Below are 276699 nucleotides of genomic sequence, written 5' to 3' on the forward strand. Positions count from 1 at the left end.
CTGCACACACGTGTCTTTGTGCACATGTGTACATGTGTGCATGTATGTGCAACCATGTTTGTGTGTCTATGCATACATCATGCCTGTGTACATGTGTGTCTTGTCTGTGTGCACGCCCTGCACCCAGGAGGGGACCTGTCCCACATCACCCGGCAGGAAGGGACTGTGGGCTCAGCAGCATGCTTGCTGGGCTATGTGGGGCCACTGGGTCAGAGCTGTGCGTGGGAGAGGACATGCTTGTCCTCAATGAGGGTAGTTAGTGGGACCCCGATGGCCAGGCAAAGGCCAGGGAAGCCCAAGGCCATGGGGCAGAACCCTGGGCAGCCCCTGCCCCTCTGTTCCCAGGATGGGCCCTTCTGCCCTGTATATGTGCGCACAGATCTGCTGGGGGGTTGAGGGGTGCCTGTCTGGGCTAGCTCATGCACCTACCCTCAGCCGCCCCTGGCACCCAGGTCCCCACAGTCGGGCAGGTACCTAGGACACCCCTGAGAGTTGAATCGAATGGACTCTGAGCCCCGCCCCCTCTGAACCCAAACATAGCAGCTCTCTGATATGATGCCTCGGTTTCCCTGGCAGCATTCTCCCAGCTCAACCCCCAAAAGGACACTCATGTCTTGGCAAAGATATGGAATAACCTGTCCATGCCACGCACCAGTCTGGGTCCAGCCAGAATCCCTTGAGCCGTGCTCTCCCAGCCCACCACGGGGGGCAGGAAAACTCTGAACCCTTTGGCTGTAGTGACTATGGGATGAGGCTCAGGGGCCTCTGTGGCTGGGCTCAGGGTGGGTGTGATCACCGCTCACTTGTCTCATTAATCACTCAGTTTAATCACGCACCATCTCCAGCCCCTCTCTGGGGAGTGGGTGACTGCCTCAGCCCCCAAACCACAGGCCTCTTGCCTGGTAATTGGTTTCCCATGTCACGATCCAATCATCACTGGCTCTTTAGGTTCCCAAGGACGGCTGCCAATTAGCACGAAAGCCCTGTGGGTCCCCGCCCGGTCCAGTCACCTTCTCTAGGTACAAACTGCCCTTGCTGCCCGGAAGTTCTTCCTGCAGTCTAGCCCCCATCCCTTCTGCTGCAGGGAGGCTGGCCAGCTCCTGTGGGGACAGGGCATCCGCTCCCTGCCCCTGCACGAGGGCCCTTGGGTGAGGGGTGAAAGAGGCATTGTGGGTCTCTGAGCCAGGGGTGACAAGACGGAGGCGTGGGGGTTCACTCTGGATGAGACAGGGGTCTGGAGTCCTTGGTCATTTGGTCTTCACACAGCCCTGCGGGAGGGGCTCTCCTGGTGCATCTCTCCCACCAGGGCACACAGGGTCAGATGGGGGTGCCCCCCGAGCTTCCGACCACAGTGCCAGGTCGCGCTGACACGTGCGCCACCAGCACACGCGCATACAGATGTGTATCATGTCTGCACACTGGCCCTGGCCATCATAAGTCCTGGGACCAACCAAGCTCTGTGCCTCAGTTTCCCCACCAGACGACCAGGATGGGCTGGGCACCCTCCACGGCCCTTCGTGCTGGGCCACTCGGGATCCTTTGGTCCATCCCCACCCTCCCAATCCCCGGGCGAGGCCATGCGGACAGCCCGACCCCAGGCCCAGGCCTCCGGGCGTCCCCTCCCCACCCCCGAGGCTGCCAATGGCATCCCCAGACGCTGCCACAAAGGGACTCTGTTGTCCCGCCATCCCTCTGAACAGTGCCCGCCTGTGTGTCCTGGGGGGAGGCTGTGTGGGGGAGGGGCGAGGGCTGCCCGGCAGGCCCGCGGTGGCCGGGCAGCCAGGAGAGCGAGGCAGGAGAGGCCCAGTGGTTTGACGGCCCCCTCCCATGACCAGCCTGTTCCTCCCCATCTGGGGGGGGGCCCACAGGCCCCTCCTGGCTTAGACAAGGGGTGCAGCCTGAGAAACTGGCAGGTCACCATGGAGCCATAGGCAGCCACTGCTGCCCACCTGGGGGGCTCGACCTGGCATCTCTGACGTGGGCCCAGAACCACCTGTGTGACCATTTTCAGGGCTCCAAGTTACAAGGTGGTGGCCAAGGGGGAGCACTGGGCCAGGTGAGGTGCCAGGAGGGTCCCCCCTACTTTCGCATCTGCCCCTGGTCAACTGGGCTGCCGCAGGCAAACACACGGGTGCCCTGTGCCCTGGGGTGGGTGGGGGTGGTGGTGGTGGCAGGGCTAGGCTCCAAACAGGGCTGACCCAGCCAGGGTAGGGGGGCTGCCGAGTGGGGTACGGGTCCCACATGTTCACCACGCTGGCCAGGCCCCAGCCAGCCCAAGGCAAGCTGAGCAATGTGCCAGGCCTCCCCGCCCTGGGGGAGGGACGAGCCCCACCTCAGGGTCTCAGCTGGGAAGGGGGGCATGTGCTGTCGGGGCTGGTTCTGCTCCGGCCCATCTCGGGCCCCTCCATCAGTTCTCAGTACCCTCAAGGGCCAGGCCACTGTCCTCTTTGTATCTGAAGCACAGAGACTGGGTGCCTCCCCCAGGATGACCCTCGCTGTCCCAGCCCAGACCTCCTGCAAGGCCCCAGGTGGTGGGGAGCTCTCAGCATTGGCCTCAGAGGTCCCTGTCAACAATCCCTCAAAAGCCCTAAAGATGCTGTGTGTTCTCAAAATCCCAGACCTGCGCTTAGAGGGGCCCTCCCCCAGCCCCCACTCCGGTCCCTGCCCTGCCATCCGTCAGCAGTCCCCAGCTGGCCAGAGCATCCCAAGAGGGCTTCCCTCCTCCTCCCTGCTCCCATGGCACCCTGCAACCCCAAGCACACACATGGATGCACACAGCTCACACATGTACAGGCACACACAGATATGCACACGTGTGTGCAGGACACACACAGGCATTCACGCCATTGCACACACACACATATACAAACACATGCACATACAGACACACAGGGACACACACACACACACACTTCACATGTCCTTGCTGGGCTGTGAAGCTCCGCTTCTCCGCCTGCCTCCCCACCTGGCCTCAGCAGAGACTGGCTGAGCCATGGAGTCCCAGGGCAAGGTTCAAGCTGGCAATCTGGACTCCAAAGGACAAGGGAAGAAAGTTCCAGGAGGAGCAGCTGCGGGCGCCAGCAGGCAGAAAGGGGAACAGGGAACGGGGAGGCCGTGGCCTGACCCGGGGACACCCACGTGGTGGGAAGAGCGGCTCCTGTGCCTACCCTCGACCATGCGACTCTGGGAACACAGTGGCATGAGAGGCTCCTGGGGAGGGGCCCAGCCTCCAGGCTCTGGGGTGGATGCAGGATTCTGGTTCCCGGGATGGAAGCTGCCTTCGGTGGGGGGAGAGGCCTGGCGTACCCACCTGCAGAGGGCCCCCCCCCTGGCTCCTTGCGGGACCAGATCGGGGCTGGGAGGGTGTGAGGGTACCCCTCTCCACTCAGTGCCCAGCTCATTGGTGGCTGCATGATCCCTGTGCCCTAAGCCCTCTGGAGGGCCTGTGCCCTATACCAGCTGCTGGCCTGGGAGCCCACAGGCCCCGGCAGCAGATGTCAGAACCGGCATCCTGGCATCCCCAGAGGGGGACAGCTTGTCCAAGGTCACTTGTCCAAGGTCACACAGGGTGGGCTGGGGACATGGGCAAGATCAGAAGCAGGGATCAAAAGGGGCTCAGCAGCTCATGTGGCCCCCATTCTTGGCTGTAGGGAGTGGCTGGGGCAGTTCGGAGACGAGAGCAAGGTCACACTACGGCCATCCCGGAACGACGGGGCTCCCTGGGGCCGCAGACCCTTGGCAGAGTGTGGAGAGGATGAAGTGGGGGCTGGGGGCCGCCTGGGCCTGCTTCTCAGAACCAGGGCTCCAGGTTCCCAGCTGTGTGCCTCAGTGCCTGCCCCAACCTGACCATCGGTGGGGGCGGGGGCTGTCTCCTGCATATGTGCACCCACTTATGGCCCCTGAGGGAGGCAGGGCAGCATGCCCGTCCCAGGTGAGCAGACAGGAACCAAGGCTGCAGCCTGGGAAGCAGGCCCCCTCCAGGTCTCTCCACACTCCAGGTGGGTGGGGTGGGGGGGCTCTCCTCCTCCATCTGGAAAGGACAGCAGGCAGACTCAGGGCTACCCTCACTGCACCACTCCCCTGGAGGACAGCCCAGAGACACAACAAAACCAGGGAAGAGGAGGCCAGGGCCCATGGTGGGGCAGGCAGGCACTGATGGGTTCCCAGGATGCATGTGGGGGTGTGCACGTGTGTCAGGAGGTATGTGCATGCAGTGCACGTATGTGCAAGTGTGTGCGTGCACTATGTGAGGGAGCATGTGAGTGCGAGTGGGCTACGTATGTTCAGTGTGTGGGAGGAGTATGGTATTGTGTGTGCAATTGTGTGCATGCACACGCCTGGTATGTCGGTATGTAGTATGTGTGTGAGTGTGGCGTCTGAGTGTGAGCTCCTGGTGCATGTGGGGGGAGTGTGCAGGGTGGGCCTGTGTGTCTGTGTGTGTGTCTGTGTGTGTGTCATGAGTACATGTGTACATGTGGGTGCTGTTGATGGGAGGCTTTCTGGAGGGGCAGAAGGGTGGGGCCCAGACGGAAGCCCATTCCTTTCTACTCTGGTTTTGACATCCCAGCTTAAAAGGCATTCCCCAAGGGACAGGCACCTCCCTTGGGCAGGCATCAGGTCCTGCAGAGAACAGCAGGTCTCCATGCGCTCCCAGGTCCCCCTTTCTGTCACACCCTCAGTGTGCAGGGCACCTTCAGGAGGCAGAGCAGGCAGTAAGGGCTCTGTGCTCACTTTGTGGAGATGCAAACAGCCCTTCAAAGATGCCGCCTGTCTGCACTTGCAGGTGGGGAAAGGGACTCAGACCTGACTGCGAGGCCTAGTGCCTGGGCAGGGGATCTGGGAAGAATTAGCCCTGGTTGATGGGGTGGGGCATGTGGCATTATGCCACCTCACAGCTGGGCACCCTCCATGCCCCCCCATACCCAGATTTGTTAAAGACAGACCCCTGTAGAGCAGCCAAAAGCATCCCCCACTTCCTGTCATGGCACCTCGAGGTTCACAGCCTCCCAGCCATGCCTGCACCTGTGCTCTCATGCTAAGTGCTCCTACTGGGGTCCCTCTGCCCCACATCTCAGCCTAGAGTCACTGTCTCAACAAAGCAACCCACAGGCCAGGGGTAAGCCAGACGGCTGCTGGCTCCCTGGGGAATGGGCCTTCCAGTCATCAGCTGTAGGCTCCATTCACAGTCCACCATCTGGCCCACCACACCTGGAATGCTAGCCTGGGTAGCCTAGGCCTCTTGCGCCTACTACCCCAGATGTTTCTTGGAAACTCTGGTTGTGCTGGAAGACAGGGTACCCAGCCAGAACCACCAGGCCATGTGAAGCATACATGGTAAACACTCAACTCCCCAGACACAAGGCTGCAAGTCCTACAGGGAAGCTGCAAGGAGCTTCCCTTCTCAGCAAAGCCCTAGAGGACATCCATAGATGCTCACTGATCATAAAGGTGGGGGCAGTGGCAACATGGAGGTGAGGTTAGAGGGGGTGGTGATACTGGAGATGAGGGTGATGATGATGGTACTGAAGGTTATGGCTGTGGTGGGTGTCACAGTGATGGGGTTGGGATGGGGTTAAAGAGGCTGCTGATGGCTGTGCTGGTGGTGGTGGTGATGATGGTGGAGGTGATGGTGGTAGCGGTGGTTAGGTGGCAGTGGTAGTGGTGGTGATGGTGGCTGTGGTGATGGTGGAGGTGGAGGTGGTGGTGGTGGACGTGGTGGTAGAGGTGCTGGTGGTGGTGGTGGAGGTGGTGGTGGAGGTGACAGTGGTTGTGGTGGTGGTGGTGGTGGTGGTGGAGGTGATAGTGGTTGTAGTGGTGGTGGAGGTGATGGCGGTGGTCGTGGGGGTGGTGGTGGTAATGATGGTGGAAGTGATGGTAGTAGCGGTGGTTATGGTGGTGGTGGAGGTGGCAGTGGTAGTGGTGGTGATGGTGGAGGTTGTGATAGTGGTAGTAGTGGAGGTGGTGGTGGTGGTGATGGTGATGGTGGAGGTTGTGGAGGTGGTGATGGTGGTGGAGGTAATGGTGGTTGTGGTGGTGGTGGTGGTGGTGGTGGACATAGTGGTGGAGGTGCTGGTGCTGGTGGTGGTGGTGGTGGTGGAGGTGACAGTGGTTGTGGTGGTGGTGGAGGTGATGGCGGTGGTGGTGGAGGTGATGGCAGTGGTCGTGGGGGTGATGGTGGTGGTGGTGGTGGAGGTGATGGCAGTGGTGGTGGCAGAGGTCATGGTGATGGTGGTGGTGGTGATGGTGATAGTGGTTGTGGTGGTGGTGGCGATGGTGGTGAAGATGGTAGTGGCAGTGGTGGCGATGGCGACGATGGTATGATGGTGGTGATGGGAGTGGGAATGGAAGGGCAGTGATGGTGATGGGGGCAATGGTGGTTCTGGGTTGATGATGAACACGGCGACTGAGAGAAGGGGAAAGCTAAACACATAGAAGGTTATGCCAGTGGAGGGAAAGTACATTCTGGAAGGAAAACAGGAAAGTGCTAACAAGGGCTATACAGGGTGGGAGAATTAGAGGTCTGGAATGGAAAGGAGACTCCCCTTGCATTCTATATCCTTTTGTGCTGCTCATGTTTTTGGTTACTTTTTCAATTAATAAAACCTGATTCATATGAACTAAGAGGAGAGAGGGAAAGGTGGGGCCGGGAGCCGAGTGCTAATCCTTGCCTGAGCCCCTCGAGGCAGGAAGACTATGGTTCCCACGGCCCAGATGAAGAAACTGAGGTCCAGAAGCCAGTCCAAGGGCCCACGTGATTTCCTGAAAGACCTGAGGTCCAAGTCTGGGGATATGAACACCATGGGTCTTCTCGGGAGCTCCGCCCTATGGGGCGCGTGTGGCCGTGGCCCCCTCCCTTGCCACTCTCAGCTGTAGGGAGGCCTGAGCCCCAGAGGTCTAGCTGAAGTCCTTCTCCTCTCCAGACCTCCCTTTTCCCAACTGTAAAATGGGAAGTGGGGCAGGGCAAGCAGTTCTCCCGTGGCCCTGCTAACCCTGCACTTCCTCGGTGTGCATTCTCTCTCATGTCCTTCGGAGCATGCCTGGGCGTCCTGTCTGTGCACCTGGGAACACACTCCTCTGTATGTACAGAAGAGTGCAGGGCAGTGTGTGCCCTTGGGTGTGTGCTCCCTGGCTGCTTAGGTCTGCAGGTGTTTTTGTGACCTCACACCGGGCTGACGACCTGCTCCCTTGCTGTTTCTTTCCTTGCATTGTGCGCCTGCTTGTCACTTTGGGTGATGAGAGGGTGTGGGTATGGGTCCCGCCTCCCTCTGAAGCCCCCTCTACCACTTTATCTACCTCCTCCCCAAGCTGCAGGCTATTCGTTTTGCCATGCACTCTCACCTGCCTCAGGGCCTTTGCACAAGCCTTTTCCTCTGCTGAGACCGTCTCCTGTCACAACCATATCCCCACCCCTTCTCCAGTCAGACCTCAGGGCTGCTTCCTTTTGGAACCTGCTGGGGGAGCCGGGCCTCTGGGCTCCCCCAGGCCCCTGTGTGCCCTCCCAGCAGAATCAGATCACTGAGGTTCCTCAAGGTCTGTTTCCCCCTTGACTTACCCCGCAGCCTGCCGGCTGGGTATATTAAAACCTGCAGTGTTTACCCAGAAAGATGCAAGCCTGTCCAACCGTGCAGGTGCAGTCCGGCCGCCTTAGGCAAGGAGGGTTTTCAGGGGTCATGGATGGAGTCAACCAATCCCTTCAGATTTGGGATATTTTTTTTGGGGGGGGAGCTGTTGTGCGAGTCAGAGCTTCGTTCCCAGGGGTCCCTGGCATGGTCACAGCAAACACAGGATGAGCACACAGGCCACGGGTCCAGCTCAACGGTGCCTGCAGGCGCACGCCCCCAGAGCCCCGCAGCAGCAGCACGCACGCACACAGGGCGGTCTCCAAGCCTCTGCGCACACGTCCCCACACCTACCCACCTGCCGGCAGGACACGCACGTGTACGCATGGCACCCATCTACACACAGAAAACACGGAGACGAGGCGAGTGTGGGGGAGAAACAAACACTGTGGGGACTCGGGCTAAGAAGCGAAAAATCGCCGGACCCTTTGCCCCGCGAGCCGAGTTACGGTTCCGGCGGCGGGAGCAAGAGTGGGCGGGCGGGGGCGGCTTGGCAGCCGGGGCTGCCCAAAATGGGGCCGAGACGCGGGCCGGCCTCCGAGGAGACGGAAGGGGCGGGGAGGGCCGGCCGCGGGCGCGTCGCGCGCGCCCTCTCTCGGCTGTCCGGGGCAGCGCGCCCGGGTCCCTCCGCCCTCCGTCACCGCAGCCCGGCGCCCGCCGCCTCGGCCTGGAGCCCCGGGCGTCCCCAGGGGGGCGGGCTCCGGGCCCCGCACACCCGCACCGGGAGGCGGATCGGGCCAGAAGAGACGGCGAGAGGACCCGGGCGCCGGGGGAGGCCACCGGGCCCGGTCCCTGTCCCGGCGCTTCCCGGGGCCCGCTCCGCCCGGCCCCGCGGCTGTATCCGCAAGTGCGGAGATGCGGCGGTCCCTGCCCGGCCCGGCCGCTGCAGACCGAGCGAGCCGCAGACCCAGCAAGCTGGGATCCCCAGGCGAGAGCGCAGAGACGGGTGGGAAGGGCCCTCGGAAAGCATCACCCACGTCCCCATTTTCCCGACGCGGCAGCCGAGGCCCGGAGAGGGGCAGGAGCCTGCGGGCAAGGGGAGGGACTTGGAGGACTGAGCAACTTGGCGGCGCCCCCTCCCCGGCTAGGGAACCGGAGGAGGGCGGCATGATGGCGAAGGCGACGAACTCGCCTCCTCTCCGCCCCCGCGCGGGACCGCGGCGGGAACAAGCGCCTTCTCCGCGACCAGAGGCGGCAAACTCCCCGCTCGCGCCCCGCGCCAGCTGGGGGCCCGCGGAGCTGCGTGCCGGCCTGGCGCATTCCCGCCGGCCACGGGGGCTCCGCCGCCCGCCGCCCGCCGCCCGCCGCCCTGGGGTTCCCCGGCCCACACTCCCCCCCCCCAAATCGGGGCGCAACAAGTCTGAAGGCAGCGCCAGGAAACGACGAGCGAGCGGAGAAGGAGGCGCCCGACCGGGCGCGGGGCCCCAGGCGCTCCGGGATCCCCGAACACTCGCACCGCCCGCCTCCGGGCAGCCGGTGCGGGCGGCGAGGGCGCGGGCTGACTCGGCGGCCGCCCCGCGCCCCCACGGCCTCAGCGGTCCACACCCCCTGGCGAGGCCGCGAGTCTCCGGAGCCCCCGCCCCCTCCTTCGCTGGCTTGACCTTGCTCGGGTACTCAAAGCCGGACCCGCCGTCACCCCGGCGTCCGGGCACAGAGTTTAGCGGCCGCCCGCGATCTGGAAAGGAGCAGCCAGCTCCTCATTGGTACCTCCCCCACGGCCTCCTTGCCTGCGGGGTTCGCAGAGAAATGGGAGGCATGTGGGTCCTGGGCGATGCTATGGCCGCCTTACCAGACCCCAAACCCTCGATAACGCCTCCCGGATATGAAAAGGGAACCCTGCTCCAGTGCCCTCCCGCCGCGCCCGCGTGGCCGCTGCTCTTCCCCTGCGGCGGCTGTCACTCCGAGGGGGCGTGTGTAAGGCGGAGGGCACCAAGGGTCTCCTTGGGTCCCCAGGGTGGGGTGGGAGCGCGTACTCAAGCGGCTCCTCTGGGGCCGGGGACCTTGCCCCTGTCCACCCACACACACCTTCACGCCTTTCAAGTCCTCGGGGCTTGCAGCTAAGCAATTGGCGCCCCAGACCCGGCCAAGCAAGATATGGTGGGGCCGCGGGGGGTGCGGTTCTGAAGAAGGGGCGGGTTAGGGCTCGCTGGGTCCCAGCTCCGGCTCTTGCGCTCCCAGAAACTTGGAAGCCCAAAACAAAAGTGCACAGGGTAAGGTGTCCAACGGGCCTGGGTCTGGGTGTCAGGCCCGGGGCTCCCTCCTGGGTGCCTGGTAAGTGACCCAACAGGAGGCGGCGCGGCCCGGCCTAGGGACCCAGGCTCAGAGCCACAGCCTCCGAGGAGCCCCCCTCCCCCCGGCCGCCTGGCTCCGCGAAGATTCTCAGCTCCATCACCCCATCCCGAGGCCCGAGGTGTGCTCGGTCCAGCCCAGGGGACGTCTGGGACCAGGGGGAGAGGGCACACGGCCAGGCCAGAGCCTCCCGGGGAGGGGGCGGGGGGGGGGCTCATTCCTCGAGGCAGCTCCGCGACTCGGGGCGAGCGTGGCAGCCACCGAAGCTGGACGGCCTCTGCCCGCTGGGGCCGTGGACCCGGGAGTGCCTAGCGCCGGGCCGCAGCTTCTCCGGGAGAGAGCGCAGGGCCGACCTAAAGTTCGGAGCGGCTTATCCGCTTGGCCTGTCGGACCGAGTGGAAAAGGAAGACGAGGAGGGAAGGAAGACGAGGAGGGAAGGAGCCAAGGCGGTTGTATGTTGGGGACGAAGGAGTGGGGGAACGCTAGGGTAGCCCCCGACCGAAAGGGTGGGGGGAACCTCCGGGAAGTCTCCACCGCCTCTACCGGGTCTACGGGGGAGGCTACAGGGGAGGGGTGCCTGGGGGCTCCTAGTGCCTGCCCCAGGGGGCTCTGTGCTAGTGGGGGTGGGGTGGGGGATACATAGAACGCCCGAGGATGTCTGCTGAGGGCTCTGGATGCGATTAGGGGAAGGAGGCACACTCGGGGTTTCTCTCCGGAGCCTGCCTTGTTCTGTGTGTGGCTAAAGGGGGTACATCCGTGGCTCCCCAAGATTCCTGCCAGCGGTCTCAGTAAAGCCTCCCCCCAGCCAGCTCTGGTCGGTGCGTGTGATGGGGAGGGGGCGCCTTCCCCAGCCCAGCCTGCCAGCCTGTGTATGTGGGCACGGAAGGGGGGAACACCGCCGAACAGCCTCTCCCACGCCCAGTGTCGCCCCCTCCCCAGCCTGCCGGGTGCGGGCGCGCGGGGACCAGCCGGATACCGCCGCCGTCGCCGCTGGAGGAGGCAGGGGATGGGGGTGGGGGGGCTTCTAACTCCCGAGCTCTGAGCGCAAACCTCGGAGCTGCGAAGCCCCAAACGGCGAAGTTAGGAAGTCCGGGCGCCCGCCCCTCCCCCGGCCCCCTCCCATCCTCGCGGCGCCCCCGCCCTCCGCGCCCCCAGCCCCCCAACCCGAGCCTTCCTTACCTTCCCCAGCAGCCGCGCGGCCCGGCGGGCCAAGACTTGATCCGGCGAGTTGCAAATCCCCGGGAGCGCCCCGCGTCGCCGGCGGCCAAGCCGTGCGCCCGACCCGGAGTGGGGGGGGCTCCTCTTGGCGCCGCCGCCCCCGGCTCTTTCTGGGCCTCGTCGGGACGACCCCTGGAGCGCACCCTCGGGCTCCCGCAGGCCCCCTCCCCTTCCCCCCCAGCCGGGGCCCCCCGGGCGCCGAAGAGGTTCAGATGCCTGGGCTGCGGGCGTTGCGGAGCGCGCGGGCCCGGGCCCGGCCAGGACGCGGCGCGGCCGGCTGTGTACCCGGTTAGCCGGGCTCGGCGCTCGCTCCTCCGGGGCCGCCGCCAACGCCGCGCCCGCCGCCGCCTGCGTCCGCCGCTCCCTCTCCGGCCGCCACCGCCGCTCCGCTTCTCTCGCCTGCCCCGCTCTTCTCGCCTTTTTTCCCCTTCCTGACGGGGGGGGGGCGCCCGCCGAGCCGGGGGCGGGGCGGCGCGGGGAGAAGGAGGAGGAGGCCGAGGACGAGGAGAAGGAGGAGGAGAGAGGCGAGAGCTTCCCCCACCGGCTGCCGGCGCTCCCCAATCTCTCGCTCTCTGAAACTGGATCCCGAATCGGGAGCCAGAGACTGCATTACGGATTACATCAGGCTTTATAGAGCTTCCAGATCACACATTAGGGGGGAGCGCGAGCGGGGGGCGGGGGTGTGGGGGGAGGGGAGCGAGATAAGGGGGGGCGGGGAGGGGGGAACTGATAAAATGCACACACGCGCGCACGCCGAGCAAAGCCCAGCTCCTGCCCCATCCAGCAGCAAAGCCAGGAGTTGGGTCTCTGCTTTCTGCCTCTTCCAGGAGCCTGGAGTGGCTTGCTGTATGGATGGAAGCAAGGAAGGAAGGCAGGAAGGGAGGGAGGGAGGGAGGGAGGGAGGGCCGAGGAAGCCAGGAAGGGGGTTGTGCATAGCCGATGTAGGTGGGTGTGGATGGACCAGGGAAGTGGGTGGATAGGACGGATGGAAGGATGGATGAGGACGTGAGTGGGAGGATGGGCAGGTGAGTGGATGAATGGATGGACAGATGACTGAAGAGGTGAATGGAAGGATGGAGGGCGGGAGATGGGATGGGTGCTGGAGAGGAGAGGTGGGTGTGGATGGACAAGAGAGGTGGGTGGATAAATGGGGGAGTGGGTAGGCCTTTGGTGGGATGGATAGGAACGTTGTCAGATGGCAGCCTGACTGGATGGGTGGGTGGGTGGACGGATGGACAGGCATATGAGTGGAGGGCTGGACAGATGGGTGGGGTGTGCAGATGCTAGGATGAGGCAGGGATACGTGAGTGTGTGACGGGACCAGCTTGGATGGAAGGTTGAATGAGAGATGGGCAGGAGATGGAGTCTGAGGCCCAGATTATAGACCCCCAACCAAGAGGGCCAGCAGTCGGTGGGATGGGAAGGACCCATGTGAACAGCCCAGGTTGGATTTGTCGGTTCTTTCTTCATGGGAGTTCCTGGTCTGAGAGCTGCTGGATGTAGTGGTTAGGGGCGGAGCCGAGTGGACAAGGGTTTGGAGGCGAGATCTAGCTCAGCATCCACCCTGTGAGGCTGTCCCCAGCTATTCCCTCCCATTCTCAGGCTTCACCCATCCTCCTTTGACTCAGTGTCGGTGGGGACATCTGGCCCTATACTTGTTTCCCATAAGCTGTATGGAGATGGGCCTCTTTAGTGTCCCCATCTCCAAGTTCTGGTCTCAGAGCATCCATCAAGCCTCTTCTACTTCTGAGACCTTTGGCCAGATTCCCGAAGAGGGTCCTTCTAGAACGAACTGAGGGAAATTACTTCAGGGTCCTTCTACACCAGGATGCTTCTGCTACCCTGCCCCTTGCTGCCTTTTTATAACTTGTGGTCCACTCTGAACGCATGATCCTATTTGGCTCTGACTGAATATCCAGTCCTTTATGCATTCCTCATCTTAGCGGCCCACTGACGCCTTTGCTCCCCAAGCCCAACATCTGGTCCAGCCATCTGCCTTAGTGGACTCAGCAGAGACACTGCCAGTATCATCCCTGTCACCACCAACTTTCACAGTCTCAATGGGAACTCTCAATGGGAACATCAGACCTACCCCCACACTGGTCCCCCAGTGACCATCACTGTAACCTTCAACCAATGCCGCCTCCAGCTCATCAAGGTCAACGCCAACACCAGGCCACTGCCAGCACCTCCATCCCCAGGCAACACACGCCCCTGACCGGCCAGGTCACTGACCTCTCGCCCACTGAGCAAACCAGATTCCAGCCACATCCTTTGGTGTCCCTCCTCCAAGGCCAGCCTCAGCCCCAAACCTCGAGGCACATCCTGGGGGACTAGTGAGGAGGGCTGCAGAGATCTAGACCTGGAAGCAGTCGGGAGGGGGCGAGGAGCCCCTTCCCCAATCGGCCCTCCTAAGCAGCCCTCTCTCCTGTGGGAATGGACCTCCCTCCCCCGCATTCTTTGGCAGTCCTGTTGAAGAAAAGGAGGTAGTGCCCCAGGGTGCTGCCTCTGCGGACCCCCAGCTGAGCCTGCCCACCCCTTTCCCCACGCAGCTGCCCTTGCTACCGTCCCCTCACTGCACTAGCGGGCCTCGGCCACCAGGGGGCCCCTGACATCAGGCCAAGAGGCAGCTGTAAAGATGCAGGCGATTCTGAGTCAGGATTTCAGGAGCTGATTTGCCACCCTCCGTCCCCTGTCCCTGCTGGTGGAGGCGGGCAGCAGCGAGCCTGGGCTCTACCACTTTGCCCTCTAACCCAAGCCATCAAAATCCCCTTCCAACTGTGCCCTCCAGGACAAGGTGGTCTCCCATCTCATTTAGGGCTTCTCAGCAGGGCCATGGCTCCCCAACTCCCTGGCTGAATGCTCTGCTTCCTTCTCTGCCTTGCCCCTTCTAGGTAATTGCTCCTCTCACCCCAGATCCTGGCCAGCACCTCTGCCCCAAGGAGGAAGAAGAATCAGCCTGATCTCTGAAGGACCCCAGGTAGGGAAGTCTGCCCACTGCCTACCAGACTCAGCTTCCTGCTGATTGCCCCGAACTAAAGGGAATTCCACTCACGGCACCCCACCCCCGCCACAGCCTCAGTTTCCTTATTGATACCTGGATCTTGACTTCATGGCTTCAAAGTTTCTTCCAGCCCAGACATCCCAGGATTCTGGAACTTTATACCAATGACCAGTTTTAATGGGATCTACACTCAATTTATATCCATTACTCCCCTCCCCTAACAACTGATCAGACCCCTCACTCCCTCTGTTTCTCTTCCTGCAGGGGCCTGGCTCCCTGCCGGGTCAACCCTGTCCAGCTGGGCACAGAGCCCTAGCACCACCTCACTGCGCTCCAGAGAAGGGGTGGCATCGGACAATTTCTAAGTGTGTTTCAAGGCCCAAACCAATCACTGACCACAGCCTTTGACTCAGCCATGTCCCCCGATGATACCAAACCCACTGACTGGTCACACATTTAGGTCTGATCCTGGTCACATGCTGAGTCCTGACCTTGGTCACACCCTGAGCCCTGACCCTGGCAGTTTTACTAATTCAGGCCTCTGGGTCCAAGGCCAAGTGTACACCCTAAGGCACCCCTGAGAAATAGTGAGTGGGGCCCAGATGTGGGGTCTCAGTCAATTTTCCGAGGAGCCCCCAGGTGTGTGGGCTGGAAACACACCTCCAAATCCCGTCTATTCCCAACCATTTTCACATGACACCCTCCCAGCTGCAGAGGGAGAAGTGAGGCCCAGGGAGGGGAGGGGCTTGGTTGAGGTAGTGTGGGGAGCCTGCTCCCTAACTCCAGATCCCATAGTCTCCCTACCCTGCCTTCTAGGAACCCTAAAGCAGGGTGGGGGACTTTGCATCAGCTCACTCTTCCTAGGGGTCCAGAGGTCACCTGGGCTGGGTAGGAGGAAGGTAGCACAGGATTTCCAAGCCCAGGGACATCTCCTGTTCCCCTCAAACATTCAGTGAACTCTGCCAGCCAGAGGCAGAGGGCAATGGTGGGGGCTGAGTGCAGTTAGTAATTAGCTGATTCACATGCAAGATAATTAATTGTGGGTACCACATGCCACAATTAGCCTCTCAGTCAGGACATACAGAGCACAGCATGCCACCCAGCAGACATGAAGCCAGACCTTCTGCCTTCTCCGTCCTCGTGTACCCTGACCCCCCTCCCATTCCCAGCTCAGCCCAAAGCCCCTGTTAGCTCACCTGTCAGGGTACTTGCTGTGAATTGTCTGGGAGGGAAGGGAAAAGAGGCGGTGGGTCAACTGGAGAGGAAGTGTGCGTGAGAGCCAGGTTCCTTGCTCTGTCCCGTTGGCCACAAGGCTCTGAAGGGGGAGCCTCAGACAGCCACCTCCTCCCGGAAGCCACCCTTGGTTTCCTTGTCAGCAGGTAAGGCCCCTTCCTGTGTCCCAGACACATGGCAGGCACCTCTGTCTCAGCCCACCATCAGCAAACTCAAACCCTCTTAGACCCTCTCTGCCTGGAGACCCTGCTCCTACCTGACCCAGAGGAGGACAACAGGCAGACCCTTCTCTAAGAGTTCTACGGTCCAAGGTCAGCCCAGGGCCCGGGGTGATGAGGGTGAGCCTGTGATTCCTGGGCAGATGCACAGAAAGTCCCTCCACCCTCCACCAGCCAATCCCCCGCACTGCCCTGACAGTGTTTGCTCAATGGATGTGTCTCTAGCAGCCTGGGATCAGACCTTCAGGGTGCAGGACTTAGAGGAGGTGGCCTGCCCCACTGCTACCAGCCTGGCATTCAGCAAGGCAGAGAGAGGACCCAGGAAGGCTGGGCTCTCCCTCTCCCTCCTTTTCCCCCTCGCTCCCTTCCTTCCAGGCCTCCCTCTTGTTTCCCTCAGGCTCCCCTCCCTGGGCTGGGGATGGCAGAGAAAGGGGAGGCCTGAACTTGGGTGCAAGTGTCCCAAGCCAGAGCCGGACCCCAGATAGCACTTAACAGGACAGCAGCCACCAGCCTCCACTTAGAATGTGGCTGGCGTGTCTAAGGAACAGAGTTAAAATTTTCCTTTTTTAATTAATTGCAATGCAAATAGCCACACGTGGCTGCTGGCCACGCGGACTTCCCAGCCAGGGTCTGACCTCTGCCTGAAACCCAAGGCCCCTTCACTGTTGGGGTCCCATGGCAGACTGTGTCCAAGCTGCAGTATTAAACTTGGCTCTACCAAACTGGTGTCCTGTGGCCCTCTGGCCTGGCCGCAGAGCAGGTGAGCCCCCCAGGACCCCCTCTACCTCCCTGCTTACAGGCATTCCAGGCAAGGGGGTGAGACACTTAGAGGGGTATGATGGAGCCAGATGGGTTGGGCATGTGTCCCGCTCCCCTGCTTGTTAAATGTGAGACCTCAGGCAAGTCACTTTTCTCCTCTGTGCATTTTCTGCCTGCTTCATGTGTAAAATGGGGACAACCCCGGTCTCTCCTTTGTGCGGTCTGGGAGGGTGAAATGAGGAAAAGGGTGGATTTGGCACAGAGCCTGGCCTGTCCACCAGCCCGTGCCAAGCTCCCTGGCCCCACCCTGTCACCCCAGCACCGACTCAGCCTGGCCTACAGGACAGGGCCCCTTTGGATGGGAAGGTGCAACAGCAGCAGGTGGAGTTTTGGCTGCCCACGCCTCCTACCCCTGCTGGGGCCTGAAGGCACCTGTGCCAGGCCTCCCCTCACCACTATGCCACTGGATCTGACCACTGCACATACCTACTCACAGCCCCCACTCCCCACTCGCTTCAGGACGCCCTGGACTGGGCAGGGCAGGGAAGCGGGAAGGAAACCCTCCCCTCCTGACTCCGGCCTGTTATGATCCTCCCCCATTGGAAGTCCTTCCCTACAGCTGACCTGAAGCCCTCTTGTTGCAGCCTCAGCCCAGGCTTTTCGTTCAATGTGGTCTCGCCACCTCTGTGTCCCGCCTAGAGGACACAAGATCAGCCTGCCCTAGAAATCCTGGGCTGACTGCCTCGCCCTGCTGTGGGGATTGAGGGCCAATTGGGGGAACATCGGGCAGATTAGGGGCTCCACAACCCAGGCCGTATGCTCACTGCCTGTGGTTGGCGCCGAGGACTGTGGCGTGGGCACCCTGGAGCACAGCTGCCTCCCTAAGAGTTGGCCCTGCAGGATGAGAGGCGAACAGGGGCAGCAGTGAAGGCCCGAGAAGTAGGTAACCAGGACTTCTGGTCCTACTTGCCAGGACTATCAGAGCCAACATCTGTGGTTGCCATGGCTGGGCAGGGGTGATTTCCAGCCACACGAGAAAGGCCCAGAGATGTGTGGGCACTGGCCAAAGGCCACCCGGGGCTGTGTGTGGGGGGTCCTCATCTGAGCAGAGACCCAGGCCGGGCTGCCTGGGGGCGAGCAGGAAGGGGACATCTCTGAGCACTTGTCGGAGGGGCCTCAGCAGGATGTCCCCACGCCTGCCTCCCATCCCTTTGTCACGCCGACCCTGGCCGTGGGCCCCCGCCTCAGCCTGCTCCCAGGAGCGTTTGGCACTGGGACGGCCCACCCACCCGGGAGCCCTCCTTGCCTGCCTCTGCCCTCCCGAGGGCTGGGGAGGGGCCCGGGCTGTCGTGCAGGGCTATTTTCAGCCACTCATTCGTTCTCACAGCTCTCCATGAGAAAAGCAGGCGAGATCAGCGGGTTTTCCTAACACCCCCTGGGGCCCGGGCAGAGGGAATTCGGGTCAGGAAGGGGGAGGCACCAGTGGAGCAGCAGGGTCTGAGGGGTCCTGGGCCTGGGGCCCCTGCAGGACCCTCGAGGCCCCTGCAAACAACAAAGCCGGGAGTTTCATTCACCCTGATGTTTGCACGGCAGCTGAGCTGCCCTGGTGGCAGCTGCAGAAAGGTGGCAGGTCCCACTTCACGGCTGGGAAAGCTGCAGTTCAGTGAGGCAAGGGGACGCCCACAATCACACTGCCAGGGTTGACCCCAAAACCTCCTTTTCTGACCAGGTTGGAACCCAGAGGCATGGACTTGCTCTTCAAAGGGGGTCTTCAAGATTGAGAGGGAGAGGAGGGGAAGGAGAGGGGCTGCCACATACAGACTCAGGGTTGTGGACCAGCCCCTGTACTGGATACTGCAGAAGCGCGGTGACCTGCCTGTTCCCACAGAGTCCTGAGCCCTGGCCACGCCCTGAGCCCTGGTCACACCCTGAGCCCTGGCCACGTCCTGAGCCCTGGCCGCGCCCTGAGCCCTGGTAACACCCTGAGCCCTGGCCACATCCTGAGCCCTGGTCACGCCCTGAGCCCTGGCCCTACGCACAGGCTGAGCCCTGGCCCTGCGCACACCCTGAGGATGAGCCTTGACTGTAGTCATTCTGCCATTATTTGCCAAGCCCCTCATCAGGCCAAGCCCGCCACCAGCAGACAGAGGCCCTGAGGGCTGCGGAGCCTGTGCAAATGGCTGTATTCCTGCTGCCCTCATGGCCCCACTCTGGGGCTCAGCGAGACCTTGGGAAGGCGGATACTGAGCCAGCACGGGGAGCTTTTTGTGGACGGAGATTAAGCATTTAATAAACGGTGCTGTGAAGATCAATATGAAGTCAGAGCAACTGGGGAGCCAGCAGGGGTGGAGGTTGGGATGGTCCTCGCGGGAGGGCAAGTCTGCCTCACTGGCCCCATGTGGGCACAGGCCAGCGACCCAAATCACGCGCAGTTCCTGCCGCGTTGGGCTGGACGCTCAGCCCAGCCAGGCCAGCAGCAGACCTCAGCCGTCTGCAGAGGACCCCCCCCGCCGCCGACACCACGGGACTCTGCAAGTGTCCTCTACCTGCACCCCGGGCCCTGCTGCCCGCATCTGCCACTGGGTGGAGGATTGCCCTGGCACCCAGGACACCCCCAGCCTGGGTAGGGGGTGGCCAGGTGGGCAGGTGGAAGACAGCAGGCACATGACATGCACACCAGGAGTTCTCAAGGGCCCGGGGCCTCTGGGGCTGCACTGGGGTGACATTCTGGGGGTGGATCCCAGGGTGTCCTTGCATCCCAGGGGCCCTTGGATGAGGCGGTCCGGCCTTGTGGGAGTTAACAGGCCCCCTCCTCCCCCGCATGATAGCTCTGATGAGCCCCACTAAGGGCCAGGCATCACCCACAGGTGCTGTCACCCCTCCATGTTACAGATGAGGCAACTGAGGCCCACGCTGAGGGAGGGGCTTGGACTCTGCTGATGCCCTGGGATCTTTGGGGTTGAGGCGCCAGTGGGGTGGCTTTTCTGTGGCCAGAGTGCTGGGGGAGGTGACTTTCTAACATGGCCCCACAGGAGCAAGGCCTGGCATGGCCCGCAGGATGCCAGAAGGAGCCCCTGGGTGGACAGAGACTCGCCCTGTCCAGCTGCCCACCCTTGGGTGGACCAATTCTCCCAAACGTTCCACGATCCTCGTCCTGGCCCCGCAGGGGAACGGGTTCACGTGGGGTGGGTGGGGATGTTACGGCCCCGAGCCACTTTAGCTGAAGCTGTTTGTAGGCCTAAGATCCCCCACCCCCCAAATCCCCAAGCCCCCAGCTCCATGGATTCTCAAATCCTCACACCAGCTGTTCAGAGTTCCCCACCCACCCTGGCTGTGCAGAGCTCCCTGTGAGTGCCAGCGGTAGTGGAGGAGGGGGGGAGGTTCAGCGGAAAAGCCCTCCTGCCTCCTGGCTGCTGTGTGGCCGGGCGAGTTGCCCCTCCGCTTAGGCCTTGAGGAGGGAGGATGCAGCCTTCTGCCCGCCCACTGCTGGGAGGCCTTGGGGTCAGCCAGGAGCCTGGAGTTCCCTTCGTACGAGGTGGCAGGGGTCTGGGAGGGTGGACAGCTTCCCTTCCCAGCCCAGACTCGGCCAGGGTGGGACCTCAACCTTCCAATCCCCTTCACCTGGGCAGAGGGGATGTAACATGAGCTTGCTCTTACACCTGTGAGTGAAAATCACACAAGGTGTGTTTAGTGTCAGCGATGCTGGAAAATGGAGAACACTCCAGGGAGACTTCCTGGAGGAGGGCACGTGCCGCTGGCACCTAGAAGGAAGGGTGGGATTTAGGCAGTTGAGCTGGGGGAAGGGCATCCTAAGTGAGGGGTAGCAGGAGCAAAGTGGGAGGCTGGGAAAGAAGGCTGGGTGGAAGAATTCAAGCTCACCTGCCTGGTGGGAAGACTCTATGTAGGCTTCTTCTTTCATTGATTCGTTGGCACTTCCTGCCCCTGAGGTTCCTGGGCCCTGTGGTGAACCAAGTCAGCAGGCTTCCTGCCTTGGTGGGCATGCCAGCCCCTTGGGGTACCATGTCAAGGGGTCTAAGATGCCAGCAGTCAACATCCCATGCACTGCCAAGCCTGGGAAACCCAAGGGATGGGGCCACCCCACCACAGAGACTGTGGATGTGGCAGGGCTCCCTGCAAAAATGGGAATCCTAGGAGAGACGGCTCTCTGTCTCCACCTAGGAGGCAGGTGCAGGAACCCCATGAGGGCAGATAAGACCTGCACCCGGTCTTCCTCTTGGGGCTCCTTGGCCAGAAGTGGGGCACATGTTCCAAACCCACCAATCCTGGGAAAAGATGCAGGGCCACTCTGCCATTTGGGGGGATCATGTTGCACGCCTGGGTGGGCACTGCTGGCCCAATAGTCATCCAGGAGTACAGAGAATGGCATTTGGAGAGCTCCCCACAGTGACCCGCAGCATCGGGGGACATTGAAAGCATCGGGGGACATTGAAACCGTTTTCCATGGAGGTAAGAGTGAGGAGCTGCCAGGGGTTTGGCGCAGCTGGACGTGTGGCAGATTGGGTGTCATTCTACACGCCCTTCAACATGACAGGCTCCACCGAGTGAAGGGGTCTGCATCCCGGTACCTTGAATCTGGGTGGCCCTGGGTGGCCTAGGGCCACAGGGTGTGGCCGTGTGACTGGTCCCAGACCAAGGAGTGCAGCCCCATGGAGACTGGGCCCCTAAGAGCCCACCACCTACCCAGCACCCTCCCTAGCTCCACAACGGATGAGACAGGAGGGCCTGTGGCCTTGTATGGCCCTGGGTCACGGGCCTGGACCACTGCGTGCTGGCAAAGAAATGTCCACGGGGTTTGAGCCCAGATGCATCCATGGTGTTGCCTGTTCCAGGGCCTGAGCCTGCCTCAGAGGGAAGGGGGGTGCACACTAAGTAGAGCCGGGGGCAGGCTCCAAGAGAAGAGAGTGTGTGAGTGTGTGAGCACACGAGTGTGTGTGTGCACCGTTGACTGTGAGCATGTGCATGTGAGCACACGAGTGTGTGTGTGCACCGTTGACTGTGAGCATGTGCGTGTGAGCACGCGAGTGTGTTTGTGTGCTGGCATGTGAGTGTATGCACGTGGTTAGGTGTGTACCTGTGCGTAAGCCTACATGTGTGAGTGTGTGAGCAGGCACGTGAATGTGCGTGTGTGCACACGCGTGCCTACTCAAACCTCCCTATCCAGTGCACAGGAGTGGGCCCGAGCTCTCCCCGACTCTGGGCCCTGGCCACCCCGGCCCTGGGCGGCTCTGACTCCAGCTTAGACTGGAAACAGGCCTGCAGGGCCCCACAGGCTGCCTCAGCACAGGCAGCTCCTCTGCATGCAGATTCACATTTTTTTAAGGGAGAAAAGCGTGGGCTGTGATGCAGATTCCATCACAGGTGACTTTTGAGGGGGGCCCTCCCTCCCCCTCCCCCAGCCTGGGGGTGGGGATCTCATTCCCGGCGCCCATGCGTGATGGTGATGCCAGGGCAGAGGTAGAGCCCTTGCAGTGGGCCCGGCTGTCACCATGGCGACCAGGGAAACACCGCCAGTGCCCAGGTGATGGACGTGTGGCCAGCTTTAGCCTCTTGGCTCCTGAGTGGGCCATACCGGTGAGAGCACAGTATGGGCACAGACCCAAGGTCCTGGACTCTCAAAACGTGTCCCCTCTGGAGGGGGTGACAATCCAAACCCTGCCCCCACCCAGAGCACAGGGCAGGAGAGGGGCGGCCCCACAGGGCCACCAGGGGGGGCTCTCATCCATCACTTTGTAGGATGAGCCCCCCCACATCCCTGATAAGGGCCCCCCTGCCTGAAGGCCAGCCCCTTTCCCGGCTCTGGGCTCAGTTTCCCTGTGAGCACCATGAGAAGGCTGGGTTATTCCCTAGGGTTATGATAAGCTCTAGCCCCTTCCCTTCTTCCCCCATCAGTCTTCCTGGGTTTTGGAGGCCTCAGTGGACCCCACTTCCTCCATTCCCTGGCCTTGTTCCAGCTGTGTCTTGCATCTGCCTTTTGGCTCCCCCCACTTCTCCCATCAAGAACCCCTGCACTACGTCGCCCCAGGGAGGACCCCATGTTGCCGCATCCCTCTGAATATGGAAGCACTGACCTGGGGTGGTTGGGACCGTGGGGTGTGAAGGGTCAGGGCAGCTCCTTCCAAAGGACCAGGCTGGGCTCCAAGGAGCCAAGGGAAGCGCATGCTCATTTGCATATTGTTTGCATCCCACTCAAAGGTGAGCTCAATCTTCCAGTTTCAGGGGTGGTTCCTGGAAAAGCAGCCCTCCCAAGACCTGGCAAATGTGTGGTTGCTGGGAGGGAGGTCTGGGGACACTACTGGGAATGGATTTCACACGGTGATAATAATGTGTAACATTTGCTCAGCACTTTAAAATCTACGTGACACTTCCAAATATTCCAAATTTTTCACTCTCAAAACAACATTGAAAAGTAAAGAAGTCAGAGAGCAAATTCCTCTCTTAAAGGTGGGGAAACTGAGGCTCGGAGATACCTAGTCAGTTGTACATGGTCTCATGAAAAGGAAGTCACTCAGCAAAAGACCTGGTACCTATCAATCCTCCAAGGTTCTTCTGGGTCAAACTATCCACTAGGGCCATATGGTTAGCTGCTTCCAATTTGACTTACACAATCCCCTCACAGATCCCCATGGGAGAAGATGACAGTAGCTGTGGTGGTGGTGGTGGTGGTGGAGGTGGTGGAGGTGGTGGTGGAGGTGGTGGAGGTGGTGGTGGTGGTGGTGGTGGTGGAGGTGTGGGAGGTGGAGGTGGAGGTGGTGGAGGTGGTGTTGGAGGTGGTGGAGATGGTGGAGGACATGGTGGTGGTGGTGTTGGTGGAGGTGGTGGAGGTGAAGGTGGCGGTGTTGGTGGTGGTGGTGGTGGTGGAGGTGGTGGAGGTGGCGGTGGTGGTGGAGGTGGTGGTGGTGGTAGTGGTGGTGGAGGTGGTTGAGGTGGAGGTAGAGGTGGAGGTGGTGGTGGTGGTGGTGGTGGAGGTGGTGGAGGTGGAGGTGGAGGTGGTGGTGGTGGAGGTGGTGGAGGTGGAGGTGGAGGTGGAGGTGGTGGTGGTGGTGGTGGAGGTGGTGGAGGTGGAGGTGGAGGTGGTGGTGGTGGAGGTGGTGGAGGTGGAGGTGGAGGTGGTGGTGGTGGTGGTGGTGGAGGTGGTGGAGGTGGAGGTGGAGGTGGAGGTGGTGGAGGTGAAGGTGGAGGTGGTTGAGGTAGATATGGAGGTGGCGGTGGTGGTGGAGGTGGTGGAGGTGAAGGTGGCGGTGGTGGTGGTGATGCGCTTTGGGTTGGTAATGACAGTGGTGATTTCAATGATTTTGAGGAGAATCAACTTACCTGCTATGGATTTCTCCAGGAGCCAAGAATAGCAATCTGTGTGTCCCTCTCCTCGGTGTCTCCAACACTAATGTCTGGTTTATCTGATGTTTATCTGATTCTCTATCTGACTGTGGTCTGGCCTCCTCCTCTCCCTCCTGACTTCTAGATACTCTCTCCACATCTCAGCCTTTCCCAGGTGGCCCCTTCTGGCTGTGCTGTCTTTTCAGCAAGTGGGCTGAGGGCCACTGGCTCGTGCAATGTTGGGTGAGTAGATGCGTGGATGAGTTCAGTGATTAGGGTGATAGGAATACTCAGAGAAACTCCTCTTAGACTCCCAACCTCCCTATCACGCCACCCCAGAGCCCCACCTGGAAAGCTGAGCTTGGCCCTGTTGGGTCCCTCAGGGCCCCTGCTATCCAGGTTCACGGCCCACCCTGGTGTGTGAGCTTGGGGTGTGCATGAACAAGCACACAAAGCACAATCACCAAACTTGCATTCACACCTGCTCCCACCTGTGCACATGGAGATCCCCAGGCCGGGAGGCTAGTCCCACTTGGCACAGCTGGGCACAGCAGAGGCAGCCAGGTGTCTTTCCTCCTATCCCAGGGTCCTGCTCACCCTGCTGCATCCCAGGTGGCTCAGTTGCTTCCATCGAGCTGCTGCAGGGACCCCAGTCTTTGTCCCCTAACCCAGGGACAGGGAGCATGACCTGTGGGAATCCTGCCTGACAAGCCACTGGACTCAGGGTTGCACAAAGAGAAAAGCTAGGGCTCGTCTCCCCCTGCCTAGGGTGGGGCTTGCTACAGAGCCCGGGACATCCACTGCCTGAAATAGTTGCAGAGATTCCAGGAAGAATTCCACCCCCAATGCCCCAGCATGGAAGGCACCTCAAGGCCCCCCATTAGCTCCTCTGTGCTTCAGGGAGAGCAGGGCCCACCCTGCCAAGCCCAGGTAACCTCAACCACCTGCGCCTTCATGGGGCAGAGCCCTGAGTGCATTTTTTCCCCTTTAAAAACGTATGAATTATTTCAAATAGGCTGAAAGTATGGAGGACAATACAAGCGCCCTGGCTTACCAACCAGCTTTGACGGAGCTTAGCATTTTACTTTATTTGCTTCAGATCTTTTCTGTATTTAAGGGAAAAAAATAATAATCCTGCCAGTGCAGCTGTGTTGTACGAGGCTGCTGCGGATTCTTGCCTGGCCCCTCCCTCCTCCTGTTTTGAAGCTGACCGTCCCCGGCCTCTTGCCTCCTGTCTTTGGTATGTCCGCATCATCCAAATGGTGCACAGAAATGGCTTATGGACTCCAAGCCCCATGGACACGGTGAACCGCTTCCTGCTTCCCGCAGCAGTTTGCTTTCTCTGCACCATGTTTGGGAGATCGACTCATGTTGGGTGTTGTCACTCTGTCTCCCTGCGGGACGGGCTCCACCCTGGGACCGTGCCTCAGTTATTTACCCTCCTGTCCCTGGACTCCATTCCCAGTTGTCAGGGCTGGTGGTTTTCACACATATGTGAGGAGCTCTCGTACGCACAGCGCTCGGAGCAGCGGCCGCCCTGCGCGGGTTCCTTTCCTGTAACAAGCAGCACAGGCTGCACTGAGTGCGCTGCTGTGACTGCCTGAGCTCACACGGGAAGTCTCCCAGGTGCGTATCCAGCACCCATCCTAGGGTGTCCTGGGGTTGTGTGCCGCATGGACCTTCCATGCACTGCCAACTTGCTCTCTGCACAGGTGAAATACAGTACCCCCAGAATTTGTGTCAGAGTGCAACCTTATCTGGAAATAGGATCTTTGCAGATGTAGTTAAGGACCTTAAGAGGAAATCATCCTGGATTAAGGGGGACCCTCAAGCCAAAGCCTGCTGTCCTGACAAGAGGAGAGAACCAGAGACAGAGAGCATTCGGCCAAGAGAAGGCGGAGGCAGAGGTTGGAGAGAGGCGGCCACATGCCAGGCCCCAAGCCAGGGATGGCGGGGGACCCCAGGAGCTGGGAGAGGCCAGAAGGAAGCTTCCCTGGCCCCCAGCGGGAGCGCAGCCCTGCCCCTCCCTGCTGTCAGACTTCTGGCTCTAGAACAGTGGGAGAGCATGCTTCTGTCCTTTTATGCCCCATGATCTGGGCCGTTTGCTGCAGCGGCCCCCGGGCACCAGCCTCTCCACCGTGGACACCCAGCTTCGGGGCCCTCCAGCCCTGAGGAGCCAGACCGGCGTGGATGGGCTCCGCCTCGCAGTTTTCTTTTGCATCTCCCTGTTTCTCAGATCTTCCCTCGGCCTCGGAAGCTGAGAGGGACAGGAATGAGGCAGGGGTCATGGGAAGGGCCCTGGGTGGCAGGAAGGACTCTGGGTGGAGGAGGTGGGGTCCTGTCCAGGCGCAGCTGAGCCCAGTGAGAGCGGCAGTCACTGCCAGGCTCTGCCACCACCCCAGCCCCGAGCACCTGGGACTTCCCTGACCTCAGGAACCTCATCTTCTCACTACTGTACTTTGCAATTCCTAGAGCTCCCCTCACCTGGCCTGACACATTGGAATAAATGAATGAGCAAGTGACAGATGGAATGAGTGAACAAACTATCATGAGAGACTTCAGCAGGAGTGGACAGTCACTGATTTAGCGCGTTTGCAAAGGCATCCATGGTGCACGTTAACCTCAACAGCAGGACTTTAGGGTGAGGGATCTGAGGTCCCCCAGGACCACCCACCCAGACCCTGCAGGGCCAGGCCTGGCCAGAGGACATGGGATGGACTTCTGCTTGCCCCTCCCCTCGGGCTTCCTGGTCCCCAAGCCGGGCAGGTGACAGGCGAGGGGCAGCCCCTACCTCTTGACTCCAGGCCCCCATGTGAAGTTCATGGTCAGACCCCGGTTCAGGGCCAAAGACAGCGATGCAGGTGGGGGTGAAGTGAGAGAGGCAATGCAGGGGAGTGGGTGACACAGGTGGGGACAACGCGGGTGGGGTGACACAGGTGGGGACGATGCAGGTGGGGGTGATGCAATTGGGGTGACACAGGTAAGGATGGCACAGGTGAGGATGATGAAGCAGGGGTGACACAGGTGGGGATGATCCAAGTGGGGCAATGCAGGTGGGGGCGATGCAGGTGGGGGCGATGCAGGTAGATGTGATTCGGGGGAAGTGATGCAGGTGGGGGCCAATCCACTATAGGGGATGTGGTCTCCAGAGAGGATGCAGCAGGGGGTGACAGCCTCTGGGGTGCAGGCCAGGTCTGAGAGGCACAGCAGGACAGGGTACACACTCCTGTCGAAGCCCAGCAAAGGGGAGCTAAGGACTGAGCTCCCACCCAGGCCGGGCCAGAGCAGTCACCTTCCCTCCCTGGTCCACTGGCCCTCCCTGGTCTGGAACAGCCTGGACAGCAGAACGTGAGTGAGCCTGCAAGGATGCAAGCTGGACGTCTGGGTCCCCAGGCGTGGGGGCCAGGAGCCTCCTGCCTTGGTGGCCCCTCCAGGAAAAGCGTCTGCTGTGGCTGGGGGCACTGCCAGTTGGTCCCAGGCTAGCCCTGTCCTCAAGGCCAGCAGGATGGACAATGTACCTGGCGGCCGGGAAGCATCTGGAACACAGATGTGTGCTGCTGAATGGTGGAGCGTTGCCTGCCAGATTAGATCAGACACCTCGAAATTAAAACTACGTATTTATTTTAACTGGTCGGGGTGTTGGGAGGGAGATGAAATATTACAAATTAGGTAATTAAAGAAGCAGAGAGGAGAGCCTGCCGAAATGGGAACGTGGAGGGCCAATTGTGCATTTCCCGCACCGCACCAATTTGCAGGGCAGAGAAAACGAGGTAGAAGCAAAGAGGAAAAAAATAAACACACAAGCAACAAACGGCGCCCACCCCGCCCCCCTGCCCCGGGCAGGCTGCAGGGACGGCATCAGGAATCCCTTGAGGGGTGAGTGGGGGACCTGGTGGTGGGGTGGGGGCTGCGGGCCACATGGGGGCAGGGAGGAAACACAGAGCGGGCAACTGCGCATGGCTGGGTTCCGCTGGGGTCCGACCCTGGGTGGCAGCAGGCTCTGCCCAAGGGGAAGGGGTCACTGTCCTTGCAGGACGCACCCTGGAGGGGGAACGCAGGTGCCGAGTCAGGCACGAGGGAGTAGAAGGCGGACTGCCCGGTGGCGGGTGCTGGACGGCACAGGGCGAGGCTGGGCATGGCAGGGCTGGCAGGAAGAAACATGCAGAGCCGCGAAGATGGAGGGTGGCGCGGCCGGGGTGCCGACGGGAGGGCATTGGCTGCCCGACAGATGTGGGTTAGGAGAGATGGGGAGGGGTGGCGGGGCTGACGTTGAGCACGAGGGGACTTGCATCAGGCTGCCTAGTGTCCCCTCAAACCCAGGTCCACCTGTAACCTGAACCCTGGCTTCAGGGAGTGAGCTTGTTTGGAATCCATCTTTGCAGAGTTGATCAAGGAAGGATCTGGAGCTGGGACCCTCTGAGGTGCAGGCTGAATCCAATGAGGGGTGTCCTTGCAAGGGAAGAAGAGACTGGAGGGAGGGGAGAAGCTGTGTGCAGGAGGCAGGGATGGGAGGGATGCGGCCGCAAGCCAAAGGAGGCCGGGAAGGAGACTCTGGAGCCTTGTCCCCTGGTATGGGACTTGTGGCCTCCCGAGCTGTGGGGGAGAAGGTGACAGCGGGGGGAGCCTGTGCCCTGGGCTTGTTCTGCAGCCAGAGCCGAGGGTACAGGGCCTCATTGCCAAGGGCGCCCCCAGGATGGCTCTCCAGGGCGTGGGTGCAGGTGGGGGTCTCAGCCCACCCCCACTCAGCCCCACGTGCGCCCCACAGGGCCCCGGGTGGGGCAGGAGGAAGATGTGGGACACGAACGGGGCCACGGCTTGTGCAACACGTCCCCCCTGAGCTGACCTCCTTAGTGCCCACAGCCGCTGGCGACCTGCCGGCCCCGGATTTAGACGGCGTGAAGAACACAGCTCCCAAACCCAGTGTTGGGGGGAAGCTACTTCCCAAGAAATAAGAGGTGGGAAAGATGCATCCCTGGGCACTGGGTCAGGCCATGGGGCAACCCGAGTCCCACAGACCGAGGACGTCTGGGTACCCATGAACATTGGAGCTGCTGGAGCTCGCTGGTCTGAGAGCCGCCTGAGGACGCCTGGCCCTTCCTCGCCGTCCCCGTGGGGTGCCTGCACACAGACCACCCGTGGCCCCACACATGGCCAGCGGCTCCGGGGAGGGCTTGGGATTGTTGGCTCCATGCGTGGTTTCGTTAAAGGGGAGGAGGCTTGGCTTGCTGAGATGAGCACTGGAGTCAACGCTTTGGAACCCAGGATGGAGCACCCTGCACCCTCACAGAGGCAAATCAGGCCCACCATGGCAGACCCTCTTGGTTTCAGCAAAGGGAGCCGAGGGCACTGCCAGGTTCTCGGGACCCTCTAAAGCCAGCCCCACAGGACACTCAAACTTCATGTCTTCTGAGTTTCAGGAATCCAGGTGGGGCAAGAAGGGATCAGGGGCTTATAGAAGGCAGGCGAGCCCAGGCAGGGGCTCTGAGCAGAGCAGGGAGGGTCAGCAGAGAGTCTGCTCGTGGCCACAGTGGGCTCCTTTGCCCTGCATGTCCTTGGTTGTTTAAGAGCCCTGTGAGGAGGTGCTGTACCCAATTCACAGATGAGAATGAGGGATGAGGGGCTTGGCCTGGGCACAGCCCAGAACCTGGACAGCCTTAAGTCAACAGAGCCCAGTTGCCTGGCCTCAGCTCTGGCCACAGCTGAGCTCTTACTTGATCAGAATCTTGTCACAGATGGGGGCCCTGGCAGTGCTGTAGGTCCCCGGTGCCACCCCCTTGTACTCCAACCCCCGCTGAATCAGAAGGAGAGTGGGGTCCTTTGGGATGTACCTGCTGTGTGCACCTGGTCTATAATGCATGTGCATGCATTCGTGTGGCCACAGGAGTATGTGGGTGTGCACCCCATGTGTGCATGTGCCTCTGCATGCACAGCCAGTGGGCACATGTGTGCACCCCGTATGTATGTGTGTGCGTGTGTGCACACATATACATGCACTGTTGGGGGAGGGCATTTGCATGTGTGTATGCAAGGGGCACCCCCACTCACATCTCATGTGTAGACATGCCTGTGCGCATGAATGCACTCTGTGTGCATGCTGCACTGTGCATGCACACACATCATGTGCATGGGTGGGTGCATGTGTATAATGCTTGTGCAGATATGCACACAGGCTAAACATGTGCATGTGTGCTGTCTATGTGTACACACCCACTTACACGTGAACTTATGCAAAGCCTGTGCATGCAGAGCACGTGCATGCACATGTGAGTGTGCACAGTGGTGTCATGTATGTGCATATGCATGGTATACACATGCATATGTACACAGAGGTGCACACAGACCTCACTGAATGTGTGCAGTGCACGTGCATTAGTGTTTGCATGCATGTGTGTACACATGGATGTGCAGTGTGTGCATAGGCATGTGCCTGTGGCCAGAGGGGAGAGGAATGGTAAATCTCTTTGGCCCACGAAAAACTCGGTGATGCGATAAATAAACCTCATGGATTATATAAAGGTCATGCTGTGCTTTTCACAGTTCCAGGGAAGGTGTGAGGTGATACCTGAGAATTTTAAATTGGGCCAGATGGAGACTTGGCAAAGTACCCCAGGCTTGGCACCAGGGGCTACAGGCTCTTCGCCCTATGCCCTCTCTGACTGGGGCACACCAGTCTTCAGCCCGTCTGAGGAAGGGCCCAGCACCATGCCCAGGACCTAGCACCACACCCTCCCCCTCCACCCCTCCAGTTTCCTCCTCTTACGGGAAGCCTTCCCTGTGTGCTTCAGGCTTCTCTCCTTCAGAACCCTTGCACGCAGGATGGCTGAGCTACACACCTCCCTCATACCTCGTGCTTTCCTTACAGTGTCTTTTAGCAGACACTGGTCCATAGCAGAAAATTCAACTCAAACAGGCTAAAACCATAAAGGAATAAATGGAAAGGCTGGAGCTGTTGCCAGTTCCGGGTGGAAAACAATCGAGGCTCCAGCTTTGCTGCTCTGTGATTCTTCTTGCTGCACCTCATCCTCATGGGTGAGTTTTGTCTTCATGATGGCCTAGGAGCAAGGGTGACTGCAGCCCATCTGCCCTCACCATCATTCCACATAGTCCATGATCCTCGTGTGTCTTAAACTTCATGGTCCAATATTATTGCTGGAGCTCCAGCCATCATGCCCATCTTCTGGCCAGCAGGAAGGAGAAGAGGAGAAGGACCTGCCCTGCTCTTTAAAGGAACTTCCCAGAAGTGGGTGCATGTGTTTAATGCTTATGCAGATATACTTGCAGGCTAGACATGTACATATGTGCTCCCTATGTACACATCCACTTAGACATAGATTTTGTGTATAACCTGTGTCTGCAAAGCACATGCATGCACATATGAACATGCACATGGGTATCTTGTATGTGCACACACATGGTATGTGCACACATGTACACAGGTGTGCACACAGACCTCACTGAATGTGTGCAGTGCACATACCACTTCCCACATCCCATTAGGCAGAGTTTGGTCCTCCAGCTGCAAGGGAGGCTGGGAAATGAAGGCTTCATTCTGGCAGCTACACAGCCAGTGAAAGACCCAGGGTTCTATTCCTGATGAAGGGACACTGGATCACAGGGCCAACTGGCAGGTCCTGTCGTAGACGCCACTGCTGGGGTGTTTGGGTAATGAGAAGAGATGGAACTGCAGGTGCCATCCCGCCCGGCACAGAGCCTGCCTCGACGTTTGGGCTCATCCCTTGCCTGGGCCAGGACACCCCCATCAGCCTGTAGGGTGGCCCTTGTTCCAGCTGTGGAGTTGGGGATGACAACCTTTGTCCAGACTTTGGACAATTCAATCTGGGGGCAGAGGGCGCAGGCCGGAGTGTGGAGAGCCCAGCCTTGGACCCTGGAGGAGAAGCAGGGTGTGTGTGTGTGTGTGTGTGTATGTGTGTGTGTGTGACAAGATGCTATGAAAAGTGAGGGGTCACTTCCGGTTTTATGGGCAGGGAGGAGGCAGGGCAGGCTGAGATAGAGAAGCCCCTCATGGCTGGTCCCACGGCCCCCTGCTCGGCTGACCACCCCATGGAGGCACTGTAATGGCAGCCGGGCTGGGGATGTCTTGGCCCATTTTATGGGCACTGTGAGCTGCTGGGGGTGGGAGGGGGGAATTTGGGGCCCGTGAGGTCCATGCCCACCTGGCGTCCTCTAGCTGGAGTGGAGAGGGGGCTCTGCAAGTGGCCACGTGGCCAGCAGAGAGGGCCAGGCCCCGGACCCCCAGTCCCCAGGCTGACCCGCCACCCACACTGCCACCTCCCTGTACTAATTGCCTTGTCCCAGATCCCGACGCCCGCAGAGCCGTGGGGGGCCCCTTCTTGCTCCTCAGCCCTGTGGGGAACCGAAGTGTCATTTAATTAATTAACAAGTCTCCTCCCGCGGCAAGAGGGAGTTTTTAGCACAACCCAGTTTGACTGCTACGCGTGGGGTAGTTGGTGGGCACCTGAGTCCCGGCCCCCCACCCCACAGGGTCCTCAGGTCCAAAGCCAACCCCAGCCCCAGTCACCCTGGGAGCCTGGGGAATGCCCTGCCTGAGGACCAAAGAGAGCCCCACATCCATTCCCGGGCCCCTCCCTGCTTCCCCGCTCCCGGGGCAGGGCAAGGGAGAGAAGTTGTGCCCGGGGAGGTGGGTAGCTGTTTCAAGCCCCAGGCCCTCCTCCTCCTGCCCCAGGCTCTCCGTCCGCTGCTGAACACTCACCTGGAAAGCAGGACAGGTGCCTCTGCCTCCAGGGTTGTGGTGGGAGAGATGACTGCAGGAGGTGGTGCCCCACAAACGCCCCTTCCATCTCCCTCTTCCCGTGGAGAGCTGCCAGTCTAGTGGGGGTGCCCTCACAGAGCCAGGCAGGGAGGCAGAGGACCCAGCGAGAGCGGGAAAGGTTGGAGAGCAGGGGTGGGAGAACACATGTCCAGGGTGGGCAGTGCGGCTCAGGGCTGCTGAGCCTGGAGTTGGCTCATTCTCTCCATTAACCACGCCACGGAGCCCAGAGCCTTGGGGACACAGATTCCCCCACCCCAAATAGTCTGGGAGCTTCCCTGGGTCTGAGGCTCTCGTTTCACCCAATTAAACACGTTAATTAGAATATAGTAAAGTTGATTGTGTACGTGTGTGTGCGCATGGGTTTATGCATTTTAGGATGTTTTATACCTGTATGTACCCCCAAAACTCCTTCTGGCCAACCTCTAACCCCTGGCAACACTCCTGCATTCCCTGACACTATGGCTTTGTCTTGGGGGAATGTCGCCTAAGCGGAGTCCAATGGTTTGTATCTTTCCTTTCAAGGTCGATTTCTTGCGCTCCCCCTAATGTCGCTGAGATTCATCAGCTTGCCACGGTGTATTTCTTTAGATCGCGGGCTCGCTTTCCGTAGTATGGACGCATTGCAATCTGTTGAAGGACGTCAGGCCATTTCTGATTTGAGGCTATTACGAATGAAGATGCTATGAACGCTTTCGTACAGGTTTTTGCGACTGTGAGATTCTGTTTCAATGCCTAGGATGGCATTGCTGTGTCATGTGGTATCTGTTCAGATTGTAAGGAAATGCCAGACGGTTTTCCCAAGCGGCTGTACCACGTTATATCACTCTCACCAGTGATCCAGGCTCTTTCAGGTTGCTCCACCTTCTTGTCAGCACTTGGCACGGTCAACAGTTTTCATTTTAGCTGTTCTAACAGGTGTGAAGTGGTATCCCATTGTGGTTTTAATTTGTATTTCCCTAATGGTGAATGGCGTTGACTATCTTTTTTTTTTTTTTTTTTTTTTTGGCATGTTCCACGGTGGGGGTCACATGTCATTCTTTTTCCATGTGAGTATCCCCTTATTGCAGCACCGTTTGTTGAATTTTGTTTGTTTGCTTGTTTGGTTTCTGTTGGTTTTGTTTTTGACTATCTTTCCCTGTACTTATTTGTCATCTGAATACTCTCTTTGAGGAATTGTCTGTTCAAGTTTTTTGCTTGTTTAAATTACAAGCTTTTTATTTTGAAATTATTATAAGCTCGCAGGAAGTTGCAAAAATAGTACAGGGAGGTCCTCAGTTTTCCTCCATCTGAGAAAGTCTTTATTTCACCTTATCCTGCAGGATATTTTTGTTGAATATAGAATTCTGGGTTAGATTTCTTTTCTTTCAATGCTTTAAGTAAATTGTTCCAAAGAGCAAAAAAACTAAAAAAAAAAAAAAGATAAATATATTGTTCCACTTCTCTTTTCCTCCATTGTTTCCAAAGAGAAATCTGCAATTATTTGAATGATTAAAAACGCATCATTTTTCTACGTCTGCTCTTAACATTTTTTTCTGTCTTTAGTTTTCAGCAATTTGATTATGATGTATCTGAGAATGAATTTCCTTAAATTTATCCTCCCTGCAACTCACTGACCTTCTTAAGTCTAAGTTTATGTCTTTTTACTAATTTGGGGGCCTTTTCACCATTATTTCTTCAAACATTTTTTCTGCATCATACTCTTTCACATTTCCCTTTGAGACTCCATTTTCATGAACATTAGACTTAAAAAAAAGTTTTTATTAATAGAGTCAATCAACATACAACACAAACATTCTTAACATATGAACATTTGACTTTTTAATATAATACTAGAGGTCCCTGAGGGTCTATTTTTCCTTTGAAATCTTTTTCTGTTGTTTACATTGGATACATTCTCTTTATCTTCAAGTTCACTTAATTTTTCTTTGGTCATTTACATTCTGCTTATAAGTCCTTACCATGAGGTTTTTTTTTTTTTAATTTTGGTTATTTGTATTTGTCAGTTCTAAAGTTTCCATTTGGTTCTTCTTTGTATCACCCATTTCCTTGCTGAGACTTTCTATATTTCCATTTATTTTAAGAGTGTTTACCATTACTTGCTGGAACATTTATATAATAGCTGCTTCAAAGTACTTGTTTAATAATTCCAGCATCCGTGCCATCTCAAATTGACTTCTGTTTGTCATTTTATGCCTTGTAAGTTGTGATTTTTCTTTATCTTTTTATGCTGAGTAATTCTGAATTGTATCCTGGATGTTTTGGACATATGAGACTCTAGATCTTGCTAAATCCTGTGCTGATGTAGATACTTTTGTTCTAGCAGGCACTTGACTTGGTAGGGTTCAGGCTGCAAATTCCATAAGGATATTCCACGTTAGTGAGGTGCCGTTTGGACCTGTCCCGGTGTGAGCCGTGCAGTGGCCATTCTGGAACCCAGGTGGAGTCCACCCCTCAATCTGCTTCTCAGAGATTTGGGTGCTACTTAGCGTCCACGTATGCGCAGCACTGGACTAAGCCCAACATTCACAAAGGGGTCACTTTCCCACCCCCCTCCCCTCTCTGTATTCTTCCTGATACCTTCTGGCTCCCTCTTCGGTCTCCATCATGTCACTTGCCATGTCTGTGCCTCCATCTGGGGCCAAGTGGAGGGAGGACAGGGTGAGAGAAAGAACATGCAGTTTCTCTGGAACTCAAGGGAGCACAGCTTCTCTGTCTAGAGAAGACATTCCCCCGCCTTTACAGCTTAGAACACCTGTGGACCCCTCTGGGTGCTGTCTGAGGCTGGGGGCTGCAGCCAGGCCTTCTCATTTCTCCCTCCCCGCCGAGGGCAACCATTTAGGCAGGAGCTGGAGACGGGGCTCCCGTGTCCCTCCTGCCTGCCCCTGCCTTCTAGGATGCCGCAGACCAAATGCTGTCACCAGATTAGTCTTGCTCGGCAAACCCACCTGAGACTCCACCCCCTTTGCCCAGGAAGTCAGCGTGACTCAGGGCAGGGGGGACGATGCATTGGGCGAGAAGGCCAGTGTGGAATGAGGGTTCCTGCACGGGTCCCTGTTGGGAAGGGGCAGGTATGACATGCTGGAGGTATGACATGCCGAATGATGGGGCAGAGAGGGTGGGCCTGTCCCTATTCCAAAATCGTCACCGACCACGTGGCCAGAGCCAGGCCCAGACGGGGAAGGCAGGCACAGGGCATCCTCCTTTGTCCTCCTGAGTGTTTCGGACTCTTTGCAATAAAATGAAATTTTCTTTCTCTGCGTTCCTTGAGAACACTCTTCACTCGACCCTTATCAGAAGGCTTTGCCTTCTCAGAAGACTCTGTTGGCTTGGGCTATTGGCAGAATTTTGTTCTGAAGGTTCCCATCCTTTCCCAGCATGGAAGGGGTGGGTGGCAGGGTGCCTGCTCTGAGTGAAGGACAAACATGCACGGGCAGGTAAGGGGAGGCAGGGGACAGGAAGACGGTGGGATGGAGACACTGGGGGATGGGGGCGCAGGGAGATGGGGAGAGGGTGGGATGAGGAGACGGGGAGACAGGGTGACAGGGAGCCATGGTGGGCCTCATCAGGTGGGTGGTGATGATGGGGTGTGACCGGTGGGGACAGGGCTGAACGGTGGGGACAGGGCATGGCTGTCATCCCAGTGAAGCAGTGCCCGTAGAGGAGAAAGCATGCCGGTGGTCACAGCACGATGGCAGGGACAGTGGTCTCCATGCAAAAGTGGAGGTGGCAGCAGACTGTCCAAGGGAAGGGTGCATGCCTGACCCAGGTTGGGCAGGGTGGCTCCACGAGCAGGAGGCCCCACTGTCCTGGAGTGTCCTCCTGGCGACCTTCGACAGTGACCCAACCTGGTGCGTAGGAATTTGGGAATTAGGCAGGAACTGACCTGACCCCATTCTGGGCATCTGTAAGGGATGGGTTGCCTGGGGCCTGGGGGTGTGTATTAGTTAGGGTGCTCTAGAGAAACAGAATCAACAGGGAACACTTGCAAATATAAAATTTATGGAAGTGTCTCACGTGACCGTAGGAACGCAGAGTCCAAAATCCACAGGGCAAGCTGCGAAGCCGATGACTCCAATGGATGGCCTGGATGAACTCCACAGGAGAGGCTCACCAGCCAAAGCAGGAATGGAACCTGTCTCCTCTGAGTCCTCCTTAAAGGGCTTCCCATGATTGGATTTAGCATCACTAATTGCAGAAGACACTCCCCCTTGGCTGATTACAAATGGAATCAGCTGTGGATGTAGCTGATGCGATCATGACCTAATCCTATGAAATGTCCTCATTGCAACAGACAGGCCAGCGCTTGCCCAATCAGATGAACAGGTACCACAACTTGGCCAAGTTGACACCTGTCCCTAACCATGACAGGGTGGGAGAGAGGAGCAGTGGTCAAACTGCTGTCAAGCTGGGGAGGGGTCTCCCAATCTCCTCTCTGCTCCTCTGGCCTGCAAAGCCTGTCTCCAGGCCAAGGCTGATTTGGGGGGGGCGCCATGAGAGAAGCTGATACTCCACACCCCTAAGGAGGCTCCCTTGGTGGTTGTCGGTGAGGGGAACCCGGGATGGAGTTAGATGGTTGATGCCACCCACCCCACCCCCATGCCCGAGTCTGGGGAGCCAACAAGCAAAATCAAGGCCAAGGCCCAGCCCTGGCGGTGGCAGGCTGGGGAGGGGCAGGCTTGCAGCTCCTCCCAGAGCAGGGCCCAGGGCTTTAGGGCGGTGGATTCAGCAGCACCCGTGGGGCCAGGGGCCATGGCGTGGGTGGGGGACAGCAGACAGGATCCATGTCCCCACGCGGTCCCCTGTTGGGGAGGGGGAGGTATGACGTGCTGAGACCCTCCAGGAGGAAGGGGCAGTGCAGGGCTGAGAGGCCAGCGGGGTCCCAGGCCTCAGCTCACCCTGCCTTGCGAGGGGGCAGGATGTGCACATGTGTGTTTGTGGGCAAGATAGGGGACCCTCAGCTCGCTGTGCTCTGGTGGGAGAGGGTGGCGCCTTATGCAGTGTAGGCAGGGAGGAAGTGTTTCCTGCAGGAGAGAAGGTGGCACGGGGTAGACCCTTTGCCTGCATTCCCCAGGGAAATGGTGGCAACCACGACGTGGCTGCCCAGAGCGGGTGGGGGAGCAGAGAGGTCTGCGGGAGTAGATGAACACTAGTGGCACCCCCACCCAGCTCCCCAGGCACCCTGAGTGGTCCCCCAGTGTCCACTCAGCTGCCCAATGGGCTGTGTGGGGGCAGAAGGCAGCAGGTGGGGGGTGCCCAGGCCGAGGCGTGGGGGCTGTGGGCTCTGCCGAGGCTGCTTCAGGAGGCCTGGCAGGCGCTGCTCTGGTTTCAGGAGCTGAGTACAGGTCCCTCCCCTCGGAGGGTGGGGGCAGGGTCAATCTTGGCATTTGGGGGGAAACCAAAGCTCAAACCAGTGATGCTCCCAGCAGACTCAGGGTGGGGTGTGGGGTTGAGGGGAGGGTCCTGGGAGGCGGTGGGAGGCGCGGGGCAGGTTTATGTACCTGTGCTCAGTGCCAGGTACAGGTGGGCAGTGGACATCCTAAGCGGTGCCGCGAAGGCTGGTTCCGGGGTCCGAGCAGCTGGACCACCCATGAAGAGCCCCTCAGGTGGGACGGCGGGGGTGGGGCTGGGCCGTGCCTCCACAGAGGTTCACAGCAGGTGCTCTGCCCTGGAGCCCCCCCTAGACAGAGACTCAGCGGGGCTAGGGAGCCTCCAGCTCCTGTGGCCGCCAAGGAAAGCAGGGGTGAGGGGCAGCCTCGTCGGGCAGAGAGGACAACCAAGTCCTGGGCACTGAACACGCCCAGCATCTAGCCCTGGGCTAGTGTTCAAGGCCTCCTCCAACTGGAGATGGCTTCACCAGCCTCCAGCTACCATCTCCAGGCCCACCTCCACCCCGGCACCCCAGCCCCAGCCTCCCTGCCCTCTCACCTCCTTGATGGCAGCTCCCCTCGACCCCATTCCAATATGCACCCCACCCCATACCTCACAGCCCCATTCTCACCTCCCAGGTGCAGCCAACACCACACAGAGCTGTGGCTGCACCTCTGGGAGGCCATATGGGGTGTCATCCACGTCCAGCCCCCTACCGGCCCCCTGCCCCTTTGGTCAACCTGCAGGGAGAAGCTGTGACCCAGAAACACCTGATCCTGGGGAGCTTCCAGCAGCGAGGCAGCCAGAGGCCTGCCTGAGCATCAGCCACTTAACCTCACTGAGCCTCAGTTTCCCCATTTCTAAACTGAGGAGGACACGACACCTGTGTCATACATGCAAGTCCCGAAGGGCTTTGCACAGGAGCTGGGGTCCAGCACCTATCTTGGTGCTGCAGCTGCCTCTGCTAGGTGGGTAGGGCCAGGCTGAGGAGCACAGGCGTCCAGGGCAGAGGCAGGAGTTTGCCAGGTCAGGGGGGCCTGGGCCCCGGGAGCTGGGCCTCTGCTGAGCTGGGGAGGTGCAGCCACAGGGTCAGAGGGAAGGAGGACCCTTGGGGTCAGCCAACTGAGCACCCTAGTGCTGGCCAGGAACTTTGGGGGGCTGGGTGGAGTGCCTGCAGGCACCGCTTGTCTTCAGGAGCCTTGGGTGGGGTGGAGGAGCCCCACTGTCCAGACAGCTCTGGCAACAGGCTACTCTCTGCTTCTCTCCTGGGCTTGAAAGAGCATTTTAGTTTCTCAACAAAATGTTCTCAAGTGCCTACTGTGTACCCGTGCTGGGTGAAGGGGTAACAATGATGAGCATCGCCATGACAGAGGGGATGTGCTGGTGGGATCAGGCATCCCCCCCGCAGTGGTCTCCCAGCCCAGCCCTGCACTCTGTGGCTCTTACACCAGCCAGGGCACCACTGGGGCCAGCTCTGACAATTGCAGTCAACTCACACACAAGGCCATATCGGTCTCCTGGCCAGCTGTAGACAGGCTTCCTCTGCCCCACTCTGCAGGAGGGACCACCCAGCATTGCTTCCCAGAGCTGGGGGTGGTGGGCTGCGATAGCCGAAACGACCTCCCAGGGTGCAGCAGCTAATTGACCAAACTCCTTGGGGCTGACATAGGCCAGAGCAAGCTTCCATAGACACGAGTTGAGGCAGCTCTTTAGTTTGCCAAGCTGCCCCCACTTAGACGTGTCCCCCTAATCCACAGAGCCCATCACAGCCCAGTGAAGTGCAACACAGTGACAGAAACTCAATTCAGCCAGCTCAAGTCAGAAGCACTGAGGGTCCCCTTAAATCCCCAGGAACCTCCAGTTTCAGGTCTGGATGGATCCAGGAGCTCATGTGGTATTTGTTCACACTCATCCCTCATGCCTGGCCCCTGCACACCCCCAGCCAGTGCCTGCTGGCTTCCAAAACCTGCATCGACCCATGTGGCAGCTCACAGAAGAGAGGCAGAAAAGAACCAGGAAAGGTCCACTCAGCTACGCATCTGGGGTCCTCTTGGGAAACAGGGGCTCTGCTTAGAAGCAGAATGAGATGGAGTTTCCCCTACAGGAAGTTCATGGGGAGAGGGTATTGGGACGACCACCTGTGTGGGGGCGTGTGAGGGAGGCAGGGCTGGGCAGAGGGCGAGGCTGGCCTAGGCGCTGCTCTTACAGAGGCGTCCGACCTGAGGGTTGTGCCTCTGCAGCCCACCTTAAGAAGTCCATGTGTGCTACTCTGGTCCCTGGACATGACCTGGGGCCAGGAAGCTCTTTCCCACCAGGGGTCTTCCCTAGAGAGGGTCCCAGCTGTGAGCTGGCAGCACACCCGGCCGCTGGGCACTGGAGACCTTGGAGCTGATGGAGAATCTGGGGTCCCCGTGAATCTGCCCCAAGCTCTATGGCCAAGCCTGCCTCCAATTACTGCTTCCAGCCATCTAGGAGGGCTGCTGAGCTAAGGAGGCTTGGCTACACTTTTTCTTGTTAATTTTGTTCCACCGAAAGCCTTGTGACTTACGTGGGATTGACTTATAGCAACAGAGCTTAGAGCAAAAATAGACGATGGGGACATAGCTGGGAAGGAGTCTGGGATTCTCTGGAGGACACGGGGTGGGGAGGCCTGGATGGGGAGGGAGCGACTGTCCCCACTCCTGCGCAGAGTTGCAGCTTGGGAAGCATGTGTGGTGGCCCTGGGGTGGGGACATGATGCAGACCCTGGGATGCCTGGTAGGGACACTTCAAATGAAGGCAGTTTCCAAGAGTGGGGGCCTGAGGACTAGTCTTCCCCTGGGGTCAGGATTGCAGCAGCACCTGGTACCCCAGACTCAGGTGGAGCCCTAATGCTGGGTACAGATCAATCACCGAACCTGGTCACAAACTCTGCCTTGATCCTGATCATACACTGAACCCTGTTCCTAGTTGCATAGTGAGTCCTGACTCTGGTTGCAGACTGAGCCCTGATCCTGCTCACATGCTGAGCCCTGATCCTGATCGCACCCTAAACCCTGGTCCTGATCATACACTGAGCCCTGACCCTGGTCACACTTTAAGCCCTGATCCTAGTTCACACGCTGTGCCCTGACCCTACTCACATACTAAGCCCTGATCCTAGTTGCATGCTGAGTCCTGACTCTGGTCGCAGACTGAGCGCTGATCTTGCTCATACACTGAGCCCTGACCCTGCTCACACACTGAGCCCTGATCCTGATCGCATTCTAAACCTTGATCCTGATCATACACTGAGCCCTGACCCTGGTCACACTTTAAGCCCTGATCCTAGTTCACACGCTGTGCCCTGACCCTACTCACATACTAAGCCCTGATCCTAGTTGCATGCTGAATCCTGACTCTGGTCGTAGGCTGAGCCCTGATCCTGCTCACATGCTAAGCCCTGACCCTGATCAGATGCTGAGCCCTGATCATACATTGTCCCCTGATCGTGGTGACATGCTGAGCCCGCACCTCACCAGACATCCCATTGACACAGGTCTGGCCCCTGGGAGGACTGGGCAGGGGAAGCCACTGTGTCTCCATGACCAGCTCCGTGTGGCCTCCTACCAGGTTATAGCTCTGCCGATACTGCAGCAGGTCCCCCACTGTGTGGGGTCCCTGTGCAAGGACCACAGGGATGCCAAGGGAGCCCTCTAGCCTGGCCTGGAGTTGGTGGCTCCAGTGTGTCTCTGCCTCCTGGCTGGTCCCCACCGATGCTCTGAGCCCAAGCAAGAGAGGGAGAGAGACCACACTGTGAAACGCACTGCAGTGACTCAGGCGGGCTCCTCCTCACTTTATTTTTATCCGCATGAGCCCTGTAAATACAGCAGTGCTCACCAAATACAGGCGATATCCCCAACACCTCCACCCCCAGAGCTGGCCCGCTGTCACCAGGGGGAGGCCGTGAGCAGCACGCCCACCAGGCCTGGGAACCTGGGGGAAGGGTGGACACACGATGCATTTGGGGAGGGGGTGGTGGATCCTAAGCGGACCCTGGGACAGAACTTCTCTCCCCTCCCAGCTCGGATGGCCTGGCAACCCCCTTTCCTCTTCTCAGTGCTTTCTTAGGCCTGCACCTCTGGATCTCGGTGTTTCTGCTGAGTGATGGAGATGAGAACCAGGGTAAAGCCTGTGTCATCCATCTGTCCATCCCCGTGTCTGTCCCACAAGGATGGGGGCGTCACTGGTTCCTTTTGCTACTGCCTCCCAGGGCCTGGGCCAGTGTCTGGCCAATAGAATTGTTTGTGGAGTGAATGAATGAATGAATGAATGGATGGATGAGATAATGGGCTTAAAGTGTTAACCATGGAGGGGCTCATTGGGTGAGGGGTGAGACCACCATGCTATTTCAAAAGCCTCCTGCCCCTTCCTCTCCTAGCGTCCCTACCCAGCCCAGGGTGCATGCAGGACGGGACACCATGTGCACCTCCCGGATGGGAAGGCTCGTCCCTCTCCCAGCCTGGGACTCAGCCTCCCAGGGCTGGAAGGCAGTGCCAAGGCGGGGGCTGCAGGAAGAAATCCCCGGGAGCCGTGTGGCGCCGCTCCCGCACCACGCTCTCCGCACAGTATCTCCCCATGATAGGTTTCAGGCACCCATTGCACCACCGAAGAATTGAGGCCCAGAGAGCTCAAAGTCTCACAGCAAGGAACAGGAAGACCTGGGATTTCAACTCAGGTCTGTCCGGATTTTTGCCCACCACACGGCAAAGCTCCCCAAGCCTCTGGAAGCCCACCTCTCACCCAGGGGCACGGTCTGGCACCAAGAACCCTCGAGGGCAGACAGCCATGCTGGGGTGGAGGCGCAGGCAAAGCTGCAGGTTGGAAGGTTTCCTGGAGGATGAGGGGTTTTGCCGTAGCTGATGAAGGGCAGGCTGGTGGGAGAGGCGTAGGGCCAGGGGCCTGTAAACTGGGGGCTCAGAGAAAGGACCTCTTTGTTCTATCCACCCTTTTTTCCTGACCCTTTGGGAAGCACCACACTGTACCAGCCTCTAGGGCTACAGGCAGCAGGGAACCCGCTGGCCAGGCACTGCCTGCTGTGCAAGGACCACAGGGATGCCAAGGGAGCCCTCTAGCCTGAATGACCTCTGACCTGTCCATCTTTCACCCCCTTGGTGGACCCACTTATCTGTCTGTTGTCCTCTTGGTGCTGTACAGCCACTGTCTCCAGAGATTTGCCGAAACCCAGAATTCCACTCAGGGGTTCTGAGCCTGTGCTCTAGAATCAGATGAGCTCTGGGTTCGAATCCTGCACCAATGGCACCCTGCTGAACCTCAGCTTCCTCATCTGTACAACAGGGTAATGAAACACGCCTGCGTGGGGTGGCAGCTGTGTGGGCAAGCTCAGATGGATGGGCTGCTGGACGGGGCTGCCAGGGCCTCCGTGAGCCTTTGCCATAAGGCTCCTCAGCCTGCAGTCCCCCCATTTCCTCTCCCATTAAAACCCACTGTGATAAAGTCTGCAGCACCTTGTGAAAGCAATACATGAACATAGGATCTCCAAGTCAGAGAACTGTGAGGTCACAAGGGGTTTCGAGGTCTTTCCTCTCCCCTCAAGTCCATTCTCCCACCTGTGGGCCTCACGTGGGCCCGGGAGCTCCCTTCCCCTAGCCTGCTGTGGGCAGATCCAGCTGGGAACAAGTTCTCCCTTGCCTGGAAGTTATCTTTTCCTTGGGCACATATGTGTATGCGTGCATGTGCACACAAGTGTGTGCAAATGTGTTCGTGCATGTTTGTGTGCTTAGGGGAGTGACTTGGCAGGGATTTCATCTCCTGTAACAGATTTCCAGATACCCTGGGGGAGGGGCTGACACCCTGAAGCCTTGCTCTGGGCCTTGGTTCCCTCTGGAATATTTCAGATGATCTGCAAGATCCCTTTCAGCTCTGCCACTCTGAGTCTTTCATTCATTCACTCATTCACTAATTCATTCATTCAACAAACTTACATTGGAAAACAACCAACGAGAAGCTCTCCAGTTTGGGTAGTGATTGGTCATAGACAGCGGTAAATGCTGCGATAAAGGGAAGCTTAGGGTCTGCAGAGCTTGAAAGAGACCCCAGACCCAAGCTGAGAGTCTAGGGAAGCTTCTTAGAACAGGGGGCATTTTCACAGAGCCCTCAAGGATGAGACAAAGTCACCAATGGGTGATGTCATAGGTAGAGGGAACAGGATGTGTGCCGGGCAGGAGGTGGCATGCACGCATGTGTGTGCATGTGTATGGGGGGGTGGCATCTGGAAGGGCCCAGAATGCTGGACATGAACTTGGATGGGACCCAGCCCGGATGGGGGCCCCAGGAAGAGCCATGAGCTAGTGATTTTCATATCTCCAGCCCCCGTGTAGGAGCCAAGCTGGATTGGGGTCTCGCCTGCCCAGGTAGGGTCTGGGGGCCGGGTTGCTCCCCTCCTACTACCTTGCTGACCCTCCAATTTCCATCAACAGCCCCAGGAGGTGGGTGCCCTCACTGATGTCCCCTTTCCCACTGCCCTGCAATTCCTTCCGCCTACACACAGCACCTTCGGCAACACGCTGTCAGGGTGGGGGTGGGGGAGCCCCTGGAAGTACAAAGTGTTGTGATTTTGCAAAATGTTGTTCTCTCTGAGTTTTACTTTTGCTCATTAGCATCTCATTACCATGTTTCCCTGCAGGGAGCAGACCGGGGAATGCGCTGAAGTCAACTCCTGACTGTGAGTGTGAGGACGTGTGCAAGTGGATGTGAGTGTATGTGAGGGTGTGTTTGCATGTGTGTAAAGGTGTGCACATGTGTGTGGGTGTGTGGGAGTGTGTGGGCGTGTGTGCATGCTCGTGTGAGTGCACAAGCGCATATGTATGCCTGCAGGGAAGAGGGGAGGTGAACGCCTGGGAAAATTCCCTCTGTTGTGTTGATGCTAAGGATTGCATCCCAACCCCAGTGAATATGTGTTGAAGTCCTCGGTCCCAGTCCTGTGGGTGGGACACCACTTGTGAACAGGACTTCTGAAGACATTCTTGGTTAAGGTGAGACCACCCTGAGTCAGGAAAGGCCTTAGCCCAGCGTGGCTGGAGTCTTTATAAGCTGAGGACGTTTGGACGGGAAGGAGACAAAGGGGACAAGAGAAGGCCACATAATGGAAGCAGATAATGAATTATGGGTTGCCAACCACCCCCAGAACCCTACAGCCTTCACAGAAGTTACACTCTGCAGACACCTTGATTTTAGCCTTCTAGTTTTCTAAACTGGGAGGCAATAAATTCCTGTAATGTAAACTGACCAGCCTGTGGAACTTTGTCAGGCAGCCCTGACAGACTAAGACATTTGGGAAAAGGAGTTCAGGTGAAGCTGATGCAGGAGGCAGAGGTGGCAACCCTCTCCAGAGCAGCCATGTTTGATAAGTACTATTCCTGCTGGAAAACTCCTATTCATTCTTCAGCACCCAGCCTAAATGCCCCTTCTCTGGAAAACTGCTCCAGCATTCCAAGTAGAATGTACTATTACCTCATAAAACTTTTTAATAGTAGACTTGCTGCCCAGTAGGTAATTCCTTCGTCTTGTCTGTATCCCTCTGCTCCTCTGTTCCACTCTGACAACAGGCATCATCCACATGCTCTCAGCTTCAGGGCCTGGTGTTGGTGCCTGGCACTCACTCAAGGCAATAGGACAACACTCATGCCCCCAGGCCCTTTGCCAAGGGCTACTAAAGTCTCCCCAGAGTTGAGTTGTATGACCTGCACACCACCTCCATCAGGCAGAGAATGTTCTCGACTGCACTCCATGCACGAGAAAGCTGAGGCTCAGGAAAGGCACCCAGCATGCAGGCAGGTGGAGGAACTGGGGCCCATGCCACATTCCCTGCCTCCAAACATGAGCAGAGGCACCATAGCAGAGGGGCCAGGAGGCAGGGGCTGCTGGCCAGGGCACTGGCCCTTCAGCTCAGAGGGTGGAAACCAAGGTGCAGAGAAGAAGAAAGGAAGCCCAGTTCGTTGCTCAACAAACACTCGTTAACAAAAGAATCACACTCCCGTGTTTGCAGGGTTTCTCAGAGGAAGGCAGAGTGGGTGGTGGGCAATAGCTAAATTTATCCCTGCATGAGAGGCCCCCAGCCCTCTGCCCCCAAGGGAGGGCCCAGGCTTGGCTCCCCACCAAGGGAAGTCCTGCTGCCAGGGCCAGAAGGAAGAACCCTTGCTCCTACTTCAGCCCTGATCTCCAAAAGGAACCGAGAGCTCAGGGCATCACTTTGCTTTAAGCTCTGACCTTGGGGATGAGGGCCTGCCCTTCACCCCAGGAGGCCCAGAACTGCTGTATGAGGCAAAGGGGGATGGGCCACCGTCTTCCCCCACCAGCTCCCTGCCACTCTCACATCCCCCCACTCCCCCTCTGCCCTTTCCTTCTCGTCCTCACCCATTTCCCAACTTTTCAAACTCTTTAACTCTGCCTCTCTGTGACACACTGGGGGCCCGGGAGCCAATGCTAGGCTGATGGGCACCGTGCCCACGTCCTCCTAAGTAGATGCCTGGAGCTCAGGACGGAGGCCAGTGGGATGGTGTCTGCGCCTCTATCACAGCATCACTCACTTCCATCCACTCAGACTCAGTCCTGCCTGGAGGAGAAAGAGCAACCCAGGAGCCAAGCTCCTTCCTACTCGGGCTCCACCGCTCAGCACATGCCTCCCACAGCTGCTGAGTGCCTCTGCTTCTGGTGACAGAGGGAAGATGCGGGTGGAGAAACAGCCGGGCAGGTTGATGGGCAAGCCTGGGAGAGGCATGCATTCCTTGTCCCATTCCAGCCTCAGGGACTGGCTCCATGGTCACAGGCTGTGGTGTCACAAGGGAGGCTGGGAAACAGTCAGGGAGAAGTGAGGCCAGGGCCCAGTGGTCAGTCTCTGCCTCAGTCATGTCCGCATTTCCTCATGCATTTCTCATCTATCCATCCCTCCCCCTTTCCTTCCTCCCTCTCCCTCTCTCCCTTCCTTCATTTAATTCATCCATCTGCACATCCAGCCGGCCACCGCTATCATCCATCCATCTATCCAACCAACCAACCAGACAGACAGCCACCCACCACCGTCATCATCCATCCATCCACCATCCGTCCACCCATCCTATCCACTCCCACATCCCCTCCTGTGCGCAATCTCACTCCCCACATGATTCCTGAAGGCTTATTTGGTGTCCAGCAAGGAGCCAAGTGCCAGGAGGCATGTCCAGCACACTTCTTGTCCCTGTGGGGTTGCAGCCTCATTCAGGTTCCAGGTCTACCATGCAAAATAGTGAACACACAAGACTATACACAATCAGAGCTAAATTGAGGGGATGGGCAAGTCCTCTCCAAAGTCCCCTGTGGCTCATGGAAGGCTCTATGGATCCCTGATTTTATGACCTTTACATGTTGAGTGGGGAGGTGGTGTGACCTGGAAGGCAGAGTCCTGCAGGAGCTTAGGAGACACAGGTTGGAGTCCCAGGGCAGCCAGAGGCATTGTGAGAGCCCACGTGGGCCCCACCCTCCCTAGGGCAGGTTTCCCAGTTGTGGAATGAGGGGAGCAGAAGACGTGGCTTGTTCCACCCCTCTGCCTCTGAACGGCAGGAGTGCAGAGGACAGCGCTGGCTGCAAGGATGGTTCCAGGCAGGAGGTGTGGCTGCACCTTGCAGACATCTGGAGCTCCTTGCCCACCAGGTGGCCAGCCAGGATACTCTCTACTGTCATCCCAAGATGTCACTGTTCCAGGCTAAGAGGGTGTCCAAGCACTGTTCCACACCCCCTGCCCCAGGCAGGTCCTCCACACCCCCTCTTCCGCTTTGCGTGCCCTCAGCCCATGCTCCGAGTATATATCTGTGAGATTCATGGTGGTGGATGGTGGCCTCCCCACAGGATGATGAGCATCCTACTGGCAGGGGCTGTGTGTTCTAGCGCAGAGCTGCTTCTCACCAACACAAAAGACTGGATGTTAGCCATGAACTTGGTCCCTAGGATGAAGACATTTCCCAACGGACCCAATTCTGGCCAAAGGTGGTGGTGGCATAAACAGATACGTTGTATGCAGTATCCAGAAAGTGTGCTTAACAGGGTGAGGGCAGGTATGCTTTCCCACCATCCAGTTTTTTTTCCTGCTGGTTGGTAAGCTGACAAGATGGCTGGAGCTTAAACAGCCACCTTGTGCCATGAGGCAGAATAGTCATGTTTAAATTCAAGATTAAAGATGTCAGGAGGCCTGATGATTGTGGGGCTGCTTTTTTCAAAGGCAAACATCTGTTTTGGTTAAGACACTGTTATTTTGGGTTTTCTGCCATTAGCAATAAATTGTGTTGTGTCTCCAGGGTCACAACACAACACAACTGTTGCCTGACATTGAGAGTAAAGATTCATTGAATGAATAAATGAATGAATGGCGGAGGATAGTCTTTGAAAATGAGATAATACTGGGCAAGAAAGGGAAGGGGAAACTGTTCCAGGTAGTGAGACTGGGTACTGGGCTGGAAGACAAGCAGACTCTGCCACGTTCCTGGAAGCTCATCCTTCACTGGAGGATACAATTAGCAAGACAAACTTCTTTCAACGGATTTTTTTTTCCACTCTTGCTTGGTGTTAAATACTTTGGGAGAATGTTACACGTTTCCTGCTGGGGTTGACTTTCTCTAAGCCTGGGGCTATGAAGCTGATTTGGGTCTTGCTGGTTATGGGGGCTGGGTTTCCCTTGGGCAGACAGCTTCCTTGTGTTGGGCCTGCCCTGGGTACTTTCCAGGGATTTGCATAAGTTGTTTTTGTAGCTCACCAGGCCCACTGCACCAGGCCCACTGCACAGACCAGGGAGTGGTGTGCAGCCCTCCCAGGTATGCTGTGCTCCTGGCAATGCCCGGCCCTCTACTGACTCTGTATACCTGGACGGAGGAGGTATGTCACCTGCTTAAGACCCCGCAGCAAAACATGGGCAAGGTTTGGTATTAGAACATGAGGTTCTTCTCTCTCTCCCTCTTTTTAATATTTTTTTAACATGAGGAACAGTGTGGAAAATAAGCTTATACAAGTTCAGGCCATGTGTTCACCGATTCATTTCTCACATGATCCTTGAAGCCATATTAAAGGCCAGGTGCTCCATTGAGTGCTCTGGATGTCATGGGGCCTGCTCTCAAGGAACCTGTCAAGGCTCACCCCCAAGAGGCTGATGGGCCAGTCATGGGCACACAGGTGCACCCAGCTGCTGGGAATGGTGCTTGGCTTCAGCACGTCACAAAAGAAGCAAACTGGGACTTGATAACGGAGAGATTTTATTTGTAAGGATGTCTGGAAGGGGGCAAGGTATGGCAATAGGGAGAACACTGACCTCGGGGTGCACAAGCACCCCAACGGTTAGCCTATGAGAAGGAAAGGGTTAGGTTATGGAGATGGAAGAACTGGACATGGGAAGGGGGTGAAAGGGTGGTGTGACCAGACAGCAGATCTGAGAATGTTTTAGGTGGAAGCGCTTATTTCTAAGAGGTGTCTTTAAAGCTCAGGGATCCGGAGGAAGGGGAGAAGCTTCACAAACATTTTGAACAAGACTTTCGTTTTGATCAGTCCGTTAAATTCTTCACTTCTGGGGTAAAGAACGGACATCTGAAGGTCTGTGTGAGCCTGGCTGCAAGTAAACCAGGGGCATCTGTGAGTCTCACCCAAGTCCTATGGGGAAGGCTGGCTCTTTGAAGTTTTTTTCCAAAAACGGAGGATTTGATGAAGGTTAAACATTGTGGAGTAACTGAAAACCCAATGCAGCATAACCAAACAGGGGTTTGTTTTCTCCTGGATGACAAGTCAGGAGGGATGCCAGTGGGCAGAGGTTCTACCATCCATCTGTTCCCCCATGCTCAGCCTGAGGACCATCCTTTTGCTCACAAAACAGCTGCCATATGCACACTCGTGTCCAAACACATATACCTGCACACACAAATGCCAGGTGCATGCAGTGTCTACGCATATACTGTCATGAACACCCCTGTGTTCATGCACGCATGCAGTATCCATGAGCACACCTTTGCACCCACTCACACATGCCACAGGTGCAGTGTTTGGTCAGACACGCCCACGTACACACACCATGCCTGCGTGCACACTTGTGCCATGTGCACACACTCTGATGCACATGCTCAAGATCTCCTAAGTGTCAGGAACCAGAACCTGATGGGAGATGCCTGGCTGAGAGGAGGCTGACACCCTACCTGCAAACTGCTACAATTCTTGGCTGTGGAGAACCCCTAGTCCAGCCCTTCCTTGAGAAGTGCTTTGGTGCCTTTTACATCCCTCCAGGAACTAGGGCCAGATACCTGTTGCTGTGTGGATGATGCCCCCTTCCCAGGAGCTCAGCAGGTCTCTGCAGGGTGTCAGGGTTGCCAAGGCAGGCATTATAAGGTCTCATGCATTTACCTAGGGTCTGGGAAACAGAGGATTAACAACAGCGGTAGCCAGCACTAGCCTTGTCAGTGTGGGGCAGGAGGCGAATCAGACTGGCTCCCCTACCCTCATCTGGCTCTTGATTCATTTGTGGGGAAACAGGCTCAAAGAGGTTACCTTGACTGGCCCAAGGCCACCCACCCCGCCCCCACCACGCGAATCTTCAGTCTGGCCACTCTAGGAAGGGGTTGCTCAGAGGCAACAACTTCGAGTAAAGTCCCTTCAGGGCTCTTCTGCCGGTTTTCTCGCCTGTGGAATAGATGCCATGGAGTCAGACTTCTGAGCTTGCGGGGCCCTTGAGGTGAGCGCCAGCGCCGGCTTGCATTGAGGGTGACAAATGGTTTCCTCACTTTTGGTGCGTCTGAGATGGCTGCCTAGGCAGCGGCCAGCCACCAGGCCGAGCTCACCGGGTGCTGCTCCCCGCAGCCTGGGACTCAGCGCTGGGGTCGCTACAGGGCATCGTGGGCTCTGTGAAAAGCCTGCCTGACCCTAAATTCTGGGTCATCACTGGAAAGGCGGGGGGTGGGGGTGGGGGTGGGGGTGGGTGGGGAGGGCTCGAGGTCCGGCGCCTCCAGGAGGGGACAAGACGGTGTCTGTCGTTGAAGCACCGTCCTTGCTCCTCATTCCCACCTTCATTTTACAGACAGGGAGACTGAGGGGAGAGGCACGTGGCCACCGCAAGGTCCAGGGAAGGCGGCCAGCAGTAGCGACCTGGCGTCGGCCCCGGGGGACGTCGCGCCCCTCCACGAGGCTGGCCCGCAGCCGCTGCCCAGTAACCCCGCGAGGCCCAGCCGAGCACCTGCGCATCCGCGCGATTCCGACCCGAACCGCTTCCGGTCCCCAGCGCGGAGCAGGCTGGGACTCGCAGTCTCGCCGCCCGCGTGCCGGCGTCCTCTCCCCTTCGGGCGGCCATTGGCCAGCGGGCGCGCAGGGGCCGACGGGATGGCGAGGGGCGGGGCTGGCCGCGCGGCCGGGTGGTCACGTGATGTTTGGGTGCCATCTCCTCCCTGCGCAGCCCCTCCCTGCCGTGGACGCACCGAGCGCGCCCGCGAGCTGCCCTGACCCAGGTGAGTGGGCTGCGCGCGCCCAGGGTCCCCGTCCCGCTTTGGGGCTCCCGGGGTCGGCCTGGCGGGGGCTGGGGGCGGTGGCAGCGAGGGCAAGGCCGGCGGTGGCGCGGCAGGGGACAGCGGGCAGGCGGGCGCGGCGCTGGGATGGGAGCGGGAGGCCCGGTGGGGGGCGGGGCCGGCCGCGGGGAGGGGCGGGGCCAGCGGGGGGCGGGGTCAGACTGGGAGTCCCCTGTGGTCCTCTCCGTGCGGTCGCTTCCTCCCGGCCCCGGAGCTCCCGAGGGAGCGAGCTCCGACCCTGATCCGAGATGCTAGGTGCCCGGCCGTCCCGCGGCAGCTCCTGGGTTGGAAGCCTCCAACCTTCGGGGCCTGGGTGGTAGGGCCCGCCCTGTGGGCGCCGGGCTTCCCACCTGTGGGGAAGAAGAGGAGCCGGCGGGCGGGGGTTTCCCGCAGGCACCGACGACTGCGGAGCCAGCCCAGACCCCACATGTGCAGGCTCGGATCCTATGTGCTATTCTGCGCACCATGTTTCTCCCCTTTTTTCTGAATTTGGCCAGAAAAGGTGCCTCTGGGTACTGACCGCTGGGAACGTCCAGACCTAGGACTTAATGCGTGACCCCGATCTGCGCTCTCCCCGGGGAACTCTTCAGGGGCTACCAGTTAAACTCACTCCTCCTGGACCTGGAGGCGCTGCCATGCTGTCTGTTTTGGTAGCTGCTAGCCACTGGCCACTCCATGTTCCATGGCCCACGTGGCCACAGGCTGTTGTACTGGGCAGCATACTTAGGCAAGGTTGCAGAAAGTTCCGTGGGACAGGCTGCTGGGTGGTGGGCCGGGCTCTTTTCTCTGGGTCCCCTCCTCCTCCCTTGGCCTCTCCAGCCATCCCTCACTCCTCCTTCCTCACCTGTATGCTCCTGCGCTCTTCTTTTAGTTCTGTGCCTGGTCAGCATCTGGTCATCCTCTGGGCAGGGCTTGCCTTTTGAGGACCCTCTCCCACCAGCGTCTCCTGTCTCAGAATCTGTCTCCCTCCCAGCACTTCCTGATCTGTCATTGCCCACGTATTTGCTTGCTTACTGTTTTATCTCTCGTTTTTATGAGGCAGGGATTGGGATTGTACCTTGTGGGGACATAGTGAAAGGTTGAGCAGTATGTATGAAGTTTGTCAGACTGGAATGTTTTGTCCTCTTAAAGTGGTAATTTTCCTCGGCCCAGAGATTGTAGTTCCTCAGGTAGCACTTGGTGCAGCAAAAGCCTGGCACAGCCGGCTCTGGTTCAGGAGCCACACCGTGTAAATGGCCGTGGACACGCAAATGAAAGAGCATCTGCAGGAGAAGTTTGAGCTTTAGCTTGGCCCCCATCCATGCTCCTTGGTCAGCGGCTTTTGCCTAGGCGCCCTCGCCCAGACCTCCTCTCTGGCCCTCTGTAGGCTCTGAGGCATGCACCTTGGCACAGGCGCTGCCTGGGGAGCTGATAGACTTGTGGGCAGGCAGGCCTCCTTCCGTGCCTTCCGTGCCTCTCTGTTGGTGGCAGGATGAAGACCAGGTTCTGCCCCTGGCCTGCTGCCAGGGCCATATCTTCCACAACTTCCTTGGTATGCCCCTATAGTGATGCAGAACTTGTGTTTCCTGCTAATTCCAGGTCTTCTTCCCAGCCTGTTTGGCTGCCTAGCCTTCTGCCTGGGGTCTCCTTAGGCTGCTGAGAGTGGGCAGGAGCCCCTTCTCTCGAGTTCTTCCTGCCCTCTCCGAGTGCCCACACAAATGCCCACGGCCCACTGTCCCCAGGGCTTCCCGGGACACAGATCTGCCCCTGTTCTGCTGGAGTGACTGTTGTTGTGTTTATCACCCACACTACGTGAGCCCTGGAGTGAAGGGCTGTTGTCTGGGCTGCCCTGTGTCTTGACCGCCCAGCCCAGCCTGTGGAACTGGGTGGCCCCTACTTGGTCAATCAGTAGACAGAGCCTGGGAGCCAGTGACTAGAACTGGGGGGCACTGCAAGCTGGGGTACTGTTCGCGATGCAGAAATCTCAAAGCAGGGCATGTGGGACTTGTCTTCCGCCTATAGAGGGAAGATGCATACATGGACCATGGGCTTTTAGTGTCAGACATGGCATGCATCCTTCAGGCTCTTGAAGACAGCCAAGCTGGGCTGACCGGAAAGGATGAGGAGGTGTTCAGTGAGGAGAACACTGTTCAGCATAGGCATGCTCACATATCCACTGCTGGGTGGGGCTCAGCAGTTTCTGTCCAGTGTCTCTGTCCTTCCAGTGACCCCGGAACGGGGCTGGTTATCATCTGTCATCTTCCGTCTATGAAGCAGTAGATGTGCCGGAAGCCCTTTGCCTCGGGTTCTTAGGCACGGTCTGCTTGGCTGGCATATGCATTCCCAAGGTTGTGGGGCATTGAGTGCTCTGGATATTGTTTGGAGTCTTTGTGCAATTGCCTCAGGCCTGGGGTATTTTTTTTTTTTCCTTTAAATACTAATGGGTGTATCTGTTTTGATTGTGTGAATTGCTGCAAGTGTAATTTGGCCTGTGGCTCAGTCTAGCTGTAATTTGTTAAGTTGTTTTAAAATCGATTTTGTGCATGACAACAGCCCTGGATATCATGTCTCCGGAGTTGTCCTTCCTCTCAGATCCGGGTCCTGCCCTGACCCCCAGCACTGCAGGCTCCCTGGCTGCAGTGTGTGCTGGATCTGTGAATGGAGACGTGGAAGGAATGATGAAACGCTGAAGGGAAGAAGAAATGAACATCATGAATGGGGTGGGTGTGTTCTGTCTTGCTGAGGGAAAGTAGAACATTCCCTCTTATATTTGTTTTGTACCTGTTTGGAGCCTCCTTGCCCTTATCTCAGTAGAGTGTGCCACGTGAGCCAGATGGGCTTCTTATTCCTGTCCTGTGGGCAGAGGTGGGTGCTGGCTCCTGGTGGGACCCCTGGGTTCAGGGTGTCCCTGTGTGTGTCCAGGGCCATCCTCAGAGTCTTTCTCAGCCTCAACCCATCTTTGGGGTTCTCTCTGTCAGCCAGAGGCTCACTCAGGGCCAGGGCAAGTGCAGAGATGATGCCACATTGGGCTAGGGGGCTCAGGCTCATAGCCTGAGCCCCCTAGCCCTTCTCCCCTGGTTGCTTTTTAGTTGTCATGGGCTTGGGTGGTCCCTTTCAGGACTTAATCGAGCTCCGTGGGCTGGAGGAGCCTCTACAAGGGAGCAGGGTGGGTCTGCTGCGGTGGGGGTGGCTCTGGGCAGGGTCATTGACAGGGCACAGTAAGCCCCCTTGCCGTCTGAGAGGTGGCGAGTTCGGGGACAGCTTTCTAATGCCTTGCCTTGTATGGAGGCTTAGGAAGTGGCAGGGTTGAGTGGGGGACTCCCTGCAGGCCGCGCTGGCCTCCCTGGGGAGACTGTGTGTCCACATCCTCCTGGCGGGTCAGGGACCAGAGTCTGCCCCCAGCCTCGCAGTGGGTCAGGGAATCATGTGGCCAGTTGAGGAATGGCAGAGAGGTGCCCCCACCCCACTTGAAGGATCCAGGACATCCTGGATGCTGGTGAGGCCTGAGCCCTGTCTTGTGGCTGAGGGCCTTAGCCGGGAGGCCGTGTGGACGGATGTGACAGGCGCTGGAGGCGCTGGCCTTTGCCCACCAGTCTACCTCGGGCTGGGCTGTGAGCGTTTGGGGAATAAGATCAGACTTGGACTTTTCCTCTGGCCCCGGTGGGCCTGCGGAGGGCGGAGGCAGGGCCGCGTGGTGCAGGGCCCTGGACTGGGCTGCCCCCTCCCCGCGCACTGTTCCCATTCAGGCTGCATTGTGCCCGGTGGCCACTCCACGTCGGTGCAGCGTCCCTGTCAAGCCTCTTGCAGGGCTGATGCCTAGCAGGGGCCGGCCGGCTCCTTCCTGGGAGGGGGGTGCAGTGAGCTTCTCCTAACCCTCATCCCACTGGGGCCTGGGGCTCTGGTGAGAGCGGCGTGGGGCCTGGTGGGCACGCTGACCCTCCGTGCTCCAGCCACTGCACTTCGGTCCAATAAACCTTTATAGTTTCTTCAGCTGGATCGATGTCAGATTGTCCTGTTTTCTGCCTCTGATTTCCCCACAGAGAAGGTCCGGGACCCAGCCCTGACTTCTGTTAACTCTCTGGTACAAAAATAGTGAAGTCCCTGGGATACAGAATTGTAGTGTTTTAGTCTTGGAATCCCGCATAGTGTCATTTGTTAGCCCCTACTGTGTCTGGGCCTTTGTCCTTAGTCTGGCCCTGCAGCCACCCAGCAGGGAGGGCCACGACTCTACCCCCAAGACTCCGGCACTGATGCTCAGGACCTCTGGGGCCTCCCCCAGGGGTGCAGGGAAGACTCCCTGAGGTGCTCACCCAGGCTGTGCAAGTTGGGGTCTGTGCCCCCAGGGCAGCAGGAGCCTGCCTGCTTCGGAGCACGCGTTTGGCTGGCCTCGGCACTGCTGCCTTCTCCAGAGCGTCTGCTTGTCCGGATGACCGAGACACTGCCTGCTCTTGAGGGGACTCATCACCCCTGTCCTTATCGACAATTGCCACCCTTTCCCCTCCCCTCCCAACCCTACCCCCTCAGGCTCTGCCAGTCCCTTGCTTGGCTCTTTATGCTCCTCAGATGAGGAAACTGGAATTGTGGAGCTGGTGAGTGCCCGGGCAGGGTCTGCACCCACTTGGCCCTTCCTGCAGTCCTGCTCTGCATGTTCCAGCCAGACCTAGCCGATTAGTCCCTGGGGTCGACAGTGTCATTAGTTCTGGGGCTTGTTACCTGGTTAGTAAAGGCTTGGTCCTGGGCATCTGCCTCGGGAGACGACGTTGTAAAGGAGTTTGGCAAAGGCTCAAGGGCTTTGAGGAGTCCTGGCCTTGGCAGGCAGCTTTTCTCGTGGAGATGGGAAGCCTCTGAGATCTTGTTCCCAGTAAGTCTCGGGGAAAGGCCAGGTAGAACCAGCTTGCCGTCAGTGCCGCTGGCTCTCCTGGAGCCTGGAAAGGCAACAAGCCATCAGGTCCTTTCAGGGGGCTTTGGGCCACGGGCCATGGTTGGGACAGGCATCTGTCCCTGCCTTCCTGTCCTTACATTGCCCAAGCCAGACTCTGGTTTCGGTCTGGGGTGTGTGGAGTGTGCCTGTACTGGAGGTGGAACTTGCCCTGGTGATGCAGGCCACTGTGGGGGAAGGCGAGGGGCAGCATTCCAGGGGGGGCATCAAGGCATTGAGACGGAGCTGTCAGGAAAAGAAGGGGGTGCACACCTACCTCCCCTTTAGCCACCCTCCAGCCAGGATCCAGAATCCATATTTTTAAGCCGGGAGCCCAGAATCAATCTCTCCAAATATGAGAAAAACAAAAAGCTCAACAATACCCTTCTCTCTGGGCTTGGCCCACCCCAGCATGAGCTGAAGCCTCTGTGCTGATAAGTGGGCAGTGCATGGACTCTGACTCCTTTCCCCCTCCTGCATGGCCCACTCTGAAGAGGCTGTTGAGCAGGGAGGGGGAGTGCAGGGTGAGGTGGCAGGGCCCTGGGTGGGGAGGCAGCTCGCTCCTGTTCTTCCTGGCCAAGGGTCTGGAGCAGCTTCTTTCCCAGGGGTGTCCTGGCCCATCCCTTGGCCCAGGCCCCTTCAGTTCCCTCTGTCCTGCAGCTCATCTGTGAGAGTGCAGATCCGGGTCCCTGCCCTGGGCTGCCCAGACCAGGCAGCCTGAAACCTGACACCCTCCCTTGGCATTTGCTGCCCTTGGTGGGCCGACCAGATCTGTCCCTCCAGCCTGGACCCTGGCTGCTCCCTCTGGTCAATCCACTGGACTGGCTTTCCAAGCTGCCCTGAGCCTCCCCTCAGCTGTCTGCTCGGGCCATCCCCTCCTGGAATGGCCCAGTGCCGGGCCCAGCTGGGGACCTCCACTGCTGCGTTGTTGAGGCTACCTGTCCTTGAAGCACTCCGGCTGGCTTCCGGGCTTTTCTCAAGGCCTTTGGGAGGGTTAAAAGGCCAATGCAAGCCTCCCGGGGTTCATTCCTATCCCATTGCAGTGCTCTGTTTCCTTGTACTGTTCCTGGGCCAGGAGTGAGTCTGTTCTGTCTCTTTGGTCCCTAAACAGGAAAATGCACACAGTCCGTACCCAGGAAATGCCTGTTCAGCCCAGGCACCCTTCTGCAGGCCCTTCTATTTTTCTGCTGCACCCTTGGGCCACCCCACTCCTCTGAGGGGTAGGAAGCGAAGGAGGGCGGCAGTGTGTATGAGACCCTGATGGTGGGCAGACGCTGTGCATGTGCTCACCTCCCCATAGCAGTCCCATGGGGCATGGTCCTGGGCCCACACTACACAAGGGCCACTGAGGCAGAGGGACGTGACCAGCCCCCAGGCTTGGAACTGGGTCGAAAACGCAATTCTTCTGGGGTCCCCAGGTGTGGGTTTCGCCCAGGTGCTGTGAGTGGACAAGGGTCTGGTGGGCAGGAGGTGATGACCTGGAGGAATAGCCCCCCCAGCTTGGAGCCCGCAGCCATGGTGGCCTCAGTACCACTGAACCAAGCAGGGACATGAGCCATTTTCTCCAAGACCCCGAGGGGCTGTGTGGCTCCCACAAGGCCATGAAACGAGCATAGCTGAACTGGGGCCCAGTGCATCTGACTGTAAGACCCTGTGGTTTGTCTTTCCCCTGCTGCCCTCTCCAGGATTGCCGACCCTGGGCTAGAGGAGCTCCTTGGAGTCTTAGGGGTTCCAGTCCCTCTCCCTAGTTCCGTTACCCAGAGCAACTGATTTGATCACTTTGGCCTTTTAACTTCTGAGCTGGGTTGTGTTTAGAAAGAGGATTCTGTAGTCAAGGACAGTTCCAAAAACGAGCTCCATCCCCCCATTTTACAGATGGGCAAACGGAAACCCCAGCTGCCCAGGCTCAACTGGGCTGTAGGTGCAGTGGTGTCCTGTATCCTTCAGTATTACTGTGTGGCAGGACATGACACATCACCTCCTGCCTTGTGCCCAATCTGCAGCTCTTTATCTTGACAGGTTGAACCTGTGCAGGAGGGTTCAGTGTGTGTGTGTGTGTGTGTGTGTGTGTGTGTTTATGAAGAAGCATGTGAGGCTCCGAGGGTTCAGTGTGTGTGTGTGTGTGTTTATGAAGAAGCATGTGAGGCTCCGAAGGCAGCATGCAGGGCTCTGTCTCAGGGGCACTGAACTGGGGTGGCAGGGCATGTGTGTGTGTGTGTGTGTGTGTGTGTTTATGAAGAAGCATGTGAGGCTCCGAAGGCAGCATGCAGGGCTCTGTCTCAAGGGCACTGAGTTGGGGTGGCAGGGCATGTGTGTGTGTGTGTGTGTGTGTGTGTGTGTGTGTGTGTGTTTATGAAGAAGCATGTGAGGCTCCGAAGGCAGCATGCAGGGCTCTGTCTCAGGGGCACTGAACTGGGGTGGCAGGGCATGTGTGTGTGTGTGTGTGTGTGTTTATGAAGAAGCATGTGAGGCTCCGAAGGCAGCATGCAGGGCTCTGTCTCAAGGGCACTGAGTTGGGGTGGCAGGGCGTGTGTGTGTGTGTGTGTGTGTGTGTGTGTGTGTTTATGAAGAAGCATGTGAGGCTCCGAAGACAGCATGCAGGGCTCTGTCTCAGGGGCACTGAGCTGGGGTGGCAGGGCATGTGTGTGTGTGTGTGTGTGTGTGTGTGTGTGTGTGTGTGTGTGTGTGTTTATGAAGAATCATGTGAGGCTCCGAAGGCAGCATGCAGGGCTCTGTCTCAGGGGCACTGAGCTGGGGTGGCAGGGCATCCTGTCTGAGTGGGGAGCAAGGCCAGGTGGCCAGATGGAGGTAGAGATATGATTGGAGGCTGGGGACGCAACTGTGTAAGCTCGGCTTTGCTGTATAACAGACATCCCTGTGGACCCGTCGCCTGACACAGCAAAGGCATGTGCCTATCAGGGACCAGTAGGGGCTGCGCTCAGTGTACTCAGAGACCTGGGCTGGCCATGGGCTACCCTCTGGAGTGTACCAGTGGGAAAAGAAAATTGGAGGATTAAGTACTGGAAACTACGTACCTGGCTTAGAAGGGACTTGAGCCCACAACACTCTTGGTGCTGTGTGCACAGATTGCGGTGACACCCTGATGCTTGTCTCCCTTCTGGTTCTGGCATCCCAGGGAGCCTGGGCTCCGGAAGGAGGGCAGGCCCTGTGACCCTGCAGTCTAGGGTCCACGTGGCTCCTGCTCTCTCGTGGCCACAGAGATGGCGTCCCAGTGTCCTTTTTTCTTTAATTACATGTTTTATTTTGAGACTACTAAAGACCGACATGCAGTTGTAGGAGATAAGGCAGAAGGCTGCTGTGCCTCCTCCAGCCAGCCTCCCCAAAGGTAACAACTGTGGTCAGTGTCACTGCCAGGACATGGACACTGACACAGCTGGGAAGATTATTGCTCCTGTTCCAGCCAGCCACCCCACCCCCACTTAAACCCTCCCAACCGTGAGTCTGGTCTCCGTCTCTACGGCGGATGCTCTGGGCCACCTCTGGCCTGGGGGTTCCGTTGGGAGGGCTGGCTGCCTGCGCCCCCTCCTGGGGAGGACTGGGTGCCTTGGGCTTGGGCACCAGTGCATGCCTGATGTGGGACCCCTGTGTTCCAGCTCGGGCCATGGCGCCTGTGGGGAGCATGCACACGTGTTCCAGGTGCCCACGCTGGCCGTGGCTGGGTGGCCAGGCCTGTCCCTGCTTGTGTGTGCATGAGGTGGCCAAGTTGTGGGGCCACCAGGGAAAGGGGGAGTCCTCCCACTGCCCCTGCCACCCCTCCACGCCCCAGTGTGTTGCCTTTTTCTTTCAGTAGGCCTCGTGCCTCCATGGCCCTGCTTCTGGCGAGGGCTGTGTCTCCACCCTAGGGCCGGATCTCCTGGACAGACCCGTGGCCACCCTGTGGCCCCTCCCCCTGTCCACCAGGTGCATGTTTGTGCTGTGGGCATCTGGTCTGGGTGCGTGTGTTGGGAGTGCTGGGGGCCAGGTACTGGCCTCAGGGCACCCAGTCCTGCTGCTGACATCAGCAAAGGCCACCTCCTGGCTCGGCCTGGGCAGCGCTCAGTCAGTGGCGGCAGTCTCACTGCGGTTTTCGGGGAAAATAAATGGAGTGTCCTTCCCATAGATGCTTGCCCCATGCTGCCTCAGCCCTCACTCCTCCTACCTGAGGGGGCTCCCAGGGGCCACGGGAGCTGAAGCACCGCCAGCCTGGGTGGATGGACCCCTGCCCAGCACCCATCCTCTGCCCCAGGGCCTCAGAGGGGAGCTGGTGGCCTCAGGCTGGGATTTTGAGAGTGGAGGCCACTGGGGAGGGAGTGGAGTGGGTCCTGGGCCTGCGAGAGAAGGCCCCTGGGGAGGGAGTAGAGTGGGTCCTGGGCCTGAGAGAGGAGGCCCCTGGGGAGAGAGTAGAGTGGGTCCTGGGCCTGAGAGAGGAGGCCCCTGGGGAGGGAGTGGAGTGGGTCCTGGGCCTGGCACGCCATGGTGCCCCTAGGGGCTGGCAGAGGACCCTCGAACAGCTCCCAGCACCTGATGGGAATCTGGTCCTTTGTTCTGGGTACATCTGTGCAGCAGGGCCAGTGCTGGTGCAGGAGGGTGTGGAGAGGTGCCCTGGTCTTGGGTTGCCCATGGCCTGCAGGGATCAGTTGGGGAGCTGGCTTGGGGCTAGGGCTTTCCCCTAGTCGGGGTTAGCAGTGGACACACAGCTGTGTGCATGGGGCAGGGTCTGCATTGCTGGTGCAGCTGGGATCCGAGGCTTGAGAGCAGTGCTGACCTGGAGGGGGGCCTGGGGGGTTGGCAGGGCCTGGCCGTGCAGGGGTGGGGCCGGGGGACATTGGAGACTTTAAGGCTTCATTTCATCTTTATATAAAGAAAATGAGCCTTACTTTGTTTTCACTTTCCGTAAAGCTCTTTGTGTTCACTATAGACAGTTGAGAGTGAAGCAAAATGAGGGAAAGGAAACGTCCCCTGTGGCCCTGCCATGCATTGGTGATTCCGCAAGTGTCCGAAGTGCCTCTCTCCGTCTCCTTTCCAGGGTGCTTGGTCCATGCGCTTGTGACCTCACCATGTGAGTCCTTCCACTGAGGGAGGTGGAAGAAACACCATGACAGGCTCATGACAAGAGTCCCGTGGCTCCTGTGGCAACCTCTGGTGCCCTCGGACCTGGCCTACACTGTGGGCTGGGAAGTGGGTGCAGGCAGGGCACCGAGGGGCCCCGCAGGCACCTCTGCTCCAGCCCTTGCTTCTGGCCTGGGCGCCTACTGATGCCCACTCCTGGGGGGCCGGGGCCTCAGGCCTATGGTGTGTGAGTCCTGTCCCCGGTAATGGAGACCCTCAGCACAGCTGTGTGTGTGCAGTGGTCCCCAACTTCCCCCACTGCTCCTGCTGGGAGCTGAATTTGCTGCATTTTATCCAGAAGCTGGAACCCACGTTTCCTTTCCCTGGACAGGCACCTCTGAACTCCCCCAACGCCAGCCACTTGATTCCTGTTGTCTCTCGATGGCCTGCCAAAGGGCTGCTGGTAGGAGAGGAGAGAGGTGCCACCTGCCCCGGACTGGCATTCTGCTCCTCGCCAGGGGGGTGCAGCATGCTTGGAGGTGCCTGTCATCAGGCCCGCGGTCCGTGTGGGTGCCGCGTCTCCTCCCTGGAGGGCCACTGTACAGGCCTCGGGGCTGGGGATGGCATACAGATGCCTGCAGGCTTTGTGCTGTGCTCCTTGGGCTGCCCTTAGGTCCCCACTGCGCTGACCTGCCTGGGGCTGGGCGGTAGCCCATCTCCCTGCTTCTGAGGCTCCTCTCTGCTGTGGGGCACTGAGGACACTCCGTCCTGGCGAGGCTGAAGCTGGCCCCATGTGCTGCGGACACTAGCTATGGACACAGGCGCTGGAGTCTTGGTTGGGACCTTGTGCCCTCGGCCTGGGCTGCACTCAGCTTCTAACCGGGCCGCCTTGTACCCCACAAGATGGGTGTGAATCTGAGCCCTGGGCGCCAGGTTCTTCCTGTGTGTCACCTGTGGACCCCTGAAGCTCTTCCTGTGTGTCACAGGGTATTCCCGTGTGTCATCCGTGAGCTCCCCTACCCCCTTGCCAGACTTTTCCTGTGTGTCACCCATGGGTCCCCCCCCCGGGGTATTCCTGTACGTCATCTTTGGGCCCCCCCAGGGTTTTCTGTGTGTCACCCATGGGTCCCCCCCAGGTATTGCTGTATGTCATCCATGGGACCCCCAGGGTATTCTGTGTGTCACCTGTGAGTCCCCCCACTCCCTTGCCAGACTCTTCCTGTGTGTCACCTCTGGGCCCCCCGGGGTATTCGTGTGTGTCCCCATGGGCCCCCCCGCCCAGCTCTTCCTGTGTGTCACTGCAGCCCCCCCACAGGCTCCTGAGAACAAGAGCTTGCCTGGCCCGCGGGTGGCTGGGAGAGCCCATGGTTCTGGAATTCCAGGTAAAGCTGAGGTCTGGCTTCTGGGCTTCTCGTGCTTCCTGCCACGTGTGCCGCATCCAGGCCGCCCGTGTGGTGCAGAGGCCTGGCCACCCCCCGCGAGGTGGTGTGCTCTGCCCTTCTCCATCTGTGCGCGTCTGGGCTGCCTCCAGGCTGGCGCCGGTGGCCACCGCTACCCGTTCAGGTGTGTGAGGTGGTGGGGGACGCGTGCCTTCCCTCGGGCAGCAGGAAGGAGCAGGGTGACCCTGTAGCAGGGCGCCCAGCCTCGACTTCTCACCCTAGCACTGTGGTCTGAGCTCTCCCTGCACCCCCATCACCAGACTCTGTTTTAAGCACCATTTAAGGCGGTGTTGTAACCACCCTAGATCCGTGACTGACAGTTACTGCGTGGGCTGGGCCAGCATCTGCCCTGAGGTTTCTGGGGAGGTGTTGGCAGGATTTCTGCAGCGGGGGCTTGGGGTCCAGTGTGGACCATCCTGCCTACCCACTTTGTAGGAGGCCCACTGCTGTGTCCCCCATGAATAAGCTGCGGGTGTAGACTGTTTCCAGGGTCCTGACGCAGTCAGCAGGTTATGCCTTCACCTGTGATCTGTCCCCTGGCTCCTGCCGCGTTGACGGACGCTTCCCTGTCGTTTCACCCTCGGGCTCTCTGCGTGCACCTGCACTGCATTTTACCTGATTATTTGAACATCTGAATAAATTTGTAGGAGCGCTTTCTGTCTCAAGGAGGGCAACCTTTGTCATGTGTGTTGCAGATGTGTTTTCAGCGTGTGGTTTGCCTTTCGATTTTGCCGAGGTCGCGTTTGATTTTCAGAAGTTTGCATTCAATACGCTGTTGTGTCTCTTCCCCCTGGAGCGTGCCTGGGTTGAACATAGCTTTCATACTTTGGTATATGCTTTGTTTTGAGCCATTTTAATGTTTTGCCTTTCATTTGTTTTTAACCGATTTAACCCTTTAGCCCATCTGGAATTTATTTTGATTTCAATTGTGTGATACTTTCACACCATCAGAGGCGTGGCCGAGCAGGAGTAATGGACACTTGCAGAGGGAGGCCCTTGGAGACGTGGCCCCTGGAGGGTGCCCGCTGAGGAGGTGCGTCCTCCACAGCGGCAGTGTGACGGAAGGGGGCCACAGCTGCTCTGTCCCCCTGTCTGTCTCAGGCGCGTCCCCCTGAGTGCAGCTCTGGCTTATGGCACACTGGGTGCGGCTTGGGCTCAGGCCGCGTGGACGCGCCCCCATGGACGTTGATTGGTGCCCCTCCTGCCCTTCCTGGTCCCGCCAGTCCCCCTGGGTGGGAAGGGCAGGTCTGCCATTCCGGTGTCTGCCACGGGGCAAGCCCATTCTGGGCCTGCAGGTCTGACCCTTGGCACTGGTCCCTCTTAAGCTCTCTCTTAACTTCGGTGGTGCTACCATGTCACCATCCCATGCCAATCCCTCCTGTGGCGTTCTCCACAGGCCCAACCTCACTCCCAGTGTCGGCACTGGGGCACCGGCTGAACACTGTGCAGGGAGCAATCTCTCGCCAGCTGAGGCTGAGACTCTGGGCCCCTCCCAGGCGGGAGGTTGGGGGAGGTTCCCCTTGTGGGTTGGGGAAGTTGTGAGATACTCCCTGGAGTCCGGCAGCAGCTCGGGGAACCCCCACCCCAGCTCCTTCTCTTTAAAGTACACCTGGGGAGTAGCAGTACCCCCTCTTTGGCTTACAGGGCAGATTAAATGAGCTGTAAAGCGAGACACTTAAAATGGCCTGTGTTGTATGCCAGCCAGAGCTGCCCTCCCCTTCTCCAGGTAGGGCCCCTCCCTGGGACCGTGGGACCCCTCCCCTGGGAAGCCTTGGGCCCCTCATCTGCCGGAGGGTCAGGGGTGCTTGCTTGGGTTGCTCCTTAATGGTGGTGGGTTCGGACCTTCTTGGCGTGGAGCCCCTGGTGAGCCCTGCACTCTGGCATGTCCCCGGCTGGCCCTGCCTACTCCTGTGCTTTCTCCAGGGTCTGCCCGCAGTGCCCAGGGACCCCCAGGGGGAGCAGGACAGGAGCATTTGTCATGCATCCACCCCTGCTTGGCACTTGCTGTTCTCTCCCTTTGTCTGTAGCCCCACAAGGTCCGAATGGCTCCCCACTTTCTGGTGTGTGGACAGACGCAGGAGACAGGGTGACCTCTAGGTTGCATGGCCTGCCTGGGGAGAGTGGGGACACAGATGAGCTGGCACTGAGATGACCCTGTGTCTGCAGGGCATGCTGCCTTCCATGTGGGCCATTTCACTGGCCTGGCACTGTGGGGGTCCACACGGGGAACCCCTTGGGTGTAGAGGTGGGCAGTCCTGCCTGCAGGGGTCATCTGTTTCTGTAGGGCTTCCTGTCTGTCATGCTGACCCCTCGCTGTCGTCTGGGTTGGAGAGGGCTGGGGTGTCCCCATTGGTCTCCTCCCCTGGTCCCGGGCTCGCCAGCTCCTTTCTCTTTACCCAAATAATGGGGGCTCGGGGTCACCTACCTTCTCCCCTCCCTCGGCCTTGGGCCCAGCTGGAGTTGCATGTGGGGACGACACCTGGGTTGGAGGTGAGGGGCACGGACTGTTGCTTCTAGGGGATGTCTTTGAGGCCATATTTACCCCGAGCTCAGGGTCATTCTGCCAAGGGGGTGACCAGGTAGCCTAGGCTGGGGCATCTGGAGGGCTGAGTTACTCTCCTACGGCGTATGGTTGACTTGCCCATGTGGGGGTCAGCGCTGTAAGAGATGGGCTGGGGGCTGGGGTGCAGGCTGCTCGGTGAGCGCCGGTCAGGCCTGTTACCACCTTGTGTGGGGTGGTGTCGCCTCCACCTACCCACCTCTTCCACCTGCTTGTTTATGGGCTGCTCTGACCTGCCAGGGAGACCAGCCCCTCCTCATGGGTCCCAGCCACCCACACCCACCACAGGTGCCTGTAGCCCATGAGGGCAGGGGCTTCGCTGGCTCTTACCATGCCAGATCCCAGCACCCAGAATGGGGTGGGTGTGTGGGGGCGACTGCGGTGCAGTGAGTGGCCTGAGGGTGTTCCCATGGGAGCCATGGGCATCCCGCCAGCTGGCCTGCAGCCTCCTGGGGGTTGGCAGCTAGGCATGTTGTCCCCTGTCCTTGCCGTCCCATGTGTTCTGGGAGACTAGGGCCTGTCCACCCCCCTGTACCGGCAGGCCAGTGCAGGGAGGGGGCAGGGGCCTCCTGGGCCCCCCCCAGTCTGAACCGGGGCACCTCCCCAGAGCCTCCCTGGGCTTCCTGAGGAATAGCCGGGGCCCCTCCCCGGGGCCTCCCCCTGTCGCCTGCAGGCCACGTCCATCCTCTCGGTCTCAAGTGTGATTTCCCACTTGAAGTGGTTTTTCTTTGAGAGAACTCCCTGGGGCCTCGTAATTCATGGATTTCCCACTTCTAAAGTGATTTGCTAGGAAGGCAAGTCCCCAGGGAATGGACTCCCGTCTTTTCATTTTTCACCTGAGTCTTAACGCAGACACTTCCCGGAGCTGCGGGGCTGTTCCCCTTTTGTTTTTAATCGGGAGGCCTTCGGGTCTGGCCCTGGGTCTGGCAGCCCTTCTTGGCCTCCCGCCACGCATCGCCCCTCTCTCCCTCCCTGGCGCTCTGGGAGTCCTGCTCTCAGGGTGTTCTCTGCCTGGGCGGGGAGGGGGGTGGGTCAGAGCTGTCCCCTTGGGTCCCCGGGCCTGGGTCCTGTATCCTGCCCTGCTCGTAGGGGGCCCTGGCCCAGGTGCCCCTCACCAGGCCCTGTGCTTTCTCTCTCCTGCCCTAGGCACCTGTGTCCTGGCTCCCCTCGTGTGTTGCTCTCAGGGTACCCCCTCACCTGGTCAAGGTCCTACATTGGCCTTAAGGGCAGGTGCTGGGGATCAGGGAAAGGGGCTGGGAGAGGGGCTGTGAAAGAAGCTGGCAAAGCTGAGCGCCCGCCTGGAGGGTGGCAGTGAGGCCCGCCTTGAGCATTACCCAACTGTCTGCAAATGCCCTGGTTTCCTTGGGGTGGAGCATTGGGGAGAGGCCGTGTTATCCCTCCTGGGTGGGGTGGTTTCCTACCTGCCTGTCCACTGGGCCAGCCTCTGGGCTCAGGGCCTCCTCGCCTGCCCACCCCAGGCCCTGGGCCACTGGTCTGTGCCCTGGGCACTTTCAAAGTCCAAGTGGCTTTCTTCCCAGGGGGGCTGAGCTCAGTGCAAGGCCAGTTCACACGCCCTGCCCAGCCCGGGAGGCTTCCCTTCCCCTCCCCTCCTCCCCCTCACTGCCAACCCCCCCTTTCCCTCCACTCTCTCCTCCTCCACCACCCCTCTCCTCCTCCCCCTCCCCCTCTTTCCATTTCCCCTCCTCACCTTTTCCCACCCCTCTCCTCCTCCCCCTCCCCCTCTTTCCATTTCCCCTCCTCACCTTTTCCCATGGCACCCAAAGTTAGAGGCTGAGGGAAACACACGCAGGCCCAAGAGAGAGACCAGCTCTGCGCATCTTGAGCAGCCTTGAAGAGAGACTTAGGAAAATGGGGATATCAGGACCACATGGCAGCCCTCTCTCCCTCCCTCCTGCCTACCCCCCTCCCACATCACTGAGGCTGCTGGGTGCAGGCTCCTGCTTCCTGACCCCTCCCCTGCACTCCAGATTGGGTATCCAGCTGCTTCTACTTCGTTCCCATCACCTCCCAAACAGCATACCCCACCCCTATACAGCCGTCCTCCCACAGGCAGCTCCCTTCTCCCCCTCACTTATCCTAGGGGTCCGTGAACCCTTCCTGCAAGCCAGGGAGTGAATAACTGGGGCTCTTTGGGCTCTCCTGGGGCCCTGCATCCCGGCTTTGCTCTAGGGCCTGGAAAGCTGCAGGCAGACCTCATCTGCAGAAACAGGTGGTGGCGTGGGGGTCCCAGTTCTAACCGCTGGTATAGACTGAAAGTCTTGTGTTTCTGCAAATGCATTTCCCTGTGTCATCCCTACCTAGGTTAAGAAATAGAACCTTTTCGTGCCTCACAGGGCTCCTTGTGCCATTCCCAGACTGCAGGACTTCCCACTGCAGACAGTGCATCAGCCTTGGTTATCATTTTTGTTTTGGTTAATGTCAGGTTCGTGAAGTATCATGTGCAGACAACCGAATTCACTCTTTTAAGTGTACAAAGAGTTTTGATACATGTATACTGCAGTGCAGGTAAGCTTGATTGGAATTGAATTACACTATTTTTATCACCCACAAAAGTTTTCTCCTGGTTTCTTGCTCTCTTTCCCCACCCTACCCCCAGGTCCCAGAAACTATGGAACTGATTTTGGTTTTTATAGGGTTTTTTTTTTTCTTTCAAATCATGGGCAGGCGCCAGGAATTGAACTTGGGTCCCTGCAATGGCAGGTGAGAACTCTGCCACCCAGCCACTGTTTCCTGTCCTCCTGCAGGTTTTCATACCCTTGGGAAAGCTTGTTGAGAAGGTTTACGAGGGTTGCGTCCTTAAGTGTTTGACGTGAAGTTTTGGGCCTTGATGGAAGGTTTCCAACTGCCGATTCAATGGATTGGATAGATATAGGGCTATCCAGGTTATCTATTTCTACTAGAATGAGCTTTGTTAGTTTGTGTCTTTCAAGGAATTTATTGATTTCATCTAGATGGAATCTATGCACACAAAGTTGTTGGTAATGTTCCCTTATTATCCTTTTAATGCTTTTTAGGGTCCATAGTGGTGTCACATCGTTCATTCCTGATACTAGTAATTTGTGTCTTCTCTTATTTCCTGTCAGTCTGCTTAGAGGTTTTTATCCTTTATTGATCTTTTCAAAAAACCAGGTTTTTTTATTTTTAAAAATTTTTCTCCCTTGTTTGCCAATTTCTATTTGATCAATTTCTTTTCTTGATCTATTTCCACCTTGCTTAGAGTTTAATTTGCATTTCTTTTTCTAGTTTAAGTTAGAAGCTTAGATGATTTATTTGAGTCCTTGCCAGTGTAAGTATTTAATGCTATACGGCTGCATTCATATAATTGTATTATTAACTGTAGTTGGTGGTTTACATTAGGGCTCACCGTTGGACGGTCCTATGTTTGTTTTTTTTTTAATTTTATTCTTGTAATAGTTATACATCTTAAAACTTCCCCTTTAAACCACATGCAGATATGTAATTCAGTGGTGTTAATTATGTCCACAATGTTGAGCTACCGTCGCCACCATCCATTACCAAACTTTTCCATCACATAGAAGTTCTGTACCATGTAAGTGTTAACTCCCCATCCCCTGTCCCCACCCCATTCCCTGGTAACCTGTATTCTAGTTTCTGACTGTGAATTATCAGTGAGAACATACAACATTTTTCCTTTTATGTCTGGTTTATTTCACTCAAAATTACGTCTTCAAGGTTCATTTATGTTGTCAAATGTATCAGAATTTCATTCCTATTTTAAGCTGAATCATATTCCCCTGCATGTATATTCCACATTTTGTTTATTCATTCATCGGTTGATGGGCACTTGGGTTGGTTCCTTTTTTTTGCAGTTGTGAATAATGCTGTATAAACGTTGGCATGTAAATATCTGTTTTAGTGCCTGTGTTGGTTCTTTTGGATATATACTGAGTAGTGGGATCACTGAGTCATGTGCTAGTCCTGTACTTTGTGTTCTGGGAACCGTCAGACTGTCTTCCACAGATATCGTACCATCTTATGTTACCGCTGCCAATGAATGAGTGGTCCTAGTTCTCCATAGCTCTCCAACACTTGTAATTTTCTGTTTTTTTTTTTTTTTTAATAGGAGCCATTCTAGTGGGTATGAAATACCATCTCATGGTTTTGGTTTGCATTTCCCTGCTGATTAATGATGTTGAGCTTTTCATCTGTTGGTCTTCTTGAATGTACATATCCATGTCTTTCATTAAATTTGGCAAGTTTTACCCAATTATTGCTTTGAATATTCCTTCAACCCCTTTCTCTCTTTTCCTTGTGGAACTCCTGTAATGTGTATATTGGCCCACTTGATGGTGTTCTCCAGGTCTCTTAGGCTCTGTACATGTGCCAGTTTGAAACTGTCATGTACCCCAGAAAAGCCATGTTCTTAATCCTCATTCAATATTGTTGGGTAGGACCTTTATGATTATGTTGTTTCCATGGAAATGTGACCCATCCAGTTGTGGGTGGTACCTTTTGATTAGGTGGTTTCCATGGAGATGTGTCTCTACCCATTCAAGGTGGGGTTGCTTACTGGAGTTCTTGAAGAGGGAACCAGGTGAGAAAAAGCTTCAGAGCCAACATGACACCCAGATATTTGGAGTTGAAGAAAGAAAACGCCCCAGGGAAGTTGTTTGAAAGGAGATGCCAAAGACTCCAGCAGATGCCAGCCATGTGCCTTCTCAGCTGACAGAGGTGTTCTGGACCATCAGCCTCCTTAAGCCAAGGTATCTTTACCTGGATGCCTTAGTTTGGACATTTTTATAGCCTTAGAACTGTAAACTTGTAATTTAATAAATCCCCTTCTAAAAAGCCATTCCATTTCTGGTATATTGCATTTTGGCAGATTTAGCAAACCAATACCAGTTCACTTAAAAAAAACAAATTCTCTTTTCTTTCTGCTCCTCATCCTGAATCATTTCAGTTGTCTTGTCTTCAATGTCATTGATTCTTCTGCCACCTCAGGTCTGCTGTTGAAATCCTCTAGGGAATTTTTCATTTCAGTCCTTGTGTTCTTCAACTCTGGTATTTCTATTTTCTACTGAGAATCTCAAAGATATTCCCATATTGTTCATTCATGTTTTCCTCAGATCATTTATTTTATTTCTCTGTGTTTACCTTATCTCGTTGAGCATATTGAAGATAATTTTTTTTAAAGTCTTTACCTGGTAAGTCCAAGTCTGGTCCTCTTTATTGATGGTTTCTTTATTTTTATCTCATTTGTTTGAATGGTCCATTATTGCCTGTTTTTTTGTCATGTAATCTTTTTTTTTTGCATCCTGTACATTTTAATATTTTAGAATGTTGATGCTGGGATATAGTCCCTGAGTTGTTTCTTATGTTTGTATCCAGCTAGTGCTATGACCCAGATTTCCTTGAATGCCAGGAGCTAATCAAAACAAACAAAGCAAAGCAAAAAATATCTCTTACAATTTTTACAATTGGCTCTGCTTTGGGGTGCTGTCCTTCAGAGCTTGACTCTCATACCAAGACCTGCCATGAATGAATGCAAAGTGCAGGGTCTTTTCTGTCTTTTCTGAACCTGTGTGAAACTGCTGAACCTGCTTCTTTTCCTGGACTTGTGCTTGCTAGAGGCCTTGCAGTTTACAGGTGTTGAAGAGAATACCCTCTGTGCTCTGTTTGAAATAAACTTTCACCCTCCCCCCTCCATGCTCTCTTGTGACTTAATGCAGGTGGCCCTTAGCCCAGCCCACTTTGACTTAATTGTCTCTTACACGGTTTTAATGTCTGCGAAACTTCTGTGCCATCACGTCGAACTTTGGGAGTTTGACCTTCCGCAGCTCAGTCCCTCAGGCACCCACCTGGTAGATGGGCACTAGCACACTTGTCCCCCAGGGTGTGCAGGGGCTGCTCTGCTCCCTGGAAACAGGATCAGGGACCCACAATGGGAGCACAAGCTGGCTCCACACTGCGTTGTGGAGGGGTGATGAGGGGCTAGCAGGGGCTTCAGGCGTTTCTTCTATGGCTTTTGAAGCTGAGTATTTTTGACTCAGCTTTGTCTAGTTGCTGCAGCCCTTCAGCTGTTTTCTGTAGGTTTGAGGAAGGCCACTGTCTTTAAGATTCCTCTGTGGCCTTGGCTGAGGGTGTTAGAACAGTGGCGGTCTTCTGTGATTTGAAGTAGTTAACCAAAAGTGGGGATCAGCAAAACCACACCCCGCTGCAGTTTGGAGGACTAGGTCTTATGTCCCACCCTGACACCAACAAGCTGTACGAGAACTTGAGCTAGTCTGCACTGCTGCCTGCAATGAGTCTGGGGGAAGGGTGGAGGTAGCTGTTGCTGGGAGAGTAGAATTAACTGGTATTTACTGACATTTAACAGCCTCTTTCCCAGCTCTTCCTGGATGGTGCATATTGTTCCACTAGACTCTAAATTTAAAAATAGTTGATTCTGAAAGTTCCTGCCAATCCAATAGTTGTTTTGGTGGAGAAACTGGTTCCTGGAGCTTATTACGTTGCTATTTTCTCAAATCTCTCGATCCCGCATGTTTTGGTATATTGTGTTTTCATTTTCAGTCAATTCAAAATATTTTTCCTCATGGCTTCCTTTTTGACACATAGGCTATTTAGAAATATTTTGTTTAATTTCCAAATATTTGGGAATTTTTCAGTTATCTTTCCATTACTGATTTATAGTTTAATTCTGGCATGGTTGGAAAACATGCATTGTATAATTTCAATTCTTTTTATTTTGTTAAGGTTTGTTTTATGACCCAGAACATGGTATATTTTGGTTAATGTTCCTTGTGTGCTTGAAAAGAACATGTGTTCTGTTTCTGTCAGGTGGGATGGTCTATAATTATTAATCACGTAAATTCTTTGATAGTATTAAGACTTACATAGAGTCCTTGATCTGCTAATTACAGAGAGGGCAGTATTGAAATCTCTTAACTATAATTTGTCATTTTGTCAGTTTTTCCTTTCAGTTTTATCAGTTTTGTTTTATATATATGTTCTAGTTTGCTAGCTGCCAGAATGCAATATACCAGAAATGGAATGACTTTTAAAAGGGGGAGTTTAATGAGTTGCTAGTTTACAGTTCTAAGGCCGAGGAAACGTCCCAATTAAAGCAAGTCTATAGAAATATCCAATCTAAGGCATCCATCCAGGGAAAGATACCTTGGTTCAAGAAGGCCGATGAAGTTCAGGGTTTCCCTCTCAGCTGAGAAGACACATGGTGAGCACAGTCAGGGCTTCTCTCTCAACTGGAAGGGCACATGTGAACACGGTGGTGTATGCTGGTTTCCATGTGGCTCTACCAAAAAGGGACTCTCTCCAAAATGTTTCTTCTTTTAAAGGATTCCAGCAATCAACTCCACCTTCAGTGGGTGGAGACACACCTCCATGGAAATCATCTAATCAAAAGTTACCACCCACAATTTGGGTGGGTCACATCTCCAGGGAAACAATCAAAATGCTCCCACCCAGCAATACTGAATGAGGATCAAAGGGCATGGCTTTTCTGGGGTTCACCACAGACTCAGACCAGTACAATATATATATATATAATTTTAATTTTAATTTTTTAAATTCTCATCTTGGGTTTATTGGTGTACCTGTGTTATGCCGGAAAATGGGATGTTGGATTCATAACGGGGCAGATTATCAGGGAGCCTTTATCACCATTACTTGGACTTTAAGGAGAATAGAAAGGGCACAGTGGCTCTGAAGTTGAAATTTTGGTAAATGTGAAGATATGGGATCCATCACGAATGTTCCAAAAGGAAATATTTCCAGTATCTATCTCCAAAAAGATCCCTACTTGGTGCAAACAGACTTATCAGAGGGTAGTTGGAGGTGTAGTACAGGCCCAGAAGTACCTTCTCTTTCTCGGACTCAGCGTCCAGAATCCAAGTTCAGTAGATAGTTGGAACTTCCCTGTTGGTGGATAGATTCTTTACAGACGCCCAGATCCCAGACTTCATTCCCACTTCCAACTCCCAGAAATGGCGGCTAGAAGTGAACGGAGCCCGGGATACAAATTGAATAGCTGAATCTCTCAGCAGATTCTTTCAGCTTCTGTTTGATAGTCCCACCTGGGACACTCCTCTGGTCATCAGAAATGACGAGGAATTCACTGGCTGTGTCCACATCCAAGGTCATACTCACTTGGAAAATCGACATCCTTGGGTTCATCAGTAGAATATTTCTTGGGTGGGGCTCCGTTCCTTAACCTTGGAAACCAGCTTCCCCAAATGCGAATTGGGCCTGATGTCATTTTTCTGAGGAGCTGCAGGAAAGAACAGGCACAAAAAACCCTTCCCATCATGCTCCTTCTTCAGTGAACTGATGCAGTATAGGCAGCAGACACGTCCACATTTCAGATGCATGTTTTTTTTTTTAAGATACTCCAGGCAGATATGACATCTACTTACTTCTTTATAGTGTTCAGCCATGATACTGAATCTGCTCCACTAGCTTTTTCTTGGATTTCCAGGTTAATTCCAAAGGTAGCATAGTTCTGTGTTTTATAAGTTTTGAAGCTGTATTATTAGGTGCATATATATTTAGGATGTTTGTCTTCTTGATGAATTTACTCCTTCATCATTATGTAGTTATTCCTCTTCACTCCTGGTAATAATCCTTACTCGAAGTCTACTTTGTCTGCTGTTAATAGAGCCACTCCATGGTTTCAATTACTGTTTGCATGGTATATATAGGTCCATCCTTTTTCTCTTAACTTATCTATGTCTTTATATACCTAGCTAAGTGTTTTTTTCTTTGTGTATATGTACAACATATAATTGGATCTTTCTTTTCTTTTTAAAACAATATCTGCCTTTTATTGAATTATTGAGACTATTTGCATTTAATGTAATTACTGAAATCTTTGGGTTTACATCCACCATTTTGATATGTGTTTTCTATTAGATGCAACAAATAGAAAATCACGTAAATTGGTTGATAGTGTTTTTTCCCTGTTTTTCTCCTTGTTTTTAGGTTGAATGATTTTCATATTCTATTTTAATTTCACTGTTGGCATAGTCGTACCTTTTTAAAAATATCACTGGTTGCTGTAGGGATGACAATATATACATCTTTAATTTATTACAATCTACCTTTAGGTGATATTTTTCCACTTCACATACAACGTAAAACACCTTACAACAATATATTCACAATTCCCCCTCTCATTTCTTGTGCTATTGTTTCCCTACATTTTATTTTTACCCATACTGTAACCCCTGAATACATTACTACCTTTTTATTTTAGGTATTGTATTGTCTTTTAAAGCAATAAAGGATAAGGGGGGAAAGTATTTCATATTCATATTTATTTTAACCATTTCTTGAGATCGTCGTTTCTTTATGTAGTTCTAAGTTTCCCCCTGGTACCACTTTCCTTCTGCCTGAAGAGCTTCCTTTGGCATTTCTTATGGTGCAGATCTGCCAGCAGTGAATTCTCCCAGCTTTTGTTCGCCTGGAAATGTTTTATTTCTATGTCAGTTTTTCTTAAAACCACATTGATCATTTACTGTCTCTTGCAGTTTCACTGGGTCAGGAGGAGTTCAGGAGTGGCTTAGTTGGCCAGTTTTGGCTCGGGGCCTATCTCGGCTGTGGGAGATGTCAGCCTGGCCATGTCAGGGGAGGCCGCCCATAGGGCTGCAGCGTCCACTTCCCGGGTGGCTTGGTCCCAAGGCCAGCAAGGTGGTTCTGGTGGCTGGCGGGAAGCCCCAGGGCCTGCCACATGGGCATCTCCCCGTGGCCTGGGCCCCCTCTCAGCATTCCAGTGGGGTTCAAAAGAAAGCATCGAGACGGCTAGGAAGTGAGAGAGTGTGTATGTCCCCGCGTGTGCTCTGAACAAGCCTCAGAAGTTCCAAGCCATGTCTTCCATCTCATTTTATTCACTGGGTGAGTCAGAGCCTCGCTCTCCTTTAAGGGGAAGAGAATTAGACTTTACCTTTTGAAGGGAGTAGTATAAAGAATTTGGAGATTTTTTTTCCTAAAGAATGTTACTAAAAGGTTTTTTTGAAGAAAAGATCTTTAAAAACTTGTTTAAGAAACAAAAGCATTTGAAAATAGGCATGTTACTTAAGTTCCACTTCCTAATGGAGTTTAAGATGAATTTGCCCTAGATTCCTACATTTTAGTAGTGAAGGGTTTGACAGAAGTTGTTTTGGTTTGCTAAAGTTTCCAGAATGCAATAGATCAGAAATGGAATGGTGTTTAAAAAGGGAGATTACTAAGTTACACGTTTACAGTTCTGTGGCCATGAATGTCCAAACTAAGGCACTTGGAGAAAGATACCTTGACTCAGGAAGAGCCGATGTCTGTCACATGGGAAGGCACGTGGCTGGCGTCCACTGGTCCCTATTCTGGTTCCATTGCTTCCAGATTCTCATGCCGGTGGCTTCTTCTCTAAGCCCCGGTGAGCCTTCGCTTAGCTCCTCTGAGACACAACTCTGGGTTCTGGCTTGCTTAGCATCTCATGGGAAGGCATTTGGCAGCATCTAATGAGCTCTGCATCGCCAAATATCTGTGTCTAGGCATCTTTGTCTGCTTTTTTGGCTTTGAAGCAATTGTCTCCTGGGGCTTCTGCATTTCCAAACGTCTGTGCCTGTGTCTGCATCTGAGGTTTCCCCAAAATGTTTCCCCCTTTAAAGGATTCTGGGGGATGCGGCTTCACCACTTTGAATGGGTGAAGCCTCATCTCCATCTGGTCTAAAGTCCACACCCACAGCTGGGTGTGTCACAGCTCTATGGAAACCATCCAATCAAAGTTTCCCACCTTAAACAATAGTTCCGGCCCCACAAGATTGGATAGGATTAAAAATGGCTTTTCTGGGGTACATAACAGTTTCAAACCAGCACAGAAGTTAAATTGCTAGAATGTTGAATAAGAATACTTTGAAGATTGAAAGTCACATTTGGGGACAGAAGGGAAGAGAGAATGATGATAAGGAGAGTGGCCGGCCTGCCATGCGTGGCCCTGGACTGAGCCCTTTACTGCGTTTGCTCATTTAATCTTTGCCATAAACCTTGAGATCTGCGCTATTTGTTTTCCTGCTTTTTGAGGGGGGTGCATGGTTTAGGAATCGAACCTGGGTCTCCCATATGGGAGATGAACATTCTACCACCGAATCACCTGTGCACCCTGTCTACCTGCTTTTAAAACAAGAACTCTGAGGCTCCGTGAAGTTAAATTACTTTCTAAGATTGTGTGAGTCCGGATTCTAACCCAGATCTCCTGGCTGAAGAGTCCTTTCCATGCGTTCTCTCGCTTGCTCCTCAAAGGATTCCGTGGGGGCCTTTTTCCACCAGCCAGAAAACTGAAGAAGTAAAGGGTAAATGGTTTCTCCTACCTTACATGAACGAGCTGGGGTTCGATTTGGGGCTATGTGCCATCTCCACTCATGGACTCTGCTGTGCTGTGTAGTGGAGATGTTTTTAAGCCACTCTACCTTTCATTGTATTTGATTAGGTTTTAGTTCTTAAACTGGGTGGTGGAGGCATTAAAAAATAGCCTTTTTTAATTTTAATTTTATAGTTTTAGATTTACAGAAAAGTTGCAGAGATAATTCAGAGAGCCCCTGTGTGCCTCTCACCTATTTCCTTGAACAATGAACGTCTTGGTTACTGTGGTCCATTTGTTTCAAGTAAGGAACTGGCCTTTGTACCCTGCTGCTAATTAAATTTCGTACTTTATCTGGATCACACTCATGTTTACACTGAAGCCCCTTTTCTGATGCAGGACCCCCTCCTGGGCCCATGTTGCCCCAAGTCCTCATGTCTCCTGAGCCCCCTCTGGTCTATGACGCCTTCCCAAACCCTCCTCGTTCTGACTGATCACGGCGGTTCAGGAGTCCTGGGCAGGCACTGAATGGAATGTCTCTCGGCTTGGATTTGGCTGAAGTTCTCTTCGTTCAGCCCGTCACGCAAGGGGAACCTGGAGCAGATAAGTTCCACCCCTCAAGGGGTACAACCTACATAAGGTATTGGGGGATTCTTCTGTTAAGGGATTTGTCTGTTCTCCCCCCAGTCGTTTATTTATTCAGTCAGTTATTTTTATCAGACTGGACCCATGGATGCTTATTTTATATTTTGGGTTATAAGCCCATTTGCATTATTATTTTGCTGCTCAAATGGTCCCAGCTTTGGCCCTTGGAAGCTCTTTCAGTTGGATCCTGTGTCCCTTGGACTTGTGCCTTCTTCTTGGTGAGCAATTCCTTACATTCTGGTACTACTGAGTGCCCCAGCCCCCTCTGGAGTGCTCCATGCTGCAGCCCTTCAAGTCAGCCATTTCTTCAAGGAGCCCCAGAGAGTGGGGTTAGAAACCATGGCCCTGGGCATGCCCACTGCTCCGGGGGTGACCCCCCTTCCAGACCCTCTCAGCAGTGGAGCTCGAGATGCATGCATGTACTCACCCTGCTCACACAAGCCTCTTGTAGTGAGTCCCCCGATTCCATGTTAGTGTAAACGTGGCTTCATGCTGATATTTTGGACTCTAGTCCAGTTCCACATGCTTTAGTCTAGTCTTTCCTCGTCTTGCTTATGTGGAACTGCTCTCCCCAGCCGTGGGCAGCATGGCCGCTGCCGTCCACCCACCTATTTTTTCACTCTCGGTTGATGTGCACGGCACTTCCAGATTTAACCCGTGCTCCTGGGACAAACAGCTTTACGGATGTGAGCATGTTCTGTGCAGTTCCTTTGTCTTTAGTCTTACAGTTAGTGATTTAGGTCAGCGGCTCTATTTTTCCTCCAGTTGACTTCATTTTTGAAGAATTTCAAAAGAATTTGAAAGAATTTTCACTTGATCTAGGACCCAGTGTCAGCAGGAAAACCTCAGCACTTGCAGATGCCACAACTCTCCTGTCTTCTGGCTTGCATGATTTCTGATGAGAAGTTTGTTGTAGTTTCTTTCTTGCTTTGCATGTAATTTGTAATGTGTAATTTTTTCCTCTGGCTGTTTCAAAATTTTTTTATTTTGGATTTTCTTAACTTTGGATATGATACTAATATTCCCCTCCCCCTTTTAAAAAAGTGGCATTATTTTGTTTAGCATTTTCTGAGATTTTTTGTATCTGTTATTTGATGTCTTTCATTATGTTTGGAAAATTATCCATTCTTTTTTTTTTAAGTTATGGTTGAATATTTATTAAATGGATAAAAACATTTTAGCAATATATGAAATTATATTAGTGAAATGAGACTAAAGATGCTTTGGAAATGTTCTGTTTTCACTGGCTGGAAACTGAATCAATCATCTGATTGGGAACTCTTGACACCACACCCCAAAACAAGACAGATCTTTCTTGGAAGGAGAAAATACATTAAATTTCTTTTTATCTATTTGCTTTCTTGGAAAAGAGAGCAAACCAGACCAGCTGTAAACTTAAGAAAAAGAGACATTGTTGGTGCTCACTATACCAACACACTTTTTAGTATTCAGAACCATGACATGAGGTAAGTATTATTATCTCCTTTGCAGAGATGAGGAAACTGAGCTCTGAGACTACCTAAAATGATTAAGACCACACATTTAGTAAGAGGCATGGCCAGGATTAGATACCAGATCTTATTTCAAAGCCATGGTTCAATTTTTTTTTCCTTCTATTATAAAAATAATATCTGCCTATTAGGGAAAATTTGGAAGAAAATGAACTCATGATCCTGACTCCCAGTGGTAACCACATCAACAATTCGGTTTAATCTTTTCTGTCTTTTTACTGTGTATATTTTTTAATGTAAGTGTGAGCACACAGCATATACAAAATGGATGCATTAATATTTTAAAAATCAACATCATCTGATTTTAAAAGCAAAGCATACCCATTATAGAAAACTTGGAAAATTCTGAAATGTTTAAAGGAAATTAAAATCACTAAGAATCCTATTAGCTAAAATAACAATAGCTAATATTTTTGTGTATTCTTTTAGTCTATTTTTTTTTAAATTTTTTTTTATTAACGGAAAGAAAGAAAAAAAAGAAATTAACACAACATTTAGAAATCATACCGTTCTACATAGTCTATTTTTTTTTATACAATTAAGCTCATAATGTAGAGATTTTTATATATAGTTAACAAAAATCTATATATGGACAATGGCAAAGAGGAACTGGTGATAGGATTTGCCACTCAAATTATTCAACAGGGTTTAAAGAGGCAGAAAATTATCACTCAAGTTCTCTGTTCATTCCTACAGCCATCAAAATATTTGTCACCCTTAAAGCCTGTGCTAAGTTTCCACTAAGGTGAACACTGACATGGATTACACTGCGTTCTTTTTGTACCCAAGTGAGTCTAATCATTTATGTAAGAATACTCCAGACTTAAAATTTTTAATACCACTTATAAAAGCCCTTCTAGGAGAGGAAAGACAACAGCTGAGGTTTGATTACAAGTTTTTAGTACTTTTACAATGAAAAATATATAATATGCCTTAAACATTTTGCATTTTTAAATTTACACAGAAGTGGTTTAGCCAGAAAATAAGGTATGCCTGACAATGGCCTGCATAACTTCTAAATGATATAATAGACTCCATCTTACATTATTAATAGTCCAAAGAATTTATCATCAAAACCAAAAACAAAACTTGAGTTGCATCTAAAGTAATAAACCTTTACAACAAGCTGTTAAGGAAGTGGCGATGCAAATTCACACACATTACTGAAGGCAAGGAGGAAAGCAAAGGAGACCTCCAAGGTGGAATGTCAATTATGTTCAAACAGCGTCCTCTCGATTTAAACACTCATGACACACTGAATGAACCACGAGGAGCAGATAGTCCATCAGCCAGTGACCTCTGAGGATGAAGAAGGAAAATGCCTCCTGGAGAGCTTCATGAAACAGGAAGCCAGGAGAGAAACGTCATCATAGGGGAAATTCACAACACCTTGCTGAGCAGTATCCCGTCTTCGAAAGCTGTCTGTGAGCGCCCTCAGTTTGACGCAGCAGGCGATGTAGTCATCAAAGGTGATCTTTCCATTGGTGCTGTACCGTTTAGCGATTGAATTCACAGCCTGGGGACTCAGCCTAAATCCCATGGTCGTCAGAGCCTTCTGCAGTTCTTGAGGATCCACCGTTCCACTCCTTTCGCTGTCAAAACTGATGAAGTGTTGTCTCCAGCCATTCAGCACAGCCCAGAGTTCTTTAAATTCATTGAAACCCATTGTTCCTGACATGTCTGTATCCAGCATTGAAACCATAAGCCGACAAGTCTCCAGGTTAAAAGGTTTGTACCCTCCAGCAGTGCCTGACTGTGTCAGACATCTCTGCAATTCATCAGCATCTATTTGCCCGTCCTGTCCAGCTACAGCAGCTAAGTAACCATACAGCGGATCCTGAGTTTGGCCGGGAAACGCAGGGCCTCCAGGGGCTCCTCCATACCCGCCTGGATAGTACCCGCCGCCCGAGCCAGGATGCCCGGGGTATGCCATCAAATTATCCATTCTTATTTCTTCAGATATTCATTTGCCTCGCTATCTCTCCCTTTTCTTTTGGGGAGTCCAATTAAATGTGTATATATTGAGCCATTCAATAATGTTTGACAGCTCTTGAATGCCCCCTCCTCCCCATTTATTCTTTGTTTTGGCTTTTCTTTTTTACTTTTTTCTCTCCTTGTGTCACAGTTTGGACAATTTCCGGTGACATGTCTTCAAGTTCACTGAACTTTTTCTTGGCTGTGTTGGTCTGATGAGCTCAAAACATGCATTTTTCATCTCTGTTGCTGTGTTTATTTGTAGCATTTCCATTTGACTGTTTCTTATACTTTCCATCTCTTTTGAAAATCCCTGTCTGTTTATTCATTTCTCCCACTTCCCAATAAAGCCTTTATTGTATCAGTCATAGTCATTTTAAATTCCCCATGCAATTGTACTAACATTTGAGTCTGGTTCTGTTGATGGTCCTGTTATGTGACAGTGGGTTTTTTGCATGTGTTTTCTGAGTCTCATACTTTTTTTGAATGATTGCCAGAAAGCATGAAGAAATAGTACTTACATTTTGAAAGGGGCCTGACTCTCCTGTCTTTAGGCCATTGAGTGGGAATTGAGTTGGTGGGGTTTGGGTTTTGCTGGTCAAGTGCACCTGCAGCTTCACAGCCACGTAGGGTCCCTTGGGCTTAGGGTGGACCTTCTCCCATCTCTGCCCTGCAGAGGTGACCTCCTCCACATTGTCACCCCTCCCACACTAGCAGGCTGACCTTGCTTGACCTTCAGTGCTGGCACCTAGTGCCTAGGGGCAGCCATGGTGCTCTGTGTCCCCAGGTAGCCTGAACCCCAGTGGGCCTTTCTCAGCGAACTTTGACTTTGGGTCTTTTGGAATCCTGTGCAGGAAAGAGTGTCCAGTCTCTCCCCCAGAGGCTGGAATCTTCTAATGGGCCGGACCCAGAAAGGTGTCCTGCCCCTGATCTTAGGACCGAGGCTTGGTTTGTTTGTTCTTACCTCCCCAGCCACCCTTGGAGTGACGGGTCAGATTTTGCTGCGCTGACCCATTGGCTTCCGGCTCTTGTTCCTTCAGGGAGAAGAGTCATTGGAGTTAGTCTTTCCAGCTGTGGGGCTGCTGCTGTCTCTCAGGCTGCATGACCTCCAGCCCTGTGAACTGGTGAGCCCCCATGCTGCCCACATCGGGCCTGGGCAGGTCTCCTGGCTTATTTGCTGCCCTGGTTCTCTCCCTGTTTCTCACCCACGTGAGCCAGTGCATGCCCTTCTCTCCGTGCAGGTGAGAGCCTCTGTCTGTCCTTAGATTTCAGGCTGCTCCATAGTCCTGTGAGCTCAGCTCTCCAGTGGGTTAAAAAAAAAAATGACGATTTTGTATTTCATCTCTTTTTTTTTTTTTTTTTTATTGTTAGGTTGAGAGTGACACTTTTTCCAGGCTTCAGCATTCTAGGCAGAAGCAGAACTCTCTCTCTCTAATTTTAAATTGCATTTCTCTAATTATGACTGAGCTTGAACTTCTTTTCATGTGTTTTAGTACCAGTTTTATATCCTGTATGTGTGTGCATGTGATGAGTTTTCTGTTTACAGGGTTTTGCCCATTTATCTGTCTGGGTTTCCTGTTTTTTTTCCCCCTCAGTTTTTTTGTTTGTTTGTTTTTTGATTTTTGTTTTTTAGGTGCATGATCCGAGAATCGAACCTGGGTCTCCCACATAGAAGGCAAACATTTTACCACTGACCCACAGTTGCACTCCCTCCCCTCGGTTTTTAAGAGGTCTTTATTATGATTATTAGCCCTTTATGTGGAATATATGGAGCAAATATTTTTTCTCAACTTGTCAATTGTCTTTTTACTTTTCTGTGGTGTTTTGCCAAGCAAAAGATTTTGTTTTGGGGTATCAAGTATATTGGTCTTGTATTTCTTCTTAATTTTAAGCCATACCTAGAAAGTTTTTCCCTCCACCCAGGTTAAAGAAGAATTCACCTTTCTTTTTCTTTTTTCTTTTTTTTGCATACTTTTATCATCTTGTCTTTTATGTTGATATCCCCAGTCCACTTGGAGTTTATTTTTTTTTATTATGTGGGGCATGGATCATTTTTTCTTTTTCCATATGGCTCTCCAGCTGTGTCTGCATCATTTATTAAAAAATGAAAACCTTTTTCAGAAGGTAAATTTCCATATCCACATAGGTCTGTTTTTGAACTTTTTTCTTATTTTATTGATCCTCATATGTTATCATTTGTAGATATTTTATTGTAGAGGCTTTCTAGCATTTTTAAATAGTAGCTTTATTGAGATATAGTTCACAGACCATGGAGTTTGCCTCTTTAATGTTTAAAATTCAGTGGTTTTTACTTTATTCACAGAGTTTTGTGCCCATCACCATTATTCCAAAACATTTTTGTCCCCCCAAAAAGAAATTCTTTACATTAAGCAGTCATTACCTATTCCTTCTGTCTCCTTACTTTTGGATTACTTTACTGTTCTTTTTCTAGCCATTTGAATTAAGAATTTAGTTTGTTTTTACTTTTTTCATTTTTTAATAAAAATGTTTTTTAGTGTTATGAATTTTCCTCTGATCACTGCTTTAAAAATATATCTCACAGAGTCTCATCTTTAGTGTTTTCATTTTTATTATTTGTTAGAAATTTCTTAATTGTAGTTTATATTTTCCTTTTTCTCCATGAGTTGATTAAAAGATGGTTTTTAAACTGGGAGGGATTGTTTGCTTTTAGAATAGATTTTAAGGGTATGCTTATCTCGGTGCCAATGCCACGGCATCTTCGGCACTGCAGCTTTGATTTTAAAAACTAGACTTTATTTTTCGAGCACTTTTAGATTTACAGGAAAATTGCACAGAAGGTGCTGAGGTACCCCGTATATCTTCAGCCTCCTGTTGGCATTTCCCTTGCAGTTAACGTCTTGCATTAGAGTGGTCGTTGTTAGAATGGGTGAACCTGTAAGATTCATTAGGAATGAAAGTCCAGGTTTACATTGGGGTTTACTCTGCATTTTGTGGGTTTCGACAAATGCATTGTGTCCTGTGTCCACCATTCAGGGTCACACACGACAGTTCCTCTGCTGCCCAAATCCCCGGGCTCCACCTGGTCACCTCTCCTTCCTGCCCCGAACCCTTGGCAACCACTGATCATTTTACTGTCTCTCTGATTTTCTTTTTCCAGAATCCCATCTAGCTGTAATCATCTGTGTGCAGGCTTTTCAGACGGGCTTCTTTCACTTAGCAAGATGCACTTACGGTCCCTCTGTGGCTTTTTGTGGCTTGATAGCTCATTTCTCTTTATTGCTGAATAATATGCCATCATTTGGCATATCATTCACCTGGTAAAAGGCTTCTTGAGTACCTCCAATTTTGGACAATTATGAATAAGGCTGCTGTGAACACTTGTGGCAGGTTTCTGTGCATCCATAAGTTTTAGCTCAGCTGGGTAAATTCCTGGGCGCTTGATTGCTGGGTTGTATGGTAAGCCATTGCTGAGATTTGCAAGAAAGTGCCAAACTGTCTTCCACAGTGGCTGTTCCATTTTGCATTCTCACCAGCAATAAGGAGAGTTCCGGTGGTTCTGCGTCCTCTTCAGCATTTGCGTTATCTGTGTTTTGTATTTTAGCCATTCTAATAGGTATGCAGTGAGATTGCTTTGTGGTTTTAATTTGCAGTTCCTTAATGACATATGATGTTGAGCAACTTTTCATGTTCTTATTTTTTATTTGTGTATCTTCTTTGATGTGGTGTCTGGCTAGATGTTTTGCCCATTTCAAGAATCCTTTGTGTATTTTCGATATAAATCCTTTGTCAGTCATGTGTTTTATAAATATTTTCTCCTAGTCTGTGGCTTGTCTTTACATTCTCTTCACTCCAGCGTTGATTTTCCTTTTCGGTATTATGTTGGCTTGTCTAGATTTTTTGTGTTTCTGTCTAAATTTTAAAACTGACCTGGAGACTTCTGTGGAAGCTGGCGAACTAGGGTGTTCCAGGACTCAGTCCTTCCCCCAAAACCACAATTAAGCAGGAAGGAATTATTTGAAACAACTCTTTGCAAACCCCAGAGGCCAGAAGAGCATCCAAGGGAGAGCGGGAGCAATGTACTGGTAACTTACGATAAAGGACTGTAAATTGCTCTCTCTGTGCAGTGGCTACTGGTGCCCTTTCCCCACTCCCACGGTAGTCCACCTCGGGCTCCAGCCGCTGGCTAGCTGTTGGTGGCAGAAAGGGACATAGAATTCCTCTATCCTGTGAGCAGGGATGAGCATGGCTGATTGCTGATCATGGCTTCTGATTAGCAGGTTTGGATTGCTAGGTTTTGCCTCTGAGGGCAGCTGTTGTTTTAAACCAGCTCCAACCAAAGGCAGCAGCCACCCTTGTTCTGACCTCCCTGGAAAGGGACCGAGGTGGTGGAGATGTAAAGATGCAGGGCTTCCTCAAGGCTGCAGGGGACAGTCAGCTGAAGGGCTGCATTTGCTGGTCTGGCCAGGAAAGCTCAAGCATCTCCAAATCTCTGCGTCAGTGTCACTTCTGAGCTTTCTCCAAAATGTTCTGCCTTCTAAAGGACTCCAATAAACGAATCAAGACCCATCTTAGATGGGCAGTCACATCCCCATCTAGTCAAAAGGTCACACCCACAATTGAGTGGATTACATCTCCATGGAAACAATCTAATTGAAGTTTCCACCCTAAACAATAGGTCTGCCCCCCAAGATTGGATTAGAAGAAAGGACATGGTTTTTCTTGGGTACATAACAGTTTCAAGCTAGCACAGTGGTAAAGACCGCTCAATTGGGAAAGAATAGTCTCTTCAACAAATTAGTACTGGGAAAACTTGGAATTCCATTTGCAAAAAAAGAATAAGAACTGCTACCTCACACCATTACAAAAATCAAGTCAAAATGAATCAAAGACCTAAATATGAGAGCCAGAATTTTCATACTCAGACGAAAATGTAGAGAAACATCTCCAGAAACTTGTATTGGACAGTGGTTCACTAGACTTTACACCCGAAGTACAAGTAAAAGAAAAAAAAAATAGATAAATTAGGCCTCCTCAAAATTAAACACATTTGCACCTCAGAGGACTTTATCATGAAAGTAAAGTGGCAACCTACACAATGGAAGAAAATATTTGGAAACCGCATATCTGATAATTAATTCCAGAATATATAAAAAAAAATCTTTCAACTTAACAGCAAAAACATAAACAACCCAGTTAAAACATGGACAAAGGACTTCACAGATACCTCTCCAAAGAATATATACAAATGGCCAGAAAGCACTTGAAAAGATCCTTAACATCATTAGTCATCAGGGAAAATGCAAATCAAAACCACGATGAGATACCATTTCACACCCATTAGAATGTAAGCTTTGGAGAGAACGTGGAGAAATAGGAACCTCATTCATTGCTGGTGGGATGTAAAATAGTACAACCAATATAGAAGGCAGTTTGGTGGTTCCTCAGATAGCTAAGTATAGAACTGCCACATGACCCAGCAATCCCACTACAAGGTATAAACTGTGCCAGTTTGAAGCTATTGTGTACCCCAGTAAAGCCATGTTTTAATCCGGATCCAATCTTGTGGGGCCAGACCTGTTGTTTAGGATGGGATATTTTGGATCGTTTCCTTGGAGATTTGACACACCTAGTATGGGTGTAGCCTTTTGATTAGATTACTTCCATGGAGGTGTGACACACCCAATTGTAGACATGGCCTTTCGACTAGATGGAGCTGTGACTCCACCCGTTCAAGTGGGTCTTCATTAGGTTACTAGAATCCTTTAAAAGGGGAAACATTTTGGAGAAACCTCAGATGCAGACACAAGACACAGACACAGATATTTGAAGATGCTTGGAGTGCCAACAGAGAGAGCAGACACCTGGATATGGAAGCTTGGAGATGTGGAGCCCAGCAGACATCACCATGTGCCTTCCCGTGAGATGCTAAGTAAGCCAGAAGCCAGAGTTGGGCCCTGGGGGAGGTAAGTGAAGGCCCCAGATGCTTAGAGAGGCAGTCATTGGCATCAAGCTGGAAGCAACAGAACTGGGATCAAGGACCAGCAGATGCCAGCCATGTGCCTTCCCATGTGACAGACTTCGGCCTTCCTTGAGTCAAGGTAACTTTCTCTGGATGCCTTAGTTTGGATATTTTTATGGCCTTAGAACTATAAGCTTGTAATTTAATAATTTCCCTTTTTAAAAGCCATTCCATTTCTGGTGTGTTGAATTTTTGCAGCATTTAACAAACCAGAACATATACCCCAAAGAATTGAAAGCGGGGACTCGAACAGATATTTGTACATTGATATCCAATTTTTCACAATTGCCAAGAGAAGAACGTAAGCCAAGTTCTATCAACTGATGGGTGGATTAAAAAATGTGAACTATATGTACAGTGGAATATTATTCAGCTGTAAAAAGGAATGAAGTCATGATATATGTAACAACATGGATGAGCCTTGAAGACATGTTGAGTTAGATCAACCAGATACAAAAGGACAAATATGGTACCATCTCACTGTTTTGTAACAACTAAAATAAACAAACCCATAGTCAGAATCTAGAATATTGGTTACCAGGGGTTGAAAAGTGTAGGGAATGTGTAGTTAATGCTTAAATTGTGCAGGGTTTCTATTTGCTGGAAAAGTTTTGGTAATGGATAGTGGTGATAATAGCATAACATTGTGAATGCAATTATTAGTGCTGAAATATGCATCTGAATATGATGAAAAGGGGAAATGTTAGATTGTATATATAGTAACATAATAATAATTTAAAAAGTCCGTGGAACTACAGGACACGATCAGTGAGCCTTAAATTAAACCATGGACTTTAATTAATAGTACAATTATAAAAATGTGCTGTCATCAGTTGTAACAAATGAGCCACACCATTGCAGGGTGTCGGTGTGGACTGGTATACGAGAATCCGCATTTCGTACATGATTGCTCTGTAACCCACAAGTTCTCTAATTAAAGTAGAAAATAAAATCAACTGGTTCATTTCTTTCCTAAAACAGCCCACTTAGATTTTGATGGGGATTGCAGTGTATCTATAAATTAGTTTTGGGAGAACTGACATTTTAACAATATTGAGTGTTCCATGAATATATTATAGCCCTCCATTCATTTCAGTCTTTTAATGTTTTTTTTAGTAATATTTTATAGGTTTTGATGTATAAATTTCACACCTCTGTCTTAAATTTATTCCTAGAATTTTATGAAACATCTCCATTGGGTTATTTTATTTTTAACTTAAAAGTTATTTTGGATGTAGTTTTAGACTTAAAGTTGCAAGATTACCACGGAGGATTCCTATGTATTTTTCCCCCAAATATTCCGAATGTTAACATTTTACCTTTTTTCCTTTACTCCTTTCTGTCTGTATATATACATTTTGTTCTTTACCCCTTGGCAGTGAGTTGCAGCCTTGATTTTCCTTCATCCCCAAGTATATATTCTCTTAAACAGTATAAATATCAAAATCAGAAAATTTAACATCAATGTAATACTCTAGGGTAAGATCCTAATTGTATTTTGTGAATTGTCTTAATATCTTTTTTAGCAAAAGAAAATCCCAGATCGTGCATTGGTTTTGGTGGTCATAACTCTTCGGCTCCATTCACTCTGTAGCAGTTCCCCAGCCTTTGAAGGTTACAGGGCAGTTGTTTTGTAGGATGCTTTTCAGTGTTGACTTTCCTGATGTTTCTAATGGCTGTGTGCTGTGGCAGGAATGTCCTGCCGTGATGCCGTGCCCTTCTCAGTGTGTCCAGCTGGGGAGCGCCTGGAGCTGGTGGTGTTAGCTGAGACATTGGGCGAGGTAGCATGTGCTGCGTTTCTCTCTGTAAAGTTATTGTTTGCCCATTTTTAATTAATAAGCACTTTGAGATGATGTAAATATTCCGTTATACATCAGACTTTCACCCACTAGCATTGGCAGCCGTTGGGCATTCTTGCCTGAAACGACTATTATCACGTTGGGTTTCAATTGCAACATTTTCCACATTTTTGAGTCACCATTCTACTCTAAAGCAAAACATTCTCTTTTTTTCCCATTTATAGCGGTATAGACTTAATGGATTTTAATTTGGGTCCGTGATTTATAGTCCTTTATTATCTTTATTTTCAAGCTGTAATAGTCCCAGATTTGGGACTTCTGTTTGGAAGCCTTTTCACGTTGGTTCCTGCGTCCTTTGGTATGCGTCTGCCTTCCTGTCATCACTCCTTTACTCGTTTGCATAATGAGATGGGCCAGGCTCATCTGTCACCTTCCTTGCCCTGCTCCCTAATTTCCCCTAGAGCCTGATCCTTTGAGTGTAAGATGGTATTTGGCAGCAAAGCCCTATGTGCTGGGGTGCTCCAGGCTATGGGGTGTCGTGGCTTAAAAAGGCTTCCTCAAAGCCAGGAAGTCAGTGTGTGCCGTGTGTGCACAAGTGTGCAAATGTGTGTGCGCGTGCGTGTGGATACATGTGCACCCCCTGCAGCTGTCCTTATCCGCGCACCTTGAAAACGCTGTCCCCACATGGATGCCTCCGAATAATAATTGAGACCGTGATGAGTGCCGGGCCTGGGTGGTACTGACCTGAGGGAGGTCTGGTCCTCCTTCTCCTGAACTTGGGTCTCGTGCAAAAGCCCTACCCGAGGGCTGACCTGCGACCTTAGGGCATGGCCAGAGTGTGTGCACCAAGGAGGGGTCACAGGAGCCTGGGAGCCAGGGTGGGCAGAGGTGCTCTGGGTCTGGGAGCTCTGACGACCTTGAGTGGCCTTGTTTGATTTCCCGTCTGTCTCAGTGTGACTTTGGGTAAGTCACTTTCCCTCCTGGGTTTCAGTTTTCTTATCTTAGAAATTGGGTTTGACCTGCGTTGGGAATACCTGGCCCAGGTACCTCAGCTCCCCTCACTTATCATCTCAGGCCCTCTTTGGCCCCCAGAGAGGTCCTAGAAATCTTGTTTATGTGAAACCCTAGGTTTGGAACCAGTGCAACCAGTCGTGGGTGGCCTGGTCACACGCTGGTGTCTTGGTCTTACCCGGCGCTTGGCTTCTGTAGCAACCAGTGGCAGTGCATTCATGTGGCCACTGCCATTTTGGTCGTGCTTGTGGGCTGTGATGGATGGAGGGAGCTGTCAGTCCAGACAGCTTTAGTCATGCCCCGAAGGTCCTGCGTGGGCCCAGGTCTCTGCTGGCAGCCACGTGGGCAGGACTGGGCCCCACCTCCCTGCCTGGGGCCAGCTGCTGAGCTCTCCAAGCAGCTCAGCTCAGAGCTGCCTGCTCCTTGCCTGGAGCTGCTGGGGCTGGTGGCAGCAGCGTTCCCCCCGGGCTGGAGCAGTCATGGGGGTGTCCGGGCCCTCTGGCCCTGTGGCCATGTGATCAGATGAGCGAGGAGAGCCTAGGCAGTGGGCAAAAGTGTGTGGCCAGCATCCCTTCTGTGCAGCCTGGCAAGCCCTCCTGTCCCACCCCAGCCTGGCCTCCCTCCCCCACTTCCCTTTCCCCAGACCCTCTGCCCCAGCCAGGCCCTTGGAGGCGTTCCTTGGCCGGGAGCCTGTTTGCTGATCTTGGGGTTGACAGTTTTCTGGGCAGCATTTCCTTGGTCACGCTCTTCCAGGAGCTAAGGGCTATGCGTTTGAGCTCTTCCAGGAGCTAGGCTGTTGAGCATGTAAGGCCCGTTGCCCCGGGACCCCTCTGTCTGCTTTGGTGCCAGGGGCCAGAGATGGGCTTGTGAAAGGACAGAGAATTCCAGAAAGAAGGAGCCAAGGCTCCCTTCCTGAGGCCCTGGCGTCAGGGCATGGAGCAGGAGGTCCTGTCCTGCAGCTCTCGTTCTTCACCAATCCCAGGCTAGGGGTGTGAGCAGAGAGAGAGTCGTGGTGTGTGTGGTGCTTCTAAAGCTTACTCAAGAATCGAGGTGGGCAGGGTAGGTGCCAGTTAGCTCAGAGGAAGGACTTCCAGCAGGGAGGCATATTGACAGGCTGGGGAGCTCTGAGCTGGGCAGAATTTAGGTCAGTCTTTGTTACCTTGAAAGCATTTCCTGACCCAGGAGTTGGCCCTTCCTTGGAAGTGCCTCCCGGGGTGTCCCTGCGTCTGCATTTGAGGCGGGCAGAGGGCCTTGCTGACCTCAGCTTCCAGGCTGGACAAAGGCCCGGCAAGTCACTAGGTGCTAAATTCATTCATTCTTCCCCCAGTTTTTCACCTGCAACTTCTGTGCTGCCTTAGGCACACGGGTCATGTCTCTGAGCAAGGTCCTGTCCTCCCAGAGCTTACGCTTAGCCAGGGAGGCTGATAAGTGAAAATTGCCACGATGAAGGCAGTCCTACAGTGTACCAAAACACACTAGGGTCTGTGGGCAGAAGGTGAAGCAGGAGGTCATGGGGGAGGGCCTGGGAGAGGTGGACTGGTGGGCCCACTTGGGAAGGTATGAGAGCTAGCAAGGCTGGCGGGAGGGATGCCATGGGCAGGGGCCTGCTGAAGGCAGGAGGGCTGACGGCAACAGGCCTGGGAGCTGTGGGGACTGGGCTTGGATGAGCAGCCTGCCCGCCTGGCACCCTCCGAGCTGGCCCTTTCATGACTATTTTGCAGAGGTGGCTGAGGTTCAGAGAGCTGGTGGGTGTGGCATGGTGACAGGTATCCTCCCAGGCCAGGCTGTCCTGGGAGCTGAGAGTCTGGGCAGGGACCCCTCCCACGGGTGTCGCATTCACCATCCTGATCAAGCAGGGAGGAGCATGGGTCACAGTGGGTGGATTCAAGGTGGGCTGGCAGATTGCAGCTGGAATCTGAGTGTAGACCCTGCCCCATGGGGTGGTGAGGCCAACTGGCAGGGCACAGGGAAGGGACATCACTTGTGGCTGGACCTGGTCCATCCCATGGGCTCCTTGGGCTCTCCTGTCCCATTCACTTTGCAGTTTGGTTTTGCCCAGGCAGCTCTGTTCCCAGGGGCAGGCTGGTGGCCGTGGAGTACGGTCTCCTTGGACCCTAGCCTTGGCTTCTGCCCCTTCCTGCCTGGGCTGTAGATGTTCCTGCCCTTTGCAGGACCTGTCTTTGACCCCTGGGGTGCAGTCCTTTCCTCCTGCAGACTCTTTGGGTGTCTGTGAGTCCCAGGGGTAGCAAGGGGACCACTGCCTGTGCTGGCCCCCTGCCATTTTTCACCGTGGAAGGGGACTGGGTGTGAGCCCTGACCTGGGCCCAACCTGCCCTGTGGCTTCCTCTCGCCAGCTGGGTCCCTGTGGGAGCCCCAGGGAAGGTGACGGGCCAGAGATCACAGAGGCCAGCCCAGAGTCAGGGCACGTTCCTGGGCCTTCCTGCCCTTGGACCTTTCTTGCCCTCCTCCTGCCCTGTGTTTAGGTCAGCTGGCAGGGGGGTTGCTGCTGGCATCAGGCTGAGGGCAGGGGGAAGGGAGTGTGTCCCACCCTCTCACCACTCCCTGAACCCAGTGGCTCCAGCCTCGCACACACCAGGGGGCATCTCCCTGAATTCCCTCACTCCCTCCCAGTCCCAGGTGCTGTCCTCACTGCCCTTCCCTCCCTCTCCTGCCTGTGTGGCTCACATCCTTTCCTTCCCCTGGAAAGCTCCGTGCCCCTTCCCTCTCTGTCTCCCTACGTGGGTGTGAAGGCCTGGGGTGGTGGTGGGGGTGTCTCTGCCTTGCAGAGTCAGGCCCACTGGGCCTCCCTCTAGTTGTGGGCTCACCCCTGCCCCCTCACTGGTTGGGAGGTGAAGGACTGAGCCTTGAAGTGACTTTCTCAGAAACCCCCTCCCAGGGACTTCTCTCCTTCCCTAAGGCGAGGGGCATGGCCTTGGTCTTGGGGAGCCCCAGTCTAGGGAGTTCAGCTATGTGTCTGCCTGTGGGAAAGGGCACCCCAAACCCTGCCTGGCTGGGGTGCCTGAGCAGCTGTTCTCAGGATGCAGCAGGTGGAGGGTAGTGCCTGTCCTGGGAGACCCCCAGGTCGGGGGTCCAGGTTGCCCTGGGGCTGCGTCGTGGCACCCATACCCCCTCACTGACCCTGGACCCAGGTGCTCGGGCTCAGCCTGGAGCTGTGTGGGCAGCGCTGTCCCGGCTGGGGCGGCCCCTGGCATCCCTTCCTTCCTCCCACGCGGGTTCTGCTTTGTCCCGGGGCAGAGCTGAGTTGCCGGGCAGCAGCAGCCTGAGGTGGGCGTTCTCTGGCACCCCCGCTTCCTCCGGTGCCCTGTAAACAGGATCCGGGCAGCAGGAAGAGGGCCGGCGCCCTTCAGGCTGCCGGGGGTGGGCTGGGGGAGAGGCTGCGCTACCCCCAGGGCCCACGAGGCCAGGGGAGGCTGGCAGGCCGGCTGGGCGGGCATCGCGGAAGCTGCTTGGTGGGGGGCCTCTTGGGGAGCGAGCAGGGCATTGTCCCGAGACCCCTTTGGCCTCGTTACCGCAGCTCTGGGCCTCGGGACCATCCCTGGGCACCAAGGACTGGCAGCTTCTACCCGCCCCCGCCCGTCCCTGCTGCCAGCTTCCGCCCGCCTGGGCCCTGACTGGCTTCCCGTTCCTTGCCAGCCCCCCTGCCCTTGCCGGCTTTCCCGCAGAGTCTCCTTGCCTCCTCAGGCAGCCTGTCCTGCCGAATGCCCCGTGCTCTGTCCTGCCCAGCCTCCCTGCAGGGCCTGTGCCCTTCAGTCCCCATGCCACAGAGGCCACTGCAGTGCATGGCAGCGCCTTCCACTCTCGGCGCCAGGAACCCTGAACCAGAGCATTTCGTGGTAGTAGTGGGGACCAGGGGGCGGCACTGACCCTCCCTTATGCCTGTCGGCCCCCTGCAGCGTGCCATCCGTGGTCACCGCGACAGGGCTGGCAACAGTGCCCGCTGCATCCAAGGGTCTGAGGCCTCCTTAGGTTCAGGCCCGACCCTGATTGCTTGGCTGCGCTGGGCAAGGCTCGTTGAGAAATTCAGTCTCCGGAAGGTTGAATGCTCCTGCCTGCGCGGCCCCCGAGCAGCCTGTGGCTTCTCCCTACAGCCCCCGCCTGCCTGGCCTAGGCAGCCCCTCACTTCTCTGGGTCTCCCTGAGCCCTGAGTGGATGGGGAGACCAGGAGCCCCAGGGTGCACCTTCAACCCCAGCGTCTGAACGGTGAGGCTGGGGGGAGGGCAGTGGCTCTTGCTCTTTCCCCTTCATGTGAGGCAGCCAGAGCCCGTGGGGAACTTGGCCTGTGGGAGGAGACACCCTAGTCCCAGGCTGGGGCCTGGCGAGTGGTGGGTGGTGGACACGCCAGGCAAGGCAGGCTCTGCGGGGCAGCTACCTTGGGAGGTGCAGGGAAGTGGGTGGCCCAGCAAGAGAGTGTGCCGTATGGAGCAGGCCATGGCCCCCGCCAGGTGGGCGGGCAGCTCTGGGCTCTGGTCAGTATGGTGCAAGGGCTGGGGAAGGGGTGGTTGGGAAGTCGGGCCTGAACTGGCTGAGGACTTGGTGAGCAGAGCAGTGGGGAGGAAGCCCAGGGCTGTGCCAGGGCAAAGGCACTGGTGAAGGCAGCCTGGGGGCCAGTGGGCACAATGCCCAGATGAGACTAGGATGCAGGGGTGGGGCTCGCAGGGAGACTTGAGAACGTTGCAAGGGGGGCCTTCGATGGCAGGGGAAGGCCCCTCTTGAGCTCATGTCCCCCGCCTAGGGTCCTGGCACCTGCAGGAGTCTGCCCACTGTCCCCCACCCCCAGCAGCTACAGGGGGCTCCTGGGACCTGCTGCTGAGTGCACTTCACCGCGACAGCTCACCCGTGCACCCCTCTGTTCTAAGGAAGCTCCTGGTGCAGCTGCACGAAGAATAGAGCACATGGGAATGGCGTCCGATTTCCGTGGTCAGGCCCAGCCTTCTCTTCACCTGGCCCAGTCCCCAGCCCTGTGGGGGGGGGCCCCCTGTATGCCCCCAGCCTCAGCCGCCTCCCTCTGTTGGTCAGTCTCTCCTTTGTACTTGTTCCTTCTCCCTCGGCTGGTCCCTGCTCCTCACCCATCAGACCACCTCCTGCCCCTCCCTGGGATCCCAGCCTGACTCGCTTTCTCTGGAAAGCTGTTGCGTCCCCTCCCCCATGTCGTCTGGAGCCGCAAAGGACCGACCCCTGCTAAATGTCATGCCCCCTTACCTGGGCCGGCTTCGTTCCTGTGGGGAATGAGCATCTCCTGAGTTGGCTGTGTAGGAAACTACAGTCATTTGTCATCTGCAGCCCAGCTTTTTTGTTTTTCTGCAGTTCACAGTTGTCTTTCTTTAGCCTTTCTTGTACTTTGTGGTGCTTTAACCCCAAACCTCTCTCAGGTTCTCCCCACCTCACCCATTCAGAACGTCTCCCTTTGCATCAGTGTTTGACCTTCGCATTGGTGTCTGACCTTGGCCTTCCCGTAGAGTCTCTCTGGGAACCTTTTGAGGGCCTCCGTCAGCCCGACCACCCCCTGTGTGTCCTTCTGGAGACTTCCTCCCTTCCCCTGCTGGGCAGCTGGGTCTTCTTGTTCTTTAGTTCATCCTGGCTTTTGTGGAGGGGCATGTCCTGAGACCCTGGGTGGCTGCAGATACCAGCGCCCAGTCCTGCCCCATATGGTCAAGTGGGGCCTAGGAAGCCCAGGGTGCAGAGTCTTTCTTCCCGCATTGGGTGAGGCTGCTCCTTGGTTCCTGTGGAGCTGCTGAGCTGTCCCCCAAGGTTTCAGGGTTTCTGATTGTGCGTGTGGAGCTGGGTAGGCTTCAGTGGAGAGCCTTGTCTGGGGGTCTGCCCTGTGTGCTGTCCCAGCTGGAGCCCGCTGGAAGGGATGCCTTTCAGCTGTGGATGATCCCCTTGAACTCTGATTTTGAGGATTTCCTTTCCTCGTTTATTTTCTGTCTCGTTTTCTTGACATCCCGTTACTTAGCTGTGGGAACTGCTGCATGGATGCTGTAGGATTTTTTTTTAATTATTAATTATTTAATTTTTAATTGTAGTGGAATATACATAAAATAAAAATCATTTTAACCATTCTAAGGGGAAAATTCTCTGACATTAAATGCATTGACAAGACTATGTAACTTTTACCAGTATCTCTTTCCAGGTTTATTTTCATCATCCCAAACCAAAACTCATACTCTTAGCAGTAACTCCCCATTTCTCCTTACACCACCCCTGGTAACCACTGTTCTGCTTTCTGTTGCTCTGAATTTGTTTATTCTAAGTATTTCATAGAAGAGAAATCACACGATATACGTCCCTTTGGGTCTGGCTTATTTCACTCGATACGATGGCTTTGAGGTTCATCTGTGTCATAGCAGGAACCAGCTCTTCCCTTCTTTTCATCGCTGAAGAACAGGCTGCTGGCTGGGTAGACCACATTTTGCTTATCCAGTCATCTGCTGATCGACCTTTCAGTAGCTTCCACATTTAGCTATTGTGAATAAGGCTGCTACGATGTTGGTGTACAAATATCGGTTCAAGTCCTCCTTTCAGTTCTTTGGGGTATATAAATAGAACTGGGATTGCCGGGTCATATGGTAGTTCTCTGTTTAATTTTTTGAAAAACTGCCAAACTCTTTTCTACATCGGCTGTACCAATTTAGGTTCCTACCAACAATATATGAGGATTCCTATATCTTTGCATCCTTGCCAATGCTTGTTCTTTTCAGTGTTTAAAATAATAGCCATCCTAGTGGGTATGAAGTCATAGCTCATTGTAGTTTTAATTTGCGTTTCTCTAATGGCTGATAATACTGAGCATCTTTCCATATCCTTTTTGGCCATTTGGTTACCATCTTTGGAGAAATGTCTATTCAGATCCTTGACCCATTTTTCAATTGGGTTGCTTGTCTTTTTGTTGAATTGTAGGATTTCTTTATATATTCTGGATATTAAATACCTGTGAGACATATGGTTTTTATTTTTGATGAAATACCATCAATTTTTTATTTTGCTGCTCATGCTTTTAGCGTAAAATGTAAAAACCCATTGCCTATTACAAGATCCTGAAGATATTTCCCATGAGTTTTATAGTATTATCTCTTATGTTTAGGTACTTGATTCATTTTGAATGAATGTTAGTACATGGTAGGGGTCCACATTCATTCTTTTGCATGTGGATTTCCAGTTGTCCCAGCACCATTTGTTGAAAAGACAGTTTTTCCCCCATTGAATGGACTTGGCCCCCTTTTTGAATATCACGTGGCCATTATGTGGCTCTAACTCTGGTCACTCAGTTCTCTTCTGTTGGTCTATATGTCTACCTTATGCCAGGACCACACTGTTTTAATTACTGTGTCTCTACCCATTCAAGACGGGTTGCTTACTGGAGTGCTTTAAAGAGGGAACCATTTTTGAAAAAGCTTCGGTGCTGACAGAGCCCACACAGCAGAGACATTTGGAGATTGCTTTGTAGTAAGTTTTGAAATCAGAAAGTGTATGTCTTCCAACTTTGCTCTTTCTCAAGAGTGTTTTGGCTATTTGAGGCCCCTTGCAATTCCGTATGAATTTGAGGATCAGCTTTTCCATTTCTGGAAAGAGGTCTGCTGGAATTTTGATAAGGAGTTGCATTGAATGTGTAGATCGCTTTAAGGCAGAATTGATATCTTAACAATATTAAGTCTTCCAATCCATGAACACAGGATATCTTTCCATTTATTTAGGCCCTCTTTAATTTCTTTCAGCAGTGTTTTGTAGTTTTCAGTATATAGGTCTTTCACCTCCTTGGTTAAATGTCTCCTTAGGTATTGTTTTAGTTTGTTAAAGCTACTGGAATTTAATATACCATAAATGGAATGGCTTTTAAAAAGGGGAATTTATTAGTTGCAAGTTTACAGTTTTAAGGCCATAAAAATGTTCAAACCAAGGCATCCAGAGAAAGATATCTTGATTCAAAAAAGGCTGATGGGTCCACAAACACCTCTGTCAGTTGGGAAGGCACATGGCGATGTCTGCTAGCTTTCCCTTCCCATTTCGTAAGGCTTCCCCGAGGACATTTTCCTGCTGCATCGGCTCTATGGGCTCTGTCAGCACTGAAGCTTTTTCCATATGGTTCCTTCTTAAAGGACTCCAGTAAGCAGCCCCACTTTGAATGGGTGGAGACGTATCTCCATGGAAACCCCCTAATTAAAATGTACCACCCACTATTGGGTGAGCCACATCTACATGGAAACAATAAAAAGAAATCCCACCCTGCAATATTGAATGAGGATTAAAGAGCGTGGCTTTTCTGGGGTACATGACAGTTTCAAACCAGCACAGGTATTTTATTTTTTTTAGATGCTATTGTAGATGAAATTGTTTCCTTGGTTTTCCTTTTCAGATTGTTCATTATTGGAGTACAGAAACCCAGCTGATGTCTGCATTTTTATGTTGTGTCCTGCAACTTTTTGAAATTGTTTATTAGTTCTAGTAACTTTCTTGTGAATTCTTTAATAGTTTCTATATATAGGATTGTGTCACCTACAAATAAGGATGCTTTGACTTCTTCCTTTCCAATTTGTGTTTTTCCAGCACAGTGTTGCATACCAGTGGTGACAGTGAGTGTCCTTATCTTGTTTCTGATTTTAGGGAAAAGCTTTTCAGTCTTTCACCATCGAGTATGATATTTGCAGTGGGGTTTTCACCAATGGCCTTGATCGTGTAGATAAGGTTCCCTTCTATTTCTAGTTTTTTGAGTTTTTTTTCATCATGACATGATGTTAGATTTTATTAAATACTCTTTCTCAATCAGTTGAGATGATCATGTAGTTTTTCACTGATTGATTTTCTTCTGTAAAACTATCCTTGCATTCCTGGAATAAATTCCGCTAGTCATGGTGTAGATGCCAGTATTTTGTTGAGAATTTTTGCCTCTGTATTCATCAAGGATATTCGTCTGTGATTTTCTTTTATTGTCCTTACTGTCTTTACGTGGCTGTCCCAGTGATAGTGGCCTCATAGAATGAGTTAAGAAGGAATCTCTTCTCTTCTATTTTTTGGAAGAGTTTGAGAATGACTGATGTTATAGCTTCTTCAAATATTTGGTAGAATTCAGCAGAAAAAACCATTTGGTGCTAGAATTTTCTTTTTTGGGAGGTTTTTGATTGCTGATTCAATCTCTTTACTTGCTATTGCTCTGTTGACATTTTCCATTTCTTATGTCAGAACAGATGATTTGTATATTTCTAAGAATTTGTACATTTCATCTAGGCTTTCTTAATTGTTGGCCTATAATTTTTGTTTATAGTAACCTCTTTTTGTCCTTTATTTCTGTAAGGCCAGAGTTACAGCCCCACTTTCTTTTCTAATTTTGGCTATTTGTGTTCCCTCTCTCTTTTTCTTTGTCAGTCCGGCTAAAGGGTTGTCAATTTCATTGATCTTTTCTAAAATCCAACTGATGGTTTTGATGATTCTCTCTGTTGCTTTTCTAGTTTCTATTCCATTTATCACTGCTCTAATCTTTATTATTGCCGTCTTTCTACTAACTGTGGGTCTGGTTTGCCCTTCTCGTGCTAGTTTCTTAGGTTAGTGATTTTCAGGAATTTAGAGTTATAAATTTTCCTGTGAGCACCGCCTTCACTGCGTTCCATACATTCTGTTAGGTTATGTTTTTGTTTTCATTTTCTCACCACATTCCTTAATTTCTCTTGTGATTACGTCTTTGATTCATTGCTTCCTTAATAAAATGTTGTTTAATTTGCACAGATTTGTAAATTTTCCAGTTTCCCATCTGTAAAATTGATTTGTCACTTTATTTCATTATGTTACAAGAAGATATGATGTATGATTTCAATATTTTTAAATTTATTACATCTGGTCTGGAAAACGTTCCGTGTGCACCTGGGAAGATTGTGCATCCTGCTGTTGTTAGGTGGAGTGTTCTGCGTGTGTCTGTTAGTCAGACTGGTTAACAGCATTGTTCAGGTCCTCTGTCTCTTTAGTAATCTTCTGCTTATACTTTCCATCAGTTACTGAAAGTGGTGTGTTGAAGCACCCGGCTGTCATTATAGAACTCTCTTTTTTCCTTCAATTCGGTCAATATTTGCTTTGTATATTTGGGGGCTCTGTTGTCAGGTGCATATATATATATATATATAAACATTTTTTAATTGTAAAATATATATATATAAAGAGAAATAAAAAGCAATAATTTTCAAAGTGGACTTCAAAAAGTAGTTATAGAACAGATTTCAGAGTTCGTTATGGGCTACTTTTCCACTATTTCAGATTTTTTCCTTCTAGCTGCTCCAAAACACTGGGGGCTAGAAGAAATATCAATGCAGTAATTCAGCAGCCATACTTATTTGTTAAATCCTATTTTCTATTTTATCTCCTCCCCCTTTGATCCTTCTCCCACTCTATAGGGCTCTTTAGACAATGCCCATTTGGACTTTTTCATATTGAGAAATGGTGTCAATACCAAAGGATACGAGTAGTAATAGATAGGGGTGTGGACCTTCCTGGCAACGTGGGACAGAAACCCTAGAATGAGCTGAGATTCAACATCAAGGGATTGAGAAAACCTTCTCGACCAAAAGGGGAAAGAGTGAAATGAGACAAAGTGTCAATGGCTGAGAGATTCCAAACAGAGTCGAGAGGTTGTCTGTTAAGGTTATCTAAGTTGATGAACTAGAGCGGCTGGTCCCTCTGGGTTTCAGAATTTACCTGGCCTAGGAGCCCTCTGGAAGCTAGAGGTTTCAGGAAAGCAAGCAGTGCATGAAACTTTTATAGAGTCTCAGAGCCCTAGGTGTTCCCAGGAGTCAGCAGGAGTGATGTTGGTTGGGGGGTTGGCAAACCATGGCAATTAGCACTGTCTAATTGAAGCTCACATAAGAGTAGCGTCCAGAACAGGCTCTTGACTCTATTTGATATCTTTTGACCACTGACGCCTTGTTTTATTACACTTCTTTCCCTCTGTTTGGTTAGGAAGGCATTATCGATCCCATGTTGCCAGATCAGACTCATCCCTGGGAGTCATGTTCCAAGTTGTCAGGAAGATTTTGACCCTGAATGTCCCATGTCAGAGGGTGGGTAATGATTTTCCTTGCAGGATTGGGCTTAGAGAGAGAGGAGACACACCTGAGCAACAAAAAAGGTTTCCTAGAAGCAACTTAGGCCTCCTTTTGGGTAATCTTAGCTTCTGTACTACAGAAGTAAGTTTTATAAGGGTAAGCCTCTAAATCAAGGGTTTGGCCTATTTTCTTTGGAGCCTCTAATGGTTGAGAGGATACCTAAGGTTTCCAAAGTGGGAAAGTTTAATAGTTCCATATATATATATTTTTCCTTCCGACCCTCAAGGGACTCCACCAACATTTTAAAATTATCAGCCTACCATAGTCTGAGATGTATCCTGGTAATACATTAAACTATAGAGAATTACAAGGCCTCCTTCCCGTTCTGGACTCCAGGAGTTTAGGTTGTTTAAATGAGCTATCCAGAAAGGTCGATTTAGATTTTGTGTTACAGAATTTTTAGATTCTACACATAATAAACCTCTCTGCCTTTGATCTCATCCAGTAGGTGACGGTCTAGAGTACACACGCTATCATCTTTTACCCTGCGTTCTGATTTACCTTAGACCCAGCCAGATCGGCTTCATTTTTGTTCTCTAATGGAGGTCTGATCTCTTTTTTAGTTACTGTAACTGTTATTGTATATAGCTGTGCTAACTTGCAGGGCTGCAGCATTCCATTTCTGGGTCTTCGGTGTCATAGAGTTATTCAGAGTTCCAGGAAAATATCAGCTGATAGCACACATAGCTCCTTGTCTCAGAACCTAGAAATACGCTTACAACTACAGACTAAATGTAGCTGCTCTAAGGGCTTACAAACTAGGTTCCAAATTTCTTACAGGTATTTCCTGAGAGAAACCTTAACATATTTGTTCTTTTGTTTCTGGCTTATTTTGCACAGCACATTATTCCCAAAGTTAATTCAGTTCATTGTAGGCCTCTCACGACCCTCTGTTTTGTAGCTGCAGCAGATTCCATTATATAAATATATCACAGTTCACCATTCTGCTCCCTTCACTGTACCCTTTAGGTCCTTCTGTCTATTGGGCATCGTGGTTAATGTCCAAAATAAACAAACCATCTTACAGTGTCCTAACTTGGTTGTATGATCATCAGTGCTCTCAGTTTTAGACAGTTTTTATTGGTCCATAGAGATAAAGAATTGACAATTATAACATCACCAATATCAAATCAAAACTGTAACTTATGAATTCTTGATATTCTCACAAGCAATGTGGATAACCAAAGCTATAGGCTGAGCCCTCAGTCTTGGGGTTTGTTCATATGAAACTTAACCCCACAAAGGCTAGGTCAAGCCTACATAAAATTGGGCCTAAGAGTCACCCCCATGAAAACCTCTTTTGTTGCTCAGATGTGGCCTCTCTCTCCAGCCAACACAACAAGCAAACTCACCACCCTCCCCCTGTCTATGTGGGACCTGACTACCAGGGGTGTGGACCTTCCTGGCAACGTGGGACAGAAATCCTAGAATGAGCTGAGACTCAGCATCAAGGGATTGAGAAGAACCCTAGAATGAGCTGAGGCTCAGCATCAAGGAATTGAGAAAACCTTCTTGACCAAAAGGGGAAAGAGTGAAATGAGACAAAGTGTCAATGGCTGAGAGATTCCAAACAGAGTCGAGAAGTTATCCTGGAGGTTATTCTTATGCATTAAGTAGATATCACCTTGTTATCCAAGATGTAATGGAGAGACTGGAGGGAACTGCCTGAAAATGTAGAGCTGTGTTCCAGTAGCCATGTTTCTTGAAGATGATTGTATAATGATATAGCTTTCACAATGTGACTGTGTGATTGTGCAAACCTTGTGTCTGATGCTTCTTTCATCTACCTTATCAACAAATGAATAAAACATGTGGAATAGAAATAAATAATGGGGGAACAAATGTTAAAATAAATTTAGTTTGAAATGCTAGTGATCAGTGAAAGGGAGGGGTAGGAGGTATGGTATGTATAATTTTTTTTGTTTTCGTTTTATTTCTTTTTCTGAATGGATGCAAATGTTCCAAGAAATGATCATGATGATGAATATGCAACTATGTGTGATATTGTGAATTACTGATTATATATGTTGAACGGAATGATCAAAATAGGAATGTTTGCGTTTGTTTGGTGTTTATTGGTATTTTAAAAAATAAAATAATTACAAATTAATAAAAAATTTAATAGACTATGAAAAATAAAATATGAAATAAAAACAAAAACAAAAAAAACCCTGTAACTTAGCTCTGGCCCATGTGCTTCCCAAACAAACAAACAAGAAACCAAATAAACAAAAATTCAACAAATGGTGCTGCAATAAGAGGATACTCACACGAGAAAAGAATGGCATGTGACCCTGCCATACAGCATACAAAAAAGCAGCAAAAAAAATCTACCCCTTATCACTTGTTTCTCCCCTCCACCCCAATTAGTTGCCCCTGTTAGTGCTGTGGTAGAATTGATGTCTTCCTGTTAACTATTGACCATAGCATGCAATTTTGGAATACCCCCCATGCCCTTCTACTATTGACTCTTTTGTTCAATATCAGACCTTTGAAGTAGTTCATGAGAAAACTTATTTTAATTGTAGATTTAATCAGTAGGATACATGGAATTATACATAGGTACATAGATATTTATAATCATTATATCTTCTTACTGGATTCAACCTTTTATCAATATATAATATCTTTCTTTGTCTCATGTGATAGTTTTGACTTAAAGTCTCTTTTGTCTGTGAATAATATAGCCACTCCAGTTCTCCTTTGATCACTATCTATATGGAATATCTTTTTCTTACCCTTTTACTTTCACCCTGTGTGTGTTTTTGTAGATAACAAGTGAGTTTCTTGTAGATAACATACAGATATATCATGCTTTTGTAATCTAATATGGCAGTCTTTGCCTTTAATATGGGAGTTTAACCCATTGACATTTAAGGTAATAACTGAGAAGAAAGATTTACTTCTGCCATTTTACCCTTTGTTTTCTGTATGTCTTGTATGTTTTTGTTCCTCAGTTACTCCAGTACTGCCTCTTTTTTTGTATTTGGTTGTTTTTTTTTGAAGCATATCATTTTGATTTCCTACTTCTTTCCTTTTCTCTGTATTTTTTAGTTATTTTCTTAGTGGTTTACTTTGACTAGTATCGACCTCATTTAGGTAGTCTGTGAACTGCCCTCCTGTGTGTCTCCATCTGACATCTGGAATTGTATTCTTATACCTTGTTGCCCAATAACAGGGACTTATAATGTTATTTTGCATAATTGCCTATGAAATCATATGGGGGGAGCAGTTATGAGCACAAAGTGCAGTAATGCAGGATTCTGCACTTACCTGGGTGGTCACCTTTACCATGTTCTCTTGTTTCTTCTCATGACTTCCGATTACTGTCTGGAGTCCTTTTCTTTCTGTCTGTAGGGCTCCCTTTCACATTTCTCGTACGGTTTTGTTTATCTCCTTCTGGCCTGGGGCTGCAGTTCCCTGGAGGAGTTGGCTGGGGCAGGCAGGGGCTGAGCCCCCCATGGGAACTGAAGCCTGTCCATTTATGGTCTCAGTAACCCACAGGGGCAGGGCATGCCATTAACCTCATTTTACAGAGGAAGAATCTGAGGCCCAGAGAGGCCCAGCAGTGCCCCTCGAGCCTCGGAGCTGAGAGTGGCAGCAGTGACAACCCCCGGCAGCTGGCCCCAGCTCCTTGCCTCTTACCCCACCCTGGAGAGCAGAGTGTGGGTGGGCTGCGTGTGGGTGCTCAGCCGCTATGCAGACTGGGCCTGCACAGGACAGTGGACATGAGCTTCAAGTGGGGAGAATTGACTGGGCTGGGTGGCCCTAGAAGCCAGGCGGCAACGGGGCAGAGCTGGGTGGGGCAGTGGCCTTGCCTCTCGGGGTCCCGGCGGGGACGAGGTCATCTGCTTCCTACTCCTTTCACATCCCCATGCTGTGCTAAGCAGAACCCAGTGTGTATGTGTGGGTCCTGGCCTCCAGGCTGGGCTGAGACTGGGGGTTGCCTTGGGGAGGGCACAGCAGAGCCCAGACATGGGACTGGGGCGGGCATGGAAGCTGTGTGTACCCTGCATCTGAGCTGAACCCCTGTCTCCCCCTCTCTGTTTTTATGTTTCTTCCAGTTCAGGGAGGAGGCTGGCTCTCCCCTTCCGTGAGAAGATGTCCTATGGACCCATTGCTGGCGGGGGCGGCCCAGGGAGCCGTGGCCCTTTTGGGGGACCCTCGAGACAAGGCTATCAGCCCCTAGGTAATGGCAGTGGCCGGCAGCTTGGGGGCTGGAGGAGGCAGTTGGAATGGGCAGGTGGGGATCTTGCTGGGATGGTGTTAAGGGGGGTGGGGGGTGGACCAGTGGCATCCCTTTGACCCCTGTTGCCTGTGAAGTAAGACCCCAGGACTGGGGAGACCAGTGGGGGTGTTGGGAATGGGCCAGAGCGACTGGGCACCAGGGGGCTTGCCCCAGGTGTCCAGGCCACTGTTGGGCTCCCGAGGTACAGAGCCCGGAAAGGTTCGACCCATACTGAGCAGGTGACAGTTCTCATTTCACCTGGGGCAGGGAAGGTGTTACCTTGCATGGTATACGGGGGTGGAAACTGAGGCTGGCATGGAGTGTGCATGTGTGTGTGTGAGGTTCACTTGTAGATTTCACTGAGTGCAAGCCCCTGCTCCTTGTACTTCACTGAACTTTGTCCTTATGGCCACCTGAGAGGGGTTGCCACTGCCTGTCCTCCCCTCTGCTGCCCTCTAGCCAGCCCCTCAGGCTCTGACTCTGGCAGGTCTTGCTGCTGCTCCAGGCAGGCAGGCCAGTCAGCTGGCTGGCTCCTTTATCTTGCTCCTGGCAGTGGGGAAGGGGATGGGATTCAGGACCCTAGAACTCTTAAGAGGCTCATCTCTGCAGACTTGGCTTCTACTGGCCAGGCCCGGGCGTTTGGTTTAGCCCCTGGCCAGGGACACCCCCACACTTCAAGGCTCCTTCTTGGCTGCAGGTGCCCCCGTTAGCCTGGCTTTTCCAGGGCTTGGGCCTGAGTTCTCTTCCCTTGTAGCTTCTCCCCACCCTCCCCAGCAAAGAGGAAGTGGACAGGTCTCAGTCACGGCAGCAGGGCCCATGCGAGTCCAGGTGGCTTTGTGGCTGCATCTGTGTGGTCCCCACCTGCCCCAGGCATGGCTTTTCCCCTCCCCGCACTGTCATTTGGGCCTTTTCCCACCTCCCTTCTCCCTGGACTAGGCCGAGGGCTTGGTGCTGGGGTACGCGGTGCCTGTGCCCAGGGCTCCCCTCCAGGATGCCAGCGCCTCCTCTGCCCTCCACCTCCTTCTCTGCAGTGGGTGCCCACCTGGTGTGGCCTGGCCTTCCGTCCCCTGCTTCCTGCCATGATTCCAGTGGCATCTGGACCTCAGGCAGGTGCTGGAGAGCAGGTGTAGCCCTGGCCTTCCCGGAGCTCACAGTCTGTCGGGGGAGATGGTTCTGGAATGATTTTAAGTGCCCAGGAGGAAATGAAGGAGGCCCAGGGTAGATTCTGTGTAGAGCAGGGAGCCATGGGCTCTTTTGTGTCTTACCTGGGGGGCACAGAGGGCCCCTGTGCAGAGGTGACATTTAGTGGGGCTTAGACCATGAGCAGGATGTAACTGTGTGAAGACGTCAGTGAACTTGGTGTGTTGAGGACGGTGCTGTGGGGTGGGGGGGGCTGCGGGGCAGATCCCCTGTGGTTGGTGGGAGGTTGCAGCTTGGCGTTGTTCCAGAGACCACCAGGGGATCGGGGGTGGGGTGGTGAGCTGATTTCTTTTGATGTGTGTAGGTTATCAAGTAGATTCAAGGTTACTTATATATGTGTGTATATGGTTTAAACACATACCAGACTTAAGTACACATACGTACATGTCTGTACACAGGTACACATCCACCTAAGCCTGGATATTTAATATCTTAAAGATTGATGACACAAATACCCAGGTGTTCTTTGTCCAGCCTCCTCCCCCTCCTTGAACTGTGCATTTGCCGCTTCCTCAGTTTCCTCCATCGTCTGTGTCCATGAGTTTGAGCCACGATGTTGGAACCTTGCCAGGTGAATCACCCTGCGTCGGCTGGGTTGTCCATGCTGTGCCCGAACCGTCGGCGTGGCTGCGCGAGGCTGCACCTCGCGTGTCTCCCCTGCTGGGCTGCACCATTGCACGTGTGCACCACGCAGGGGAGGGGGGACCGGGCCATACCAGATGGCTCCACGTGTGAGGGACGTCTGGCTGCCCCGTCTTATGGATGAGACTGCTAAGGACATACGTGCCTGTGTTCCTGGCGCCTGCACCTGTGGTTTCTCCGTGCTCTCCGGAGAGGCCGTCTGCTCCCGGGGCAGGGGTTTGTATTTCCAGCTCTGTAGAAAGCCCCATGCTGCCTCCAGGCGGCTGCACTGACACGCCCGCTTCAGAGCACTTGCGTGTGCCCTTTGCTGCTTGCCCTGTTGGCCCCAAACCGTGCCAGTCCAGTGGGTGTGAAATGGTTTCCGCTGGTTTGAACTCACATCTCTCTGGAACTAGTGGGACTGAACATCTTTTCAAATGCTTATTGGGCATTTGGGTTGTCCCTTTGTGTACCTGTTTTTGTTTATTTTTTTCTTGGGTCTGTCTTATTCTTACTGATCTGCAGGATTTCCTCATTTATTCTGGGTGGGAAAACCTTGTCAGATAGATGGGCAGCATATGTCTTCTGATTGGAGCTTGCTTGTCATCACGGAGTCCCAGTGACAAACAGAGAGGTTCTTGATTATAGCAGACCTAAATGCATGGGTCATTTCCGTTGGAATGTGTGTTAGTCTGACGCATTGCACCACAAGAAGTACTGCCTTTACTTTCCTCTAGCAGCCTTATCCCTGGTTTCCCCAGTTAACGTTTTCACTTCCCTGAGGCTTGACCCCGTGTGTGGTGTGAGGACTAGTGAGACTCTAAATTCATTTTTCTCCATCTGAAGAGCAAAGAGTCCCAGAACCATTCATTGGAAATTCTGTCCCTTTTCTAAAAACCTGCAGTGCCAACTCTACAACAAATGAGGTTTCTGTAGAGGGTCTCATGGTTGGTTTGTTTTATTCCTATGCCCAAACCTATCCAAGTGTGTTTGACTTTGTTGTGATTCTTGATACTTTTCAGGACAAGCTGGCCCACCTTATTTTCCTACAGGAATGCCTTGGCTGTTTTTGGCCCTTTGTTGTGCAATATAAATTTCAAAATCACTGTGCTAAACTGCCGGGTTGGGGCTGCTGCTCCCCCACTGGCTTAGCCGTGGGGGTGATGGGGGGACTGACGCTTTCTCCTGCTCACTGTTCCAAGCCACGTCTTTGTATTTAAGGGGTCTCTTTTCATCTTTTTCATGCAAGTTTTATAGTTTTCTCCATAAATATCTTACTTATCTTTTATTAAATTTATTCTAGCAAAATAAAAATAAACATGTTTTGTTTGCCGCTGATGTGTGCAACACAAGTTGTTTCTTTAAAACAAAGCCCAGAGATCTCACATCCTTCTTAAATATACTTTTTTAACTATCTAAATGCAGAAGATTTCAAGCATACATGAGAGGGGGCTGAGTAACGCAGGGCCCCCGGGCGCCCTGTGCCCCTTGTCTCTCCTCGGCCCGCGGCCCCTTGTTTGTGCCCCATGCTCAGCCTTGTGGACTGCGTCCACAGGAAGTCCAGACGTCAGGCCATCTCACCCACCGTGGGACCCTGTTCTAGTTTGTGAGCTGCTGGAATGCAATATAACAGAAATGGAATGGCTTTTAAAGAGGGAAATTCGTTAAGTTGCAAGTTTACAGTTCTAAGGCTATGAGAATATCTAAATTAAGGCATCCAGGAAAAGGTGCCTTGGCTCAAGAAGGCCAGTGATGCTTGGGGTTTCTTTCTCAGCAGGAAAGGCACACGGTGACATCTGCCAGCTTTCTCTCCAGGCTTCTTCAACAGCTTTCCTGGGGGCATTTTCTTTATGCATCTCCAAAAGTCTCTGGCTGTGTGGGCTTTGTTGGCTCTTTCCAAAATGATTCCCTGTTAAAGGGCTCCTGTAAGCAACCCCACCATGAATGGGTGGAGACACATCTCCATGGAAACCATCTAATCACAGGTTACCACCCACAACTGGGTGGGTCACATCTCCATAGAAATAATAATGAAAACCCCACCCAGCAATATTGAATGAGAATTAAAGAGCATAGCTTTTCTGAGGGTACATAATGGCTTCAAACTGACACAGATGTCTTTGTTACAATGCACTTATAAACCCTGAAACTCAGCCACAAACGTCAATATCTACTGTTCAGGTTTTAGTTGCATCATAAATAACTACAGTTTTGCAGTTGTTTGTCTGAGTCAAGAGCTGACCAGGATCCACAAAGTGCAATCGGACGCTGCCTTACTGCTTACAAGTTTTTTCCACCTCTAGCTATGTCGGGGACTTTTTTTTTTTTTCTCTCAAAACTTTTTTCCTGTCGAGTGTTATTGATTTTTACCCACTGAGTATATATTTAGCTATTTTGTTGGACTGTTCTGATTGATTATACTAATTTGTCTGTGGATTCTTTTTCTGTATAGAGTCAGTATCATTTGTGAAGGGTGACTTTTTCTCTTCCAATCCTTTTACCTCTTTTTCATTTTCCTGCTTTCCTAACCTGGATGAAGCCCTTAGCACAATGTTCAGTGGCAGCGGTGATTATGTTCTTTATGAGTTTATGGGAGAAAGATATTGTGTGCTCCTTGAATGTTTCTGGGATCTTGCTGTAAAACTGTCTGGGCCCAGTTCTTTTTTTTTTAATTTTGTGGAACTGTTTCTGACTACCAATTCAATTTCTCCATGTGGAAAAAGCTATTCAGTCTATTTCTTCTTGTGTCAGTTTTGTTTGGCTGCAGCGTTCTGGAAATGTCTGTTTTGTTTAAATGTTCAAACGTATAGAAATAAAAGTGTACACAGGTGCCTCTCCTGGTCAAAGGCAGCCCCAGGCAGTGCTGGGCAGAGACTAAGAGCGTGGACCCTGGAATGGGTGGTTTTGGTTCTCAGCCTCCAGCCACAGGACCAGAACCAGCTGTGTGACGGAATCATTGGCCCCAGGACCAGATGTGGAACCAGCTGCAGGATAAGCCGCCTGACTGGCCGTCATGCCTGGCTGCAGATCAGACCATCTGAGGTGGACTCCTGAGAGTCCATGTCACTAGGGTGTGAAGGTTAAATGAATGGGTGCAACATAAATGCACATACACTGCTTAGGCACCACTGGGATTGCAGCCAGCCACATCCTCCGTGGCTGGTTATTGGGTGGCAGTGGTGGTTTTATCATCAGTGTTGACTGAATCACATCCTCTTTTATTCCTAATGTCACTTATCTGTGCCTTCTCTATTTGTATCTTTTAATCAATATTGAGAGACTTGACTGTTCTGTAAGTCTTCACAAAGAATGGACCTGTAGCTTTCTTGATCCTTTCTATCACCTATTGGTTTTTAAACTTAATTTCTGCTCATACATCTATTATTATCCTCCTCTCTTAGAGTTGATGCCGTTTCGTTTTTTCTAACTCCTAGGTTGGATGCTTACATCACTAATACTTGGTTTTTATTCTGTTCTCATGAAAGCATTTCAAGTGATAGAATTTGAAACAATCACTGCTTTCATTGAACATCACACATTTTAAATATAAAGCATTTTTGTTATTGTTTCGGTCTTAATATTTTCTGGTTTCCATGATAATTTCCTCTTTGACCCATGAGTTATTTAGGAGTGTATTTTGTAAATTCCAAATATATATATATTTTTCCTACTTATCTTTTAGGAGTTATTTCTAACTTCATTGCATTTTGGTTAGAAAATGTCTGTATTGTCCTGGTTTGCTGAAAAATTGTTGAGGCTAAAGGCTTATTTTGGGAGCCTGGTGCAGCGTTTCCATATGTTGGCGTGGCCAGAGCTGACCTAACCCCCCTGCCCACCTTCGGGGTATAGATTGCATTGGGAGAAAGAGGGTAAAACTGCCACTAGACCCCAAAACTTTTTGTTCAAAAGCCAAACTTTGTTGAGAACAATGCAGCCTCTCTACCATGGGGTGGCCTGGGGAGGCTTCTGGGGTAGTTTCTGGGGGAACTTCTGGAGGGCTCCTGGAAGTGGTTTCTGGGGTTTACTTCTGGAGGTGGTTTCTAGGGGTACCTTCCCTGGGGAGGAGGCTTCTGTGGGTGGCAGGGCTCAGACTGCAGCTGAAAGGTAGGTGACCTCTGGGAGAGGCCCTCCAGGCAGGAGAGTGGGGTCAGGCAGGATGCCATTTTTTTCTTGCACCCGCTATGAGTCCCGGCAGCTGCTGTCTGTCCCGGGCCTGCCCTGGGCCGGGCGTGGCCGTTTGTGGAGGGCGGGGGGTGGGTTCAGAGCATGGCAGCTCTCAGAGAGGAAATTATGCGCATCTCAGGTCATGCCTTCATTGTAAGCTTTCAGACAGTTGCAGCCACAAGTTACCTGTCAGGTTATTAACATGTGAAACACTTAGATAAATAGACTCCCCCAGCTCTCCGTAACCATGGGCCACGGCAGGGACCAGAAAGGAAATGCCGGTGTCTCCGAGGTCCCTGAAAAGTAGCAGGACCCCCTGGTCACCAGGGAAATGGAAATTGAAGTAGCAGCTGGGTACCATCGTTAGCCTAGAGCAGACACTGGCACCTCGAGGAGACACAGTGCTGGCGAGTGGGGTGAGGGCTCCCCGCTGTGCCTAGGAGTAAATGGCAGCGCCCACTCTCCTGGAAATGGGGCTGTGAGTTTCAGGACCCAGAGTGTCCCCACTCTTGGCCCAGGCCTCTCGTCGGACTCGGGGATCAGGGCGGGTGCTCGCTGTAGCCTGAGATGTGGGGAGCTGCCACATCATGCTTTAGGAAGATGAGACAGCTGACTCTGGGGATCTGAGCTATGCCACGGCCTCTCCCACACGTCCTGTGGACACCTCCAGCCACGGCTGCCTCGGGGATTGTGGCCACCCCTCCCCAGTCACTACACCGGTCCAGTGCAGATGTCTTGGACCCGAAGGGAATTTACTGACTCCAGTCCTCGACTGCACACTCCCTTTCCTCTTCTCTCTCTCCCTGTCCTCCCTTCTCCCTCCCCTCTGCTACCCACCCATCTCTCCTCCCCTCCTCCTGCTGGAATGCCAACTCTTGGGCATCCAGAGCCTGTGGGAGCTCCAGTACCCTGCTGGTGGGTGGTCCAGGCTGGTCCGCCGATGCCCTCTGTCCTTCATGACTGGAGCCTGCCCTTTCTGCCTTCCTGCCTCTGAACCCCAGGAGGTCGGCTTCCTGCAGTCACTGTCTGGCATTTTCCAAGGGGTGGGAATGAGCGCAGTGACTCCCTACAGGTGGCTGCTGGAGACAGGGCACCCCAGCCCCAGCCCAGGTCTTCCCGACTTGGGGAGATGGAGTCCGAGGTCCCTGGGGCCAAAGGTGCCCTCCCACTGTGAGCTCTGGCTGATCCCCTGCTGCTGCCCAGACCTCTGTTTGGGGTTGGGGTCTGCCCCTCTACTTCTAGGAACCCCCAGCTATGCTTGCACCCCTTTCCGGGATCAGTCTGCCCTGAGCTTGCTTGGCATATACCAGATGCCCAGGCAGGGTTTCTTGAATGAACGAAGGAAGGAAGGGGGAAATGCATGGTTGTTTTGTGAGCCTTCCAGCTTGGTCTTTGGAATGAGCCCCTGCACTGCTGCAGGCCTGGCTCCCTGCAGGGCAGATGTGGGTGCCCCATTTGCAGTTGGCAAGCCAGGGCCTGGGGAACTGATTAGGGCTCTGTCCGCACAGGTAGGTGCCATTCTCAGTTACCGTCTCACCTCCTGCCCTGCTGTTTCCTGTCTTCCTTTCCCTTCCCCTCTCTTCCTTTGGGTTCCCCAGCCTGGAAACCAGGAGGAAAGTGGTCAGATTCCAGGGAGAGGTGCAGGGCTCCGGTGGAGTCTGCAAAACTGCGGGTGCTGCTGCCTGCCTGTGGTTTGTGGTTTGGGGCCCTCCTGTCTGAAGCAGGGGGTTGGATGGGGCTGCTTTGTGGGCTCTCCCCCAGCCCTGGGGGCCGGGTGGGGTGGTTTGCAAGCCCGGAGCTTGTGGCTGTCCTTCTGTCGGAATCACGCTGGGCTGCTGTGTCTCTTCAGAAGGGTGCAGGACAGGAGCTGAATGGGGCACCTTGGGGGACTGGGAGCATTGACTAAAGGACCTTTCCAAATAGCCGCTGCCCCAGGTGAGCTCAGCAGTGGGCCGTGGCCAGGGACAGGGTGCCCCAGCCCAGGGACTTGGCAGAGACAGTAGGTGTGGTCCCGGTGCTCTGCCAGCTGTGTCACCCTGACGCCCTGAACCTGGCATCTTTGCAACCCCTGGTAATGTACTTGAGAGAAACCCAGAGAGAGCAGAGTTGCCTGGAGAAGGGCGGGTCCCCGCCTCGTGTCTGGACTCAGAGGGACCTGCATGCATCGAGGGACACCTCTGGGCTTCAGAAGTGGTGGCTTCAGTGTTTTCTTAAGGCGCATCTTAAGATGGATTTCTGTAAAGCAGACTCAAGGCATTTTTTTAAAAATAAACTACTGTCATTAAAATGTCAGTTAAGATGTGTTCTCCCTGGGGTCCCAAACCCATCCCAGGTCCTGTTTGGGAGCCCAGAAGGGATGGGAGAGGCCGAGAGGCATCTCCGCCAGGTGCTGCCCAGCCTTGGGTGGTGAAGAGCATGGGGTCTCGCCCCCACCTCCAGTATGTCAGAGAACACTGCCTTTGTAAAATGCAGTAAAATGTTGTCATACTTGGATGTTGTGGCTATTTTGAGTTGCCATAAAAGTTTCTTGGCATGTCTCCGTTTTGTCCTTCATTTGTGGCCAATTGTGATGATGGTCCAAGGACCAGCCTCATCCATGACCACCTGGCTCTGTATCCCCTGTCCTGGGTGGTTTCATCCTAGTTCATCCAGTTCAGAGAAAGTTTCTGAGCATCTAAGATTCTGTGTGCTGGCAGAGCCAGTAAGGGGGTTGTTCCTGGAGGATCATGGAAGTCAAGGGGACTTCCTGGAGGAGGTGGGCCTAATGTGGAAGTTTCTCTGGCATGGAGTGATTGGAGGGACTGGGCTTCTGCTGCTGACCGCGTCCTGCATGGCTCACGCCAGGGCTGGCTGGAGTAACCATGCTGTCCCTTGCTGTCCATAGAGTGCGCTAAGTGTTGGAGCGAGTACGGAATCCGCCATTTCCCCTGCCCAGCACCCGAGAGCAGCCCCGAGGACCCCCGCGGGGGGAAGGACGGGGAAGGCGAGCTGGGGCCGGCGGGCATGCCCAGAGGCCTGCGGGCCAGGAGGCGAGGTACTTCCCTCGGGTGCGGGCTCGGGGGGTCCCGGGATGGGCACCCCACATGTCGAGCCCTGATGGGGGAGAGGCCTGTGGGTGGGAGCTGGTACAAAACCCAGGGCTCAGGCTGGGGTGTCCGGAAGTGCCGAGGAGAGGAGGGAGGAGGCTGGAGCGTATTCCCCCCAGCCTTTCCCCTGCGAAGCAGGTGTGGATTTCATGGTTGCTGGGCCCTGACAGGAGGGTGGCTGTGATGGCTCAGCCTGCCTTAGGCCCCTGGACTCCACAGGAGTAGCTGGCTCATGCTAGGAGTTCTCGACCAGCTCCCCTGGGCTCTTAGCCCCAGGCTTCTCCTGGTGGAGGGATTGGGCTAGAGGGGCTGGCTGCTGGTGCCTGACTTAGGAGGGGTTAAGCAAGGTGAGACCACAGAGATGGGGTCTTCTGGGTTCTGGGAGCCAGAGGCAGGGGGGCAGGGTGCATCCCAGCACTCCTCTCTCTGGGTGCTTCTCCCGGGGTGGCATGTAGGGCTGGCATGACTCCATCCTCAGGGCCCCTATTGGTGTGCTGGGGAGGGTGCATTGTTCCAGCCTCTGGAGGGCCTGAGCTGATGGGGTGCAGCCCCATCTCCTGGAACCCCTAATCTGGTGGGGAGACAGGCCTTGCACTCTGGAGAGCCTTGGGCCAGGGTGGAGCCAGGTTCTCTGCCCTTACGGATGCCCCAGAATGAGGGGTGCCCCCACTTTGGGAGACCAGGCCTGGCCCTGCCTTGAGGAAGTCATGGTCTGATTGGTGACAGGGCTTCTGCGTGAGTAGTGGCATAGAGAAATATCTGACGGACACTGCTGGCCTAGCCCAGAGGACCCTGTGTGAGTGGAGGGCCCCCGCCCCCACCTCTGCTCACCTCCTGGAAAAGGAAGCTGTAGCCAGCAGACACAGGGGCTCTCTAGATCATGCATGGTGACACCAGAGCTGGGTGGACAGGGCATTGGGGGGCTCAGAGAGGCAGAGCATCCCGCATGTCAGCCATTGGGGCCACCCTGGGTTGGGGACATCCTAGGAGCAGCCTCGCCCCCTGCCCTGACCCCAGAGGGCCTCTCCCCCGGATCCTGGCCCGAGACTAGGAGGTGAGTGAAGAGAGCCCAGGTGGCTGCCGCCGCGTGCCTCAGCTCCTGTGTTCCTGGGGTTCCATGGCTCCTGGGGTAGTAGATGGGCTCGGTGGGAGCCCTGCTTTGGAGATGGGGCCCTGGGACCCAGGAGTCGAAGTGCTGGCCTGGGGGCACCCCGCAAGGAGGGGCATTGGCCGGCCGAAGACTGTGGGCTCCCGAAGCAGAGGCCCAAACTGAGGTGCCCAGTGAGCTGACTGGAGTGGTCATCAGCACCGTGGCCAGGGCCCCCTAAAACGCCACCTTTTGGTCCTTTCCAGGGCCCAGTATCACCCCCGAAGGCTGCCAGATGGTGGAGGCCCCCACGCTGCCCGCCGCCGGCCCAAGGAAGGACTCGGTGGCCGGGTCCCATGGCCGCATGGCCGGGCCTGGCACTGCCCGGGCCAAGAAGAGGAAGCCCAACTTCTGCCCGCAGGAGACGGAGGTGCTGGTGGCCAAGGTGAGCCAGCACCATCAGCTGCTGTTTGGCACGGGGCTGCTGAAGGCCGCGCCTGCCCGCAAGTACCGCGTGTGGGGCCGCATCCTGCAGGCCGTGAACGCGCTGGGCTACTGCCGCCGCGACGTTGTCGACCTCAAGCACAAGTGGCGGGACCTGCGTGCCGTGGTGCGGCGCAAGCTAGGCGGCCTCCGCAGGGCAGCCCCCGGCCCCAGCACTGAGCCCGGCGGCGGGCCCCAGGCCCTGGCCCTCACGCCTGTGGAGCAGGTGGTGGCCGAGACCTTCTCCTGCCAGGCTCTGTCCTCCGAGGGCCTTGGCCCAGAGCCGCGCACAGGTGAGTGCCCGTTCCCACCGCAGGGCTGGGCTGCCTCTGCCCTGCTCCCTGCCCCCGTCCGGGGCCACCAGCACCTCCCTCCTCTTCCTCCCCTTCACCCTCTCCCCGCTCCTTCTCCTTCTCTTCCTCCTTTCCTTCCTCTTCTTTCACCTTCTCCTTATCATCATCATCATCATCCCTACATTTGTCTGGGTCATTCTAGTTTTTTCATTCTCTTACTCCATTCACTTATTCACTAATGTACCTGTCTGTCCGTCCATCCACCTGTCCCTCCATCCATTCCTCCATCCACACATTAAGCAAACATTTCTAAAGTATCAAGGGCACTTTAGAAGAAGTGTCGACTGCCTGCTTGGCTCTTGCCTTGGCCTTTCTCTGTTCTCCTATCTCAGAGCTAAGGGCTGGGCAGCTAGTTCCAACTTTTGGACTATGACCCATAGTACGAAATATGTTTTATGTTACAGCCCAGTGTGTACACACACAACTGAAAGAAAAGTTTATAAAACCATGCTTACCCTTATATGTTTTTCTTCTCTGTTCTGCCTTGCCCTCCCCTATCCCTTCCTTTCCTTGACATCTGCGAAATTGCCAGCTATGACTTGCTAATTTGATTTTATGACCCATGTTTCAAATCTGCAGTTTGAGCCACGTGCTTGGTTATAGGTTTTGATATCCAGAGGCCTGGGCAGGGCCCTTCTCATGTGGACTGTCTTCCCAGGGAAGCCTTTCCTGTGAAGGTCTGTCCCCTTGGGAGGCTGACAGAGGTCAGTGTTGGGGCTCAGTGTGTGGTGGGGAGCCCAGGTCAGCACAGAGGATTGGATGCTCCTTAGCTGAGGCAGTGAGGACGTGTGTCTGACGCCAGCACAGCAGCAGCCACCGCAACAGCAGAGGAGCTGGAAGGGATGGTAGGCGGTAGCCCTGCACGTTGGACTCCAGCATCTCGGAGACAAGTTTAGCATTCTCCTTCAGAGGCGGAGTCCCTGGATATGGGGTCCCTGGAGTAACAGGGACTGTCATGGGTCGGGTCAAAATGCTCCTCAAGACGCTGGCTGGGGTGAGGAATGGAGTGTCTGCTCCGCTGAACTGGTGAAGCTGGTGAAGCTGATGGAGCCCAGAGAATGTTTTGAGTAGGTCCCCACAGCCTCCACCTGGATAGAAGGTGGGCTGTTGGGTCCCCAGGCTCCCTTATGACCAGGCAGCAAGGACTGAAAGCCTCTGGGACCCCATGAGCTGGCCCCACTGCAGAAGAGTGTCTGGTCATCGTTTCTACTGGGTGTGGCGCTGCCAGGGATAGCCTTCTCCTTGGGCAGAGGGGGCTTGAGGCCTCCTTTAGGCAGTGGCTGGGAGAAGGAGCTGCATGTGTTGGAGAGAACCCCATCTTCAGTCTCAGGGACCCCTTTTTTGCTTGGTGTGGTTGGTTTTATAAAGGCTGTGGCCTTGGGTCAGCCATGTGCTCTAGATGGGGCCAGGTAGCCTCAAGAGGAGGCCAGTGGTTGCATCCAAGGATGGGGTGATGATGGTGGAAGGTGGGTGATGGTGGGTAGTGATGTAATGATGAGGTGATGATGGGGTAATGGTTGGTGATGACAGGGTGGTGTGGTGATGATGGGGGAAACTAGGTGATGATGGGGTAGTGGGTGATGATGGGGTGATGATGGGGTGATGGTGGATGATGATGGCGTGATGGGGCTTTGGAGGTGACTCTGAAAACAGCTGTCTGTCATGAGGCTGTGGGCTTATTGGCTTTGGCTCTTGCCAAAGAAGCCCCTCTGCCCTCCATGCAGGATTTGGGTGGGAGTCCTTGTGCCGCGGAGTCCGGTGATTGATGAGGGCTGTTTAGGCGATTGTGTTGGGGTAGGGAAAGCTATATGTATTGTCCTGGGGATGGCATGGGCAGTAGCAGGTTAGAGACCCAGCCCTCAGTTGTTAGTACTGTGCCAGTTGGCCGAGTGACTGCATGACTGACGGACAGTACCATTCCAGGGTGACCGTGATGTGGGTGGTAGTGGAAGAGGCAGTGCTGGGGAATTGGGGGACAAGGCTGGTGGTCCTCTGTCCCCCTCAGACTCCCTCACCTTGTGTCTGAGGGTCTCGAGCACCTGTCCTTGCATGACCCGCCTTGCCTTCTGTCCTGAGTTGGGGCCCAGGGGTGTACTCTTTGGTCTGGGGTCTGTAGTGCCAGGGTGGAGGGTGGGTTCAGATACAGAGGTCAGAGCGCTGCGTCTGCCTGCTGCTCTGCCAGCTTCCCACCCCAGGTCATATCCCACAGATCTCACAGCCTCTCCACACCCTCTGAACTCTGTCTAGTACTGGTCTTTGTTTTTCAATAATAAAATCTTTCTGCCCTTGCCCCAGCAGGAGACAAGGGTGCTGGATTATCATATAGTCTGAGAACCTACTCCAGGGCAGGAGGGGTGGGCAGGGGTGGGGGCCTGCCCTCAGACTTTCCCCACATGCCATTTGAACCCCTTCCAATGTAGGGCCCACACTTGGGAGTGATGAAGACAGAGAAGACAGTGACAAGCCACCTCCGGGAGCTATGGCAGGATGGCAGCACAGCGGAGTTAGACACTAAGAGTTTATGGAGCTGGGGAGATGGAAAGGTAGTGGCGGAGGGGAGTAGGAGTGTATCCTTTTGTGAGTACCTCTTCTGTCTCAGGTAGATGAGTTATATTCTCGGAGGGGAAATTTCTTTAATTCCCTACCTGGTTTTAGACTTTGAAACAGGGTCCAGAAAATGCATAAAGAACGCAAAGCATGAAATGGAAGCAAACACATCTTTGGACTAGGAGCCATCACCTTCTAGTTTTCCTTCTGTGATGCAAAACGCCGTGCACTGTGGATGTCTTCTCCACTCGGGCGGGCAGTGTCTGGGCTCCTTGGTGCCATAGCAGAACCTGCGTGCTGGCCGAGGCTCATGGAGTTCTGGGATCCCTGAGACTAAGAATCAGAATGGTCCTCAGAACTCCAGACAGTGGAGTCCCTCGTTAGACACATGGGGATGCTGAGGTCGAGAGCGGCCCAGTTGGAGCCTAGCCCAGGTCTCTCCTGCCGCTGGGTGGGGGCTTCTGTCCCAGTGGATGTTCACTTCTCGTCCTCTCCTGTCTACCTGCCCTGCCTTTGGTCCTTCCTACTGGGCATGTGCCTTCCCTCTTCTCTGTTTCCTTCCTCCTTCCTCAGTTACTGGGTGAACTCATGTTTTTAAGTCTGTGGCAGGCCTCCAGTTGCACAGTGCATGTCCTCATGGGTGGGTAGGGGTGGGGGTGCAGAAGGAGAGCTTTCACACGGGCAGCCACTTGGCTATGTTCATTCATTCAGCCATTCAGCCATTCCTTCTCTCCCTCCCTCAGTGTTTACCCATGGCCACCATGCACTGAGACCCTGGACCCTGAGCTGAGAGGGGGCATATATACTGAGATGCATCATGTGTATTCCCTGCCCTGGAATTGTCATAGGGTTCTAGAAGAACCACTGTGAGCAGACAGAGACGATAGCGCAGGCGGCATGTTCTAACAGGAGGGGCCTGGAAGCAGTATGGGAGATGGGCACAGGCAGTGATAACCAGTTGGGAAAAAACGAGGCGGAGGAAGGCAAGGAAGGTGTCCCAGAGGGAGGAACACTGGAGTTGGATCTTGAAGAATGCCTTGGGGGTTGCTAGAGTACATTCCATTGAAAACAAGCAGGTCGTGGTTGAAAATTTCTGTGCTCACGAGGGAGTAAAGCACCGTGAGCATAATCCAGCAGGAATAACTGCAGATACATGCATCCTTCTGCATCCTTCCCCCATCCCCGGAAGTATATGCAAGGAACAGTGAACTGTAGTTACCATGCAGAATTGAAAAAGAACAAACCAGCACTTCAGGAGTGCATGAAATTCTTGAAATAAAAGGCGGGAAAAACTGGGAATACATAGAATGTTTTTGAGCCAATGAGAAGGGTGAGTTGGGGTGCAGTGGGGTACGTGGAGGGTGAATGGGGCACACTTTAGTGGACTGACGGAGCCCGGAATGTCAGGCTGTGGGAGACTCGGGGTGCTCACCTGCCGCTAAGCAGGGCTCTGGAGACTTTAGAGCAGGGGAGCGGCATGCACATTTCTACACCTTAAAAAAAATGTTTTTAAATAGCATTTTTCTAGACTACAAGTCATGTGTGTTCAGGGAGAAAAGGAAAATCCCCTGTGACCCCCACCCGGAGGTCACCATTGTTAGCATCTGGATGCAATTTGCTTCATTCATCTTCTGCGTTAGAGACCCCTTTGAGTCAGGACAGACAGGATGTCACGCAGGGCTCCAGGGTAGGCGTCCTGGGAAGGCAATGAGGGAGCGGGTGGAGCCCTGGGAGGGGAGCCCACGCTGGAAATGTGAGCCCGGAGCTGGGTCCTGAGGGCGCCTCAGTTCCTGTCAGGTAGATGGCACCAGGAGGCGTGTGGGTGTTGGGCAGCCGCTGCCTCCCATAACCTTTCCCTCAGATCCACGGCCTCCTCCCTCCCTTCTCCCTAAGTGTTGTCTGGCCCTAACTACGGAGACCCCTGGGGTGGCAGCTGAGAGCCATCTCAGGGGTCTGCAGGCCTTCCTGAGAGGATGTGCATCCTGGAACCACTGAATCTGGGGCCAGAAGGGCTTTGGGGTGGCCAGGTCAAAGGTCAAAGCCTCATTCTCGCAGTGGGCCATGAGGCCCTGAGTCCCAGGTTACGCAGGGCCTCGGTGGTCGGGTGGCCTAGAACTGGCCTTTAGTGGAGGCTCTGGGGAGATGGGTTTGTGCTCTGGGCCTACTCTCTGCACCTTTGGATGTGCGTGTGTGTGTGCGTGCATGAGTGTGCAAGCCCATCCCTCACCCCACCCAGCCCTCTGCTTTCAGCTGTCACCCCCTGCCTGTCCTTTGCATATAATCCCACCTCCTCCTCCCCATTGCCTGGCCCTTGCCAGCTTCCTTCTGCCGCTTCTAGCTGGGCTTCTGGTTTCTGCCTTCCCACTGCCCCATCTGTGCCCCACCTGGCTGCCAGGGGACCCACGAAGGGACTCCCTTGTTTAAAACCCATCTCAGGCAGGCCCTCTGTTGTCTGATGAGAGGGGCCTTAACCCCCATTGGGCCACCTAGTGCCCCCAAGGAGCTGGTCGTGGCGGGCCCGTGGGGTAGGGGTGCCCCCGTGGTGAGGACACATAGGAAAGAAGCCCACCAAGGCCCGCCTCTGGGCAGGACACTGTGGCCCTGGCCACAGGCCTTTTCACCTGTCATTTGGAGATTTCTTAGGGGGTGGAGGTACTACTAGGGTGTGGCTTTGGGTCCAGGAATGCTGGGTGGACTCCCCCATTTGCCAGAGCTCTGAAAGGGCTCCCCAGTCTCCTGAGAAAAGCCTGGCCAGTCCCCTCCCCACCCTGGGGCCTCCCCTCCCCCAGCCCCCTCCCCTAGCCCCCGGGACCTCCCCTCCCCCAGCCTTGCAGATGAGGCAGTGCTCAAAGCGGGCTGCTGAGGGGTGCTGCTCCGTGTGGGGCAGCCACTGTGGGGGCAGGACCTGTGTGGGAGCCACTGGCCTGTGTGGCTGGGCGGTGTGGGGCTATGGCCAGGGGCCAGGGGAAGGTCTGTCCTGTCAGTGTCACGTCACATGCCACGAGCCCTTGAGCCCTGCCTCGGCCCCCCTCTGTGGCCCTCCTCCTACCGCAGGTGCCTTTGGGACCTGTTAAATGAAGAGCCTCTTACTAGAGCGGATAGGGCGGGGGAGCATGGGCCCTTGTAATATAACATAATCGCCAAATGCTCCTGGAAAGTCTTAATTTGTCTTTCTGCAGCAGGCAGATAACGCCGCGTGCTGTGCAGCGAGATGCGGAGATAGGGGCGCCAGGCCGGTCAGAGCCACCTCCTTTTCTTTGGTGCTTTCAGCATGTCCCATTATCTCTGCTCACAATGGGAGCAGGGGGGCGGGGGAGGCCAGGCTTTCAAAGCCCGATAAGCACTGCTGAGCTTTTATTTCATTTTGTTGCCTTCGAGTGAAATGGTTGCGGTGGTGTGAAGACAGAACCCGCACAGGGGATTTTTCTTCCTGCCTTCTCCTGGGGGCCAGGCCTGGGGAATGACAGGCGCCCTCGTGGCCTCTTTGGGGACGAGAACTGAGTCCTCGTGTGGTTGAGGTCCGAGCCTGGGCACACTGTATCTTTTGTTGGAGTCTGGATTCCTCAGTTCTCGAAGACCCCTGTCCCCAGCCTCATTGTTGGACCTCGGTGGTGGGAGTTGGGGCTTGGGAGCCCCGTTTCCCATCAAGGGCAGGGCTCCTGGCAGTGAGGGCCCTGCATTGTCCTGCTCCCTGTTTCCAGGTCACCCACATGTCTGGGCCGTTTGGGGGGAGTGAGGGGGCCGAGTTTGGTGGGAAGTTTGGTGGGAAATGGCTCACCTGACAGCCTCAACTGACAGGGGCTGTGGACAGCCAGGTGCCAGGGGGTGGGCGGCACACTCATCACCTGGAGAGTGTTCGGGTGGGATTGTGGTCTGAGGACTGCAGAGTGGCCCCAAATGCTTCTGGGAAGTGGCATGGAGAGACGGGGGTGAGTGCCCCCCATGGAGCCCATCAGCCAGGATGTCATCCCTCTACTCAGCAAGTGCCCCTGGGAGTCCCCTGCGTGAGGTCCCAGTCTGGACACGAGGAGGAGGCAGTGGGCAGACCCTGCCCTGGCCCTGAAGCCCTGCCCAGCCCACGGAGTCAAGGGGAGGCAGCCAGAGTTCGGCCCGGAGGGGCTGCCCAAGCACACCCAACCTCTGGCCAGGAGGGCACTGGGGACACAAGAGTCTCCCAGTGGGACTGGGCCAGGGAGACTCAGGCACAGATGCTATGGGTGTGTGCTTCTCCCTCACCCCCGTTGGGACCTAGGACTCAGCTTTCTGGAAGAATAATTTCTGCGTGATGCAACCCAGCCATTTAAAGGTTCAGATCCGTGCGACTTGGCCAGCACACACACGTCTCCCACCACTCAGAAGAACAGGAGCATCACCACCAGCTCCGATGGTCCCCCACACCCCCTCCCAGGCACCCCTATAGACTCGATTGCTCTCTTTAGGGTCTCATGTACACGGGCTCACACAGTTCTCACTACTTTGTCTTCGTCCCCCATTTTTCATTGCTCAGCACTCCGCTTTTTGGATGGACTGCAGTTTCTGTTTTCATTTACCCGATGGGGAAAGTTTTCATGGTTTCCAGCTTTGCTGACTGTGAATAAAGGTGTCATTAGTGTTTGAATAAAATCTTTGTGTACAACTGTTTTATTTTGGGGGAGGGGGTGGGAATTAATACCTAAGAGTGGACTTGTTAGTCATATGATCAGTCCAAGTTTTAATGTTTTAAGAAACTTCCGAACTGTTTTCCAAAGTGGTTGTACCGTGGCCAGTCTCTAGGAGTAGGGCCTGATTTCCGTGGGCTCTGCCCCCCTGCCAGCGTGGCACTGTGGCCCCTGGTGGTGGTCAGTGGTCTCTCATGGTTATAGCTTTACTCTGTGTTTTGCAGACGTTGAGCATCATTATGGGCTTGTTGGTCATTTGTCGATCTTCTTTTGTGTAGTCTTTGTTTGTCCATTTTTATTGGGCTGTTGGTTTTTACTATGCAATTATATGAACTGTTTATTTGGGGCTTTACCAGATATGTGTGTTGTGAATATTTCCTCTCAAACTGCGGTTCGTCTTTTCTTTTTCTTAACGGTGGTTTTTGAGGGTCAAAAGTTTTACATGTTGATATCAATAGTTTTTTTTTTTTTTTAATGATTTGCGTATTTTGTATGCTACCTAAAAAATCCTTGCCTACTATAAGGATGGAGGGTTCTTTTCCTGTATTGTCTTCTATAAGTTTTGTAGCTTTAGCTTTTGCTTTTAAGTCTATCTATGATCCATGTTGACTTAATTTTGGCAATTGGTTAATTTTAGGTTGAGGTTCAGTGGATATCCAATTGTTTCAGCACTACTGGTTGAAGAGCTGTCCTCTTTCCATTGAATTATCTTGACACGTTGTCTGAAACCAGCTGACCACATGTCCCTGTGGGATGTTGATTTGCTTCATTGACTTATGTGTGTCTGCTTATACCAATACTACATTGCCTTGATTAATGGGTCTATAAAATAAATCTTGAAATGAGTTGGGAAACATTTCTTCCCACTTTGTTTTCTGAAAGAGTTTGTATAGAATTGATATTATTCTTCCCTTCAACATGTGGCAGAGTCACCAGATTTGCACTCTGAGCCTGGAGCTTTCATTGTGGGAATATTTTAAACTACTGTGTCAGTCTTTTGAAAGTACAGAGCTACCCAAGCTATCTGTTCTCAAAGTGAGCATTGGGAGTTTTTGTTTTTCAAGGAACTTTTTCTGCTTCATTTAAGTTGTCCAATTTGTCAGCATGAAGTTGTTCATAATTTTCCTTTAGGAGACTTTTAAATTCTGTATGATCTGTAGTGATTGCTCTGCTTTATTTCTGATATTGCTGATTTGTGTCTTCTTTCTTTTGTTCTTGATTGGTTTGACTAGAGGTTTCCCAATTTTATTGATCGTTTTGAAGAGGCAGATTTTCATTTTGTTAATTTACTCTAATTGCAATTCAGTTGATTTCTATTAATCGTTTTTACTTTCTTCTGCTTACTTTGGGTTCAGTTTGTTCTTGTTAGATCTCTGACTTGAGACCCTTCTTTTTTTCAAATGTAAAGTTATTGTTATAAATTTCCCTATATGCTACTTATACACATTTGTGCATATTGTGTTTTCATTTCATTATGTTAAAAATGTTTTCTAATTTTCTTTGTAATTTCTGTTGTTACTAATGGCTGTTTAGAAGTGTGTTGTTTAATTTGCAAACAATTCTCTATGCTTCAAGATATCTTTCTATTATTGATTTCTAGTTTAATTCTTTTCCAGTCAGAGAATATAGTTTGTGTAATTTCAATTATTTTAAATATATTAGAGACTTGCTTTGTGGTCTGCAATATAATCTATCTTGGTGAATGTTCCATTTGCAGTTGACAAAGAATATGCATTCTGCTGTTGGATGGACTGTTTTACGCGTCAGTCATTTCTACTTGATTGACAGTATTGCTCAAGTCTTCCGAATCCTTACTGATTTTCTGTCTTCTTGTATTAACTACTGAGAGAGAAATCTTGACATCTCTGATGATAATTGTGGATTTGTCCATTTCTCCTTTTAGTAGTATCAGTTTTCAGGCTGATATTAGGGGTATGCAGATTTAGGATGGTTTTTTCTTAACCAGTTGAGACCTTTATCATTGTAAAAATGTTCTTTTATATCTCTATTATATTCGTTGTTTTGAATTCTACTTAGCTGCCAATGGAGTCACTTCACCTTTCATGGATTATGGTCTACAGATAGATTTTCCAATCCTTTTACTTCCAATCTGTATCTGATTTTATATAGAGAGGGGTTTCTATATGTAATGCAAAGCTGGCTCTTGCATTTAATCCAGTCTGGCACTTTCTTCCTTTTTGGGAATGTTTAGACCAGCGTTGTTAAGTTGAAGCTTTGGGTGATGATGGAAATTGTTAAATAATTAGCACTTGCCAAGATGGCAGCAACCAGCCACATGAGGCAGTTGAGCACTTTGGGTGGTAGTGTACCCGAGAAATGGAATTTATAATTTCATTTAATTTGAACTTATTAAAATTTACATTTAAATTGCCACATGTAGCTAGTGGCTACTGTATTAGATAACTCAGATGTAGATCACTTTTCTTTAACATACATGCCAGTATACTCAGGCTTAAATCTCATCTTGCTGTTTGCTTTCTGTATTTCCTTTTTATTGTTAGTGCTTTTCCTTTCTCTCTTCCTTTTGTGGAGTGATTGTATGTTGCTTAGAATCCTATTTTATCTCTTACTGTTGACTGATTGGGTCTATCTGTTTGTTTTCTGTTTGCCCTGGAGTTTACAATATATACATATTTAACTTTTCACAGCCGGGGTCCAGACATTATTATATTATTTCACATATGATGTGTGACTCTTACTGCAGTATTCTTCCATTTCCCTCTCCTTGTCATGTATTTATTGTTTCATTTATTTACCTGCTACACATGTTGACAACACATGATTACAAACAATACGTTGTTATTGATTTTGTGTTAATAATTGTCTTTAAAAGAAATTAAAAATGTGGAAAAATGCCTTTTTATTTACCATCATGCTTACCAATCTGACATTAATTCTTTATGTATAGCCATTTATCATTTCCTTTTGACCTGAGGAACTTCTTTTATCATTTCTTATAGTGCTCATCTGGTAACATCAGATTCACTCCACTTTTGTCGGTCTAAAATAAATCTGTATTTGCCTCTATTTGTTTGTTAGAGAAGTTGTGGGTTTACAGAATCCACATATACCACCCTATTATTAATATCTTGCAGTGGTGTGAGACATTAGTTACAAATGATGAAAGTAGTTTTTTTTTTATATAATTGTACTATTAACTACTCCATGGCTTAACTTAGGGTTCACTGTTTGTGTTGTGTACTCCATGTTTTTTTTTTTTATTTTATTCTAGTACTATATTTACAACTTAACGTTTCTCCTTTTAATGACATTCAGATATGCAATTCAGTGCTGTTAATTACATTTACAATGTTTTGCTACCATCACCACCATCCAGTCCCAAAACATTTCCATAGTTCCATATGAATTGCTTCCATTTTTTTAAATGTGTTTTCACTAGTTGTAGAATTCTGGTTGAAATCTCTCTTTTAGCTTTTTTTCTTTTTTCTTTCTTTCTTTTGTCTTTTAGCTCCCACAATTTCTGGGAAGATGATGAAATCATTTTTGTATTTTGTTCTTCTATATGCAAAGTAGAGTTTTTCCCCCACTCATTGTGATTTTTTTTCCTTTATCAGTGTTTTGTTTTTTTGCTATTCAGTTGAAATGTGCCTTGTTGTGTGTGTGTATGTACATATTCTGCTTGGGGCTTGTTAAAATTCTCAGACCTATAAATTTAGACTTTCATAAAATTTGGATTCTCTTTAGCCATCATTCCTTCACTCTTTTTTATTTGTTTGCTTCTCCCTCTCCCTTCTTCTTAGGGTACTCTTCTTAAACGAATGCTAGTTACCGAGGCTCTGTTAACTTTTTCTTTAGTCTCTGTGCTTCATTCTGTTTGTTTCTATCATTTTGTTCACTGACCTTTCTTCTGCTATCTAATCTGCTGTTAACACCAATCAGTGAAATGTTCATTTCACTTGTATTTCATCTAATGGGTTCTATTTTGGTCTTTTTTCATATCTTCCATTTCTGTCCTTTCCTGGTTCATGTTTTCCTTTACATCTTTGGGTTTATTTATGATAGCTATTTCAATGACCTTATAATTAAGGGCCTTTAACACCCTTTTCTACAAATTCTATCATCTCTGTCATTTCTGGATCTCTTTCTGTTGACTGACTTTTCTCCTGCTTATCGGTCACAGTTTCCTATTTATATGTCTAGTAATTTTTAGTTGAATGACATACATTGTGAATTTTGCATCAAGTACTGGCTTTGGTACTTTTCCTTTAAAAAGGATTGGGCTTTGCTCTAGGAGGCAGTTAGGTTACTTGCGAATCACTTAGATTTTTTTAAAAAAATTTTTAAATTTTACATGGGCAGGCACCGGGAATCGAACCCGGGTCCTCGGGCATGGCAGGCAAGCATTCTTACCTGCTGAGCCGCCGTGGCCCGCCCCACTTAGATTTTTTTTGAGGCTTATTTTAAAAAAATTTAGGGGAACAGTGAGGCTAATTAAGCCCCACTTCTAAGGCCTGACTCTTCTGTGTTCACTATTCAGTATGCCTTGTATTTGCTGAGGCCCCTCCATTCTTACGGTGTGAACACAGGTGATTTTCATCCCAGCTTAGCTCTGGGTATTGGATATTGTTGGCTTACATGTCACTGGTGGTTGGTACTTTCCTCAAAAGTTGTTCTTTTCCTGGCTTTGTGGAGTACCTCTGTGTGCATGCACAGATTTACATCCAGCAGAGACTCAAGGGGCCCTCAGTTGGCTTCTGAAGCTCTTTCTCTGCCTGATGCTCTCATCTCTGGGCCTCTGCCTCACCAACCTCCAATAGTTTCTCCTAAACTCACTGAGCCTCCAGGGCTCTATTTTGGTCCCTGCTTGCTGCCCAGCAAGCAGGCTGTGGTTGCTCCTGGGCAGAAAGCTGGGGTGACTGTGGAGCATAGCTCACTTTTTCCATCCTCTTGGGATCATGGTACTGTGCTGATTGTTGTGCAGTATCAGAAAATCATCGCTTCCTGTATTTCCTCCAGTTTGTTAGCTGTCCATAGAGGGAAGGTAATTCTAGACCCTGTTACTCCCTCCTGGCAGAAGCTGAAGTCTTCTGATGGTTTACCCTGTTATTTCAAGAGAACTTGGCACATTTTCCATGCTACTTTCTATATGCTATTTCACCCCATGTTTCTGTTTCTGGTACATATCTGACTTGGGATCCAACCCCATGTGTTGATGCTGCCACAGGACGTCTCTCCTCCACTGACCTGGAGGCCCCTCAGACCCAACCTGACCCACCATCTTTCCCCCAAGCCTGTCTGTGCTTCTTTCTCATGGCAATAAGCAGCGTCTCCAGGCAGACTCCAGGAGTCACCCCAAAGAACTCCTTTGACCCCAGCACACACACGCAAACCCCATTTGAACCACCTTCTCTTTTGTCTCTCCTTTCCCCAAGACTTCTCTGGCTTCCTTCTCTATACCCTGGCCCCTGCCTGAATTCATGGTGCATCTTTTATCATCTGCACCAGAATGTGGAGCCCAGTTGGTATTTGTGCAGTGAATATGTCACTGTCCACCTGCTCCTGGGGAGTGGCTGCCATTGTGTATGTGATCTGGGAGCCTATGAGACAGCAAGAAAATGAACTAACATATACTGGAATTAAGCTGTCTCTTCTGTGGCTCTTAGCCCTCCTGTCTGCTAGAACGGAAAGTCCTGCTTTGTTTCCAGCCCTTAGTTAATGCTAGTGTGTTTGCATGTCAGGTAAATAAGAGGTTATTCTGCTGTAGCAGAGACCCCCAAATACCACAGCGTGGGTAAGACGGGACCTTGTTCTCCCAGGTAACAGCTTAGCTGCCCAGTCCATGCAGGCAGCTCTGCTCCATGGGCCTTTCCGGGACCCAGGTTCCTTCCACCTGCAGCTCCACACTTACCTAAGGAGCTTTCCCACTGCTCCATCAGCATCCAGCCCAAGAAAAGAGAGCTTGAGGCAGTCATGTTGGGGCAGCTTCCTGAAACACAGCCAGGGAAATGGCCCACTTCGCTTCCCAAATTCCAGAGGTGAGAATTTAGTTGTGTGGTCTCCTTGGCTGCAAAGGAGGCTGGGAGATGTAGCAGCAACCGAGTGTCCATGGGCCCGGGAGGAAAGAAAGTTGGAGTTCTGGGGGAAAAGCCGCAGTCTCCAGTTTGTGCAGTGCAGGTGGCCTCCCCGACTCAAACACACCTTCTACTGATTGTGGCCAGAGAGAAGGTTTGGTCCAGATGATTGCGCCGTGGAGCTTAGCTGGCCACATCTTCATCTGTGGTCTCTGCATGGTCCCCCTCCGCCCCCGCCCTGGTTTTGCTCTCACTCACAGTGGTGCTAGGTGTTTACCAAACTCCACGGCGACCGTCAAAAATAGCTGGGCTGCACCTGCGGCTGTTGCCAGGCCGACTCGCCTACTGTCTCCGTCTCAAGGTGGGTCTCCAGGGCAGCTTGCTGGGGTTTGCAGCCAAGTTCAACAGGGCCTGCTGGGACCAGAGCCAGCCCTGGACGCTGCTCATCAGGATGGCTGCGCCCAGCCCCTGGGCTCTGCACACCCCTGCGAGACCCAAAGACCCTTCCCGCCCCATGAGAGGCTGAGAGGCTCAGCTGTGCAGTCGGACCTTGACCTCTTGACTCCAGCCCTGTTACCTTGCCTTGGCTTCTCGAATGCTCCCTGGGCAGTGTGGACTGGTGGTGCCCTCTGGCTCCTTCCAGGGCTCTGGAGTTTTTCCCAGCCTGTGCCTGGCCTTGCTTTGGCATGTCCCACTTCTTCCTGCGTGTCATCTGAGTGGTCTAGGACTTCTCCTTTCTAAGGACAGCCAACTCTGTGCTGAGACTCCGGTCCCACCCTGAGCTTGGTGACCGTGGGCAGGATTCCAAGCCTCTGCATCTTGTCCCTGTCATCACTCAGCTGCAGATGCAGTGGCTAAGAAGGATGCACAGCCCCTGGGGTCAGCAGTTGTCAGCGAAGCCATCTGGGGAATTGGCATGGGTCAGGGGAGAACGAGAGGGTGGACAGTAGCTTAAAGAGGAGAGGGCCATCCTGCCCAGGGCCTCAGAAAAGGAAGCTTCATGGAAGATAAAGATGAGTTGGAGATGGAGACACTTCTGTGTCTCCTCCAAAGGGCCTATCTACCCCCTATAGCAGCTTCTGGAATCACCTGGACAGAGATGTGGAGAATAGAAAGGACTCTTGAAACCACATAGTTTCTCTTTTCATTTTGTAGACGATAGGTGATAAGGGAGCATCATTTTTGGGGCCTCTTCCCCTGGCCAGTCTTTTAGAAAATCTTACATTAACCTTCATTGTCAGCTGCTACCGTATTTTACAGGTGAGAGCCCAGAGGGTCCCCCGCCTATGAGGGATATATGTAAATGGCTATATGGGAAGGGTGTCCTCCCCCCAACTGAGTCTCCCTCCTGCGCTACTTAGCCTGTTCCAGAGCACAAGGGCCAGGGGCTTCTCCCGGCCATGAGGGTGGACTCCCTGTGCTCAGGGGTCTAAGGGCAGCCATTGGCCCATTAGCCTGTTTCCCAGAAAACTCTTTAGTCTCATCCTCAGGCCCGGGGCCCAAGGCCTGGAGCTGGTCTTGACGGCTGGGGACAAGACAAGGACAGCAACTGGGGTTACATGGGCTGAGGCCTGGGGCAGAATGGAGGTGCCCGTGGGAAGATGCTGTGGTCTGCTGGAGGGTCTCACGGCAGTCTTTCCTGCACAGCGTGGTACCTTGGGTCACAGGGGCTCCGCCCAGACCATCTCCCGCCCTGCTGATGAGGACACTGGGGCAGAGGACTTCTGGTCATGCCCAGGCCCACACAGTGGCTTCCTGGGTGGCCACCTGTTTCACCCCGGGCCCCTGCCCCAGCTCCCCCCCCGCCCCCCCGTGTGTGTGCAGCACGTTGGTTACTCTGGGAGTTACGTGGCCTTGCCTGTATCTGACTTTGACTCTCCTGCTCTGATTTCAGCCTCCTTGTCAGAATATTTTGACAATATTTTGGGGCTTGCCTACTGAAGGTCGTTCCACGCCCGGGGAGCAGAGGCAGCACCTTCCTTGGGGACAGGGCCGGGGGTGGTGTTGACACAAAACGTGAGTCCTGCCAGTCCAGCTGTGCATTCAGGGTGAGGATGGCAGACAGTGGTGGGGCTCTCTGGGGACCAGGCACGGCAGAGGAGGCAGGCCATGACTCACAAACCACCTGGCAATGTCGGGTCTGGGGCCAGGTGCCCAAAGGGTGGCCATGAGGAAGACACCCCCCTCCCCCCTCCCCCCGAAGGCGGTCCTCGCCTCACCCAGCAGGCGGCTCCTCCTGGGTGGCTCTGGGCATCCTCTTCCCCCAAGGCCTGCGCTGAACCCTTATGGAGCCCTTCCTCATCAGGCCTGACCCTGCTGGTGTCCAGCACCCCCCAACCCCGCTGCAGCCTCTCCTGGGGGAGCCTGTCCTTCCTTATCTGGCAGCAGTCAGCCTGGCCCCGACGATGAAGAGAAGCCACTGTCAGCCTAGGCAGCTTGCCAAGCCTGTGGCATGGCTCTGTGAAGGCCAAGGGCACAGACGCCACTACTTAAGGTGCCAGGACCTCGGCCCTTGCTGGACCTCGGCACCTCATCTGCACACAGGGGTGCTGGGCAGATTCCATTGGCTCACTCCGGAAGACTGTCTGTGACCTTGTGGGACCTGAACTCAGGGCTGAGGCTTCAGCGGAGTCACCTCAGGACCCCAAGCCTGTGGGTGCCGAGGTGCAGGGAGGGGTGGCAGGGGTGGTGCTGGTTTCCCAGCAGGTGCTGAGCCGAACTGACCTCCCCTTAGGGCACAGGTCAGCGCCTCCTCCCTTCTCCCCCAGGCTCTCCACACTGGGGCCTCAGGGCTGGGGCTTGCCTCTGAGCTGAGGAGGGGCAGAGCAGGACGAGTGCCCATCGTCAGGATGGGCCTCTGGCTGCCTGGTGTTCTCTCGGCAGCCTGCCTGGGGTCAAGGGTCGGCTGTGGCTCGCTGGCCAGCCTGGGGGCCTGCATCCTGGTGAGAGAGCAGACCCCATGCCCAGAAACGTGGCACTTCCTCTTTGGCCAGGCGGTTCGGCGAGGTGAAAGCTCTGGAGGGTCCCCCACAAACCCTGGGGTTTTCACCCGCCCCACTTCCCAGGGACTTCGCAGAGCTTGAACCAATGTGTTCTCTTTTTATTGCATTTTATGGTGAAAATTTTTGGGGTACAGGAAGAGTTGAAAGAATAGTTCAGGGGGCTGTGCACGTCCTCATCACCTGTGTGCCCGGCCTCGCATGGCCTCAGCCCTCACCCCCAGCCTGCCCTGGACCTGTCACTCGTCTGTTTTCCTGCCCACACGCTACAGGGGGAAGCACCCCCTCCCCCACCAGGACACTTCCTTCTGTACTCGTGGCCCCTCGCCTTTGTTGTTCTGGGTGGAAGGGAGCATATGGAGTTCTTGATTAGGTAGAGAGGCGCCTCCACCCCTCCCCTGTGGGTCTTGGTTAGTTTACTGGAATCCTATAAAAGGAGACATTTTGGAGAGAGTTCCTTTTGAGAACGAGGAGGGAGCCACAGAACCATAACAGAATGATGAGAGCACCACAGAGTCCGCTAGCCAGCGACTTTTGGATGTGAAGAAGGACACCTCCAGGGGAACTTCATGAAGCAGGAGGCCTGGAGAGGAAGCCAGTGGACATTGCCCTGTTCAGCAGGAGCCTTCACAGTGGAGAGAGAAACCCTGACCTTCATCGACCTTCTTGAGTCAAGGTATCTTTGCCTGGATGCCTTAGATCGGACATTTCTGTAGACTTGCTTTCGGACGTTTCCATGACCTTAAAACAGTAAACTAGGAACTTGTTAAATTCCCCTTTTTAAAAGCCGTTCCATTTCTGACATGTTGCATTCAGCAGCTAGCAAACTAGAACACCATGTGTTCACCCATTCCCTCTCCCTGGTCATCTGTGTGTGGACCTCGGGCTGCTCCCGCCTTGTGGCCCTGTGAGTGGGTGATGCTGCGATGGAGCTGGGTGAGTGGGTTTCTGCCTCCATCCCTCGTGGGGCCCCAGTACGAATTGCCAGTTCATGTGGCATCTCCATGTTTAAGTCTTTGAGTTGCCGCCCTGTTTCCATTGCTTTCTTTCTTTCTGAAGCTGTGCAGACGGTGGAGGAGAGCTCGTTCTGGGTGAGCCAGGGAGGAAGTGAGGAATGGGGCCCATCTGGTTCCTTTGGAAAACTCCCAGGGCAGGGGTGGTGCTGAGACCCGCAGCTCACAGGGTAAAGGTGCTGCCTCTCCTCTGTCTGCTTTCAGCCACCCAGGTCGACCCCAGTGACCTCCAGGACCTGTTCCAAGAAATGGCTGCTAATGTCTTTCGAATCAACTCCAATGGTATGTCTGCACCCTGGCTTATTGCCCCTGCCCCCAGCCTGGACATGGGCCAAACCTGGGCTGGTCTGGGCCCAGGGCCCCCCGGGGAAGGCAAGGTGACATTGGGAATGGCGGGTACTTGTGAACAGCCTTTTCCTTGGCTCTGGTGGGCACTTGGGTCACGTTGATGTCTGCCCAGCCCATCCCCATGTCTTCCTTTCACCTGCCAGAGCCTGCCTGCCAGTAAGTGCCTTCTGCTCTCATGCCTGTCCCTTCTTCTGTTGGGCAGTGACCTCCTTGGAGCGGAGCCTGCGGTCCCTGGGGACGCCGAGTGACACACAGGAGCTGCGAGACAGCCTGTGAGTGTGTCGGGGCTGCCGTGCCCCCGTGCCTGGTACAGTGCATTGTGGGTGTGTGCGTGTGGGTACCTGTGCACGCTCACATGCATGGGCACCCGCATATCTGCTCACCAACAGCCCTGTGACTATACACGCTTTGGCTGCACATGCCACAGCTGCACACATCGCGGCTGCACACACCATGACCAGCCACATTGCTGCATGTGTGACTACATGCCTGGAGCCAGTCCCCACTCAGATGGCTGCATTGGCCCTGCCCGGGGCACACAGCTGCACACACTGCACATGCGTGGTCCCTAGGGCCGACAGATCACTCGGGGCCACCACATCAGAGCCAGTCGTGCCTGGGGACCTGCAAACGAGCAGCAGGTTCTTGGACATTTAGAGGAGTGCCATTCCCAGACCCGTCCAGATGCTGTTTGCCCATTGACTCACCCAACACACGTCCGCCATGGAGCACCAGCCCCATCACACACCTGGGAGTCTGCACACACACAAGTGTGCCATTTGCACTCGACACTGTCTGGGTGGGAACAATACTTCTGGGTGTTGACCCACCTTCCCCTTTAGGGTCAGCCATGCCTGTGCTGGATCAAGGCAGGGCTAAGGTGGGCTGTCAGCTGCAGTCACTCCCTGCAAGTGTCCTTGTTTGCCAGGGACGAGAAAGTAGGTCTCCATGGCAAGGGTGAGGTGGAGGCAAGTGCCTTGACCTCAGGGAGCTGGTCCAGCCAGTCCTCATGGCAGGGGGCAGTGTGTCCAGGCCCCACCACCCCGAGCAGCTGGCAGCTCCTGGAACAGGACCTTTAGTGGTCCTTGGGGGTACTGAAGCCTTAGCTGGCTGGTTCTGCAGGACCGGGACCTCTAGGGCCAGTGCTTGTGGATTCCGGGCCTGTGCCTCATCGTATCTCAGCAGACGCGTGGCCACTGGCACCTGCTCTCCCTGCCCTGAAGTCCACACAAGCACCTGGCCAGCCTCCCCTTCTGGGGCCCTTGTGGTTTGGGAGATCTGTGCCTGGTGCCTGTCTGCTCCTGTGAGGCCTGGGCCCGTCACCTATAGGTTTCATGTTTTCGCCCTGATGACTTGGGGCTTTGGAGTTGATATTGCTGGGGTATCGTGCCTCACTGCAAGGTAGGATTTCCTCACCTGGGAGCTTGGCCAAGCACTCTTCTGCTTGGATCCCGCCAGTAGCCCCAGGAGGAGGTGTGGCAGGCTGTATGATCCCCAGTTTACATATGAAGACATTGGGGCTCTGAGGGGGGTTAGGCCTGTGGGTAAGATGACACTTCTCTGAACTGATAGACCTGGGCCCAATTCTCCCCATCTATTCATCCTTCCATCAACCCCTTCATCCACTCCACTATCCATCCACCATGCCAACTGTCCACCAACCCACCTATACACTCATCCATCTGCCCATCAATCCATCAGTCCATCTGTTTTACCCACCAATCTACCACACATCCATTCGCTCATCCATCCATCCCTCTATCCATCCTTTCATCTACTCACTCTCCATCCATTATCCATCTCCCTATACACTCATCTGTCTGCCCATTGATCCCTCAGTCCATTTCTTTATCCACCCACCCATCTACCCATCCATCCACCCATCCATCCATCCATCCATCCATCCACCCACCCACCCATTCACTCATCCACCCACCCACCCACCCACCCATCTACCCACCCACCCACCCACCCACCCATCTACCCATCCATCCACCCATCCATCCATCCACTCATCCATCCATCCATCCATCCATCCATCTACCTACCCACCCACCCACCCATTCACCCATCCATCCACCCACCCAACTACCCACCCACCCATCCATCCATCTACCCACCCACCCATCTATCCATCCACCCATCCACCCACCCATCCATCCATCCATCCACCCATCCATCCAGCTAGTCAACCATCCTGCTAATGTTGGCCAGTTGTTGCCAGGTGCCTGGCCCTACAGTGAGCTCTGGGAACAGGAGAATCACCAAGACAATTCCCTTGCCTTCAGAGAGCTCGCAGTCTACTTGAGGAGCCCAGCCCTTGAAGAGATAGTTTGTCCAGGGGTGCTGACATGGGGCAAGCACAGAGTGCAGTGGGAGCCAGGGAGTGCCTTCCTAGCCAGGCAGGGCAGGTGAGCCGAGACCCAGTCCTGCGACTCCCGTGTTGATGCCCCTCCCACGCGAAGTGGGGCACCCAAGGTCCTGATGGGCCACCCCTCTGGCCTTGAAAGTCCTGGTGGGGGACTAGGTGCCACCCCTTTCCCAGCCAGCCCCTACTGCTCTGCTCAAAATTAACACTAATCCAGGGCTCCAGTGCTTGAGGCAGCACACGGCCCTGTGCAGATTTATGTGCAATTCTATTTTTAATTATTCTTCTTATTTCCTTTTTGAAATAACATTTTTTTTTCTGATTTTGAAAGTAACATATGCTCATTATAGAAAATCTGGACATGCAGGATGTCTGAGGAGCAACTGTTAACGTTTTGATAATTCCTGCCAGCCTTTTCTCAAATCCGTGCACGGTTTGCAGGATTAGATTTCAGCGAACACGCGCTCTGGGAACTGCTTTTTACACTAGAGTTCCCTGCTGTGTGTGGCCCCCCCATTCGATGTTCTCTGGAAACATTCTGGAGTGCCGAGGACTTCGGAATGGGTGTGGCTTACTGACTGCGGCTCCGGGCTCCATTTCTCTGCCTCTCCACCTCTCCGCCCTCTCCACGCCTTAAGTCTCGGAAACAGCTGCCCACGGATGTCCTTGTGATTGAGTCTTGGGGTCCTGATGACCCCTGCATTGGGTCCAGGGCTCTGAGTCTGGCAGGTCAGGTGGGGGCGCTCGTTTGGGGACCTGGTGTCCTTGGGTGTTTCCGGGCTGTCCTGCTTGTTTGCTTTAAGAAACAAGAACATCAGACGTGGGTCCTGGAGGGGAGAGCTGACTCGGGGCACGGAGGAGGGAGGACGTTGTCTCTGTGACCCCCTCCACAGGCCTGTCTGCTCCTCTCCCAGTCAGCATCCTGCGTGCCTGCTTGTTGTGACCTTCTGGAAGCATCCATGACCCCATTCAGCAGTAGCATTATGTGTGCCATGACCAGTTAACATCAAAAAAATTATATTTGGTGAAATTAGGATATTTGCCAAGCTTGTGACAAATGCACATTCCTGGGTCATCTCCAGACCTGCTTAATCAGAGTCTCTGGCGCCTGTGCTTGAGAATCCGATTTTCTAGAAGCCTCTAAGCACTAAAAAAAAAAAAATATATATTTGAGACCAACGTAGGATCACCAACTTTAGGTTTTCTCCACATTGGCACAAAATTACCAGCCTTTTTTTGTTTTACCAAGTAGGGATGTAAAAAAAACCCCACATGCATGATGAAACACACTGCCATCCATTATTGCCATCATTTTCTAAAAGCAAAGACCTCTCATTACAACCAAAGTAGGAAGGGTCTTATCTCCAGGGAGAGGACAGTCCTTTAAATTGAGTACATCTCACTTCAGAAAAAGCCCCAAGGCTGTACCCCTTTTCTCAGCTCATCTGAGGCAAGTGGGGTTTTGCCCGCCCTGTCGGCCCCTGCATGGCCCTAGATTGTGTACCGTGGGAGGGGACATGCCCGGCGTGCCCGCAGCTTGGTCATGGTGGTCAGCAAGTGGTCAGGGCGGCTGGGGCCTTGCTTGGGCGGGAGGCGGTGGCTGGTGAATGGACAGCTCCAGCGGTGCCCATGGACAGTAGCTCTGGGGCAGCAGCTCTGCCCAGCACCTGCCATCGTCTGTCCTCAGCATCATGTCTGCCCTGTGGGGTGGGTGCTGTGGCCGTGGCTCCTCGGGGAGACGCTCAGGCTCGTAGTGGCCACGAGGGTTATCCAAGGGTGGAGGAGCTGGGCCTGCCCTGGCCAGACCCGTGCTGGGCTCCACACTGGTCTGAGTGGCTGGCGGGTGGGGGCACCTGTGCTGGGTGGGGAGGCACCTCGGTGATGCTGGAGCCTCCTGCCGCTCCGGGGAGCTTGGGGCTCAGTGCCCAGGTGGCCTGTCCGTATCCCACTTCCTGTTCTCAGCCCCTCAGGCCCCGCCAGAATTGGAGTGTGGGGGTGGTGTGCAGACGACTTCCCGTTGTGCGAGTGACAGGTGGGGGGATGGCGGGTGCAACCTGGGGTTGCTGGCCGAGGTCCCAGTAGGCCCAGGTCTGCGCTTTGTGCTTTTGGGATGGTCCTGCACTGACAGTGACCATTTGGCCACCTTTCTCTTTGCAGTGGGGACCTCCATCGCCATGGAAACAGCTGCATCAGAGCAGAGAGTGATATTTCCTGGCACCCTGAAAGGCAACTGTGACGTGGGTGGGCTCACTGGGGTGCCCCCCCCCAGCCGCCTGCCAGTACCTGTTGGCTGGCCCCTCGCCCAGCCCAGCCACCGTAGAGGCCTATACTGCCCCCCATCCCCTCTGTTCCTGCCTTTTCCCGTCTCCTGCCATCTCCCCTTCACTGCCTGTCAGCCACTTCCTCCCTGAGGCTGTGCGTTGGCTCACGAGCCCACTCAGGAACCCCACGTGGCCGTGGAGCCTGTGCAGGTTTTGGGCCCAGAGGGAGGGAAGCTGGGGGGCAAGCTGGTAGCACCTGTGGAGAGCAGGGAGGGCCCAGGAGCCGGGGCTGGTGCTCAGTATGCCTGGCCAGTGCTGTGCACAAGCTCTCCTGTCAGGGCTGGCGCTGCTCCAGGGGCCCCTGTAGGGACAAGCCCAGAGGGGAGCCCAAGGAGCAGGGGCTGTCCCAGCGCAGGAGCACCCACGGGCTGAGCACACCAGGAGTCCCCCTCTATGCACTGCAGAGCCCAGGATTGCGGGTTATGCCCACAGAGCTGCAGTGGGGGCCTGGGTGCTGGCACTGTGCCTGCGGTTTACGGGAAGGTTTCTGGGGGAACCTGTCTGCGGGGGCTGGGGGCTGATTCTGTGGGTGCATGCTGTGATTTGGTGCATGATCCCATCTGGCTGTGGGTCATTGTACCTGGGCTAGCATTCCCACCTCATGCAGGTCCACCCCTCCTGACACTGCCAGTGGCTACGGGAGCCGGGGGCTGGGGCCCCCCAGGGTCCAGCGCCTGCTGTCGGCATAGGGTGGACCTGCTCCCCATGGAACTCTCCGTCCGTGCCCTGGGCACACCTCCTACCCGCCCTGTGGGGACATGATCGGACACCCCCACCTCTGTGGCGAGCACCCGCCTGGTGGCCCTGAAGTGGGAGGCTGTGGTTATAGGGGATGCCATACTCTGCCTAGCCAGCCCTGAGGTGCCGTGACTGGGGCTTTGAGCCGAGTGCCCCTGCCTTGACCAGACTTGAATGTGAGAATCGGGTGCCAGGAGGGTTAAGAAGCCTGGGGTGAAATTAATCCTCAGTGGCCACAGCAGGGCGTCCCTGGAGGGGCCCATTCTGCCATCTGCCTGGCAGAGCCCCTGAGCTCAAACAAGGCAGGGTCAGCGGCCAGCCCTCCCCTCCTTGGTTGAATGCCTGCGCAAAGACTGGGCAGTTTCCCCGAGGGCCAGCGGGGTGGCACAGTCGGGCTTCAGCTCATTGCTCCATCATCACTTGCTGTTGGAAGCTTCCTGGGATCGACTTGGCCAGGGCTGCGTTCCACCCACCTTGTCACTGATAGGCACCTGCAGAGCTGTCCCTGGGCTCAGAGACCGAGACACGCACCAGGACCAGCTGAGAGAGCCTCCTAGCTCACCTCTCCCCACTCCCTCCTTTCTCACGTGGGGAAACTGAGGCCTGGAGCAGGGAGGGTCTTCCCATCCCCTCATACAGCTGGGGTGAGGGGCATCTCCAGGACACTGTGGGATGCCCACATGTCACTGTGCTGTGGGGAACGGACTGTTGAGGGTTAGAGAGAACGCTCAGCTCCACCTCTGGAGAGGAGAAGCCTTTGGGCAGCTTCAGGGTCAGGCCCCAACCCGAGGCTTGAGGCCAGCAGGATCGAGCCACCCATTGAATTGGTGGGTCTGGGATTTGGGATAGGGGACAGCTTGCCTCTGTTGCCTCGTATCTTAGGGCCCTCAAGAGCTGCATGCTGGAACTTTCTGGAGGCTTCTTCACTCACGGGTAGGTGCCTCGGCTGGCCTGAGCTGGGTTGGGACTGGCACCCAGAAAGCTCACCTGGCCTCCCAGTGTGGTGTGGGCTTCCTAACAGCATGGCAGTCTCTCGATCACCAGGAGTGTTGCAGTAGGCAAACGAGGCGATCCTGTACTGCAACACAGCTCGGAGGTCACAGGCGCCCTTCCTGCACCTGCCGCACTTGCCGTAGTTCAGAACAGCCCCACCCCACCCAGGCCCAAGGAGCAGACAAGGGCCCTGCCTTTCCTGGGAGGAGTGTCTAAGAAAGTCACCACAGGCCCTGAAACCACTTTGGGCTTGGTTGGGAGGACGGGGAGGGGCCGAGCCATGGGAGCGAGTCCTGACCGGGTCGGGGGAGAGGGGGCTGGGGGTGCTCAGACCCCTTGGTGCTTTGTAGAGGGTAGACTGAGTGTTATGTCCAGAGCAGTGAGAAGCTGGTGGAGGGTTCTAGAACAGAGTGGCAGGCATGGTGGTATGAAGACCAGACCCAGGCTGGGCAGGGAATTTGGGGAAGAGAGCTCCCTCCATCTGGGTCCCCTCTTTCAGCAGGTGCCAGCCTTGGCAGGTGTCCCAGGAGTACACAGGGCTGGTAGGGGTCCCCCTGACTTGGCTGGGCACCATCTCATGTCAGGCCTGTGCAACCTGCCTAACCCCATGCAGCCCCCCAGAAACACCAGGTGAGAGCGTGCGCCCCAGGTCGGCGCCAGGTCTCCCTCCAGACCGTGTGTGATGGGCCCTGGAGGGCAGAGCTGACCTCTGGAGGAGGGTGTCTCCCCTGTCCTGCCCTGCCTGCTTGATGGAGAGCTCAGAGGAGGGTGGACCAGCTCCATGGGGTCTTCGGAGGGACTTCTCCACACAGGGACCATTTCCTGGGCCTGGAGGGTGATGGAGTATGGGAGATGCAGGGGACCAAGGAGCAAATGGCAGGGGTACCACCCGCTGCCTCTCATCCCCTCCCGTCCACAGGTCCAGGGCCTGCCTGCACATTCCTCAGTGCCCGAGAGATGGTACCTTCTGGTCCCGTCCAGGGAGTACGCTGGCCTCCCAGCCACATCCAGAGAGGGGTTTGCACAGCCCTTGCTGCCCACCCCACGCCTGTCTAGTCTCCTTTCAGGAGGCACCCCGACTCCCTCCAACCCTCTCCTCTCCCCCTCCTCCCTCCTACACCTTCTCTTGACCCCCGGGTCCGGCACTACCCCCTCTTGGCTTCCCTCCTTCTGGTTTTGCCCTCGGTTGTTGGTCCTCTCCACACCAGGCCCTGCTCACCAGCCCCAGGCCTGTCCTGTTCCTACAGGCCCTGCTCTGTGATCACTGCCATGTCCAGCCCCACGTCCTGCCCTGTCCCTTCCAAAGATCACCTCCCCTCCCCGACTCAGACCCATCTCCTACCCACCCCCCAGTCCCTGCAGCCCCAGGGCCCCAGGCCCTTTAACTGCTCTGCCCCCTGCCTCCCCGGACCTTCTCACTGGAGCTTCGTTACCATTCCAGGCTCTGCCCAGATGTCTCTGTGACCATCTGCTGAAATGCTGTGTCCTGCTACTGCGTGGCCTGGGTGCACCCTGCATGGTCACCTTTGTCCCGGGGCTGGCTCCGCTGTTCTCTTGGGTGTTGCCAGCCCCATGAAGCCAGGCCTGGGTCTGGGGAGCTGATGACCTGGCACCTGCAGGGGCCCTGGGCCATCAGACAGATGCAGTATATTGAGGGAGGGAGGGAGGGACAGGGGGCGGGGGCACAGGAGGGCAAGGTCCAGCCCAGCCACAGGGTTTCTTCCCTCTATTTGCAGCCCACCCTGTCCAAGGGGACCAGCCGGAGTGCTGTGAATATTCTAGACATGCAGGTGGAGGAGTGAAGGCTCTAGTGGTGCCCTTAGGTCTGGAAGGGAAAGCAGACTGCTGCCTGCAAAGGGGACACCTGTGGTCCTGGAGCCTGATGGGAGGCTGAAAATTCTCAGGGCCCAGATGTGGGGATATCTGGCCACTTCCTGCTCTGCTGCCTGGAGCCTGAGCCCTGGTTGGGACAACCGGATGGGAAGGGGTGAGTTAGACACCCCATGCACGGTGCCTGTCTCTAAAAGTTATCTTAAATAGCAAGGCAATCAAGGAAAGGTGGGCGTTCAGGTTGGCTCAGGGCCTAAGGGAGGGGTGTAGGCCGGCTGCCTGGGGACACGCCACGGGGCAGGCCCTGCAGCCCCTTGCTGCTTGGCTCCTCTCAGCCGCTGGGCCTGGCTGCACTGAGGAGTGGCCAATGAGGCTTCTGGGCAGGCTTCCCTGCTGGGCTGCCCTAGCCACTCATCTGTGACCTTTGTGTACCCAACAGGAGGGTTTCACTTTAACCCACAGGCAACAAGCTGGCTCCATGGGAGAGCTGGGCTTTGGTGACTGCTGTATCAGCCATTTACTCAGGCCCCAGTTCACTTGGCCTGCTGGGCTCTGCCCTTGTTGATCCAGCTTTGTCCTCAGGCCAGCTTCTCTCATGTTGACAAACTGGGGGCTGTGGTTCCAGTGTCACACCACACTCCACATGTGAATAAGGAAAATGGCTTCCCTCACTAGAATTGAAGTACTGAGCTGTCCTTTGCCTCCCCTGGTTCATTGCTAAGCCAGCCCCACAGCCTGATAGAGTTCATGGGTGGGCCTCCCAGCTGACCAGGGACTTGCCGTGGTATCCAATTACCTCTGGCCTGTGGCCAGGGCTGCCCCCTGGCCCTGTTGTGAGCACCAGAGATGCAGGGGGTGGGGAAACGAGGGGAGGGGAGCATCAAGCCGGAGGGTATTGGGCTCCTTAGTGCTCAGAACTTTGTCCCGGCAAGAGAGGGGCTGGCCCAGCCTGATCAGGAGGCCCCAGACCCCAGGGCATCTGCAAAGGTCACCTCACAGTCACCTGTGTGGGCTCATTTCAGAGCAGGTGTGGAGGGGCAGCAGGTGGGGCCTCCTTGGCCTTCAGGTGGTCTGTCAGGCCTTGGAGAGAAAAATAACCCAACCGAGACAGCCTTCAACCCAAGCTGTCTCAGGTGTGGCCTCGGACTTGGGGTTTGCAGGGGCCCATCTCTCCCTGGGAGACACACAGCGGCAGCTCTGCGCCCATCCCATTCCCCCACACCTCCCTACCCCCATCTCAGGGTCTCTGGTGACAAACACCTGGGGGTAGGGTGGGTACTGAGAGCTGCAGACAGAGTGGCCAGGTGCTGTCGCTGAGTCCTGGTGGGGAACTCCAGGGTACCCAACAGCGGAAGCAGGAAGGGGCTTGTCTGTCAGCCCCCCACAGCACGGGGTAGGCCTAAACAGGTGCAGGGGCTGCCGGGACCCCTCCATGCCAGGTGAAGTGGCAGGAGCAGCCTGGTGGCCTCTGTCCCACTCTGGGGGACAGGGTGGGCACCAGAAGGAACCAGATTGGCCCTGGGCCATCCCTCTGGCCTGGGCAAGCCCTGTGTTGCCCTGTCCAGCTCCTACCCCCTGGCCCAGTGAAGCCTGATGCCAGCACTCCGAGCAGCTGCCTGCAGCTCCGGACTCCATCTCCTTCCCTGGCCAGGCACCAGGCATGGAAGGGCTGAGCTTGGGCCCCCTCCCCAGGCTGCAGTCCCTGCTAATCTGCTGGGGAGGTAGCCTTGGTGGAGCGTGTTATGGGCCTGTCCACATCTGAGATTTCTCATCTCTGGAACAAGGACTGAGTGCGATCTGGCCCCAAAGGCCAGTTGCAGCCCAGTGATGGTGACGCTTGCTCCCTCTCCATCCCATCTGCCCCACCTCTCTCAGTCCTGGCTCGCTGAGGGACTGCCCGCCTGGGTCAGAGTCCCCACCTGGCCACGGGAGTCCAGCAGTGTGCACAGGCGGTGGCAAGAGATGCCTCTTGGCAAGCGCGTGGCAGGGCTGAGGTGAAGTGGGGTCCTGATACTGGGAGGTTGGGGTGCTGGTGGGCTAGACAGCAGGACATCACCCAGACAGAGTGACGTGGGAGGGACCTCCCTCCCCACCCAGGCCAGCGTGGTGTCCCCATCTCCTATCGTAGGACCTGTGTTTTAAGACTCCCCTAAACACTGACCATTTATTAAGTAAGGGGTATCGATTGTTTTTTTTTTTCTTTTTTAAAAAAAATTAAATCTGTATATAACCAGCACGCAATTTAAAAAGCCAATAAACCAAACACTAAAACAAGATGAAAGTTCTTGTTTGGTTGGAGGGCTGCCAGTGTAGCGATTGTTTTTTTCTTCTGATCATATCCTCTTACCTCAGATTCGGCACTGTTTTCACATCCAGAAAACTCACCAAAGCGTGCACAGCCAGTGGGACCAGCTTTGGGCTGGCCTGCTGGCCGCAGCAGCCTCCTGCCTGCCCTGGCTCGGCCCTGCTTGGCAAAGGGGATCCTGGAGGGGAGGGACAGAGGAGTGGAGGGTCCTCAGCACACCCACACGCTCCTGAGCTTGGCACTGGACCCCTGCTGCCTGCATGCCCTTCACAGCACGGGCACACTCATCCCTGTGGCATATCCAGGTGAGGGCCCTGAGACTTGGCCAAGGTCAGGGGCTTGCTTCGGGCCGCGCACGGCACACAACCTCACTAGGGTTCCAGTTCGGTTTGTCAGATCCCATCCTGCATTCTGGGATGGATGCCCTGTGTGCACTGCTGGCCACGGTTTGGGCTGCTGTTTTATTGAGAATTTCTGCATCCACGTGCGTGAGGCACAAGCTCTGTAATTTCCTTTTTGGGTAAGGTCTTTGTCTGGTTTTCATGTCAGACTAATCTTGGCTTCATAAAATGAGTTGGGAAATGTTCCCACCTCTTTATTTTCTGGAAGAGATTGTTTAGCCTTCTTCCTTAAATGTGTGGTAGAATTTGCCAGGGAATTCTTTGGGCCTTCCAATCTTTGTCAGAAATTTTAAGGTTTATGAATTTAGTTTCTTTCCATTTCAATTCTATAACAGACACAAAACTCTTCAAAGTATCTTTCTCTTGCGTCTTTTAAGAAATTCGTCCGTTCCTTCTAAGTTCACGTGCCTCATGGTGTTCGTGTTATTATTCCTTAGGTTTTAAGATATATATCTTTAATCGCAGTCTGCTTTCAAATAGTATTTGCCTCTATGTGTGTAGTATGAGAACCTTACAACATGTCCTCCTGGTTCCTCTCTTCCATTTCTTGTGCGCTTGGTGTCATGCATTTTACTTTTACATATGCTATAAATCCACAATGTATTGCTACTGTTTTTGCTTTAAATAGTTATCTTTTGGCGCATTTAAAAATGTCAAGTTGTAAAACATATTTACCCAAATTGTCATTGTTTCTGGAGATCTGTGTGTCTGTATCCAGATCCAGGTTTCTGTCTGGTTTCGTACTGCTGTTGCATGAAGAATGCTTTTTAACATTTCTTGTAGAGAAGGTCGTTGATCACAAATTCGCTTAGGTTTTCTTGCGTGAGAGAGTCACTATTTCCTTTTCAATTTGAAATATATTTTTCTGGGTATTGAATTCTGGGCTTAAATATTCTTTCTTTCAGTGCATTAAAAATACTTCTCCAGTTTCTTGGGCTTGCATAGTTTCTGAGGAGAAGTCTGCTGACCTTCCTTTCCTTCCTCTCTCTATGTAATGTATTCTTTTTTCCTCATTGTGTTTATGTTTTGTGTTAAATAATTATATTTGGCTTATTTGTAATTGTCGTTTAAAAGTCTCAGTGTACGAATCCACCCTCTCTGTCATTTTTGTACCTGTTTCTATGGACAGATTCTTCAGGTTATTGATTCCTTTTTCCCTGCTTCTTACTAAGCCTACTGATTTTCTCCTGGGTGCGAGGCATCGTGGAATATGTTTTTGAATGTATGGATTTTGTTGTCTTCTTTTAAAGAGTGTCAGGTCTCATCCTGGAAGCAATTATGGATCAACTTGGTCCCTTCAAGCTTTGTAAGCTGTTCAAGGTGGGTTTGTTGTAGAATCTCCTTGGAGGGTAGTTGAGTCCCACCACCGAGGTAGGGTCCCTCTGGGTCTCTCCTGCATGCCCTGGCTCCCAGCAGTGTGTCTTTATGTCCCTCAGCTCGGTGAGGTCTAGGAGTCATGGGGCTTAGAGTGCCCATCTCCTGCAACTTTGTGCATTTTTGCCTGACAGATGCACAGCATGGTGTTCAGCAGAGATGCAGAGGTGACTGCACAGGTTTGGAGCCCTTTTCTGCATAGCCTTCTTCTCAGAAGGTACAGCAGCCTCAGACCTCCTGCGCTTGATGGACACGAGCTCTATGTGCAAGTCCCACCGTTACCATAGCCCATCCTGTCTCCCCAGGTAGAAGTGTGGGCACCCAGAGAGCTCACCTCGTTTGGTTCTTGCATCAGAGATCAAATCCCTGCAGCCCAGGGGTGAGGGCGGGGTGGGCAAGGGTGCTGGCAGCTGTGTTTTCCTTCCTTTGCCTCTGGGAGAGTGGACTTAGTTCTGTTCCACCATCTGGCTCGGGTGGCCCTGCCTGTCCTTTCTCAGGTGATCCACCTCTCTGGGGTCCTCGGTTTCCTCTTAAGCAAAGTGGGCTTCTCTCCTGTGGGGGCCAGAATTCCATAAAGCAGTGTAGGACCAGACAGGCGGCAGGTGTCCCTTGAGAGGCAGCTGTTATTTGTTTTATTAACACTCCCAGGAGAGGAGACATGGCTTGAGGAAGGCCCAGCCTGAGGCTTTAGCTCAGCACTTCCCTTTTTGAGAGTTGTTTATTTGCTTATAAATGGGGCCATAACCCCTCTCTAAAGCCAGTCTCCTGTTACCTGCAGTTTGGGATTTTAAGGACCTCCGGCCCTCCCCCTCCTCCAGGGCCCTCTTCTCCTGCCTTCCTTTCATTCTCTGTGGCATCTTCTTGGGACTATATAGGTGGTGAGAATGGGGAGTCAACAAGGCCTCTTCTCCTAGGTGCTGTGTGTGTTTCTTACTGTGTTAGCTTGCTCTTAGCCACTTTGCAGGCGTCAGGACGCACACAGCCCAGGGAGCCTTGACAGATGAGCACCCTGGGACCCACTACCCCCAGCCAAACATGGGCTACTTCCTTCCCTCCAGAACACTGCGTCGGGCCCTTCCCAGTCCACGCCCCTCACGCTCCCGGCCCAGGTAACGGCTGAGCTGATGTTCAGCGCTGTGGACTGTTCTGCTGATTCTAGAACTTCATACAGGAGGGATTGTGGCGTCTCACTCTTGCGCCTGGCTTTTGTTTCCCTGCTTGGTGCAGAGTGTTTGAGCGTCGCCCCCAGTGGTACAGGCCATGTTGGTTTCCTGCTTCTTCAATCACTGGATGATCTGCTGTGTGTCACATTCTGTTTATCCGCTCACCTGTCAGCGGACCTGGGTGTCATTTCCAGTTCGTGCAGTGATGAGAGCTGCTCTGAATCCTCTGCTGCAAGCCTGTGCGTGGACATGCACTTCCCTTTCGCCTTCGGTTAATTGATAGAAGTGGGAGTGTTGGGTTGGATAACAAGTCTATATTTAACCTTGTAAGAAACTGCCAAACTCTTTCCCAAAGTGCTTGCACCATTTTACATCCCTCTCAGTGGGACTTTCTGGGACCAGATGGGACTTCGAGTCGCTCCACGTCCTCTCTTTGGTGGTGTCTGTCTTTTTAATCTGAGCCATTCCAGCGAGTGTGGGTGGTATTCGATTGTGGTTTTAGTCTGCGTTTCTTTGATGCCCGAGTATGTGGAGCTTCTCCATGTGCCTCTGCCCGTTTATGTATTTCCTTTTGTGCAGAATTTTATGTTCTCTTTCAGACCTTTACCTCTTGTTCATTGGGTAGTCTTCTCAATATGTTCTGGGTACAAGTCCTTTGTCCAGTACCTACCCTGAAAATATATTTTTCTCATGTCATGGCTTGCCTTTTCATTTTTTGAGAATATTTTATGAGGAGCTGAAGATTTTCATATTGATGAAGTCTATGAATATTTTCATTCATGGTTCTTTTTAGAGTTTTATGATTTTATGATTTTGGGTTTTACTTTTAGGTCTGTAATCCATTTTGAGTTTATTTTTGTGTGTTTTTTAAAATACAATTATCCAGTTGTTCCAGCACCATTTGTTAAAGGACTTCCCTTCCTCATTGACTATTTGGCGCCTCTTTCAAAAACGAATTCACCGTATATGTAGGGTACACTTCCGAATTCTTCTATTTCATTGATCTATATCAGTCCTTTTGATGCTACTGTACTGCCTTCATATCTGAAACTTTATAGCAAGTCTTTAAGTTAGTTCTTTAAATCCTCCAACTTGTTTATCGTTTCTTGAAATTGTTTTGTATAATTCAAGTCAGATCCTCTATATGTCAATGTAAATTTTAGAATCAGCTTGTCGATTTCTGTCTTTAAAGGTAGCCCAATATGATTTTGATTGGGATTGTATTGAATCTGTAAATCAATTTATGGAGAACTGACTGAACAATATTGAGTCTTCTAACCCGTAAACATGGTCAGTCTTTTATTTATGTGTTCTTTTATTTCTTTCAACAATGTCTTATAGTTTCCAGTGTACAGGTCTTACACATACTTTGTTAAATTTACCATAATCATTTCATGTTTGTATGCTATGTAAAATGCCAGTGTTTTTTAAAATTTTGTTTTCCAATTATTGGCTATAAGTATATTGCCTTGTATCCTGTGACTCTGTGTATTGAAATATTAATTCCAGTAGCATTTTTTTGTAGATTCCTAAGGATTTTCTACATAGATTAACATGTCTTCTGTGAATAAAGATCGTTTGCCTTCAACCTTTACATTTATTATTTCTTTCCCTCTCTTATTGCAATATTACTTGTAAAATGTTGAATGAAATGAATGAAAAATGCATATGCTTACCTTGTTCCCAGATATCTTAGGGGGAAAACATTCAGCTTTCTACCCTAAGAATATTAAATGTTGGTTTTGGTTTGGTTTACAGTTCTTGGCCTCAGGTTTAGAAAATTCTCTTCATTTTCCTGGTTTAATTCGAGTTTTACCCTGAATGGATAGTGAATGGATATTGAATTTTGTCAAATGATTTTTTCCAAATTAGTCATTGAACTGATTTTCTGCTTTTTAAATTTGTCCTGTTAATATGAGAATTCATTGCATTTCTTGAATAAATTCCTCTTGGTCACAGTATATTATCCTTTCTACATATTGTTGGATTCAATTTTCTAATACCTTGTAAAGAATTTTTGCTACTGTGTTCATTTTTTTCTTTTTTTTTTTTTAGATTCCTTGTTTAGGTTTTACTGTCAAGGTAATGCTCACCTCATAAAATGTACATGTTCTCTTTCTTTTGTTTTCTGGAGGAGTTTTATAGTATTGATATTATTTTTTCCCTATATATGTGATAGTAAAGCCATCTGTGCCTGGAGTTTTCTTTGTGGGTTCTTTTTTTTTTTTTTTTTTGGCTTAACTGAAGGGAATTTATTGGCTCATGGTTTTGAGGCTGAGAGAAGCCCAAAATCGAGGTGTGGGATCATTTCTTTAAAACATTTTTTATTGTGAAATATAACATTGATACAAAAAAAGCAACACATTTCAAAGTACATTGTAACAAGAGGTTATAGAACAGATTTTAGGGTTTGGTATAGGTGTATAGGTTACAGTGCCATAATTTCAGCTTTTTCCCTTTAGCTGCTCCAAGACACTGGAGACTAAAGAGAAATATCAAAGTAATGATTCAGTAGTCATACTCATTTGTCCAATCCTACTTCTCTAATATAACTCCTTCTCCTTCGATCCCTTTCCCAGTCTTTAGGGACACTTGGGCTATGCCTCGTCTAACTTTTTTCATGTTGAAAAGAGGTGTCGACAATATGGGATAAATTGCTGTTTTTGGAGAGAATGGCACCTTTGGGTTTCTGGACTTATCTGGCCTAGGAACCCTCTGAATGTTTTAAGTTTCTGAAAAGTAAACTTATTGAGTGCGATTTTTGTAGACTCTCAGATAGAGCCCTGGGTGTTCTTTAGAGTTAACAGGAATGATGTGGGTTGGGGTTTGGCAGACTGTGGTGATTAGCAGTATCTAGCTGAAGCTTCCATAAGAGCAGCCTCCAGAATGGCCTCTTGACTCTATTTAAACTCTCTTAGCCACTGGCGCCTTATTTTGTTACATTGCTTTTCCCCCATTTGGCCAGGAAGCCATTGTCAACCCCATAGTGCCAGGGCTAGGCTCATCCCTGGGAGTCATGTCGCATGTTGTCAGGGAGCCTTACACCCCGTGGGGAGGGGGTGGGTAATGATTCCACTTGCAGGGTTGGGCTTGGAGAGAGAGGGCCACATCTGAGCCACCAAAGAGGTTTCCTTTAAGTAACTCTTAGGCATAATAATAGGCAGCTTAGCTTCTCCGTTACAGAAGTAAATTTCATAAGAACTAGCTTCGAGATCAGGGGCTTGGCCTATTAACTTGGGAGTCCCTAGTGTTTGAGACAGTATCAGGGGAAAGTTTAATAGTCCTATATTTTTTTCTCCAATCCCTCCAGGGACTTTACCCATACTTTTTAATTATCTGCCCAGCACACTCTGGGATGTGTCTGGGTGTTACATTAAGCTGTACGGAATTTCATTCTAGGCTCCATGTGTTTGGGTTGTTTAAATGAACTATCCAGACAGCTTGAGTTAGATTATGTGCTACAGGAAATTTAGGTTTTGGAAAAATAAAGCTCTCTTCCTTTGGTTTCATATAATAGGTGGAGTTCTAAAATACAGACAATATCATCCTTTGTCCTGTATTCTGATTTACCTTAGTCCTGAGCCAATCAGCTTTGTTCTTTATCTAATTGAAGCTTGATCTCTTTTTCAGTTTCTTTAACATTTGTTGTATATAGCAATGCTGATTTTCATTGTTGCAGACCTCCAACTCTGAGTCTTAGGTGTCAGACAGGCACCCTAAGTTCCAGGGAAGTCCCAGCTTGTATACATAATAGCATAGCATATTAGAATCTAGAAATAACAGTTACCACTTTGGTCTAAATGTAACTGCTTTAAGAGGTTACAATCCAGGCCCCAAATTTCTTATAAGTATTATCTAAAAGAGACCATACAGTATTTGTCCTTTTGTTTCTGGCTCACTTTGCACAACATAATGGCCTCAAAATTCATTCACCTTGTTGCATGCCTCACAACTTTGTTCCTCTCTGTAGCCGCACAGTATTCCATCATATGTATACACCACAGTCCGCCATTCTACTTCTCAGTCAGTATGTTCTTCGGCCACCTGCATTCATTGGGCATCATGGATAATGTCCAAAATAAACAAACCATGTATTACAATATCCTCACTTAGTTGTACAATCATCATCACTCTCAATTTTAGTCATTTTCATTGCTCTTTTGTGGGAGCTTTTTAAAAATATGTTTAATAGCTTCATAATTATTGAGCTATTTAGTTTTTCTATTTCTTCTTGAGTCAGTTTTGATAATTCATATCTCTCAAGTTTTTTTTTCCTATTTCATCTAAATTTAATGACCCAACGTTGTTCAAGATATTTCCTTACCATCCTTTTAATAGTTGCATCTGTAGTCCTGCCCCCTCTTTGATTTGTCATATTAGCAATTTGTGTTTTTTTCCTCAGTTTATCTGGAGATTTATAATTTTTAAAATTCTTTTAAAGAGTAGTTTGATTTTTACAGATGGTCTCTTCTGTTAGTCTTTTATCTGTTTTATTAATTATTGAACTTGTTCTTATGACCTGTATTATTTTACTTATTTTATATTTAAATTGCTTTTCTCTTTCTTACATCTTTAGGTGGGCCTTTAGGATATTTATCTTATTTATTTTTTCTTTCTGGCACAAAAATCTAAAGCTACAGTTTTCCTGTGAAGCACTGCTTTAGCTGCATCCCATAGATTTTGTGTCCTTGTGTCTCCTTTCATTTGTCCACTTGTTCTTGGTACAGGGGTCATCTGGTCCCAGGTACCCCATCATAGCTGTAAGTGGGAGGCTCAGTGTTGCCTTTTCCTTTTATTAAAACGAACAGCATAAGGGTGGATGATTCCCCAGCTGTGCCGCTGGCTCTGGCTGCCTTTCCTTGCCTGGTGGCTCTTTCCTTCATGCTCTATGCTCACAGAAAGCCGGGTCGCAGCCATCCAATGCTTGGGGGTTCCAGGCTGAGACCAGCCCTGCAGGGTGAACCTGTGGGGGAGACAGACAGGTGTCCCGGCGGGGGCAGGGAGCTCCCTGCCTGCAGGCCCAGGGCGCAGAAGTCTTCATGAAGCAGCAGGGCAGGCACGGATGAGAACTTTGGGCTGAATCCAAGGAGAGGGGCCCGTTGACCCTGAATAGACAATGAGCTGGCTCTTTCTAATGACTTTCCGGGTCCTCTTTTTTTTTCTTCCTCTTCTATTCAACATTTTTTTAAAACATTTTTTATTGATTAAAAAAAATTACAAGAAGCATAAACATTCCCAACACATACACTCAGCAATTCACAATATCATCACATAGTTGCATATTCATCATCATGATCATTTCCCAGAACATTAGCATCAATTCAGAAAAAGAAATAAAAAGACAACAGAAAAATATAACAAACAGAAAAAAAAATTTTACATGCCATACGCCTTACTGATTCCTTTCATTGATCACTAGCATTTGAAACAAAATCTATTTTAACATTTGTTCCCCCTATTATTTATTTTTATTCCATATGTTCCTCTCATCTGTTGACAAGGTAGATAAAAGGAGTATCAGACACAAGGATTTCACAATCACACAGTCATATTGTGAAAGCTATATCATTATACAATCATCTTCAAGAAACATGGCTACTGGAACACAGCTCTACATTTTCAGGCAGTTCCCTCTAGTCTCTCCATTACATCTTGGATAACAAGGTGATATCTACTTAATGCATAAGAATAACCTCCAGGATAACCTGTCGACTCTGTTTGGAATCTCTCAGCCATTGACACTTTGTCTCATTTCACTCTTCCCCCTTTTGGTCGAGAAGGTTTTCTCAATCCCTTGATGCTGGGTCTCAGCTCATTCTAGAGTTTTTCTCAATCCCTTGATACTGAATCTCAGCTCATTCTGGGATTTCTGTCCCATGCTGCCAGGAAGATCCACACCCCTGGTAGTCATGTCCCACATAGACAGGGGGAGGGTGGTGAGTCTGCTTGCTGTGTTGGCTGGAGAGAGAGGCCACATCTGAGCAACAAAAGAGGTTCTCTTGGGAGTGACTTTTAGGCTTAATTTTAAGTAGGCTTGACCTATCCCCTGTGGGGTTAAGTTTCATATGAACAAACCCCAAGACTGGGGGCTCAGCCTATAGCTTTGGTTGTCCACACTGCTTGTGAAAATATCAAGAATTCAACTTGGGGAAGTTGAGTTTTGCCCCGTTCCTACCATTACCTGAAGGGGACTTTGCAAATACTTTTCCACTCACTGATCAAATCACTCTAGGATTCATCAGGGCATCACCTGGACAAATCAACAAAATCTCATGTCCTATACAAAGTTCCATGTACTTAAGGTGCTCAATCAACTATCTACATAAGGTATGTTAGGAGATGCACTAGTCAAAGTATAGATTTGTACCAAGTAAACATTTTTTGCTTTAGTCTCACACATTAGTTGAAATTTTAAAATATTAAGTACCATCTATTTTCAGCACACTGCAGTAATGACATTCTTTTGTTCTTCCTCATGCAAAAACATTTTTTGAATTTGTACATTTAGTCACTATCACTATACACTCCAGGCATTCTTAGATTACACCATCTCAATCTTTATCGTCTATCTTTCTTTGTGATTTCATTTATGCCCCAGCCCTCCTCCCTCTATCATTCTCATATGCAGCTTCATTCAGTGTTTTAACATAATTGTAGTACAGTTAGGTAATATTGTGCTGTCCATTTCTGAGTTTTTATATTCAGTCCTGTTGCACAATCTGTATCCCTTCAGCTCCAATTACCCAATATCTTACCCTATTTCTATCTCCTGATGGTCTCTATTACCAAGGAAATACTCCAATTTTATTCACTACTGTCAGTTCATATCAGTGAGACCATACAGTATTTGTCCTTTTGTTTCTGGCTAATCACATTCAGCATGATGTCCTTAAGGTCCATTCATGTTGTTACATACTTCATAACTTTATTCTGTCTTAAAGCTGCATAATATTCCATCCTATGTAAATGTCACAGTTTGTTTAGCCAACTGTCTGTTGATGGACATTTTGGCTGTTTCCATCTCTTGGTATTTGTTAATAATGCTGCTATAAACATTGGTGTGTAAATGTCCATTTGTGTCCTTGGCCTTGTGTCCTTTGAGTAGAGACAGCATATAGATGGGTCCTGTTTTTTAATCCATTCTGCCAGACTATGTCTTTTGATTGGAGAGTTTAATCCATTAACATTCAGTGTTATTACTGCATGGGTAATACTTTCTTCTTCTATTTTGCCTTCTGGATTTTATATGTCATATCTAATTTTCCTTCTTTTTACCTTTACTCATAGTCTTCCTTTCTATACTCTTCCCCACACCTCTCTCTTCTGTCTTTGTATCTGTCTCTAGTGTTCCCTTTAGTATTTCTTGCAGAGCTGGTCTCTTGGTCACAAATTCTGTCAGTGATTTTTTGTCTGAAAATGTTTTAATTTCTCCCTCATTTTTGAAGGACAGTTTTGCTGGATATAGAATTCTTGGTTGGCAGTTTTTCTCTTTTAATAATTTAAATATATTATCCCACGGTCTTCTCGCCTCCATGGTTTCTGCTGAGAGATCTGCACATAGTCTTATTGGGCTTCCCTTGTATGTGATGGATTGCTTTTCTCTTGCTGCTTTCAAGGTCCTCTCTTTCTCTTTGACCTCTGACATTCTGATTATTAAATGTCTTGGAGTTTGTCTATTTGGATCTATTCTCTTTGGGGTATCTGCACTTCTTGAATCTGTAATTTTAAGTCTTTCATAAGAGTTGGGAAATTTTCAGTGATAATTTCCTCCATTAGTTTTTCTCCTCCTTTTCCCTTCTCTTCTTCTTGGACACCCACAACATGTATATTCTTGCGCTTCGTATTGTCTTTCAGTTCCCTGAGTCCCTGCTCATATTTTTCCATTTTTTTCCTATAGTTTCTGTTTCTTGTCGGATTTCAGATGTTCCATCCTCCAGTTCAGAAATCCTATGTTCTGTCTCTCGAAATCTACCATTGTAGGTTTCCATTGTTTTTTTCATCTCTTCTACTGTGTCTTTCATTCCCATAAGTTCTGTGATTTGTTTTTTCAGACTTTCAGTTTCTTCTTTTTGTTCTTTCCTTGCCTTCTTTATATCCTCCCTCAATTCATTGATTTGGTTTTTGATGAGGTTTTCCATGTCTGTTCGTACATTCTGAATTAATTGTTTCAGCTCCTGTATGTCATTTGAATTGTTGGTTTGTTCCTTTGACTGGGCCATATCTTCAGTTTTCCTAGTGTGATTTGTTATTTTTTGCTGGTGTCTAGGCATTTAATTACCTTAATTAGTTTATTCTGGAGATTGCTTTCACTTCTTTTATCTAGGGTTTTCTTGCTGGATGAATTTGTTGTCTATCTGTTCTTTGACATTCCGTTCAGCTTTATCTGGACCTCTAGCTTAAGTTTTGTTTAACAGAGGAGAATTTTTCAGTTCTTGTTTTCTTGTTTCTTGTCCTGCTTGTGTGGTGCCTTCCCCCCCACCCCAACACACACTTAGGAGGGTCTACTTAGGTATTATAGACCCCAGCCAATTTTCCCAGACCAAACTGGCCTCCTATTAGGAGGAAAGAGTGACCTGCGTCAGTTTTCCCTGAGGGTGAGACCCAGCAGGTTGAAAGACTTTCCTGTGAAGTCTCTGGACTCTGTTTTTCTTATCCTGCCCAGTATGTGGTGCTTGTCTGACTGCAGGTCCCTCCAACATGAGATGATGCGGTACCTTTAACTTTGGCAGACTTTCCCTGCTGGGGGCATGGTGGAGACAGGGGAGAGGTTGTAGGCTGGTTTTAATGGCTTCAAATTACCAAGTCCTGGTGTCTGAATTCCTTGATGGAGGGATTCCACCTGGGTGATGCTTCACTCCTCCCCTGGGGAAGGCACAGGCTCCAGACAAGCCCCCAAAAGAGCTCACTTCTGCCTATGCCTGGGGTAGTTGCAGCCTGAAAAGCCTGCCACTGTATCCAGAGGCAGTCAAGCCTTTGTAGATACACAGCCACAAAAACCTCTGTTTCCTTCTTTTTTTTTTTTTTTTTTCCCCCTTTTTCTGTCAGTCCTGCCCCCTTGGTGCCGGGGCAAAAATGAGCAACCTCCACTTTGATCAGGTTCACCTAAGCTGGGGGCCTATTTTTAGTAGTCAGAATTTGTTAATTAGTTCCACAGTTGGCGTTTGATTGTGCCCAGTCCCTGCTGCTGGTAAAGTCCTTTCCTTTCCCCTCTGGGAAGCGGCCTGTGGGGGAGGGGCACTGGCCACCGCAGCTTTGGGAACTCACGGTTCTGGGGGGGCTTGCAGCTGGTCCAGCTGGTCCAGACTGGGATATGCTGTGTGTCCGGTCACTGACGTGGCCCCAGGAGCTGTTCTGTACTGTTTCTGGTTATTTAGTAGTTGTTCTGGAGGACGAACTAAAATGCGCACGTTGTTAAGCCGCCATCTTGACCTGGAAGCCCCGGGTCACTCTTGAGAAGTGTAAACTTGGTCTGTTGCAGCTGGTGGAGGCCCCAAGGCCTGGATTCCTTGCTTTCTGGGGTCTGGAGAGGGAGCCACCCCCTTAGTCACCTGATAGAACGGTTGATGGGCTGAGAAGCCTGGATTGCCCAATTCCTTGCCCAGGTCACCTCATCTGTGGCCCCAGGGGTATCTCACAGGGGACACGGTTCTCCTGCCATCATTATGAATGGTTGACGCCCAGGCATTGGATGGCTGCGACCCAGCTTTCTGTGTGCATAGCGCATGAAGGTAAGAGAGCCACCAGGCAAGGAAAGGCAGCCAGAGCCATTAGCATGGCTGGAGAATCATCCACCAGGAAGGGCTCGTGGCTGGGGCCTCCTTGGTGACACAGGCACTGACCCCACTGCCCTGCCCCTGCTCACACACTGCTGGTTTTGGGGGGGGCAGTGGCCGGGGAGGCACACGTGATCCTGGTCAGATGGGTCCAGGGGATGCCTCTGTCCTTGAGGCGCTGTGTCCCCTCCAGCACACACTCACCTGTGTCCTTTCTCTCCCTCTTTTCTCCTCTTTTTGCTCGCTCTGCTTTTCCTGTCCCTTCCCCATTTCTCCCTTTGTCTACTCTACCCCTCCCCTGTCTATTCCTGCTCCCCTCTCTTCTTTCCTGTCCCACTGTCCTTTCCTGATCTCGCCGCCACCCTCCTCTTTGTGTTTCTTTGGGTCCTGGCTTCTTTCTGTTTCCATCTTTCCTTCCCGCTGGCTTCCCTGTCCTTCCCATTTCCCTGTCTCCATTTGCCCCCTGCCTCTTCTCTTCTGCCCTTCCCTCTTTCATCTTCTCCCACTGCTTCTCCTGCGTCCACGTTCCATCTCCGTTTCTCCCTCTCGGTGGTTCTTCGGTCTCCCCTCCATGTCTTCCATCTCTCCTTCACCCTCCTTGCATTCTCCCACTTTTGTCTCCCTGTTCCCCACCGGCCCATCTCCCTGCTCCCCCCACCCCATTGCCCCCTCCGCCCCCCCATGGTCTGCTCACTCCCCCCCACCCTCTCTCCCGTTCTCCCCCCTCAGGCACACGGCACAGCAGGAGACCAATAAAACCGTGGGGGCCAGCGCCAGTGCCATGAAGCAGCTGTCTGAGCTCCTGCGGGGCTCCTCCCAGGTATGTTTCCCTGGGGATCCATGGACAGGGCCCACAGGTATGGCTGTGAGGGAGGACCAGAGACCTGGGGCCTTTATGGGACCCCCTGGAGCTGGGTGCAGTCCCCAAGAGTGGAAGCCCGTGTTGCTGTGGGGAGGGCCTGGGTTGGGGCAGGGCGGGTGGAGGAGGTTGGCGTGCAGGGGTGCTCAGGCTGCTGGGGCCCCAGGGCTGGGCGCAGCTCCAGGGGTGAGCACTGGACATCTCCAGGATTCACACAACCTCCCAGCGAGCACCCACTGTTTGTTGGGTGGGGACGAGAGCACCCTGAGTCCCCCAGGCCCTGTGTTTCTGCATGGAGGTTCCCGGCCCCTAGCTGCCTCATCATCAGTGTCTTTTTCCCCTGCCCCTTCCCCTCCATGCCCTTTACCACCTCCAGATGTGCCTCTACCCCTGGGTCCCCTGTCGTCACCGCGGCAGCCTCATCATCATGCTCCCGGTTCCCCCACCTTGGCTCCCACCCATCTCCACCTTTCTTCACCGGTTCACACCCCCAAATTCACCAGCACCGGTGCAGTGTGCCCCCATCTTCCTTGTCCGCGCCCTGCCTGTGTCCCTGAAGCCTGGAGGGCTTATGATGAAAGCCGTTAAACCAGACTCAGCTGTAGAGCAGGGTGGGCAGGCCTCAGTCTGGGGTTGGCCACCTGCTTTGATCGAGTTTTATTGGGACTCACTAGCCGTGCCCACCCGTTTACGTCTCATCTACAGCAGCCTCCGTTTTGCAGCAGAGTCAAGTGGTTGTGACAGAGGACAAAGGATTCCCCCCTGGCCCCTGGCATTGAGGGTACAGTGTGTGGTGCATTCACACACATCCATAGATACCAGAGAGTGCTTATCGAGTGGCCCTGTTTCTAGAAAATGTCCAGAAAAGACCTGCCTGTAGAGATGCACAGGAGATTGGCATTTGTCTGGGGCTGGGGGCAGGAGTGGCAATGGATGGTGAAGGGTATGAGAGAAGGTTCTGGGGCGGCGGAAATGCCCTAGATGGTGGCGATGGATGCACAGCTGTATAAATTCACTAAAAGTTTTCTAACCTAACACACTGCCGGTAGGTGACTTAACATCACTATACTTTCGTAAAGTTGTTATGGAGAATAAGTAGACCCAGTTCCAAAGTCACACTACGTGTTGAGAAATCACATATGCCGAACAAACCATTCTAGGAGCAGGGGCCCATCCTCGGTGACGGGTGGACGGGGTGTCCCTGAGGTCTGGGACCCAAGGAGCACTCAGCACTGTGCCCTGCACAGCTGAGCCGGCCTTCCTGCTTTGATGGGCACAGCCCAGTCTCCCAGGAGGACCGGGAACCCCTGGCCCTGGGCGCTTTGGCGGAACTTGTGCGGCTCTTCATGGGGATGGGGTGGGGGCGGACATGGAAGGCAGGGCTGCACAGTGCCCCCCCGTCGGCAGAAGCTTTGCAGTTTGGGCATCTATGTGGCCTTTCTCTTTGCACCTTTGCTTTTTACTCCTTGACTCTGCACCTGCCCTTTGATTCATCTGTTCATCCAAATGTTGGGTGAGCCCCTGTTCCCCGTGCTCGGATCTGAGCACTGAGGGGCTACAGCTCGGAAGGACCGCACGACCATCCCAGCATCTGCTTCCTGGCAGAACTCACTTCATTATTCGTCCAGCCCGCTCACTGGACATGTGCTAAGTGTTCCCCATACTCGTGGCTTTGGGGTGTAAATGCTTGGATGGGAGGTAGGCCCCTCGACCCAGAGAGGGCCAGCCAATGCTGCCCCCACCCCCTTGCTGGAGGCTTGCTCATGCCAGGCCAGGCGCTCCAACTGCGTCCTGTTATGGTGCCTTGGCTTGCGCCCTCAGTTAGGAGTTCCTACCTCCTTGCCCAGGGAAGGACATGGACGCCCGGTGGTACCCCAGCCTGGGCATAGCTCTGGCTGGATATGAACTCAGATCTTCCTGGTTCTCGCCTCTGTGTGCGTGAGGCGACCGCACCGGAACTGGAGTTCCTTGGAAGTTCAGAGGATTGCTTTTAGCTGAATACGTGCTTCTTCCCACCCATCCACCCCTCATCCACCCACCACCCAGCCGAGACACTGACCGATGTTTCTGAACGCCTGCCCTGTTCCTGATGAGGGGAGAAAGCCAAAGGGGATGTCCCCCTGCTGCCCTGTCCCATGGGAAGACCAGTGGTCACTAAAAAAGCCTCCTCTGCTTGCACATGTGCTTTCCCAGGATGGACCCAGGGCACATAGGGACCCAGGGCCGGGAGCGAGACTCTCTGAGTGTCAGGCTGTTCCCAGAGGGCAGCCATGGCAGGAAGGGGCCACTGAGGGTGGGGGCTTCTCGGAGTGCTTGGTTTGAATGCGACAGTGTAGGGGGCACGTGGTACCTGATTACTGGTGAAGAAATGAATGAGTGAATGAGTGAAAGGGCCTTGATGGTGGGAAGGACCTCAGGGTTGGTGGGGCGGGCACCGTGTGAGGTCAGGGAGGGGGCAGGATGCGACTAACAGGTCGGGTTTGCTGGGGCCAGGTTGGGGAGGAGGCCGTCATGCCTGGAAGTTTCTTAAATTCACGAGGGGCAAGCACATTGGGGCTGGTTGTTGAAGGCACAGATCCCCATGTGGAGAGCTTAACCCTCTCTTAAAAGCCCAATGGCCCCTCGTTTCCCAGCACTGTGTGCAGAAGAGGCTCTGCTGGGCAGCTGCAGCGGGTGCTGGGCGGGGAGCAGGCCAGCCAGGCTGCCTATGAGGGCCCGAGGGAAAACAGTGGTAAGGCAGAAGGCGTGGTCCCATTCCAGAGAGGATGGGGGGTGTGAGGAGTTGGAGGGAGGGGGTGCATGGTGAGATTTGGGGGCTGGAAGGGCTGGTTAGGTGGCTACCGCTCTGATGACTGGGCAATCAGACATGGCCTTGTGTTTGCTGAGGGGGGTGGGCTCTGGGGTCAACCAGCTCCAGCACCTGTGCAGCCTTGAACAACCGCTCCGGGCCCAGGCTCTGTGAGACAGGGGTGGGTGCTCACAGTTCCCACATCATCGGGCTTTTGCGGCGTGCTTTGAGCAGCGCTCGGCCCCGTGATCTGTGATGGGGAAGCATGTGTGGAAGTGAGTGGGGGAGGTGTCAGAGTGACGTGGCCATGACCGTGGGACTGGCGCTCACCACATTGCGTGGCTGAGGGGGCACCCTCGGGGGTGATGATGGAGACCGAACATGGTGCAGGTACGATGAGGAGTGACGGGAGGCCCCCACGGAAAGTTGGGAACTGAAGCAACACCAGGCTCCGTGGGCGCTGGGGGCTGCACCAGGGCTCAGCTGCTTGTTTAAGCCGCGCTCTTCTGTTTGCAGCAGGAGCGACTTCAGCTGGACCGCCTGAAAAATCAGCTGTCGGACGTCATTCAGCATTACGGTACGGTGCAGAAGGTGAGGAGCCCTGCAGTGACGGGGCTGCAGGTGAGGCCAGGTAGCCGTGGGATCCACTCTGGCTGTCTCATACCTGGGCCAGCTCCAAGGCAGAAACGGCCTGGCCTCGTGGACCTCCTGCAAGTAGCCAGGGTCTGGGGAAGGCTCTCGGGACCTGTATAAGGAAGGGCCTTTCCCTTTATGAAGTGCTGCCTGAGATGTTATCTCACAGCAGGCTCTTGGGAGGTGGGAAAGACAGGTTTCACCCCACCTTGTCAGGTGAGGAAACTGACGCATAGAGTTTAAGTGTGTTGATGGCAGCTGGCAGCTGTCTAGCAAATCATTGGCAGAGCCAAGCAGGAATGCTGTTTTCTGAGCACCCAGGAGAGTTACCCTTAGGGAGCCAAGGTGTTTTTGTGCTTTGCTGCCAGTCATTGTCCAATACCTTGTATCCATCTGATCATTTCTTCTCTTCTCCCCACCTCTTTTGTTCTTCTTGTATTCCTCCTCTTATGCTTTTAACGGCAGAAAATTGCGGAGAAGTCCAGAGCTCTACTTCCCACAGCGCAAAGGGGCAGCAGACAGGTGGGTGCCAAGCATTTAGGTTTTAGGGGGAAACATGGAATCTGTTGCTCATTTGTGCTCCAGGGGAGGCAGGAAGGACGGAGGGCAGATGCATGATAAATAACCTTTCTAAAAATTGGTATGTTGACCTTTGGTCTCTGAACGGAGCCTGACACAGGGTTCGTTCCTGAATAATGATTGTTGGGAGTTCCACTTGCTGTGCAGGGGGTTATCTTGTATCAGACCAATCCACCTACCAAGAACAACCCTAAAACCTGTGTTCTCACACACACAACACACACACACACACATCGATTTAAGGAGAACAGAGGACAATGAAGGCAGCAAGGACTTGAGAAGTAAAGATTCCTAAAAGAAGGAAAATGCGCTGTTATGCACACCACGTTCATGGCCATGTTCTCTCTGCCCCCAGATCATTTGCTGGTTTGTGTCTCAGTGTATTGAGGTGGAAAAGAAAGTGAGAGGCTGGGGAAGCAAAAATTGGCATCTGGTGCTCCTAAGGTAGTCAGGACATGAGGAATCAACATTCTGGGGAGAGAGGGCAGCAGCAGTCTATGCAGTTTCCCCTTCAGGCATTCGCTGATTCCTAAATAGTGCACGCATGCTGTGAGAGGTCAAGAAATCAAAAAGCAGTTTCCACAAAAGTTAGTAATTGGGACGCTGTCAGGGTGCTAAGAAGAGAAAAACTGGAGCTTAAGGCCTACCAGGTAAAAGGTCTTTTTGTCAATACCACAGCTTTCCATTGAGACAAGGGTATGCCTCACGAATAAGGCAAACCAGAAATAGACCACCTTTCCTAAGACCCAAAAAACTGCCTTGAGTCGTGTCTGTCTCTGCCTGCCAGAAGACAATCATGTGTTCCCTGGGAGAAGATCCCACATACAGAGCTTCTCTACTTTCCTTATGCAGTGTCTTATGATATTTAATTCACAGTTATTAGACATACTAGGTAACAGGGTCAAAATACTAATGCCAAGAAAAAATAACCAGGAGCAATTGATGTATGGATGATTCAGTTATTGGAATAATCAAAAATTACATTAACATAACTATTGTTACCATGTTCAAGACAATAGATGAAAAGATAGAATTTTTCACCAGAGAACTTATGTCTTAAAAAACAATAAAGTAGGAATTCTAGTATTCATAGGTACCATAACTAAAATTAAGAATTCAAAAGATTGGTTAAATAGCAAATTAGACATAACAAAAATAAGGAGTTGTGAACTGGGTGATAGCACATAAGAAAATACTTACTTTGAAATACAGAGAAAAGATATGATTGAAAATCTGGAAACTGGAACCCTAGATGATTAGGAGAGAAAGAATGGGCAGAAGACATGTTTAAAGAGATGATGAATTAAGTTTTCTAAAACTATTACAAGTACTTCAAGCCACAGATTGAGGAGTCTCTATGAACCCCAAATACATAAATATAAAGAAAACTGCTCTTTGTCATGTCATAATGAAATTTTTAAAACCAAAGACAGAGAAAATCTTAAAAAGTATTAAAACCAGAGAAAAAAATCACATTTTTAAAGGAGCACAAAACTGTAACATGACTTCTTAAATAAAATGATGATAGCCAGAAGACAATAGAAATATCTATTTAATGTGCTAAAAGAAAACACTGACCTAGAATTAATATCTGGTGAAAATATTTTTCAGGAATGAGGGTAAAATTAAATAAAATTTAGAGAAACCAACACAGAATTCATCAACAACAGAATGCTGTAAAGGTGGAAAAAGGAAAATGATCCCAGATGAAAACATGATGATACAGAAAGGAATGAAAAGTACTGGAAACAGTAAAATGTCTATACATCTGAATGTTTGAAAATAATAATAATGCTTTGTGTGGTTTCAGATGTGGGCAGAATTAAAATGCAACAACAGTACAAAAGACAGAAAGTGGATAAATGGTGTTAATGTGTTCTTGCATCATCAAAAAGTAACAAAAAAACTAATTTCAGATAAAATGTTTTCCAAGGGTGCATGTCTCAATTTGTAAAGAAATTACGAAATGGACCAAAAAGCCAATAGAAAGGAAAATATGAAATAATTTAAAAGTTGTGATTAACCTAAAAGAAAACAAGAAAAAAGGAAGAAATCAGCAGAGAACAAATTATAAATATAGAAAATAAACTTTAATTTGGTTGATTTATGCCAGCCTTTTAAACAATTATATTAAATAAAAATGGGCTAACCATTCCAATTAAAAGACACAGATTATTAGACTGGTTTTAGAAAAAAAATATATATAGGGTGGTGCGACAGTGACTCAGTGGCAGAATTTCTCCCTGCCATGCCGGAGACCCAGGTTCAATTCTTTTTTTAAAAGACAATATATAGGGCGGGCCACGGTGGCTCACCAGGTAAGAGTGCTTGCCTGCCATGCCCAAGGACCTGGGTTCGATTCCCGGTGCCTGCCCATGTTAAAAAAAAAGACTATATATATATATATATATATATATATGTAGTGCTTATAAGGTACAGATATATGGAACATATATGGAAATATAAGAGCTTACCTTAAATAAATGCCACAAGAATGTTGAAAGTAGGAGGAGAGAGAGATGTACTGTGCAACCATTAACCAAAGGAAACAGGTGTAGCCATATTAAAATCAGAGAAAGTAGACTCCAATAAGTATTACTAGAGATAAAGAGGAGCATTTCATAAGGGTAAAAGGTCAACTCAGCTGGAAAACATACACATAAATACATGTATTTAATAGCATCGCCTCAAGATATGTAAAGCAGAAATTGACAGCACTCATAGGAAAAAATAGTAAATCCACAGTCATTTTTGGAGGTTTTAACACATTTCTCTAAATAATTGATAAAGTATAAAAAATCAGTAAGTGCATAATCACCTTGACTTAACTGATACCTCTGACACTAATCAATCACTGAAAAGTATAAATTGCTTTCAAATATACAGAAAACATTCATAAAAATAAAAGGTATAAGGATTGGGAAGGAAGAAGCAAACTGTGCTTCATATTCAACATGATTGTATAGAAAATCTTAATGAATCTGCAGATAAATTGTTAGCATTAATTAGTGAATGAGCAAGATCACTGGTAGCAAGTCAGTAGACAGGAAGACTGGATATGCTAGCAAAAGACAGTTTGGAAATAAAATGTAAAAAGAGATATAATTTATAATAGCATCAGAACTAGGAGGCATGCGATCAAAAGTCTTCAATTTCTCTACATTGAAAACTACAAAACATAATGGAGACAAATTAAAGAAGACCTCAATAGTGGAAGATAAACCCTGTTTGTAGATTGGAAAATTGACATATAAGGATGCCGGTTCTTATCACTGAATCTGTAGATGCAATACAATCCAAATCAGAATCCCAGTATGCTGTGTGTGCGTGTGTGTGTATAAGTTGTCAAGCTGATTCTAAAACATATATGGAACTATAAGAGCCCAAAATAGTGAAGACAGTTCTGAAGAAGGAAAAAAATGTCATTTACGCTACCAAATATCAGAAGTCAGTATGAAGCTGCCAAAATTAAAATAATATGGGACTGGTACACGGATAGATAAGCAGATCAGCGAGAACAGAATCCAGTTTGGAAGCAGTCCTGTGCATATATGATCATTTGGTTTATGATGAGGGAGCACTGCCATGCAAGAGGGAAATGGGTGATTGATTCAGGACTTGATTCTGGATCAACTGGACATCAATATTGGGGAAAAAAAACAGCCTATACCTTTCCCTCACCCCATGCACAGAATTCACTTCCAACTGCATCATAGACCTAAATGTAAAAGGTAAGAAAATAAAGCTTGCAGAAGTCAGTGTAGGAGGCTATCTTCACAACTCAAGAGTAGGCAAACATGTCTTACGCAGACACAAAAACACTGTTCATAATTGAAAAGATGAATGACGTTGACTTTGTTAAAATTTAGTACACCATTAAGAGGATGGAAAGGCTACCCGCAGAATGAGAGAAAATATTTTCAGAGCACGTGTCTAAAATGGGCTTATATATAATATGTAAAGAACTCTTATAAATCAAGAAAAAGACAGTCAACCAATTTCAAAACAAAAATAGGCAAAAGCCTTAGATGGACACATCATGAAAGAGGATATCTAGTTGGCTATAAGAATGTGAAAGTATGTTCAATATCATTAATCATTAGAAAAATAGAAAATCCATGTTGATTTTCTACCACCTCACACACACCAGGATAGTTTAAAACACACACACGCACATATGCACACATGCACACACAAGCAAATACCTGAAAATACAAAGTGTTGGCTAGGATGTGGAACAATGGATAATCTCATATACTTTTTATGGCAGTGTAAGTTTTTGCAACCACTTTGGAAGACTGTCTTAAAATATCTACTAAAGTTAAACATTTTCTTATCTATGACCTTGCAGTTCCACTCCAAGTATATACAAGATGGGAATGCACATATATGCTCACCAAAAAGTCACATATAAAAATCCCCATAGCAATACTACATGCAATAGCAAACATAGTAATAGTGCTAATGTCTACGAGCAATAAAATGGAAACCACTATATGCCAAGAAAAAGAATGAACTGCTACTGAAGTCCATGGATGATACCGCAAACATATTGTTGGGTCAAAGAAGACTGCAGTGGAAATTGATGTCACCAAGATGGTGGATTGAGATTTTCCAGGGCTCCCCCCAAAGAAGCTTTGAACATCAAACAAGAACTGGCAGAAACAGCTTTCTCAGAGCTCCAGAAAAGAGTTAAAGGGTTGCAGTAAGAGTGTAAACACTGAATCAAGTAAAAGTAACTTGAAATGGTAGGCAAATCTCATGGTGCCCTTGCTGACCCTTCCCCCATCCCCTCACTGGCTCAGTGTGGACCTGGCTGTGTCCCCAGTGCAGGTCCCTGGTCCTGGTTTCAGAGGCAGCAGAGTAATCCCTGTGGACATAGTGGGGTGCATATGTGTCTGTACCAGTCTATTTTGTGGCAGCCCGAAGGACTGAGCCAGGACACTCATCTCTTGCTCACTATTCCAGAATTGCCTTGCACGCAGAAACAGCTAAATCAGTGTAAGGAACACTCAGTTCAAAGTGGACCTCGGACAAAGGGTTACTGACTTGAACACGTACAGTTGCGTGCCCAGGACTGATGGGAAGGACTGTTTCATAGCAAGAAGAGAGGGCATTGGGATCTATATAAATGGGAATTCCTAAGACTGCAGCATGTGCCCAGAAAACAAGACACATGCCCAGAAAAGACCAGAGAGGATGCTACACTTTTGCCTCAGGCTGTTCTTCAAGTTCTCTGTTAGGAGGGCTGTGCACTGAAGGAAAGTACGAGTCAACACCGAGGCAATTTATAAAGACTGTGAAGGTGTTTTTTTGTGTTGGTTTGTTTTTATTGGCTCCTCGGATTCAAGGAAATTTCATCATATACCAGCTGGCTGTAAAGGAACAGACACTGGAGGAGCCACATACCAGGGTTAACACATTGAGATATTAAAATGTATAGTGTGTAACAAAAAATTACAAGGTATAGAAAGAAATATGAAATGATGGCCCATCCACAGGAACAAGATAAGCCATTAATGAAGACGACTAGACTTTGGGCAAAGTCTTTAAGTGAATGATCTTAAATGTGCTCACAGAGCTGAAGGTGGATGCAAAGAACCAAAGGATGTCAGAAAAATGATACATGGACAAAATGAGAATGTCAATAAAGAGATATTTTCTAAAAAGGAAATGTAGAAAAATACTAGAGCTGAAGACCACAACACTAAAATTAAAAAGAAAAAAATCCATAGTAGGGTTTGTTCTAGTTTGCTGGCTACCGGAATGCAACACACCAGAGATAGATTGGCTTTCAATAAAAGGGGATTTATTTGGTTATCATCTAGTTCTTCAGAAGAAGGACAGCTAACTTTCAACTGAGGTTCTTTCTTATGTGGGAAGGCACAGGGTGGTCTCTGCTGGCCTTCTCTCCAGGCCTCTGGGTTCCAACAACTTTACCCTGGGGTGATTTCTTTCTGCATCTCCAAAGGCCTGGGCTGAGCTGCAAGTGCTGAGATGAGGTGTGCTGAGCTGCTTGGGCTGTGCTATGTTGAGCTCTCTCATTTAAGCACCAGCCAATTAAATCAAACGTCATTCATTGCAGCAGGCATGCCTCCTAGCCGACTGCAGATGTAATCAGCAACAGATGAGGTTCACGTGCTATTGGCTCATGTCCACAGCAGTAGAACTAGGCACCTTCACTTGGCCAAGTAGACACCAGAACCTAACTACCACAGGGTTATACAACAGATTATAGTTGGCAGAAGAAAAAAACAGTGAATTCAAAGATTTAAGACTATTGAAATTCTTAGTCTGAGGAGCAGAAAGAAAACAAGAAGGAAGAAGAGTGAACAGAATCTGAGGAACCCATGGGACATCATCAGGTACACCCATGTACACATTGTAAGAGTCCCAGAAGGAGAAAAGGGAAAGGGATGGAGAGAATATTCAAAGACACAGAAGCCAAATCCAAAATCTCCCCAAATTTAACAAAAGAAAAGAATATACACATCCAAGAAACTCAGCAAATTCCAAACAGGAAAAACTCAGAGATCCACACCCAGACACGTTATAATCTGTCAAGTGGCAAAGACAAAGAGAGAATACTGAAATCTGCAGGAAAAGAGAAACAACACATCACACACATGAGATTTTCAATAAGACTGAGTATGTGTTTCTCATCAGAAACCATGGAGGCAAGAAGCAAGTAGGACAACATATCCAAATAATTGCTAACCAAGAATTTAATACTTGGTGAAATTTTCTTTGAAAAATGAGGGAGAGATTAAGATATTCTCCGATAAACAAAAGCTGAGGGAATTCATCACCACTAGACCTGCCCTATAACCAATACTCAAGGAGTTCTTCAGACTCAAAGGAAAGGGCACTAGGCAGTAGATCAAAGACAAGTGAAAAAATGGGTAATTAGAAACACTAGTACTATTGCATTTTTTATTTGTAACTCTACTTTTTATTTCTTACAGGATCTAAAATACAAACGCATAAAAAGTAATGCTGAATGTATGGTTTGGGGCACAAAATTGAATAAAGATGTAAATATGACAAGAAAAACATACAATTGGGAATATGAAGGGGTGTAGGGACATAGTTTGTGTATGCTGTTGGAGTTAATTGGGGGTATAGAAATGTAATTTGTGTATTGTTCTAGTTTGCTAGCTGCCGGAATGCAACACACCAGAGATGGACTGGCTTTTAATAAACGGGGATTTGTTTTGTTAGTTCTTCAGAGGAAAGGCAGCTAACTTTCAACTGAGGTTCTTTCTTACATGGGAAGGCACAGGGTGATCTCTGCTGGCCTTCTCTCCAGGCCTCTGGGTTCCAACAACTCTCCCCAGGGTGGTTCCTTTCTGCATCTCCAAAGTCCTGGGCTGAGCTGCAAGTGCTGAGATGAGGTATGCTGAGTTGCTTGGGCTGTGCTACGTTGAGCTCTCTCATTTAAGCACCAGCCAATTAAATCAAACATCATTCATTACAGCAGGCACACCTCCTAGCCGACCACAGAGGTAATCAGCAACAGATGAGGTTCATGTACCATTGGCTCATGTCCACAGTGATAGAACTAGGTGCCTTCACCTGGCCAAGTTGACACCTGAATCTGACTACCACATGTATGCTATCAAAGTTAGGTTGGTATCAGATCAAGCCATTTTATATTTAAGCCCCATTGTAACCACAAGTAAAATATCTGAAAAATATTCACAGAAGGAAATCAGGGAATCTAACTGGTTCACTACAAAAGATAAATACAGAGGTTGTCAGTAATAGAATAATTGAGGGACTAAAAAGGTTTAAGACTTAAAAAAAACAAATATCATAATTGCAGAAGAAAGTCTTGCATCATCAGTAGCTACTTTCAATGTAGTGGATTGATCTCTCCAGTGAGAAAGCAGAGATTGACAGATGAGTTAAAAAGCATGACCTGACTATATGCTATTTACAAGAGACTGGCCTTACATTCAGAGACAAGTAGGTTGAAAGTAAAATGATGGAAAAGAATATTCTATGCATGTATTAACCAAAAACAATGGGGGTGGCTATACTGGTATTAGACAAAATAGACTTTAATTCAAAATTTGTTAAAAGCACGCTATATACTAAATAAAGGGGTCAATTCATCAAGAAGATGTAACAACTATAAACGTATATGCACCTAGCTGCAGAGCCCCCAAATAGTAAGCAAACGTTTTCGAATGAAGGGATAAATAAATGGTTGGCTCTACGTTACAGTCAGTCTACCACTTTCAATGGATAGAAAATGTAGACAAAAGGATCGCTAAGGGAATAGAAGACTTGGACGGAATTCTAAACCCACTAAACCCAGCAGACACACACAGAACATCACCCAACGACAGTAGAATGCACATGCTTCTCAGGTGCTCGTGGGTCCTCTAGAGTGTGGCGTAGGTGAGGCCACCAAGCAGGTCTCTGGTTTGCAGAGGTTGGAAAGCATCTTCTCTGACCACAGCATAATAAAGCTGGATCCTGCAGGCAGACAGGCTGTACTACGATTCCTTCTGTAAGATCTAAAACAGGCTAAAATGATCAGTGGAGTTAGAAGTCAGAGCTGTGTTTCCTTTTGGTGGAGGCGAACTGGTGCCCGGAGGGGCCAGAGCATGGCTTCTGGGTTCATAGTAGCGTCCTGACAAGGAAGTTTTCCCTTTGTACAGATTTCTAGAGCTGTCTACCTAAGACTCATGCATTTAATTGTAGATGTATTATATTGCAATAAAAAAAGTTGGGAGAGAGAGATTGTGAACAGTCCTTCGAGGAAGCTACAGAAGATTAGATTATTTCCAGTGGTTTAGGAAATGACAAATAATGAGGTGATATACAGCCCTGTTCAAGGAAAGGAGAGGCTTGGTGCAGAGCTGGCGTGCTGACACCAGGTCAGCCTTCTGCAGTGTCCCAAGCTGTCCAGTCAGTGGCCAGGGGCTGAGCCACCCCGTTCCCTCCCCTCGGGTAAGCACTTGAGCCTGTCTGGGCTCGGTAGTGTGGGCTATGGGTCATCTTGGCTGAGGTCAGCGTTTGGCCTCTGGCCCAGCTCAGGCTCAAGTTCCTGGGCCCAAGCCCGCAGTGTGACGGTTAGGCATCAGGGCCGGTTCTCCATGGGTGGTCACGCGCCATCCTCACGCAGCTGTTCGCAGCCCTTTGCATGCTTAGCCGCATTCTCCATCCCGGCTTCCCCTGTCTCCCAGAGCAGAAAGGGAAGTAAGCCTCACCGTCCCCACCAGCCCTGTCGGCAATAGAGGGCATTGTCTGTTTGATTGTAAATAAGGGAGGCTAGCCTTTCCAGTACCGCCTCCAGAAGCTCCCATCAATTAATAAGCTGTTTAGACACGCAGAGGGCAGCCTTGGGGCGGGTTCACGCATCTGCATTTCCCCTGCACCCAGCCCCTCCTCGCCCCTCCTCTCCCCTCCTCTCCCTTGTCCCCTCTAATGACCCAGCTGCAGGTGGCCCTTGCGTGGGGCCCGAGAGGGAGCAGCTGCCTCCCGGAGCCTCTGGCCCCTTGCGCCTGGTGGAGGCTGCTCAGTCGCTGCCCAGAGCTGTTCTGGTCTCCCTGGACTCCGGTCAGTGCTTTGTCTCTTCTCACGGGAAGTGCTTCACAGTCAGATTGGATCCTTGTGTGTCTTCTGTCCGAGTCAGATGGGGGACCCCAGCCCCTGGCCCCGGGCGGGAAGAGAAAGGCGCCTTTGTGGGGCCCCCTCTCCGGCTGGAAAGCCATCACAGGCCCGCGCGGCCCAGCACCTTGCCAGCCAACCCCTAATCCCAGCTTTGGAGCCGAAGACCCAAACTGGGTCTTTGTGAGCAGGACAAAGGGGCGCTTTGTGATCCTTCCAGAAGAAAGGATGTGGAGGGCGCAGGGCTTTAGGCCATTTCCTCTTTCCCTATCTTTTGTCGTGATCCCGGGACCCGCTGATGGTCTGGCTCCCGGTCACCCTGTGGAGGTGAGACTACCCGGGCCTGTCTCCCGGGGCTTGGTGCGGGGAGACCCTGAGTGCTCTGGCCTGACGGTCTGCTGGGCCCCCTCCCTGGGCCTCCTGGCTGTTGCCTGTTCCCAGACTGAGCCCTGACCCTGCAGGGCCCCTGAGCTCTCTCCTCTCTGCCTATCTTCCTGCTCCCCACCTCTCCGTCTTCTGGGTACACAGGGCGGGGCAGCAAGCTGTAGCCCCCAGACCCACTGCAAGTCTGCAGAGAGGTTTCAGTCTGGCACCCTTTACTCTCAGCTTTTGGGGTGTTTTCCAGGGAAAGGCACATATACATCTCTGAGGCTTTCTGCCCCCTGCAGGCCTGACCCAGCTGTGCTGAGAAAGCCCACGGGACCTCGGGCAGGACGGTACTGTGCTTTCTCCACCTCGCCCCCCGTTGCGGTTTGGAGTGTTGGTGAGGTCCACCTGTTACTGATACCACTGCAGTGAGTGCTCCGGAACCTGTCCCGGCCACGCAGCAGGGCTTCCCTGGTCCCTTCCCACCTTTAGCTGCCCTTACCCAGTCAGGCCCCCAGACCCGCCGAGTCAGACCCTCTGGGACAGGCCCCTGTATCGGGTGTTTTTAAACCCCGAGCCCAGCATGTGAGTCAAGCACGCAGCTGGGGTTGAGTGCCGCTTGGACATACGATCTCTGGGGGTGGCGAGTCGGTAGTATAACGGCCATGTGACCTCTGGGATGTCCCTCCAACTTCCGCAGCGCTCAGTGAAAATGCGTCTTTACTTTTCCCTCTCTGAGGGCTCACGGTGCATCTCCCACTCACACACTTCCCAGTCTCCGTGCTCCCCTAAACTATCCTCGGGCTGATGCTGGGACCTGGGTGGCAGCAGTGTCCTTTTCACTGAGTGGGACAGGGGCATAGAGGCAGGGGGCTTGCCCAGGTCACCTTGCCGGCCAGAACCCATCCCAAGCTCTCCCACCCCTCCCCTGGGGTTGTGGCGCCAGGCACTTCTGAGGCAAGCCCGGTGCTGCTCTTGCCACGTGGGTCCTCTGCATGTGCTCTCACTGCACCTGGATGGGCAGTGCTGCCGGGGTGGAGCACGCGGTCCCTCGGGTGTGGGATGTGTACGGACACAACCGCCCTGTCCCGCAGACAGGCAGAGTGGCTGGAGGGTGGCTCACCCCCCCACGGCCCCTTGGCCTGTACCCCTATGCCTCGGCTCCATTGCATAGGTTCTCTCCCTGACACCCTGGACGCTCCGGGAGGGGCTAGGGGCTGCAGAGTGGGAGGGTGGGGGTGCAGGGCCTGGCACAGGGCCAGCGTCCTCCTGGCGCCCAGCTGCCAGGCAAAGCTCACTTCCTCCGCCCACCCGGGAAGACGAGGAGATAATTACTGCCTTGAAGAGGAGCACTTGTCAACAGATTTTTTTCGGTCTCTTACTTTATATTTATTTATTTAAAGGCCTCTGCTGACTTCCTTGGAGGGAACATGTTCCGCCTGTGTTAGCATGTTTTGGAGGAAGGGCCTCGGCTTGGGAAAGGGAGCTGGGTTGGTGCCCTGTCACCTGGACAAGTCTCTGCTCTCCCAGATCCAAGGACTGGTACCCACCCCGCGTGGTTGTGATGGAAATGAGAGGAAAACTGTGTATTCCGGCTGGTGGCCTGCCGCGCCATCTGCAGACGCCCAGGAGTGGTCAGCGAGGGCTGTCCTTGCTGCTCGTCGTGCTGCTCCCAGCTGCTGTCTACACAAGGGGCCACGTGTTCTGAGAAGGGCACCCCCAGCCCCGGTCAGCACGCATGCACACGTCGCTTTCATAGCATCCCAGGCCTGCCTGTGCTGGTACTGGTCACAAATGCCATCATGTTCTCGTTTGTGTAATTTTTGGTTTTCTGCTCGTGCCTGGGGCTCTCACTCTCTCCACTCCATCCCAGGACCTGGCATGGGTGCCCTAAAAAGGCTCAAGGAAAGAATGCAAGGCAAGGTGGAACCCTCTTTGGGTAGTTTCTGGAGTCTTTGCTCCACCTGCCAATCCACAGCCTATTGTCCCCCTCCTGCGGGCTGTGGGGCCTGCAGGCAGACTGGCAGGGCCATGGAAGGGCCTGGATGTCTCCCTGACTGCCAGGAGAACCCGGGCCCTTCTAGATCTGACAGGGGCCTGCCCCTGGGGGCTCCACCTCTGACAGGGAAGACAGGTGTGGCCACAGGTAACACCCATACTCAGGTAAATCTTCCAGAACCCCACCCAGCACTTCTCTGACATGGGGACGGCCACCTGAGCCTCAGCAGGACGGAAGGTGATCTTTATTTCAGGCACACAGGTGCCCAGTAGCCAGCAGGGCCATTCAGGAAGCAGCTTTAAGTAAGGAGGGCAACCTCTACAGCCCTCTCCAGGTGGCCAGTGTGGAATCTCCCAGACTTAGGAGACTGAGAGCCAGCTGGGTGAGCTATGATGCAGGCCTGCCTTTGAGTCCCTGGCTCCTACTGCTCAGACACAGAGCCCGTTTCCCTTTATTGCCAAAGGCCTGGATTTAGCACCCGCCGGCACAGGCCCTGGGCCGGAGCAAAGCTGCCCTTGTGTTGCGGCAAAGCACCAGGCAGGGGAGCAGGGAGGGCGAGGGTGCCAGGGCAGCCCCTTGGCAGGGCCCCAGCTTTGTCCCCGGCAGGTCCAGGGCCTGGAAAGCCACAAGCATGTGTCCCCATTGGGGTCCTCATAGAAATGTCTGTGCCACCCACAGGGCACAGCAGTCTGCCCTGGGTAGGTTTCAGGAGCCACTGTAAGAGCCCTCGAGAATGCTGTTTGGTGCTGTATGGTGTCCCTTGGTCCAGAAACAATCTTTCCTCTTGCAATTCAGTAACAGAAAAGAGTGCTGTCTTCTTTCATGTATTTGTTCATTTTGTCTGCTCATCCATTTCCTCACTAGGCATCTGTATTCTCATGTGTGAGCCAGGGCCCATGTAGGGTGAGTGCGGGGTCACTGATGAATGCAGTGCCCAATGGCATATGCTGACACCCAGGAAGTGCATGGAGGGGAGGCAGCCAGGCTCTTCATCACACATCACTTCAATCCTGACTTGTGCTAGGCACCAAGGATCCTGTAACAAGTAGCCACCATCCTCCCACCCAGGAAATTCCCAGCCTGGAGGGGCTCAGGGCAGTGGGCATAGGGGCTAGGCTAGGTGGAGACAGAGGGGCCAGCCAGTCTAGGGGTTCAGGAAGAGCTTTCTGGAAGCCAGGCAGCCTCAGCTGACTTGGATGAGGCAGGACAGCAGGAACTGTGTGTACCACCCTCTTTCCTTCTTTACCTTGGTTACCAGGAAGCTCCAGTCAAACTTTTGTGCAAAGCTTCTTTTAACCTAGGTTTTCTGGCCTCTGTGGCCCATTCCCTTCATTGCTTTAATCCCACTGAACTTCCACTAATTACTTATGATTTTTCCTAATGAATTTCATGGTTTGCAGTTTTTATTATAACTTCTAAAAGTATAAGCTGCCTGACTTTTTCCTAGTCAGGCATACTATAAACCTAGTTGGGGCAGACCCACTCACTGTATGTAATGTGTCTACATATCGTATCTCTGACATACGAAGATCTGGAGGGTTCAACATATATTTTTGTGTGTCAAAAAAATTAAGGCCTAGGGTGACAGAGCTGCCTGGTGTGTGACCCTTGCCCAGGAGGAGACATGTCCAGGCCAATTGCTACCCAGGGGGTTGGGACCACAAGGCGAGGGCTGCAGACCAGGGTTGTGAACGTGCCGTAAGAACCACCGGGACCCACTGCCTGACTGCACATTCCCCGCCGGCCAGTGGCACTGTGTGTGTCTGGGCAGGAGGGTCCCACCGGAGCCCCGGGCTCCTCCCAGACCCGCTGCAGAGAAGGGCCCTGCGGGCACTCAGGAACTGGCCAGGGCCTTGCTGGGTGGGGTGGGTGGGTGGGGGTAGCCTCAGGCCTTGGACTGGAGTCTCATCAGGCCACCCCACCCTTACCCACACCCTGCCTCTGTTGGCTCTTCTTTATTTTTGTCACAAGCTTTTTTTTTTTTTTAGAGTTTATAAAAAAGTAACTTCAATTTTAAATTAATATATAAGATTTTCCAAAATTTACAGACCCTCTGTACCCACCAAGCAAGAACTCCCCCTTCCCTGGTCTCTGATAACCCCTGTATTAGTTAGGGTTCTCTAGAGAAACAGAATCAACAGGGAACACTCACAAATATAAAATTTATTAAAGTGTCTCATGTGACTGCGGGAACAGAGTCCAAAATCCGCAGGGCAGGCTGTGAAGCTAACAATTCCGATAGAGGGTCTGGACAAACTCCACAGGAGAGGCTCACCAGCCGAAGCAGGAAGAGAGCCTGTCTCTTCTGAATCCTCCTTAAAAGGCTTCCAGTGATTAGATTAAGCATCACTCGTTGCAGAAGACACTCCCCTTGGCTGATGACAAATGGAATCAGCTGTGGATGCAGCTGATGTGATCATGATTGAATTCCATGAAATGTCCTCATTGCAACAGAGAGGCCAGCACTTGCCCAACCAGACAAACAGGTACCACCACTTGGTCAAGTTGGCACATGAACCTGATCATGGCAACCCCTAATCTACCTTTTGGCACTAGGAATTTGTTCTTTCTAGATATGTCTTATGAGATAGTAATGGTGTTTGTCCTTACAGGTCTGACTGCTGTCAGTGAGCGTAACCCCGTGTTGACACACCTATCAGAACCTCATTCCTCTTTATAACCGACTAATATTCACGTTTGCTTAACCTCTCGTCAGTTGTCCACTTGGGTGGCTTCTGCCTTCTGGCTGCTATGAATGAAGCTGTATAGCTGTTTGAGAGCCAGTTTCCAGTTTTGTTTTTCTCTTGGTTTATACTAGTTGTGGGGTGGCTACGGCACATAGTAATTCTACTGTTAACCTTCCAGGGAGCCTCCCAACTGCTTCCCACGTGTTTTTGCCTTCCTGCACTGCCTCCCTATGCTCCAGGGCAGGGGACAGGGATAGGAAGGAGGGTGCTAGGGGCATTTGGGGGGAAGGAGAGTGCTGAGAGTTGTGGGGGTGGGGTGGGGCACGGGGGACAGCCCCATCCCCTCGAGGTCTCAGAAAGCGCAAAGGGGAAATGAGGGGTAGGTCAGCTGTAAGCACCCAGGTCCCTGCCTTCTACTGAGGATGGACTGTGGAGGGGGGAGGGCGAGGAGCTGTGCGCCTCCCTGAATGCACACCCAGAAAGGAGACAGCTTAAAGGAGGTGGGGGAGGGAGCTACATTCACCTGCTTTGGGAAAGACGGGGCTCCGGAGGGTCTCAGGTGTACCCCCGCTGCCACCTCGGAAAGCAGCACCAGGTGCTCAGTGCACCCCAGCGCTGGTCCACAGCAAAGCCATGGGCTACATATATGCACAGAGCAGCCTGGGGCCTTCTGTCATGGGACCAGGGCATGCACGGTCTGCTGGAGAAGAAGGGGCTAAGAGAGAATAGTGCATGCAAAATCCAGAGCCCTGGGTCCTGCGGCCTGCTGGAGCTGGGGTTTGTTCTGTGAGCACTGGAAGCCACTGAAGGTTCTTGAGCTGAGGAGTCACTGGATTTAATTTGCATTTTAAAATAAATCCTCTGGCAGCTTAGCAAGGGTGCGGGGGTTGAAGGTGGGGGCAGGAGGGCTGCTGAGGGCCCGGGACAGTGGAAGTGGCTGGCTTGATGGGGAGAGGCTCCTGGCAGGCCCACATCTGCTTGGTGCTTTCTGTGTCCCCAGACCTAAGAAGCACTGTCCTCCCTCTGGGAAGGGCATCGAGAGGGTCAAGAGTGGGGTTCAGTAGATGGTGCCCTGGAACTCTGCTGTATGGAGCTGGAGCCCTTGCTGGGAGAAGGGTGGATGGCCCCTTCCTGCAGGGGTCCGCCTGGAATTGAGGCCTGTGGGAGGGGCAGGCAGCAGGCTAGGCCAGGCCACCCTTCTGCCCAGTCCCCGGGTCTTTCGCATTTCCTTTTTGAGTACAAACAGGCACATACACATGCCCAGTAGGAAGAAGGGCTGCTGGGATTGTGGGGTGGGGAGCACCCTGTGTTACCTGGCTTCTTAAGGGTGGGAGCACTGTGGGCTCCGGGTCCATAGTCTTTATTGCTGCACATTTTCAGTTAAACATGTTGGACACACCAGAGTGCCAGGGGGGCAGGGGCTGAGGGTAGCCCCCATCTTCACATATACTTTGGGGGAACATCAATGCACTCGAACCCCAGTTGTCCCATTGTAGAGCAAATGGAGATATTTGAAAAGAAAAGCCACCATCTTACTGAATTTCAAAACCTGAAAAATTAATTAAATCAACGAAGACCAAAATGAAAAAAATATATAAAAAAGCCCTCCTAGGGTCCAGCCACAAGGGCTGGCCTCATGGAAGATTTGCAGTCCCACCTGGAAAACATGATGTAAGTGAAAGAGGAGGTAGCCAGAGAAGCTGGGTGTTATCTGGAGGTTCACAGAGAGGCCTGTGTCCCCCAAAGTTCCTTGGTGACGGGCCACGTCTTACTCATCCCCATGTCCCCAGCTGGGTGTCCTGGGCCTAGGGCAGGTAAGCATCCTCCCTCCAGGGACGGGCGGTGGGGACAGGTGGAGAAGCCTGCTGAGCTCTTGCTGCAGCTGAGCCTGAGCTGGCTAGAGGGGGGAGGACTGCAGGGATGGGGGGCAGCATGTACCCCCCCTGCCCACCCTCATCCTGTCCTTGCCCTCACCCACGCCCAGAACCCCTGCTCCCTGAACCCTACCTATAACCGATGCCCCTCGGCCCCAGCCCCATCCTTTCCCCATGCCCCACTGGTCCTCCACCTCCCTTCCCCAATCACCTGCCCTCCTCCCCTCCCCACACCCCATCCCCTCCCCACGGTTGACCACAAACCTGGTCCTCTGCAAGCCGTGCAGGTGACCCCTGGCGACACAGAGGCCCCAGCCTACCACCCCACCACCCCACCACCCCACCAGGACTGAAAACCCAGGTTGCCCGAGAGTGCAGTCAGCTTCACCTTCCCGGCATCAGTTTCCCTGCCTCTGATGGAGCCAGGTGAAGGCATGGGGGATTCTGTGCTTGGTGGTAACAGTCTGTTTCTGTCCCCAGCAGAGTCCCCGAGCCCCCCTGGCCGAGCTGGCGGATGACGAGAAGATCTTTAATGGGGGTGACACGTGGCAGAGCCAGGAGCAGGCCTTGCTCCCAGAAATCAGCGAGGATGACCTGGAGGCCATCCGGCTGCGCGAGGAGGCCATCCTGCAGCTTGAGGTGAGGCCGGCCTCAGGAGTGCATGCGTGGCGGTATATGTGCACGCGTGGGAGTGCATTGCACGCATGGGGATGCATGTGCACACGTGGGGGTGCATATGCATGCGTGTGTGCACAGTGGCCCATGGCTCTGTCGCCCTGCCCTGGCACACACTTGCCCTGAGGCCAGCAGATGAGGCCAGTCTGAGGCTTGAGACTGGAGGGGCAGGAGCAGGCCATCAAGAGCTGACTGTCCCCAGCTTTCTGGTCCGCATGATGGGAGCCTCTAGCACGAGGAGCCTCCAGAGCCCTGCTCCCTCCCCTCTCCCCAAGTCCTTTCCTCTCCAGTGGGACACCAGGCCTCTGCCCAGGAGCATGGGGCCGGTGAGCAGCCACATGTCCAGTGCCATGGACAAGCCTCTTGCTGCACACTGAGATCCCAGGAGGCTGAACGGCTCCGTGAAGGTGATTCAGTGTCTAGTTTGGTTTGCAATTTATTTTTTCTGAATGGGGGAATCAACTGCTCAAAAGAGCTGAGCCTGCAATTTGATTATGCTGGCAGCAGGGAGCAGTCAGGGAGCCGGCAGCTGTAGGCTGTGGGAACTGCTTGCTCTGCACGCTGGCTGTTCTTTTACAAGACTGTGTATGTGTGATACAGCCCACTCAGCGTGCCTTGAGCTCACAGATACATTCCCGACAGCTGCCAAACACGTGCCATACTTTGAGAGGTGCGTGTGAGAGTGAGTTGGCAAGCCCCCTTCCTGGATGCTTTAAGTGCATTTGGAAAATGTAGCAGCTCGGCGACCTCACAGGGACCCACCTTAGCTCAAGGGTCCAGATTCATTCAGGCCTCTGGCTTCACTCATGGGGCCGCCCTCCCGCAGGGGTCTGGCTCTGCCCTGAGTCCTGCTCCTTCCATCCAAACCTGGGGTCTTGCTCCCAGGCATCCATGAAGGGGCTGAAGGGCCCCTTGACAGGACCTTGCTGGGTGCCAGTGCCCCCATGCTGGCCAGCCCTTGAGGAGCCAGTGGGAGACCCAACTCTGCCGTGGCAGGGACCGTCGGGATTGGGGTCCACATAGCTGTTGGTGTGGGTTGACAGCTTCCTGTGCTGGGGGATTGTCACCACTGGGCTTTGGGAAGGAACCAGGCAGCCTGATGTTGGTGAGAGCCAGGTGAAGGTTCTTTGTGTGGCAGGGATGGGCAGGGTGGTGGGCTTGGCTGGGCAGGCCAGGCGCTGTGCGGTGGCTGCTGCTGGGGTCCGAGGAAGGGGAGGGACCCGGGTGGGGCAGGAGCTGCAGCTCTGGGTCACACGGAGGTTACCAAGTAATCTGAACTGCAGTGAATTTACCCCTTGGCCTAGGCTTGCGGCACACCTGGGAAGCTGGACACTCGGAGCCCCTCGCTGGCTGGGTGCCTGCCCTGGGGACTTGCAGGAAGATGGTGGGGGCAGCCTCATGGCCTGCACCAGAGCCTATGCCGTGCCTATGGGCGGGATGGAGAGCGAGGGGAGTGGCCGGAGCTCTGTGGTTCTCTGAAAACCCAGGGCCTGTCCTCCTCTCCACTCCTTCTGGTCTTTGCAAAGGGAGTTTGTTGCAAATCACTATTAGCCTTTCAGACCCTTCCCCAGATTTGCAAGTATCCTGGTGACAGCACAACCCAGACATGGTCAGGGAGGGGCCTGCAGGCTGGGGGTGGGCTAGAGTACACAGATGTGACTGTGGGCCCCCCACAGGAGTCTGTCCCCAGGGGCTGGCACCCAGCGGGCAGGCCTGGGGGTGGGGGGTGGGATCTCTCCGGCAGTTACCCCCGCTTGAGGACTGGGGCTGAGGCTTAACGTGGGCGGTTATTTTGGGGTGGGGTCTGCAGGGAAACAGCCTCAGAATGCAAATTGGGCAATTTCACACCTTGGTTTGCTGCAAACTGTTTGCATGTGGAATTTAGTAGACTTGCTATCACCACCCACACAGCAGGCCCCCCTCAGTTTGGGCCCCCAGCTCAGACCCCTCCCAGATTCCCTGGGGGCTTTCAGAGTTGCCTGATATTATGCAGTTAGGAAATCAGGCACAGGAGCACTTGAGTACCCCGGAGAAGCTCCTGTGGCCCCGGCTGGCCTGGGGGGTCTCAACTGGCCATATGCAGTGGAGGGTGGAGGACACATGGGGACACTGAGACCCCGAGGGGGAATTAGAGGCGCCATAGCCGGCTTGTTTGTAGCGGGTCCTTCCCTGCCAGCCTCTCCTCGCTTAATACCCTGGTGTAATGCCCTGGTGAGCGTTTCTGGGGCGGACCCTGCAGCTGGGGACGGAGCAGTGCTGAGGATGTGGAGGCCTGTCCTGGCTCCCAGCTGGTGGAACCCCCATCCCCCTTGGCGTCCTTTCCCTTTTCATCCCCTTCCTCCCCACATCCGCCCTTCTGGCAGAAAACAAGGTCCCAGATTTGGGACTCTCAAGTCCTGGCTTTAGGCCCCAATTCTGCCCCTGTCTTCCAGGGGGGACCCTGAGCCACTACTTCCCGTGTCTACCCCATCTGTAAGGTGGGGGCTGGTGGGCGCGTCTCTGAGGTATGGCCAGTTCTAGAGATTGCTTGTCCCTCAGGGTCCAGAGCTGGTACAGGGCTGTCCCTGGAAGTGCTCCGTGGCTTACCTGAGGGTCAGGGGAAGGGAGATGGCAGGCCAGGTACTTCCCTGGACGAGCTGGCCTCTGCCCCGTTCTAGGAACTGCAGGAGGGGGATTAAGAGTTTGGGGGGCGGGGCTCCATAATGACTTCCACCTCGACCTTCCCTGTGGCAGCTGGCCTTTTGTCAGCGCCTATCCTCTGGGACCCTTGGGTGCTTCCCAGAGTAACCTAATAGCCAGCCTGGGCAGCCCAGGAGAGGCCCCTCCCCAGAGAGGCCTCCCTGCTGCTCTAAGGGGTCTCAGCCTCGCACAGAGCTCTTCCCCCTCCCCACAGAGGTTCCCCTCTCCCTGCAAATATTCCCCTCCCCACAGAGGCCTCCCTTCCACCCACCCCTTCCCGGACACACCTGAGACCACCTGCCCCTCTGGCTTCGGGGAGGAGCAGGCAGCCCAGCGCCCCAGCTCCTTGGGTCCTGGCCCCTGTTAGAATGTACACCCTGCAGTCACGTGACCATGCGCTTCCCCACGTCCCCAGGACCAGCATGAGTGGACACAGCGGTCCCCGACGTTTGCCAGCCCTGTGCCACCTGCTCTTGCCCTGGCATATGTTCCTCCTGGGGCTGGCCCTCGGAGCCCAGCACAGATTTGAGTCAGGCCTGGGTGTGCATTCAGGGAAGCCTGCAGCCCCTCGCCCTCCCCCTCCACAGTCTGTCCTCAGTAGAAGGCAGGGACCTGGGTGCTTACAGCTGGCCTTCTGCCCCTCGTTCCCCCTTTGCGCTTTCTGAGACCTCGAGGGGATGGGGCTGCCCCCAGCGCCCTCCTCACCCTACAGCTCCTTGCACTCTCCTTCTCCCCCACCATTGCCTCCAGCACCCTCCCCCCTACTACCCCCCCCACCTCTTTCCGGCCCCCCACCGCCCCTAACACCCTCCCCCATCCCCCCCAGCGTCCTCCTTCCCATCCCCCACTGCCCCCAGTACTGTGCCATGTGTCCCTTGTCTGTCTTGGGGCAACCTTGCAGCTCTGTCTGGTGTTCGGAGCTCCGCCTCCCCTGATGGCTGTTTACTGGTGTGGTGGCTCCTAGAGGAACTCGCTGGCACCAGGCTTGGTGAGGGGGGCAGGGATGCTGGCACGCAAGGACACTGCCCCGAGGCACTTCTTCCCAGCCCAGGGTGCCTGCAGGGGCTGGGCTCGCCCTTTTGGAGCCCTCCCTGGTGGAGCTGGGGTTTCCAAGACTGCCACGGCACCCTCGAAGGTACTTCTTAGAGCCTGTAGATTCAGGACCCCACATCCCTTCTCACCACCCAGTCCACCCCATGGTGCTGGGTGTCTGCTGTCCCTCTGCCTGTCTGTCCCCTCACACCCCTCAGAGAGCTTCCTGGCTCATGGGTAGCCTCCACACTGCAGCTCTGTGCCCACCTGTGCCTGCTGACCTGTACCCCTGTGCCCATCTGTGCCTGCCATCTGGGCTGATGCTGCCCAAAGCCCTGGCTGGGGTGGGCACTGGTGTTTGGGCTTGGGTCTCCCACTATGGCCTCGCCCCCCTCCCTGGAATGCAGCTAGGTTGAGTCCTGTGTGCCTTCCCTGCTGTGTGCCTTCCCACCCCGAATTCAGTGCTAGAACCACGAAGCCCAGGAAGGAGAGGTGGGCTCTGGGGCCATACAGCAAGGCCGTGGAAGCCTGGGCCAGGAACCAGTTCTCGTGGTTTGCGTGCAGCCCCCTCACTGTTCCTTCCAGCCTCTCTAGGAGGGGGGGTGCCCTGGTCCTGCCTTTGCTAGGTGCCAGTGGTGGGAGGATCCCAGAGATACCACCTGGAAATGGGAGCTATGTGTGGGTCATGATGAGGAGAGGTGCCCCCAGTGGCCAGTGGAGCCAGGGGCCAGGGTGGCAGGGACCTGCCTATAGAGGCAGGAAGAGGACAGAGAGTGATAACCCTGCAGATGCCTCACAGGCAACCCTGGTCCCTTCCCCAGGAGACCTGCCTCCTGCCCAAAGCACGCCCTTGCTCCTTCTCCTTCCTGCAGCCTCTCTGGGAACAAGGCACTGCTGGGCCCCCACGTGCTCCAGCACCTGAATCTCACCCCAGGAAAGTGGGGTGCCCTGGGTCCCATCAGCCGTGACATCTTGACCTTCTATCCCCAGCATCATCTAGACCCCCAGCCCTGCCCCTGCAGCCGGCTCCCTCCCTGTGCACTCTGAGGCCTTGGTCCACCCCTCCTGCCTCTCCCTCGGCCCTCCCCCCTCCCCTTCCGTGTCCCGGGTCCCCAGAGCCGCTGCATCCTCCCCCACCCCAGGCCCCCTCCAGGGAGCAGCCCCTTCTTGGCCCCAGGCGGGCTATTCCCAAACCTTCTCCCCCAGGGCAGGCTCCTGACACCCTTTCCCCCACCTCCCCTGCAGTTTTTTCACTCTTTTCTGAAGACCACGTTGGGGTAGCATTCAAAATCAGGGTGAAGTGAAAACAGGGTGGGTTCACAGAGTGACACCAGAAGGAAGGTTCCCCAGCAGTGCCTTCACGAGGGCTGGTCGGGTGGGGCTGGAGTCAGGCCAGCCTGTCCCCACTTCCTGGGCAGGGGACAGGGGGCAGGGTCTCCAGGCAGGAGTCCTGAGGCTTGAAAAGAAGCCCCGGAAGGCCTTCCAGACTGCTTGCCCCGCACGCCTTGGTTCCCTCCCATCAGCACCGCCCCACCCACCCAGCACTCCTCCCCAAAGTGTCTACCAGAAAAGTCAGTCCCAGGGTCCCCTGGCTTCCTGCAGTTTTTTTGGAACCCTAGAATATTTCAGTCAGAAAGAACCTCAGCAGCACGCACCGCTGGGGCCCTGCCTGAGCACACACCCAAGTTCCCAGAAGGGAGAGGCTGGTAACTGGGGAGGCAGGGGGCTTCTAGGGGTCACTGACAGAGCAGGCCAGGCCCCAGATGCCTCACACCTCCTCAGAGTGCTGTCTCCAGAGTTGGGGAGCCCTGGAGCTGCTGTCTTTGCACCTACACTGTGAGGTGTGGCTTTTACCCCCTTCTCAGCACCCCTGCCTGTGAGCCAGTAGTCATGGGAGTCCCTGGGGAGGAAACTGGGGCCCAGAGGGCCCCAGAGGCTGGAGCTGAAAGCTGGGCTGTCAGGTGGGGCCCCACTGATGCACAGGGGACCTAGGGGGAGCCTGGGAGCTGCCTGTGAGCATGGCCTTGCTCTGAGAGTCACCTGCAGGGACGAGGGGGCTTCAGGGACATCAGAGTGCCGGGAAGCAGAGCAGGCAGTGGGCTGTGCCTGGCAGGGCCCCCCCCACCCCGCAAGCCCACTTGGTGCTGGGCAAGGCTGTGGCTGATGTCCTTGCAGGATGGATGCAGTGGAGGGCAGCTCTGCGACTCACTCAGCAGAAAGGGAATTAAGGAGAGCCATTTTGGGGAGATGCTCCAGAGAGAGGGAAGTTGGGGGTATCCCAAGGCGGGGTGCCAGGGATGCAGAGACCTGGAGGCAAGGGGGATCCTGAAAGATGGAGCTGAGCAGGCAGGGCTGGAGCCATTGGTGTGGTGGTGAAGCTGGCTGGGATCCAGAGAGAGAAGCCTGGGGCATGTAGGAACCCCATGGGGTGTGTGGAAACCCCAAGGGGCTGGGGAATGCAGAAGTAACCCCCTCCCTGCTCACAGAGCCCCCCTACTGCACCGTCTGGGGGCTGTGCTCACCCTCCCTACTCAGCTGCCGAGCTCCTTCAGGTCTCCACGGCCTCAGGAGTTAACACAGCCTTCTCTGGGGGCGGAGGTTCTCCCCTGGATTGGGGGCGGAGCAGCAGGCCAATCTGAGCTGAGTCCTGGGTGCCCCGTGGATGGTGACAGGATGGAGGGGTGTTCAGGGGTCATGACTTGGGGTGGGGAGCTGCCCCTGGGCGCTCATTGCAGCAGGAAGCACAGGAGAAGCCTGTGGGTCACACCAGGCCTGGCCTCCGGAAGCTTGGTTGAGGGAGCCTCTCAAACTCTGCACCCTGGCCCAGCGGCTTTCTTCACCCCCGCTGCCCCCCCCCCCCAGCGGGTCCCACCAGCTTTGTCCCAGGGGGAGCAGCTCTGTGAAGCCGCCCTGGGCTGCATAGCACATGGCCAGGCCCTTGTGCCTGAGGACACAGAGGGATGGGGTCTCGTCCCCGAGAGGGGAGCAGGGTGGCCCCGGACCTGCTGGCTGCAGCAGGTCCCGGCCAAGCCACTGCCAGGCCGGGTGACGGGAGCAGGTCTCGTTTGAGCCCCCCGCCCTTGCTCATCGGTGAAATGGCCACAGACTGTCCCTCTCTCAGGCAGTTCAGCAAACATGAAATACCTCTGTGACCAAAAGGTGACCCTGCCCCTGCACAGTGTAGCACTGCAGGGTCTCACCCGGGCTGGGGCAGTGGCAGCTGTCCCTGCTACCCCTCCACTGGTGCCACTCCCACTCAGTCCCACCAGTCTTTAGGAGTCAGCTCTGGGGTGGGCGGACGACCTGACCTCACCTCCACTCAGGTGTCAGCCCCTAGGGAGGCTCCCTGCTAACTGAGGTGTCAGGCCCGCAGAGGTGCAGAGCTGAGGTGCTAATGGCTGATAATGGCCCAAGGTGTGGCCCTAACAGGGGCTCATTTGCATTTTCACGGGGAATTCACTACAAGCCTCAGAGCTGTCAGGATCCTTTAGGTGCTGGAGAGCTGTGGCCCCACCCCCCAGGAGGCAGCATCCACCCCCAACACTGACCCATGCCCAGCACCCACCCCCACGTACTCACATGCCCTTGGGCATGGTTGGGGCTGGCATATCCGGCCCTCCTTGTGAAGGCTCCTGGGCACTGCGTGCAGGTGTATGGCGTTTGGGGGCTGTGAGCCCAGACCCAGGAAGGGAGTGGGGTGCAAGTCCACCACCCTGGGGAGGTTCCCATCTGCTGGGTCTGGGGAGTGGTTGGGAAACTCAGGAGGGCTTGGAAGGGCTTGGGTGAAGCTGCTGCACACCAGGTGGGGACTGAGCTGGGGTCGCTTCGGGTCTTCCGGGAGGCGTCTGGGGCCTGCTGGCGAGTGGTTGTGGGGCCCAGAGCAGCCTGCCTTTGGTCTGTCTCACATCTGTCTTCTCAAACTCCCAATGCCTGCACCCCTGTTTCCGTTTGCTAAAGCTGCTGGAATGACATGTACCAGAAGTGGGTTAGCTTGTACCATCGGGGTGTACGCGCTCACAAATTCACAGTTCTTAAACCATGAAAATGTCCCAGTTAAGGCATCAGCAGGACTGTCCTTCTCTGAAGAAAGGCTGCTGGCATCCGGGTTCCTCTGTCGGATAGCAGGGCACATGGCCGGTGTCTGCTGGTTCTTTGTTCCTGGTTTCCTTGTTTCCAGCTCCTGGTTCCATTGGTTTCCTCTCTGAGCTTCTGTGGGTCCTTTCTTAGCATCTCCAAGGCTTTTCTCTCTCAGCTCTCTTGGCTTTTTCTGTCCTTTATCGTTACATAAAGTACTCCAGTAAAAACGATCAGGACCCACCTTGAACGGGAGGGGGGTCACATCTCAAATTGAAATAACCCAATGCCCCATCACAATAGGTCTAAAAGAGGCCATGAATTAAAAGAACGTGACCTTTTCTGGGTTATATAACAGATTCAAGCCAGCACACCCCACATACTGCCCCACTGATGACCTTGCTTTCCATTCCACTGAGAAAGCTGGAGCCTTGGGAGAGAACTCCCAGAGACCCCAGAGGCCCCCTCTGTCCTTCTGGCCTGCCTCCAGCCTGCTCCACCTCCTCTCCAGGTGCCACCCACGAAGTATGTACTCCTGCAATCGACCTCATGGGCACCGGACACACCTTTCTGCCTGCCCAAGGAGGCCCCCTCTGCCTGTCTGCTCCCTCCTTTCCCCCTCTTTCCTGGGTCTTTGCCAACAGTACACAGACACCCTGCAGTTGCCCCCAGCTGATAACCAAGCGTCATCTTTTGAGGTTACCCCCATACCTGGGATGTGACCTCAAAAGATGATTCTTACTCCCCTCAAATCAGGCTCTGTCCTTTTCCATTATTTCCTTGAAATGCCTCTTTGGAGGGTGGCCTCCGTGCTGCCCAGTCTAGGGGTCCTTTCTCAGCCACGTCCCCTCTGATGGCCACCAGCCTTTGGCGGAGCTGGCAGCTTGCCCCTTCCTCCTCAGTACTCATTCTTCAGTGGCTTCCCGGCCCCAGGACTGCCCTCCGCTGTCCCCAAGGCTCTTTCTGGATGGCGCCTTTCTGTCCTCCTTTCTTCAGATCCAGGGGATCCCCCGGCCATAGTTGCCCTCTCCCCTTGTCTGCTGGGTGGCCTCCGTCAGTCTTGGTCATGAAATGTCTGCAGGCGCCTCCCTAACATGTATCTCCAGCCTGGCCGCTCCCCAGCCTCCAGGCCCAGTGTCCCACCGCCTGCTGGGCTGCTCACATATGTCTGTCTGACCCTCTGTGAGCTCCGGGCCCCACCTGCTCCTTCTGCCATTTTCCTAGCGGACTGCAACTCCATCTTCCCAGCTGCTCTGGCCAAGCCCCTTGGAGTATCCAAGCTCTCTCTTCCTCACACCCCACATCCAAAGATGTGACAGAGAACCCAATGGTGTCACCACCTCCCTCCCACTGCCTCTGCTGCCCCTTGCCCACAGGATCCTCGTTTCTCACCTGCTCACGGCATCTTTCTCCTAACTGACCTCCTGCTTCTCCTCAAGCCTTCTTCGCAATCTTGGGGAACCACCCCCTGCCATTTGCACCCACTGCTCTGTCCCCGTCCACCCATCCAGCTTCCCCTGCCACTCACCGTTCCTCACCAGGCCTGCTCTGCTCCTTTGTACTTGCTTTTCCCGCTGCCTGGAGCCTTGCTTCTCCAGGTTCTCACTCAGCTCAAGCCCTCTCACCTTCATGGGTTTACTTAAATGTCATCATCTAAAATTTCAGTCCAACCACCCCCTCAAACACACACACTCCAACACTCCCTAAACCCTTCTCTGCTTCATATTTCTTTTTGGCACTCAGCACCATCTCATATACTGTTTGCTGAATCCATTATCTTGTTGTTGTTAATTGCCTTCCTGTAGAACATAAGCCCCGTGGAGGAAGGGGTTCCTGCTTGCTCTGGTCCTTTCTGTATTCCAGCCCTCAAGGGCAGGTGGAATGAATAACTGGCTGGTTATGTTTTATGTACTGGAGCTCCATGGAAGATGTGAGTTTTAAGAAGACGGTTCTGCTGCGTTATTTATGTGCATCTCCTCATCAGTCCAAATGCCCTCTGAGAGCGAATACTCTTGTTTCATGTTTTTTTCAGAGGTGAAACCAAAGCTCAGGGAGTCACGGCCCTCGGCTGACATTATGTGTGGCAGACCTGGGGTTTGCGCTCAGGCTGCCTGCCTCCATGGTGCATGCCCTGCCCCTCGGTGACCTATCAAGGAGGTCACCAGGGTTACTTCTCAAGGTGAAGGCAGAGCTTGGGGCAGATAGAGCCAGCCCCACCCGGAACCAGATCTGTTGCTGCGGCTGCAAGCCCTCCTCGGCTGGAGATGGGCAGTGGCCTGTGTCCCTGGGCTGGAGTGAGGTTGCCTGATGTGGGCACGAGCCCCCAGCCCACTGACAGCCTCCAGCAGGCACATGGGGCCCTAGTGCAGCCAAGGGAATGGGGACCAGAAGCAATGGGCCGCCCCTGCCACGTCTGCCCCTGGCCTGGCCACTGCCCCCATGGGGGATCTCCCTGTCAAGCTTCTCTCACCTGTGAGGCCCTGGCACTGGAGTGCTTGCAGCACCTGACCCAGGTGCAGGCAGCGCCAGCTGCTCTGTTGCCATGGCTACCGGCAGGCCTGGGAGGGAGGAGGGTGGGGATGCAGTGATGGCCCTGGAAGGCTTCGGAGGCTCCACGTGGAGCACCCAGGACGAGCCCAGAACCTGGCCACTGCGGTTGGCATGGCACAGCCCGAATGCAGGGCTGTGATTAATCTGGTTAATATCTAAATGGAAATAAATAAATAAATAAATACAATTTGGCTATTATTCCATTAACTGGAACAGTTGTCTGTCGCTGGGTGGTTGCCAAGATCCTAATTATATGTAGAAATTGTGTGATGGGGAGAATGCAGCGGCATCTTTCCCTTCGCGTTCTTGTAAGGAGCGACGCAGACGTGTGCACATGCACACTCGCATGAAGATTTCATTATTTCCCAGCAAGGTTGCTGTTGTGCAGTGCCAGTGAAAGAAGAGAAAGAAGATTCTGGGAGAGCTTTTAATGAGTTCTAGTTTTAGAAGCAATCAGAAAAATAATTGCATGATTTAAACATTTACTAAGTTAAGGTTTTTTTTAGTCTCTCCTCTTTCTCTCTCCACCCCACCCCTGGCTTTCCCCCTCTCCTGCTTTTTCTCTACCCACGCCAGGGTGCCCTGGGTGCCAGCTACCGTCATGCACCGCAGTTGGGGGTGCTCGATGCCCCTCCAGGGCCTCAACCCCCAGGATCATGCAGGAGGGGTGTCTGGACTCCCAGCTCCCCATCCAAACCCCACCTTCCATCAGCCTCTGAACTGAGAGTTGGACATCTGTCTATCTGGAGCTTGCTCTCCACGCTAGGCTCTGGGTGGAACTCTGGGTCTCAGGTCCACCCTCGGGCATGCCTGGATGTTGGCCTCACCTGCCTCGCTTCCTGCATCTGGAGCCTAGGCCTGCCCAGATTCCCAGATCCCATGACAGCAACCCCAGGGACACTCATCAGTGCCACCTCCTACCCAGACACCCCACTTGTGCCTGGCGGCTGGCCCGCCCAGCCTACCCACTTGTGTCCCTCCCAGAGTCCTTCCCCCACCCTAGCCCCTCATCAGGGTCTGCCCCAGCTTTCAATAGCAGGTCCAGTTACAGTTCCAGTACTGGAAGGGGGCATGTCCAGCTGTCCACTTCTGTGGCCACTCTTCAGATGGGTGTTGACACCCTACCCTGCCTTGGTCCCTGGTTTGAGGAGGGAAAGCTGGGATAGGAATGGGGTGCAACCCTGCTCCCAGGCCAGTCCCAGCTGCCACGAGTGTCTTGGAGAAAGAGGTGATAAAGGGAGCATATCTGAAGCTCTTGAGGTGTCTCTGCCAAGGGTTTGGGGGCTGCAGAGCAGAGAACCCTTGAACCCGTGGCATCCAGGGCTGTGCTTGCTCTTGGCTGCTGGAGAAGTTACAGGGCAGGGGCTCCTGGCCCCAGATCCTCCTGGCAGATTGGAGATGGCCAGTGGCAGCACTGAGAGGGGTCTCCTGCTCAGAGCTTTTTCAGTGTTTGAAGCCAGTGGGGTCATTCAGTGAGGCGCCATGAGAGGTGGTGGCACACTGGGAAGGGAGAGCGAGGGACTGTTCCCACCCTCCCGGCAGCCTGAAGGTGGGGTCTCTGCTACCCTCCCTACAGACCTTGCTCCAGCTCCTTTCAGCGCTGGAACACTTGCTCCTGTGGTGCTCTCCAGCACCGCCCCCCAGCCCTGTGCACTTCAACTCTTCGCTGAATGTCCCTGCATGGCCTCTGTCTGTTTTACCACTAGCCCTGTACGTGTTGGAGGGCCGAGTGACCTCTGTCCCCTTGGCCTCTCTCCTTGGGTCCGGCAGGGGGTGGATGGAGATCTCTGGCAAGGCCAACATCTGGAAGATAGGGCTGCCTCCTTCCTCCCTGGGTCCTTCTGTCCCGCCGCACGGAGCCCCAGCACCATTCCAACCAGTGTTGCTAATGTCGGGGGCAGGGACCCGAGCAGACACCCCAACTGTGTGGCTGGCAGCAGGTGCCAGGCCTGCCGGCTCCCTCGGCTTCACCAACGCTGTCCAGTCTCTGAGGCCCACTTGCTCAGAAGCGGCCTTCTCAGAAGGCCCTGCCTGGGCCTTGGTGGGGAAAGCAAGTGTGTAAGTGTCCAGGGGCAGCCAGGCAGCGGGTTTGTAGCCAGCTGGGAAATCATCTTGTCCATGGTCTCAAATGCTCCCTGGAGCCCAGAGCATAAGTGTCTGTGCCCTGTTGGCACCGGGGATAGTCTGACTTGGGGATGCCACGTTCCCATCCTTAGCTGTTCCAGGCTACTGGTGTCCAGTGCTGCCCAGACCCTGAACACTCAGTGCAGGAGCTGCTGTCAGGGAGAGGTGACTGCAGCCACCTGCTGCCCAGCTCCCGCCCACACTGGCAGCCTCGGGCTGGGGTCCTGGGCTCTCTACCCCTACCTTCCCACCTTATCACTGTGGGTGCCCGAGGGCAGGCAACCACAAGCCTGCCTTGGCCGGTTGCATCTGCTTGAGGGTCGGGATTGTAGCTCAAGATAAGCCACCTCCCAGGGGGTGCACCCTGTAGCATCACTGGTAGGGAGGCCCAGCAGCTCCTGGGTTTGGTGACTTGCTAGGATGTGCAGCTCCCAGCAGCCACGAGGCTCTTTCCTATTTCTGTGAAGTGATGTGGTGCAGGTTGGGGCCCGACGGGCTTTGGCCTGGGGCAAGGTGGGCCTAAACTTGGCTTGGTATTCCAGCTCCAATGCTGACCAGCTGTGTGCCCTCATTACCCTACCTTCCCATGACTCCATCTCCCTCTCAGTGAAGTGGTGATGGCAGCAGGTGTGGGGAGGCTGAATTAAGGCCCAGAAGCCCTTACAAGGGCCCTCCTTGCCCAAGAACACAGCCAGGCTCAGGACAGGCCTCGGGCTAGGGCTTACTGAGGAAGCAGGACTGTCCAAAGAGGGTGAGGCCATGGTCAGTGGCCAAGGTAGAGGCCTGTGGGACGGTGGTCAGTTTCCAGCCTCTGATGAGTGAGTGGCGCTAACCAGGAATGCTGTTGTGATGGGACCAGTTGTGCCCTTGGTCTGGCTGAGCCTGGAGCCCTTGGTTGGTGACCTCACATCTCTGATTTAACCATGGAATCTGAGAAGGCAGTGGTGGGCTGAACTCAGGCCCAGGACCCCACTTCTAGCTGCCCACAGCTACTGTGCCACAGACACGAACAGGTGTGCAGTGACACCCTGGCATGGGCACCTGGGTGCACTCCCCTCCCAGTTTTCCTCCCCTTCCCAGCCACCAGCCAGATTCCCACAAAGCAGCTGCCAGCCCCTGCACCGTGCTTAAGCCCAGGAATTGAATTGCGATTGATAGTTCATGTCAGTTTAAGATCATGCTAATTGCTTCATTTCCCAGAACACTCCTAAAAAGAAAATGAATTTCCCTGTAATATTTTGCAGTGGGGTGAAATGACCCTTGCGGAAATTAATCTCAGCTCTATATGAGCTGCAGAGTTGGCGGGGGTGGGGATGTGGGCAGGGCAGGAGTCACACAGTCCCTCCTTCTCCCTCCTCCTCTATGCAGGGGTGTAGGCATCCACCCCTGGCCTGGGCTCACCCAGCCTTGTCCACTCACTGTTTGAGGGGCTGACCATGGCCAAGTGCCCATGAGGGAGGAAACTGGCTCAGAGGTGAGCTGGTATGCCCAGAGCCATGCTGCTGGTCAGTGGTGGAGCATTCCTTTCTGCAGGATGACTGGGCAGGAGAGCACATGGGTGGGTCTCAGCTCTCCCCTTTCTGAGAGGCCTGGGACATCATGGAACCTCACAGAGCCCCCAACCTCTCCTCTGTCACATGGGTACAGAGGCTTCTCCTCCAAGGTTGGTGCCAGAATTGAAGGGGTCTTACGTCCCGCCCTCCAGATGCAGAGAGTGAGCAGGGAGGTCGCGTTCTTCATGCTTGCCTCACAATTTCATCTGATGAAATTGAACAAGAGGGAGGATGCAAGAAGACAGCATGACATGCTGGGGTGGAGGGTTCCTAGAATCCTCCTGGCCTGAATTTCTGCTCTTTACCTGCTCACTAGCTTCATGGAACAGCTTAGTCCTTAGGTAGCCATGGGGCTATCATTTACCCACTCACCATCTACCCGTCCATCCACCCACTCACCCACCTGCCTATCTATCCATCCATCCATCTACCTACCCGCTATCAAATAACCCACCCATGCATCCACCCATCCACCCACTTACCCATCCATCTATCCCCCATCTACCCATCCATCCATCCATCCGTATATTCATCCACTTACTCCTTCAGTATTTACTGAGCAACACCCTTGTCTGACCTGGGATCAGTGCTGGACACACCGAGATGGAAAAGGGTAGGTGTCCCAAGCCAGTAGGGGTGGGCAGTCTTGGTTTCTGCAGGGTTGATGCTCTGCTCCAGACATTTTCTGCCCTTCTCTAGTCAGACCTCCAAGACAGGGTCAGTGAAATGGTTTGCAAGTCCCTGAGGGCAGATGCTAAGTCCCCAGCACTGAGTGAAAGAGCTCATGTTCCCAGGGTACTCAGAGAGCTTGATCTTGGCCTGAGAGTCAGAAACCCGAGTGTTCCTTGGCCCTGTTCACTCCTTCTCTGACACGAAGTGGCCAGATCAGCTGACTCTTGGGTCTTTGACCCCTCCGTGTCTCACTCGGGGCCCACTCACTCTCAGACAGGTTGCGCCCTTGACCCCTGCACCGTGCGGGCTGGGCAGCCCCTTCACGCTCCTGACGCAGTCGCCGTCTTGTTTCTGCAGAGTGACCTGTTGGATGTGAACCAGGTCATCCAGGACTTGGCCACCATGGTGTCGGAGCAAGGAGATGCCATTGGTAGGTGCCCCAGGCCATCCTCCAGACCGACTGCTGGACCAGAGTGCTTGCTTGCTAAGTCTGTACCTGCCTGCCCCTTCCCCAGGTGGGGGCAAGCTGCTTCCACCATGAGCCAGGCCCCATCCTGAGCCAAGAGGTCTGAGCATCTGCTCCTCCCCTCCTTCCCAGGGGGCCTCCCGGACTCCTTAACCGCAGCCTGCTCTGGCCATCTCCCCCAAGGGGAGGGAGAAGCCCCTCCCTCTCAGCTGCTCACTGAGCCTCTGGCCTTCCTGGGGGGGGGGGGGGTGCTGGGGACCGTGCTGCTACAGATGCCCCAGCAGCAAGTGCTTGGGGCCAGGAGTTGGGAGCTGCTTTTGCATGCTGGTTCTGCTGCTGACAGCTCAGCCTCAATTGTTTCTCTAGAACAAGGATGGGCCAAAGGCAGAGGCAGGCATGCGGGGCGGGGACAGGCATGTGAGACAATGTGCAGGGATGCACATGGGCTGGCCAGGGTAGGTGTCCTAAAGACCCACCTTCCCCCTACACAGACCTGGCCGGCTCCGCAAACGAGGGCACCTCCCCTCAAGCCTCAGAAGCCCCTCTCTGTACCCTCTGCCCTACTTTCCTCTTGAAAAAGAAGTAAGATACAAGGAAAGTGGTGGAAAGGCAGTGACCAGGGTGATGGCCACCACTGGTTCCCAGACAGGAGCCTGTTACCCTTGGGCCGCATGGTAGTATGGGGGTGCCTGGGGTGGGGTGGGCAGTGGCAGGGCCCCAGGAGGCCAGGCTTCTCCCACTCCCAGGAAAAGCCCCTATATGCTTCTGGGGGCCCAGCCTGCCGACTGCCCCCTTGGCTCACTGCCGTGGGCTGGGGTGCAGGCAGCCCTGTGGGAGTCACTGGTGAGGTCCCCTGGAGAGGTCCCCAAGCTGGACCTCCACCTTAGGAGCTGGCCACCCACATTTGGAACAGGTACACTGGAAAATAAGGAGGAAAAGATACTTTTAAAACCCTCCTGTCTTTACCTCGGTCCATGCCAAACAAGTTAGGCCACAAACGTTTGAAAATGGAACGGGTGGGAGCGTGGCCACTGGGTGCTGGGGAGGTCCCCTTCCAAGTGCTGACTCTGGGGTGCTCGGGCTCATCGCCTCCTGCCAGGGTGGGCTGGCTGTCGACCCCGTGTCCCAGGCAGGAGCCACTTGCCCAGCCTGTCATTTCAGGTCCCGTGGCCGCGTGGCAGCCCTACTCCAGCCGTGAATGACCTCCCCCTCCTCCTGGGCAGGGAGCCGTTCGGCATGAAGCCCTGAGGACCGGGTGTCTCCCCTGACCCAGCCATCCCTCTTCTGGGGGCCTAGATCTGCAGAGGCATCCCCAGGCCCGAGGGGCTCGTGCCGTCACACTGGGGCCAGCAGCTCTTGCCCTCTGCCCCTCGCTCCTGCTCAGACCTGGGCTTCTGGCAGGCACCTGCTCTGGAGCCCCAGCCCCCTCTCAGCTGGTGGCCCCTTCAGAGTGTCCTCTCCCCAGGACCCCAGCCCACCCCTCTTCTCCAGCCCCTAGCCCACTGGCCACCACAGTGTGCCTGCATCTGGCTGGCTGTTTGCCCAGGATGGTCTGCCCAGCTGGGCCCGCGCACCCATCTACCCACACCAGCAGCTCTGGGAAGGTGGTGGGGGGGAGGTGGGGAAAGTGGGTGGGGGGGAGCTCAGCAAGCGGCAGGGATCCAGCGCCTTCCGCTGAGTGCACCACTGTGTGCCCGAGGTGCAGTGACATGGGCTTCTCGACCCCGGGGCAGGGCACTCCTCCCCTCTGCAGACCTGCTGGTCATCCCGGCCCCCGCACGGTGCAGCGCTGTCCCGCTGCCTCGGTTCTCTGCCCTGCGGGCGCAGGACGGCCTGTGCGCTCAGCCTCCGCTGCCTTTCCAGGGTCCAGCGGCAGCAAGCCCCCCTGCCGGCGGAGCTGCAGCCCCGAACCAGCCCTGGCGGCCCTGCTGCCCAGCGACGGGTCCGGTCCCACGCGCCTGCGGCCGGGACCCCACTCCCGTACTAAGACGCGCAAGCCCAACTTCAGCCCCCAGGAGACGGAGGTGCTGGTGCAGAGGGTGGCGCGGCACTACCCGCTGCTGTTTGGGGTCCTGCGGGCTGCCCCCGCCCGGAAGCACCGCGTGTGGAATAAGATTCTGCAGGCCGTGAACGCACTGGGTTACTGCCGTCGCGACCTGGGTGACCTCAAGCACAAGTGGCGGGACCTGCGCGGCGCCGTGCGCAAGAAGCTGGCGGAGGGGCCGTGCGCCCTACCTGGGGGTGGCCCGGCCCCTTCCCTCATCCTCACGCCCATCGAGCGCATGGTGGCGGAAACCTTCTCGGCCCCAGCCCCCCAGGGTGAGGGCCTGGTGGCTGAGCCCCTGCCAAGTAAGTGTGCCCCCTCCGCAGAGCCTGTGCCCCCCAGGCCCACCCCAGGCACATCCCTCTGGTGCTGTGGTCTCCTGACAGCACAGCCCTCTAGAGTGAGACCCTCTGGGAGCGCTGGACCTGTGGAGGTGGAAAAGGCAGTCTCCTGCCCTCTTTGCCCCAGCTTTTTCTGGATGGGGATATTTAGGGTCAGGGGTAGGCCACGGCTGCTCCTCTTGGGCTCAAGGAGCTGCGGCTCAAAGTCAGGTTTGTCTTGGCCCCGATGAGATCTGTCGGGATGTGTCCCCAACTATAGCAGAGACCCCGCCGGGCTTGAAGTCGACCTGAGGTCATTAGGGTGCTCCCAGGGGGGCAGGCACTGTTCTCCACCCCAGGGACAGGTGCCATTTCCATCCTCACCCTCATCCCAGAGAGGCCAAACAAGCTTCCACAGGGCTCAGGGATTTGAACGCAGTTGGCACAGTCAGACTGTGGCCACCGCTGGGTTGATACCTGGATGCCAGGCCCCCTTCCGTGTCATCAGACAGGACAGCTATGGGGACAAGGGTCTGACGAGGGCTGCCAGCAGGGATTGTCCTAGTCCATCCCCCTATCCAACGCCCCAGAAGGGCCCTGGTCTGTGCAGACAGGGGTGTAGCGAGGAGGGGTGTGTCCCAGGCCCCTCGCCCGGGCCTCTCTGGCGTCTTGGGCCTGCCCAGATGGCATTTGCAGCTCTGCTTCTAGACGCCTCTTCACCCACCTTGCTGGGCCCTGGGTTGGTGCCCTGTGCATGGCTGAGGGCAGGAGGGAGGACGCAGGCGTACTCCTGGCGGTGCCTCTAACTAGCCTGTGGGTAGTTAGAGACCATCTTGGGATTTCCACAGAGTCAGGGAGGAGACCCGTCAAGCCTTTCCGTGCCCGCACTGGGCCTCCTGGATGTGGGGAGGGGTGGCCTCCTCCTCCTCCTCCTCTGACCCCTTCCCCTACTCTCATTCTGTGGGTCCTTCTCCCTGGTCCCTCTCAACCCTGAGACCTGGGTGGAGGATTTGGGGGCCTAGCCTCCCAGGATATGCTGTGTACTCCCCTCCCCCTCACATACACACATCTGGGCCCATGGGTCCCCCTCCAGGGACCACCCTTTGCCGAAAGTTTCTGTGCCTGGTGAGGAACACACAGGTGCTTGGCTGGGTCTTCCCTCCGCTCCAAGGGTGATGCTGGCTGAGTGCTCGTTGCTGCCGCCTCCTCCAGCACCTCCTCCTCCTCCAGCACCTCCTCCACCTCCTCCTCCAGCACCTCCTCTACCACCTCCTCTACCACCTCCTCCTCCAGCATCTCCTCCTCCTCCAGAACTTCCTCCACCTCCTCCAGAGCCTCCTCCTCCTCCAGCACCTCCTCCTCCTCCAGCACCTCCTCCTCCTCCAGCACCTCCTCCACCACCTCCTCCTCCAGCATCTCCTCCTCCTCCTCCAGAACCTCCTCCACCTCCTCCAGCTCCTCCTCCCCCTCCAGCACCTCCTCCTCCTCCAGCATCTTTCTCCTCCTCCAGAACCTCCACCTCCTCCAATACCTCCTCCTCTAGTCCCTCCTCCACCTCTAGTCTCTCCTCCACCTCCTCCAGCACCTCCTCCTCCTCCAGAACCACCTCCTCCTCCAGAACCTCTTCCTCCTCCAGCACCTCCTCCTCCTCCTCCAGCGCCTCCTCCTCCAGTCCCTCCAACACTTCCTCCTCCTCCACCTCCTCCTCCTCCTCCTCCTGTGCCTCCTCCACCTTCTCTTCCTCCTCCAGCACCTCTTCCTCCTCCTCGACCACCTCCTCCACCTCCTCCTCCTCCTCCACCTCCTCCTCATCATCCACCTCCTTGTCCTCCAGTGCCTCCTCCACCTCCTCTTCCTCCTCCAACACCTCCTCCTCCTCCAGGACCTCCTCCCCCTCCACCTCCAGCACTTCCTCCTCCAACACCTCCTCCTCCTCCTGCAGTATCTCCTCCTCCTCCACCACTTCCTCCTCCACCTTCAGCACTTCTTCCTCCTCTAGCACCTCCTCCTCCTCCAGCACCTCCTCCTCCTCCTCCACCTCCTCCTCATCATCCACCTCCTTATCCTCCAGTGCCTCCTCCACCTCCTCTTCCTCCTCCAACACCTCCTCCTCCTCCAACACCTCCTCCTCCTCCAGGACCTCCTCCTCCCCCTCCACCTCCAGCACTTCCTCCTCCAACACCTCCTCCTCCTCCTGCAGTACCTCCTCCTCCTCCACCACTTCCTCCTCCGCCTTCAACACTTCTTCCTCCTCTAGCACCTCCTCCTCCTCCAGCACCTCCTCCTCCTCCAGCACCTCCTCCTCCTTCTCCTCCAGTGCCTCCTTCAGCACCTTCTCCTCCTCCACCACCTTCTCCTCCTCCAGCATCTCCTCCTCCTCCTCCAGCGCCTCCTCCACCTCCTCCAGCACCTCCTCCTCGATGTCACCTGCTCGGGACCAGGAGCGCACCGCTCCACAGGCAGCCACTCCATGCTCCTTGCAGCTGAGCTCCACTGATCATTCCTAGGAGGTGTTGAAAGGATTTGGCGTGAAGCCCTGGGAGCAGACGAGCTCCTTCCTCTCAGAACTCTTCCTGAGGATGCCAACAGCCTCCAGGGCAGCCAGATCCAGGATGATCCACAATGGTCCTGGACCTGGTCAATGTTGATCCAACACAATCCAGGAATCCAGACTGATCCATGTCGATCCAGGATAATCCAGAATGATCCAGAATGTTTCAAGATGGTCAAGGTTCTTCAGTTTGATCCAGGACAAGCCAAGTTGTTCCAGGTTAATCCAAGATGGCCAGGACAATCCAGAATGACCCAGGATGATCTGGTTGATCCAGGGGGCTCCAGGACTGCAGGACCCAGCCTTGCTGGCATAAGCCAGGCCTCAGGCAACTTTCGAATACTCCTAACGGTGGCAAAATCTCCTGTGGCTAGTCCGCAGATTGCCATGGCCCAGGGCACCCCTCACTGGCCCCTCTGTGGCCCTCAGAGTGGCTGTCAGGAAAGAGCTTGTGAGCACAGGGCACACCTGGACTGGTCAGAGACCTGTGGGGACCCAGACACAGCAGGTCTGGGCAAGGGGTGAGCTTCAGCAAGGGGGTGACCACAGTGGACAAGGCCTGTAGGTGCACAAGGACTGGGGGGGCAGGGGCTGGCCGGGGTGGTTGGGGGTCACTGGGAATGGTTGGAGGCCCCCAAGGGGCCCTCTGCCCATGTTCTGCAAAGGCTGGGCCTGGGTTCAGGGCTACTGTAGCACGTGTGGGGCCATCTACGTGATGCAAAGGGGTTGGGAGCAGGGGCACCCAGGCTCTCCCCAGCCACCCCGTCACCCACTCAGCAGGTGCCCTTGCCCCCGCCACCACCCCCTGTGCTTGGGTGAGAGCTAACCAAGTGGATCAGATGCCCCTGGCCCCATGACCCTTGGTTTGCCTCCCTCAGAGCCCTGGTGGGTGTGCTTGGTGCAGGGCTCCCACACACTGAAGTTTATTGAGTGACTGAGTGAGGGTTGTGAGACCGCCTAGTGGGGAGGCGGCTGAAAATCCTGACGTGTGGGTGGGAGACCCAGCCTCTCCTGCAGGGTCATGTCACGGCTCCCCCCCGAGGGCAGCAAGCAGTCTCCCGTCTGTCCCAGTGGCTCTCATCTGTGCTGGCTCTGTCCTGGGTGCAGCAAGCATCCTGCAATCTGAATGGGCACATTTGGGAGGGCAGGACTGGCCATTTTCCTAGGCCCCGGGATGCCTGTAGGGGGCAGATCCCCTGTGGAGCAGATTCCCACCCGGCCCGCCTTGCTGAGTGTCCAGGAGCATGGGTGGGTCCAGGGGTCTGGGCCAAGCCAGCCAGCCTCTGAGTCTCACAGGCCTGGCCAGGATCCTGCTAGTCAGGGAAGTCCCCCGCTATCTCCCCTCCCACCTGTGTCCATGCATGCATGGGCCTTGGTCCCGTCCGCCACCCCCAGAGAGGCCAAGCAAGCTGGCTGAGGAGTCAGGCTGGTAGTGTGCTTTCCCGGGACAGCCCTGTCTGAATTTAGGGCAGAGGGCAAAGTCTAAGCACTGCATGGAGCAGCCTCTACCAGTGGGTGGGCGTGGAGCCTGCAGCCCAGGAGGAAGGGGCTTCCCTGCTACTGGAATCAGCATGTGATGGGCAGACTCAGCACCCCATGTCCGCAGGGTCAGGGCTCCATGGGGCCAGGATCTGGCGTCTGAGTGGGAGGGTGATGTTTCTGTGTTCCTGAGCAGAGAGGACGCGGCTGGGAGCAGAGTCCCCAGGGCCTCTGTGCGGGCTCAGTCCCGCTAGCCTTCCTGGGTCCAGGCAGCCTTTCCCCGCCCCTTGACCCGTCTCTGGGGTAAAACAAAGCCAGTGGTGTGGCCTGTGGTTTGCAGGCCTTCGCCCCGGACAGCTCCCAAGGTGCGCGGGGGTAGCGCAGCACCCACAGCAGGGCCCAAGGGTTTGGCCTGGGGTCGGAGGGTCACCTCCCACCTCTGTGGCAGTTGCGAGTAAATGAATGAAATGTCGGCTCCATCCTTCCTTCCGTGTCTCCTTCCGGACTGTCTGGAGGGGAGTGACCCTCGGGTGTGGGAGGACATGTCATGTTCCCTGTGGAAACTGGCTCAGCGCCCTGCATGTGCAGGAGAGGAGGTGCAGATCCCCAGCTCGAGGAGGCTGTCACCCACTTCTTCCTTTGCTTTCCTTGGGCTCCCCAACCCTGGACGCAGACTGGGGCAGGAGCCCAGGGAGGATGCCCCATGATGGGTGATTGGGGGGTTTCGGCGGCCGCCTGCAGCCCCCAGGAGCACTCTGTCCCGGGCTGGCCTTGGGTGTCCATCTAGCTAAGGCTGGGGCCAGGCCAGAGGGTGGGGCCAGCTGTGGCCATAGGTTAAAGGTCAGAGTGAGGACGGGGTGGGAGACTTCTCCGAGGTGGGGGCCACGGTTTCCAGATCAGAGCAGGGCTCCCCAAGCACATGCACACACACACGCACACGCACACACGTGCACAGATGGGGCTCTGGGGGTTAGCTCCTTCCTTCCTGTCTGGTTTCTGGAGGTTTCTCTGTCCCTGGAGGCTACTCTCGAGGGAGGTGTGAGGTTGAAATCTAGGTATTTTTGTCTCCCGGGTTCTACCACAATGGTCTCCTGACCTTTGAACCATTGTCATGCTGAGACTTGTCTAGGATAGCAGCTGGTCTTGAGGCTGAGGGCTTTTGGGCCCTGTTCCCACGGCTGGTCCTCTTCCCAGCCCTGCGGGAACCCTCGTAACCCTCTGAAGGGATGCCAGGGCGCTTCCTTTTGGAGAGACGAGGAAGTGAGGCCCGAGACTCCATCGCTCACTGGGAACGGGCAGTGTTCACAGCATCCTGTCTGAGGGACAGTTCCCAGTCCACTGTCTGCCCTGCCCTCCTGCCTGGCGATTCCTCCCTGATGGCTAGGCTGGGCTGGCTGCGTTGTCACGTGATGCTTCCTTTTCCCCCAGAACCAGCATGTGGAATTTTCTGGTTTTCTGGAGCAGCTTTCAGGGGGACCCGTGGCGGGGCTCAGCTGTGCACCGTTGGTGTGATATCTTGGGTGCTGTGTCTGTGTCCATCAGGGCCCCGAGAGTCACTGGTCTCAGTCTGTCTCGAGCCAGGGTATGAATTGACAGTCAAATCCCCAAGGCCTCCGAGTAGCAGGCTGTGCCCTGGGGGGACAGCGAGACGCAGCCGCCAGGGTGGCCAGAGCCCCTGCCCCACTTACGGAGAGTGCTGAGAAGCCCCCTCCCCCAAGACCGCCTCCAGCCCCCTTGTCCTGGCAGCCCCACCTACCAGGGCCTGCGTCAGTCCCACAAGCCCCTTGGGTAATGGGCTCAGGGGCTCAGGGCCACCTCCCTGCCACCTCCTCTTCTGGAGGCAGCCTCCTTGCTGGGCGTCTAAGGAAGCCCTCAGGGGACCATAGTGACTCCCAAAGAAGGACTGCCCAGCGCCCTTGGCTTGGGCTCCCCTGGGGCTCCCCCTTGGGGTGTCCTCGGGGCAGGAAGGGTTAGGTCTCCACCTGTAATTGCCTTCTATTGTCTTGATTTGCAGAGAGTATTGAAGCCAGTCTCCAGGCACATCCTGGCGTGCAGTCAGCCAGCGAGCTCCTGGCTGGAGCCAGCCAGTGCCAAGTAAGTCAGGGTGAGGGCCAGCTGCCCCCAAGGCCCCGCTGCCCGCCTGGAGTTCCGGGGGGCCCAGGCCCAGCCTGGGCTTGGAAGGGGCTCACCCATGGGGTCTTCTCGGAGTCCAGCCCCTACTGAGTCTCGTGGTGGAGCAAAGAGGGGGTCTCAGGGGGCAGGGGTGAGTGTAGCCAATGGAAGGAGAGCCAGGGGTGGCTGAAGCTGGTCTCTGTGGTACCGCAGCCGTCATCTGGCATCTGTCCTGGCTGCACTGTGTGCCCTGCCTGCACCTGTCATGCCGGGAGGCCCGAGGTCACAGGCCAGTGGGTAGGGGACAGTGTGAGGGTGTCAGGCCGTCTTCCTGCCCGGGTGCACGTGGGGGGCTGCAGGACCCCAGCGGTGGGGCGCGGCGTGTGAGGAACCCTTGCAGGTGGGCGCACTGCACCCAAGAGAGCGGTTCCCTTTCTAACTAGGGGCAGGTGGGGCAGGGGAGGCGGGGATGAGTGGGTTGCAGGCATGGGAGGGCTCATCGGGTCCCTCCTTGCCGCCTCCCCGGCCAGCCCGAGCTGGGTCGGGAGGGACGCCCTCCACTCACAAAGTTGTATATTGGCTTGAAGGGAGTGAAAATAAACACAGGCCTGTCTTTGGGTGGAACATGGAGCAGCCTACAAGATGTCCCGGGTCCACCCCTGGGGGTGGGGGTGGGGGGCCCTCGGCTCATGCCGGGTCCAACGTGCAGGGATAAACTGAACACAGACCTTTCCTCGAGTGTGCGTCCTGGGCGCAGGTATGGGCTGAGTGGGTGAGGTGGGAGGGTGAACAGTCAGGGGCCGGCGGGCATGGAAGGGGACACGAGGTAGGCGCGGGGCCGAGCTGTGGGGGCAGCGGCAGAGGTGGCCCTGGCATGGGGCCGGGTGTGCTGGGCGTGCCCCTCCTTTGTGGCTCTGGGAAGTCCACGTGCTTAGAGGATGGGTCAGGGCACATGGGCGACACAGAGTGCTCAGGCCACAGTGGTCTGACTGCAACTGAGGCCAACCTACCCGCAGATGGTATCAGGACCCCAGGCCCAAGCAGGCCCTCCTTGTGGGTCCCGTGGGTGCGTGAGGAGGGCGGCCAGGCTGGCCTGGCTTCCCCTTTCCACTGTCAATGGCCAAAACTCTCTGAAGGTCTCTAGGTGGCCTCAGGCCAGGAGGGGGTCATCTGGCACCTGCGTGATGGTGGCAAAGAGTGGCAGGAGGCTCCTCCTGCCCTAGGCCCTGACCACTGGGCCTCTCTGCCCGGCCCTTCCTAGCGCCTCCCCAGACAGGAAGATGGGATCTGCAGCGGGCAAAGGGCTTGATGGGTGCTCCAGCCAGCGGGCTGCCAAGAAGGCTCCTTCCCTGAAGAGCTGTGTGGTCAAAAGGAAGGCACATGCCTGGGACGACCAAGGGAAGACATGACAGAAGGAGGAGGAGGAGAAGAGGAAGGAGGAGAAGCAGGGAGAGGCAGGCTGCAGCCTGGCCAGCCACTGTGCCCATCGGCACCACATCGGGTGCAGGCGCCCTGGCGCATACCCAGAGCACGGGACCAGCGTCTTTGGGACGCGATGTCATTTGCCAGCAGAGTGGAGCTTCCCTCCCCCGAGGTGGATGAGACGAGCAGGTCTCAGAGTTGAGAGGCCACCGTCCAGGTCCCGGCTGGGCTCACCTGTCCTACTGGCTTCTGCCGACAAAGGCCCCCCCACCAGCACATTCGTTCGCCCGCTGCACCAGCCAGGCCTCCCCAGGCACTGATTCTCCTGGCAGCCTTGTTGTCTCTTCCTGTACCCCCAGAGAACCGGGGATCCCCAAAGCCCATCCTTCTGTTGGCAGATTTGGAGTTTGAGCCCCAGAGAAGAGAAGGGTCTTACCTCAGGCCCTATAGCTAAAGCAGGGCGGTGCAGGGCTTGGAGCCCAGGGAAGCCCTCCTTCCATGCACACCCTTTCCTCCCTCGGGACAGCCACTGGGGGACATGGGCGGATGACAGATGGACCAGAAGGGTGGATGGATGAGGTACGCAATGGACAAGTGGGGGGTGGTGGATGGCTGAGTGGTTGGATGGATGGGCAGCCCGATGGACAGACGGGTAGATGGATGGATGGATGGATGAATAGAAGGATGGACAATCAAATGGGCGTAAGGTGAGTGAGTGGGTGGCTATAGATGGATAGACAGGTGGACAGACAGGATGGTGGATAGGTGACAGTGTGATGGCCTGTCCCACGGGCTCTGGCACCTGCAGTGGTCCACATTCTGAAGGCCGTGGCTTTGCCCTGTGTCCCCGTGTCCTCACCACGCACGCTGTGTAGAGGCTGGCGAAGAGGGCCTCCCGTCCCCTCCCGGGGTCCCATGGTGGCCAACGAAGGGTGACACCTCCCTGTCTCCCCCTTTAGCCGACGAGGAGGACGATGGTCCTGGCTGCCTGTGGGTGCCCCTGCGGACCCTGGACGGGCCTGGCCTGCCTGAGCCCGACCCCCTGGACCTGCGAGGAGTCTTCCCAGCACCCACCTCCTCTCCCTCTCCGCCCGCGTCCCCCGCCTCGGCCCCTCCCACGGCCACCGTCACAGGACCCCCCCGGCCCTCCCCGGCCTCCTCGGCGCCAGCAGCCGCACCAGCCCCGTCCTCTGGGAAATCCCCTGTGGCGGCAGGGCCCGAGGCAGCTCCCTTCGAGCAGCGGCTGCTGGACTGGCACCGGCGGCAGGACACCCTGCTCGCCTCCTGGTCGCAGCAGCAGAGTGCGCTCATGGCCCAGCAGAACCTGCTGCTGCAGCGCCTGGTGGAGCAGAGCCAGCGGCTGGCGGACGGCGTCGAGGCCCTCAACCGCACCCTCGGGAGGCTGGTGGGCATGCGCACGGAGCCCTCACCCTCGGGGGACGGCGCCCCTGCGGGCGGAGGGGTCCGGGGGCCCACCCCTGCCTCCCCAGGCAGCCCCCCGGCCGCCGGCCTCGAGGCCTTCTCGGGGATGATCCTGAAGGTGGAGGAGGAGGTGTAGGGCAGGGACAGGAGGGCGAGGTCACGACTCCAGGCCTGACCCCGGTAAGGTCCCTCTCCGGGAAGGCACGGGGTTAGGGTGGGGGTGGCATCCGCAGCGGCTGCCTTCCAGGACTGACTCAGGGAAGACACTGTTGAAAAAAAGGGACATTGGGACCACGGCACGACCCCCTCCATGGGGTGGGTGGCTGGAGATGGGAAGAAGTTCGCAAGGTGCAGTGCCACCGGCCCAGGTGCCTTGGGTGTCAGGCTCTGGAAAGGGTGGCTCGGTGGGCGCCAAGGAGAATCCCCCACGATTCTGACTCGGGGCGACTCCCGGAAGCTCTCTTCCTCCCTGGGGGGCTGGGCTCCCCCTGCCTGGCTGGATTCTGGCCTAGAGAAGCCATGACCCATGGGCTGCACTCGCCTTTCTTCAGTTTCCTATTTATATTATTTAAATCTATCTATCTATCTATCTGTCTATCTATCCATCTATCTATCCATCCATCCATCCATCCATCCATCTAATCCATCCATCCATCCATCCATCCATCCATCCATCCATCCATCCATCCAATCTATCGGCATACCTGTCACTGGTACTGTACCGGGTGGGCTACCGTTTTGTACCTGCCAATTTTTCTTGCAAAAATATTTTTTTTATGTAAGCATAAAATAACAAAAAAAGACAGTTAACAATTATGTTGATGCTAATGACAGGTAAATGAGTCGGAACTTGTTCTTTTTTCTCTAATGGCTGCGTCTGCATCCAGCCCCCAGCAGGGCGACCTCCACACTCCCCTGGGTCTTGGGCTCTTCTCCATCCCTCACCTTCCTGACCCCGTGACACTTCTTGGCTGGGCTGGCAGCAATTCTTGGGACTGCTTGGCAGGGGCTGGTCTGAAGCCGCAGAGATGGGCAGCTGCAGGAGGTCCCTGGGAGAGGCCCCCTGCCTCCTCCATCTCCTCCTTGGTCTTGCTTTTGCCTCATCCTCGCGGACAGAAGATTTTTCCAGTGACAAGATGCTGAGGAACGCGTGTGAGCTGTGCAGCATGCCAGTCTCAGAAGCTTCTGGAAACCTCAGCACAGAGAAGAGTGTCCCTGGGGACAAGCAGGAGGGATCTTTTCATTGTGGACTTTTATTGTGTGCCCAGCAGTGTGTTGGTGACTTTTGTCTGTAAAAGAAAACCCAAACCCGTCACCCATGTATGCCGTCCTCTAGTACAGCCCTGCCACCTTCCTTTCCAGCTGCATTTCCCTGTAGGGCCCAGGGCACCGATTGTTCTGCACGGAGCCCCTCCCTGGGAAAGCCTCCCTTCCATCCTACAAAGCTGCCACCTCCAAGAAGCTTTTGTAAATCCTCGTCGCTAACTCTCTTGGGCCTCTAAAAATTGCCCACGGGAGTTGGGTTTTGCTACTTTTGTGGCCAAGATCATTCTTCTGGTATTGGAGCCTCACCCCGGTCATAACCCTGCTCTGGTCCCGGGCTGACCCCTCGTCACACGCTGAGCTCTCATCCTGCTCAGTCCCATGTCTTCTGATATTTATCAGGGCCTCCTCTGGGCCAAGCCTTGTAGGAAGTGCTGGACACATGGAAGCATCCAAAGAAGACAAGGTTCCTCAGAGTTGACTCCAGAAATTGGGTAGTAAGCATGGTGAATGTTGTTCTGTGTATCAGTTAAAATTAGATGTAGCTGCATTTGACAGAAAATCCAGACTAGTGTGTCTTAGAGAAGATAGGTGTTGCAACTTTTAAATAAAAGAAATCTGGAGGTCTGTAATCCAGAACTGGTACCTCCCAGCTCCCTCATGTCCAAGATAGCTGCAGAACTCCAGCCATTGCATTCATGTTCCAAATAGCAGGATGGAAGAAAGGAAGGAATTAGAAAGGCACGTTCCCTCCTTTTCGGGACACCTCTGCTTGCATCTTATCCCATCCGCCAGAAGTTAGTCAGATGCCCAATCTTAGTTGCGGTGGAAGCTGGAAAATATCTTTATGGCTTTAGCCCCACATGGGGGTGTGTTACTGAAGGGGAGAGGTTCTGGATGCTAGGGCAGGAAGCCAGTACACGCTCTTGGTCTTCTAAGGCCAGTGCTCTGTGCTGGCCAGAGACTGAGACTGGGGACAGCAGGTGACTGTCCATCAGGCTCCTTCAGTCTGCACACGGAGCATGCCTACCCCGCCCCCTCCGAGTCCAGGGTAGCAGGGGGCAAAGAGCACAGGAGGAGTGCTCAGGCAACCCTTGGTGAGAGCAGTGCTCTGATCTGGTCTCAAGGGGGCGCAGTTACAGATGGAAGCAGAACTCAGGTCATTCTAGGAGTGCCGTCCACACAGCCGGGACTTTCGGAAGCCCTTTCTCCTGCTTATGGGGCAGAAGCGTGAAAGGGAGACCAGGAGACCTGAAGCCCTGTGAAGAGGGAAGTTGTGGTCCTAGGTTGGACGAGAGCTGAACAGAGAGCATTTTAGGAAGGAAAGTTCCTAATAAGCACCTGTGGTGGAGGCAGCTAAGAATTAACCATGGCGTTAATTCCCCAGGCAGAATCCAGCTGGAATTGAAACCAAAACTGCACAGCCTTGAGTCTGTGTGTCTTGTACTCTGTCCCCCAGGAGCCCAGGTTTGGGGCCTGAGTGACCAGGACAGTGGGCCCTGAAGGGACGTGGGACAAGGAGTAAGTCACCAGGAGAGCAGTGAAGTCAGTCCAGATGTGCTGTGTCTGGGGAGCCTGTGGGCCACCCAGGGGGATGCTTGGGAGCAGCTGGGCAAGTGAGCGCGTCTGTCCCAGTGGTGAGGGGGGGGCAGGGGAAGGGTAAAGGGGGCAATACTGAAGCCCTGATATATGGCTGGACTCTTCTAGGGGACTGGATGAGAAAGGATTCTGAGGGACGACCATCAGTGAGCGCATAGGTCCATAAAAGGAAGAGAGAGGGAGCACTTGGGGTAGGGAGCAGCTGTGTGTAAGCTGACGGGACAGAAGAGGGAGGGAGCACGTGGGTGAGGAGCATCACAACGTAAGCTGCATGGACAGAGGCGAGAGGAGCACTCGTGGTGGGGAGCATCTGGGTGTAGGCTGCAGGGACAGAGGAGGGAAGAAACACTGGTGATGGGAAGCACCTGCATAAAGACTGCAGGGACAGAGGAGATGAGCACTTGGGATGGGGAGCACCTGCATGGAGCCTGCAGGGACAGAGGAAAGAGGGCATGCTTGTCAGGGGGAGCACTGCATGGAAGCTGCAGGGACAGGAGGGCGGACACACATGGGGGAACACCTGCATGGAGGCTGCAGGGACAGGAGGGAGGACACACATGGGGGGGAGCACATGAATGGAGCCTGCAGGGACAGAGGAGGGAGGGCACCCGGGGGGGAGTACCTGCATGGAGTCTGCAGGGACAGAGGAAGGAAGGGACGCTTGTGGTAAGGAGCATCTACATGGAAGCTGCAGGGACAGGTTGGAGGAGAATTTCAAGGAGGAGAAACAACGATGTCATGTGCGGTCGGTAGCTCCAGTGGCATGCAGTTGAGAAGCCTCCTGACTTGGGGTAATCGAGGGCATAGCTGGCCATGGCAGGAGATGTTGTGACATTCTGTGGCAGAGGCTGACCGGAGGGCCCTCTGCTGTGTGTTTCAGAAAAAAACAGGCTGGGGGATGGCTGGACTGATTCCCACCAGATCCAGAAGAGACCTCAGGCCACCTCACCAAGTCCCTTGCTTTACCAACGGTAAAACTAAAATCCCGGGTGGCTTTGCCTAGTCAGAGAGAGAGCTAGAAGCAGGCCTGGAACCAGCTTTCCAGATCCCAACTTCACAACCTTTTCCAAACATCAGGCTGCCTATTCAGGTGAGCGACTGTGCTTTTTATGTGCTGTGTCCACCTGACTCAGAATGAGCAAAACCAGGGGTCTATCCTCGAGGAACCTCAGGAAGTGAGGATGGTTCGGCAGAGCTGCTGCTGGCTGCCGGGCAGTTGGTAGATTAGGCAATCTGGAGAGGTCGCCCACTACAGACGGATTTCACACAGAGAGCCGTGCTTTTGCATGCTTTGCTGGCTTGTGGGAAAAACACAAAATAGCCAAGATCCTCTCCCCTCCCCCTAACACCCCCATCCACCAGTCAAAAGCACGAGAGTGAGAGACAAATGAAAAACAGGATTGCCCTGAGATTGAAAGTCATATCAATTCTGCATCCTGGACTTAAGCAAAAGGTCCTTTCTGGAGGAAAGGCTCTCCTCTTCAGACCTTCGGAAACCCAGAGAATGAGAAAAATCTCGTGACCCTACAATCAGAAATCATTTGGTCTATAATGGGCCAAGCCACCGAGTGAGACTCAGGAGAGCCAGCGATGAGTTGCAATAGTTTTAGACCCCAAGGAACTATAGGTGTTGGAATTAGCCATGCTTAATATCAAATAACTTCTATGAAATATTTGAAAAATAGACGAACTCCCAAAAATGAGCAGAGATAAGAGAGATGATAAAATGTGGCCAAACTTATCTGAAAAAGATCAAATGTAACTTTTAGAAATGCAGAAGCCAATGCATGGGTGAAGTAGCAGATGGGACATATTGAAGAATTAGCAAATTGGAAGCTATATCTGAAGAAATCTAGAGCTTTAGAGAGATGAAGATTAAAATCAGAAAGACCAACACACGTCTAACTGGAGTCCCAGAAGACGAGAACAGTTAGAATAAAGGAAAGGCGGAATGTGCAGAGGGCATGTCTGTGCTTTGGTGTAAGCATAAGCTATACCACATAGAATAAATGAAAAGAAAGGAATTCTTACAGACATACCATGATGAAACTTCAGAACAGCATGGCGAAGAGAAGATCTTATAAACAACTAGAGAGCAAGGAAAGCAATGACAGTTTTTTTACAGCTAACTTTTTCTCAGCAACAGCAGATGCCAGAAAGTAGTAGAATATTATCTACAGTGTGCTGAGGGGAAATAGCTAGCAATCTAGAATTATGTACCCAGCAAAACTATCTCTCAAAAACAAAGGCAAAATGTAGATATTTCCAGATAAATAAAAACGGAGAGAGGGTTTGACCACCGAGAGTCACTAAAGGAATGTCTGAAGTGTGGACTTCAGGATGGAGGAAAATAACACCAAAATGAAGGTCTGTAATGCAAGAAGGACAGTGGACCTAGTAAATGTTTAGTTAAACCCAAAGAAACAACTGCATAAAATAGTTATTATTTTATAATAAAGATAAAATAGTCATTATGACTATAATGTCTGATTGGAGTTAAGGTTTTAGCCAGGACAGAGCAACAATATTGGACAATTATAGCACATTAGTTGGAAAGAATTGTTAAAATATTCTGAGGCCTGGCATTATTTGCAAGGAGGTGAAATATTGATGAATTTTAGCTTTCATTAATAACTGTACATCATGAAAATTCAACGCTATCTTCACCAAAATTTAAAAAATAAATTGCTCTATGAAAGATCTTGTCAAGAGTACATCAAGACTTACTGGGAGAAAATATTTGCAAATCACATATCTGACAAAGGATTCAAGTGCAAAATATAAGTAGCTCTCTCAACAAAATGGCAAGGAAAACAATTCAAATGGAGAACAAAGGGCTTGAACAAATACTTCACCAAAGAAGTTACGCAGATGGCAAATAAGTACGTAGAGAGATGTTAAGGAAATGCAAATGAAAACCACAACAAGTTACCACCAGACACCTGTTGGAATGGCTGAACTTAACAGATTCAAGGGTGTGGAGAAACTGGACCACTCATACATTGCTGGTGGGGAGGCAAAATGGTGCACTACTCTGGAAAATGCTTTAGTAGTTTCTCAAAAAGTCAAACATTTACGTACCAGACAGTTGCACTCCTGGGCATTTATCCTAAGGAAATAAAAACGCACGTTCACGGTGTAACCTGTGTCTATGGCATATGGGTTTGTGACAGCCCCAACTATAACAGCTTCGAAGGAACCATGGGTTCCCAGGGGTTAGGATGTGGGGTGGGGGTGGGGGCAACATGGGAGGGTTGCGCGAGGGAATTACTTTGTGGGGATGGAACAGGCCATATCGCCATCACAATGTAGGTCCACAAATCCATACATGATAACATTTCATAAGCACATAAAGCAGAAATAAGATATAATAAATTAAACTTAATACAGGTGCAAACTCTAAAAAGTTAATATTAGAATATATAACTTCCAAACCAGTAAACATGGAATATGAATACAATGCAACAAAAACACTTATCCAATCAAAAAAAAAAAAAGAAAAAGGAAAGGAAAAAAAAAGCAACAAAAAGGGAAAGGAGAAACAAAACTAATATGGAAGGAGAAAACAGGACAAATAGAAAACACAAGCAATGTTTTGGACCCATGTTCACTAAGCAAAAAAAAATGCAGAGAGATGAAAAGAGTCCATTAAAAGTCAAAGGCTGTCAGTCTGGAGGAAAATAATAGCATCTTTTTTGCCATTTACAAGAGACACTAAAGCATCAACACGTGGAAAAGTTCAAAGTAAGGTTATCAAGAAAGATATGCCAGTCAAAAACTAAGAAAGCTTTGGTAGTGATATCAATTCCAGACAAAATGGACTTTAAGACAATAATGTGCATATTAAAGATCAAGAAAGTCAGTCCATAATAGGTTTATTTCATCAGGAGAATGAAAAACCCTAAACTTGTATGTACTTAATAAAACAGTTCAAAATAAGCCAAACACAAGTGAATAGATAAATCCATCATTAGAGTGGAAGTTTTCAACACAGTCTTTACAATGATTAATGAGGCGAACTGAAAGTTAGTGAAGATACAGCGGATTTTAATGACATAATTAACACTTGACTTAATGAACAATTATAGAACCTTGTATTGAACAAATAGAGAACACTCACTCGTCTCAAATACATGTGGAATATTCATAAATTTTTATCACGAACTAGATGGTAAAGCAAGTGTCAACAAATCAAAGAATCATTAATGCGTAGAATACATTCTCTGAATATAATCCAAGAGTTAGAAATCTGTAGCAAAAATAAAGTCCTCATACAATTGGAAATATAAATACACTTTTAAACAAGGGGTCAAGAAGAAATTATTAATAGATAAATAAACCAATGGTTATACAAAAAGATGATAATGAAAATGCTACATATAAAAATGTGTAGGATGCGTCAAAGGCAATTAATGGTCTTAAAACCTTATGCTATAAAAGGAAAAAGGCTGAAAATTAGTGTATTAAGACACTAAAAAGTCATTTTTTAAAAAAAAAGTTTAAAAAACAGTAAACCCAAAGGAAATGAAGGGAAGAAGATTGCAAAAGTAAGAGCAGAATTTAGTAAGTTATAATAAAGATGTTGTACAAGGCCAAATGCTGGCCGTTTGGAAAAACTATTAGACAAGCCACTGTTGAGACTGATCCAGGAAGAAAAGAGAGCACAAATTCCCAAATAATAACAGAATTATATGAAACAGCCTAATGTCAACAAATTTGGAAATTTAGGAAAAATGGACGGATTCCGAGAAAAGTACAATTCGCCAACATGAAGTCAAGACTAAATTGCCCAATAGTTCTAGAACCATTAAAGAAATTGAATCCGTAGTCAAGTTCTTTCCACAATGAGAGCGCTAAACCCAGATGGTTTTATGAGTTTGACCCAGCTTTCAAGGAAGAGAACCAATGGTATACAAGCTTTTTGAGAAAATAGAAAGGGGTGACATTTCCATACACGTAATAGGAAGTCAAGCTCGGAGATGGCTAGGATGAAAAAGGAAAATTACAGGACGATCTACGTCATGAGTTTAGAAATCCTAAATGAAACCCCAGTGAGCAGAATCTGGAAATGCTTTAGAGATAGCGCATCCTGACCAAGTGGGATTTATACCACGAATTGCATTAACATTGGTTCATTCATTCACTTACGCATTTAACCAATACACAACCTGTAAGATATAATTCCAGCATACTAACAAAATAGAGCAGAGAAAGCATATGAGGCCCATCTCATTAACTCCTGAGGAAATATTTGATACAATTAAATATTCATTATGATTTTTCAAAAACTTGGCAATGTGCAAATGGAAAACAATTTCGTTGCCTGGTGGAATCATCTACCAAAGCCCCAACAGCCAATCTTGACGGTGAGACACTAGAACATCTCTTTAAGATAAGGACCAAGTCAGGGCTGCCCGTCATCCATGAGGCTGTCCGACGGGTGCTGGGGACACCAGCCAGCTCAGCAGAAAATGAAATGAGCAGGTATGAGGATTGGAAAGGAAGAAACCTTCTTATTCAAAGAAGCGTCAGACAACTTAGTGTACTCAGAATTTGGGAAGATGGTTGGATCTAAAATCAAATGCATTACTATACACAATGAACAAATAAATTCTCATTGAAAATGCACCACTTATCATAGCAACACAGAGATAATGTATAATATAGCCACATGGGGGAAAATTTCTATGAAAAAAGTTACAAAACTTTATTAAAAGGCATTTTGGAAGACTTAATGGTACACACCCCATATTCATGCACAGAAAGTGTTGGAAAGGCATGGCTTCTCGCCAAATCCATTTATAGATTCCGTGCAATTCCAGTCTAAGTCCCAAAAGCACCTTTCAAGATAAGAGCTTGGCAGGTGGTTGTCAGGTTTTACTCCACGAGTAGATTAATCTGACTCCCCGTGAGTTGGGATGTCCCTTGCAGTCTCCAGGGCAGCTGGGAAGGGAGCTTCAGGGCTGGGTTTTGAGGAGGTTCTGCTGGGCGCTGAGCAGAGGGAGTTAGAGCACTGATGGCCAGACGGCTTCTGGCTCAGTGGGGCTGCCAGAAAAGCATCTCATAAGGGGGGTGGTGGCAACCCCCTGGGGACAGCCATGAGGAGGGGAACGGTGACCGCGTCTCCATTTCTTGGACTTGATCTGTGCTCATGGGCCCTCAGCTTTTAACATGTGCTCCTCGGTTAGCTGCCACAGCACCCTGTGCAGGAGGCATAGCCACCCTCGAACCACTCCCTCTGTGCCCTCTCACTGTCCACCCCTTCCTCTCCCTCCCCCCATTCCCTCCCTTCCCTCTCCCCCCGACCCCGTTCACCCCACTCTGCGCCTCCACTGTCTGACCCCATCTGCACAGCTCCTTGGCTCATCTCCTTCCAGAGGTCTTCACTGGTCACACGCCCCCTTCCCTGGTTCTGCTCTGCCTGTCACTGCTGCACATTTGCTGTCTGCTTGGGCTCTGCCTGTTCCCTGGAATGTGAACTCCGCGAGGGCAGGGCTCTGTCTGCACCCCTGTGCCCAGGCTGGTGCCCAGGGCACAGCTGACACTACATAAGCGTCTGCTGCGGTGCAGGGCATGTTCTCCTGTGCTTCCACCCAGGGCTGTGAGGTGGACACCAGGGGGTCCCAGGAGGCACAGCCGTGGCTCGGTCTGCCTACGTGGATGAGATTAAGGAGGCAGAAAACAGAGAAGGTCTCCCAGCCACGACAGAGGGAGCTGCAAAGGCTGTGTTTGGGGCAGGGCTCAGGAGAAAGTAAGTGCAGCTGGGTGCAGCAGTTTGGGCTTCCTAGCTGATCCAGGTCCAGCAAAGGGCAGGGTTAGCCACCATCCAACCCAGCTGGCATCCTGGTTGAGGAAGACAGAGGGGGTCTGTCCAGCGAGGGCTGAGCACCTGGAATGAGAGGCACCTGCCCCAGGCCCCCCACGCTTCTGCTTACCCCTCTGTCCTGCCATTCTTCCTCTTGCTTTTTACCGTCCCTCTCTCCCCTTCCTATTCCCCATCTCCCACTCTCTTTCTTCCCTCCTTCCTTTCTCTTTCTTGGAACATACTTTGAGCTTCTTTCGTGCTCCAAACCAGGCATTATCTGTCTGTCCTGTATCACGCTCCACGTGCTCCATCTTCTCCCCTGTGAAACCAGGGGTCACAGCCAGGCCACCACCTCACTCACCTGTCAGATGCCTGCCAGGTGCCAGGCACATGGGACCCCAGGCGGTGGAGGTGGCAGGAGGGGGTCGTCCATCCACCTGGGGTGTCCAGGAGGCCTCGGGGGGGAAAAGGGGAGGAAAGGGCATTTCTGGTGGAGAAGGCGGAGCAGAGGATGGAAGTGGGGGTGCAAGGGGGGTAGTCTGCGTGGGGGCTCTGGAACTTGAGGGGGCTGCCGTGATGCCGTGGGGGGCCGCGGCCCTCTATTTCCTGCTTCCCGAAGGTGGAGTCTCCTCCCTTCAGGCAACAGCTTTCAGGGGTTGCTATGACTCCCCGCCAGCCATGGGGCCCCCAGCCCTCCTTCCCAGGCCCTTTCTCACGTTCTCAGTGAAATGAATATTTTGAACTGGGGTGGGGGGAAGGGGCGGGTGGGGAGGCTTGGCCAGTCTGGTAGCGACATGATTGTGGAGGCAGCAGCCACGTGTGGGTGAGGACTCCCCTTAATCTGGAGGCCGAGCAGGTCAAATAAACTGCAGTAGGGTTCTGCTGGGGCCTGGGCATGCACCTGTGCCAGCGGGAGAACATAGGAGAACCTTGTTTTTGTGATCAGATCGGTGCAGCTTCTCCCCAGGGCCCTGCTGAGAAATGCACTTGCAAAGAGGGTTTGCAGGGGCTGTGAGGCCAGCTCTGGGGTGGGGCCCAGGGAGGGGGCGCCTGAACTGGGGCCGGGCAAGCCTGGGTCTCTGTGCCGTACCCTTTCTAGTCCACAGAAGGCTCTAGAAGGGCCCACTTGGCCTGTCCCTTCTGTGTCTGAGCAGGAAGAGTGGCCCCAGGCAGAGTTTTAAATTCATCCCCTTGGTGTATACCAGGCTCCACGGCAGAGGGAGAGGTGGGGTCTTTCTCCCTCGGCGGGGCAGCCGGTGAGTTGGGGGACCTGGGCAGTATCTTCGGAAGGGATGGGAATTGCCTCTTGAACTTCCCTTTGCACGATCCACTGAACAAGAGATCCCTACGCCCCATCTCTTTTCTGCCACAGGGCCTCAAGGCCAGGCAGTGTCCCCGAAGTCCTGCCCCCTGAACTTGCACTCAGCCCTCCCTGTTCTCCAAAGTGTCCTCAGCCTGGGCTTCTTGGGCCCTGCCACTGGCTAACTGCCTTGTGACTCTGGGCTGGTGGTTCCTCCCCTGGGGCTACCACTTCACACCCAGGATGCAGGGTGACATGCAGCTGGGCAGCTGTGGGAGCAGAACCCGGCTGTGGCCATGACCACCAGTAGGCACATGGTGAGGTGGGAACACACTCACATGCACACACAGGTGAACTCATGTGCACATGTGCACACACTCACACACTTGCAGGGATGACGTCCTGTCCTTGGGTTAGGCATCTGAGCTCTCCTGGGCTCTGAGTGGGGTCTTGGGGTCCTGGGGTCAGGGGGAACCATCTGAAGCCAGGAACTTCCGTGGCTGACTACACCCCAAGGCAGAGCCGAGGCAAGGCTTCAGGACCAGAGCCCCGCTGATTTCGTCAGGGCCCTGGGCCACCCAGGGCTTTACCCCCTTTCCTCGAGCACAGAGATGCCTCTACCCTCTGGGAAGGCATCCTGAACCCCTGCCCACTGAACACTGCGCGCACGAGAGGCCCCTGGTGTCCAAAGGGACAGATGCTGGGAGGGCCAGGCAGGGAGGGGCTGGGTGGTGCCCGGCCAGGAGTGGCTCTGGCTGCCCACACTCCCACTTCAGAGACTGGAGGTGGGGCGACCTCGAAGGCCGGCTGAAACTGCCACATGACAGTGAAAGGTTAAATGCCCACGCTGTGGGGTCAGACCAGGATGGAGGGTAGAGCAGTGCGCCTACACTGGTCGGGAAGGGTCTCCTGAGGGACGGAAGTGGCATCGTCTCTGAAGGTAGGAGGCAGGTATCTCCACCCCATGAAGATGGGCAGCTAAAGCCCAAGGAAGGATGGAATCTGGAGCCCCAGTGCCTGCTGCTGAGCCTGGGACAGGTCCTCGCTAGTGGTCCTCACAGCAGCCCCACAAGGGAGGATGTGTGTCGTTCCATTTCACAGGTGAGAAAACTAAGGCTAAAGGGCGAGAGGCTTCCCAGGAAACAGTAAAGGCTCATCTAGCAGCCACTCACAGCATGCTGGGTGCAGGCGAAGACGTGTGCTCAGGGCAGCGGTGAGCTTGATATGTGTACATGCATATGTGTGTGTATGTTAACTTCTTGTGTGCTGGCATGTGTGTGAGCATATGCACAGACATGTATGAGTGTGCATATGTAAGTGCATGTGTGCACGTGTGAGAAATGACTGCATGCACGTGTGAGAAATGACTGCATGGAGCTATATGAACATATGGTATAAGTACATATGTGGGCTGTGTGCACATGTGAGCATTGTATGGTTTGTGTGTGTGTGCATCTCTGTGCGTGTATGTGTGTATGTGTGCATATGTATGCATAAGCCTCTCTGTATTTATGTGTGCATGTGTGCATCTCTGGGTGTGCATGTGTGTGTATGTGTGCATCTCTTTATGTATGTGTGCATGTGTAGGTCTCTGAATATATTTGTGCATGTGTGTGCATCTCCATGTGTATATGTGTGTGTATATGTGTGGGAGGGGGATGTCTCTGCATATGTACGTCTGTGTGTGTGTATGACTATGTGTACATGTATGTGTGCATGTATGGACATTTCTGTATACATATGTGTGCATGTGTGGACGTCTGTGTGTGTGCCTTGTGTGAGTGCACGATGGAGCAGTTGACAGCCCAGAGGTGGAGGTTCAATTTAATGGGGTGTGCGCTTGTAGCCAGGAAAAAGCCTCTCCAGCCAGATGGGTCTGGTCTTCAAGGATGAAGATGAGGGGTAGGGCTGGGTCACTGGACTGTGAAAGTGCAGCTGAGCTAGGCCTCCAGTCCTGAGCTGGCCACCCCATGGGAGGGAGAGGGCACCTTATCAGCTCATCAGCACCCAAGGGGCTTGCTGACAGTCCTTTTCCAGGGTCAGAATCTTCAAAGGGACCAAAGACAGTCTTCACAAGTCCCCTAGGGCTCCCACATGGACACCTCTGGCACCCCTTCCTAGCCCTGCTTGCTCCTGGGCTGATAGTGTCAACCACCAGCCTGGGGGCCTTGGAGCACAGCCAAGTTACCTGGCAGGGGCCAAGATGGCAGGTGGGAGGGCTGGGATTGGGATGTCCTGCTGGGAGATGACGGCTTGACAAGGGGAGACTCTTGGAGAATTCCCAGCAGGAAAAGCAGCTCCAGCCGGCAGCTCCTGGCCTCCTGCCCACCTGAGATGCCCTCCTCAGCTTCTCCTCAGCCTGAGACCTCATCCTTCCCAGTGACATCTTTGCATGCTTCATCTGCAAGACCTGGAAGCAAGAGCCTTGGCTCCCTAGGAGGGCTGCAGGGTGCCCTGGTTGCTCCTATCAAGGAAGGTTGCAACCCAGAGAAGGAGGCTCCCTGTCCAAGGTCACCCCCAAAGTGGGGAATGAGCCAGGGAAGAGAATTGTCTCTTTCAGAGTCAGGTGACAAGGGGACACCACCCCACTGCCAGTGTCTGTGTCTAGGGTGATGGGGGATGGGTGTGTGCACATGTGTGGGAGGATCCCTTACAAGGCAGAGACAATGCATTTTTGAAGCTTGCAGAATCAAAGTTCTGTTTTAGCAGCTGTATGCAAATTGCATGCAAATGAGCCTGTTTCCCTTTAGTACCTGTGGCCCTGAGCAAGTGTTTCTGAGAACCTTTCTGTCTTCAGTCACCACAAGAATCCCCTTCTTTGGAAACTACAGAGGAGAGGTGGCTGCTGCTCTTTATTCTATAAATGTGCCATGTCCCTGGGGTAATGCAGAATTGGGTTCTAATCCCAGCTTTACCAATGACTAGTTTTGTGTGGCTCTGGGCACATTGCTTAATCTCACATTACTTAAACTTTAACTCAGTTTTCTCATCTGTAAAATATAATACCAGTCAAAGCCTCATCAGATGCATTTTGCATGGTGAATTGTTCTCCTGAGAGTGCTGGTGATTGTAGTGGAGGCCGTGGTGGTAGTGATGGTGATGGTGGTGGAGGTGGTGGTGGAGGCAGTGGTAGAGGTTGTGGTCAAAGTTGTGGTGGTGGTGAAAGTGGTGGTGGAGGTGTTGGAGGTGAAAGTGGAGGTGGCAGAGGTGGTGGTGATGGTAGAGGTGATGGTGGTGGAGGTGGTGGTGGTGGAGGTGGTGGTGGTGGAGGTGGTGGTGGTGGAGGTGGTGTTCAAGGTCGTGGTGGTGGTGGAAGTGGTGGTGGAGGTGCTGGAGGTGTAAGTGGTGGTGGTGGAGGTGGTGGTGATGGTGGAGGTGGTGGTGATGGTGGAGGTGGTGGTGGTGGTGGAGGTGGTGGAGGTGGTGATAGTAGAGGTGATAGTGGAGGCAGTGGTGGAGTTTGTGGTGGTGGAGGTGGTGGTGATGGTGGAGGTGATGGTGGTGGTGGAGGTGGTGGAGGTGGTGGTGGTATAGGTGTTAGTGGAGGCAGTGGTGGAAGTTGTGGTCGAAGTCGTGGTGGTGGTGGAAGTGGTGGTGGAGGTGTTGGACGTGGAAGTGGAGGTGGCAGAGGTGGTGGTGGTAGAGGTGGTGGTGGTGGAGGTGGTGGAGGTGGTGGTGGTGGAGGTGGTGATCGAGGTCATGGTGGTGGTGGAAGTGGTGGTGGAGGTGTTGGAGGTGAAAGTGGAGGTGGTGGTGATGTTGGAGGTGGTGGAGGCGGTGGTGGTGGTGGAGGTGGTGGTGGTAGAGGTGGTGGTGGAGGCAGTGGTAGAGGTTGTGGTCGAAGTCGTGGTGGTGGTGAAAGTGGTGGTGGAGGTGTTGGAGGTGAAAGTGGAGGTGGCAGAGGTGGTGGTGACGGTAGAGGTGATGGTGGTGGAGGTGGTGGTGGTGGAGGTGGTGGTGGTGGTGGAGGTGGTGGAGGTGGTGATAGTAGAGGTGATAGTGGAGGCAGTGGTGTAGTTTGTGGTGGTGGAGGTGGTGGTGATGGTGGTGGTGGTGAAGGTGGTGGAGGTGGTGGTGGTGGAGGTGGTGGAGGTGGTGGTCGAGGTCATGGTGGTGGTGGAAGTGGTGGTGGAGGTGTTGGAGGTGAAAGTGGAGGTGGTGGTGATGTTGGAGGTGGTGGAGGCAGTGGTGGAGGTGGTGGTGGTGGTGGAGGTGGTGGTGTTAGTGGTGATGGGTGATTATGGGGTCATGGTGATGATAGTCATGATGGCGGTGATGGCTGGTGGTGGTGTGGCATGGTCATCAGTTTGGGATGATAGTGATGTGGTAGAAATGGTAGTGGATGGCATGAAAAGATAGCCTTGTTTTTGAGAGGCCTCCTGAGATGGGAACACCTCCCAATTAGTCTCATTACCTTCCAACCCTTGGATGCCTCTGTCCTTAAGAGATCCACAATCCTCACCCATTCACGGCCTCCTGTATTCTCAGGTCTGAGTGCCTGCTGCCCTCAGGACAGCATGACCTCATTCTAAGGACCAGCCCTGCTGAGCCCCTGTTGTGTCCCTACAGCCTGTGCCAGGCATGTGAGGAGCTGAGTGGAAGTGAAATGTGACCCCTGCTCTTGAGGAGCGACATTCTCTCATAGACCAGGTAGCCCTGAGTTCTGAGACCTGGCCCATGAGTCCACACTGTCCACTTCAGACTGAAGTCCCCACAGGGCTGTCCCTTCCCTCTGTCCAGCACAGTTCCAGGCCCAAACAGCTCAGCTATTCATTCAGGGTCTGTCTACCCCACTGCCCTCAAGCTCCCCAAGGGGAGCACAAGTCTGCCTCTCTGGTGCATCCCTGAAAGAGCCCAGGGCAGAACTCTGTGTGCAGGAGCTGCTGGGAGGACCAGGCCTGGCCTTCTCAGAGCTTCCCAAGGGGCAGTGCCAGACAGTGAGGGGCCTTGGGGCCCTGAGCTCAGGCACCAGGAGCACCAAGACAGGTAGGCACAGTCCCTGCTGAGCTTTCCTCCCCTTACCTCGCCCTCATCCCAAGATCCGCCCTGTGCAGTGGGTTCTTCTATCTCTGTTTCATGGATGTGGGACTGGAATTCAGGAAAGGCTGGGACTTGCCCCAAGCCATGCAGCTAGCAAGTGACAGCCAGAATTCAAAGCCAGGTCTCTCTGATGCCCATGCTTTCATCATGTACCCAAACTTCTTACAAAGCCAAACGCCAGGAGGAGAAGAACCAGAGAAAGCAGGCAGCTCTGGGGAAGGATGGCCAGAGGTGAAACCGGATGAGTAGGGGCAACCAGCGCAAGTTGCCCTCCCCCCAACTCTCTCTGCTGGGCACAGAGGTGGGCTTTTAAAGGGCCTGAGCTTTGCTGAAAAGTCAGAAAATATTTTGGTTTGTTGATTCAAACTGCTCAAGGGAGAGTGGCCAGGTGCGCTTGAGGGCTCAGGGCTACCTCCTTTGGGGCCTGATCGATGGGTTCCCACTCCTGGGCCACAACAGAAGGCAGACGATGAAATGTGGGGGTCAGGGGGGCTCCCTGTGCCAGGAAGCATAGCCCTACAGGGTGCTGAAGAGGCCAGCTGCAGCCTCTGATGCCTGGAAAACACGACGGAATTAACTTGGCTGAGCCCCTGCTTACCGCAAACAGATATAGATTGGTTTCATTAAAAAGCTTTAACACACTGCCAGGCTTCCCCCAGGCTGGGCTCACAGGGCCAGAGCCGACGGCTCTCTGGCGTTTTCTGCCAAGAAAGAAGGTGAAAAGGAGGCTTAGAGAATTTTATTGCACTCTGAATGAAAAGGCCAGGAATATCTCTGCATGAAATTGATTTCTGTCTTCTGGAAAAGGCCCTGCACCTTATCTCAGACCCGTCATCTGGTCCAGCCTCCAGTTTGAGACCACAGGACTTGAGGGGTGGGTAGGCAGCTGTGGGCAGAGATGACGTGAGTGTCCCTATCTCCCCCACCCTGCCTGTGGCAAGCTCTGACATGCATGATGGTAGGAATGCCGAACACTATATGGAGGGCTGGGCTGTAGGAGAACAAATATTAACACCTACAGATGAAGACACTGAGGGTCAGAGAGGTTATGTGTCTTGCCCAAGGCATTGTCAGTAGTTAGTGACTGTGTGGCCCTGAGAGATATCAAGGCCCAGAAGGCTCTGGCGCCTAGGATGGTGACAGCAACCTTGGCGTGGCAAATCAGGTAGGCTTTGTGCCCTTGGCAAAATGAATCAGGACTTGCCCTGGACTTGGTGCCAACCCCTACATGGATGAGGTAGTGAGCCTCATTTGTGGCTGGCACATGCCTAGTGCTTAGGACATGCCATTGCTGGCCCCACATTTTACACTTTTACTATTATTAGTACCACTGCCACCATACTGCTACCCCCTGTGACCCCTCGTGATGGCGGCGGCCAGTCCCACGTGGACGCCAAAGCCCCTTCTGCTAGAGGAGGCTCCTCCCTGAGTCGGCAGTGCCCGCCTAGCTCCTCCCTGCTGCCGCTCTCTTGGGAGGAGGCGCTGTCTGGCCTGCAGCCCCTAGTGTATGTGAGCTCATCGTGAGCTGCCTCCAGGCCAAAAGAGGCTTGAGGAGCTATGGGGATTGGTGGGATGAAGGGCAGGAGGGAGGCCTGTTCTTGTGCCCTGGTCACCCCACAGGTGAGGAAAAGAGGCATAGAGAGGGCCAGTGGGTTGGCCAGGGTTGCACAGCCAGTTGGCTACACAGCTAAGATGAAAACCCATGCCCAGGCACCTCGGCCAGCACCCCTCCTCTCCAACCTGCATTTCTAACCCATATTTCTCCGGGAAGATGAAGCAGTGTGTCTGTTGACCTCTTGACCACAGAAAGGGGGAACAACAGAATTAAAGCAAGCAAACCACCCAGGCATCAAACAGGCTGTCTCCCACAGTGCGTGTTCTGCAGAAAGGGGAGTGTGGTCAGCATGGCGTGCGGACACCCCAGCCTTGCCCAGGAATTCCTGGGGAGTGTGAGACATTCCTCTAGTGAGCCCCAGACCCCAGAGACCTTAATCAATGCTTTCAAAAGCCAGTGTGTGTGTGTGTGTGTGGCTCAGGAATAGACTGGTCTATGCCGGAGCCTTAACCAGGAGAGCTGAGTGCTGCTGAGCTGCTCATGGGGGCCAGTGCTCATGGGGTGCAAGAGACATAAACGAGACAGGTGTGAGCAGGAGAATCCATACTCTGCGACCTTTCCTCTCAACCTCTTTTTCCTCCGAATCTGGAAGACAAACTCTCCTTCCTTGATTGTGGCTTTTTTTTTTTGGAGAGGTAGGGAGGGGACAATTACATTGTCCCTTTTCAGCTGTAACTGATGAAAACGGCAAGCACAGAGAGAAGGGGTGGGAGAAGGTCACGCTGTGGCAGCAGGGGCCTTGGACGAGAGGAGGATTGGGGTTTAATTTCAGACCACCTGGGTTTAACCCCCCTGCCCACTTCGTGTGTGATTTTGGTTCTCAGAATTCTCGTGCTTTAACCCCAGCAGGGTACACAGGGCCCCGAAACGAGTTGCACGAAGTTCAGCACCGCGGACAGCTCCCAAATGACTGTCGCCCTCTTGGAGGCCAAGTCGTCCTTAAAGTATTCCCCATGTGCGTCCTTTGTGGGTGCAGAGCCCAGGCACAGGGGAGCACGGACCCATCTCTTTGTTCTGTGAGAGGTATGGGAAAAGGAAAGGTCAACCATCAACTGACCGTCTTCTGTGTGCAAGGCTCCAGCTGGGTCTCCCTTCACACACCCACGTCAGTCTTTGTGTCCCCCTCCCCTGGCCTGGTGGAGGAAGCTTCCCCTGGGGCCATGCTGGAGTGACGGGGACCCACTTGGGATGTGGCTCGAGCTGTTAAGCTGTTCCAGATGCTTTCACTGAAGAGCAGGGCGTCCACCACTGGCAAGGCTTGTGACTTTGATGGCCATTTCTCCTGTCCCTGGCCCAGCCTCCATCATGGTCTGCCTGGAAAGACACTGGGTGGGGAGGGAGTGTGAGCAGGGATTGCGCCTTGGCACCCGCTGATTTAAACCTAAGCTCCCTGAGGAGATTTAACTGGCTTCTGCTCTTGGGGCGGGAGCCCTCCTCAGAGCACCATTTTTAGCCTTGGCGAAGAGCTCCCCCCTGTCCCCCAAATTTGCATTTTCCCCTCAAAATGCTCTTGCCGCTGGCAGGAGAGAGAAACACGTGGCTGTCAGCGTGAGTGGTTGCCATGTGGGTTTTATTAACTCAGGGCCTGCTTGCGTGAATGACTTCATATGCTGCAGAGCTGCTAGCCTTGGCACCTGTGGTCCCATATGTCAATGACCATCCACAGCCATGTTGTCCATTTTGAAGAAGGGTGTGAGAGGCCCAGAGAGGTCAAGGAACTGTTTAGGACCACACAGCAAACCAGTGGCAGTATTTGTGTCTCTTCTGTGAAACAGAGCTTATCACATTCCTCTCTGTGTTAGTTCAGACTGTTTTGCAGCAGGAACAAACGACCCCCACATTTCAAGTTGGATTCTTACTTGTGTCACACATGCATAATGGGTTGGATTGCTCCCTATACTTTTTACCCTGGGGGCCAAACTGACAGGGCAGCCCTGTCTTAGACGTTGCCAGGCTCATGGCGGGGAGAAAAGAATGATGGAAAAAACCCATAGTCACTTTTAAAGCATCTGCTAGGAAGCAATAAATGCCACTTCTGCTCCTATTCCATGGACGAAACATTTCCTGAGCCGATCCCAATGTCCCTGGAGCTTGCTTGGAGAAATCCTTCAGGGAGGGAGGGAGAAGCCCAATAAGAAGGGCAGTTAATGTTTCTGGACAGTGATTTGCCACATCCTCAAAATCTTCTCCTCAGTCTGGTCCCTCTGCCCCCAGGCACTCTCATACAGGACCCCAGCTTCTGCCATCCCCTTTCTCTTCTGGCCTCTGCGCAGGACTTGCCCTCCCCGGCGATCTGGTCAAGCTCCACCCTGACCCTGCAATTCCTGGACCGTTCTCACCCATGACAACCTTAGCCACCTTCCGAGGTCACACCTTTATTCCCCTCCCCCCTTGGCTGAGCCAGCTGTGCCTGCTCACCCACACTGCAGGCCTAAAGCCCCTCCACAGCCCACATTCTCCTCCCAGCAGGAAGTAGCCTGCCTGAGACACCAGCTTCACATACCCTGATCCTGGAAATCTGGTCTCCCTTGGGTTTGGAGGGTGCACATAGACTTTCTGACTCCAGCGTCTTCCTGAAGGTCCACCCAGCAACCATCTGGGCACATGGAGGGTCAGACCGGATCCCAGGCCTGGAATGTTCCTGCTCCTGGAACCAGACAATGACCAATGGCCACAGAGCTTGTGGCTACTGGCCACGGGACTTCCACTCCCTTCTGGGCTCTGCTCCTTGATCTGCAAAGTAAGGGTTCTTCTTCCAGCTTAGCAACCTCCCAGAGTTGTAGCCTGACTCAGAGAGGAAGCATTGAGCACTTACTGCATGCCATGGTGGGGGGCAGGATGCGAGAAGTATACTCTGTGTAGTCCCTGTAATCCGGCCAGGGCGGGCCCACTCCAGAAGGCAAGGGGAAGGCAGAGGCAGCAAGAGCTGCTGGTCTACCCAGGCGCAGCACCATGCACAGCTTAGGCAGAGCGCCAGCACCTCCACACCTTGCCTTCGAGAATCAAAGCAGGCATGGGGGGTGCATGCTGCGGTGCCCTGCCCAGACCCTCTTTACCAGGGGCACCTGGTATCGTGGGCTCACAGGGCCCCCTTCTCCAACAGTCGCCATTGGCTGCAGGAAGACTGGGTTGATGGCTGGTCCAGGGGTGCCAAGGCCCACTCCCAGCCCTGAGGAGGGAGGAGGGAAGGGGCGGGTGGGGGGGCGTGGCCAGTCTGGTTTAAGCTCTGGAGCCCTATGGCTCAGGCAAGGCGGATGATATCTGAGACCACATAATTGCCTGGTCAGCTGTCTCCTGGTTCCTGCTTCTCTCCTTCCTTCAAAGTGTTTCTGGGAGAGACCCCTCTAGGAATCAGAGGCCCTGGGTGCCTGTCTCGGGCTTTGCTCTGCAAACTACCCGGCGACACAGAGGCATAGAGCTGGGACCCTCCTTGGCCAGTCTGCATAGCAGCCTATGGCCAGGTCACAGAGGTGCCACTGGCCATCCGTGCAGCTTTGGGCCCAGGGCTGTTTCCAGCCTGGCTGCACAGAGATGGGTACTCTGAGAACAGTTTCTCGTGCATGTGCCTAAGAGCCTGCCCATACCAGAAATTTACCCTGGTCTTCATTGGTTTCTGACCCAGCTGGTTGTTCCTTCCCTAAATGCTTTGTCTCCTGCGGAGGCTGCGGCAGACTGGCCTTGGGGCTATGCCACCTCCGTGGAAGCCTCCCCAAGAGGTTGTCAGGTTTTAGCTTCTATTCCTGGCAGGTGGGCTCCCCTTCCTGCCACTCTGCCTGCAGCCCCCACCTGCCCAGGGTCGGGACCCTCTGCCCACCACCCCAACCGTCATGGAGCTCAAGATTCTTAAGCAGGAAGGAGTGGGACACGCAGTCACTGACAGCCTTGGCTGACCCTGTGCTCCATGGGCCCAGTGCTCACTTGGTCGGATGAACAGACAGATGGATGCACAGATGTTGTGACCTCTTAGATGACAGCCCAGAGCAATGCATTGCTGATGCAGAGTAGGCCCTCGTGAGAATCTGTAGACCAGGAGGTGGAGGGAGGACTTGCTTCTGGGTTCAGGGTCAACCCACTTGTGGTGTGGGGATCTGCCATGCACCTCATTGCTGAATCTCTCACTGCGTCCCAGCGAGCCCTGGGGCTGACCAGTCCCCACGTGGGCTTCCCCAGCTACACTCATATAAGCGGCAGAGGGGGTTCAAATCCAGTCTGCTGACCCTAAGTCCAAGACCGGACCTTGCACACCAGGCCAGGCCGCCTTTCTCCTCTAGGATGGTGCAGGTACCAGGACACACTCAGCACACTCAGCACACACACACACAGGTGTGCCTGACAGGGTGGGTGAAGGTTTGGAAACTGGCTCCGGGACCTCAGATGGGGCCTCTGGTTCTGAGAGTGGACACCAGCTGGGGGCTTCTCTGGCTCAGCCTGAGAAGGACGTGTCGTGGAAGAAGAGGGGCGGCTGGGAGGTCAGCTCAATGGGAAGTGGGCCTGGAGGTGGGAGCCCTCTCACAAAAAGTCCAGCCTTGTGCCTTAGGGGGCCTGTCCTCAGGGTGGGGGATGAGCTGTGGGTGAGCAAAGCCCAGCTCTGTTCTCCCAGGGGAGACAGCAGCAACTCAAGTGCTGGCCGGTGAGGGTGGACCCAAGGTGGCCTTGGTAAGCAGGGTGACCCTTATGGATGGGGCCTGTGGAACCTCACGTTGGGATGTCAGAATATCTGCTACTGACACAGTTGGGAGACTGGAATCACGGAATGAGCGCTTGGGAATCTTAGAGTAGTAGAATTTGAGAATCTTGAAAAAGTTGAATACTGGATTCATGGGTAACATGAAAGCGGCTGGGATGAGATTTTAGTTTCCTTGTTGCTAAAGCAAATACCGTGCAATGGGTTGATTTAAACAATGGGGATTTATTGGCTCCCGGTTTTGTGAAGTCCAAATCAAGGCATAATCAAGGTGATGCTTTCTTACTGAAGATGGCTTTCTGGGGCTGACTGCTGGAGATGCTTGGTCCCTGGTTTGTCACATGGCAAAGCATATGGCGGCCTCTCCTGGCTTCTCCCTTCCCTTCCCGGTTCCATTGACTTCCAGTTTCTGCCTTCTTCCTCTGCGGCTTTCTCTCTCTGTGACCTTCCCTGTACGTAATAAGAGTAAGATCCATCCTGGGCCACACTTTATCTGAAGTCATCTCATCAAAAGGTCCTATTTACGGGAGCTCACACCACAGGAATGAATGAAGTTTGGAACATGTTTTTCTGGGCTACAGAAATCCAGGCCACCATGAAAGGCTGAAAATAATGTCCCCATAAAGCAGCTAGTTTCAGTATTACCAATTTTGCTGTATTTTTCTAATATATTATTTGATAGATGCAGAGGTTCCATGTGCTGTACAGGTATGGTATAAAATGTGATGTTTTAACGAACTTCCATTCACCACCTCCTAACCCAAGACCCAGAATTCCACAATGAGCATCTGTGTGTGGGCTCAGCCCCTCCCATCCTCTGCTATCACCCCAACATAGCTGCTTTCCTAAATGTGATGTGTATTATTGCCTGTTTTCACACGGTTTTAAATAGTTTTGTATTATTTCATGTAGACAGCGCTTATAAAATGTGTTTATTCCTAAACAATATATTGTTTAGTTTTGCTTATTTTTTAGCTCTATAAAAATCGAGCCGTGCTATTTTTATTCTTCTGAGACTTGCTTGTTTCCATCTGACTTTCTTTCCAAGACGCATCCATGTGGCTGGGCATAGCAGTGGTTCATATTTTCACCGATGTGTAAATTTACGTTGTGTGAATATATCACAGTTTCTTTATCCATCAGTGTCTCAGTGGATATGTAGGTCATTCGCAGTTTTGGGGTACAAAACTGGGATACAAGCAGCGCTGCTTTGAGTGCTGGGGTCTGTCTCCACGAAGGCTCATGCTCCCCTAGAGGTACCATTGGGAGTTGGGCTACTGGGTCTGAGGGATGACAGTGGCTTGACTTCAGAAGATGAAGCCAAATTGTTTTCCAGAGTGACTGTAAGCTATCACATTCTCCCAGCAATATATGGGCTCCCTTTGATGCACTGCCCTTCCAATATTGGCTATTGTCAGCCTTCTTAATTTTTTCCAATCTGGTGGAAGTAAAATAGTATCTAGTTGTGCTCTTAATTTGCATTTCCCTGATTTCCAATGTAGCTGGAACTTTTCATACATTTATATTTGTGTTTCATTTGCTTTGAAAAGTCTGTTCATGTCCTTTGTCCACTTTTGAAGTTGGATTGTTTGGGTTTTTCCTTTCTTAATGATTTGTAGCGTGCACACACATACACGTGTGTCTCTGAGCGTGGATGAACATACCTTGTGTTCTCACCCAGACATGCATCCTTTGCTGGTTTAGGTGGGCTGCAGACATTACCTCTTGGTTGGTGCCCTCCCCTCCACATTCCTCATGGGGCCTCTTGACGACTTGTGGGGTTTGTGCCTTCCTTGGAACTCCCCATCTCCTCTATTCGCCTTTGTTTTGCTTTGTATTTTCCCTGAGGATTTTAAAGTTCTGCCTTTTACCCTTCCCCGCAGGATGTTCGTTGCCCTGTCCTGTGTATGAAGATGCTGCTTTCCTCGGCAGCCTGCTTTACTGCCTCTGTCCTGAGTCAGGTTCCCACTGAAGGTTCTGCTTTTGGACCCTACCGAGCCACTGGCCATTTGCCTCTCCCTGGGTCATTTCTCACTGCCTGAATTCCTGCACCTTTGAACTCGTTGGTGGTCTCTGGTAGGGCCAGGCCCCCCTTGCCTTATGATTTCTGGGAGCTTCTTAGATATTCTTGGCTTTTTGCTCTTCCATATGTGTTTTGTAATCTCCCCATCACGTTCCATAAAGAACCCTGTTAGCGTTTTAATTAGAATCGCATTGAATATATAGCTTAAATTGGCTAAGAACTGACATCGTGATTTTGAGTTCTCCTGTCTATGAATATAGACTTCTCATTTATTTATGCCTTCTTTAATGTTTTAAAATACACTTAAACAATAATTCTCTTCTTAGAGGTCTCTTATATATTTTATTAGATGTATTCCTGAATACTTTGTTTCTATAAATGCTGTCTCTTCAGAAAATCATTTTCTGATTGTATGTTGCTAGGATGTAGCAATATGTTATTTTTGCACATATGAGCTTATAGTCAGCCAAAGTGAATTTCTCATTCTTTCTTACAATTTGCCTAAGAATTCTCTTACATTTCTTTTGAAGGTAACATGTTATTACCAGTGTTTCTTCCATCCTGAATGCCTTTAATTTCTCTTTCTTGTCATATTTCGTGGTATTGTTGACTGCATGGACGCTGAGCTCCCTGTTTTGCTCCTAATTGTGAAAGGCACGCTTCCAGCTACTCTCATTAAGAAGGTCAGCTTTCTTGTAGATGCCCTTTGTTCAATTAAGGAAGTTTGCTAAAGGTTTGATAAGAGGACTTTTAAGACATCAAAGATGGATACCGACTTTTGTCAAATTATTTTCTGTGTCTAGTGCGATGATTATAGGGTTTTTCTTTTGTAACCCTATGAGGGAATGATGTATACTTATCTAACACTGCTGGGATAAACTCGCCATGATCAGCGCTCATTACTCTTATTAGCCTTATGCCTTTTCAACGACAGAGTCGTTTTGAGAGTATACAATGTGGATGTCCTTTTTCTACGTTCGCCCTTCCCATCTCCTTACCTGTCTTGCTCTTGACCTATTTGGATATCAGGGTTATCCTGGCCTCATGCAATGACTTGGGAAATCGTCTCTTTTTCGTCCTCTGTTATACATCACATACCCCACTATTATAATATATGTATGATGATTTGTGTCCTCATTTCTTCTTGAGTCTTTTTTTGTCAACCTTTGTATTTTGAAATACTTTCAAACTTAGAGGACAGTTACAAAAATAATACGAAACCCATACAGAGATCTTCAACATAGACCTGACCCCCAGATTCCCAGATCTACCAGTATTAACATTTTGTTGCCACAATGGCCGTACATTCTATCTGTGCACCCATCAGTCCACCAGCCCATTTGTGTATCCATCCATCCATCTGCCTGTCTGTCTTTCAGTCCATTTTCTAAGCACTTGAGTGCAGGTTGTCTACATCACGCTTCTCCAACAGTTACCACTTCCATATGCATTTCCTAAGAACAAGCACATTCACTTATGTAACCACCCGAAGTTCAGGTATCAAGTCCAAGTAATTTAACATCGCTCTAAAGCTTCATTTTTTCATAAGTCCCAATAATGTCCCTTTGTCTTTTCTCTTCCCTTGCTATGTTCCCTTCAGGATCATATATTGCATTCAACTGCCATTGCCTCTTTAGTTACTTTTCCTTTTTCTAACAAAAACTTTCCCGTTGTAACCACTTCCAAGCATATTGTGCTGGTTTGAATCTGTTTTGTACCCCAGAAAAAGGCCGTGTTCATTTAATCCATTCTTGTGGGTGCAGACTTGTTGCGGGTGGGACCTTCTTTTTGGTGGTTAATAGATTATTTTATAAACTGAAAACTACACACTTGCAATACAGAGGTAATTAATTACCAAATGACTAAATGAAAACTATCCACGGCCTTGTAAGGGTTGTAATGTATCCTACGTCTGACGTCTGTCTTAAGACAATGGCTTGCTGAGATCATTAGGGCATGAATGGCAATGAAAAACAGTAATTTATGAAACATTCACTAAATATCTTTCCCAAACAGTAATCCCCCTGAAATTAAAATAGTAAATAAAGCATGTTGAAACCTAGTTTTGGCTATAAATCACATCACACATCAATCTTCCTTGAGATTTTGTGGTTTTGATGTTACTTTTTAAAAGGTGCTCAATAGTTCAGCTCTTATCTTGAGAGAAAGGATTTGAGTGTGCATTAACACTGACATTTCTCAGCCTCAACGTTTAATTGTTACATAACAGTCAAGTAAAAAAAATACTGTTTCAAAAATAATCTTGGGTTGGCTTCCTTGTTTCTTTACAGCACTGATCTTTCTTTTTTTTTAAATGCAATTTTATTGAGATATATCATATAGTCACATACCATATAATCATCCAAATTATGCAATTGGTGCTTCACGTATCATCATATAGCTGTACATTTGTCGTTACAATAGTCTTTTTAAAAATATTTTCGTTACTCTAAGAAAAAAATAAAAATAAGAATAAAAGTAAAAATAAAAGTGAAAAAGTAAGCTCAAAATATCCCATAGCCCCCCATTATTTGTTTATTTTTTGTCTTTTTTTTCTTGCTCATCTGTCCATATACTGGATAGAGATTGTGTCGGTCACAAGGTTTTCACAATCACATGATCACTCCTTGAAAGCTCTACAATTATTCCCTCATCTTCAAGAATCAGGGCTACTGGATTACAGCTCAATGGTTTCAGGTACTTCCCTCCAGCCACTCCAATACACCAAAAACTGAGAGCGGGATATCTATATCCTGCTTAAGAATAACCTCCAGAATTCCCTCTTGGCTCTATTTGAAATCTCTCAGCCAAAGAAATTTATTTTGTCTTAATTTCTCTTTTGCCCGTTTTGGTCCAAGAAGGCTTTCTCGCTCCCACGATGCCAGGACCAGACTCATCCCTAGGACTTCTGTCCCACGTTGCCAGGGAGATTTACACCCCTGGGAGTCATGTCCCACGTAGGAGGGAGGGCAGTGAGTTCAGCTGCAGAGCTGGCTTAGAAAGGCCACAGCTGAGCAACAAAAGAGGTTCTCTGGGGGTGACTCTTAGGCATGATCATAAGTAGGCCGAGCTTCTCTTTTGCAGGAATAAGTTTCATATGGGCAAGTCCTAAGATTGAAGGCCTGAACCACCAAATTGGCAGTCTCTAATGATTGGGAGAATATCAAGTCTTCCCCAGGTGAGGAAATTTAATATTTCCATCTTTTTCCCAAGTCCCTCAAAGGAACTTCACAAGTTACTTTTTAATCTTCTACTCATGTTATTCTGGGATATATCAGGGCATCCGACCAACCTATACAAAGCAACAAGATATTACTCCCTATTCAAGGTTCTATGTAATTATGATGTTTGATTAGGCTGACCATACTAGTTAGATTAAATAGTGTGCTACTGAAAATATAAATTTTGTGCCAAATAAACATCTCTTCCTTTGGTCTCACGCAGGGGTTGAAGTTTTTAAATATAGTCAATATCATCCTTTACTCTTTAGTCTACTTTACCTTAGTCCTATCAGGAGCAACCTCATTCGTATCTCTAATTGATGTCTGATCATTTTGTCAATGTTTTTATTAGTTGCTGTATGGAGTAATGATGACTTTTGTAGCTGTGGAACTCTAGCTCTGGGTCTCAGGTGTCACATAAATACCCCAAATTCCAGAGAATGACCAGGTTATACACAAAGAGCTCAGCATCTCAAAGTTTAGAAATAATAGTGACAACTCCGGAATAGATGTTGCTGCTGGGAGAGCTTACAGTCTAGGAACCTTTACAATAGGCCTTCTCCTGATAAATTAGGCTCTCAAATTCAGTTCTCAGAGTTTGCAAATTATAGTTAGTCCCTATGAGTGAAGCATAATAATAGTCTTTTAGTTTCTGACTTATTTCACTCCACATACTGTCCTCAAGATTCATTCACCTAGTTTCATGCCTCACAACTTCATTCCTTCTTGCATAGTTTGCATGCAAACACCACAGCTCCCCCTTCCATTCTTCAGTCAATGTACCCTTAGGCCACCTATATCCGTTGCTAATCAGGAAAACTGCCACCATAAACACCAGTGTGCAAATATCTATTTGTGTCCTCACTCTCAGTTCCTCCAAGTAAATACCTAACTATGGGGCTTCAGAATCATCTGGCAACCCCACCCCAGCCTCCTGTGGGACCACCACACTGCCCTCCAAGGGGCTGCACCACTCAGCTTCCCTACCAAAGGTGAACAGGTGTATCTCTTTCTCTCCACATTTTCTCCAGCATTTGTATCTCTCTGTTCATTTCTAAACAGTTTATTCACACATCACACGATCCAACTTCAGTAGAAAAAATCAATGAGTTCTGGTATAATCATGTAGTTATGCCTTCGCCACCACAATCTATATGAGGAAATTTCCATTTCCGCAGAAAATCTCATACCTCTCCCCCATATCCCCCACTTATTGACATTTAGCTTTGGCATATTGCCTTTTTCACATTAAATGGAAGCATATTACAATGTTACTGTTAGTTATAGACCCTAGTATGCATTGATTATATTTTTCCCATATACCATCCCATTTTCAACGTCTTGCAACGTTGACATTCATTTGTTCTCCCTCATGCAAAAACATTCTTATGTTTGTACATTTAATCACCATCATTGCTCACTCAAGGTATCGCTGAGTTATTCCATCCCTGTCTTTATCCTGGAGCCTTCTTTCTGGTGTCATATGGACCTGCAACCCTCCGCCTCAACCCATGCTCACACTCAGCTTTATAACTTCATTAGCCTTACAATATTGTCCTTCCGTCAGATAGTATTGTGCTACCCAGTTCTGGATCTTTACAATCAGTCCTGTTGAACATTCTCTGCTCCTTCGGCCTCAAATGCCCAGTCTCTATCTTTTTTTCATCTCCTGACAACCTGTGTTCTCAGGTTTAACTTTTTTGATCAGGTTATTTCAACTGAGATATGACCCACTCCATTCAAGGTGGGTCTTCATCCTTTTACAGTCCTTTAGAAGAGAATAAAGGACGCACCACAAAAGCCTAGAGAAGCTGCAAAATAAGGACACACCCACAGAAGCTGAGAGAGGAAGTCGCTGCAGCCCGAAGCTGGAAGCCAAAAGCTGAAAGCAATGAACTGGGAGAGAAGGACCAGCCGACACCAGCCATGTGTGCTTCCCATGTGACAGAGATGTCGCAGATGCCAGCAGCCTTTCTTCAGAGAAGGCATGGTCCTGTTGATGCCTTAATTTGGACATTTTCATGGCCTATGAACTGTAAACTGTCAGGTAATAAATCCACATTGTAAAAGCCAACCCATTTCTTATATACTGCATTCTGCAGCTTTAGCCAACTGAAGCAGGTACCATTCAGTGAGAGCTTTCACAGTCACACTGTAGCAGTACCCTCACCATCTTCCATTACTAAAACTTTCCCGTCTCCGCAGACAGAAGCTCTCTACCCTTTATGCTTTAACGAGGTGTTCCTGTACCTCTGCTTCTGTCTATAGGTACTCTAATTTCTGTCTCTGAGAGCTTGCATAGTCTGATATTTTCTTTGTAGTTACCGTGGGGCTTTCATTTTACATCCCGAATCTATAACAATCTCATTTGCTTTGACACCAACTTAACTATGGTAGCCTATGCAAATTATGTCCCTGTATCCCTCCATCCCCCACTTCTTTGTAGTTCTTATCATACCAGTTTATACGTTATGAGGAAAAACCACTGATTTATCATTACATTTTAGATGCATTTGCCTTTTAGATTCTATAGGAAGTGAAAAGTAGGGTTACAAACCCAAAATACAATATTACTGGTATTCATGTTCCCCATGTCATTACCCTTACTGCACATCTTTATTTCTTCATGTTTTGTTTTCATATTTAGTCTACATTTAGTCTACATTTAGTCTACAAAATATGAAAATTTTGTTTTCATATTTAGTCCTTTCCTTTCAACCTGCAGAACTCCCTGTAGCTTTTCTTATAGGGCAGGTCTAGTGGTGACAAACACCCTCAACTTTTGTTTAGCTGGGAAAATGTATTAAACTCACCCTCATTGTTGAAACAGTCTTGCTGGATAGATAATTCTTGGTTGACATTTTAAAAATTCGTTTGTTTTCAGCACTTAAAACATGACATCCCATTGCCTTCTTGCCTCCTGGTTACCAATGAGAAACAGCCCTTAATCTTCCTGAGGCTCCCTTGTATATGATATGTTGCTTCTGTCCTGTGGCTTCCAGAATTCTCTATTTTTGTCATCTAATAGTTGACTATAATATATCAAGGTTCAGGTCTGTTTGAATCTCTCACGTTTGGAGTTTGTTGAGCATCTTGGATGGTATATTCATGTCTTTTGTTAAATATGGGAGGATTTCAGCCATTGTTTATTTGAATGTTCTCTCTGCCTCTCTCTCTTTCTTCTCCTTCTAAATCCCCATTCTGTATATACTGGTGCATGTGACGGTTCCCACAGGTTCCTCAGACTCTCTTTGCTTTTCTTCTTTCTGCTCCTTAGACTGAATGACTTCAGTTGTGTAATCTTTAAGTTCTCTGATTCTTTCTCTGCCAGCTCCAGCTCCAGCTGCTGTTGAAGCTCACTAGCGAACTTTCTTTTTTTCTGGGTGTAAGTAACATTTTTATTGTTCCACTTGAAGGTCAGAGCTTCTAAAATCTACTGACAAGGATCATTTCCCTTTTTTTTTATTTTAAACTTTGTATTTTGAGAGACTTTCAAGCTTGCAGGACAGTTAGAAATATCATAGAAATCTCATACAGAGAAATCCAACATACTCCTCCAATGTTAACATTTTGCCATATATACCATATCATTCTATCTTTCCATCAGTCTATCATCCCTTTTGTCTGTCTATCCATCTATCTGTTTGCCTGCCTGTGCATTCATTTTCTGAATGGTGTAAGTTGTGTATATCATGCTCCCTGAACACTTTATACTTCCATGTACATTTCCTAAGAACAAAGATACCCACTTATGTAACAACCTTACGTGTGCTTGTCAAATTCAAGACATTTAACATTGTTATAAAGCAGATAGTATATATAATTTTTCATATGTGCCAATAATGTTCTTTTGAGCCTTTCCTCCTCCCTTGATAGATTCCATCTTCACTAGCGAATTTTTAATTTCTGTTACTGTGGTCTTCAGCTCTTTCTGGTTTCTTTTTTATTTTGTTTTATTTTATTTTTATCATTATTTTGTGGTCTGGTACTTTTTATAATTTTCATTTCTCTCAGATATTCTCTTTATTTTCATGTGCTGTTTTCCTTCAGTTCTTTGTCCATGCATCCCTTTAGCTCTTTGAGCATATTTAGAATCATTTTTAAAAGTTTGTGCCTGGCAGAAACAAAAGAAGAAATATGCTAAGGTCACTCTCAGAAAGTATTTGTAAGAAAATGGTAGCCTAGGTTGTGAGCCCTTATAGCAGCCATGTTTAGTCTAAAGTTGTAAATGCATTTCTTGATTCTGAGACACTGAGTTATATGTGTATCAGCCGATATTTCCCTGGAACTTTGAGTAACTCTGGGATACCTAAGACCCAGAAATGGAGAGCTGCAGATCTGAAAGTTAGCATAGCTATGTATAATAACAAAGTAACCGAAAAAAAGATCAGGTTTCAATTAGAGTTTGAAAGGAAGCCAGTCTGGCTGGATCTAAGAAGAATTAGAAGCTAGGATAAAATATAATAGTGTGTGTACTCTAGACCTTCACCTATTGTATGACACTAAAGGCAGAGAGGTTTAATATGGCTAGAACCTAAAATTTCTATAACGCATGATCTAAATTAACCTGTCTGCATAGCTCATTTGAACCACCCAAACTCCTGGAGCCGAGAACAGGAATAAGGTTGTACGATTCTATATAGCTTAATGTAATACCTGGATATATCTCAGTCTTTGGTGGGTTGATAATTGAAAAGCATAGAGCCCCTTGAGGGTCCAAAGGGAAATATACGTACATATATATTATACGTATTAATAGTTTATTATGCTTTCCCATCTGGGAAAACCCACGCACCCTGTCAACCACTGGGGACTCCCAAGAAAATAAGCCAAGCCCTGGATTTTTTTTTATTTAGACATATGATTGCTCTTTATTTGTATTTTTATTTATTTATTTATTTTGTGTCAGTTTTTTTATGATTTTAAACATTTTTTTTAAATACCAAAAAACACCAAACAAATGCAAACATTGTTATTTTGATCATTCCATTCTACATATATAATCAGTAATTCACAATATCATCACATAGTTGTATCTTTATCATCATGATCATTTCTTGGAACATTTGCATCAATTCAGAAAAAGAAATAAAATGAAAATAGAAAAAAAAATTATACATACCGTACCCCTTACCCCTCCCCCTCACTGATCACCAGCATTTCAAACTAAATTTATTTTAGCATTTGTTCCCCTATTATTTATTTTTATTCCACATGTCCTACTTATCTGTTGACAAGCTAGAAAAAAGGAGCATCAGACACAAGGTTTTCATAATCACACAGTCACATTGCGAAAGCTGTATCGTTACACAATCATCACTAAGAAACATGGCTACTGGAACACAGCTCTACATTTTCAGGCAGTTCCCTCCAGCCTCTCCATTACCTCTAGACTAACAAGGTGATATCTACTTAATGCGTAAGAATAACCTCCAGGATAACCTCTCGACTCTGTTTGGAATCTCTCAGCCATTGACACTTTGTCTCGTTTCACTCTTTCCCCTTTTGGTCGAGAAGGTTTTCTCAATCCCTTGAGGCTGAGTCTCAGCTCATTCCAGGATTTCTGTCCCACGTTGCCAGGAAGGTCCACACCCCTGGGAGTCATGTCCCATGTAGAGAGGGGGAGGGTGGTGAGTTTGCTTGTCGTGTTGCAAGCCCTGGATTTTGTGGCTTGCTCTTATGACACTTATTTTTGTAGTGGAGAAGCTAAGAGATACCTATAATGAGGCCTGAAACTTGCTTCCAGGAAACCTCTTCTGTTGCTCAGATGTGGCCTTTCTCTCTCTAAGCCCAATTCTGCAAAGAAAATCATTGCCTTCCTCAATGGGACGTGACATCCAGGAGTGACAATTCCTGACAACGTGGGGTGTGACTCGCGGGGATGAGTCTGGCCCTAGCACTATGGGATCGACAGCACCTTCTGGACCAAAGTGGGGAAGGAAGTGTAATGAAATAAGGCATCAGTGGCCAAGAGGGTTCAAATGGAGTCAAGAGGCTGTTCTGGAAGCTGCTCTTATGCTAGCTTCAGTTAGGTAGTGCTAATTGCCATGGTGTGCTGAATCCCAACCAACGTCACTCCTGTTGATGCTTAAGGACACTTTGGGATCCAGCTGAGACTGTAAAGGTTTCATGCACTAGGTTTGCCTTCCTGGAACATATAATTCCCAGAGGATTCTTAGGTCAGCTAAATCCTGAAACTCAGAGGGACCAGGGTCTCCAAGATTATCAAGTAATTTTACCCCCCTATCCTTTAGTGTGGACACCCCTTCTCAACATGAAAAAGTCAGAATAAGCATTGCCCAAAGATCCTTATAAATTGGGATAAGGATTAAAGGAGAAAGAGGAGGTATAACAGAGAGAATGGGATTTAACAAATGAGTATGGCTGCTGATTCACTATATTAATATTTCTTCTAGCCTCCAGTATTTTGGAACAGCTAGAAGGAAAAATCTGAGATGGTGGAATGGTGGCACGTGACAAACTCTGGAATCTGCTAACACTTGTTGAAGTATGCTTCAAAAATTCTTGCTTTTTTCTTTCTTTGCTTTGTATATACAATAAAAAATGTTTTTTAAAAAAAGTCTTTGCCTGTCTGTGCCAGGTCTGTCCTGGTTTCTAATACTTTAATCTTCTTGGTTTGGATGAAGAATGTTTTGTTGTTTGGACATTTTGATACTTTAATGTGTTATTTCTAGAATTCAGACTCTGAGGCATCTGTTTCTTGAGCTTGTATCCAGTAAGTGTCATGACAAAGCTTTCCTTGAACACTAGGATGTAACAAAAAAAGAAGAAGAAGGAAGAGGAAGAGGAGAATTTTTTTAAAAAGCACCTTTCCTAGTCTTTGCAGATCGCCCTGTGCTAGGGAGCACGTTCCTTCAGGGTTTAGTCCTATAGTGAGTTTGGAGAAAAGCTCCAGGCCAAGGTGTAGGGGCCTCTTGGTTCTTCCTGCACATACGTCTTGTCTTGGGTGTGTGAATGTGACCTTAGGAATTCCCCTAGGAAATTACATGGATATAGTATCCCCTCTTTCCTAGGAAACGGCTTCCTTCCTGTCCTGGGCGCTGCACCCCACCTCTGCAGCCAGCAGCCCTTGCCCCAGGCAGCCACGTGCCTGCTCTCTCACAGCATTCTGCAGGAGAGCTCCGGGAGCCGCCTTGTACACGCGGGGCAAATTCTAGGGCAGCAAGTCCTGGATGAGTGTCCTGGCCCAGTCCCTCAAGCAGTCACCAGTCAGACTGGGGCATGCCTGCTCCCAGCATGTGCAGGAGGTCACTCTGTCCCTCCAGAACCAGGATCGGGGACCTGTGTCCGGAGCACGGGGCAGCTCCGTACCTAGACGGTGAGGGGAGGGGCTGGGGCGCCAGGAGAGTCCGCCACTTTAAAGGAGCTTTTTTCTTGATTTGGTACTCACCCTGTTTCTGCAGTCCTTTATCTGTTTTCTTTGAGAAAGGTGTTTCTGCCAGTTCTTGCTGGCTGTCCAAAGCCTCTGTTTGTGTGGTGGTGTTGGGTGTGGGGGGGGGGGTAGGGAGACGGAGCCCTGATGCGTCTCACGCTACCATCTTGATTGGAACTTTGGCTCAAGTCCGTTTTGATAAACTACATTTTTTCTAGCAATTTGTCCATTTTGTTTAGGCTTTCAAATGTAGTGGCATAAGATTGTTCGTAATATCCTCTCATTATCTTTATGCTATCTGCTCTAGCTATCTGCTCTAGTTTGCTAGCTGCTGGAATGCAATATACCAGAAACGGAATGGCTTTGAAAAAGGGGAATTTAATGAGTTGCTAGTTTACAGTTCTAAGGCCGAGGAAACGTCCCAATTACAACAAGTCTGTAGAAATGTCCAATCAAAGGCATCCAGGGAAAGATACCTTCGTTCAAGAAGGCCGATGAAGTTCAGAGTTTCTCTCTCAAGTGAGAAGGCACATGGCGAGCACGGTGTCATCTGCTAGCTTTCTCTCCTGGCTTCCTGTTTCATGAAGCTCCCCGGGAGGCATTTTCCTTCTTCATTTCCAAAGGTCACTGGCTAGTGGACTCTCTGCTTCTCATGGCTATGTCACTCTGTTCTGCTCTCTCTGAATCTCTAATTCTCAAAAATGTTTCCTCTTTTATAGGACTTCAGAAACTAATCAAGACCCACCCAAATGGGTGGAGACACGCCTCTACCTAATCCAGTTTAACAACTACTCTTGATTAAATCACATCTCCAGGGAGATGATCTAATTACAGTTTCAAACATATAATACCGAATAGAGATCAGAAGAAACGGCTGCCCCTACAAAATGGGATTAGGATTAAAACATGGCTTTTCTAGGATACATACAGCATTTCAAACCAGCACACTATCTTTTTTTGTTGTTGTTGTTTGCGTAGGCACCAGGAATTGAACCTGGGTCTCTGACATGGCAGGCCAGAATTCTGCCACTGAGCCACCGTCACATTGCCCTCCAGTTATCTTTTAATACCCCTTTTCATTCTTAACATGTTTAATTTGCAGGTTTTTTTTTTTCTTTTCCTTAATCAGTCTTTCCAGAGGTTTGTCTTTTTATTGGTGTTTTAGATAACCAACCTTTGATTTGTGTTTCTATTTAATGCTTGTTTTGGTTTTTAGTTGGTTTCTACTTTTATTATCTCCTTCCTTTCTCGTTCTTTGGGTGTATTTTATACTTCCTTTTCCTAACTTCTAAAATTGGATGCTTAGCCCATGATATTTTCTTCTTCTTTTTTTTTTTTTTATTTTCTTCTTTTCTAACATAAGCATTTGGAGCCCATAAATTCCCCTATAAAGTTATATTCTGCTTTCACAGCAAGTTTTGATCCATAGTATTGTTGTTCAGTTTTAAAATATCATATCTACTATGATTTTTCTTTGACTCATGAGTTATTAAGAAGTGAATTATAAATTTCTAAATGCGTATGGATTTTAAATCGACTCTTTTTAAACCAACGTCTAACAACTACATTTTGTTCAGAGAATTTCTTTTATGTAATACCGATTCTTTGAAATTGTTGACTTGCTTTATGGCTTAGAGCTTTCGATTTCTGTAAATGTTCCACGAATGCTTGAGAAGGATGTGCATTCTACAATTGTTGCATGGAAAGTTCTATTTGTGTCCATTATGTGAAGCCTGCTAACTGCAGCTCATATCTTCTGTATCTTTGCCTTTTTGTGGCCTGCCTGACCTATCATAAATTGAGAGAAATTGAAATCTTCTACTGCCTTAAAAGGATCAGGAAATTTGTCCCTGTAGCTCTGTAAATGTTTGTTTTATGTATGTGGTGACTCTTTTGTTAGATTGCATTCAAGTATAGAACTGATGTATCATCTTGCTGAATTGAAACTTTTAGTACTATGAAGTGGCCTCTTCTATCCCACGTAATGCCTTTTATCTTAAAACCTATATTGCCTGCTATTGATGTGTCCATGTCAACTTTCTCTTGATTCATGATATGTTTTTCTATCCTTTTATTTTTAATATTTCTGGGATTTTATGCTTAGATATGTCTCTTGTAAATTGCGTTAGATAATAAATCCAATTGGACAACCCCTGTTTTTGAACTGGTCCGTTTAATCCATTTTTTATATAATGGGCCTTGTTTCTCCCATCTTACTTTTTGATTTGAGTTTATCTTTCCTTATCCAGCTTCTTTGCTTTTATATTACTTGAACTTCTATATTTTGGAAATATTTCCTATTTAGTTAAAAGTTGTAGAAATAGGACACAGAGTCCCCATGTCCCTTTCACCCATATTCCCCAATAGTTCACATTTCTTTGTCACTCAAGAATATGATGCTCTATTCCCCTTAATCCTTCAGCATCAGTGAGTACCAGGTCACTCTTCTACAAGTAACACTAACCAAATATTACTTTCTTCTTTGTATGCTCCATAGCGGGCTCATATTTCATTATTTTTCCAGGTGAGTATCCCAATATCGCAGCACCATTTGTTTAATTTTGTTTGTTTGTTTTGTTTTGTTTTTGAAGGGGAAGTGCATGGACCAGGACTCGAACCCAGGTTTCCTGCATAGCAGGCGAGAATTCTATATTTTCTAGTCCATAGATTCCATTCAGGTTTTACCAGTTATTCCCACAACTTTCTTTAGAAGGCCAGGGTTGAATCAGTTTCACCTGCTACATTTAGTTGACATGTCGCTTTAATCAATTGTTTTTGGTTTTTTTTCATTTCTCTTACTCTCTTTTAAAAAAATCCCTGTATACACTTTACATACATCTTTTCCTTGTTTCTGTTGACATTTTACCAGGTATATCTGCTGTGACAAAATCTAAAATTAGACAATAGCTTATTCCCTTCCTGAGTAACACAAGGGCCTCTAAACCCTTTATCTCCCTTGACTCCCCCCTTCTAACTCACATGCTATTGTTATCCATTATTTTAATTTTTATTTTTTGTTTAGTTATCCATTATTTTTAGTTCTGTCCCTTTTATTAACCTCACAAGTTGAATATCGTTATTTTATGCAGCCAGTGTTGACTATAATTTAGTCAGTCATTATTTTCGTATTTGCTCACCATTTATTTCTTGACCACATATCTCCGGGAATTGTTTTCCTTTTGCATGGGGTACATCCTTTAGATTTCTTTTTAGTACCAGTGTCTTGGTGATAAATTTACCAGAATTTGTTTGTCTTGAAATGTCATTTTAAACTATTTTTTTCCTTAGATTGTTATTAAATAAAAACTTATAGTTTGAGCATTATTTTTATTGCTATTTTGAAGATACTGTTCCACTGCTTTCTGGTTTCTGTTCTTGCAATTGAGAAATCTACTATCAATCTAACAATTTTTTCCCCCTCTCTGGCCAATTTAAGATCACATCTTTAGAATTCTGCAGTTCTCCCCCGGGTATCTAGGTGTGGATTTAAGTCAATTTATCCTGCTTTAAGTGTGTTCTGAATCAGCAGCTTCATGTTTTTCATCAATTTTGGAAAACTACAGCTAATTATCCCTTTCAAGATTGCTACGATATCTATTTTTCCTTCTGGATTGATCATTTGACTTATATTAGGTCTTCTCCTTCTGTCCCCCAAATCTTTAAGATCTCTTTAACATTTTCCAAGCAGTGGAATTCTGGTAAATTTCTTTGGATATACCTTTTAGTTTACACCCTGGTCAAATCTTCTTCTTAACTTGTCACTCCCCATAAATGACGCTTCATCCTCCAAAAGCCCTGTAGGGGAGGTATGCTCACCCCTGTTTCAGAAGAGGAAACTGAGGCACAAGGCATGCAGTGACTTGTCCAAAGTTACAAGTTTACAGAGGTGGCAAGTGGTAAGGATGGGGTTCAAGGTCAGGCATGCCTGACTTCATCACTCACCTTTACCACCGAGGCCTGTCCCTACGCACAGAAGCATAGATTCTGTGACTGTCTGCTCTGGAAGAGAGCTCCGAGGCAACATTGCACCCACCTGGGCAGCTTTCTCAGCGAGTTTGGGTCTCCCCAGTGGGCTCAGGGATCCCCAGGGCAGGACCAGGCAGAGAGATCTCTGTGAATTGGCACTTAGCACAGGACTCCCAAGGAACAACCACACTGTCTCCTCACTGTTCCGCATACATACCAGCAGGCACCTGCCTCAGGGCCTTTGCACGGGCTGCTTGCTCCCTCCGCCCAGAACACTCTGGTTCACGGTTCCACCTGGATTTCTCTGCCAACTGCTCCTAAATACCCTCAATGGAATGGGCCTGAAGCCTGGCTAATGCCTCTGCCCACTAGCCTCTCCCCGTCCCTCCTCCTCCACCTGCTTGCCGCCTGCTTCCCTCCTCTTAAATCTGCCTGCCCCTCACTCCTACAGTAATTCTATGTTTAACTTTCTGATCATCCTTTATCTCACCTAGTGGTTCCTTTTCTTCAAGGCAGTTATCACCTTCTCATCCTGCTTCATAATTTAATTGTGCGTGATGTCTCCCGCTGCCGTAGCACCAGCCCAGGGCGGTGCCTTCCCTTTGCCTGCTTGGCTCCCCCACTGCCCCCCAGTGCCCCCCCAGCAGGCCTGCCTCAGAGCCTCTCTTTCCATAACTCTGGCCCAGCTCTGAGGCAGGGTAACCCTGTCGGGCTCCACGCAGGCCTCAACAGAGGATGGGCTGCTCGGGAGCCCCGGAGGAGCCTCAGCACGTCGGTACCCCTGGGGCACGCACCTCAGCATGGTGGCAGGTCCCTCCTCAGACAGATGACCAAGTGCCGGAGAGGGGAGAGATGGCAGGGTCCCAGGGCAGCTCCACCCAAGCCTGTCTCAGCTCCCACCCCAGGGGCGTGAAAGCTTCTCTGGAGAAAGGACTTGGCTACCCCCCACTCCGTGGGGCTCTGCAGAGAGGAGGGTGGGCACTGGGGAGGGAATGGCGCAGGGGAGCAGAGGACAGCAGCTGGGCTCTGCAAGGCCTTGGGCCTTGCCAGGCGCCCGTCCTTCCCTTGGACACCCCAGACCTTCTTTGCCTCAAGGCCTTCATCCCCGCCAGGCTGGCTGGCAGCAGCTCCCCTGGGAAGGCTTCTCCTGAGCCCTCTGTCCTGGCCTCGCCCTGGCTGAGCCTCTGCCTGGAGCATCTGTGCTTTTTCTTATTAGACTCACTGGGGGGGCTGCTAGGCCCAGCAAAGGCCTGGAGCAGCCGACCTGGAGCCCATGGACGCCTAGATGGGGTGAGTCTCGGTTTCCTGGTTGTTGTGACAAGCACCACCAGTGGTGGGATACCAGGGACTGGCTCACGGTTTCAGAGCTGGAAAACTTGCTTCCTTCTGGGGCAGGCAGCATGTGGCTGCCGGCAGTCCTTGGGTCCTGTGGCTTTCCTGTCACATGCTGATGTCCTCTCCTTTCTCTTCCGGTTCTGTCGACTTCTGGCAACTACCGTGACTTTCTCTTCATAAAGCTTCCAAGTGCCAATCCCATTCAGGCCTCACCTTCACTAAAAACCACATCTTTAACAAGTCCTATTGGCCATGGGTTTATGCCCACAGGAATGGATTAAGATTACACAAGTTTTCTGGGGTCCAGGAAGGCTTTCTGGAGGAGGCACCATGTGAGTTAAGTTTGGAAAGGGAGTAGGGGTGAGTCTGATGAAGAAACAGAATTGCAGAGAAGGCTTCCGGTCAGGAGGGAGAGGGCAGAGTGAGCCCAAGTACAAGCGGGGTACCAGCCGGGGCAGGGTGCGGCCGGGGTCTCAGAGCTGTGATGCTTATGGGTTTGGACCTGAGGGTCCTGGGGAGCCACCAGGGGCTGAGGTTGGATCTGCATGGTTCTGGTAGCAAATGGGCTGAGGGGGGAAATGGGGGCTGAGCGGGGAGATGGTCCGGCTGGTGGGTGGTCATGCAGAGTGAAGGTGCGGGGACCCGACGCCCTCCCGCGGCCCTCCCCTATACACCCTGAGCTCCCTTCTGTCTAGTGAGTCTTCCTGGGGTGGGGTGGGGGGCGGGAGGTGCAGCCTGAGGACTGGCTCCTGTCCCTGGCCCAGCCTGCGGCTGAATGTAGTCCGTGGCCACCGAGAGAGGAGGCAGGAAGGGACAGGGACAGGGGCCTGAGATCCAGCCAAGGCCTTTGCCCAGCAGCGGGATAGGAGTGATGGGGCCAAGTCCAGGGGCCTGAAAAGGAGACAGACAGAGGTCCTTCTCCCAGGGGAGTGGGCGGCAGTGGTGGGTGCTGATGAGGTAAGCACGAGGCCTGATAACTGCATCATTAACTGAAGCAGATGGCCTTGCCTGGATGGCCTGGGCCATCCCCATGGCCCGAGGCCAGATGCCCGAGGTGCAGGCACATTGTGCAGAGGAGGGACGGGGCGGAAGGAAGCAGAGGTGATGGTCATCAATTGCCTGGTCTCGCGCCAGCTCTGATGCTCGCCCTGAGTCAGTTGAACACGTGCGAGGCAGCTGCCCCGGACAGCTGCAGGGTCTCAACCTCTGACCCCAGAAGATGAGCCTGCCATGAGCGCCGACACATGGGGCCTCACTCACTGCAGAGCCCTCTGCCTGCCGCTGCTGCCTGGCTCTGCCTAGGCGGGTCCTTGCGATGCTGCTGCTGTATCCAGGGGCCATCCCCTTTGGTCTGCACGAGGACCTGTTTGTCTTCCGTGTTTTATAGATAAAGAAATGCCAAGATTTCCAGTTGGTTTGTGGCCGGCAGGGCAGGGAGGCCGCCTGCTTCCTGTGACCCCTCGAGCCTGCAGCAAGGGGACTGGCTGGTCTCTGGCCCTTTGGGTTCCCTTCTGTGCTTGTATGCATCAAGGCGTCCTGCAAAAATGGTGCTGCGTACTTGCTGGGCCCCTGACCCTGCTCCCAGGGCTGGGAGTGCAAAGTGAAGCAAGGAGAGAGCCCGTCCTCATGGAGGGGGGTCTGGGGAGTGGGGGCTGGGGAAGCCTGGGCAGGGAGCAGACGTGTCACCGAGATGGCCAGGACCTCAGAGGGTGACGAGTATCCTGGGGTGGGGTTGGGGGAGCAGGCAGGTGTGAGGTGTGGTTTGCAGGGGGTGGTCAGTGAGGGTCCTGCTGGCACAGCAATGTTTGAGCCAAGCCCTGTGGGATGTACGAGGTGAGCCACGTGGATGTCTGGGGGAAGGGGGCACCTCCCAGGCAGCAGGGGCAGAGGTGCAAAGGCCCTGGGGCCCAGCCTCACCTCCTGCCCTCCCCCTTGCTCAGCGCAAGCTGGCCTGGCGACCCCTGTTCCGGCGACACCCACACCCTCCCCAGTGCCTCTGCATGGCTGCCCCTGCCTGGATGCTCTCCCCACGTATCTGCAGGGCTCCTACCTTCCCTCCCAGTCTGGACTGAGCAGCCAGCTTTGCAGCGAGGCGTTTGCTGAGCAAGCCCACCTCCTTGCCCAAGACCCCTGCCCCAGGTTGTGCTTCTCCTCCATCTCCATCACCTTACTGCATTGGTGGGGTGGGGTGGACTCAGTTTACCCATGTGCTGTCTCCTCCTGCCTGCCTGGCATCCGGGGACATCTGGGGGAGTAGCCAGTGGCCTTAAGGAGGCACCTGTGTGGAGGCTGCGCCAGGCAGCCTGATGTCTTGGGGGGACTTCATTCATTCACTCATTCATGTGTTCACACAGCTGGTTCTGATATCCAGTGGGGAAGGTGGCACAGGTGGGGTGGGATCAGGACATGAGCCCTGGAAGAGGGAGGGCTGAGAAGGGTGGGCTCTCCCATGACTGAGGGATGCCTGGGACAAGAGGGCACCGAGACGCACTTGGTGCGGGAATGAGGGGATGGGGGTGGGGCTGTGAATTGTGTCCTCAAGTCCTAGCCCCCGTCTTGTGAAGGGGAACTTATTTGGAAATAGCTCTGAAGACAGGAGGAGTTAAAGGAGGTCAGGCTGGATGGGGTGGGCCTTACTGGGGTCTTTAGAAGAGGACATTTGGATGCAGACAGTCTCCAGTGCGGTTTTTCACACCGCCCAGTGCGGTGCTTTGTAACAGTGGCCTCAGGGAATTAAAACAGGGAGTCCAAGGCTGGGGGTGGCAGGGGGCCTGTTCCTGCTGTGACCTTGGCATTGAGGAGAGCCCCGGGTCTGGGCTCAGGGCCCCAATTGGACACTTTCCATCCTGCCTCCCTGATTGTAGATGCAATCCACAGTAGATGCAAATCCTATCCACAAAATACCTTCAGAGCGCCCATGAAGACAGTGCTTACCAAACCACGGGACACCATAACCCAGTCAAGCTGACATGTGAAATTAACTGTCATGAGAGGTGACGCTGGGATTTGACCCAGGGTTACCGAGTCCCTCCCCCTCCTCAGCTGTCTGGGCTCCTAGGGTGAGGTGTGCTCCTCTCTGCCTGGAAACTCCCAGCAGCCCCTGCCTCTAATCTTTGTCCATAGTTTCAGGCCGTCCCTGCTCTGTCCCTCGCAGGCAAGACCCTTCTGTGTGCCCACCCCTAGCACCCACCCTGTACCTGACTTGATGTCCCCAGGGAAAGGACCCTGGGGTCCCAGGCTGACCCCACCGGCCTTGGCTCCGCAGAGGCACGTGTGACTTTTGCTTCCTAAGACGCAGGAGCCAGGGCTGCGCTCCCAGATGCCCCCAGAACCAGCCCCCGGCAGCGTGTCCCGAGCGCCTCTTCCTCAGGACCCGGTATTCCTGAGATGAAATCAAATTATAATTCTGTAATTTTCCCCAGTGGAATGCACCCATTTAAGTAATTGCAGCATTTGTAATCCACTTAGAAAACATGGTATTTTTGACGCAAACACTTAAGAAACAATCCGCTCCACACCCTTCTATCCAAATGGCTCCGATTTGGAATAATTCTTTTGAAATGGAGTCTAAATATATACAAATAGATGTGCCTGAAATGTCATGAATTCTGAATATATTTGCATGGGAAGTGGCTTGGGAGGCAAGGATCGGGGCCAGTGGCTTCTGAGGGCAGAGGGCTGGGGTGGGGCTGGGGGAGGGGGTGGGGGACCTGGAGGTGGCAGAGGGATGGGGCTGCCAGCTGGCCCGTCCAGTCAGACTTGCGAGCGCGACTCTGCAGGCGAGCTCTGTGGTCCCTGCTGCCGGGAGCTGTTGGCCACTCTCACCAGCTCCTGCACTGCCTGTTCCCTTGGGTTCTATTTGTTGCCTAGTTTGTTTGCCATCCTTTGTGTTGAATTTGTTACTCACCCTCCTGGGGGGCAAAGTTGTCTGCTTAAGATTTGGCACCAGGAAGCCAAACTGGTAGAAGGTGTTCTGGGGTGGCCCCTTTATGGGGGAGCCCAGATGAACCCCAACTGCACTTGCCATGGGCCTTCTAGAAAGCTCTCCAGCCTGTGTTCTGTGGTGCACAGCCAGCAGGGAGGGGTGGGGCAGGGGAGGGGCAGCTCTCACCCCCAGGCTGCTGACTCCCTCGGCCCCTGCCTCTGGCCCACCTTAGCTCCCCAGAGCTTGGACGGCTCAGGGTGAAATTCCTCCAAGAATACACCACAAAGCCTGTGGCTGGTGCGGAGCCCCCAGTCTTTGCCTCCACCTGAGTGGGCCCGTCTGCAGGCCCAGTGTTACCCCCTCTGCTCTGTTCATTGCCACCCCACCCCATCTGCTTCTAGCTACAAACATGTGGACCTCGCCAGCCTGCTCGGGTCACCCACTTGGGCTTCCCATTTTAGTACAGTTGAGGGCAGCCCATTTTGGGGGCTTCATTTGATGACAGCTGGCCCAGCCCCCATCTCCCCTTGGACCTTCTGGCAGTAGGGACATGGCACCTGCAGAGGACTGGGGCCAGCCCTGGCCACACAGCAGCAACTCGTCTACTTTGGATAAACTCCATGGGTCCCACCCCCAAGCCCATGGTCAGTGTCGCTGGCTGTTCCTTCCCTTGGTCAGCTTGATTCCACTGAGCCCCTGCCAAATTCAGGGCAAACATGGCCCCACTATCACAGAGAGGGACCCAGAGACACCTCCTCATGTAGTCCAGGGGCATCTAGGAAGGCCTCCTGGAGGCGGTGGTACTGGACTGGGGTTTTGTAGAACAAGCAGGAGTTCACTAAGTGAAGAGCTCCAGAGGGAGAAGAAAGGGCAAAGGCCCTGCAGCAGCTGGAACTTCCTGACCAAATCCCCTCCCAAGCCTAATTAGGCAGTACTTCCTCATGTGTGAAGTGGGCAGAGCTGGCCACAGGAAGTGCGGGAAGCCAGCCCGTTTCCTCCCAAGGCTGGGAAGGTCTCCAGCTCTTCCTCACACCAGTGAATTAATTAAACAATTATAGCAGCATGACCATGTCTGACCCTATGCAACTGACACTAATTGGACCCCAATCAAGAGTGTAATCAGGTTAATTGGCTCCCCACCGCCAGCTCTCTCAGCCTCCTTCCAGAGAGTGGGGTGGGAGGTGGGGGGCAGCAGGAGGCCCTGCCTCCTGGGGCGCCGATTGTGGCTGGGAGCTGCCTGCCGAATGTCCCTCCCGAAATGGGCAACTGCCTCCCGCTTCCTGCCACCTAGCCCTGGCCCTGCCCACCTCGGTGTCCCATTTTACTAGTTCCTCTCGCTGCCCTGAATAGCCCCAGGTACCGCTCACCCTCCCTGGCTTTGGACATGCTGTTCCCTTCCAGGAGTGGCTGTCCCCCACCCCCAGCTCCTGGGGTCTGAGACCCCAAGGGTGTCTCTGGGCCCTAGCCATGCCGCCCCCCCTTTCCAGCATGTCCCCTCTTGTTCTGATACTAGGCACTGGGCAGCCGTGGGCACGTTCCGAGCCCAGGCTCCCATCTCCAAGATGGGGTGATGAGGCATCACCGTCAGCAGCACCGCTCAGGGGGTGCAGCTCCCAGGAGCCTTGGGCCAACCTCCTGGGAAATGGGCCTGTGGGACATGAACCCCGATAGGGGACTGGAGGGAACTTAGTTGCCCAGGCACTGACCCACGGCCCCCTTGCTGCCTGGTGATGCCTGAGGACGAGGAGCTTGCCACTTCAGCAGGTTTCCATGGCTCTTGGGGGCTCCCGGTCACAGCCCCAGAGGCCTCGGTGGAACTGCCTCCCTAAACCGTGGGGCACTCGCCGGTGCTGCAGTGTCCCACAGGCCACCGTCCGGGGGAGCAGGGACCAGGGCTGCGGGTGGCCAGGGCCTGGGAGGATGAGGGGCGGGCGCAGGAAGGGGCAGCTCTGCAGCGCAAGTGCCCTGGGCTGGGCGCTGCCACCCGCCAGGTGGGCGAGGCCGGATCAGTCCTGTCTTGGGTGGTCATAGGGCTCCAGGGGTTTCTACCGTCTTCCCGGGGCCAGCAGTGGGGGCGGCTGGCAGCCCTCCTTTGTTTGGCTTGGGCTCCTGGTCTTTCTGGAGGGTTGGGGACAGGGCCAAAGGCCACCCACAGTGCGGGGCCATGGGAGAGCGGCATGGACTGAGGTCCCCGTAGGGCTTTCGGGCCCCCTGAATGGCAGGCTCTTCCTGGTCCCCTTGGCTTTTAAAAGCAGCTGCTGCAAACAGCCAAAATGGGGAGCCACCCACGTGTCCATGGACGGCATGTAAAAAAATGGGGGCTGCCTCTGCCATGGAGTACCACTCGTCTAAGTTCTGAGTCCTCTTGCAACGCAGATGAATCTGCAAACTGTTATGCTGAGAGAGGCGAGCCACAAAAGGACAAGCATTGCATGATGACACTTCGATGAGATGCCTAGAAATAGCAAGTTGGCAGAGACAGAAAATGAATTAGGGGTTAACAGGGGAGGGGGGAGGGAGTTGTCGCTTGGGGAGAAGTAGAGCGTTTGGAAATTTTTAAAAACTGTATTTTTTATTAGATAAGTTGTAGGTTTACAGAAATGTCATGCAGAAAATATGGAGTTCCCATATCCCCGGTGCTCAGTTTTTCCCTTATGGTAACTTTGTTACAAAGCATGAAACAATGTAATTTACTAATATCTATAGTCTGTGGTTTACATTTTTTGTTTTGCATGGGCAGGCACCAGGAATTGAACCCGGGTCTCAAGCATGGCAGGCGAGAGCTCTGCCTGCTGACGTCTATAGTTTTTAAAAATTTTTATTCTAGTAACATATACACAGCCTATAACTTGCCCTTTTGAACCACAGTGGAATGTACAGTTCAGCGGTGGGTGGTGCAGCGCCCGCTGTCCTCCCCTGGAAGGGGGGTGTTGCCAAGGAGGCACAGCGGGTCCTGGGTGGGGCAGGGTTGGGCTGGGTGGGGGCTGGGGAGGAGCAGGACCCTTCATCAAAGGCTGGCTTCCGCCCCCACCATCTGTCCCTGCCCTGCCTCTGCCATCTGTCCCAGCCCCAGCCCCTGGAGGCCCCTTAGGCATTCGCCTCACCTCCTGCTCACTGCCTCCTCGCTTGGAGTTGGGGAACTGGGGCCCAGCGGTGGTGGAAGGAGTCTGGGAGCAGCTAGGTGCAGATCCAAGGGCCCTGGGGGTCATTTAGCGCCTGCTCCCAGGTGATCCCCGTGATTCTTGCCACTCCAGCTGGCTCCCTTCGGCTGCCCCTTGGGGTCTCCTGTGTCCCTTGGACCTGTAGACCCTCGAAAACAAGTTATCTGCTTCCAATATACAGTGGGGTGTGACAGGCATAGGGTAAGCAAGAGATAGAAGGAAAATAGGCGCCAGAGGTTCCAAACAAGATTTGATTTCAAGCCTGCCCTGGATTGAGTCCTTGTCCCGGGCCAGATGGGGCTGAAGCCTTACCCCTTTCCCTGTGCCCCCGCGGTGGCCATGCACCAAACACAGGGGCGAAGATCCCACCTTCTCTGGTTTTTGGGTGGTGGCTCTCTTCCCGAGCATTGGGAGGCAAGGCCTGCCCGCCTCCTCCAGGCGCCAGGGCAGAGGGTCCGGCCCCTCCAAGCACGGGTGGACCCCCCTGCTCTCTGGGTCCGGGTCCTCTCCGGCCCAGACTGCAGCTTCCACGGCTCTGCCCGCCCAAGGCGAAGGCAGTCTTCCTTCAGTTCATCCCTTTTTTGACCCTTTCAGGCATTGCTTCTGTTCATACAGATTTTGCAAAATACAGCTTTGAGTGTACTTCAAGTCGGTCCAGAACTACCAAATGCTAGACATTTCAACAGATACTTCCGGGGTGACTGCATTTCCAGTCCCGACCTCCACTGAAATGTTTGGCTGCCTGGATACGTGCTCAGCTACACCCTCTTTAGCAAGGGTTTTTTCAGTTCAACTCACACGGAGCCTTGTTCTGTGAAGGGCCACTTCCTGCAAGCTCAGGGCGGTCCCTGATTGAGCACTGATGGTCCTGGTCTCAGAGCCCACCGTCTGGATAGGCTCAGAATCTTCAAAACCATCAGTTGCTGGTTCCTTTGTGCTTAAGCAGTTAACTCTCAGCTCGTCCCTTTCCTCTTAGATTTTACTATAAGCTGCAAGAAGAAACCAGACTATATATATAATATATATATATATATATATATATTATATAACAGACCAGACTATAAGCCACATATAGCTTGGAAATCTCAGCTAAACATCCAAGTTCTGCCTTCCATCTGACAGCAGAACACAATTTCCCCAAGTTCTCTGCCACTTTAATAACAAGCCTCACCTTTCCTCCAGTTTCCAATAACACATTCATCATTTCCTTCTATGGCCTCATCAGAAGTACCTTTTAACATCCATATTTCTATCAACAGTCTCTTCAAAGCAACCTGGACTTTTTTCTATCAAGTACCTCACAATTCTTCCAGCCTCTACCCATTACTCAATTCCAAAGTGATTACCACATTTTTAAGTATTTTTTTATAGCAGTTCCCCACTTTTCAATACCAAAAATTGTTTTAATTTCCTAGCTGATGAAACAAATACCATACAATAGGTTTGTTTAAAAACAGGAATTTATTGGCTTACAATTTCAGGGGCCAGAAGGCTTAGCTTCCTTCTGGCGTTGGTATCCTCTGGCTGGCTGGCCAACTTTGGGTTCTTTGGCTTTTCCGTCACATGGAATGGCACATGGTGGTGCCTTCTTTCTCCTGCAGGGTTCCATTGTTTTCTAGGTTTTGGTTACTTTCTATGGCTTTTGTATGTCTGAATTTCATTCTGCTTATAAAGGACTCTACTAATCCAGATTAAAGCCCAGATTGATTTCTTGGGCCACGTCTTAATTAAAAACAACGTTTTTAAATGAACCAATTTACATATGGTTTTACACTCACAGGACCAGGGGTTGAGATCTGAATACGCCTTTGTAGGGGATGGGATTCAATCCCCAACAGATGGCTGGTTGGATGGGTGGGTGGATAGAGGGTTGGATGGAGATTCGAGTAGATGGATGGATGGATGGATGGATAGAGAGTTGGATGGATGGTTGGAGAGTTGAATGGAGAGTTGAATAGATGGATGGGTGGATGGATGGAGAGTTGGATGGATGGATGGATGGATGGATGGATGGAGAGTTAGGTGGATGGATAGGTGGAGAGTTGGGTGGATGGATGGATGGAGAGTTGGGTGGATGGATGGGTGGACTTCTCACCTTCACTGTCCCTGCACATGTGGGCTTTCCCAGGGCCAGAAGAATCTACCTCCTGGTCTTGGCTGTCTCTGTTGCTCCATTCTTCTCTGCCCTGTTTTAGGGCCCTGATCTTCATACACATTCTGCCTCCCTCCTGACTGCTCTCCCCTTCTTACTGCCTCTTTCCCACCTGTATTTCCCCTTGGCTTCCTGAGTGGCCTTTCCACTAACACACTCTTGAGCAGGTCATCCCTGCTGTTTCAGGAGAGCTGTCTAACTCCCTCAGGGTCCACAGGCTTGCCCCAGCCCTCTTTTCCCTCTCCCTCCTTTCCCTACTCCATGCTATGGTCAGTCAGTGACTTGTCAGATTATTTCAAGCCCCCATTTTAGCTGCAGGTTTTCCCATGGCCCCCTGCATCCCACCTTCTGGCCTGTCTGGGGAGCCCCATCCCCACTCAGGTCCCCTCTCATCACCTTCTCCATGAAGCCCCCATAACCCCTTCTCATGAATCCCTAACACTCATGTGTCTTTCTCCTCCATGAGGCCTTTGATGGGAGGAGAACTTGTTAAATTAATATAATGGCAGCTATACACATGAATAATAAGGAAAATGTCTGGTGAAAACTATGTGTCTGGCCTTTGCAGACCCCAAGGTGCATGTCCTCCATATTCCTAATTATGACCTTTGCTTGTCCCTGTGCAGTCCACAGCATCATCTGCGGCTTACGGCATCACCCCAGGGCCCTTGAGGGAGTGTGGCCAGGTCCCAGCTCCAGGAGACACACTGACATTTACATCCAGACCCAGCGGCTCTGGGGCTCTGGCTATTTCACCGGGTCTCCTGGCTCCAGAGAGAGCCCACAACAGCCTCTGAGTGAGAGCATGTGGCCAGCTCAGATTAGAGCCCTTCCAAGGAACAGGGTCAGCTCCAGCCCTGTTGTGGGGGGGACCCAGTCCCCTTCATGCCTCGCCTGGAATGGACACGGACAGAAGCCCCTCAGCATGAGAGGCTGGAGGACAAGTGACAACAGCAACTTCCTTCTCTCCCTAGCTCCAGAGATGCAAGCTCAAGTGCGGCTACCTGATGGTCAGAGCCACTGTCCTGCTCGTCACGGCTCTCATCATTGCAACCTTTGTCCGAAGGTGATGCCCCCTGTGGTGAGTTGCCCCACCCACCCCCATGCCATCCTTCCCTCGTCCAGCTATTGATCCATCCATCAATCCATCTGTCCATCCATCCATCTATCCATCCCTCTCCTCCCTCCCTCCTTCCCTCTTTCTGTATGTCCATCAATCCAGCAGGTGGGTATTAGAAGGAGCTGGGGTCAAGGAAGCTTCCTAGAGAGGGTAAGATGAGAAATGAGAATGGCATGGGCAAGAGGTTGTCAGGTGAGGGAGGCGGGAACTCCTGGTTGTTATGGGTTCCTTTGTGTCCCCCAAAAAGGCATGCTGAAGTCCTGATTCCCGGTACCTGTAAACATCACCTTGCCTGGAAGGAGGGTCTTTGCAGATGCAGTTGGTTAAGATGAGGTCCTACTGCACTAGGGTAAACCCCAAATCCAGTGGCTGTTGTCCTTATAAAAAGAGGAGGAAAGAAAGAGACACACACAGAAGGAAGACAGCCATGTGGAGGTTGGACAGATGTCACCAGCTGGGAGGGCCAAGTCAAAGGGCCCAGGATGGAGCCTCTCCGGAGCCCTCAGGGGGATGCAAGAGAGCAAAGCTGAAGCTATAACCGCTGAGAAAGCCACAGTCCAGTCATTTCTGCCACATCCCATTTCATGCCTGGGCGGCCTGGCTCCCAGGGAGGCTCCGAGATCCGAATGGAGGTAGGGCAGCCCCTGGACAAAGGACGCAGAGGTTAGAAGGGGATGGTCAGGGGCCAAAAGACTTTGGGTGCTTGCCTTCTGTTTATTCAGTAGTTTTGTCAGGGCGCCCTGCATGGCAGGGGTGGAGTGAGGGTCTCAGAGAGAAGTCGGCATGAACGAAGCCCCCTGCTGCACTTGCAGAGTCCAAACCCCATTCACAAGCCACCTCCTTACAGGATTCCTGCTGCAGCCGTGTAGGGGCTCCAGGCTGGAGAGCCTCCCGGTGGGCCTTCCCGGGGTGCGCCACTGCCACCCCCCCATCCCCGAGCCCCAGGACTGCCCTGAGGGCTGTGGCTCCTGGACCCTAAAACTCTTTCCAGAAATGCTCACTCTTAGGACAGCCCCGCCCTGGGAGATGGAAGAGACAGGTCCTACAATTTGTTTTAAGATCGGGGGTGGGGGGATGGGGGGAGTGGTGCAGATGGTCCTCCAATCAGGACGACGCCCAGTGCATGTCTGGATAGGGATGTCAGGAGAACATCCTGGGAGTGTCAGAGAGGAGAGTGACCCCTGGCCGGGGACTGATGACAGCATGCGGGCCAGTGCACACATGTCCTAACGTGTCCATTCTGTACGCCCTCTCCAGCCTGCGGACATGAGCATGTCCAGTGCACACGGTTTGGGTGCATCCCCTACCCGCCCCCCTCACCAGCCTGCCAACCCCCCACCAGAACCCCAGTGACGCATCAGCAGCACACAGACCCCAGGCAAGCCCTGTCCACGCAGGGCAGGCTTTGGCACCAAAGTCCTTGGTTACAAAGCAAATCCCAGGGGCTCTGAGCTTCATGGACACTAGGACAGTGACCAGCATGGCCTGTGCATGAAGATGCCTCATTCAAATGAGGATCCTGGGGTCACAGAGGCCCTGGCTCACTCTGGTGGCAGGAGAGGAGGGGTCAGCCCAGTGATGGGTGCACAGGCTGTGGCCCCGAGGAGGGGTGACTCTTCCTGACCCACCCACACTCCATGCTCTGTGACCCTCTGGTCAGCTGGGCTCTTGGTGGAGGCTTTGCTCTGAGAAGGAAGTATTTCTGTGCCCCAGCTGGGGGCTCTGGGGTCTTACTATGCCCCCAGCCCCTGGTCCTAAGAATCCAAGTCCAGTGCTCTTTAGCTGGAAGTGTGGAGCTGGTCAGAGTGGGCCAGCCAGGAGGGAGCTCGGGGTCTGGGGACCTGGGCACATCCTGTCCCCAGAGTGTCCTGAGATTGGTCTCTCAGCTCCGAGTCCTCTAAACAAGTGGTTTCTCAGACAGAACCCAGAGGACAAGGACAGGAGCAGGTGGAGATGGGGCAAAGCACTAGGCTTTGGTGACAGGCGTGAAAGGGAGTGCAGGGTCTGAGCAAGCGGGCAGCATGGCCTGCTGGTGGGCACCTGCCTCAGGTGTGCAAAATGGGCGGGCACATCTACTGCACCCCAGACCACAAGGCGTGGGGATGGCTCCATCCTGCACCATTGCAGCCTGAAGGCAACTGGGTGTGCAGGCAGAGCTGAGACCACAAGGGGTGTAGGGGGCTGCCCAAGGCCATGCACAGACCCCTAAGCTGCTCAGGCTAGTGTGGCATCTGAGGGGGGGAGGGGAGCAGGTCAAGGAGGGGCAGAGAGACAGGGGACAGGTGGGGAAGAAGGGGGATGGTGAAGAGAGAGGGGAGAGAGAGAGACAGAGGAGAGAATGAGGGAGTTAGTGAATGAGAAAGTGATGGACAGTGTGTTTTGAAGAGCAAATGTGAGTTCTAGTGAGTGCATAAATAAAAGCGTGAGTTGGTGTGAGAAGTATAGGCGAATGAGAGGGGGCAGGCAGGTGTGGGTGTGATTGGGCAAGTTTAGGGTAAGGGAGTCTCAGCTCCTGCCCCTGCTGGGGGCGCCCCTTCCTCCCCAGGGCACCACTACCACCCCCCCACCCCCCCACCCCCACCCACCAGCCTCCAGCCCCTGTCAGCGGGAGCTAAGTATGTCGCTGAGGGCAGACTGAGGGCAGGGAACAATGTGAAGGTCATTTCTTTGACCCTTGGGCACAGAGGGCAAGAGAAGGGAGCCCCAGGCCTCCCAGCAGCTCACAGAAAGATGGGAGGGAGCCCAGGGCAGCCTGGACCCCAGCAGGACAGCTCACCCCACGCTTTCTGTGCAGGGTGTCCCCTGGGGCTGGATAGGCACACGTTGGCTCCGGGCCACCATCTCTGATGCGTCGGCCAGCTGGGAGAGAGAAGCGGCTCCCCCACTCCTCCGGGGACAAGCCGGGGCTGGCGGGCGACCCTGGGCCCAGCGCCTCCTTGCTCACTTCCCCCCAGAGAACTGGGGACCCTGGGTCTGCCTCCCTTCCCCTGCCACTGAGTTGCTGTGAGGACAGAGGAGGATAATGGCTAAATATAAACAGCACTTGGAGGAAGGAAACAGCTCTATTCAAATGCAGGGGATTATTATTTCTGCAGAGAAAAGCAGGCTCCGAGGGTGGGCTCAGGCTGAGTCTCTGGTTTGGAAAAAACCTACCGAACAGCAGCTAAGCACATGGGCCCATCCCAGGGTTTGACTCGGTGTGGGGCGCTGTTCTTGTTGGTGGTGGTGGGGTCCCTGCTCCAGGGGACGATGCCGCCCCTCCCCCCTGCCCACGTCCCTCCCCTCTGCCTGCACCTCCCGGGCCCACCTCCAAGCTCCCCTGCCCAGCTCTGACTGCTGCCCCCCCACCAGGCACAACCTGTCCATGTCACTGAGAGGATTTGGGAGTCCATCTCCTGCCTGGTCCTCAGAGGCACCTGCGGAAGGCTGGGGTGGGGAGCTCATCTGACAGGGAGAGCCACAGGACCACCCAGTCACGTCCCAGAGGAGCCCAGCGGAGGAGCCAAGAGAAGGGGAGTCCATGATTCAGGGTAATGCGCCCCCTTCTCCCCTGGCGTAGGCTCCACAAGACAGCCTGTGCCTCGGAAATGGGGAGGATTGTGCCAGGCTGTCCTCACAGCCCAGCAAGTCCCTGGACTCAGTTTATAGCAAATATGAATGCTAGTTGGGACCAGAGTCAGTACTCAGCGTGGGACCAGGGATAGGACTCAGTACATGTCTGGGATTAGGAATCAGTATGTGATGAAAGATCAGGGCTCTGTGTGTGACCAGGAGCAGGGCTCAGTGTGGGACCATGATCAGGGCTCAGCTTGTGGTAAGGATCAGGGCTCAGACCCTGACTAGGGTCAGCACTCAATGTGTGATTAGGATTAAGACTTGGTGTGTGATCAGGTTTAAGACTTGGTGTGTGATCAGGTCAAGGCTCAGCATGTGACCAAGATCAAAACTCAGCATGTGACCTTACTCTGCCACCGTGTCTGCCACCATGCCTGGAGTTGAGACCTCCTGGGCTGTGACGAGCTGTGGGAGCATCAGCCTTGGGCAGGCCGTAGGACAAAGCAATAGCCCACCCTGAGAATGAGCCCTCAGGCCTCTGGTCTGTGTCCCTCAGAGCCCCCACCCCCTTCCCAGCTCCCAGCCCGAGAGGGAGCAGGTGTCTGAGGAGCACCCCTGCCTGGTCACTGGGTGACGAAGCCTCTCTGTGGGCCAAGGTCAGGGGCACAAGACAAGAAGAGGACAAGCCCTGCCCCAGGATGCAGATGGTGGCGATTCTGATTCTGAGCACCGCCCCCTTGGGTGGACCTGAGTCCTGGGCTTTGACCTGCACATCTCTGGCTGAGGGATGTACTCTCTGGGTGGAAGCACCCTGTCTGGGCCTCCCATGGAGAATGGGCAGAGGTGCCTGTGGAATGGGTTGTGTCCTTGGGCCCTGGGTGTGGCACCTCCCCCTGCCTCCTCCCCTTGTCATTTTCTAGCTCCAGGGACTCCAGCCCTTCACCCTCAGGAACTCGTCCACATTGAATTCTGATCGCTGTTTACTTGTTGTGGACCTGTTGCCCTGAGGTCAGTGCTCCTGACAGATACCTGGGGCAAAGCAGGGAGGGAGGGAGGGAGCGAAAGCCTCATCCAGGCTGCAAACGGCCCCTGGCTCCCTGCTGGAGTTGCAAGGCTGGGCCTCAATAAATAGAAAATTGCAGTATCCGGGCAACGATCAATGGAGTATTTTTCATGAGCGCAAAAAATTTAAGGAGGTAATTGAGGCACATAGCAAATCATCTTTTTAATGTTCTCTGAAAGCCGTGCAGTATTGATCTCAAACACCATTGATTTCAGTTTGGGAAGCGTGCAGTGGGGAGCTTCACCTCCACACGTCCTGTGGCGGTGAGTGCGCCTGTGCCCTGGTGGGGGGGGGTTGGGGGAGGTGCTGGGCAGACCCTCCTTCTGTTGCCTGCTCCCAGAGCCTTCCTTGTCTGTAACTAGAATAAGGGCCCTCAACGTGCCAGCCCAGCAGGGCAGAAGGCAGCTCTGGCACAGGTGGGCATTACGAGCACACAGTAGGTGCTTTCCATGCAGATCGTTTCAGCCCCAGGGAGAAGGGGCCACGTGCCCCACTTTTCAAGTGAGAAACGGCAGTGAAGAGAGGGGAGAGGGCTTGCTCGAGGCGTTGATTGAGTGCAGGAGAGTTGTGCATCTGCTGAGGACAGGAGCTCAGAGGATTTATGGGACTTCATCACCCACCACCATAATGGCCACCATTTGTTAAACACTTGTTGTATACCCGAGGCTCAGCTGAGCTCTCTGCAAACATTTTCTGAGAATCCTCTTTTATACTTGAGGGAACGGCAGCCCGGAGGCTCAGGGTAAGCCCCAGGGGTGTGTCACAGCCAACTTTTGGCTTAGGTCTGTCTGGCCAGGGTCTGGGAGCCACCCAGCCTGCTGTGCCACTCATGGGTGCAGAGCGAGGGACCCCCACATTCCAGTGGCCCAGGGTAGGCAGTCTGTGGCCTCCATCGGGGTGTGATGGCTAATCCTGGTGTCTTCCACTCTCAGAAGTTAGAAAGACAGGGTGGCTCAGTGATAGAATGCTCGGCTTGCATGTGGGAGATCTGGATTCGATTCCTGGACCATGCATCCAAAAAAAAGAAGATGCACGGTGGTTCAGTGGTAGAATGCTTGCCTTCCATGCAGGAGACCCCAGTTTGATTCCCAGACCATGCACCCCCCCCCAAAAAAAATGTTAGGGAGACAGAGTAGATGGCCCCTCCATGCGGACCAGCCCAAAGCCCCAGGTCTGGTGCCCTGGGGTCTGAGTCTGGGACTGCTGAGCCTTTGGGCAGCCTCAGAGGACTCTCCTCTAGGGGTGCCTCGGGGGCCGGAAGGCTCCGCAGAGCTTCATACTCGGACACCTCTACCTGGAGCAGAAGCTGGCTCAGAGCCTGGGTCGGGGGGCATATGGGGCTGGGCTGGGGACCCTGGGAGGGCAGGACCCGGCAGCGAGGCCAGAGGGCAGAGCTGGGGAGAAGACGGGCAGGGCCAGAGGCTGTGGACCAGCCGTGGGCCGTGGGTGCTGCTTCCCCTTTCTGAACCTCGACTTCTCACCTGTCAGATGAGCACTGTCTCGTGAGTCCCAGGGAGCACCGTTGATGAAGGCCCCAGGAGGGTGTGGTGGTGAGAGTGGCTGTTCCGTCGTGCCGGCCCGGGGACCTGCCGCTCTGAGATGCTGCTCCTGGAGGTGAGGCCTGAGGCATGCACAGCTGGCTTGTTCCTCTCTGCTGTGGCCCCCTGAGGCCGGGCCTTGTGCTCTTGCTTGGACCCCTGGCACCAGCCCAGGGTGTGGGAGCCAGAGGAGGGGCTGCTCCGCCAGGTTTCTCGGAGGAGGTGGTTCCTGGGAGCCGGGTGCTGAGAAATGGATGTGTGTGCTCCTCCACGCGACAAGGAGGAGGAGAGGGCAGGCTGGGCTGGGGACACAGCACAGGCACGCGCAGAGCCCAGCTCAGTGGGCACAGGTGGTGTCCAGGGAATGAAGTCCCCAGGTAGGCTGGGAGGATCCCGAGGCTGCCTGAGCAGCCCAGTGTCCAGAGCGGCCGTCCCTCCCGGTGGGCTGGCCAGAACCATCGCAGGCCGGATTTTGGTTGGTCCAGCCAGAGCAATCCCACCCCTGGGTGCTCCTGCTCCCTGGACCTGCCCCCATGGTGAGGCTGGGGCCGGGGGCGGGGGCATGGCAGGAATGGCATTCTGCCAAGAAAAGTGAAAAAAAAAAACCCAAAACAAAAGCAGACACGTCCTGGCAGCCAACAAAGAAGACAGCATATTGTGTGCATTTGCGGCCTGGGAGGAGCTGGTCTACGTGATGGAGTTTGGCAGCCAGGATGGCAGGGGGTGGTGTTGAATCTAGCGAGTTGGCCTGGAATCTGCAGCCCAAACAGCTGCTGGGCCCTGGAGTCCCTCAGCAGTCGGGGGCGCTGCCTGGGCACACTGGGGACCTGGGTGTGGTGTTGGGGGCGGGCCAGCTCCCCACCCGCCCCCAACACAGCGGGCAAGCACTTACCAAACTGAAGCTGCTGAGACAGGCTTGGGAGAGGCTGCAGGGCTTGCAGTATGTGCATTTTTGTGTGTGAGGATTGGAGCTGGGGCTGTGGAGGGAGCCCTCGGATCAGGGCCCTTTCCTTGACTTCCTCGCTGGAGGCGTGGGGTGATCTTCCCGGAGCCTCCATTTCCTCCCCCAAGTCTGGGGTCCCTAAGACCTTGTTGGGGTGTCTGAGTGCTTGGCTGAAGTCCCAATGGCTCTAGGCAGCCAGCCAGGTTTGGTGCATAATAAGTGCATGTTTCAACCCTCCCCACCCCCCACCCCAGACGGCCTTTGTCACTTCCTCCTACACAGCTCCTGGGAACTGTCCCCTTGGACTGGCCATCAATCTGCCCCCAACCCCCACCCCGGCATTCTCAGGAGCTGACCTGCAGGGGCCCAAGCAGTCTCTCTGTGTGGCAGATGCCAAAGAGAGCTCTCCTCACCCCCTCCCCCTCCTTCTCTTCCCTCTCCCTCCTCTTTACCTCCTCCAGGCACTGGGTCCCAGAATGATGGAGAAGGAAGAGATGGGATCCCGCTTTCAGCCCCCCACTCCCCTCTCAGCAGATGCAGAGATTGCGGCTCCATTCCAAGGAATACTTCTCCTCTCCCCCCAAGGAGGGGACAGGACACTCTGGGAATAGGGAGAGCATTCAGCCAGGGCTGACAGAGGAAACATTTCTATTTTGTTTTGTCTTTCACTGCAACAAGAGAGACTTCAGTGGGACACAAGGAGGAACCCCCTAAGGCCACAGGCTGCAAACTAGTCATGCTGAAAATTGAGATGCACTTGGCAAGACTCCCCTCCTCCTTGACTGCCTTCCCTGCTCAAAGCCAGCAATTTTGCTTCCGGGTGCTTCTCAGTAATTGCAATAATAAATTGAATAATTAAGCTAGATCCACAGAAGAGAATTAAATATTAATTTCTAATAAGATATTTAGACAGCATCACCAACGAGCAGCAAAATGTGTCCCCTTGTACCACAGAGCAGGCCAGCCTGTCCCCATGGCAGGGCGGGAGAGGCAGGGCTGCTGCCTTCAGCCAGGCAGATGCCACCTAACCTTGATTCAGGGGGTGACAATCGGGCAGCCTGCCAGCAGGAGCAAGTGGGCCGCTGGGGTCAGGTTGCCCTGACAGCTGAATTTCTTAGTTATTAAGGAAGGGCAGTCCTGAGCCATTTGGCTGAGAGGTGAGTGGGATGAGAAGAGGACATGTCTGAGGGGCATTGACGGTGACCTGTGGGCTGGGCACGCTCTTCATTCAGGCCCCCGGTGACCCGGGCTCGGGCTCTGGAATGGGGCCTGTGCTCTCAGAAGGCCTCGTGCCAGCAGGCAGCAGCCCAGGTGAGCTCATGGGGTGGTTGGGCTGGTCACTCAATAGGCAGTGCTCCAGAGTGGATACTGAGCCCTGATCCTGGTCATATGCTGAGCCCTGATCCTGGTCACATGCTGAGCCCTGAACCCTGTCATACACTGAACCCTGACCCTGATCATACTCTTAGCCTGACTCTGGTTATTGACTGAACCCTGGCCCTTTCATTTCAGAGGTCAGAACATTCAGAGTATGCAAGTTTGGCTCGGGGCAAAAGTGGATGATGATACAGAGGAGGCAGGCTGCTCATGGCTACCTTTTGGCGGATCCCAGATGCCAGCGTAAGGGGTTTAGCGTTAACAGTCACCGTGGATACACTGCAGGTATTTGGAGTCAGAGCCCTGTTGGGGTCAGGGTGGGCTGGGGAAGGGCCTGGCCTGCTGTGCCCACTCAGGAGTGACTGGGGCTGGGTGGGCAGGGCCCAGAGCAAGAAGAGGAGCCCTACACCTTGTGCTCATGGGGGACGCAGCATGAGGGGGACCCCGAGGATCCAGGCCTGGAGGCTGCTGGCCTAGCTCAATTCCTGTTTGGCTTGGATTCAAGAGATCATCTGGCTTTTGGCTCAGCACCCAGCGGCTGCCTCCTGGTGTTCAGCTGAGTGCCCAGGGGGTGCTGTGGGCACCCCCTACCCTGATTTAGGGGAAGAAAGAAAAAGGAACAAAGCACACCTGTAAGATAACAGTACACCAGGTTAAATCCGAATTTCAGATAAAAACCTTTTTTTAATCTAAGTGTACTTTATGCAATTTGGCACACGCTTATACTGAAAAAACCATGATTGTTTATCTGGACATCAGATAATATTTATTTGTATTTTACCCACTCGCCCTGGGGCCCTCCTGGCTGCTGACTCCATTGGAGCCTTCTCCTTTAGGGCTTCCCTTTGCCTGGGATCTGGGGACTCAGGTGCCAGGAGACCCTGCCTCTGCTGCCGTGGGGGTGCTGCCTTAACAGGAGCCTGGGGCCTGAGTTGGGGGATCAGGGAGCAGGGGTGCCGAGGAAAGAGGAGGGGAGCGTTGGGTTTCCTTGGCCTCACCCTTTGCCCCATGCTCCATCCCCTCCCGCCTCCCTCCTCCCTCCTTGAGCTGCCCAGGGGTCAGACCTGGCTCTGCCAGGCCCCAGCCCCCCACACCTGGGCCACTTGAGGACGAAGTGAGCGAATCCGTGGTTCCCCGGTGCATGCCACCAGCTCCAGGTAGGCAGCAGGTCAGTGCTGCCTGTTGGTGATCGCCCTTGTCCAGCGAGAGTCTACCCTGTGGTGGAGAGCAGCCCCCCACTTCGTTTCCTTCCCACCCAGGCCGGTGACCCCCCGACACCCCCGCATCTAGGCGCCCCCCCTGTCCACACCCCTGCCCGATTCACAGAAAAGGTTCCTGGGCTTGGAGGCCTCCAGCCCCGCCTCTGTCCCTCAGCTTGTTGGGGTGATGGGTGGGTGAGGCCCCCCAGAGTGTTCTTTCTTGCAAACTTCAAGGCCCCCCCACCAATGCTCCAGAATTATTTTGTTTTATTTGTATCATTTGTTTTTAAATTAGAGAAGTTGGGCAGGCCACGGTGGCGCAGTGGCCGCAAGATCTCACCTGACATGCTGGAGACCTGGGTTCGATTCCTGGCGCCTGTCCATGCAAAAATAAGTGAATAAATACATAAATTAAGGAAGTTGTAGGTTTACAGAAAAGCCATGCAGAAAATGCAGCATTCCCACCTACCCCCATTCGTAACAGCTGGCGTTCGTGGGGTACCTTTGTTACCAGAGACAAGAAACCATTACTGAAAATTGTCCTGTTAACTATGAAGCTGTTTACTTCAGGTCTCCCTGTTTTTGCTGTACCGTCCTATGGTGCTTGTGGGTTGTTGTTTTTTATCAATTTTTATTCTCACAACATAATATTCTCATAACATAACATATATGCAACTCAAAGTTTAGCCTTTCAACCTCCTGAATTCCTGAGAGAGGAGGGCCCACCCCTGTCTGGCTCCAGGTTTAAGGTGGAATCTGGCTGCAGCAGAGTGGAGAGCTGGGCTGGGGAGCTCCCTGCAGCCAGGGTGGGCTTTGCCCTGGTTGTGACCAGCCCTGGCCCTGAGAACCAGTCCTGCTGTGGGGGGGGGGGGGCAGGAGAGGGTGCTTGGCTGCCACCTGAAGGGGAGGAGGAGGCAAGGGAGGCACCCCATGCAATGCTCTGCACCCCTCGGAACTGCAGTTGGCTCTGCAGAGCTGGGGATTTGGACTAGATGATTCCAAGCTCCCTTCCTTCCCCCCCTGTTGGGAGGAGAGCCTTGAAATTCTGCAAGAAAGAATGCTCTGGATTTCCTTACCCACCAGTCACCCCAACACGACAAGGGATAGAGTGGGGCGCAGAGCCTAGGCCCAGCTCCAGATTGGCCCTTGGACCCACTTCCTTTAAGAACCATTGAATGGAATGCACCAGGTGCCAGACACTCTCCCAGGCATGGAGGGTTAAAAGAGAACCAGAGCAGACCCAACGCTTTTCAGGGCATCCTCTCTTTGGGGGTCCTGTATGATGGCTTCTCTGGCCGGGGCCGGGACCAGGGGGCAAGAAGAGTGCACAGGGCTGGGGGTCTGAAGGCTTTTGGGAGCAGGGGCTGGGTAAGTGAGAATGTGGGGACGGTGCTCTGGGCTGTGTCTGCATGTGTGTGTGAGTTTGCACATGTAGGTATGAGTGTGTGCCTGTGAATGTGTCATGGTCAGGTTTATGTGTCAACTTGGCCAAGTGGTGGTACCTGTTTGTCTGGTTGGGCAAGCGCTGGCATGTCTGTTGCAATGAGGACATTTCATAGAATTAAATCATGATCATGTCAGCTGTATCCACAGCTGATTCCATTTGTCATCAGCCAGGGGGTGTGTCTTCTGCAATGAGTGATGCTTAATCTAATCACAGGAAGCCTTTTAAGGAGGATTTGGAAGAGACAGGATCTCTTCCTGCGAGTGTTCCCTGTTGATTCTGTTTCTCTAGAGAACCCTGACTAATACAGCCTGTGTTTGTCTTTGTGTGCATGTGTGTATGAATCTATGTTGCATGTATGAGCACCTTGAACATGTGTGCATGTGCACACGTGTGCCTGGTGTACTATGTGCATCGTGTGAGTGTATGCAGGTGTCTGTGTGCACCTGTGTGCGTGTATGAGCCCCTGTGTGTGCACACAAGTGTATGTCTCTCTGTGTGTGCATGTGTGTGTTTGTATGTGCCCCGTGTGCATTTTTGTGTGTGTGAGCACGTGTGTGCATGCCTGTGTGAGCCCTTGTGTATGCATGCGTGTGCGTATGCCTGCATGAGCCCCCATATGTGTGTGTGAGCACCTGTGTTTGTGCCTTTCTAAGTCCCTGTGTGTGAGCCTCTTCGTGTGCATGAATGTGCATATACATGCCTGTGGGAGCCCCCGTGTGCATGTGTATGTGCATGCGTGTGCACAGAAGCTTCTGTTGGCGGCCCAGGAAGGAAGCCTAGCAAAAATGGCTGCACCACCCTGTGTTAGCGAGAGCCTAGATAGTCTGCAGGGGGTTGGGGCAGTGATAGGACTGGACCTGCCTGCTGCCACTGGCGTCCCTCTCTGCAGTCAAGTACGGCTCAGGCCCTGGAGGTGGAGGACACCCGTCAGTGCACCCCAGTGCCTGAGGCGTCTGTGGGCTGCCCTTCCCAGCCCTCACATGGTGGCTAGTGGATCCCACGTTCTCGCTGTGTCCCATGCTGGAGCTCGCAGCACCCCGAGAGGGCCCCTTGCCTGACTCCAGAGCCCACGTGCACGGGGCCGGGCTCTGCAGGACTTCGCCTCCTCCTTCTCTGGCAGGGCACGTGCCGCCACGGGCCGTTCACTGGACACTCCCTCTCTGGTGTGCTCATGGACCTTCCTCCCTCCCCACCAAACCTCCCTGTGCAGGGGCCCTGGGCCCCCCAACGTCACTGGCTTTCAGCTTGGCATGGGCGTGGAGACTGGCTGAATGGGTAACCGTCCAACCTCTGGGCGCCGGGCAGGCACTTCCCGTGCTGAAGCTGAGGAGACAGGCTTGGGAGAGGCTGCGGGGCTTGCCTGAGGGTGCGGGCTGGCTGGGGCTGTCCCGAGAGCGCTGGGGCCAGAGGGGGTGACTGGGAAGGGGGGGTGCCAGGGCTTCTGCCTCTGAGAAAGGGAGAGTGGAACAGGCGTCCTCTGCAAAATGATCAGGGGTGCAGAAACAACCAAGCAGCAGGCAGGGTGAGCCGGGCAGTGCAGGTCCGGGGCCCCCTGGAGCCTGATTCTAAGCCAAGCTGTTTGTCTGGGACCCCCCGGGCTACCAGAGCCTGGACCAGGCTGCCTCTGCCTTCGTTTCCCATCCAGAAAGCCCCCAAATTCCCCTGCGTGGCTCCTCCGTGCCTTTGTAGGAGAGCGAAGGTCTCCCCAACTTCCGTTTACCTGCCCTAAAGCTGTGCTCAGCCTGCAAAGGGGAGTGGGGGGGCAGTCCCTGAGGGGTGTCTGCTGACGGGGGGCTGGTGATACTGAAGGGAAGAAGCTTCTACAACGCAGCAGCCGCTTTCTGCCCGGGTCCAGGGACAGCCAGGCCTGGAGGAGCTGGGGGACAGACAGGGGCCGTAGCGGGTCCAGGAAGAAGCCCCTTCCTTCCTTTGAGCCCTCCACCCTGTGCACACAGCCATCTGGCACCTCCCGGGGGTCACACGCTATCAGCAGCAGCAGACAGTGGGTGTCGGCAGCTGAGATGCCCCCAACTTCCCCATGCAGGAGTGAGGCTGTCTCTGGGCTCAGGCTGGGATCGTCACGGTCCCTGTTTCCCCACCCGTGTCGTCAGTCCATGGCTCCTGGGGCAGGCCCGTAAGCTGAGCAGAATTTCCTGGGCCCACGAGGCCAGCTTGGGGGTGGCTGAGCTGGAAGACTTGCCTGGTCCTACTGATGAAAGACGGAGGCTCAGGAGGCGCTGCCCTGTACGGGAGGGCACAGGGACACCGGCCCAGCTGGAGAGCTGACCCTCCGGCTCTCAGGACAGGGTCTCCCCTCAGCCATGCCATGTGACCCATCCTCCAGCACCTAATGGGCATATGCTGGGGGCCTCCGGGGGGAGGAGGAGAGGGGCCTTGGGGAGGGTGGCAAGGAGGGCAGGTGAAGCATTGGAGAAGGGGCTGGTCTCCTGTTTGCTTTGCAGCCTTTTGTCCACGGAGAGTAGTGGGCATGGTGGAGGGTAGTGAACATGATGACAACAGGGGGTGCGGCTTTGCAGGCAGAGGCTTGTGGTCACCCTGGGGTTGGGCTTCCCTCTGGGTGGGGTGGGTCCCAGTGCAGGAGGGAGAGTGGACCAGAGGCTTCTCTGTGGGGTGCTCATGCTTTCTGGCTAGGCCCCAAGGCCAGGCTGGGGTCAGGGGGAGCCCAGTAGGTCTGGAGTGGAGGCCCCCTTGGGGCAGCTGGGGGAGGAGGGCACCAGGGCCAGGCTGGGCAGTTGGCAGGATGGAGGTGGCGGCTCTGGGCAGAGGGGGACACCTTCCACCTGAGCTCTCTAGACACCCTAGACCCCTCTCAGGACCAGGTGACCGTGGTTTTGTCATCACCCTTCCTGCAGCCTGTTTTATTTGCCACAGTCAGGTCCTGCCCCAGGGCCTTGGGGGCATCCAGACCCTGGCCTGGCCCAGGAATCAGCCCCTCTGTCTAGCTCAGGGCATAGTGGTGGCCGAAGCCCCTCACCTCATGCAGGCCACTGCCTGGGTGGCCTGGGGGCATGATGGCTTCTGAGCCTCAAGAAGGGCCCTCAGGGGGCTGGGCCCTTGGCCTCTCCTTGGCCTCCAGTCCTGTGGCCCAGCCCCTCATTGGCACCTTCCCCCTGCCATCCACAGCGGCCTCAGAGGGAAGCGTTGTTGGCCCAAGGGCAAAGGGAACAGAGGCTTGAGGAGCCGGCCCGTCCCAAAGACACTGGGGGGCAGCCCAGAGTTGGGGGCAACCCAGAGTGGGGGTCTTCATGCTACTGCCCGTTTGAATCCGGGGTCCTGTCTGCCCTGGTGGTGGTCCCAGCCCTGAAGTGTGATCGGGGGAGAATTCAGTTGTAGGCCAAGGGAGCAGAAGGCATCTTTGGCCAGCCATGGGACGGCCCCCATTGGGTGGGGGGAGAGCCAGTAGGGCCCCAGCCAGCAGAGGCCCTGGAGAGCGGCTCCACTGGGCCCTGCAGCCGGGGCCCCCACCAGGGCCCACACTGCCCAGCAGACTCAGAGGCCTGGAGTCTGCACCCCACCCTGCTCCCCTCCCCACTATGCACCCCTCCACCCTGCACCCCTCTGCCCTATGCTTTTATCCCTGCACCCCTACCCTGGATCCCTCTGTGTCCTGTACCTCTCATCCTGCACTCCCCACTCTGCCCCACACCCCTGCATTTACCCCCTATTGTGCTCCCCTCCTTACTCTGCCCCACACCCCCACCTGCAACTCCTCACCCTGCAGCCCCCACCTTGGATCCCTCTATACCCTGCACACCTCACTCTGCACCCCTTCTCGCCCTGCACCCCTCACACCGTACCCCCTGCCATGGCAGCACTCCAGAACGGGGATGGGCTGAACCACCTGTCAACAAGAGAGGCCGATGGAGCCGAGGGGTCTCAGGGAGCCTCCTCCACCAGCATCACCCAGGCTTGGTCCCTGTGGGTAAAGGGACAGGAGGGGCCGCTGTGGTTGCTGGGATGGGCAGGCAGACACACCCTGGCCTGAGGGGACAGCATCACCCCAGGATCCGGGGGCCCGTTAGCACCCTTTGGTGCTATGCACCCTGTTCCTGGACTGCACAGATCCCCCAGGCAGCCAGGTCCATGGCCTCAGGGGAGGGTGAGAGCACGGGTCTGGGCACGTTCCAGAAGTATCTGTTGGGAGGTCACTGTCTGCTCAGAGACGGCAGGTGCAGATACGGCTCCGCCTCCTCCAGCCCAAATCCTCTAACTGCAGGACCCAAAGCCGGCCACAGCGGGTCAGTCTGTCCCATGTGGGCTCTGAGCCGGGCTGGGGGTCTTTAGGATTCTGTAAGGCTCGGCCTTTCTCCCCCCAGAGGCCCAAGAAGCGACTGTGCAGGAGCCCGGGGCCCGGAGCTGCTGGCCCACTTCTCGCTCGGCAGGGCGGCCGGCCGGCTCTGGAGGTGTCATGTCAGGAGCAAATTGGATTTCACAGGTCCGGAGACAGGTGCAAGGCTCCCGGGGGGGCCCTGGGACCGCCCAAGGGGCAACTGGAGGACATGGCACAGCTGCCCCAGGGTCTGACTGCCTGAAAACGCTGCCCGACCCAGGGTCAGAGCTGCTGGCTGCAGCAGACCCCAGGAGGAGAGAGCTCTTTGGGGAGGCACGGAAAGCCCTGGGATTGGAAAGAACCCAGTCCGGTTCCCTCCTTACACGGCTGGGACGTGGGCACTGACCCGCAAGAGGTCCCCAAGTCAGGGTCAGGTTAGGACTTGAAGTTAGTTTCCTGGCCCACTGTACCACGGCCGAAGTGCATTCCATAGGGGAGGAAACGGTCGCTGAGACGCAGGTGGCTGTGGACTCGGCCCGGACCTCCCGTTAGCCCCCGACCTTGGGGGTTCTTGGGGTTTGGGGGTGGGGGACTGTCCACGAGCAGGCCCTGCCCAGCCTGGAGCACCGGAACCTTCCTGCCGGTTCTGCGGTCTCCCCATCCCCACCCGTCAGCACTTCCCACGGGCTGACCTGGGCTCCGGGGATAAACAGGTGTGCCGAGGTGAGCAGTTCAGCCGGGGGGGCCGAGGGCAGCCGGGGGGACCGAGGGCAGTGCGGGGCCAGGAGGGGCCTCTGGACTCTGCTGGTGTCGTGACAGCTGCCGCCTGCTGTGCTCTCCAAGCTTCCATGCTGCAGACTGGTGCATCCGGTGACTTTCAGGCTCGCTGACCGCAGCAGAGAGAGGTCGGGAACGGCGCCCAGCTGGGCGGCAGTCTGGGCCAGGGAAGGGGACGGGACATGGCTTGAGTTCCCAGACAGCAACCACAGCAGCTGCTCTGAGCATCCAGCATGTCAGGGCAGCGGGAGCCTTGCCCACCTTCTCACCCTCCTTCCTCTTGCTGGGAGGCCCAGAGAGGGAGCTGGCTTTCCAGAGGCCACACAGCAAGTCTGGGGCAGAGCTGAGATTACAACCATATCTCCTCACTGCTAGGACAGACCTGAGTTTTGGGAACCACAGGTTAGTTGGAACTGTTGGCCTTTACTTTTGGGGAGCATTGAGGGTGGACAGGACACAGCTTTGGCATGTAGTGGGTGGACAGGAGGAGCTTGTTCAGTGGACTCACTCTCCCCCCTCTCTCCCTCTCTCTCCTGCACCTCATCAATCCGAGTCCTCTCCCCAGTCAAGGTCCCTTTGGGGCCATCAAGAACCGGCCTCCAGCCAAGGAGACGCATTCTGGGAAGTTCCAGAAAACCTCAAGTCAGTGCTGGCAGCAGCGTCCAGGGGCCCATGGGGTGCAGGGAGTCATTCTCGCCTTCCCACAGACCCGTCACCCCAGTGAGTGAATAGGGAACCCCCAAGGGATCGCAGCCTGCACGCAGGGCAGCACCCAGACCCGGTTGGGGTGTGGGGCGGCCTTCCCCAGCCTGCCCGACAGGTGTGCCAGGAGCTGCTGGCCAGGGCTGGGGACAGCCTCATCCTGCCCCACGCTGCCATGGCTGTGCCACTCCACCCGACTGGCCAGGGAGGAAGATTTCATCAGGATGCAGGCCTCCAGGTCACCATTGCAATCTGAGGGTGGCAGACATCACGGGGTGCCAAGGGGACACTGGAATCTGGGTACCCAGAACCCTTCTCCAGGAAACAGGGAAGCAGTGGTGGAGGGACCAGGCCGGGCAAACTCACAGAGCACTCAGGGAGGGTGTGCTAGGATGATTAAGCATGTTGAGATAGGGGCCACAGAGTTCCAACCCCCGGGGTCTCAGGACTTCCCCTGCTGGCCTCCACCTCCTGCCTCCCCAGGCTCGGGGGTAAGCATCTCCTGTGCCCCAAGCTGCCGAGCGCCAGACTGGCCGCCCCCTGCCAGGCGCCCACGCCCCGCGGCCAGCATGCCCACTGTATCCCTTCCAGCCCTGAGGACTGGTGCAGAGGCAACCTCCAAGAGTGTTGGCAACGCCCTGGGGAGAGCACTGCAAAGCCTTGGGCACCTTCCCTGGTCTCGGGGCGCCCACCTGGTCAGAATCCAAAATGATCGTGTCGTTGGCAGGCGCCAGGGTTATAGGTCCATTTCCCTAAAAGCCTACCCTGGAGGAGGTCTGGGACAGGGCAGCTCGCCACCCTCAGAGCCACCAAGCCTGGACAGCCTAACAAGCCCCTAATTGATTATGTTTGACCCAATGCAAAATAAAGACCCTTCTCCCCCCATAAGAAAGACAAACCCTCATCTGATCACTAAGCCTCAGCTATAAAAGTCATTTGCCCTCCCTAGAAGCTCGAGGCTACTTCCGTTTCTACACATGGTCCAGTTTCCGTGCTGCAGCTACCCTTTAGGTGTCCCTACCATGCTGCAACCCTCAGCCTCGACGTGTCTTTCGACACTATGGCTCCCCCTGGGTGTCAGGCTGCTGCTGGCCCACGGTCACTGCTGGGACAGCACTGGAAGGGGAGCTGTGAGGTCGCGCTTGCCCCATGCAGGGCTCAGGCAGCACCGTGCTTGTCCTCTCGGACCCTGGGCTGCCACCTCCACCCGGCCTTGGACATAGTGCCGCCCCTTCGCTGACCAGAGACCACGTCCTCACCAAGGAGAGCAGCACAGCATCTGTGCAGGTAAGGTACGGGCGCTAAGACCACAGGGCCTGGGAGGTTTCCTGGAGAGGCGATGCTCAAACCGTGTCCCAAGGGATGGGTATGGGCAAGGGGAGGCTGGCAGGTAGGTGCAGAGGTGACACTGGGGGCATCCGGAGTGAGCGCAGTGCGTCCTGGGGAAAGGTGAGGGAGGCGTGTGGAGGGGTAAGGAAAGAGCTGAAGAGGGAGCGGGTGGGTGTGGTGGTGGGGGGTGGGATGGCAGCGAACGAGAACACCAGGCTTAGAGGCATGGGCTGGTCCCAGGAGGTGGTGTTTCTGGACAGGCAGGCCGAGGCCCACCCGCAGGACGTGGCTGAAGACACCATCACCCTGGCCCTGCCCCAGCCTGCTGAGTGTCACTCACCGGTGGGGGTTCCTAGAACCCAGGGGATGCTGAACACGCTGTCATAGAGGCCCACCACTGCGGGGTGGATGGGAGCCACTGACAGGGCAATGCTGGGGGCACCCCCACATCTGGCCCCTCAGTGCTGGTGCTCCCCCAGACCGGCCCCTTCCCCTCTGCTTCTTCTCCCTCCTAGGAGACCGGACCCTCCCTGGCCTTGGATGCATGTCCATTCCCCTTGCCTGGGTGTCTTTTCCCGCTGCATCCCCAAAGCTGTCGAGTGACATCAGCCCTGTGTCCACCACCACGCAGCCTGGCCACCGCCTGGCCAGCTCCCTTCCTCACCCCACCCCTCTTACAGACTCTGCCCCATTGGCCCAGTCTCTGTCCTCCAGCCCAGCGGCCACTCCCCTGGGGCAGGCCTTGCCTCCTCTTCCCTGATCAACCAGCCTCCCCCCAGATAGTCCCGGGGCCCAGCCTGTACCTCCAATCCCTGAATGAGCTTTCTCGAACGAGACTCCTGGGTGGATCCCGTTGATCACAAGACAGAGATACAAATCCTGGCTCTTCCAGGAAAAAGAATTCGTTGGGAATTCGTTGTGAGGCTGTGGGAGAAAACTGGCAGAATCACAGGCCAGGCTTATGGTGGGGTCAGTCGCCACGATTTTCACTCCACCGGCCACTTAAACCAAGACTCCGTCTCCAGGGGAGTGTCTTTTGGGCCCTTACTTAGGTCGGCAGCCTACCACTCGGCCCGAGGAGGGCAGGTGGTTGGGTTAGCTGCTACTGAGACTGCATCCAGTAAGGGAGGGTGTTGGGAGGGTGCAAATGAGACCACCAGCTGTCCACTGCAGCTCACTTCTTCGTTGCTGACACCTGCTCATTTTCTCATGCATGCATTTGGAGACACGCACAGTGCCAGTGCCACCTCTCCTGACCCAGAGTCAACTCTTTTGGACAAAGCCAATCCAGACCAGACTCAAAGCCAAAGATTATGTCTTCCAGCTCCTAATTCAAAATCTCTTCTATTGCTATGGTCATGTTATGCAGTGTGTGAACCAGGTAGCTGCCTATGCAGTTCCTGGGGATGGGGGAATGGCCAAAGAAATAATGGAAGGAATAATTAAATACACGGAAAAGAATGGAGATACAAGAAATAGCTCCTGTTACACTTACTAAACTGCATAACAAACCGTTCCCAAATGCAGCAGATTAAAAGAAAGACAACACTCATTTTGCTGCCAAATCTGCAGTTTGGGCAGGGCTCTGTAGGGACAGCTTACCTCTTGGCACTCACTGGGGTGGCTAGAGCCTGGGGTCCAAATCCTCTGAAGTTGCACACCTGTTGGTTGGTGCTAGCTGCCGGCTGATACCTTAGCTGAGGCTACCTGTCGTGACACCCACAGGTAGCCTCTCCATGTGGCCTCGGCTCCTTCACAGCAGGACGGCTGGTTCCCAGGGTGAGTGAGAGGAAGAGATCCTGGCCTAGTCTCAGCAGCCACATAGCATGACCTCCCCTGTACTCGCTGGTTGGAGCAGTCACAAGCCCACCAAGTTCAAGGGGAGGGGAAAAAGACTCCATCTCTTGATGGGAGAGAGGTGAGGGAACCAGTTTGGAAATAAAATCTGCCACAGTTCCCTTTTTCTTCAACGTCAACTTGTGTCAAGTTTCCTTGCTGGTGGTTTGAGTCAGACCTTCATTCTCAAGGCGTGGTGGTCCCACCTGGGGGGTTTTGGTCCCGTCTGCTGGGCATCAGGCGAACATAGATTGCTTTCCGAGGTCCTCTGGGCTCCCTCCATACTGTTCTTCATCCAGGCAGCATGGCCCTGGTGGTCAGGCTCAGTCACTGGCCAGGCTTCATGCCCTCTTGGCCGACTCAGTGGACCTGGTCAGGTGGCTGTCTCAGCCCCAGTATAGCAGAGCTATTTACGATAACCATGGATGAGACTCTGTCTCCCTGGGTATTAACTTCCCACCAGCAGCCTCTGAGAAGTCAATGTTGTCACTTAGTGGAAGATGAGGCTGTGAGCGGCCCCCCTCCATCTTCTACACCTTGGTTCCCATGATGTGTTCTGGCTGTGGAAGAGAGAGCTTCATTGACTGGTCTCTGGTTCCAGGCACACCTTCCAGACTGCAGGACAGCATCCCCATCATGTAGAGCGTGGCTGCCCTGGGATCCTC

At 53.1% G+C, this 276699-nt stretch overlaps 1 protein-coding gene, 1 long non-coding RNA gene and 1 pseudogene across 8 annotated transcripts; 1 reads left to right on the forward strand and 2 right to left on the reverse strand.

Moving 5' to 3' along the window:
* The first annotated feature begins 51218 nt into the window (after positions 1-51218).
* Positions 51219-197632, forward strand: TSNARE1 (t-SNARE domain containing 1). 7 transcript variants are annotated; one of them, XM_077166649.1, is made up of 12 exons: positions 51219-51314; positions 104753-104877; positions 113786-113935; positions 115341-115850; positions 133385-133462; positions 133731-133800; positions 157524-157614; positions 160958-161062; positions 161540-161596; positions 178681-178839; positions 193917-193989; positions 195889-197632. In XM_077166649.1, exons 2-12 carry the CDS (start codon positions 104790-104792, stop codon positions 196638-196640), a joined length of 2133 nt encoding a protein of 710 aa, XP_077022764.1. In that variant the 5' UTR covers positions 51219-51314; positions 104753-104789; the 3' UTR covers positions 196641-197632. The 7 variants fall into 7 exon arrangements, with proteins under 7 accessions (XP_077022764.1, XP_077022765.1, XP_077022767.1 ...); XM_077166650.1 differs by having other exon boundaries at positions 178684-178839; XM_077166652.1 differs by having other exon boundaries at positions 160958-161032.
* LOC143686197 (sorcin pseudogene) lies at positions 79654-80734 on the reverse strand (annotated as a pseudogene).
* A 67577-nt stretch (positions 197633-265209) lies between the features above and the next one.
* Positions 265210-272239, reverse strand: LOC143688567 (uncharacterized). The gene is made up of 3 exons (XR_013178130.1): positions 272083-272239; positions 265993-266028; positions 265210-265668 (listed from the first exon to the last, which is right to left on the reverse strand). It is a non-coding gene; the product is annotated as an uncharacterized LOC143688567 (long non-coding RNA).
* Positions 272240-276699: the final 4460 nt, after the last annotated feature.

Source organism: Tamandua tetradactyla, chromosome 6 (assembly GCF_023851605.1).
Source record: "Tamandua tetradactyla isolate mTamTet1 chromosome 6, mTamTet1.pri, whole genome shotgun sequence".
NCBI classification, from domain to species: Eukaryota; Metazoa; Chordata; class Mammalia; order Pilosa; family Myrmecophagidae; genus Tamandua; species Tamandua tetradactyla.

What these genes read in the sequence shown, in the direction of transcription:
- TSNARE1 (XM_077166649.1), top strand. Translation starts at nt 104,790, where the DNA reads ATGTCCTATGGACCCATTGCTGGCGGGGGCGGCCCAGGGAGCCGTGGC. An exon ending in CCTGCGGGCCAGGAGGCGAG is followed by an intron (nt 113,936 to 115,340) that starts GTACTTCCCTCG and finishes GGTCCTTTCCAG; the next exon opens with GGCCCAGTATCACCCCCGAA. An exon ending in CAGGAGCTGCGAGACAGCCT is followed by an intron (nt 133,801 to 157,523) that starts GTGAGTGTGTCG and finishes CTCCCCCCTCAG; the next exon opens with GCACACGGCACAGCAGGAGA.